The 261,706-nt window shown below is 34.4% G+C and overlaps 19 protein-coding genes and 5 pseudogenes across 30 annotated transcripts; 12 read left to right on the top strand and 12 right to left on the bottom strand.

Annotated features, from left to right (window-relative positions):
• The first annotated feature begins 20,919 nt into the window (after positions 1-20,919).
• LOC145578773 (large ribosomal subunit protein eL32y-like) lies at positions 20,920-23,586 on the top strand (annotated as a pseudogene). The gene is made up of 3 exons (XR_014098916.1): positions 20,920-21,141; positions 23,050-23,227; positions 23,325-23,586. The product of XR_014098916.1 is annotated as a large ribosomal subunit protein eL32y-like (transcript).
• Positions 23,587-50,420: 26,834 nt separating this feature from the next.
• LOC145579977 (uncharacterized) lies at positions 50,421-62,004 on the bottom strand. Of its 2 annotated transcripts, none has more exons than XM_081637289.1 (13): positions 61,574-62,004; positions 61,195-61,257; positions 59,362-59,772; positions 57,063-57,134; positions 55,330-55,455; positions 54,976-55,188; positions 53,685-53,732; positions 52,641-52,796; positions 52,012-52,173; positions 51,361-51,454; positions 51,158-51,276; positions 51,021-51,065; positions 50,421-50,872 (listed from the first exon to the last, which is right to left on the bottom strand). In XM_081637289.1, the coding sequence occupies exons 1-13, from the start codon at positions 61,919-61,921 to the stop codon at positions 50,639-50,641; spliced, it is 2,091 nt and encodes a 696-aa protein (XP_081493415.1). In that variant the 5' UTR covers positions 61,922-62,004; the 3' UTR covers positions 50,421-50,638. The 2 variants fall into 2 exon arrangements, with proteins under 2 accessions (XP_081493415.1, XP_081493417.1); XM_081637291.1 differs by having other exon boundaries at positions 50,696-50,867; positions 61,574-62,003.
• Positions 62,005-64,790: 2,786 nt separating this feature from the next.
• Positions 64,791-67,758, top strand: LOC145579976 (large ribosomal subunit protein eL32z-like). The gene is made up of 4 exons (XM_081637288.1): positions 64,791-64,897; positions 65,764-65,862; positions 67,191-67,372; positions 67,467-67,758. Exons 2-4 carry the CDS (start codon positions 65,773-65,775, stop codon positions 67,594-67,596), a joined length of 402 nt encoding a protein of 133 aa, XP_081493414.1. The 5' UTR covers positions 64,791-64,897; positions 65,764-65,772; the 3' UTR covers positions 67,597-67,758.
• A 3,313-nt stretch (positions 67,759-71,071) lies between these two features.
• On the top strand, positions 71,072-75,296 carry LOC145578772 (uncharacterized). 2 transcript variants are annotated; one of them, XR_014098915.1, is made up of 4 exons: positions 71,072-71,551; positions 72,661-74,099; positions 74,228-74,321; positions 74,873-75,296. XR_014098915.1 is itself a non-coding variant. In XM_081636077.1 (3 exons), exons 2-3 carry the CDS (start codon positions 72,705-72,707, stop codon positions 74,894-74,896), a joined length of 1,419 nt encoding a protein of 472 aa, XP_081492203.1. In that variant the 5' UTR covers positions 71,072-71,551; positions 72,661-72,704; the 3' UTR covers positions 74,897-75,296. The 2 variants fall into 2 exon arrangements, 1 of the variants encoding a protein (XP_081492203.1); XM_081636077.1 differs by lacking the exon at positions 74,228-74,321.
• A 4,659-nt stretch (positions 75,297-79,955) lies between these two features.
• On the bottom strand, positions 79,956-85,296 carry LOC145577685 (putative leucine-rich repeat receptor-like serine/threonine-protein kinase At2g24130). The gene is made up of 3 exons (XM_081635160.1): positions 85,269-85,296; positions 80,822-83,374; positions 79,956-80,531 (listed from the first exon to the last, which is right to left on the bottom strand). Exons 1-3 carry the CDS (start codon positions 85,294-85,296, stop codon positions 80,134-80,136), a joined length of 2,979 nt encoding a protein of 992 aa, XP_081491286.1. The 3' UTR covers positions 79,956-80,133.
• A 23-nt stretch (positions 85,297-85,319) lies between these two features.
• On the top strand, positions 85,320-97,201 carry LOC145579975 (DNA-directed RNA polymerase 3B, chloroplastic-like). 2 transcript variants are annotated; one of them, XM_081637287.1, is made up of 19 exons: positions 85,320-86,242; positions 87,175-87,372; positions 87,471-87,604; positions 87,948-88,017; positions 88,223-88,281; positions 88,781-88,898; positions 89,925-90,038; positions 90,154-90,285; positions 91,790-92,206; positions 92,756-92,806; positions 93,331-93,401; positions 93,729-93,813; positions 93,980-94,132; positions 94,223-94,297; positions 94,376-94,465; positions 95,697-95,744; positions 95,838-95,952; positions 96,199-96,302; positions 96,496-97,201. In XM_081637287.1, exons 1-19 carry the CDS (start codon positions 85,424-85,426, stop codon positions 96,604-96,606), a joined length of 2,964 nt encoding a protein of 987 aa, XP_081493413.1. In that variant the 5' UTR covers positions 85,320-85,423; the 3' UTR covers positions 96,607-97,201. The 2 variants fall into 2 exon arrangements, with proteins under 2 accessions (XP_081493413.1, XP_081493412.1); XM_081637286.1 differs by having other exon boundaries at positions 88,220-88,281.
• A 6,709-nt stretch (positions 97,202-103,910) lies between these two features.
• LOC145578771 (mediator of RNA polymerase II transcription subunit 4 pseudogene) lies at positions 103,911-106,810 on the top strand (annotated as a pseudogene). 2 transcript variants are annotated; one of them, XR_014098913.1, is made up of 2 exons: positions 103,911-104,134; positions 105,098-106,810. The product of XR_014098913.1 is annotated as a mediator of RNA polymerase II transcription subunit 4 pseudogene, transcript variant X1 (transcript). The 2 variants fall into 2 exon arrangements; XR_014098914.1 differs by having other exon boundaries at positions 105,095-106,810.
• Positions 106,811-107,751: 941 nt separating this feature from the next.
• Positions 107,752-115,839, bottom strand: LOC145579974 (glycosyltransferase BC10-like). Its single transcript, XM_081637285.1, has 11 exons — positions 115,296-115,839; positions 114,046-114,561; positions 112,236-112,334; positions 111,871-111,971; positions 111,707-111,778; positions 111,441-111,531; positions 109,703-109,783; positions 109,526-109,585; positions 109,314-109,436; positions 108,340-108,378; positions 107,752-108,236 (listed from the first exon to the last, which is right to left on the bottom strand). The coding sequence occupies exons 2-11, from the start codon at positions 114,418-114,420 to the stop codon at positions 108,105-108,107; spliced, it is 1,173 nt and encodes a 390-aa protein (XP_081493411.1). The 5' UTR covers positions 114,421-114,561; positions 115,296-115,839; the 3' UTR covers positions 107,752-108,104.
• A 3,869-nt stretch (positions 115,840-119,708) lies between these two features.
• On the bottom strand, positions 119,709-127,029 carry LOC145579973 (pentatricopeptide repeat-containing protein At5g57250, mitochondrial pseudogene; annotated as a pseudogene). Its single transcript, XR_014099250.1, has 4 exons — positions 126,899-127,029; positions 122,398-122,449; positions 120,673-122,093; positions 119,709-120,243 (listed from the first exon to the last, which is right to left on the bottom strand). The product of XR_014099250.1 is annotated as a pentatricopeptide repeat-containing protein At5g57250, mitochondrial pseudogene (transcript).
• On the bottom strand, positions 123,848-126,888 carry LOC145579972 (pentatricopeptide repeat-containing protein At4g30825, chloroplastic pseudogene; annotated as a pseudogene).
• Positions 127,030-129,985: 2,956 nt separating the features above from the next.
• Positions 129,986-139,862, bottom strand: LOC145578770 (protein PLASTID TRANSCRIPTIONALLY ACTIVE 12, chloroplastic-like). 2 transcript variants are annotated; one of them, XM_081636075.1, is made up of 11 exons: positions 139,729-139,862; positions 139,574-139,620; positions 138,248-138,901; positions 137,669-137,781; positions 136,750-137,009; positions 134,967-135,088; positions 133,592-133,660; positions 131,664-131,717; positions 131,329-131,433; positions 130,460-130,599; positions 129,986-130,332 (listed from the first exon to the last, which is right to left on the bottom strand). In XM_081636075.1, exons 1-10 carry the CDS (start codon positions 139,760-139,762, stop codon positions 130,501-130,503), a joined length of 1,557 nt encoding a protein of 518 aa, XP_081492201.1. In that variant the 5' UTR covers positions 139,763-139,862; the 3' UTR covers positions 129,986-130,332; positions 130,460-130,500. The 2 variants fall into 2 exon arrangements, with proteins under 2 accessions (XP_081492201.1, XP_081492202.1); XM_081636076.1 differs by having other exon boundaries at positions 129,986-130,303.
• Positions 139,863-141,134: 1,272 nt separating this feature from the next.
• On the top strand, positions 141,135-146,817 carry LOC145577684 (uncharacterized). Its single transcript, XM_081635159.1, has 5 exons — positions 141,135-141,420; positions 142,530-142,603; positions 142,694-142,797; positions 142,992-143,054; positions 146,351-146,817. The coding sequence occupies exons 1-5, from the start codon at positions 141,353-141,355 to the stop codon at positions 146,603-146,605; spliced, it is 564 nt and encodes a 187-aa protein (XP_081491285.1). The 5' UTR covers positions 141,135-141,352; the 3' UTR covers positions 146,606-146,817.
• A 1,717-nt stretch (positions 146,818-148,534) lies between these two features.
• LOC145578769 (uncharacterized) lies at positions 148,535-151,102 on the top strand. 3 transcript variants are annotated; one of them, XM_081636071.1, is made up of 8 exons: positions 148,536-148,691; positions 148,864-148,939; positions 149,085-149,141; positions 149,237-149,314; positions 149,535-150,224; positions 150,317-150,454; positions 150,570-150,650; positions 150,741-151,101. In XM_081636071.1, exons 2-8 carry the CDS (start codon positions 148,895-148,897, stop codon positions 150,843-150,845), a joined length of 1,194 nt encoding a protein of 397 aa, XP_081492197.1. In that variant the 5' UTR covers positions 148,536-148,691; positions 148,864-148,894; the 3' UTR covers positions 150,846-151,101. The 3 variants fall into 3 exon arrangements, with proteins under 3 accessions (XP_081492198.1, XP_081492200.1, XP_081492197.1); XM_081636072.1 differs by lacking the exon at positions 149,237-149,314 and having other exon boundaries at positions 148,535-148,691; positions 150,741-151,102; XM_081636074.1 differs by lacking the exons at positions 149,085-149,141; positions 149,237-149,314 and having other exon boundaries at positions 148,535-148,691; positions 150,741-151,102.
• An 11,392-nt stretch (positions 151,103-162,494) lies between these two features.
• On the bottom strand, positions 162,495-164,436 carry LOC145577683 (protein FAR-RED ELONGATED HYPOCOTYL 3-like). The gene is made up of 2 exons (XM_081635158.1): positions 163,082-164,436; positions 162,495-162,987 (listed from the first exon to the last, which is right to left on the bottom strand). The coding sequence occupies exons 1-2, from the start codon at positions 164,434-164,436 to the stop codon at positions 162,495-162,497; spliced, it is 1,848 nt and encodes a 615-aa protein (XP_081491284.1).
• A 1,361-nt stretch (positions 164,437-165,797) lies between these two features.
• Positions 165,798-166,917, top strand: LOC145578768 (protein DMP2-like). The gene has a single exon (XM_081636070.1). The coding sequence runs from the start codon at positions 165,824-165,826 to the stop codon at positions 166,358-166,360; it is 537 nt and encodes a 178-aa protein (XP_081492196.1). The 5' UTR covers positions 165,798-165,823; the 3' UTR covers positions 166,361-166,917.
• A 7,392-nt stretch (positions 166,918-174,309) lies between these two features.
• Positions 174,310-176,875, top strand: LOC145578766 (subtilisin-like protease SBT3 pseudogene; annotated as a pseudogene).
• A 413-nt stretch (positions 176,876-177,288) lies between these two features.
• LOC145578765 (serine carboxypeptidase II-2-like) lies at positions 177,289-184,289 on the bottom strand. The gene is made up of 10 exons (XM_081636069.1): positions 183,878-184,289; positions 183,154-183,261; positions 182,894-182,989; positions 182,708-182,800; positions 182,130-182,215; positions 181,782-182,042; positions 180,651-180,781; positions 179,718-179,813; positions 178,444-178,549; positions 177,289-177,879 (listed from the first exon to the last, which is right to left on the bottom strand). Exons 1-10 carry the CDS (start codon positions 184,155-184,157, stop codon positions 177,718-177,720), a joined length of 1,419 nt encoding a protein of 472 aa, XP_081492195.1. The 5' UTR covers positions 184,158-184,289; the 3' UTR covers positions 177,289-177,717.
• An 11,024-nt stretch (positions 184,290-195,313) lies between these two features.
• On the top strand, positions 195,314-204,866 carry LOC145579971 (autophagy-related protein 11-like). Its single transcript, XM_081637283.1, has 5 exons — positions 195,314-197,223; positions 200,813-202,406; positions 202,691-202,911; positions 203,043-203,256; positions 204,217-204,866. Exons 1-5 carry the CDS (start codon positions 196,280-196,282, stop codon positions 204,604-204,606), a joined length of 3,363 nt encoding a protein of 1,120 aa, XP_081493409.1. The 5' UTR covers positions 195,314-196,279; the 3' UTR covers positions 204,607-204,866.
• A 6,667-nt stretch (positions 204,867-211,533) lies between these two features.
• Positions 211,534-214,146, top strand: LOC145578764 (uncharacterized). 2 transcript variants are annotated; one of them, XM_081636068.1, is made up of 4 exons: positions 211,534-211,609; positions 212,252-212,675; positions 212,960-213,385; positions 213,724-214,146. In XM_081636068.1, exons 2-4 carry the CDS (start codon positions 212,360-212,362, stop codon positions 213,957-213,959), a joined length of 978 nt encoding a protein of 325 aa, XP_081492194.1. In that variant the 5' UTR covers positions 211,534-211,609; positions 212,252-212,359; the 3' UTR covers positions 213,960-214,146. The 2 variants fall into 2 exon arrangements, with proteins under 2 accessions (XP_081492194.1, XP_081492193.1); XM_081636067.1 differs by having other exon boundaries at positions 211,542-211,609; positions 212,236-212,675.
• Positions 214,147-214,438: 292 nt separating this feature from the next.
• On the bottom strand, positions 214,439-221,599 carry LOC145578763 (uncharacterized). Its single transcript, XM_081636066.1, has 6 exons — positions 221,237-221,599; positions 218,357-218,632; positions 218,093-218,266; positions 217,859-217,965; positions 216,079-216,410; positions 214,439-215,321 (listed from the first exon to the last, which is right to left on the bottom strand). The coding sequence occupies exons 1-6, from the start codon at positions 221,408-221,410 to the stop codon at positions 214,753-214,755; spliced, it is 1,632 nt and encodes a 543-aa protein (XP_081492192.1). The 5' UTR covers positions 221,411-221,599; the 3' UTR covers positions 214,439-214,752.
• Positions 221,600-225,028: 3,429 nt separating this feature from the next.
• On the bottom strand, positions 225,029-227,487 carry LOC145579970 (large ribosomal subunit protein bL35c-like). Its single transcript, XM_081637282.1, has 3 exons — positions 227,116-227,487; positions 226,783-226,899; positions 225,029-225,337 (listed from the first exon to the last, which is right to left on the bottom strand). Exons 1-3 carry the CDS (start codon positions 227,392-227,394, stop codon positions 225,263-225,265), a joined length of 471 nt encoding a protein of 156 aa, XP_081493408.1. The 5' UTR covers positions 227,395-227,487; the 3' UTR covers positions 225,029-225,262.
• A 2,537-nt stretch (positions 227,488-230,024) lies between these two features.
• Positions 230,025-234,422, bottom strand: LOC145579969 (nuclear pore complex protein NUP43-like). Its single transcript, XM_081637281.1, has 5 exons — positions 233,665-234,422; positions 232,114-232,183; positions 230,980-231,214; positions 230,426-230,499; positions 230,025-230,323 (listed from the first exon to the last, which is right to left on the bottom strand). Exons 1-5 carry the CDS (start codon positions 234,315-234,317, stop codon positions 230,270-230,272), a joined length of 1,086 nt encoding a protein of 361 aa, XP_081493407.1. The 5' UTR covers positions 234,318-234,422; the 3' UTR covers positions 230,025-230,269.
• A 4,932-nt stretch (positions 234,423-239,354) lies between these two features.
• Positions 239,355-256,636, top strand: LOC145579967 (protein REDUCED CHLOROPLAST COVERAGE 2-like). Its single transcript, XM_081637279.1, has 23 exons — positions 239,355-239,760; positions 240,232-240,293; positions 240,450-240,542; positions 243,550-243,622; positions 243,730-243,969; positions 246,094-246,158; positions 246,280-246,411; positions 246,497-246,538; positions 246,614-247,123; positions 247,230-247,387; positions 247,492-248,011; positions 248,170-248,232; positions 248,322-248,423; positions 249,267-249,587; positions 249,881-249,973; positions 250,053-250,154; positions 250,241-250,345; positions 250,901-251,034; positions 252,646-252,829; positions 252,943-253,074; positions 253,151-253,263; positions 253,807-253,888; positions 253,971-256,636. Exons 1-23 carry the CDS (start codon positions 239,691-239,693, stop codon positions 256,107-256,109), a joined length of 5,535 nt encoding a protein of 1,844 aa, XP_081493405.1. The 5' UTR covers positions 239,355-239,690; the 3' UTR covers positions 256,110-256,636.
• A 12-nt stretch (positions 256,637-256,648) lies between these two features.
• On the bottom strand, positions 256,649-261,135 carry LOC145579968 (heptahelical transmembrane protein 2-like). The gene is made up of 4 exons (XM_081637280.1): positions 260,704-261,135; positions 260,515-260,607; positions 258,610-258,685; positions 256,649-257,711 (listed from the first exon to the last, which is right to left on the bottom strand). The coding sequence occupies exons 1-4, from the start codon at positions 260,940-260,942 to the stop codon at positions 257,040-257,042; spliced, it is 1,080 nt and encodes a 359-aa protein (XP_081493406.1). The 5' UTR covers positions 260,943-261,135; the 3' UTR covers positions 256,649-257,039.
• Between the last annotated feature and the right edge of the window lie 571 nt (positions 261,136-261,706).

The following is a 261,706-nucleotide window of genomic DNA, read 5'->3' as shown; positions in this document are numbered from 1 at the left end:
AACTTAACATGAAAATCGCAAGGTAATAATCATTTCTAGATGGGTAAATAATGTTTCACTATATCTAATAATCTGTCACAATCAACTATATTTAGGGATAAAGCTAATTCCTTTATTGTTGTGGGAAGTAACAATTATGGTAGAGAAAATGATCATTTCTTGGAAACTCCTAACATATTAAGGTAAAAAAATGTCACTATTAAAAAGAGTAGTTTGTTCCTTTCAAGTAATCTGATGAAGACAACTAATCCCCCTTGTTTAAAAGGTTAAAATAATAGGAAAACTCCCAATTTACAAGACTTTATAGGGATTAGCAGTGAATTTCTTGAGATTAATCACAAGCATTAACTGTTTCTGCTTGTCATTAACTCTACAAAGTTGGGGCAAAAAAAATTCAACTCCTATTTTACTGGCCCAATTTATATGGGAACATGGGTTCACTGTTTAGGGATATGGAAGACGGAGACATAGATGGAGCTCCATGTGCCTTCGAGATCATTGTTCATCCCCATAAAATTCACCGTAATAGCCTACTTTTATCGCGGGAAAAACTTGTACACAACAGGTGTATTAGATACCACTCTAACACAAGTTCTAATCATCTTAAAACACATAAAAGTCTATTTCTCAAAGAACAATCGCCAAAATTTATACACCTCGGTTTAGGTGTAAGGTGTAACCTAAAGCTAAACTCACCCGGGGTAAGTCATTGTACACTAGAAGTTGCAAATGAAAAACTTGTACACAATAGGCGTGCATTAGACATCATAAAAGTTGGTTTAGGTTTAACCGCGTAGGGAGTACCTAGAGATAAATTTACCCGGGTGGATATTAAATACACGTAAGACAACACATATAAGTGTTGCACCCGATTGTACAATAGAAATTGCTAACGGACTAAAGTAAGGCGAGTAGTACTAATTACTCCTATATACTAAATTATGTTCCCCAAACTTTATGATTCTGACAAAAATTTTTCAGGCGAAAAAAATAGAAATAAATGAATAAAATAAGTTTTGACCTTGCTGAGACTTGTGATTTCCAGAATTTGGAGCGAAATTCAATGCACTCTACACGGAAGATTTTGCGCCAAATTAAAAAACAAAATTTCAATTATTATTAAACTTTTCAATTTTTCTGGCTTTTTCTCGTGAAATAATTCAATAATATTCATATAAATCATGGAGTTTCTGATTTTTGCAGGTTCATGTCCCTCGTTTACAGGACACCGAAATTTGCATACATTTGATCAAAAAGAAACACGCCAAAACTCCCCTTACTAAATTACTCTCGCGAGCAGGGTATCCTAATTTCGTCGTAACTTAAATTAACTATAAAAATAAATCGATCAAATGAATATCAGAAACCCTAATTAACAAAATTAAATGTATCTTACCTCAAAAAATCAATCAAATCGGAGATTCGGCTCGAAAAACTTTGAATTGAAGCAGGAATTTCCTGGATTGGCGAAAAATTGGGGGAATTTTGGATGAAAATTAGTGAATTGAAAGTGTTTGAGAATTGTATGAAGTGATTAATTAGTGAAATGATCGATGTAAATCAATGGAGAATTAGAGAGAGAAAGCAGTTGAGAAGAGGAAGAAGGAAAAGAGGAAAAACGGAATTTTTAAGTTTTTTATAGAGAGAAAGTGAAAAGGAGAGAGAGAGGGGCCGTTGAAATAGGAGTTGGTCGTTAATTTCGCGCCACCTTGATGATGTTTAATATAAGTGTTTATTTTCATCTTGTAAATTTGGAAACTTCCTATAACAAAATGTTTATTTTGGGTTTGGTAACTATTTAGCATACATTCGGGGGTACCATCATGTATTCAAGTATATATCCTTAATAGTATACCAATATCAATGAGAGTGCAAAAATAGTTTTATGCGTGGCGTTTTTTATTTTTTTTATTTTTAATTCAAAATAAATTATTTACACTCATTTCATTAAGTACATTTCGTGAATAATTTTAAATTCAAAATAGCGAATGAGTGAATAAAATGCACTCCTAGTGCAATTATGATTTGAATGTATATTAGATTTTTTTCTTTTTTCTTTTTCTTTTTTTTTTTTAAGTGTGTTGATTTATAGGTTTTGCATACTACTCATACACTAACTCCTTTACTTCGTAAATTAAAAAAGAAATTCTGGCATTAGTCAAAATGATAAAATAATTAATCAATAAAATTCATCAATTTGATTAGTAAAAATTATTTCAATTCAACTTAAATCAGGTGAAAAAACCATGGCCTAACTGACTTTCTAAAAATTAAAAAATTTTAGGTATATTTTTAGGAAAATTTTGAAAATAACACCACAATTTTTCAAACTTTTATTATAACACCACAAAAAAATCAAAAAAATTTGATTTCACCCATCTAACGAATTCTTGGATGGAATTCGTTAGTGGGGCTCACTGTGGACACGTGTCACTCAGCGATTTGTTTAAAATAAATAAATAAATAATAATAAAAACAAAAATAAAAAAAACAAATCCTAAATCCTAACCCAACCCAACCCCATCACTGGAACCACCAGCCAAAGCCGTCGACAACCCCTGACCTCCCGCCAGAACTCGTCAGAACCCCTTGACCTCCCGCCGGAACCCCCTGACCCCGCCAAAACCGCCGACACCTAATCCATCCTTCCTCCTCCCCAAAAACCACCCTAGCTTCACATTGTACCGACTCCAGCACCTAGACGGGGACCCACTGTACTCCACTTGCTCGACGACCCACAAAACTCCACCTGCGCGACGACCCCCGCCCTAATCCCCACCCTAGTCTACGACCCCAATCCTTGCTAGCGGCGACTAAGGTGTTTTTCGGTGGTTGGGGTGTTTCAAGGATGGGTTAAGTGGGTTTTTCGGTGGCTGGGGGTGTCGACGGTGGGGCTGGGTTAGGGTTTCGGGGCTGTCGGCGGAAATTCATGGTTGCTGGTGGGTTAGGTTAGGGTTTAGGTTTTTTAATTTTTGTTTTTTTAAATCAATTAATGAATGACACATGTGCTTAGTGGGTCCCACTGACGGATTTCATCCAAAAATTCCGTTAGATGGTGGTGAAATCGAATTTTTGGGTTTTTTTTTTTGTGGTGTTATAATAAATGTTTGAAATTTTGTGGTGTTATAATTCATTTTTTGTAAAATTTGTAGCATTGTTTTCAAAATTTGCCTATATTTTTATCATAAATGTGTGGGTACACCAATTTTATAAATTATAATAGTTATATATGGTAGCTTTCTTGGTTTCTAATTTAATTTTATGCATTTATGTAAAAAGAAAGGTAAGTTTTGTCTCATTTAACAAACATACTCCGTATTGTTTTACTATAATAGGAAGATACTTGTCATTTAAGTATATGTATACATATAAAAAAAAATTGAGTAAGGAGCTAGCTAGTTTGATGGAGATGGATTATCTAATACATTTAGATTATGCCTTTGAGGTGAGAGATTGTTATATATACCTGGGTGTATCGTACACCCAACTAATTCAAAGTTAAGTTTTTTCTCTTCATTTGATGATTAAATGAAAAACAATCATCAAAATGAGAACAAATACTCATGGGTGTACGGTACACCCGGGTGTATATAACAATTTCTAGAGGTGAGAGATTAAGATGATTAATTAGGTTATATCCTATCATCTTCTCTTGCACAATATACTTTGGAAAAACAAAATTACTTATGAAATTTATTATTCAATTGAAAAAAAGAAGAAGAAGAAGAAGAAGAAGAAGAAGAAGAAGAAGAGTAGAATATTAGGAAAATGAATAGAAATAGAAATATAAATGCAAAATCTACCAACTACCTTGGTGTTTGGTTAGTTGCTAATTTAAGTGTATTGCTCAAGTACTTGGTATGCTACGTATGTCTAAAATTTGAACACGAGTAGGGGTGGCAATATCATCCAAACCCGATGAATAACCATCCACCCGATCCAAATATATGGATGAAAACCCGAACTTAAGCGGATGACGGATGGATGATGGATGGGTTGGGTGACGGATCGGGTCGGATACGGATGATGATACATCCAATCCATCATCCGATCCATCACCCGACCCATCCATCCACCCATTAAATTTATATATAAAAAAACAAAAATAAATATTTTTTTTAATAAATTAATGTCTATTGTAGTGTTAGGAATTGACATTTGTTTTTAATTTAGTAAAAAGGAACGAGTATTAGAAGGATGTATAAAAGTTTTAATTAATTGATCATATTTTTTTTCAAATCTCAATTTTAATTATTAAAGTGCAAAGTTGTATTTATATATATATTTCACCCGAATTATCACCCGATTCATCCATGGATGACGGATGGATCGGATGTGGATGAAGGAAAATTAGGTGATGGATGGGTCGGGTGATGGATGGATTTTTGGCGGATGGAGGCGGATGAAGCATCACCCGACCCACATCCGATCCATTGCCATCCCTAAACACGAGACATTAGCTAGAATTCTATATGTTTTAAATATTTCTAATAATGCTCAAACTCCCATCCCTTTTTCTTTTATCTATATTGATGATATGAACTTAAATTTTATCAATTCGATTTCCAAAATCAAGACAAAGAAATGCAACATCGTTATGGTCCTCGTCTCTTCTCTAGTACTCCCTCTGTCTCTAAAACTTTGACCCTTTTGGTCTAATTTTAGTCCCAAAATGATCGACCTATTTGCATTAAATATCCACCAATTTACAATAATATTTGTGCAAAATTAGGTTTCCCATATAAAATTTTGTTTTTTCATGTATTTTTAATACCTTATCTCTCTACTTTTTTACAAACCTCAGGTAAATTTATCTTTCCAATATGTTTTTTTTTTATTTTATTTAGGTTTCTTAATAACCGTAAAATCAACCCAAAAGGGTTGAAGTTTTGGGGATGGAGGGAGTAAGATTTCAAATAAATATGTTTTTCTTGATCACATAATAAATGAGGTTGATCAAGACTCTAAATACAACCTCTCACTTAAAAAACAAATGAATTACCAATTTGTGCAAACTTATTGTTTATTTTATCACACCAGCCTATTATATGATATATCCGAAAGATAGTGCAATTTTAATACTTTGATAGGCAATGTATACACATTATAAATTATTTTTCATTACCTTTTATAACCGATCATCAAAAATACCTAATAAATTTGTGTCGAAAAAAATACCTAATAAATTTTAGAATAATGCTATATGTAGCGCTAAGGGCTATATAAAAGCATTAAATACACTTTTGGAAATAGTACACAATTAGGAATTCATGACAAAAACACACGTAAATCAGAGTAATTAGTGTTTATATTTTTATGATTTTTTAACTTTTTACGATTTTAAGTGTAAATTTAATGCTTATATATAGCCCTAAGGGCTACGTATAACATTTTACTAGCTAAATGTTATTAACATTAAATATATAATTCAAATGGTATATATTTGAAAATTTATGACAAAGTAGTTCATATTTGGACATTTGCTTATAGCTTATAATTATTCAAACTATTAACTAATGGTATATGGAGTATTTCATAACTTTTTGAAGTTGGTTGATTATACTTCTTTCGTTCCTTATTATTTGTCCTATCTGAATTTTTAAGTACAACATATAATTTTTGGTGCATTTTTTGAAAAACAACATCAAGTATCTAAACTCGGACAATGCTGCCTCGAGTCATTACTGGAATCATAAATTGTACATTTGATTCATCATGGCTCAATGATCTTTTCTTAACTAATTTTTTATTTTATTTTTTCCTTTTCAAAAGTTAACATAAAATATGACATAATTAGTGGTAAGGCATATAGTGTGAGAACTTAGAGTTACATGTTTGAATTTTGTATAGTTAAAATCTGCACTTTTTGATGTAAATTATTAATGATATGAATTGAGGAACAATGAATGAGGAAAATTATATAAAAACTTAATATTTTTAGGACCTGTTATGTTAACCTTATTTTCACTTATTTCTCCGATAAGATAAGTATAGGAAAAATAAGCTATAGTAAGGATTGATACAGATAGTCAAGTTCAAATCAGAATAAAAATAAGTTATGATGAGGCCACGGTCTGTTATGTTCACCTTATTTTCACTTATTTCAGGTGTAATAAGTTCAGATAAGTTCAATTCTTATAAGTTCAGTTAAGTTCAAATAAATTCAGTTTAGCTTTTATAAGTTCTGATAAGGGTTACCCAAATACAAATTACAACTAAAATAAGTTTAATTTTAATAAGATTTAATAAGTTTAGTTTAGTGAAGATTAATGAAGATCAGGTGAATAAAACACACCCTAATAGGCCTAATTAAGTTTAGATAAGTTCATATAAGATACAATAAGTTTAAATAAATACATATTAATTGAAAATGAATGAATAGAACACACCATCACAATTGGGACAAATCTAACATAAATTTCCAACGGTATGCTTTTTCTTATATACAGGTCAAATGAGACCAAAAAAAAAAAAAAAAAAAAAAAAAAAAAAAAAAAAAAAAAGAAAAAAACAGAGAGAGTGTATGTACAGTTTTGATTTTTCTATGGTCATTGTTGTAAATACTTCAACTATATAGAGTACCCTACATGACACTTGTTGGTGCTTATATCTCGTCATAATTGTGTATCAAGGAATGAAATGAATGAGTCTTTTGGGGGGCCTTAAAATTGTTGCGGTAGTTGAACATACTTGTTGCTTTGGTAGACCTAAGAATTAAGATCATAACTAACTTAATCAAGAGCTCTTAAAGAAACTTTTAGGCGCTAACTTAGTTTGCAAATATTAGGAGCAATTTTGTAATGATCACAAAACACAATCCTTTATCACACATTATTAATATATTATTTGTGTTTATCTCGTTCTTTTTCATCTTACTATTTTTTTTTTTATATGGTAAATGGATTTTATATTTTTATTGTTTTTACCCTGCTTACATACGCCACCTTATCATTCAATTATTATACTAGCCCTAAAATGATATAAAGATAGCATTAAAAAATTTATTATACTAGCCCTATATATATGCATGATTGCGTGCATTAATTTTTTTTTAATATAATCATGTCGATTAATCATTTTACCATAGAAGATACCCCCTACACCTCTAAAGTATCTCAAAAGGACAAAAACGAAAAAAGAAAAAGGAAACAATTGAAAAATGTTTTTTTTTTCCTTCTTCCTACCAATTAAAAATGAACTCTCTTTCTATTGATTAACTCTTGATCATTTTCATGATTTAAGTAATTATGTTGCTATTAAGAAAAAATATTGTTAAAAAAGAGCTATTAAGAAGCACAATTATTCTGCGTTTCTTCAAAAGAAAAATACATTTATTTTGGTCTGTAAGACTTAATTTTTAACTCATTAGTATGATTCAATTAGAATTATTGGCACGATGAACATGAAAATAAAGTATGGAAAATTTAGTTTAATGCCCACAAGTCGGTCCAAAATTATCATCATTATTCTATTCTTGTTTTTAAGGCGTGGACAATAGTATAACGTTAATTACATGGAGAAGTCTAGAAAAGTCAAACTAACCCAATATTTTAATTAAAAAGCTTGTCACTAGGCACGATCTCATGATTTGCAGTACAATTTTAGCAAATCTTATTGTCACAATATAATTAAAATTGAAATTTCAATTTTTTGGTTTATCTTCCCCCCACAAAACCTATATTACTCTAGGATTATGAGAGGTATTTTGAGACCATTAGTAAGAGCTCTAACAAGCGCATGTGGTGCGCGCATAAACTATATATGTAAGTGTAATTTTAAATGATTCGTGTATTAAAAGTTAATTATTATAATCCTGCATAAGTAAGGATTTACCATGATTTTGCTTTAATGTTTTTTTGGTTTTTTTTTTAAAATTTTCTTTTCATGAAAAACAACTTGAAATTTTGTAAGGAATGTGGATTGGAGGTAGCTAGTTGGTATAATGCTTGTTTGGTTAAATGTTGAAATAATTATTGCTTCTCAAAAAGTTGCAACTCCTATGAAGTTTTACTCATGAATTATAAAAAATTGTTTGGTTGAACATATCAACTTCTTCTTTTAATGGGAAAAGTGATTTGTAATAAGTGACTTTTTTTTATTTATTTATTTTTTTTTTTATTTTTCACATATATTATCTATATGAAGAGTGGCTATTTTCACTATAAAATGTCATAAAACGGTAGTAATGATGAAAAGAATAGTAATATGAAAGAGCTAGCTAGTAATCATTAGTACGATGATGAGAAGATTGGTGAGTAAATAATGAGTGTCTATCCACATCAATTTAAGGTTTCTTCAAGCTAAGGCAAATTAAATGAATGGTGAAACTTTAGGTTTCCTTATTATTGTTATATTAATGCTTAATTTAAGATTATTAGGCTTGAAATGTTAAGTGATTAGTTGATAGGGGTGATTATTGACGAGAAAGAAAGTGTAGACATCCATGTCAAGTGTCTTCCATCAAGGAATTGGTTGAACTCTTTTTTTTTTTTTTTTATTTTTTTTTTTTTTTTATTTTTTTTTATCCTCATTTAGTCCTATAATTTATTTTTTTTACCACAACTATCAAATTCTCAATACTTGCTCCGTATAACTTTGAAGTCTTAGTTTTGGTGTTTCGCTAACAAAATATTTATCTTTACCAATTGGATATATCCCATGTTAAGAATCTTGCGCATTTAAAGTATTATCTAGCTAGCTAACATTATAAAATAGTAAAGAGTTCAATTGTTACATATTTTATCTCTCATGAATTAGGTAATTGTTCATAAAATTCTCCACATGCAACCTACTTGGCTACTATTTCGTGAGACACAAACATAGCTCATTTAAAAATGCATACACAAATTCAAATATCAATTCAATTTTCTAAGATATCATTTACATTGGATAGAATATTTCAAACTAATTAAAAGAAACACATAAGAGAAAAGGCTAATATATAAAAGAAACACATAAGTATATAGTATTAAAATTTTGACTTGGTATTTTTTAAATGTGTTATACATTGTTGCACCTCTCATCAAAAATCACTAATAAAATAAATTAATCGTAAGTACGTAATAGTAAGAGAATATTTAGAGCCAACAATATTTGTTTAAGATGTCATTGTCATCTTGGTTTTGACCTTCAGAAATTTTCTCTCCAAATTTGTAAGCAAAGATGGATTTATCTTATTAGTTGACTGACCCACACCTAGAATTCTATGAAAGCTAACCGATAACATATCCAACTCCATTTGAAAATATCATATTTCAATATAAAATTGTGACTTTGACTCCAGATTCTATTGGAATGTTTATTAGTAGTTGTTTTTTGAGAGGAATGAAATTTGGTGCATTGTGATTCTATTTGTATGGGTCCTCGCTTATAAAATACGAAGTACATATGAAATATATATGACTGTTTAGAATGAGAGATGAGAAAACTAAGTTTTAACGTCTGCTTTAAAGATGGACTTTTTATTTAAAGGTATGTGAATAATGTAATGAAAATGATCGATCTGCATGTTAAAAGATAATTGTTCATTCTAATAACTAACATTCAAACTAGGAGGGTTATGGGATGCACATAAATCATAATAAGTTCGAATAACAACAAGTTTAGATTCGACAAATTCAAGTGAAAAGATTAAACCATCAATTATTTTTTAAAAGCAATAACAAAAAGTATATTAAGTAGAGTTTAGTTGATTCTTCTCCCTTTTCTTCAATTGGAGGGAAGTTTGATTGATTCATGAATCTCCTTAATGGACCTACTAGCTTGTTTATGGGCATTACATATGAGAGCATGGCCTAGCAAAGTCTCAAAAAAGTCATTTGAATTTTAAAACATAATGTATAACTAAATCAAGTGGGGCATATTAGGATAAAAATTAACTATATAAAAAAACATAATTTCTGAAATGGCTAAAAATGGTCTCTACATATAATTAATAATCATTAGAAGAACAATACTTATAGGCCCGGGCCCGGGCCCATGGCACTATGCTTATGTTGGTAATTATAATGTTCTAAGCAATCTGCTTCATGCTACAAAAGAAATAAATAAAGCATTTGTTTTATAGCCTATAAAGTCATTGCTTTAGTTCACTTGCTTCCACTTTATAAAATTTCAAGCAATTCAAGTTGATTAGTTTCACCAACTAATAAGATTGTTCCTTCGCCTAATAGCTTCAAATATTACTAAGCTAATGAGTGTACATGGAATAGCTTTCATCATGTACGTAATGTATGGGGGTAAATGGGGTATTAATAGTTAATAGTAACATCGTGAAAAGTATGCCTTCCTTCCTTTTATTTTATTTTATTACGGTAAGAAGAAGCATACTACTGAGCCGGCACCTCTCACAAGTTTAACCAGCCCAACTCCGCAGGTCATCACTTGAGAGGAGAGCGGGGAGGTAAGGGAGGGAATCCCCTACTCTAAAGCATTTTGTTGTTGGTGGGGCTCGAACTCGTGACCTCAAAGTCACAAGGTGAGTTCCCCATGAACTCTTAGGGTGATAATTAAATCACATCATTTTCAAATATGTAGTTTTTTTTTTTTTTTTTTTTTTTTTTTTTTCATAAACGGAGTTGTGCAATTAAAATTTATATCAAGACTTTTTCATCGTTTTAAAAAATATTGTAGAAGAACATTTCGTGGCAAATATTATTGTTGGTGTTAAAATACCTTTCAATAAAGTCAATTAGTTAATCAATAATTACAAAAAAGGCAAACTGAAATAATGAGAATATGAGAAGTCATGCATTAATTATGTTATTAAAAATTTCTGAAGGATTTTGTCTACAAATCAAATTATTGTAAACGATGAGAAAAGAACTTGTATAATTGTTTGTCATACCAATGCACTACAATATAAAAATATGGCAATGACAACAATTTGGAGTATGAAGTTATATTTCTGTATTGTTTAATAGTGTCCATATAATATTTACCAATCGTATGAATTTCACACTAAATTATATAAATTTTGTAATATTATATCGAGCAATATTATATTAGATCCGTTTAAAAAAATATTATATTAGAAAATTTGTGAGAAAGGTCCTTTTATGTATACCTTTTTGTGAGGAAGATTCTTTTGTAAAAAAGATGGCACAAAAGGTCCTTATATCGTGTTTGGGTTGTGAGGAGGGTCCTTCGACCATTTTCCAACATTGACTTTTTTCCGGCCAAAAAAGTTCAATTTTGCCCCCCTTTTTTCCCCTTTTACATGGATTTCCCCTTTTTCCCCTATTAAACCCTAAATTCATAATACAATTAACCCCAAATCTTCAATTGTAATCCCTGAAATTAAAATTGAAGTATTCAAGCCCAGCCGAAGAAGGTATGGTGAAAACCCTTTGTCAATTTGAAGTTTAATTTTGTAACTTGAAATTCTCTTAGATTTTGTAGATTGTAGCAGTGCAATTAGGGTTGAATAGGGGGGAAAGAGAAATCAAGGGAAAAGAGGGACAAAAAAAAGGGAAAAAAAAAAGTCAACGTCAGAAAATGGTCAAAGGACCCTCCCACAACTCAAACATGATAACCTTTTGTGCCACCTTTTTTTTTTTTTTTTTATAAAAGGACCTTCTTCACAAAAAGATCTACATAAAAGAACCTTGCTCATAAATTTTTCATTATATTATTTGTATGCTAAATTAGTATAAACAATGGAGTTTATTATTTTGGAAAAAAAGGGTACCTCAAAACTTAAACAAATTGTCATATAAATACATAATCCAACATGTCTAATGGCTTTGTCCCACAAAACCAAATTGTTTACAAAGAAACTAAATTGTCTATGTCCTACATGTCATAGTATTACGTGGCATTATTTGACAAGGGGATTAAATATTTTTGGAATTAATTGAATAAATTATTCTTAAACTACTCGTATATGCTTAAAAAATACAGTCTTAATAATAAACATACTTAAAATATAAATGAGGGATTCCCGCCGTCTGAAGTTTTGTTCCCTAGCAACAAAATTTTCATAAGTACATTAATAATAGTGATGATTGAATAAGTTTTTGTATGTAGCTCATTAAAGGTTCGTTTGGCATCGTTGTGATTTTCTATTTTTTGGTTTTTTGTTTTTCTAACTCATGTGATATATGTCATATAATGAAAAAAAATTAGACAAATTTATTAAAATCATGATAATTTTAAAAACTGACAACAGAAAAGTAAAAATACCTTTTTTCTTGTTTCCTGTGTTTTGGTTTTTTGTTTTCAAAAAAATAGAAATTGAAACAAAAAATAATGTCAAACAAACCCTAAACTAGGTGGTGTTTGTTTTTCCAAAAAAAAAAAAAAAAAAAAAACTAGGTGATGTTTGTCTTGTGGAGTACTCGTATTATTTTTTAAATGACTTCAGATCATGTTGAGGTGGAGTTTATTGTTTATGAGTAAATTATGTTGGTAAGCTTCTAGAACTCAACGAGAGAGCCCCATTTTATAAAATTTGTTTATTAAATGACAAAATCGTAAGTAAATCAACAAATATTTCTAGTCAACATAACATATTCGTTATTATATCAAACACATGTATGCCCATTTTTAATAAAATGTTGATCTATTTACAGTTTTACTATTTGTATTTTGTTTATCAAGGTGATAAACTTGTATCTCATTTGAACTCAAATCAGTGTAGTCCATAGCTAATTACCTCGCGGTTAGAGCAAGACAAATGGTCTAATTGCTTGTCTATTGTTTACCTATTTTCAAAAGTATACATACCGAGTATATAATAACTTGTTTTGGTCGTCAATTTACCTCTTAGTTCGATCAATTTGGCTACTCATCTCATCTAAAAAAGTTTTTCAGTTTCTTATCACTTAAGACAAGCCAATTAATTAATTAATTAATTAAATCGGATTAATTATCATAATTCATAACAAAAAGAGCCAAGAGTTTCTTATAACATTGTTAAGAATCTTTGATATGATTAAGCACCTTAGGTTCTTCTAGCCTAAGTGTATAGACAGATTACCACTTTAAATTGTGAAAAAGTTTTACATATATATCCCTTTGCTAGTTGCTACATGCATGTGCTTAAAGGTTAATAAACACAATGGATAATAATATAAAGTGATAAATTAAAGATTCAAAGGTTAGAGGAATTGAAGTGGCTCACATGTACTTCTTCAATTGATCAGCTGTATAGATATAAAGTAGGGATATTAGGGGATACGATAAAGCAAATTTCAGTATATTGCTTGATTTTTAGTTTTAAGCTTATTACACAACTTATTTTAAACATTTAATTTCTTTCATGTGTTTATTGTTTGTAGTGTTCATCAATTAGACCAAAATAAATCCATCTTATTAATAAATGGTCAAATTAAATAAACGAACCATGCAAATGTTATAATGTTCCTCACTCCATACAAATAATTAAAAAACAGAGGCCGGAAGTATCATTCAGTTAATAATAAACCATGATACAAGTATTATGATAAATTTTATTTCCATCGCATAATTATGATCGATGTTGATAATTATGATTCATGAACTTTAATTTTCTTTTTATTGTGTGGACATAATACAATACCCAAAAAAGACGACTCTACAATGTATTCGTCTGCCAATCTTTTCTATAGAAAGCTTAGCTTGCATGATGATACAACAATGAGGAGAAAAGAAAAGAGTATAATTAAAAGCACACATCCTATGCATTTTACAGGCAAAAGAGCTACTTTGAATGGAGACTCAAACTAACAACTAGCTAGACACTTAGGGCCTGTTCACATTTACTGAACTGATTGGAGCTGAACTGAACTGAACTGAACTGAAATTAAGTAAATGTGAACAGACCCTTATACGAGGAGTTATATATTGGATGCATGTATAAGGAGTTCATACCCTAAGGAAATATTTCTATGATTACGCAATAATAAAAGAAACATCCATATTGTACGTTTATATAGACTTATACGAGATGTTATTAGATGAGGAACTCATTGTCTAAGTAAATATATATGACAATGATATACAAGGAGATCAGGAAAAAAAAAAAAAAAAAAGGAACATTCATCTTATACGTTTTTAGACACTTATACAAGATCAATGTTATTGGATGTATCATGTATAAGGAGCTCATACTCTTTAAGGAAATATGACATAAATTAATTTACGAGAAAATAAAAGAAATTAAACATCCATTATCTTGTACATTTATATGGTTCTCACGTTATTATGGAGTTCAAATAAACACTGTTAACCCCACGTAGTCAAATGAGAATGATACATGAGCTCCATGTCATATAATGTGACAAATTTAAGTTTTATATTGTAAATTTACATAGAATTAAAGCTAGCATTATTATTGGCCTAGCTTAGTCGCTTACTTTCCCCACTAGAATGGGTATGTTGTATTCAAAAGCTATGGAATGAGGACCAAATAAAGATGAAAGAACAGCAAAAAAGAGATGGGGTTATTCGATCATTTCATATCTAGGAAAAGTGGACGTACATTTATTTCATGGTGGTCCTTAAACCAAATTATGAGCCTAAGCCCTAAAACAAGGATGTATCATGGGGTTTGTATATATTTAACCATGCATCCCTTTTAAACCAATAGGGGTATATGTTATTGCTTTGTTTTGAAGCAAAAGGTATGTGACTACTCCCCTAAACTTTGGGATCAATATTGATATTCAGGATTATAATAAGAATTTATACATTGAATTGGCTATTGTGGACAAAGTTAACCGAACTTACTTGGCTGCCTAAACAAGCTTAAAAATGAGTCGCCTCAACTTAGGATCAAGTTATAGACTAAAATTTAAAATTTTTGGTTTCACATCAGCCTTACACGAATTTTCAAGTATATAAATTAAAAATTTAACGAAACAATATATATAATCCTCGATACCATTCCTAATTTCCCTCAATTATACTCACCGATCTTGAAATAACCTTAGTATTTTCTAAAGATTCAAACAAACCACCCAACCAAAGGTATGTGGTACTTGTTCCATATTCCTGCTTATTTGGATTGGAGCTTCTAGATGAGCAAAAAGAAAGAGAGAAAAGAGGGGTGGACTTTGCTTTGTACTCCGTATTATGCTAAAGTGGCATGTGGATATGCATGGTACAACCGATTGTACATTAAAAAACCAATGATTTAAAAGTTGTTGAAAATGTAGATGTATTAGATTACTATTTTAACTAATGAAACGGTTCTTCATTCCATATGTCAATGTATTAGATTACTATTTTAACTAATGAAACGGTTCTTCAGCTGCCAATGCAGCATACTGAACATCCACACAAAAAAAAATCATCAACGTGGCTCAAACATTACCATTTTGGCTTGAATGCAAGTGTCCCTTCTTTGTTCAATATTTACGAACGGATTGAAGATTACCAAAGGTTGATAAACACAATTGATAATAATATAAAGTGATAAATTAAAGATTCAAAGGTTAGAGGAATTGAAGTGGCTCACATGTACTTCTTCAATTGATCAGCTGTATAGATATAAAGTAGGGTTATTAGAGGATATGATAAGAGCTACTTTGAATGGAGACTCAAACTAACAACTAGCTAGACACTTATAGAAGAAGTTATATTGGATGCATGTATAAGGAGTTCATACCCTAAGGAAATATGTCTACGAATACGCAATAATAAAAGAAACATCCATATTGTACGTTTATATAGAATTATACGAGATGTTATTGAATGAGGAGCTCATTGTCTAAATAAATATATATGACTATGATATACACAGGAGATCAGAATAAAAAGGAACATTCATCTTATACGTTTTTAGACACTTATACAACATCGATGTTATTCGATCATTTCATATCTAGAAAAATTGGACGTACATTTATTTCATGATGGTCCTTACTCCTTAGACCAAATTATGAGCCTAAACCCTAAAACAAGGATATATCATGGGGTTTGTATATATTTAACAATCCCTTATTAACCAATAGGGGTATATGTTATTGCTTTGTTTTGAAGAAAAAGGTATGTGACTACTGATCCCCTAAACTTTGGGATCAATATTGGTATTGAGGATTATAATAAGAATTTATTATATATTGGCTATTGTGGGCAAGGTTAATAATCGAACTTACTTGGCCGCCTAAACAGCTTGAACATGACTCGCCTCAACTTAGGATCAAGTAGTTATTGTCTAAAATTTAATTTTTTTTAGTTTCGTATCAGCCTTACACGAATTTTCAAGTATATACCTTAAAAATTTGAAGAAACAATATATAAAATCCTCGATACCATTCCTAATTTCCCTCCATTAAAATACTCACGGATCTCGAAATAACCTTAGTATTTTCTAATTCAAACAAACCACCCAACCAAAGGTATGTGGATTGGAGCTTCTAGATGAGCCAAAAGAATGAGAAAAAAGAGGGGTGGACTTTGCTTTGAACTCCATATTATGATCAAGTGGCTGTGGATATGCATGGTACAACCGATTGTACATTAAAAAACCAATGATTTAATAGTTGTTGAAAATGTAGATGTATTAGATTACTATTTTAACTAATGAAATGGTTCTTCATTCCATATATCAGTGTAAAGTTTTGTTCAATAATTATAAATTACGGAGTAATTACTACTCCATATAATAGTAATAGAGGCCTTAATCTCCAAGCATTGAAGTAATAATGTAAAAACCATTCAAAGTCTATCCGAACTTTTAGAAACTCCACTTCACTTTAAATGTATAGTATTTAATTTGCACTTTGCAGGCATATAACTTTCATTCTTGTGACATCTTCTATTTCTAGTCTAGTTGTAAAAGCTGAAAAGCAAGCACATAAAATATCTGGATAGTCTTTTCTATTAAAAGATTATACTCTCTGTCAAGCAATTCTAAACAAGTATCTCATGTATTTCAATAGTTAGTTACAAAAAAGGGAGATAAAATAAGTTTATGAACTATGAAGTGAACTACATACTACATGAAGGTAAATTTCCATATAGCTAGAGCTTGAGCTTCATAAATTAATAAAGTATTCAATAAATTTATCAAAGGGGATCATTTTTTTTACTTGGCTAGGGCAAGAAATTGGAAGGGCAAGAATGTGAATTAGAGTAACTTTTAGGATAAAATTATCTTTTGACCTTCATTACTCAATAAGCTAATCTAAAAAGCTCTATTTGGTAGCTTTTTACAAATTAGCTTATTTGCCTCAATAAGCTCATTTAAAAAGCTCTTTTAATGAACAACCAAATTAGATGATTTATGTAGTCAAACCTCTAACTTGGTCAAATAAGCTCATTTTGGTCAAAACTCTAATTACCAAACATGGCCTAACCCGATTAGACTTTATTCACCCAACTCAAATTGTGTGAATGATTTATGTAGTTTCATTTAGAAACTCAAATCACTAGTGTAATACCTTGCATTTTTATATGTATTTTAATTAAAATAAGTATTTTGAGAAGTATTTAATTAAATTGAAATATTTTATTTGAAGTATTTTAATTATTCATTTTATAAATTTAGAAATATTTTATAAAAGGAAAGTTTATTTAATTAACTATTTTATTTAAATTGGGAATTAATTTAGGAAAGTTTTATTTTAGTAAAGTTTTATTAGAGAAGGGATTAGGAAAGATTAAAAAAAGGAAAGTTTAGGGAGAAGGGTTTCTAGAGAAGGGATATAAATATTCAACACTTGAGGCAAATCAAACTTTGCCCAGAGTGGAGAAAACCCAAGGTAACTTCTCTCCCTTTCTCTTTATTTTTCTTCTTCTTTTTCTTTCTTTTTATCCCTTTCCCCTTTTCGGCTTCCCCCTCACCGCCGGCCACCACCACCACCGGTGGGCCGCCGGCCGCCACAGCGCCAGTCGCCGGCAGCAAGCAGCCACCGGCGCTGGCAGCAGCCGTGGTGGCTGTCGGCTGCCCTTCTTCTTCGAACAAAAAAAAAAAAAAATCTTTGTTTTAAAAACTAGTTTAATCCTAGATCTAATTATTAATTATGAGTTTTGTGATTTGATTTTTGATGTTTGATTATGAGTATTATGTAAATTAATTTTCAGATTTTATTTTTAATTGAAAAGCCCCAATTTTTGAAACCCTAGGTTCTTGAATTATGAATTATTGAAGGATTATGATATATAATGGTTTAAACCTTTGATTAAAGTGTTTTAAGGCTAAATTACAGCAAGTTTTCATTAAAATATAATGCTGGAATTTTTGGTAGTGCATTAAAAATCAAGTTTCTTTAAGGAATTTCAATTACCCATTAATTAGGATTAAAGTATGATGTTTTAAATATAATTTCAGCTTATTAATTAAATTATGAGGGGTTTTATAATAGTATATATTGCTGGAAATTTGTGTAGAGAGGATTTTAATACTCTTCTATGATTTTAAATTGTAGGAGACTTCGAAGTGAGTGATTTATATTAGTTGTGGCGATATTAAGATCGTATTCAAGGTACGTTCGCGTACTTAGCATAATTTTATTGGTGTAGTAGCATGCTAAATGTGTTTAATTGATTACAAGTAGTATCATGTTAGATTTGGAGTGGAATAATTGGATTTGGTTGTTATTGGTGATTGAATATTGAAGCATGAATTATTTGTGATGGATTAATGGTTGAAAAATTATAGTTTGGAATATTGTTTATGAACCACACTTTTATTTATGGTATGATAGAGAGCATGTTTAATTAAACTAAATGTTTAATTTGGTTTGGAATATCAAAAGAGAATTTTATTATGGTTCATATAAATTTTATTGATGCTTTAAGCATGGGAAATGAGCTATATAAGTGTCTATGTACACGAGGAATAAATTATATGTTGGTGCCTTAGTGCACTTAAGGTGTTTTTAACACCGAGGGATAGGATTTGTGGCGCTTTATTCGTTTAAGGTGTCTTTGACACCGAGATAGATTTAAAAAGGGTTCAACATTAAATATTATGTGGTCACTAATTATTCAAGAATTAAATTGGTATGTTTAATTTGATTGTTTGAATAATTATTGTTGATTGAATGATTATGGTTTGAGAGTCATCACCAAGTTTAATAATCTGTAAATAACGTAAAGTGAAAGAGATTACGCACCAAAACTCTTGGAATGTATATACCTTGAGTATGAACATATGGGGGGAGTTATGTGACTTTATATTTGATCATAACTTCTACTGGAATACAGGACGCTGTACCTTCCTTTTTATTATTATTATTATTATTATTATTATTATTATTATTATTATTATTATTATTATTATTATTATTATTATTATTATTATTATTATTATTATTATTATTATTATTATTATTATTATTATTATTATTATTATTATTATTATTATTATTATTATTATTATTATTATTATTATTATTATTATTATTATTATTATTATTATTATTATTATTATTATTATTATTATTATTATTATTATTATTATTATATGCAGGAATTCCGCCACTTACGAGTGGTTATTGATGCTGGCACGGTTAGCTCCCGTGTCAGTAACCTCAATTTATTTGGGGGAGGTTAGTGGGAAACCCGTTCGATGCGTAATCAACGCTAAATAAATTATGTAGTTGTCTAGTGAGAAGGTTTGTTGAATGTTGTATGCTTGAAAAACAGGTGTAACAAGGTAAGTTGTGTGTTGATAGGTAATTGCATGTTAGTGTGTTAATTACGCTTATGTACTCAGCTTTGTGTGTTTTGTGTGTTTGTTGGCCTTGTCTTTATTTTGGCCCTATGATGACCCATTTTTGATGGAGAGTAGTGGAAACAAGTAGAGAGAAGCTTTTTAGGTGATGAAGCATATTCATGAATGGGCATGAGTGAAGAGCGAATCATGCTAGTTTCTATAAGTATATGATGTGTTTAATGCTTTAATTATTTATGATATTATTATTATGCATGACTAACACAAAAGTTTTAAAGTTGGTTTGGTTTTAATAAGGGCCTATAATGGTTCCAAGTTGTAGGTTGATTTTATTTTACTTCGTTTGACTTTGGTTTGACTTTACTTTCGTTGGTTGACTTTTCAAGTTGACTTGTTTTTAATGGTTTTGAAATTAGTCTTCCGCTGTGTGTCTTTGATAGTTGCCTTAGCCGTTTTCACGGTGGCGGTAATGTCTTAGATATTCCTATTTAAAGTTTTAAACGGGGTAAAACATGTATTTTAAAAGAAAGGAATTTCTAGGGTGTTACAACTAGCGTCATATATCACATTTTCCTTAAATCTTGATATAGAAATCCTAGCCTAATCCCTAATTCAGTTATTGTAAGTGATGTACTCTCTTTGTTTCTAAATATTTGTCACATTTGTTTTTTTTACGACATGGGTCTACTTTTGTCAAATGATGCAAACAATAAGAGACGGAGGGAATACACTTGACACAAACACCCCACATGAGTATGTATTGAATTTTGAAGTACGATAAATTGTCAAATTAGAATCTCTTAATATTCCAAATTAGAACCACCTTGACCAGTTTCAACCCTCATGGTTTTTTTGGTCCAATATTTAAAAGACACGAGAAAGGGTAAGAGATCTCTACCTTAGTATCCCTAATAAGGATTTAATCGTTTAATATTTCCCAATAGACTAAACCATCATAATGGCATGCCAAGGTCAACTACATTAATAACTTTTGTTAAACATGTCGTAAGCTTTAATTTCCACCCGTGTTCGATCCCCCACAACGACAATTGGGAGGGTACTGAAACCTAACCACCCAAAACTAATCCCCGAACCTGGATTTGCCCAAAGGGTGAATCGGGTGGAGCACAAAAAAAAAAAAAAAAAAAAAAAAAACACTTTAATTTCCTTATTTGGGCCTTTACCAAAAAGCTTTCGAAGCTTCAATCCTAAAAAAATGGGCCTAAGTTAGCCCTCTTCGAAAAGCCCACTTAACTATGAAATATATATAAACCCTATCTAATTTCTAAATTTTTTCTTCATTGTAAGTCTCTCTCTTCATCATTTTCATCAATATTTTCATCAATTCACTTCATTTCCTAAGAATTTTGCAGTTAACTTTGTAAAAATTTCTTCTGAATTTTGAAAATTATTCGAATTTGTTTCGTATATTTTTGTAGAAATCATCAATGGCTCTTCCTAAACTCGAGAAGAAGATAGTGAAGAAGCGGGTGAAGCAGTTTAAGAGGCCGCAAAGTGATCGTAAGATTTGCGTCAAGGTATAATTTCAGTGTGAATTTTGCAAAATATTATGCGAATCTATTTCTCAGATTTCTCCTTTTTTTTTTTGCTTGATGCTTGATTAGGTAGAAATTGGAAGTAAACGAAGATTTTGTTTGAATTTGATTTTGTTTGTTGTCAATTTTTATATGAATAGTGTGTGTAATTTTTTGGATGAATTTCATATGAACTGGAAGCTTAATTAGTTGGAATTCCAATATAAATGTTTTGAGTATTCGACAAATGAGCTGGTTGTTTAATTTGGAATTTGGAATTTGGAATTTGGAAATAGCTGGTTATTTATTAATTGATTAGCTTATGAGTTGTGATATGATGAGTGGCGCGTTGTCGGGATTGATTAGAGGCATGCTCTTGACAAGTAGATATTCTATAATACAAAGACTGGTAAATTGGTATCTGAAGTTTGAACCTCTGTATATTATTCAAGTGTGATTCGGCCTTACGTTTATGATAATTAGGGTTTTGATATGATGAGTGGTGTGGTGTCGGGATTGAATTGGAGACATGTTGATAATCTAAACACAATGCATATGGTATCCTTGTTTTGGCATACATATCATTATGTTCTTATACGTAAACTTTGGGCAATAACTTTGGGCGTAAATTGCATTTTTAGTTCATGGTATTAGAACTTGTAACCAATTGTTGTTGTGGATTTGATAGAGCCTTCTTTGGTTTAATTGTTTTGCAGCTTGTGATCTAATTGCATTCTCTTTAATTATAGCCACTTGGAAGTGTAATTCAACTATTTTTGTAAAGGTTTAGCCCTTTATGTACGCAAGACAGGTTTTAGTGTACACTAGTTTGATTTTTTCCATCCAAGTGTTATGAAAAAGTACTCTACAGTTCAGTCTATTTGTAAGCAGTAAGCAGTGATTCACATCATAGCATCTCCTGAGTTGCGAGATTTAATCTCTAAATATTGGGTGCAATAACCAAACTGTCTGTCTAAATATTCAAGCCTAGTTCAATCACGTCTAAATGTTTATGCCTTCTTTTGAGTGCATGTACATTGATATGCATAATACCAGGATTAATTTTGTTGTTTTGTGCAAATGCTGGCCTTGTGCTTGTTGAAGGTAGTAGGTTTTATTCCTTATGTGTTATATACTTATATGCCCATCTACCTGTATTCATGTATGGGTAATTCCTTGTAGGGCTGTGTTTCCAAGACTTTAAATTTTGCAAATATACAAAAAAAACCTTTGCCATTTTACTCTGAAGTGGTTTCTTTAAATTTGTCTCATTAATCTAAATGGTTGTAACTTGCTGCCTAACTGGCGTAGGCCAAAGGTATATGGTATATTTGTTCTGGCATTCATATCTGAAGTTTGTACCTCAGTATTTTATTCAAGTATGATTCGGGCTTACGTGTATGGTAAATTATTTTGATATGATGAGTGGTGCGGTGTCAGGATTGAATTACAGACATGTTGATAAGATGATAATCTTAACTCAAGGCATTTGTTATCTTTGTTCTGGCATTTCATATCTGAAGTTTCAACCTCAGTATTTTTTTTTATGTGATTCATCCTTAGTTTACGACTAAATTTGATTACTTTTCCCTTAAGTGGGCTCATTTTGGAACATTCTTATGTCTACCTGACTTTGTTATGTTCTTATATGAAAGATGTAGGCGTAGATTGCAATTTTTAGCTCGTCGTATTAGAACTTGTAACAAACTGTAGTGTGGATTTGATTGAGGCATGTTTGGTCGATTAGTTTTATAGTTTGTGATCTAATATGTATTGTATGTCATTACAGCAACATGGAAGTGTAAATCAAGATATTATTTTAGCTTTAGCCCTTTACGTGCACAAGGCAGGATTTAGTGAACTGCAGTTTGATTTCACTTTTGTATTAATCTAAATTGTTGTATCTTGCAGACTAACTGGCGTAGACCAAAGGGTATTGATTCACGAATGAGAAGATTAAGGGAGTCACTCTTATGCCAAACATAGGTTACGGTTCAGACAAGAAGACTCGTCACTTTCTTCCCAATGGCTTCAAGAAGTTTGTTGTCCACAACGTTAGTGACTTGGAGCTTCTTATGATGCACAACAGGTAACTGAGGCCCTTTAAATTCTTGCTACCTTACACTGTTTTTTAACTTGTTCTTGTGTGTTTGCTGACTGATCATTGTTTTTCATTGCTTGTTCAGGACATACTGTGCTGAGGTTGCGCACAACATTTCAACCAAGAAGCGAAAAACTATTGTGGAGCGTGCTGCTGAACTGGATATCGTAGTTATTAACAAACTTTCGAGGTTGAGAAGCCAGGAGGATGAGTAAATCTGTTGGTGGCTTAGTTCTTGTATTAGTGTATGTTTAATTTCTAGATCTGTAACTGTGATTTGAAGCTTTGTTTTCTACCAGATGATGTAATCAATCTCTTTATTTGATTAGGTTATAATTTTCTTTCAATGAGTTGCATTGTGTTTTGAACTTGACCAGCATATGATTAAGATTCCCCTGAACTGTGATTCTTTGCGCTATCATTATATTCAGTTTTCACAATGACTTTTGAAAGAAGTGCAGCACTGCTGTGTGCCTGTATATTACACTTTGAGAGTAGATCAAGTACTAGAAGATTACTGCATTAGTCAATACTAGTTAGAACTGGCTGTGATAGGTAAAACTAGAGTTGGCACACGTGAATACGTGATCAATCAATCAATCAATCAATCAAAGCCTTAATCCCAAAAGTGGGGTCGGCTAACATGAACCAAATTTGATTATTCCGTGTAGTCATCAACATAAATCTTTCTCCTCCATCCCTTACGATCCAAAACTTCATCCTCACGTAAATCCATGCACTTCATATCCTTCCTCACTCCTTCCAACCAAGTCATCTTTGGTCTCCCTCTTCCTCGTTTAATCCCTCCATGGTCCCACTCTTCCACTCTTCGCACCGGTGCACCCTCGGGTCTCCGTCTTACATGTCCAAACCAACGCAGACGATTTTCCCTTAATTTATCTACAATGCCCGCCACACCTACTTTCTTGCGAATAACCTCATTTCTGATTCTATCTCTTAAAGTGTTTCCACACATCCACCTTAACATGCGCATTTCCGTAACCTCCATCTTTTTAATATGCTCTTTCTTAGAAGCCCAACATTCTGTACCATAGAGCAACACTGGTCTTATGGCAGTCCTGTAGAATTTTCCCTTCAACTTTAAGGGAATGCTGCGGTCGCATAACACTCCCGTGGCCGCTCTCCATTTAAGCCACCCTGACTTAATCCTGTGGGTCACGTCTTGATCAATGTCACCATTCTTCTGGATGATCGACCCTAGGTACTTAAAACATTCACTCATGGTCAAATCCTTTCCATCCAAACTCACCACTTCATTGCTTGTCCCCCTCTGAGTGCCAAAACGACATACCAAATATTCAGTCTTACTCCGACTTAGCTTAAACCCTCTAGATTCCAACCTTTGCCTCCATTGCTCCAACTTGACATTAGCCCCATCCTTAGTCTCATCCACCAAAACGATATCATCTGCGAACAGCATACACCATGGAACCTCATCTTGAATTGGTCTAGTTAATTCATCTAGAACCGTTGCAAAAAGAAAAGGGCTTAATGCAGACCCTTGATGCAATCCGATTGTAATAGGGAAATCTTTTGTCAACCCTCCGCATGTCCTCACATTTGTTGACACATCCCGATACATATCCTTAACTAGGTCTACATACCTTCGTGGGATACCTTTCTTCAACATTGCCCACCAAAGTATCTCTCTTGGCACCTTGTCATATGCCTTCTCTAAATCAATAAAGACCATATGAAGATCTTTCTTCTTTACCCTATAAAACTCCATCATTTGTCTTATCAAATGGATTGCCTCCATAGTAGATCTCCCAGGCATAAAACCAAATTGGTTATCTGAAATGCTTGTGCATGCCCTCAACCTTTGTTCAATCACCCTTTCCCACAACTTCATAGTATGGCTCATAAGCTTAATTCCTCGATAGTTAGAACAATCTTGAGCGTCTCCTTTGTTTTTATATACCGGGACCAAGGTGCTCTTCCTCCAATCTTGTGGGATCCTTGTAGCCGTCCATATCTTGTTGAAAAGGTTTGTTAACCAATCAATACCAATCTTACCCAAACACCTCCACACCTCTATCGGTACCCCATCAGGGCCAACCGCCTTCTTAGGTTTCATCTTCCTCAGTGCAATCTCCACCTCTACTCTCCTAATCCTTCGCACATACTCCATGTTGATTTCTTCATCACTCATAGAGGTATCTCCTATCACAACTCCATTACTTCCATTAAATAATTCATCGAAGTACCCCTTCCACCTGTCCTTGATGCCCTCCTCTTGCACTAGGACCATTTGGTTCTTATCTTTGACACACTTCACCATGCCAATATCCTTCCTTGCCTCTTGTCTTCTCTTTGCCATCTTATAAATGATCCTTTCTCCCTCCTTGGAATCAAGCTTTTCATAAACCTCCTGATATGCCTTTTCTTTTGCTTGGCGAACAGCTGCCTTTGCCTTACTCTTAGCCTCCTTATACGCTGCAAAGGTTTCATCACTCCTACATTTTCCTAAGGCTTGATAGCATTCCCTTTTTTGCTTAATTACTGCTTTCACCTCTTCATTCCACCACGAAGTATCTCTCTGTACCGAAGTTCTTCCCCTTACTTCCCCTAAGACCTCTTTGGCCACTCTTAGGAAACAGTTCTTCATTCGTAACCAAGTCATGTCCGGATCCACCTCTCCATCCCAATCCGCTTCTTCAATTACCTTTTCTGTAAAAACCTTAGCTTTTGCATCCCTTAGGGTCCACCATCTTATCCTTGGTTCTTCTTGTCTAACTTTTTTCTTCGCCTTCTCTTTCAGACGAATAGTCATTACCAATAGCCGGTGTTGGGTGACCACACTCTCCCCTGGGATAACCTTACAGTTTATGCAACTTTGTCTATCTATGCTCCTTGTGAGCAGGAAGTCTATTTGAGTTGCATTTGCTCCATTCCGAAAAGTTATCAAGTGTGAATCCCTCTTCTTAAACCAAGTATTAGCCAAAATTAAATCATATGATTGGGCAAAATCCATAATAGCTTCACCACCGGCGTCCCTCTGCCCATACCCAAAGCCTCCATGGACACTCTCATAGCCATCTCGGCTCGCCCCAACGTGCCCATTTAGATCCCCTCCAATATATAACTTCTCTGAGTGGTGGACACCCTGCACCACCTCGTCTAGGTCCTCCCAAAATTGTCGTTTCTCTTCTGCATCTAAACCCACTTGGGGAGCATAAGCACTGATAACATTCACAATCTCCTTGCCACATAGCAACTTCAGCCTTATCAACCTATCGTTCTTCCGATAGATCTCGATCACCTCTTTTGCCAACCTCTCATCGAGAACCACACCAACTCCGTTCCTAGCTCCACCATTCCTTGTTCTGTGGCTCGTTTCTTGCCCAACATACCATACCTTATACCCCAAAACCAAGCCTCGAGCTCCTTCTCCTGTCCATCTTGTCTCTTGGAGGCACATGATGTTCACGCGTCGTCTTTTCATTACTTCTACCAATTCTGCTGATTTTCCCGTAAGAGACCCCACATTCCAAGAACCAATCCGCAAACTAAATTCTTTTCTCCCACGCTCCCTCCTGATCCCAACTCCAAGCCCTTGATTATTTGACACCACAATTGGGCAATATGGCGCGTCTGTTTATGTTCAAAGATAACCCGGCTTTTTCAATGTTTGTGTTGTGTTATATGATCTAATTAAACGAGCTTATTTTCTAATTAAGTGCAACGACATAACAATTTCGAGGTAATTAAAACATGATATAATTTAAAAATATTTAAAAAGGAGTGATGAGAATCAAAGATATTCTTACATTTAACAATTAGTGGAGAATTAAACATGAGTTAGTTTCTTAATCTCTTTAGTGTTGTAATCTCTTCCAAACACCCAAATTCAAGATTCTTCCAACACCAAACTGTTATACTTGGTAATAAATTACACCTAAGACCAATACCATCTAAACTCTTGCTCTTTCAACCTTGAGCTCCCTATTTCTTACAACGGCGAAGAGACCTAATGAAACACATTAGAAGGGCAACAAATCTTTCTCAACTCCTCAAATCATTTTGCATATGCTATGATACTAGTTGGTTCATCATCATAAACAGGTACGACAGTATGATCAACACCCACAGGAAGCAGCAGTCTGATACCACCTAGGTGTTTCAACTCGCGAAATGAGGAACAATAGCTGGATTATAATCCCCTAATGCATCAAGCTTTTGAGCATTCCATGCAGTATATTTATGATGTTCACAAAGGGTATCTTTAACCAATCAGTGGAGCTGTCCAAAATGTCAGAACTTGGGTGGCTAAGCAATGCTATCAGCATGATGAATCTCCGTCTCATCTCGGGCATCATTGTGCTTCTCTGAACTTGGACTAGCTGCAACTGATCTGACTAAGCTCAATGTATCTATTGTCGGGAAAGATACACACACAATCACAATTACAAGCGAGAGCACAACAATCTCATTTTCCCGAGTGTGTTGTAGAATGGGAAAGTACTACCAATCTCGAGCAAACACAATATGGAGAAGTGGAGAACAACAAGCAAATCTAAATAGTCCAAATGCAATAAAAATAAAGCACGCCAAGATATACGTGGAAACCCAAACCGGGAAAAAACCACGGTACCGTAAGCTGGCATCAAGCCCTTCCACTAATCAATGATAGTTAATGGGTACACGAAATTAACCTTCTCTAGACAATGCTAGAGGCTCTACAACATCAAACACAAGTTTGGAACAAACCATTCTCCATATACATCACTAATAAGTGGATAAACTCAATTGTGGAGAGATGAGGGCTAAATAGAGATTACCAACATCCGAAGCACAAAACGATATCCAACTGTTGAATATGTAGAGTGGGATGGCAAGAACGTTGTGTCAAAATTTGGCGTCAATCGGCCTCCGTTTGGGTCTCGATTGGATGGAAAACTTGACAGCTTCTATGGAGAACTCTATTTCTCCTTCTCTGCTTTCCCTCTTGTTTTGTGCGTGAATTCGCTTGTGGCTTGCTGTCCCAGCTGATTTCCAGCACATTCAACCCCCTCTTTAAACCACAAATGCATGCCCACTTCTATAGCTACGTCACCACCAGCATTTGTATTAGTCGTTTCAACATAATTGTTTCAGCACAGGACTATCAGATCCATACTGAGTTATCTTTGCATCTAATCTCAAGGTTTCAATAAAGCGCTGGTCCCAGACATAAGATTGGATTGATAAATGCAGCCTCGATCTGTTGATTCCTACAATGTCAATTCATCAGATTGTTATAATAAAACAATATTATCATCAAGCAAATCTGGAACAAAACTAGAAACTATACACTGGGATAACTGTGACTTTAAAATGACACTATCAAAGACAGGTACGGAAAATGATGTCTAATTTCAAAATCACAATTTCCACGCACAAAATACATCAGGCTTTGAGCAATGATAGGAAAACTAAGAGCAGTACAGGTCCGTGGTGTTTATCCCAACAAGGATGAAAAATCTTTTACAATGTTAATATCCATTTACGATTACAAATAAGCCCAAAATCTACTGGTCAGAGCAGATAAACAATATTCAGCTTTTCACAAACTAAAGATCGGGTCAGAAGTCTCATTAATACAGTCATTCAGTTTCTATGATCCCTGACCAGCAATGATCAATGGATTTTACAGTATCTTCCTGGTGTAATACAGCATAATGTCCATACCTCTTAGGAATTTATTCTAGTAATTAATGTTTTTGTTAGAATTGACAAACAAGTAAGCACAACAGAATATTTTATTAACAGTGCAAAGTAAGGTTTTTTTTTTGTTTATCTTCAATTACAATAGGTATATCCCCATCTAATCTAAATTTTTATTTTCAAAATATCAATCGCGAAGCCCAAAACTGACAAGTTAACGGAGCAGCACATCATGAATATTTATGCAGCAAGGAAAGATCAGAGACACACACATTACTCTGAAGCAAGAAATTCTGTTGGAAGTAATGCACTAATGGATCAGCAAACCATTCAAGGCTTTCAAGCAATTCCAGTTCTAGATAACTTTTACTTCCTATGTTTCTTTTTACTTATAACACTTGTCATTTCCTGCTTGTCAATGCATTACTTCAATCACTAATGTCTTTAATTATCAATAAGTAAAAACAAAAATGATTTTATTTAAGTATAAATTGAGGTGAATCTAACGAGATCAGGCAATCACATTACTATACTATTATTAAATAGAAACAGAAGAAATACATACTTGTGATTAAACTCATGAAACGAAATTCAATCACTCAAAAACCGCTTTATCAAAGAAGAAGATCTAATGACTAAAAATGCTTCGATTAAAGAAACACAATGACTAACCTATGCAAGATAGCCTGCTCATCAGTAAAATCTGCAGTAGCCTGACAGAGCTTATATTTTCTTGGCTGAGGATTTGTCTCTCTAAAGAAAAGAGGTTGACGTGCCAGCTGAATAAAAATAACAGAAGCCTTCTTCAGAAACTAGAGGCTAAATTATGTAATCTCGGATAGATAGATTACATAATAAACATAGAGATAATTTTTTGATAATATTACATTAACCAAAATAGCATACCACAACAATCAAGGTAGCAGGTGCTTCATCCAGTAAGTCTGCTTTCAAACCCATTATATCTGACCACTGGACTTCAATTTTGCTCTCAAGGCCTCCCTCAAGAATTTCCTAGACAAGCTTATGCTTAGCAAAATAACATTTGGCAACAAGATCTCCATTCATATCGACAAGTACACTGCCATAAAATATTTTTTAGCTAATATCATGTATTACCTTTCAAAAAACAAATACTGTATAGTTGTTATTCAAAAAGAAAAAGAAAATTCATATACCTCTCAGCTGCCTATCTTCAGAAAGGAAGCTGGAAAATTAGAAGCCTTAAGCTTGTCCGTAGCAAGGGTACTGCCTTTGGTGTTATTGTTCTCTCGAAATTAGGAATGATCACAAGGTGCAGATCCCAAAGTAGAAGGCCTACCTTGAGAGAGCCTCATCTGGATCAACTCAAGAAGTGACAGGCTTTTTCTCAGCCGCAAACCCAATGGACTAGGTGCCTCTACTGGATTGTATTGTGAAGATGGAAGGAAATGTATCATTTCCAGAACAGAACTGCATACAATGATGAACAGAAATATTAAACAGACCACTTAGCAAGAATTAATAAACAATCCTTGGAAGCACTCAATTATACAATTATTTACGTACATGGTACACCCACCTCTGTTGGGCCCGTATTACCAAGCAACCCAATATGTCTAGGGCATTGCTCAATAATCAAAAGATACATTAAATCAAGCAAGACGGCCTGATTGGAACAAGTATGGCAAGCAAGATCAGAATATCAATCATGAAAATACTTGCCAAGAATATACTTGCTGAACAGGGAAATAGAATAAATCAAGAAAATCTCCCACGCTTTGAATATATTCGATATCTTTGTAACCCTAATGGGTCCTAAGTATAAATAGCATAGTGAGACATCATAATACTCATGTACGTTCACATATACATTAATATAAACTGATTATTTCACTCATGCTCTCGGAATCGTGTCTTTGTTGAACAAGGAGCTCTGTCCTTACTCAGTATTGTATCTCTAAACTCGTTCTCTTTTAAGTTTAATTGCTTATTTACTGTCTTATTATTGCTCTTGGTTATTATATTTCATATTTATGGTTTGATTGTTATTACCCCTAAATCCCTAAGCAAATTCCTAGAGCCTTACTAAGATTTGCCTGAACAACCTCCTGCTCAATGGTAAAGAGTTTAAATGAATATGTTCTCACCAAGACCAATGTACATCCCAAAATATGTATACTCTAGGACATCTTTAAACATCTTTTGTATTATAACTTATAGATTGTTTAAATGAATATTATAACTTATGGAATAGGTGCCACTTATAGATTGTTTCCCGTGGCCCATGGTTCTTTCGATAGCAGCCTCTCCGCAAGCATAGTCTAGAGAGGGCCATGCATACATGTTGACAGAGCAAGAGTCCATAAATGATACCACATTAAGTTTGAGGGCTTTTGTATACCACATTATAGTGCTCTCATCAATTTAACTGACTGCCCAAACAAAATCTAGACCAATTGTTTGGGTCCAATTTATGTCCATTGAGCCGGTCCATAAATGATTCAATTATAAGCCCAAGGTTAAAAGTCCAATCCTCCAAGTCATGCCAGGTCAAAGTCATCAGCCCACTCAACGTGGCAAGCCCACTTGACTTATGACCCATTTCTTCAATTGTGCTAAGGTATAAAAGCCTTCACTTCTCCTACTTTGCATTCATTCACAAATAGCCTCAAGCAATTAATTCTCTTGCATAGCACTTTCTCTCTCTACACTGTACTAACTTCGGCATCGGAGGGGCCTTCCTCAGCACAACCCCCGAGGCCAGTTTACGTGTACTTGCTGTGCAAGAAACCCTCGGCCCAGCATTACTTGGACCGAGTTCAGTCTTCAGCCCATCAGAAAGGACCTTGTCGAAGGTCCCATTGTTTTACCCGAAACAATTTGGCGCCGTCTGTGGGGAAGACTTTCAAAAACAATCCAATCTCAATCGTTCTACTCAATTTTCATTAGCAATGGCTAAGAAAAACAAGAACGGGAAAAATGGCAAAAAGTCTGGTTTTTCCCCTTCGAGGAGGAACCCGATCAATGCGGCGGCTGGGAAAGGTCCATTTTCCACGCCGTCCCGCTCGCCCCCTCCGGATAGATCGTCCCCAAAGAGGGTCAGCATGGAAAGGGAGGCTTCGGGGAAATCAACATCTCCGTCTCCTTCTCCATCTCCGTCCCGTCATTCTCGACAGCGGACAAGCTCGCATCACCCGAGCAGGTCGGATGCTAAGAGTCACCCTCATAGTATCCACTCTCACTCTCAGCCGAGAACCCCTATCACGGGGCCCTCAACGGAAGAGGTGGCTTGGGTTGTGGCGACCCTCATGGCAATCATGAAGGTCCAAGCCAATCCCATGCCACCGCCCCGCGATCGCTCACCTCAGCAGCCAAGGCAGCTGTGGAGGAAAGTCGATCAAGGGGAGAGGGGAAAGCCTCCTTCCTTTAAAGAGCTGGGAGACAAATGGGAAGAGGACACTTGGAGAACTGAGCGAGAAAGAAAAAGGAACTCGCACTTCTTCAGGGAATCCAACACCCAAAATTACCACAGCAACAAAAGCAGTAGCTCTGCCTCTCGGCCAGAGTCTGCTCGCCGAAGCGTCCTTGAACGCCTCGGCTCCAAGGAGCTGAGTGTGCACAGCCGCCTCTCCTATCCTGGCCATACTGAGCTTCATCCCGAACCTTCCCAGCCTGGGACAAAAACACCTTCTACCTCTCTAAAAGGGCGAAGCGTGGTCCCATCGGCTAGGAACAAGGGAAAAGCCATAATGGTCCCTACCAGCTCACCCTTCCAGAAATGGATTTTGGAGGAGCATGTGCCGACGATGAAAATCCCGACACACATTATTTACGACGGTACTTCGGATCCGAAGGACCACATTGCCTCTTACGAAGGGCACATGTATCTGAACCCCGGGTCTGAAGCTACCCGGTGTAAGTATTTCCCAACAACCCTCAAAGGTGTCGCGCAAGCGTGGATCACCAAGGAGGTCAAGGAAGGCTCGATAACCGGTTGGAACGACCTCTCCAGTAAGTTTAAGAGCAAGTTTTCTACGGCAAATCGTCGAGAGAAAACAACTACAGAGCTCATGGGCTTGCAGCAAGGGGAGACCGAGAGTCTCCGAGAGTACCTCTCTCGCTTCAACAACGAGTAGTCCGGCATCACAAGCCTGGACCAAGGGTTGGCCGTCTTTGCTTTATAGAACGGCCTACAGACTGACAAGTTCCTTGATTTCATGGTCATGCATCCCCCGCGGACCTTGGAGGAAGCTCTGAGCGCTTCGCATAAGTGCATCCGAGCCGAAGAGTGGAACAAGACAAAGACCCACCCCCAAACTGGGGCTGGGAAGCAAAAAAAACAATCGTCCGAAAGCCAAGGCCAGAAGAAAGGAAAGGGGAAAGCCCCCGAATCATCTTCAGCCGCCGAGCCGAAAAAGGACAAATCTGCCCCGCACGCGGCACTACTAGAAAATAGTTCATCTACAACGAGTTTTCCAGTTGCAAATGAGCTTAATCTGGTCTTAAAAGGGCTTTTACGACGAGAAACGCGTATGGTCGTCAGTCGTCGCTATAGGCTTGGTCGCGGAAAGTTGACGACTGGTTTTGAAGACTCGTCGTAATTAAGTTTTTTGCGACGAGGTACAAAACTTGTCGTTATTGTACACATTCACGACCAGATTACTTGTCGTAATTATTGTTTCCGATAATGTTATGTTAATTACTTACAACAACTAAATTTTATAATTATGAGCAGATTTCTTGTCGTTATTGTACATATTCACGACCAAATTACTTGTCGTAATTAATGTTTATGATAATGTAATGTTAATTACTTACGACAAATAAATATTATAATTACGACCAAATTTCTTGTCGTCATTTTCCTCATAGACAACAATTGTACACATTCACGACCAGATTACTTGTCGCGATTATTTTTTCTTAAAATTTAATGTTAATTACTTACGACAAATAATTTTATAATTACGACCAGATTTCTTATCATCATTTTTTTATATATAAATTTTAAATATAATTTTTGCACAAATAATATACTCATCAAAATAGTTATAAAGTTGCAATTTAGCACACCCTTATAATAACTCCAAACTTGCTCATTGATATCATATATAGTTTAACATAATGTCAATTACAAATATTCAAAAGTAAGGATACACATTCTTTAATCATCCAAAATAGCAAAAATCATCATATATATGATGTGCTTAGAATATTTCCAATAAACTAAAGTTAGAATATATCAAAAGTATTGATTAACTAAAATTAGTGGATTCGATCAATCACCAAAATAGAAGCTTCCATGAGCATGTTGAGCTTTTTCGAGTCTTCAAAAGTTGTTCCAATAATATCTACTATATATCCCTGCAATCCATTGAAACACAGGTAATATTTAAGATAGACAATCAAACATATTAGAACCACCTCCAAGCAACCAACATAAAATAACAACCAACATAAAATAGCAGCAGCTAAAAGAAAACTACAAAGATCACCCAATGACAGCAAAATTAGGAAGCAAGCAATACAGACCGTACTACATAAAAGTAATGAACCACCTCATGCTAGAACAAGAGTATCATAGACAAACAACAAATGAGCTATCCTAAAAAGCCCCTGACTTAATCTGCATATTATATATTAGCATATCATATATTAAACTTTATACTCAAAGTGCGCACAACATAAACAAAGCTGATGCAATTTTTTATATTAGTACTATTTATCACTTGAGGTTTCAAGTTCAAAATCATCAATAGATAAGTATAGACAAAAAGGATAAAAAAAGGCAGATAAAAAGGCAGAAAATCATCAGTAGAGTCAACCGCCGCTTCTCCTGCAATTAATATCTTGTTTGTATCCTTTGTCAAAAAAAAAAAAAGATTTTTTTTACCATGATTTGTTGAAGACAACATATAAGCATATAGTACAATAAAGTATAGTTAATCCTAGGTACCAATAACTATTTAACTTAGCAATTTAATTATAATTTTAATATGTAACAATCAAAGGAATGAACTTAAAAGGAAAATGGACAAACAAGAAAGATCCAATATCATCCATAGCTATACTATGTGCACCTTATAAACAATATAGTTAAATAAACCAACAAATTGAGAATTACTATAAATTTTTCACCAATTAGTTAGCATATAAGACAAAAATACCAATCACAAGAACCAAGAGCAAAATGTTTAGTGTTATACGAATAATGTGGGGCAAACATATGAAACATTAACAACATATATTCAATAATAAACAATAAGAATTACTATAAGTTAATCACTTTATTTTCAATCTATTCTTTATGATTAAATCGTAAGACCCACTATATGGGATCACTCATACTTCGTATAAAAGTATATGGCCTACATATAAATTACATAAAAATAAAGAAGCAGAACAACTATCTTACTTTACTACATAATCATTTACAAAGAAGACAAGAAAAAGTTAAGCTCTAAAGACATTCATCCAATTTTGCCTATTCTGAAGGTATGTAGATGCATATTTTTGTTAAAAAAACTCAATTTTTCTTAAAGACGTCATATCACATATACTCTGCTCCTACTAATATTTTACTCTTTGTTCTTCCCACTACAAAACATAATTGGTTAAATCAAGGACAAACTATTTAACAAATGAAGGACATAATTGGTTAAATCAAGGACAAACTATTCCTCAAACTATTATTTAATTAACTTTCACTTTCTTTTCTAAAATTCCCACTATAAAAACCCCATTCTTCCATCTCTACTGATAATTTCTAGAACAAAACCCAAAACAACGACAAATTTTCTAACCCTATACCACCCAAAAAAAGCAGTTAAACCCATAGAAAAAATTATACCTTAGAAATGATAACTGAAAAATGAATAGAAAATTAAACCCATATAAAGATGATTAAACGAAAATAAAATTGAAAAGATTAGGCTTACCTCAACAGGTTTTTCCCCCACAATCACAGTTCAACACTTAGCAACTTGGAACCAATCGAAAAATTGAGCGAATTATATCCAAATTTTGGGCCTTTGGAGTATGAATCTACTAAAATACTAACCAAATTTAAGAATAGTGAGGAAAATCCAAGCTCAAAAAGTAGAATCACTTTTGACAATTATCAAACTTGGAAGAGAGAGAATGAAAAAGTGACGGTGAATCGGTGATGAAATGACAAAGGAAACAAAGGGTTTATTTCCTGACTTTTCTTTTTCATTTTCAACTTTTATTTTTATTTTTAATTGAAGATGTATTGTCATTTCAAGCATTTTTTAAAAAATAAAGTTTATTTGACAAACACAACCACTAACTAGTCATAAATAAATTTCATATGGTCGTAATTGTTATTGCAAACCCGGGAAGAATCCCGCCTTACTTTTGGCGAAATTTTGGTATTTTTGACGACGAGAATATTGACAAAGTACAACGAGATTCGTAACTGGTTGTAAATAACTATATTATTCGCGACCACTTAATAAACTCGACTTTGATACTGATTTATTACGACAAAACATGCGTATGGTCGTGAATTTTGGTCGTAAATAGACCTTTTTCTAGTAGTGCGGGTAGATTCGAAACGTTCACTCCTCTCGCCCTTCCCTGCACGAAATTTACACTGTGACTAAGGACGAGTATAAGTACAAAAAGCCGAGACCACTTCCCCGTTGTATCAGTAGAAAAATAAGAACCAATGGCGTGAGTTTCATGAGTCTCCAAGACATAACATCGAGGAATGTATCCTGCTGAAGGACAAGATTGAGGATATGGTCCGAAAAGGCTACTTGAAAAAATACCTCGTGGATCACCGCGAGGAAAAGAAAGCTGAGAAAGACTCTCGGTAAGAAATTGACTTCCCCTGGAAGAACAAGGCCCTGGAAAAGGAGATGTACCCTCCGATTCTAGCCAATTCTGGGGGGACGTGTTCTCGGAGGGAGCGAAAACGTCACCTTAGGACACTGACCCATCAGGTGAATAATGCTGATATCCAGCCTCCTCAGTCGCCGGTGTCGAACATGACGTTCACAGTCGCCGACTGCCGGGGGTGATGTACCCTCATGAGAATCCCCTGGTGATCATCACCACAATGGCCAACCACAACGTTTGGCGAACCCTCGTCGACGGTGGTAGCGGAGCAAATATTTTGTTCCGAAAGGCCTACAACTAGATTAAGCTGAAGTCCAAGCACCTCACGCTGGTACCCTACCCGGTATCCGGATTCAACAGTTCTTCAACTTATCCCGACGGGAAAATCACTCTTCCTGTCACCATCGGCCGCGACGAAGCAGCCAGGAACGTCATGGCCGAATTCTTGGTCATTGACGCTCCATCTGTATACAACGTGATCATGGGGAGACCTGTTATTCATGAAATTCAAGGGGTAGTCTCCACGTACCATCAAATTATGATCTATGTTTCAAATGCCGGCTACCCCGAAAGAATCGAGGGCAGCCAAAAGGAAGCCCGAAGATGCAACTACCTCAAGTCATCCACAAGTCGCTCCGATTACGACGACGATGAGGATGAGGAGGAGAAAGAAAAATCTCCAGGGAAAGAAAAAACTGGTTCCTCTTCCGAGCCGAAAGACTCGGATGGCCAACTGAAGAAAAAGTCTGGGAAACCTGCTGATATCGACAGCAGGCCCGATCGTGAAGAATCCGGCCCCAAAGCAATGGAGCTGGATCAGCAGACTGAAACTATAGATTTGACCGAAGGAAACCCTGAAAAATTCGTCACAATCAGACAGGATCTTGATCCGAACGTCCGCGTTGAGCTCATCCAACTCCTTCGGGACAACAAAGATATTTTTGCTTTCTCGGCAGCTGACATGCCCGAGATTGATCCGAGCCTCATCTCCCATAAGCTTAACGCCGACCCTACGTGTCGGCCCGTTAAGCAAAAGAAGCGGAATTATTCCGCCAGTAAGAACCGAGACATCGCAGCCGAGGTCAAAAAATTGTTGGATACAGGCTTCATCGAACCCTGCTAATATCCAGAATGGCCGGGCAATGTGGTGATGGTTCAGAAGGCAAATGGCACCCGGAGAATGTGTGTTGACTCCACGGACCTAAATAGGGCTTGTCCGAAAGACTTCTACCACTTGCCAAGGATCGATCAGCTGGTTGACTCAACAAGTGGCCATGCCCTGGTTAGTTTCATGGACGCATTCTCGGGGTACCATCAGATCTTCATGCACCCCGACGACCGAGCAAAAACGGCCTTCGTTACGAACGGCGGGGTGTACAACTGTAAAATGATGCCCTTCGGATTGAAAAATGCGGGGGCAACATATCAAAGGCTGGTAGATCTGGTTTTCACAGATCAAAAAGGCCGAAACATGGAAGTCTACGTTGACGATTCTATCTTCAAAAGCAAGGAAGATAAAGACCATGTTACGGACCTGGCCGAGACCTTCGCCACCTTAAGAAAGCACCAAATGAAGCTAGATCCGAAAAAATGTGTATTCGGCGTGAAGTCTGGGAAATTCCTTAGCTTCATGGTCAGCAAAAGAGGGATTGATGCCAATCCCACGAAGGTGCAAGCGGCGCCCGATCTTCCTGAGCCGAAAACAAAGAGGGATGTTCAGCGGCTCACTAGAAGAATGGCCGCCCTGTCAAGGTTCATTTCTAGAGCCTCGGACAAAGGGTTACCCTTCTTCAAAGCCCTTAAACTCCCAAAAACAAAAGATCTCATCTGGTAAGACGATAAAAAAGAAGCCTTCAAGCAGCTCCGAGAGCACCTGGCTCAACTCCCGATGTTGGCTCGTCCAACCGAAGGAGAAACCTTGTACTTGTATGTGGCAGTCAGTCCAGCCACTATAAGTGCGGTGCTGCTGAGGGAAGAAGTAAAAGTCTAGCAGCCGATCTACTTCGCCAGTCACACTTTGACGGATGCCGAGACCTGCTACCCCCTACTCGAAAAAGTTGCCTATGCAGTAGTGGTAGCCGCTCTGAAGCTAAGCCCCTACTTTGATTGTCATCAGATAATGGTCTTAACTGATCAGTCGCTGGAAAAGTTCTTGGCAAAGTGGAAAAATCTGGTAGGCTAGTCAAGTGGGCTTTCGAGCTCACTGAGTTCAGCATCAGCTACCAGCCGAGAGCAGCCATCAAGGCTCAAGCTCTAGCAGACTTCCTGGCCGAATGCTCATACCAGGAGATGCTAGACGAAGAAATGAAAATCTGGACCGTTTTTACGGATGGATCTTCCACCGTAAATGGTTCGGGGGCAGGGGTAGTGATAACCTCTCCCGAACGCAAATCCTTTGAGTATGCGCTTAAATTTTCATTCAAGGCTTCAAACAACAAAGCTGAATATGAGGCAACAATCGCTGGCGTAGAACTGTGCATCTCACTGGAAGCCGAACATGTCTGTCTTAAGACAGACTCTCAACTCGTCGCAAATCAGATCCGAGGAAAGTATGAGGCAAAAGAGCCCTCAATGATATCTTACCTTGAAAAGATCAAAACCATTATTGCGAACCTGAGATCTTTTGAAGTCGAGCTGATCCCAAGGGGTCAGAACGCACAAGCCGACGCACTCTCCAAACTTGCAAGTTCAACTCTAACTGAGCACCCGAGGTGTGTTGCGTCGATCTATAACCGAGCTGGATGGACCCCATCCTAGCTTACAAGCTTCGGGGAGAAATTCCCGAAGACGGAAATCTTGCCTCCAAGCTGAAGCGAACCTGCTCAAGGTTCATTGTCTTCAGAGGGGAACTTTTGAAGAAATCCTTCTCAGCCCCATTGCTGAAATGCATGGGACCAACAAATGCTAATTACATCCTTTGAGAAATCCATCTCGGCATCTGTAGGAACCACATTGGGGGAAGGAGTTTAGCCCATAAAGCATTAAGGGCATGGTATTATTGGCCCACCATGATCTCAGACACTAAAGAGATGGTCAGAAAATGCGATAAATGCCAAAAATTCGCACCAGTCATCCATCAGTCGGCCCGAGATCTTCAGCCAATCTTGAATCCACTTCCGTTTGCTCAATGGGGGCTGGATATCTTGGGTCCCTTCCCGGATGCTCCATATCAGAAAAAATGGCTGATAGTTAGCATCGATTATTTCAGAAAATGGATCGAGGCTGAGGCAGCCTCGAACATTACATAGCAGATTGTCAAAAAATTCATCTGGCAGAACATTATCACTCGCTTCGGGATTTCGAAGATTTTTGTCTTTGATCATGGAAGTCAATTTGATAATTTGCCGCTGAGGCGGTATACTGATTAGTTCGGCATCAAGTTGGCATACTCAGCAGTGTGCCACCCACAAAGTAACGGTCAAGCCGAAGCTGCTAATAAACAGATCCTTAACGCTCTCAAGAAGAGGGTTGAAGATCAAAAGTCCAAATGGCTAGAGGAACTTCCTGGAACTCTCTGGTCACTTCGGACAACCGAAAAAGAGGCTACGGGCCATTCACCTTTTGAATTGGTGTATGGAGTCGAAGCCGTCCTTTCAGTAGAAATCGGTGTTAAAAGTCTTCGAGTGCACCACTTCTCGGCTGATAACGAACAATTCATGAAGGAATCCCTCGATTTCTTAGACGAGGTCAGAGACTCGGCCCGAGATAGAATGGCTACATACAAGCAAAGGATCAGCAAATTCTACAACCGAAGAGTTCATGCGAGGCCTCTCAAAATTAGAGACCTCGTCCTTTGGAATGCTGCAGCTGTGCAGAAGAGTCGGATTCATGGGAAACTCTCAGCCACTTGGGAGGACCTTATGAAATTTATGATGAGCTCCAGCCTGGGACGTACCGACTTCGACAGTTGGATGGTACCGAGCTGAAAAATCATTGGAATGCTGATGTACTTAAGAAATATCATGTGTAAACCCTTCGGGACAGAACAATCTATGTAAGTACATTTCCGGTTATTAATGAAAAGGCCTCTGAGCCACCATTTCTACAAATACTTGCAAAATTTTTATTCTTAAAATTTTCTATCATTTATTTTCTCTTTTAAGGGTTTTCCTTCAGCACTGTCCGAAACTTCTCCCTAGAGGCACCATGTTTCGGACTGCCGCCAAACCCGCCTAAAACGGAACCTCAGTCTTTTCGCCGAAGCAAATGCTTCGGGTAGACTTGTTCTTGAGGGCAATGAGTCTATGGGCGAGTCTGGGGTATTGCCTTAACTGAGCCTTGTACCCCAGATGCTTATTATCTGAGACATTGCCTTAAGTTGGCCTGGTGTCTCGGATATCCATTCTTTCGGATAGACAGAAATCAAAGGAAAGTAACGTTAGAAATGTTAACATTAAACTCCCGTATGAATCATAAAAGATGAGCAGCAACCTCAGAAATCCGAAGACAATGACTTCAGATTTGTGGGGGACAAGAAGTGCTATAGTTCCTTCAGCAAAGATTTCACGCCAAAGTTTCATACTTAGAAAAATTTTGCGAAATTTTCAAAAATCAGAAAAGAGCAATGAGCAAACAGATCAACAATTGAAACAAGGCAATGAAATAGAACAGTGCATTTCATGAGAAAAATGCTCGAAAACCGAGCTACAGCGAACAAGTGTTTCAGAACAAATACTAAAATCGGCAGCCGCCCACAAGCGGAAAATTACAGTTGCCGAGCTAAGTACAACTACTTAATCAAAAACCAAAATAAAGCGTTTGTACATCAAGGCAAGCTGAAGCAAAAAACATACAAGGCAAAAAATTCAGAAGCGACAAGTCATAAGTTAAGCACATGTTGATCCGCAAGATTCTGAAGACGACTGCTCGAGTTCCTAGGTTTCAGCTGAAGGGTCTTGCTGAGCAGGGGCGGTGGGATCCTTCTCAGTTTCAACTTCGGCTGCGGAAGAGGCAGGCTGAGCCCTCGACTTGGCTTCCTTTTCTCTGTCTTCAGCCTCCTTCCTCGCCTGAGCTTCCTTCTTCTCAACAGCGTCCAGCCTGATCATAAGCTCTATTTCAGCTTGATGAGGATTAACCATGTAAGGGTCCTTAGCATCCAAGGCCCAAATCTCACATTGATCCCAGCTGATGGAAGGATCGGCATGATGGGCCAGTCTCCTGGCCACGTTGAAGCCATAATCATGCCCTTGATCGTACTTTTCTCGAGTATAGATTTTAACCTTCAACTCTTCCCGAGCATCAGCCAGCTGTTTTCTCACTTCATCGAGCTGAAGGTGAACCCTCCCAGCTTCTTCCCCTTGATTTTTCAGCTGAGGAGCTGATTATCTCTGTTCTCAATAGCCTAGTTGAGACGCTTCACATCTTCTTCTAGGCTCTTAACCCTCTTCTGGATTCTTTCCTCTCTGCCAGCCATCCGAGTGTTGACTTCATCCTCGATTTTTTGCTCAATTCGAGCTCTGAAAGTAGGGATGTCAACAGCCCCGTACTTATTGATCAAAGCTTCACCTTGATCTACTGCAGGGAGGATGTGCTTCTCCATCTCGTCGCAAAAGGTGCTGAAGGCTTCATCGACCTTTTTGGCTCGCTCTTCAGCGACCTCTTGCTTCATTTCGGCTAACTTGGCCCTGGCCTCAGCCTCTTCAACCTTCAGCTGAAGAGTTTCAATCATCTCAACAATAAGAGTATGATTGTGCACCATCTGAGAATCTAAGGAAAACTTAAGTCAGCTGAGATAAAAAAAAAAAAAAAAAAAAAAAAAAAAAAGGAAGAAGTGAAAGAACTAAACAAAAATTAAATAAAAGAAGTTACCTGCATCAGCAGTCTCTGATTCTCTACTGCTGGATCTGGAACCCTTCGGCTGGGCTCCCCAGTTCCTACTGTTTCTCGGAAGGACTACTCCCTGGCCCTTTCTACCTCTGACAGAATCGAGAGGTCTCCGAAGTATGCAGCAACCTCGTCCCTATGCCGCCCCCATATCATGTTTCGAACTGCTGAGGGGATGGGGACGAGGGGGGCAGAAAAACCCATTTCACCGGACTGAAAGGTCCAGAAGGAGGGGAAAGAAGAAGAAGGAACCTCATCAGGCTTTGAGGTTTCGTTCGGCTTAGTTTCATCCTCCCCCATCTGACCCCCGAGGTCAGCAACATCAACATTTTCGGACTGATGCCCCAGCAAGGTATCAGCCTCTCGCTCAATGGCATCAGCGAAAATTCCTCCTCTAGCTGCGCCAGTGGCAGCATTGTCCTTGGCTGGACTCTTGGGGGCGTTGTCCTTCTGCTCTCCCTCCTGACCCCCCTCCATCTAGTCAGGAGTCTTTTGGTTCACCTCCACGTCCTGAGTGACTGGAGGCGGGGGGGAGTCTTCGGCGGGCTCCCAGCTGGAACTTTCGTATGGGCCCTGTCTTCGGGCTCCCGAATTAGGATTCCCCCGTTTGGTCTAGCTGGGTTAAACCCCCCGGGGAAGACCACCGCCCTTTTCTTTCTCGGCGGCCCCATTAAGCTTGGATCCATATTTTCGTCCGAATCTGAGGAGCTTTCGGACAGGTCTTCGGGCCTAGCAAGACCCTTTCCCTTGCGTCTTTTTCTGCCGCCCTCCTCTTCGTTAGACTGCAGAAAATGGGGGTCAAAAGGTAGGATGAGCAAAGGAAATCCTTTCAGAAAAAAAAATGTTAAGTCAAAGTCTGGAGGACTCACCGAAGTCTTCAATAGATGTTCGTCTTCAGCAACCCCTTCCTCCTGCACTTCTGCAGCGGCAGAGGTCCCTTCTCCGCTTTCAAAAACTTCGACTACCCTAGCTACCTCAGTAGCGGTGAGAGCAGCCTCTTCCTCTTCGGGAGATAAGCGGAAAAGGGGATCCCTCTTCTCCCACCAGTGCTTCTATTTCAGATACTCCGAAGCAGGAGCGATCAGGAATTTCTTGGAGTGAAGGGACATAGGGCGATCCTTTGATTCAGTGATAGCCGGCTTGTTGTTCGTCACAACCCTATCAGCGTTAATTCCGAGTCGCTGATAGTTAATGCCAACGTTGCCCTCGTGCAGCACTGAGGAAAGAAAGAAAGATACATCAGTACAGCAAAACACACGCTAAAGTATTGAAATCTAAAATAAAAGCAAAAGAAATGAAGTCCCCGGCCCCAGCCGAAGGTACTTACTGTCTCGGTATTTTCGGCTAAGGCCGAAGACAGCGAGCATGCGCTCCTGAAAAGCATAATGGGAGCACGATAGCCAAGTCTCATGCACATATCTCCATCGGCCTGTTCCCCCGGGATTCTCCTTCTTCCCGAAATAGTTCAGCTGAGCATAATTGGGATGATTGGCTGCCCCAGGCTCTTCAGGACCAAGGTCCTGCATCCTCGGATCGGGCTCTGATAGGTATCGCGAGACACCAAAGAAGTTCGGATGTTCGGGATCCGAGGGGGCCCTAACCCAGATCCACTGGCCTCGCCAGTCCTTATCCGAAGTATCGTTTGGCCACATAGTCAGATACTTCGGCAAGCTTTCAATATGCCACCAGCCAGGACCGTGGTTGCCGTAACCACACTAACTGTTCTGCACGAGCCGATGCAGCTTCTTGAAGCAATGAACGCTTGGCTGAAGGGCGTAAAACAAGCACACCCACAAATAAGTCATTATCATTCGGATACTGACAAGTGTCAACTGACACAAGGAGATGTGGTATTTGTTCAGCACCTCTATTACAAAAGGATGCAGGGGGAACCGAATCCCTTACACCCCCACGTAGCCAGGGGGTGGATGATGAATCCTATCAGATGCAGTGGGCATTCGGCACCAATACCCATCTTCCTCCAAAATGCCGTAGAATAACTCAAGTTGTTCGGCAAAGCGGTAGGTGTCCCCATTATTCACCCACCAGGAGTAGGGCATACAAGTCATCAGCCCAAAGTTCTCTTCGACGTTTACCCATTCAACAGCCCCAAGAGGCAACTCCCAGGGCGCAGCGGCCGGAACCTCCTCTTGACCGAAGGTACTCGTCTCCTCCGTCCCTCGGGGAGGCGCTGTAGATATCGGCACAGCAAGGATTCCTGCTTCCTGAGCAGGACGAGGATTTTCCTCACCCTCTCTCCTAATCCTATCTCTGGGATGTCGAGCTTGACCTCGAGCCATAGTTCAATTGCTCGGAAGTTTGAGAGAAAAATCGAAAAAAGAGGGGGTACTTCGAAACTCAAAGAAAACCGAAGAAAATTCGAACAAAATTACCTTTATCTGGAGCGGAATTTGCCGATCTATCAGTTCGGAGCAACAAATTTTGGTTTCGGAGCCTCAATCTCGGGGTATAAGCGAAGTTTGAAGACGGAATCAAGGGTATTTGCGCAAGTTTGAGTGTGAATTAGTAAAGAAATGAGGAGAGATAGTGGAATCGTGGTTTAAGTATTTTTAGAATTGGAATTTTGGAAGCCGCGCCACTAATCTCCCATTAACTCCCCATTAAGTAGTCGTTAAACACATTTTCTCCTAATTAACTACCCACTAATCCGTCCAACTTCCCCAATTATTATCCAAACAGCAGTTATTTCATTAATGACTATTCAAATTTAAATCTTTTTTATTAAATTAAATCATTTACTTCCCTCCATTTTCTGTTAATCAAAACCCGACCCGTCACACTTCCAAATCGGGTCTGGGGGGCAAGTTGTTTGGGTCCAATTTATGTCAATTGGGCCGGTCCATAAATGATTCAATTATAAGCTCAAGGTCAAAGGTTCAATCCTCCAAGTCATGCTAGGTCAAAGTCAGCAGCCCAGTCAACGTGGCAAGCCCACTTGACTTATGGCCCATTTCACTAATTGTGCTAAGTTATAAAAGCCTTCACTTCTCCTACTTTGCATTCTTTCACAAATAGCCTCAAGCAATTAATTCTCTTGCATAGCACTTTCTTTCTCTACACTGTATTGACTTCGGCATCGGAGGGGCCTTCCTCGGCACAACCCCCGAGGCCAGTTTACGTGTACTTGCTGTGCAAGAAACCCTCGGCCCAGCATTACTTGGACCAAGTTCAGTCTTCAGCCCATCAGAAAGGACCTTGCCGAAGGTCCCATTGTTTTACCTGAAACACCAATTAAGCACTTTAAATTGAAATACCAAGACTAATTAAGCACATTAAATTGAAATCTCAATAGAAAAGTGCTTAAAAAAAAAAAAAAAAAAAAAAAAAAACTATTTTTTTAGTACTCCAACTATCCCGCTTACCTCTTATTATATTTAAATCAATTAAATTCCCTAAATTAAAACTATGTGTCGGTCAAATTGTAACATATCAATCAATGAATTTATCAATCAAAGTCTTAATCCCATATTAAAGTATTACATTTTGTCGATTAAATTGTAACACTTTAAAAAAAAAAAAATAGAGAGACTAAATTATGAAGTACTTTTAGTTTGATAAATGTATACCAAGTATTATATTCCATATTTAATACTTCATAGCATAAATGTTAAATTCATACGAAGAATTAGATTTAATAAACATTAACAAGTTAAGATAAAATAAGAGAAATTAATTAGTATAAGCTATTAAGGTACAACAAGATTTATTTAAGATTTAATAAGATAAGATAATAATGATATAAAGATTCATGAGTGATGACTGAGTGAGTTCATAAAAAATAAAATAAAGGATAATAAGTTCAATTAAGGCAATTAAGTTCATAACTAATAGGATAACATTTAACAAGTAATATGACTGAATTGAAATTCACCTGTTTAAGCACACACAATCTAACTAACCATTTTAATTGATTTATAGCTGGTATGAGAGGAGAGAGTTTGGTGTTAAAATGGATGTGTGGAATTTAGGGTCTATTCTTTTCAGCTTAATTTTAGTTCGGTTTTTAATTTCCTTCTCTTATAAACAATTCATTTCAGCTCAGCTCAGCTCCAGCTCAATTCAGTAAATCAGAACATGTCCTTAGGGTGTGAGGAGACGGGTATTTATACATGTAATAGGTACAAAAATATGATAAGCTCGTGCAAGAGAGTGTATATGGAAATTATGAGTTTAAGTTGACAATAAAGTTCATATTGATTTGTAAGATTGATGGAAGATTTATCTACAAGATTGATGTAAGGTAATGAATTGAATTTTAAAAAATAACAATTTGTAAAATCAATCAAAAATTAAGCAACCAAAGATAATTAAGAGATGAAGTCAATGTAGAAGTAATTTGGAGAAGATTACAGTAGAAATTTGGAGAAGGGGAGGAGTGAAGAATCAATTAGTGAAATTGATTGATGTAAAAAAAATAAATAAATTAGGCATGGATTAAGAAGAGTCCAGGAATTTGTTTTTTTTTTTTTTTTTTATCCTTCTTATTTTCATATCAATACTCCGTAATATTTTCCGACAATAGGTCATTTTGTACTGTATTTATAACTCAAAAATTCTTGGGTGGACCTGGTCCACAATAAATTTATTGTGGACCTTATGGTCTCACGTGTTGCTGTCTGAAGAAAATAGCCCACGCGTACTTGCCCTGCCCAATTCAACAAAATCCCTTCTATAACCCATTAACCCAGCATTCCTTTATTGATTAAAAAAAAAAGCCCCAACTAGTTTCTCTTCCCTCTGCGAACAACATCATCGACGGAATCACGATGCAAATTCATCGATTGTAGTACAAAATTCTACTGCAATTGATCTCAACAAATCAGTTTTTGAATCAGAATCAAACACAAATACGTAGGTATCAATTTTTTTTTTTTTTTTTTAATTTTCCGTCAAATATTCGATTAACTATCATGAATAACAATTGATTATGTTTGTAATTTGATTTAGTTCTTCCAAATCATTATGTTTTCTCTACTTAGGGCTTTTAATTATTCTAAAATGTTAATCAATTGGAAGTTTCTTCATCAATTTTTGTTTCGTTTATGTATGATTTGAGGTTTAAAGTTTTTGTTTTGTTTTTTTTTTTTTTTTTTTTTGTTGATAAATGAGGTTTAAAGTATTAAAACTATGATCATGGTGAGAGATATGGTAATTTAAGGCTTGAAAATTACATAAATTACATTGTGAGTAGTATTCGATTTGTGTTGTTTTTCTAATTCATTAATTGTGGTTGTTGTTTTAATTTAAGTGAAATTAAAAAGATATATATTTTAGTCTTGATTTTTTTTTCTTCCAGATTGAATTGATTCCTAACTTAGGGGAATAAATATGAAGCATGATGCAAAAGAAACTTCAAATTAGGGGAAAACAACTTGAAATCGCAGAGTAATCGAGTTCTAATATATGTGCAGGTAAGCATTTCAAATCAATTAAATTATTGAATGTGACAGCTTTAGAACCATGTCAAGAGTCAAGACAAATGAGGAGTCTGTGAAATGGAGGTTTGGGACTTTGGGAGGAGGCTAGCTAACAACAATGTACTATGTACTTAGTAAAGGTGACTCTAAGCTAATAAAGGTCACTATGTCTATTGTGACATTAGTTTATGAGAAAGGTTGCTATATTATTTTAAGGGTCACTATATATAGCTAGTTAATTGAGTTCCGCTATTAGCTATGTTTTATAACAATTGATATTGTGAAAGTTAATCAATAATGTTATAAATGCGAGTAATGAGCTTCAAGCTGATAAATTCTTGTCATTATTTTCAGTTGTGAGGAGTGTGGTACTGTGGTATTATTTGTCTTGCAACTTGAAAGAAAGATGAAACCCTTGATTGATTAACGAATTGGAGAATAACCCTAACAATAAAAATCTAATCTTGATAGAATTTTATACCTGGAAATCTCCCAATCAATTTGGGTTTTACGAGGAGCAGTGCTTCTACGGCTTCTGTTTCCCTTTGTCGTTATAATCTTTCTTTCTCTGCTCTCTCTCTCTCTCCAGAACGCCGATGGAATTTGATATATATATATATATATATATATATATATATATATATATATATATATATCCTACCAGATATATCAAAAGACAAAAATACCCCTAACAATAATATGCTTATGGGGGTGTTTGTGGGTTGTTTATGAAGATGGTTAGGGGTTTTTTTTTTTGGTGGTTTTCGTGGTGGATGTGGTGATTTTTTAGGGTGATGGGGTTATTTTTAAGGGGGGTTGAGTGGTTTGGGGCCTTGCGGGGTAAGGAATCAAAATAGAAGAAATTAGGGTGATGACGGGGTAAAGGAAATGATTAAATTTTTCAATAAGCATTATCAAAGGGATTTAGCGCTTGTTCTAATTGACTGAACTAAGCTGAATTGAACTGAATATTTTATGAGAGAAGGAAATTAAAAACTTAACTTAACTTAACTTATTGGAATTGAACTAACCTAAACTGAACTGAACTGAAAATAAGCCGAAAAGAACAGGCCCTTAAGGTAGTTGATTGTCTTTCCCAAACGGCCCCGGATTATTATACAACGATTTTTAAAAAAAAAAAAAAATTACAGTACAAGGTTTTAATCTTAATTGTCTATTGCTTCAAAAAAAAAAAAAAAAAAAAAAATTCTTAATCTTCTTTTTTCAATATTGAATCTTAATTTTGCATAACTTTTTTTTACAAAAATAATTTATAAAAGAATATAGAAAATCAATTTTTTGTTATAAAAAATTGTTTTTATGCATAACTATTTTTTTGTTATCAATTTTTCACCAAAGACTTCTAATGCATACATCTTATCTTACATATCAATATTTAATTTTGCTAAACACCTTATTAGATACAAGTATATGAGTATTAGTTTTGTGCCCAGGCGATGCTCGAATTGTCCTAAATTTTTTAGCTTGAACGTTAAATACGATTTTATAATCCCTTTTGATAATGTAAAGTATTTAGACATACCATATCATATCGCTTATTTATATAATAGTGTGCTTTTTGTAGTTTTATTTGTGAAGTTATTATTAGTAACTTGATATTTCTTTTATTGCACTTTAATTATTTCTTATGAACTGAAAATGTTTTTACCAAACTAAAATTATTTTTACTGGTTTTCTATTTTTTATTAATTTTTTTTTAAAAATGGATCTCTTTTTTAAGAACTTTTTAAAACGAATTTTATGATGGAAATAGTATTGAGTTATAAAATAATCATTGAAAGTTATAATTAATTTTGTATATATGAAATATTAGAAGTATATCAATAATAAAACACTATACAACATTTTTATTTTAAAAAAATCTATTCAAAATTCGCTTACTTAACATCCTATGTGTCACAATAACACCTATTTGTCGCCTACGTGGCACGACACTTACATTTGGCGAAAAGTTGGAATGTCAAGTGTTGCTATCTCGTAGCCTGACTGTAACACCAACTTTATATATTAGTGAAGTGATATGTACATATCTTTTAGTCAATAGTAATAGGGCCTAAAATAAAAGGCTATACTTCAGTTATAATGCAATATGCTTACATTGAAACCCCATAGTAGGAGGTCCCTAAAATGATCATATTTTTCAAATGGACTTTAAGATGGTCATCTATCAATCGTAAACTAAAATTGGCCATTTCATTATATTAGCAATATCGTAATATTTGTGCTTTGAAAAAATGAGTACAAAAACTTGTTCATTGCAACATGAAATTTAGCTCTAGAATATCTAAACATCAAAGAAAAAGAATATCTAAACATATATAAGAAATAACACAACACATTACAATTTCGTTTACAAAAATTGTTTCTTTTCAATTGAACAAATTCCCTATACAGTGAAAACAAGTATATTGACAGTACATTTAACTCTTCTCGACTAATTATCTTCGCCTGCGACATGAGATAGAAACTCTCTGATGGTAAAACTTAATTAGACCAAAATTTTCACATGATTATTCACTCATGTTATTGTTGTAATTCCTAATCTTACAATAATGTGATTCAATCTTTCAACGTACTTTCATTTACATATGTAAGTAGATGGCTGTCAATATTTGGCAATCCCGGAATTCTGTGCCTTGCCTAAAAGAGATTCAACATCAGCAGTTATCAACCCCAAATTTTTGGCCGCGGCAAAGCCAGCATACAAGCCATCAACAGCTGCACTAACTATTCCTCCAGCAAATCCTGCTCCTTCTCCCACTGGATATAGTCCCTTTAAATCTGTGCTCTCAAATGTTGTGCTATTTCGTGGAATTTGAACAGGAGAGCTCGTTCTAGTCTTAAAAAAATCAATAGATAAGCGCAAATCAGAAACAATTAGGGTCATTTCTAATTTTTTATTTTTTTTTTTTTAAATGTTGCAAATTGAGTAATATATTAATTTGAACAAAATACAGATACTTGGGCAAATTGATCAGTGAGAATACCTCTACTCCATGTAAAAGAGCCTCTTTTGAAATAAATCCTGGGAGCTGAAATATAGAATTTAGTGAGACTCAGAACAAAATCTGCATTTAACTGAAAAACAAAACATCATCATAATTGTAAGTCTGAAAATGCAAACCTCTTTTTCAAACATCAAGATAGAATCCTGCAGAGCCTTAGTTATGTGAGCAGGAAATAACTCGTGGAGATTTGAAGCCTTGACTCCTAAGCGATAGCTTGATTGCGGCAAACACATAACTGAGGATAAATGGAAAATTATGATACTGGGCAGAAAAGGTAACACGTGAACGACAGTTGCAATAGGTTCACTGAATTTTCTACCTGATGTTCGCTCTTCAAGAAAATCAGTGACTGTCTGCACAGGAACCACAAAATTACCACCTCCCATTACAGCCGCTCTTTGTTCAAGTTCCCTCTATATTACGAAAAACTCGGCATTAGAAGTATGGAGAAGAGGTCAAATACTCACCATCTGGCATGACTTCAATTAAATGTAGTACTCGACACACTATATCAATAGAAGCATAGTCCTCAATTCTCATACGAGGTAATACTAATAATGTTATCACTGTATCCAACTTAGTTGAAGTTGCCAAATCCAAAAGTGAGAAAATGTCATGGCAGTTCTTCACTTGAATTTCCCTTAATTGAGGTTATTTTTAGGTGTGAATAAACTCGAGAAGTCCTTATCTGAACTTCTAGACCCTAATTAGTAAATATTATTAATTGTCGATGGAGCTTGAATAGCTACTAAGCCTTCTATCAAGCCTAATTTTTGTAACATTATCCAAAGGTGAAAAGAATCGAGCCTAAATCTAAATATTTAGACCATCCAGCTTCAACAAGGGTCATTTATTCTCAAAGTATGTGTGAAAAGGGCATCACCGAAAAGAAAAGAGATTAAGGCATAACTTAAAAAATTGATAGATGTGCATTGGTCTGAACTAACTCATAGGATTAACAGTAGCTTACCTGGAAGTCAACACCTGCAAGAGCCCCATGAAAATTTAAGCTCTCAAAATCTTTTGATGAGACTGTAACAACAAGTGCTGAGTTAGCCCATTTTGATGAACGTCGAGAAAATGACATTCCATTAATACAGAGCTCTGATGGATTTGTACTGGTGAGAACAACCTGAATGTCATGCTAGAAAATGTTAACAATGGGAACTCATAACTAAGAAAATTTCAGGAATCTAATCGCCAAGATAATATCATATATAAAAAAGAAACGGAAAATCTTTTACCCCTTCATTCTTAAGAAAAGAAATGCCTTCTACCCTTTTTTTTTATTATTTTTTATCAAAGATAGCCAAAACCCTTTATACAATTAAGATAGATAAGGTTCTACAATTCTAATCTATGGCTAATACTTAGTTCCCAATTGCATTGAAAATTTCACAACCATCTTAGAAAATTTCAAACATTTATCCCCATCTGTTTACCATCAAAAGGTTCAAGTAATCCATATTCTTCTTCCCCACCCCACCTTGAAAGAACATCGGTAAGTTAAGTGGAGTCATTGTAAACATATAAATATATAATAAGCTACAAAGACATATCCTACTAATATCATAGAAATAACTAGCTCATACAAAGTACCTGTCCTCCTGGACACATGCAAAAAGAGTAACAACCACGGCTTGTAGATGAATAGGAAGACTCTGCACCCTCTCCACTGAGATAGTTTGCAATCTTATAATCTGCAACTGGTACTTTTCCACGTCCACCTTGAACTTCAGCTGCCAATGCAGCATACTGAACATCCACACAAAAAAATCATCAACGTGGCTCAAACATTACCATTTTGGCTTGAATGCAAGTGTCCCTTCTTTGTTCAATATTTACGAACGGAACCAACTAGTTATTTGAAATTAGATAATTATGCACAAAACACAACTATGTAATGCAGTAATACGGTGTCTTGTACATCAAAACACTAATCATGCTAATAAGCCACAGAGCCCACAATACACAAGAATTGTAGAATGAACAGTTTTTTAGTCATATCTAATAAAGACAAATAAACAATGACAATATGCTCTTTTTACAATGAAAAAAAAAAAAATCAAACAGCAGCAGCGACACAAGAAATAAGGCACTCAAAGATGAAATTTTAACCAAAATATGTGAATTATCAAAGGATTTAATATAAATAGCAATGTAGGAATAGAGAAGCAAGTACTAACTGTCTACTTTGATAACTGAATGATATCTTATTATTTTCTAATGATTGCTGATACAAGGGCCTAAAAACTACAGCTTTTTTACCTGTACCTAAAATCACACTAAGATCTTACATAGAGAGAATGCAGTTTACAGTTCAAAAGAGGAAATATTTGAAAAGTGAATTTCATTAAATTTAACAAATCCCGAGAAAAACAAAATGCACATGTAAATAACTAAATACCTTAGCCACTGTCAAGAAATTTTGATATTTGAGCAAGTTATTGTTAAACTTAAGATGAAATATAACTAAAGTTACTTTCTCATAAGTTAAAAGTCATTAAAATTGCAGCTGAAAATCAATCATCATAAATTCGTAACTAAACAAAAGATCATTAATGTATTAGATAGTTCTTTGAATTTGACAAAGAAATCAATGACAAATGAATTTACAGCCAACAAAGGACACAAAGGAACTACCTGTATGCTGTTTATCAGTTGCTGGGGATGCTCTACTCGCAGGCCAATCTAGAAGAGTACACCAATAAATTAGTTCAAGGCAATAACTACTCTCAGAATTTGACAAACTGAATACCAACAGCATGAGGATGTCTTCAAATGAACAATCTAGCAAAACATGAACAAAACTTATGAAAGATCAAAAAGCCTCATTAACAGCACTTTCAGCTGGCATACCAACAGGTCCAACTTCTCCCATCCCATGGAAAAGAGGGTCCAAAGGGCTCAACAAGAAAAAATGATAGAATATGAAGGCATGGCTTTCCCCATGGGCCAAAAATGGTGGAGTTGAGTATTCTATCATGTAACTCTCAATCAGATTTTTTTTTACCATGGAATCATAGATTCTTTTGGTATAAAGAATATCGCTTTATTAAAATGCAACATGGCATCTCACATAACTCAGGATGTCCATGGTACAAACCCATTCATTTTCTTGCTTAATTGCTAATTTGTAGCTTCCCCAAATACCATATGCCAAAAACAAAAAAGAAGCAAAAAAAAAAAAGCCTAGATTGTATAGTAGAAGTTTCCCACCACTGCGGCAAGTGAACAGGTAGTCAGGCATACACAGTAATCAGATCTTGAAGAAGGTCTAAGCCTAATTATTAATTACAACAATGAATGGAATTTGAGGTTCTCTAGGTAGAAATTCAGGGGTTGAGGATCTGAAAACAATGGTGATCAGTACGCCTACGTTATAGACATAACTTCACTCGTCCATTAATCGTATTTTACATTAAAGTAGTACACTATTCCTAAGAGATGTTTTCTACTTTTTATAAGGTAGGGGAAAAAAAAAAAAAAAAAAAAAAAAAAAAAAAAAAAAAAAAAAGATTTTTTGCATGTATAAATAATGCATGTGCACCATTACATAGCTCTAGTTGACCCAGGACCATAGCAGTTCCACATTGTAAGGACTCAGGATTGCACATGAGCATGTCTGTTCAAATCACTTTTCACTAGTATGTATGGCAAGACCCCCCCCCCCCCCCCCAAAGAAATATAAAAAATTCTCCTTTATCCACTCCTCTCCCCCCAAACCAAAATCCAATAACTACCATACTTCCTTGCAAAGGCACAACTCCACTACAGAATTGTTAAGTCATCCCCCCTCCCCAAACTCTAAATAATACTCCCCTCAAGGATCCTAATCAAGTCCGAAGATAGCAATTCATATCAACTTGATAACGCGATAAAAGAAAGAGAGGTTAGAGGCTGTATTGGCAAACTGACAATGGCAAATTCTTACAGCAAAGTCCTTTGGGACCAAGCCCACATTGTGTGATAAGAGCATCTGGTATACATCTCTCGCAGAGTGCCCAACGGCCAGAACAACTGCATCATAACTCAACTCCTGACTATGGATCGGTGGGTTTTTTGTTACATCTGAAACTTTGACTCCTTTAATAGTAGCACCCTCCACAAGCAGATCATCAACCCTAGTTCCAAATTTGATTGCGACCTAACGATATCAAAGAATAAAAAAATTAAACGAAATGAGAGAAAGAGATTGGAAGCACTAAAGGGAGGGAGAGGGGAACAAAATTGACTGAGAAACATATTTAATTGATTAAAAAATATCATGATTAGTTATGTGACTTACACCCAGGGCCTGCAAATGTTGCCTGAAACTACGAAGCAGTGGAACCAGCCTATCTGTCCCTAAGTGAGGCTTCCCGTCAACCAAAATACTTCTTGGAGCACCAAAGTGAACTAGTGTCCTCAAGACCTGAGATAGAAACAAGACAGCTTACTCAGCTACTCTTAAGTCTTAAGTAAATAGTTCAATCCAGCCCACCTATAGCATGCAAAAGACAACAAAATCCTTTATTCCCCATGTTTCAAATCAGTCAGAGTGTTTTTTTCAAAACAATATGCTATAGGGACTTTGACCGTGGAAATGTTAAACAGTAACAGTTGTAAGTGAATTGTACATTAAGCACACAAAGTTATAATGAATAAATTAGGGCATGAAAGGGAATACATTGAAAGTATGCTTACATCCTTACAGGATATTCTAGGGGAAACAAAAGGAGCAACGAGAATAAGATATACTTGGGGGGTTGGGAGGGGTTAGTAAGAACAAGGAAATTAATCAAGCATATCTCCCTCTTTCCTTTCATCCACTCAATAGATGATCACCTTCTAAATTATGATTGCTGATGGAAGTGTTGTTACTTGATCATAGGTTTCTGTAATAAACCAACCCTGGGGGAGAATATAGGCAGTGCATAGTATATCTGTTAGGATTTGCTCGGAAGGGAAGGAAGGGGATAGTTTGTTCTATAATACAGAATTAGGGAGAAGGAGATCATGACAAAAAAAAGTCGTGTGAAGTTTTAAGTCATCTCTTGGGAGTGATCAAGCCACTGGAATGCTTGAAATCTATTGTTTATTCTCTGTAGTAGTATCAATATCAATCAAATCTCTTTCTTATTTCTTTGTTTTCTGCCATAGTTATGTTAATTCATAACAGTTTCTTCATTAATCACAATGCTTAATACTAATATGACACCATTAGAAAGTTAATGTGTTCTGTATTAATAGATACAATAAAAGCTCAAATTCCGAAAATTGAAACGACCACACAACAAAGGAAACTATTGAAATTTCTAATCCATCGTCAAGACCGTCTAAAATGAAATTTCCAATGTTTTATTAAATCTCAATGATATGGAGATTTTGTGCATTCACTATTGGTTTCATTAATCATCAGCTTTGCAGAGGATGCTGATGGTAATATGAGGTAGTACCATATACTCTACAAGGCAAAGGAGAAGACTGGTCTATATGATAACAATTTCAATTATAAGCTGCTCAAAAGAACCCATGAATTGTATATTCATGGAACATAATAATGAGTGAAATTCCTAGGGGAAAAAAAATTGTAAGAAAGAAAGAAATGCTAGAGTTATCTTCCACCCCACATCATTATCTGCAATTGACCAAACCCGTTACATATCTATTAGGCCCGCATTTTGCAGCCTTGCATTTCCTAACCAGCATTCTTTTCCATCAATACACTTGATTGGAGGGGCAAAGGATGTTCATGCATAGATTTCTCACAATGAAAAGAATCCTCATCCAGAAAGGGCATTTACTCACTAAGTACTAGATAATTTGACATTAAAAACAATGAGAAAAGATGGAAGAATTCAACTTTTCAATTTTAATATATGCCAATTGAGACGGTTACTGTCATTATATGCCAAAGCCACGCTTCGGCTAAGAATGCCAGGCTGCAATAGGTCAATGCTTGTTATACAATAAGTTAGCTGTCACAACTCTAAAAGGTGGGATAGCATACGTATGCTTCAACAGGATAGATTTTCTCACCGCTTGAACACTGTCACTGTTCTTCCCAATTCTTGTTACAAGCTTCCCGTCACTCCATGTACCTGCACCACCCTGCCACACTTAAGTACTTAAAATGGCTCAAATTCAAACAATGCAGAATCACAAGCTCATTTAGTGAAACGAAATAAGATCACAAGAACTAAAAATTTGTACCACTAAGTTAATGGTCCAGGATTCTTCTTATGCGTAGACAATGAACTAAGCAAGAATTGGATCTAGTAAATTCATGTACCCATTAAAAATTTAACTAAAATAGAAATAAAATCTAAAAATGCTCCTCATAACATCTCTACTAAGTTACAAACATAATTTACAACTTGCAGATATACATAGATATATGTGTGCATCAAGTGATTTTATTCTTAGTTTTACCCTCCACATGACTGTAATCATAGCCTGTCTATTTGTCTTTCATGTTAATTTGCTCCTTGGACTTGATATCACCTTTTTCTCCCATTTGTGTTTTATTCAATGGTAGGTGCTTTGAGAGGTTCAAATTTTGCTCACAAAAAAGCTCATGTGGACTGTAGATGAGATGAGAGACAAGGCCTGCTAACATGAAGCATTGAGTTTTGGATGTGTAATTGTGTGTTTCACAGCCTTCATTTTTGGTCCTTGGAAAGTTGGAAACTGCAAGTGGGAATATGATGAATTGTATGGAAAGCCTCATGAACTAAGATTCAAGAGGCTGTACAGCCCCACCCCCTCCCCCCCCCCCCCCCCCCCCCCCCAACACACACACACACACACAACAAGTGCAGCAAGCATAGGTTCTGCCTTCCCAGGTTAAGCTAAATCTTAAACAATGTGTTCTCAAATGTTTAATGAGCCCCCATATACGTCATCAGAGCCTGTCCACCACCACAATTTCAGTCACTTCCACACAGAAGAAGTCCAGGGTCACACTGACACACACACATGCAATTCCAGAGATGAAAAGTTGTTAGCAACTTCCCGTCCATTAGCTATCAGATATCAGTTTTGGAAGAAAGGGGATAAATCCCATAACTTGTGGAGAAGGATAACAAACTAAGTCTTAGTTTCCTTAGACTGCTTTAATTTATGCAGCAAAAAAAAACTAAGATGTAACATTATAGGATTAAATTTTAAAGTCCTTCAATCAAGTCAGATTGCGTTCAGCTTCTGTGGTAACATTTCATAATAACTATTTCCCTCAATCTAGAAATTTTCTTCCTCCATGCTCCATGGCTTTGGCAATTTTGGTTTGAAATTCTCAAATGAAAATATGTTCTTAGTATATTCTTTTTGGGTATAGGGTCTATATGTTTATGAGTTTATTCTCTCTAATTGGCACTAATACTCTAGTTGCTTGTTGTGAAGCAATAAATCGAACAAGAATCATATAAATAGTATTTAGAGCAATTGCCGTCTGTATACTTAGACTATCAAAGGAATTATCCTTCTCAAATTAACAATCCAGATTCCAGCCTTTGTTAAAAAAGCACCCTAAGACCTAAAATCAAAGGTACAACCCCTCTCTAATGTGCAAACAAACAATCTTAGTCTCCCACCGTAGTCACTTATGCTAGAAGAAAGGGAGACAGCAGAGGAAATATCCTCCAGAGTTAGTTACGAGAAGGATAATCTAATAATTTTATGAAAGTGTTTTACAGTAAAGAGCAAGTCAGGCAATTGTCATTTGTCAGGCAATGAAAAGGGGTAGGCAGCATATTGAGGAGTTTTGAATATAAAAATGAGAGAAATTGTGACTTCGGACAGCACTGACTTCTCAAAAGGGGCTGTATTTGGTGATTCTCATCTTGATTATTATTAATACAATCATATCTTACTGTTTTCCCTAATTCAATTTGTATTTTCCTTTTTAATCCTTCTAGATTTTATTAATAAACTACTATCTTCAGTTGCAGTAAGAGGCTAAGGATCATCTTGATTCTTAACATAATATCCTTTAATAGAAGTTATATTAGCTTGTTAGATTGATATTCTTCTTCTAAGTTCTAAGCAATTGGCTCAATGGAAACATTCTTTGATAGTAGTGCAGGCAAAGAGCCTTCCACCTTGGAAACCAAGATCATCAGCCTTCTAGCAAACTATCTAATTTTCAGCTAGCACAATCGAGCTCTTGAAATGCCTTTGCGATCTAATTATTGGATACTATCTACATTCAATCGTTAACAGGTCAAATGCCTAATAAATATTCCAACAGATTACTATAAGCTTGCTGAAAATTGTAACAGCAGGGTTTATAGGAGACAACAAATGCCACAAAAGACAAAATTTTGGTTGAGAAAGTTACCTCCCCATAGCAAAAGTTGCTTTCTGATTGTATTATCCGGCGAACTACCAATGCACCTATGTCACGTCCCCTTTGTTCTACTGGTTGACCTCGTTCAATTAAGGTAACATCAGCACCAAGCTCTCCAAGCACAAGAGTAGCAAACAAACCTGCAGGACCACTTCCAACAACAGCAACTTTTGGTTTGTAAGATGGAATATTGCAGTGACTATCAGCATCCCCTTCCAGATCCTTCTTGCAGTCATTTAATAAACTGAACAAATCACCAACAGCTTTTTCTTGGGGAATATGCTCAACAAGTCCAACCTTAGGCTCCATTTCAGAGATGAAGTCCCATAACCGAGGTTCAGAATTTAAGAGCTTCTCGACATTCATGTCAACTGTGTAAACAAACTTAGGTGTCTTCAATAGCTGAAAGAAACATGACGGTAACACATGTATAAGTCCAACGACAATCTAGATCAACCAGGGAAACTCACATGATCTTCATTTTCAAGTAATTTTTAACTAAAACCACACTCACAATTTAAACATGCACTAATATAGAGCCCCAGAAGTGCACAGAATATCGAGATACCATAGCATCATACTGAGAAGAACACATAATTAAGAACACAAAACCAGTAGGTAAGAGAGCTCTAGGAACCTTTATGTGTTATAAATCACCATTCATCATCAAGAGATGCCTAAAGTTTTCACCAAAGGAGAAAACAAAAATTAATAATGCCTAACATGCACCATCTTTGGAAGTATGACAGCATAAAGAAAATAATAGCTTCAAAGGAGAAATTGTCCACCAACAGGATAAACGCTTCTGCTAACAGCATGACTTCTAAACATCGGGTTTAAATGTTGTAACACCATCTATGCAATCAGAGGCAAGATCTTGTTTTACCTTATGGTCCTTATCTAGAACTTTTTTTCTTGCAAAATTTTAGGGTACTACTCCCCCTATCCCTTGATGTTTGGCCCATTTTCCTTTATAGGTCATCCCTTTAACTTTGCCCCCTACTAATTTTGGTTGAAGAGGACACAACTTTACTCCCACAACCACTACATTTAACCCCACTTCTCTCTCGCATCAACTCCTTTTAACCAAAAATTTAAAACAAAATTAACTCTACCCCTTTGGACTTTTGAAGCAAATTAAAAGAGATAAGAGGGAGTAATAAATAAACTACCCTAATCTATAGACTGGAATGCTCAAGTACAACAAAAACAAATCATGCGTAATGCCCTTAGGCCCGGCTAGGGGGGACAACATCAACACATAGTTACAACTTACAAGACCACCAATTTGATTAGAAAAAATAACTCTAAGGGGCTAAGGAAGTAAAAAGCTAACACTAATGGCACTTATTTATCTGTGCAGGGGTGGGTATGATTCGCGTGAGGACAAGAATGTGCAACTTACAGAATTAAAAGTAACCGGGTGGGTATGATTCGCGTGAGGACAAGAATGTGCAACTTACAGAATTAAAAGTAACCTATCATTTTAGAATTATCACTTTCAGCCGTTTCAGGCTTATCTGCAAATTAGATCATTCTTGAGCAATCAGTCACTTTATTGAGGAGCTTAATGTTCGGATTCGTGCATCACGAGTTCACTCAATCATAAAACAAAGCAATCTAGATCACAAAAAACTTTGTACTTTATGACCAGGAAAATCATTGAAAAACTCTCTTAACCAAAAGATCACAAAAACTCCATGCTCTTTGCCCCTTAAAACTCTCTAACCTTAAGGAATAAACTGAATGACACACCTCTAATACATAATCTTCTCCTCTATAAACATTGAATGCAAGATAAATATACATTTAGGAAAAGAATACCTTTCGCGCATCAAATGATTTTCTAACCACTGTAAATGCTTCTGCTGGAAGCAATGAGGCAACCTGCAAACAAAAATAGTAGCAGCTAAACTTCAAGATACTCAAACACTGATATTCACATGAAACTGAGTAACTTTTTGCACCAATTTAGCGTAATTAACACACAAATTTCAACACATAATCATAATAAATAATTCTTCAAATCTCAAATCCCACAATTAAGCACCTAATATAAAAACTAAAAAGTAAAAATCATAAACCCAATATAGCATTTTTCTCAATTGCATAAAATAAACAAGGATTTAGCAAAACATAGCTAAAAAAATTTACGACAAAATCACGCGTTGCACGGTGTAATTAAATATTCAATTCTCCTTACCGGGAATTCAAGAACTTTGGCAATTTGTTCAAGGAGAGCATGAGAAACACCAAGAAAATCTTTCCCAGGGTCTTTATCAACTTCAACACCAAGCTTAGATAATCTCCAAAACCCTTCAAATTTATCCTTAACATCCATTTTCTGTTTATGTATTTGTTTGAGCTTCTTCTTCTCAGATGGGTAACGGAACTTCCCTGTTCTTTGTGACCTTTTTGCGCATCGAATTTCGAGGCGTTTGGGTGAGTATGAGGTGGGAAAGGAAGATGGGTTTGAGAGGAGAGAGAAAAGATTGGATTTTGGGTTTGGAGTGAGGGAATGTAGGGAGAGAGAGCTCGAGGAAATGGACATGGTTGTGCTTGGGGAAGCTGGGAGTTTGGTATTCAAACTTCAAATGTAGCAAATTTGCAAATGTAAAGAGGGTTTTACTTGATAAGGTTTAAGATTTGCACTCCCTCCATATATAAGTTACCTAACTCGAGTACCTATATTCGATTGAAAATAGGATAGTACATCAGAGTGCACCAAGAAGACAGAAAAAACATAAGATTATTTGATAAATAACATATCGTATTTGACAAATAACATACTTATATTTGACAAAGATCATACTCATATATGTTTGATAATATATTTTTTTATACTTATGTTGATTAAACATGTTTTTTGGGTTTCAATAATATAAAATACGTTCTTTGAATTTGGCTCGTATGTTTTTTGAGGTAATGAGTGACGCACAATTTTATTTTTTTTATTATCATATATCTTTGTTTTTTTTTTTTTATTATCGTATGTTCTTTGAGTTTGATCAGTGTGTTCTTTGGGTATGAATTATATGCTCTTTACATTATAACTTATGTTCTTTTAACCTATGTTATTTTGAATTATGAAATTTGAAATTTAATTCGAAAATGAAATCTTGAATTTTTTTAGTTGAAAATATTTTAGATTTAGAACTAAAATTATTATGGAAAGTTGAATTTTTGGAGAGAGAGAACTATTTTTGGGAAAATGATATCTTTGCTAAAGATTTTTTCCGTTAATGTGTAATTTTTCATAAAATTTTAATAAAGTTTTTATTACGTTCTTTTTGTAATGTCTTTATGTTCTTTAATAATGCATGTTCATTGTAAACACACAAATATGTTCTTTTTAAAAAACCTGCATGTTTTTTTTCGACATCTAAACGTTCTTTCCGCCTTTTTTTTTATTTAACCGGGTGCACCACGCTCATGGTGCACCCAGGTGCACAGATCATGCATTAATATTCGACATCAGTACAATGTCTAAATGTCCGAATGTCAATTTTGTAAACAATTTCATGATTTTGAATAAAAAGTGGGATGTTCAAGTGTCAAATGACTCAAACCCATATTCGAGTGTCGAAAGTAGACACGGGTATTTATAAAATAAAGAGTCCAGATACCATAGTTTCCTCTTTTTTTTGTCCAATGAAAATTGCTCTAAATAATCGTTTGAGGGATAGCCTCTTTTCTTGCCGTTGTAAAAAAAAAAAAAATACTACCTTTGTTTCGTATATTTTGCAACTTTTGGCAAAAATGAATGCTACACATTATTTGCAATTAATGTTTTCTTTCCTTTTTAGGTTGTCATTTCTTTCTATCTCTCTCCTCATCACATGCATTCCTATCTTTCTCTCTCTATCTTACACTCACAAACAAATTTTGCCAAGGAGACCGTGCACCCTTCAAAGTTGCAAAAAATGTATAATAGAGGTAGTAAAAAAATGATTGTGTGCGTAAATAATACTTGTACAACTAAAGGTACTCCTTATTCAAGTGTTTATGCAAAAAAAAAAACTATGCCAGTATCCAGATGAGTATCTCAGGGATTATTTCGTTTGAAACTATATTATTAACATTGTAATATTAAAAATTATCTTGTTTGCATGTAAGAACATTTTTCAATCTGTGTGCTTCATTTCTAATCCATGAACATTGCTTGATTAGGGTTTTGAGTTATTTTGGACCTTAAAAATTAAATTTGAGGTCGAAATTGGCAAAAAATTAATATAAGCATTTCGATTTGCGTGCAAGGAGATGCATTAGTTTGCTTGTTTGCAAACCTCCTATATAGCTCCCCTTAAAACCTCAACAATAATACCAAAATTACCCCAAAACCTTTTATCTTGAAAATAAATCATGTAATCCGAGGCGTTTTCTTACACCCAAACCTAAGGGGTTTTTTTTTTATAGAGATGCTCATCAATGGCCTAGCCCCTAGCCCTCTAGCCCAATCTGGCCCGACACACAAAACAAAATGCGAGCTTGGGAGCATAAAAACGTATTTTTAGTTCAAAATTAAAACATGACCCAAAAAACTGCTTTGGCCTGATATAAGGATTTTGCTAATTAAGGCACAAAAATTTATTTAAAAGCTCGACCCAACCCGAATTTTCACCTCTAGATTCTTGGTCATTTTTTCCAAGTTTGACCCAATACGCTAGCCTAGTCCGACCCTACTAGAAAAATTTTGGGTTTGGACAAACATAAAAATGTACTTTTAGTTCAAAATCTGAACTCGACAAAAAAAAAAAAAAACCGCTTTGTTTGATAAAATGACAATATTTTGCGGGTAAAGACATAATATTTTATTAAAAAAGACTTAGACTGACCTGATTTTTTATTGCCTCTACCAAATTTATACACACGACCCACTAACCCACCTGAACCCTGAACTACCATTGCCAAGCCCAATGGTCCACAAACCCAACTTGACCTACTCACAACTTGCCTAACCCACAAAGCCAATTCCGCCCCACCCACGCTCAAGAACTAAACCTTGACATGTCTATTTTTTCTACCCCCCACCTTAGGCCAACCCAAGCTAGTCCCATGTCAACCTATCCCAACCCATGATCCACCTAACCCCGGTACAACCTAGCCCACACAGTGGCCACCTTTGGTTACCAACCATTTTAGGACAATTGACCCAGGGCCTGTTCTCTTTAGCTAAATTTCACTTCAATTCAGTTCAGCTCCAATCAGTTCAGTTTCTAATTTTCTATTCTCATAAAATATTCAATTTTAATCGATTCAATTCACTTCAGTAAACCAGAACAGACCATCAAATTTAAGTTTCACCCTTAACCATTGTAAAAATTTTAAAATTTAGCCCAATAAATTAGGATGGACCAAAAATGAAATTAGGAATAAGGATAGACCAAAAATGAAAAAACCACCCAATACGAAAATGGGCCTGTGAAAGGGTTAGGGTTTTAGGTGCTTTAAAATATCACAAAAATTTATCACTCCATTCTACTCTTTTGCGCCTCCGTCTAACCTATCTTCTCTCTGCAACTTTCAGGTTTTTCTCTCTCCTCTCTTCATCAAATTTCTTCCTCTTTTTCATGATTTTAATGCGTTTATTATTCTAATTTATATAATTTGCGTGATTATACATGTTTATTAGTTGTCTGTTTTGTATGAATTTCATGATTTTTCTAGATTGTTATTATTGTATTAATCTACCTATGTTTAAATGGCCAATTTCAATTTTTTTTTTCCTACATTCGAAACAATTTTCAGACGATTTGAAATGTTGAATAATCAGTGAATCAGTACTAGGGTTTCCCCTCGTTGTTAAATTAGTTTGTACGGTTTCATTTATAGATTTTTTATGTTTTGAAATGTTAAATTAGCTGTTTTGTTTGATTTATTGTGTATTTTTCGTGATAATTAGATAATTAATTATATGTTTGCTATGATAAATCTCACAAAATTTAATGGTAGATTGATACTAATGGCTTAGGTTAGAGATTAATATAATGTTTGCTGGATTTAAAGCTGCTAGAACAATTGATTTTCATTAGATTGCAAATTATTGATTATATATAACAAGGTTGTATTTTTCTTTCATGTTTTCGACCTTCAATGTTGTTTAATGCTATATTCATGAATTGTATGGCATAGATTTAGGTTAATTATTTTTTTGTATGCTTCTACTGATAAATCGTCAGAATAACCTTATACTCTGTTGAATGCGTAGTGTAATTTTTGTAATCCATTTTCGTTTGCTGCTACTAATAAGTTGTCAGAATAACCTTATACTCTGTTAAATGCATAGTATAATTTTTATATACGTGTATGAAATAATACATGGATTAAAATTGTGAAAAGTTGATATATGTATAAATATTTTATTTGTTCATATATTTTTTGTTAATTTTGTAGAAATAAGCAATGGCGGTTCCCAAACTTGATAAGAAGATAGTGAAGAAGAGGGTCAAGCAGTTCAAGAGACCCCAATCTGACCGAAAAATCTGTGTGAAGGTATAACATTTGCAACAAAGTTTTTTCTTTTTTTGGATGTGAATGTTTTTTTTTAGTGAATTTCTATGTGAAAATGGTAGTTTTTATGCTGAGTGGTATAATTGTTGAGGTGAAGTTCATATGAGTTGGTTGATTAATTAATAGGAGAGGAAGATTACAAAATGCAATTTGTTCGGCTGGTTGCTGAATTATTCATAGGCTAGGATTATTACAGAATACAATTTGTTTAGTGTAGATTAGTGTATTGGTGATCTATTTTGTGATGTGTTAGTTGGGTATTGTGGCGTACGATTTATCAATGATGAATTATAATAATTGGCATGGTATATCATGGATTAATTATGACCTATGAGTGGTATATAATGATGGTTGCAAGATTTTGGGATTGAATTAGAGGCATCCTGTTTATCAATTTCTTTTTTGTGTTATAGTCTTGTAGCTATCTCTTGTATCCTAATACAGTACAAGTTATATATACTCTGTAATATTTGTAGTTAAATCTGTATCACGGGCTAGTAAATAAGTAGATGGGCCTAAACACAAAAGTATGGCATCCTTGTTCTGATATTAATGTATGAAGCTTGCACCTTGGTGTTCAACTATGACCTGGCCTAATGTTGAATTCCCCAAATTTTGTAGTTTTTCCTGTTATCCTGTTAGTGGGTTGGTGCTTGATTATCCATGTCTACCAGTCTATCCTATCTGAAACATTTAGTAGGCTGTCCATGTTTTGACTTGTGATATTTTTATCCAAAATTATGGGTTTGTAATGCATTTTTTGACTATGGTTGGTTAGAACTTGATATTAAAACTTGAATATAGAGCCTTGTTAGGTCTTTTTTTATCTTTTGTGATTGTATTTGTATCATCTGTAATTTAGTAACTCAGTCCTGTATTTTAACATGTCATGTTTTGATGTTCAAGTAAGACTTGTGTACATTAATTTCCACCCCAATTGTTTTGCAAAAGTAATCTATAGCACTATCATATTATATTTTGTTTACCAACTTGTTTGGGTTGAGAGATTTAATCATATACTGGATGCCCTCTCACTAAATGCTTAATAATCATGATTAGTTTCTATCACGTGTTTTACTTTGATATGCATGCAGCATGCTGCTAGGATTGAGAATGTTTTGTGAAAATGCTAGCCACATGGGTTATATACTTTGTTTATATGCCCTGTTACTGGTCTAGGGTAGGGTATTTCCTTGTATGGCGCTGTTTCTTCAGAGGCCAAACAAATGTATATACACCTTGTGCCATTTTACTCTTTAAGTTGTTTCGTCGAATTTGTCTCATTAATTTGAATGGTTGTACATTTGCAGACTAATTGGCGTAGGCCAAAGGGTATTGATTCGCGAGTGAGAAGAAAGTTCAAGGGAGTGACTCTTATGCCAAATATTGGATATGGATCTGACAAGAAGACACGTCACTTCCTCCCCAATGGCTTTAAGAAATTTGTTGTGCATAACGTAGGTGACCTTGAACTTCTGATGATGCACAACAGGTAACAGATTGCCCTTTATATTCTCTGGTCCTTTTTTCTTTCACCTCTGTTCTCTCTTTCATGTATTCTGACCGGTATACATTACCTATTGTAGGACTTACTGCGCTGAGATCGCTCACAATATCTCAACCAAAAAGAGAAAAGATATTGTTGAGCGTGCTGCACAGCTTGATGTTGTTGTCACCAACAAGCTTGCAAGGTTGAGAAGCCAGGAAGATGAGTGATCATGGAACCCAAAAGTTTTGTTTACAATAGATTTAAGAGGTCTGAGCTTTCAATATTAGGCAAGAATATTACAAATCGTTTTATGGTCTTTTCTTGTTTTACTTTCGCTGTAGTTCCATGTTTCTGACTTGTTTTTTGGAAACTGGAGATTTATTTTGTTATTTTGGGAGCCCAACCTGTTTATCAGGGATGAGATTTGGGAAAGTTTTAACAATTGGACTAAATCTAGTTTAGTCTAGGTGATTTTAAGTCAAGTACTCTTTTACAGAAAAAAAAATGGTAAATATAAAATGAATATAAGAGGATCAAACTGTTTTAATGAATGGAAAGATATAAATGATCTACATGATATCAACTTCCGGGGGGATGATGTGCACTTGGACTAATGGTAAAGAAGGGGATGACTGAGTGTGACTCGACAAAAGATATGCATACACAAGCTTGGTAAAGGTTCACTGGGACTAATGGTAGGGGAGGGGATGAGCGAGTGTTAGACAGACCTGACGAAGGATATGCAAAAACAAGCTTGGTAAAGAGACTTGACGAAGGATATGTCTTGCTAACATGGATCACTATCCTAATCAAATTTCTGATCAAGCTCCATTTATGTTTAACCCAGGAAAGACAAAAGTAAAGTGGAATTACAAAATTGAGAGTTGGTTGGCAACGTGGGATGGTGTAAAAAAAATGGAGTTTAAACAAAAGAAAGGAATGGAATGAATGGGATACTTTTGAGAAAGACTTGGTTGAAGCCTCTCTTGCAAATTTGCAATGGAAGAGGAAGGATATGACGAGGAGTCGAGGACTTTACCAAAATCAAAGGATATGCAAACACAATTTAAAAATTGATTTATGTACAATGTGCCACAAATTCACCCCCCTAATTTTAATTGTAATTAGTATTGCTGTTGTAGCTCAATTGCACAAAAGTACTACGGAGTATTCTTCTGTTTAGCTATATCATAATTTATATGCAATGAAATATAATTGTAATATGATCTTTTTGCATTCGTCTTGATATATACTTTCACAATATCAACATAATATAATCAAAACATTCTTTAATCAAAACTATTTAGGCCTTGTTTGGTTGGATGTAGGAAGTAGAAATTCTCGTAAAATCTCAATTCCTATAAAAATATAATTTCTTGGAATTTTGAAAAGTTATTTGGTTGAATGTAGGAATTTCTACTTCCCATAGGAAGTTCCACTTACCTAGGGAGGACTAGATAAGTGAATTCCTCAATTTAGTGGGAAGTAGAACTTCCTAGAAAGTTTCAATTTCTATATTATTGGCAACCAAACAAGTATGCATATATTTATATCCTAGAAAATTAAAAATCTCGTTAATTTGTTTGTCAACCAAACAAGTCCTTATGATTTAAATATGTTTTGGAATGCAAAATCCTCTCCTACATTGTTATTTTATATTTTATTCATCATTAATTAACTAAACTTGACTATCTTATTCTAAGTACTCTACTATTTACATTTGTAGATTCTAAATAAATAGAGTCCACAACATCAATTAACCAATCAAACATGTTAACATCCCATCACACTGCCGACCTCGCATGGGCCAACACTTAGCTTAGAAGGAGTGGTCGGTAGATTTCGATAAGTGGGCTCCACAACATCCGACTTAGCCGTTGTACTTGAATACGACTATATTATTCCATAACGATTTTTTAAAATTTCACCAATATTTTAATTAAATTAATACTCCGTAATTAGTTGGGGGTGGCTTACCGCTAATGGGGTCTTCTCTTAGCCGTTCCTAGATACAAACTTTATTATCAATCGTAATTATTTTATTATATTTTTGGGGTAAACCATGTGTAATGATTCTTATTTCATTATCATTATGAGTATTATTAATTTTATTTAGTGATTATCACTTCTTCAAAACATGCAGTTTTAAGGGAGTTCTCTAATTGTGGGAAAGAATTAAAAATTGTTTAGATAGTTATTCAATGATTTTATGAAGTTCTATTTACTCGGAAGAAGACGGGATATATAATTTATTATGTTTTAATTGTCAACTAAACATGTGTAATAGGTTCTATTTTTGTTGAATTTTGTACAAGTTTGACTATATGAACTGTGAAGTACATCAATCTGTAATTTAGTATAAGTGAGAGTTTAATCCATGCATAGATTATAAGTATGATATACAATTATCAAGTAGTATTGGTGTAGTGGTTAGATATGGTGTCTTTGAATTCGACTTCTTGAAATTAAACCCCATTAGAGATATAGGTGGTGAAGATTCTCTATATTTTATAGCCTAAATCAATTCCAAAGGTTTTGTCTCACTAATGGTGGATTAGAGGACTTATGATTCATGAAGGGTCGAGTTTAATTGAGTCATTCTCATTAGTCATTACGTATCAGAAAATAGTAGGATCTCATTAACCAGTTAACTTTATATTAATAAAAAGGGAAAAAAAAAAATCACATATAGGCATCAAACAACTATGTCATATGGAGTAGTATTGTAGGTTTGTAGTATAAGTTTGTAAAAAAGGCTATGTCAATAATTTAAATATTTATGTTTAGCCTGATTTCTTTCCTAATAATATTTATGTTTAGCCTAATTTCTTTCCTAATAATAATTATTTTTTTAGCCTGATTTTTTTCCTAATAATATTTATATTTAGCTTGATTTCTTTCCTAATACATAAGATTACAATAAATTTACTTAGAGACTATACAAAGTACATCTCTACCTCTCATTTACTATTGCAACCAAAGAAAGATCATGTAAGGTGATACGGTAATACCACAACCCAAGACAATGTATAATTTATAGATAAAAATCTTAAAAACTAGATTTAGGGCCTGTTCACATTTACTTAATTTTAGTTCAGTTCAGTAAATGTGAACATACCCTTACTTTTTACTCTAAAAATAGAATTTGACACTTCTCATATGTACATAATAAAAATAACATTTATACTATAAAACATTATCATACAAGTTAATTTGGCATTTGACAACTTTTTTCTTCTTTTGCAAATCTCATCTCTGGATGACTCAACATCTACTTGTCATTCAATAGTTGTTACAAGTCTGGCTTGACAAGTAGAAACTTATCCAATATTCCAATACAATCTCATATACCTTTATGCTTATATGAATCGAAATTTTCTTAAATTAAATTCTTTTAAAATTCAACGCTCACCCAACTTTATAATAACGACACCTTATAATTTCTCTTACCGTGATTACTTATAGCTACTTAACTTTGTGATTTTTCTTTTCATCTCTCAACATATAAGAACATATACCCTTAATCATCATAAATTTCTTTTTTTTTTTTCAAACCAAACTAATCGGTCAGATTACTCACTAGTTTTGAACTCGAACGTGTGGTAATCATTCTAGACCCTCCTAATGATCAAAGATAAGAAAAACAAGGGGAAGGAAAAGAAAAGCCACCACAAAGAAAAACCGTTGGAAAAGCCAAAAGATAAAAAAGGTTACAGTATCATTAGGAAGATGGGAAATTTGACCCCATCGTTTCATCTAAAAGCATCTGTTAATAATTTAATAAGTCAAAATTTTGGTAATTTGTCGGTTTATTGTATCTGGTTTCCACATTTGTTTTTTCTAATAATAACAATAATATCTGGAGTAGAAGTACTATTTACTCATTCATCCTGCATTAAATTTTTCTCCATTTTTCAGGGTTTTTTTTTTCCTCGAAATTTGTTGCAGAATTTTCTGTCATTTTTGTAAAAAAGAGGGAAAATTGAAACTGGGTTTTCTTACTCTTGAGTAATATTCAAATGGGTGTCATCTAAATTGTTGTTTTGAGATTTTATTGATGTGGTTTGATCTACTGTAAATGTCGCGATGACGTGAAAGAAAGCGGGGTTTTTTTTTTTTTTGTTCAGGTGTTCTGGGTATTTGTCAAAGGTTACAATTTGGTCGTTTTGCTGAACTTTTCAGGTATATTTTCTTCATCTTACTTTTCTTTTACTTTTGATTTTTGCAGTCGATGATTTGCCTTTTGAGATTCTAGAATTTGAGAATTATGGGTGTTATATGTGAAATATGCCTGTTTTTTAGACAGTTTTTTTTGTAGCATGAACGTCCTGTTTGGTAGGCGGTAATAAATTAACAACTTTAAACGACAGCATTGGGTGGAAAATGTGTAATTGAGGAGGGATGATGAATGTATCTCTGGTATTGCTGTTTTTATTTTTTTTTAATTTTTGCTTTACAGTTTCTTGAAATTAAGTTTGAGTATTTATTGTCAGATAGAGTATTTTAACATAATTTAGGGCCAATTTGCAAAGTTATCACAGTATGCAAATTTGCATATGGATGGCTTGGTTGATACAGTATATCAATATATGGAGACATGGAGTATGGAATAGTAGGATAGGAATCATTTGCCGAGTTGCAACCTTTTTAATGAGAAATAAGTTTGGAAATCAATTGGATAGCAAAGACTGATTGGAGTTTCTATCATGTTTCTTGATGGTTTGGCTGTAGGTCTTTTAGAAACAGTCACTACTAATAGTCTACTTCTTGTTGTTCTTGGAGTCAGTAGTGTGGTAGGGTGATCCCACTTATAACTTGAATTTCCGAGATACATATTGGGTTGGACCGGATGATGTTGTTGTAACGAATTCCCAGACTTCCAGATACATTTTGGATGCTGTTGCAAGCCCCTCATATGTCTGATGATGCTTTATTGTTTAGCTGATTGGTTAATGGCTTGTCATAATTAGTGTTTCTAGTAAAATCTTAGCAGGCTCAACATGTTGTCTGAGAGTTGGTTCAATTTACTGGTTAATGCCTGTTACTGGGCATTATTTTGTTATCTTAAAGATGTTCATAATGCATGGATTTGGTTATTATCTAGCAAATTGACTATTAGGGGCTCTTGAGCAGAACATTGATAGCACCTACCTTTGCAAAGCGGCAAATTTTTTTAACCAGTTTACTTATTTTAGTGATACATCATTTTGCCAGGAATGCTTTTCCAGGGAAGACCAATATTTTTTATAATTAATCTGTTATGCTCAGTGAATACTTGTGCATCTTTGCAGTTGTACAAATAACTCTCCTGATCCAAAATTGAAGTAGACTACTGATGGGCCCGATGGCTGGACGTACTCTATCTCTAGCCACACCCGGGACTAATTACCTGAAGGAGACACTCCATGCTCAGCAAGAACTTCTGCAGAAACTATACAGTGAATTGGATATGGAGAGAGAATCCTCTGCTACTGCTGCTGATGAAGCTTTATCCATGATATTACGCTTGCAGGGTGAAAAGGCAGCAGTGGGAATGGAGGCTAGTCAATATAAGAGAATTGCCGAAGAAAAGATTTGTCATGCTCAAGAAACACTCGAGACTTTTCAGGAAGTAATATATCAGAAAGAAATGCAGATTGCTTCCCTTGAGTTCCAAGTTCAGGCATACAGGTTCAAACTTTTAAGCATGGGGTGTGATGATTTAGGTACCTGTGAGATACAATATCCTGATAACATGTTGTCAAGAAAAAATGCAGAAGAATCAAGCTCGCGAAGCTCTCTCAGACGGAATAGTTCACTACCACCTCCTCCAAATAATGATGCGTTGAGTAGGCGAGCTTCTACTGAGGGAACAAAATCCTCAACACCCTCTCCACACCCATGGCAGGAAAGTAAAGGTGAAGACCCCTATATTCGAAGGGAGCAAGATTCATATTGGGAAGAGATTAAGAAGTTAGATGAACGGTTGAAGGAGTTGGATGATCTTAAGGGCTCTAGTACTTTCCCTTCAACCGAGGATACAAATGATGTTTCTCTAACAAGTGCATCCCCAATGCTGCATCCCTCCCCTGAGAATACTCCTGTGAAATCAGATTGTCTTGAATCTCCTGAAATTGCAGTCAGTGTTCAAGCATGTGAAGATTCTGCTTGCTCGACAAGTGTTCAGGATATCTTTGAAGTCCCAATTTGTCCGTTCATTGACCAAGATGGTAATTCTAACAAAGAAAGCCACAATCTAACTTTTGAAAGTGAAAATAGGAATGGAAAGCTAGATTCGGTCTGGAGTAAGATTTGTAAGTCTATTGTCGAAGAGAAAAATGATTGGGAGAAGAAACCATTGCTATCTCCAGATTGTGACCAAAGTTTAACTAAGACAAATGATGCTAAAGAGAAAATTGATTGGGAAAAGAAACCATTTTTTTCCCCAGGTAGCAGTAATGAATCAATTAAACCAAAAGAATGCAAGACCGATAAGCCATTGCTTTTTAAACAGCCAACATTTGGCGTTGCTGACTGGGAATTTCAGCAGTTCAACAGAAGACTTAAACAACTTGAGGATCAGAGGTTTGTAACAAGAGGCCAAGAAATAAACGCTGATAAAGCAGAAGAAGAATTGAGAGTTTTGTGGGAGATTAGGGATAAAATTGACTCAATGCAGGCTGAGATAGCACACTGGAGGACTAAGAAGCCTTTGCCACCAGATAGTCGTTCCCCTGGATGCCTTAAAGAGGTATGCTTTCTAACTTTTCTTATGTTTATCTTAGAAGTGTAAATGTCATATATGATATGCATTTCTTCTCCATGTCTGCCTTTGCTAGTATCTAATTGATCATTTTTCATTTTGCATAAACTCTGAAGAACTGGCCGCTGGTCGCTAGTATTCCTCTTTGAAACTTGAGTGACTATGCGACATTGAAGTATTCTACGGTGCCTATGAACCATCATCATCCTTGTAAACTTATTCATCTACTAGTAAATTTGAATTTAATTCCATTAATGACCGTGTTTTGAGAATAAGGCCTCTTTTGGTGTAAATAGTCACATATACTATATTGGAATACTTAAAAGTAAAACATTTCACATTCCCTATAATAGCTGTAGATTATGATTGAGTAGTTCCAAATTGCACTTAGAATGAATGATGGAGAGATAATGGAAGGTCAAACAACCATAGTTTTGCTGAATGTAATAACAAGACAAACTGACGAACTGCTTTGGTGCTGTAATGTACTAATGTGATTTTTGATATGTGTTTGATAAAGCTTTGCTTTACAGTTATTAACCTTCTGTTCTAATATCAAGCATATTTCTATTTATCCAAAAAAATTTCCCCTCTGATCACTGAAAATTTTTAATCACAAATTTATTAATTGTATGAAGATGGTGAAAATGAATAATTTGCTGATAAGTTTATTTCTGAAAGTTTTCCTCCCTTTTTTTTTTTTACTATCTTACTATCACAAATTTAAAGCTTTTTATGACTTTGCTTTTTTCTTCTGACAGGTGATCCTTTGCTTTTGGCCTTAATCAAATCCCTAGACAATCACGGTGTGGTTATTTTAGCTCCTTATTTTTTCTAGAATTGGTATCTGGAAAAGAATGCCAACTATCTTGGAGGATTTTTGTGTTGTCTGTTTCTTTCCTAAGATGAAGTAGTTGAATTTTGAGTTCCCATGTATATCATGTATAGATAAAACAACCTATGTCGTATAGAAACATCTCTTCGAGGTGAGTTCCATACCTTAGAGCACATATATGGCTCCTTGTTTTCTTTGGTTTTTCTAGCTGTGTAAATTTCCTTCTCATACAGAATTGGATATACATGCAAGTTTGTAAATGATTGAAACAACACTAAGTCTTTGGCGCCTTGGTGGAGATTTAGATTTTTGATTGTCATATCACCCTATCTTTCGATTTTCGATAGTAAGATGTAGTTCTTTTCACCTGAGAACAACTTATCTGAACTTCTGTTTCCTTAACGCTTATTGGAATCTGAAATGTACTCTTTGAACGTGGAAAGAACAGAGCCTAAGTGTCAATGGTGTACAGTGTAAAAAGTTTTTGAAGCCTTTTGAGTTGGTGCTTGTTGCATTTTACTTAAATATGATGTTATAGTGCTCTAAAGTTAATATGTTATTCATCTTTACTGTATCAGTTTTAAGTAACAGGAGTTTTTTTTGGTCATTAGATGTGCCTTATCATGCATCTAGCCAAGACAATGTTAAATGGTGCACCCTGACTCTTGATTTGTGGTTAGTTACCCCAATGAATATTATAGCCCCATAGATCTACACATTCTTATGCTTAGCTTCACACTTGAGAAACTTGTAGTGAGAGTGTTCTATCGAAGAATTTTAATTGCACTTTCTTTGTTATAGGTCTTATCAAGTCTTCATACCTCTCTAACCACAAAATAAGCTGTGTAGCGAATTATGTTCTCATACCCGTTACACATAGTGGATTGTAACTCCTTATTTCCTCCTTGGTATATGTGGACGTGATACTATCAAATCTATAAATCAATTCGATATCTAAACAATAATTGGGTGGTTATTGAGGCATTTTCAAAGCATGACTATAGTTTTATTGATGACATGTTATAATTCTTTTGAACAATTAGCTGATAGCTGGAAGTATCTAAGAATTTATACCGTGTCATCTGACCTTTATAATGACTGCTTTGAATTCTTCCAGTTTGGTTGGTGGTTTCAATGATCAAAGTTATATTTTCTCTAGATAATGACGGTAGCTATTTGCTGACAAAATAGATGAGATTAATTGGAATATTCTTGTACCAGCTTATGCTGAAGAAGTCAAAACTATTGCCAAATAGCTGAGTTAGTTGACAATTGCAGCCTCATTAGGTTGTTGGTAAACCAGAACTGTTGTTAAACTTTAAAGCTTATTCCAATAAAAAACACTTAGCCTAAGGTCAAGACTCCCTTATCCACTTATCATAATCAGAAAACTCTCCAATGTATGTAGACAGAAAATTAGAGGCAAGAGAGGAGTGCCAACCCTTCGGAATGATTACAACAGGTTGATTGTATTCCCAATTTCCCACTATTTCTGGTCAGGAGAAACAGAGTTTTTCAGTGTCACCAGTTGGTTTTGGGGCAACTTGTATACTGTCGTCTGTTGGTGGTGACTTTTTATGTATGCTAGGGTGCCTTTTGTTTATTGAGGGGTTACTTGTTATAATGTTGAGGGGTGATTTGCTGCATGTCTCACCTTTAAGTTGAGAGAGACTAACCGCACAACAGACCAACAATTTCTTTAAGGGACTTAAGACTTGGGTAATAGTCAAATGTAAACCCCTTATACATGTAAACACCTCTATGTGTAGATTGCTTGTGAAACATTCCTTCCTTACTAGCGTGTACAATTTTCTAATTTTCTTTTTACTAAATGTGGACTAAAGATTAAGAAATACCTAACTATTTTCCTGTTGAGCTCTAACACTATTCCTTGGCTCTACACAACTTGTGAGGCTTAGCTGTGCCCTTACCATTTTGAAGGAGAAGTGAACACAGAAAAGTCTACAAAACTTAATCATGTCCTCGTTCATATTTGATTAGGCTTGACTAAGTAGAATGTACTTTTTTTATTACTAAGTTCAGAACATCTTGAATTTGCATGGCAATTGAAGGGTAATGTAAAGATGACAGTTTGTCACAAACCTTTGGAAAATTTGAAGTTCTATATAAATCAGTTTATAGTAAAATCAGCAACTTCAGATAATGGGGATACGAAAACATAAGAATACATACCCCCCTTCAGTATGTATTCTGTCTTGCGATGTTTGAAAAAAGTTGAGAAAGTCCTTAACATTTTCTTCTAAATTGTTTTTCAGATGTTCGTTCATTCTCTAAGGACTGTATCATTGATTCTGGCTCTGGCAGTAATTTGGCTAAGGTGTTTTTATACCATTTTAGCTTGTTTTAAAATTAGTGCATCTTGTGCTGTCTGGCCTTTCTGCTTTCCTAGATTTCAGATTGATGAACTAATCCGAAATCATCAATCTGAATACTGATATGATCTCCCTGACCTGATTTCTTACTGTATTAGCAATGAGAAAAGAAGTTAGTTCAGACTCTGATAATAAAGATTGAGATAGAGATTTGTGTCCGACTTTCTAATGAATTAGAATCATTATTGCTTCAGCATGACTGATATCAAAATACAAAGCCGTACTCTTGTGATTAATATAACAAGATAATGTAAAGCTTTTGTGATTAGAAGTACAATGTTGTGCTGCCTAACTGCAATTAGGATTATAAAATTTAAGAATATCGGCAGTGAAGATTTAGTAAAAGCTCATCTAATAGTATGTAATATATGATATCATGCATGTCTTCAGTGCAATATCTGATTGTATATTTCTGTTCAATGAATACAACAGAGCTAATATTATCTTTGTTATGCTTGTCGCTATCAGAAGCACCTTGTTCTTCCTGCAGTCTGGCGTCTGCTTTTGGTAAAGCATCGCGTGTTTCTTTAAGAAACTAGTGGAGCTAGCAATTCATTTCCTACTGATCTTAACAGGTAAAAGTCAGGAGCCTGGCTGTTATTCAACTGTAATGACCATTTGGCTACGACGTGACATTGATCGGACTAAGACATGTGGTTGAACTGAGACAAGGAAACATAATACGGATCACTCACTGAATGGTGTCTATAATGCTAGATGAATTTTATCAGGTGAATGTTTTGGTTTCAAATAGTCGGCCAAAAAATTTGCAATTTGAACTGTATTGTGAGTGTTTTGTTAGAGGTCAATATAAGAGATACATATTTCATGAAAGTATGCTGCTGTTCTCTTCGCCTGATATATACTTAACTGAATTGATCAAAACTGACTTTTCTGTTTGTTGATTATTTCTGGATATACGAAGTTTAATATAATAAACTGAATTAGTTTTACCAAGTTCATAGATCTTCCTAAATTTAGTTGTTACAGGTCATCATAGGTGGCAGATTTAGTGAAATTACGTACTAGTATAAACTTTTCTAGTGTGGATGGATCAGTGCCAAAAATCTGCTTTACAAATTCTTTGAAATTCCACAAATTTATTATTTTTCAAGGTGCTGCCTTTTTCTAAACTGTGTGCCAGTTTACAGGCCTTACAGAAAACAGAGAGAAAGAAGAGGGAGAAGACTGGTATTGGCACCTATTGTACGTTGTTTTAAACATTTTAGGGGTCCTGTGCTTTTTATTCGAAAAAAACATCAAGAATACTTTGCAATTTCTAGTAGCCGGCCCTGTGGAGCGTGGTCGTCAGGCAGGAACTAGGAGGCATTTGGGGGGGGGGGGGGGGGTTGGGAAGGCAGGATTAGCCTATAAGTCATAAGATGAAATTGACAGTTGCTAGCCTTTAACATCTATTGATTTCAACACTTCTAGTGAATTATGATTGTTTTTTGTATAAAATGGGTTGACATAGATTACATAATATTATAATTTTCCTGCAATATGTCATATTATTAAAGCAGTTAGGCAAAAAAATATGATCTGGTAGACTTTGAGAAGATTGGAAGAGAAAATGATAGAACTGATGTAATCATACTTGATGCTGCTATAAGACAAACAAATCAAAAACTTTCTTCAATCACTTTTTCTAGTGTTTTGGATTTCATTCTTCCTGTATGCTGCTGATGGACAGTACTGAAAATGACAGGATCGCCTCGCCTGATCAAGCTAGTGAGTTGGGTAGCTTGGTTCCTCCACTGGTTTCTGAGCTTTGTTGAAACACATATAAGGGTAGGCAAAAAGAGAGAGATAATGTAGTGCATTTCTATTTGGGAAAGCATTAGCAAATAAGTAATTCATGAATTAGTAGGATTGTGATGAGTAGGTAATAAGCTTGCATAAAACAAGAAATAAGCCAAAAGAAATACTACTGATTGGATTCATCAGTTATGTTGGTCTTTTTGCACAATTATAGGGCAACTTTGTAGACTTCAGTTGGGTGCATTTGGTTGCAAGTCTTAAATGAAATCGTCTCAAAAGGAACTCCTAGTTTATCTCAAGGTTATTATAGATATATAGTGCTCATAAGATGTGTGTTGTAGTAAACTTCGAGACTAATGGAGTACATAATGTTCGTATTACTTTGGTTGGTAGCGGTGTTACTTTTGAGATTTGTGGTGATTTGGGCTGCCATCCTTTGTCCGTAATTCTGAGCACTATATATCTCAAAAGTAACACCGCTACCAAATCCTTTGTCCGTAACTTTGAGCCTAACTTTGAGACTAATGTAGTACATAATATTATTTTTTAAGTTCCCAATCCTTTGTCCGTAATTATGAGAAACTCCTAGTTGATCCTGACAGTACTTTAGAATTTAGTGGTGATTTTATTGATCCCTGGGATTGACCTATCATTCCTCCTGAGACTTTTACATATGGTTGGCTGTGATAGCCTAGCCTATCAACCAATTAGGAAATAATGACAGCATTTCTAGGCTTCTAGCAATGGAATGGACCACAAATCCATTAGCTTCTTCTGATTATAGAAAGAATGAGTTTCCATTAAACCAATAAAAGAAGAAAAAAAGGCTATTAACTTTCTACTTCATACATCATGATGCTAGAACCTACAAAAGATTGAAAGAACACACCCAAAAAAAAGAATGGGTGATATAATCATCAACCAATAAAAAAAATCGTTTTCACGAGTAACCTTCTTTTTTTGTACAACTTCAAATACAATCAATCCAAGTTGAGAAAAAGGCAAAATTTCCCAAAATGAGGACTGTACTGTATTAAAAATTGGAATGAACTTCATCATTGAGTATCGAGGAAGGATTCAAGATATACTGCTTGAGCCTTCCCATCTCTTGGGCTATGTCTAGCATAGTTGGCCGTGTTGAAGCAGAGTGTTGTGTGCATATCAGCCCGAGCTCTATCAGCTCCAAGATAATTTCGCGCAACACAAACTTCTTGTTTTGTGAACCTATGCCATAAGGAGCAAATCTTGTTAGGGACAGCTCGATTATAGGCTCTAGATTGTGTGGATAATGACTCCTAACCCATTCTTGTAAACTTGAACCTTCATCAAAGAGAACATCTGTAGGGCGCTTTCCTGTAACAATCTCTAGCAGAAGTACCCCGAAACTGTATACATCTCCTTGTGTTGAAGCCCTCCTTCCTAGGCCATATTCTGCATGATCAATATCAGATCATTAATTAGAGAGAACATTACATGTTTACATTAAATAACAGCAATCATATTATAAATGAGCGCGAATTCTTTTATGCAACATTGCAACTGTTAGTTGTTGTATTATTTTCAGCACTACTGATCCTGAGGTCAATTTTTTTTTTTTTTTTTTTTTTATTCCCTATTGTTTAAGGGTTATATACTAAGTATGAAATAAGTTTGAGTAATCAGTATTTTGGAATCATAATATACAAGAATTGAATTTAGGTAGAGGTTAATGAGTTACTAACCTGGAGCAATGTAGCCAACAGAGCCACACAGCAATTCATCAGTAGAGTTAAAAGAAGCAGAATCATGAGCAGAGAGACTCTCATCATCTTCTTTTACAAGCTTCGCAATGCCAAAATCAGTCACCAGAGCATTCATGTCATCATCCAGAAGAATATTGCTAGGCTTGAGATCACAATGAACAACTTTAACCGGTGAATGGTGATGGAGATAAGCCATTCCTTCCGCGACATTGGTGCAGATATTGACAAGCTGTCCCAGGTCCAACCCCCGGCTTAATCCATGACATGGGTACAGATGATTTTCAAGGCTCCCATTTGACATTAAAGGGAAAACAATTGCCTTGAAATCTGGCTTACTACAGATTGTTATGATCCTGACCAGATTTCTATGCCGAATATTCTTCAGAACCTGACATTCCCTCTTGAAACTTCCTGAAACTTTTGTATCAGCTCTGCAGTCCAAAACTTTCACGGCTACTTTGGTGTTGTCTTGAAGAGTCCCTTCATATACACGACCAAATCGACCTGAACCAACCAAGCTTGATGAGTTAAAACCATTGGTTGCCTCAAAAAGCTGTTGGTGGGAGATTCTTGGATACTTAGGCTCTTCATACATCTGTTTCAAAGATTCTGTATCTTTCCCGTTGTAAGCTCCTTTTATTCTCCTTTCAAGTACCATAGACCGACCAAAAATGCACAAACCTACAACACCAAATGCTGATACTATGATTGGCAAAAACATGTAATGGTGCCGAAAATTTTTATTCTGACAACTTGGCATGCCTTTGATTGAACCACAAAGGCCATTGTTACCCAGGAAAGAATTTACATCCAGCAAGGAAAACACACCCTTGTTCGACACATAACCAGAAAAGTTGTTGAAGGAGAAGTTAAGCTTGTTTAAGGTCAAAGATGCCTGAAATGAGTCAGGAATGTCACCAACCAACCCATTTCCTGATACATCAAATGACTGCAGATAAGGCAATAGGCCTACAGTGGTCGGAAGACGCCCTTGAAAGTGATTATTCGATAAATTGAGACTCTCCAAAGCGATGCAGCTCTCAAGCTGTGAAGGTATAGTGTCAGAGAGATTGTTCATGGATAAATCAATTGCCAAAACCATATCCATTTTACTAAGCTCTAGTGGTACCGGACCGGTTAAGAGGTTACTCGACAAGTTTAAGTACAACTTCAAGCTTCTCAATCCTGCAACCTCACCAGGAATTTCCCCTGAAATTCTGTTGTGTGACAGGTCTAGAATCTCCAAGTTGATGCATTCGCCTAGACTTGGAGGTATCGGTCCAGAGAGTTGATTTTCATAAAGCTGTAGCGATCTTAGCTGAAGTAAATTGGCAAAACTGTCAGGTATTGAGCCTGATAGCTTGTTTTCAGACAGGTCTAAGAGTCCTAGATGAGGTATGTCACCAAAAGCCGATGGGATTTCACCCGAGAGAGAATTGTTGCTTAAATATAATCTTTCTAGCTTCTTCATCTTACACAACTCTTGTGGGATTGAACCATTTAAGAGGTTACTAGACAAGTTAAGGAGGGTAAGATTAACAAGGTTCGATATTTGAGGAGGAATTGACCCATATATAAGGTTATCATCTAGGTGAAGTTGTACAAGATTTGTAAGATTACCAATATTGGGAGGTAGATTTCCACCAACATTATTCCCTGCAAGCTCAAGTTCTTGCAAGTTAGTCGTGTTAGCCAAAGAAGCAAAGAAAGGTTCGAGGTTGGTGTTGCCATCATGGCCTACAAAATCATTGTAAGACAGATAAACAAACTGCAACATAGGCATCTTCCTCAACACTTTTGAGGGCACTTCCCCTGTTAGATTATTAGATTCTAGATCAACCCACTTGAGTTTCGTGGACTCGGAAAGAGCTAGAGGGACATGACCTGAGAGATAGTTAGACCAAAGCAAGAGATAAGCCAACTCCCTAAGCTCACACCCTTCTTTCATGGGTATTTCCCCACTAAGAGAGTTATTAGAAAGGTCTAAATACTCCAAAGATGATGAACCATTACATAATAATGGCTCGGGGATTCGACCCACCAAGTTGTTGCTCCCTAAATTGAGGTAATTCAGCTGTTTAAGGCTACCTAATTCAGGAGGAATCTCCCCTTGAAGAAGATTTAATGCTAGGCTAATCTGTGAAAGCCCTGAAATCGAGCCTAGTTGAGGCGGAATTTGTCCTTGAAAAAAATTCTCAGACAAATCTAGGATACTTAAAGACTTAAGATTTCCTAGAGAAGCAGAAATAGTCCCTCTTAACAACCTACCTCTAAGATCAAGCTTAGTGACACGAGTTTCGTTGATGCTGCAGGTTACTCCAGTCCAATTACAGACATGAATATGTGAAGAATTCCATGTACTAAGAGCTCCTTGAGGGTCTAAATCGATACACGACATGAACGAAAGAAGTGCTGCTCGATCACTCGATAATGCAGCATTGGACTTAAGAGGGAAACAGAACAACAGAACTGATAATAAGCAAAGCATGAAAATGTACTTGGCAAATTTGAAGAATCTCATTTTGAACAAAACTATTGGTTTATTTTATTTATTTATTTTCAAAACATTAGAATTTTGCACAAGAAAAGGTTATAGTGTTACAAAATGAACAAGATCAAAAGGGTGAGAATTATTTTTGTGAAAGAAGTTAATTTGATGATAATACTGTTTATAGTAAGGAAGTAATATATATATAGGAAGTAGAAATAAACAATTATCATCTTTTATTTTGCTTAGTTATATTTTATTTATGTAAGTGAATTGAAATTTGTACCTAACTACCGTTGAAGTTTGGAGGGAATGGAGCATGAGATATTTGATTGTGGTGATAGGTCTTATAAGAAAAGTAATTACTAATTAGTGGTGTACATGTCACCTGAGGCCTAACTGCAAATATTTTGTTTATCTTGTGGGATTGCCTAATCGAGTTACCAATGCAGTGATACTCCCTCCGTTCCTTAAAATTGTTTTTAGTTTTGTAGTTATGCTTAAGATATATATAAGTTTCTTGAAAATGGAAACTAATGCCGGAGTATTAGTGCATATAGGTTAATCATTGCTTTGTTGTTTGTATAATTATTGAAATTAAGTTTCTTATCACCTTGTTTTTGCTGAGTTGAAATTATTTCAGTGAATTGAATTATTTTTGCTGAAATTAATTTTTTTATAAACTGAAATTATTTTTACTGATTTTCTATTATATCTCCTTTTTATGTTCACAGTTTTTACTGAATTGAAATTATTTTTACTAAACTGAAATTATTTTCGCTGAACTGAAATTATCTTTACTGAATTGAAATTAATTTTACTGAACTGAAACTATTTTTACTGATTAATTTTTTTTTTAAGGTGAAGTGAACAGAGCCTTAATAAGATACATGATAATAATGATGAGGATGATTGAATGAACACAAGTTTTCAAATCTTAATGTAGACTTTGTCTCATCCCTATTTTCACCAAAATGTGAAAACAAAATACTAGTCATGCTCATTTTACATGATATATATTAAACTTAAATTATTTTTGAAATTAAGTAGACTTTTAGATTTTATTAAACTTAAATGATTGTTTATAAGCTCAAATTATTTTAAAATCAAAACTTATTTTTACCAAATTTAACTTATGCTGAAATTATCTTTATTAAACTTCAGTTATTCTATAAATCAGCTTTGGGGGAGTTTAGATGTCCACAAATATTATTCAAATTGCCTATATTCATTTGACTCTCAAAGTCTTAACAAAAAAATATCAAAATATCGTGTGGCCATCTATTATAGGGGTTACTTTGTTAGTGTAATAGGAGTTACTTGGCAATGTTAAAGGAGTTACTTCATCAATGATATAGGGTTACCATATAGGCTATAACTATGTATAAAAATTCCATGTTATATGTCATGTAAGTAATATCAGATAGATTTATTAAAAATTAAATATCAATTCATTTGCACAGTTGTATATTGGTGTGTGTCAAATAAACAGTTGGACTCAATTATGATAAGAAGAATTAATCTCTATTAAATCACCTTACCTAAAAAAAATATATCAAACAAATCCAAATTAAACAAGACCCCGAGACAACCAATTTGACTAACATATATACTTTTATTTGAAGTAATCCAAAATTTTGAATGTTAAAACCCAATCTCAATTGTCTCAATTTGAGTTAAGACAACCCAATTTCAATCCAACTCAAATACTTAGCCAAGTCATCTAAACCATACTCAATTACTACTATTCAGTATTAACTAAACCCGAATATGATCCGACCCGAACGATCCGTTTGCAGCATGGACATTAGACTCCCAAAAAAAAAAAAAAAAAAGAAATATCCAAATTAAAAAAAAAAAAAAAAGAAAAAGAAATATCAAGAGATATGGTCCCGCTATTGGCAAAGCCTGGATTATCCTCAACTTGTCGCGGCAAACAAACACCATTATCTCCATTTTCCACCATTCTTCTCTTTGCTCTGGGTTTATCTCTGGTTTTTCTACTTCCTATTGCTCTTTCTTCTCTTCAATCTTCCTTCTAATCCCACTTTTCCTGTGTAATTCTTCAAGAAAACTTCGAATTTTCACCATCAATGTCTTCCACTGCTTCCTTCTCTCCAATCCCACAAATTCAAATTCAAAAACAATGGAGAAAACCATTGAAATCCCACAAGAAAGCTCAAAAATCTACCCATTTCTCTCTATTCATCCCACTTTCCAACAAACAATTGAGGGTTGAACCCCCATTTCCTTCTTCTTCTTCAACCTCTTTTCCTGCTACCCTTTTGCTGCCTTGCTTAAACCCAAAATTGGATAGGAACAGCTTTTTCCAGCCTTCTATACAATCCCAGATAATTCTAGACTCTCCTGAGGAAGAATTAGCTGAAAAAATTGATGGGTATTTTCAAAATTCAGAGAAAATTAAGGGTTCTAGTCATAGGATTTTTATGCATGACCCACCATGGGTGAATACCCTTTTTATGAAAGGATTAGTTGATAGGAATACTGGGTTGAGGTTAGAATTCAAGGAGATTGAGAGAGAGAAGTATAATTTGTTGAGGAGGAGACAGATTAAGGCCGAGACCGAGGCGTGGGAGAGTATGGTGGAGGAGTATAGGGAGTTTGTGAGGGAAATGAGGGATAAGAAATTGGCACCTAATTTGCCACAAGTTAAGGCATTGTTTTTAGGTTGGTTTGAGCCTTTGAAGAAGGCAATTGAAAAAGAACAAAAGTTGCAAAGGTCTAGGAAACAAAAGGCTATCTATGGCTATCATATTGATATGTTGCCAGCTGATAAGATGGCTGTTATTGTTATGCATAAGATGATGGCATTGCTTATGGTTGGTAATGAAGCCGGCTGTGTTCGGCTTGTTCAGGCTGCTCTTCAAATTGGGCTTGCTATTGAGCAGGAGGTGTTTGCTTAATCACCCTCCACTAGTTATTTACTTATGTTTAGTTGATGCTTGTGCTTTGGATTTGAGTCTGCTTAGTTAATTGATTTGAATTTTGAATGATTGATAAACGATTGCGTTTGATGTGTCTGCATTTCAGTATAGGCTTAAGTTTTTTTGGTAGATGGATTGAAAGTTCTTTGAGTGATTTGTTTTGCTTTTGGTACCATTGACATCACATGGTAGTTGCTCTCTATTTGCCATTACAATTTAGTTATCTTGCACGCTTATGTTAGTTTCAGGCTATCACGTATGGTTTGATTGTATCATCATTACTCTTTACAAGAATTGTGTTAGTAGAATATTCTAAACTGCCTGTACTTTCCTTAGATTATTGATGTCCTTTGTTTAGAGAAGTATCATATTGCTAGAGGAGTACTTGAGTGGTTAGGCATCTAGCGTATTGATTATGTTGTCCTAGTAAATTATATAATCTTCGAAAGTACATTACATTAGGGGAAAGATCTTGAAGTTTTGTAGCTTAGAATTTGTGGCAAGGAGCTTCTGCTGATTCTGTGAAAACCATTTACTTCTAGTCTAGAGTTATCGGCAAAACTGAAGTAGGATGCAGTAGCAAGATTACTGTTTCGTATGCAAGTGTGTGGAACTTATCTAGTCTGATGATGTGGGGGGAAACTTAGGTCCTTAAGGGTATACCCTCTTATGGAGTATCATTTCCTCTTTAAACTAGCTTTTACTCTTTTAGGTCTCTTTTTAAGGGAGCTCCCCACTAAGGAGGTATCTGCTAAGTGGTCATATTTGTTTCCTGCTTTAATTTTATTGATATAGAATTGTTTGTATAATATATTTGGTCTTGGGTTGAAGCTGTGTTTCAGTCTTGCATGTTTTCTTCCTTATCATTCTGTAATTTTTTCCCCCGTCATTGGAATCAGATAAAAATTCACAGCTTCTTGGAGAAAACCAAGAATATACGTAAAAATGCAAGTGAAATGCCAGAGGATTTATTAAAGGAAAAGGAACTGCAGCGGAATCGCGTGAAGAGCTTAGTTAAGAAGAAACGACTATTTGAGGCAGCAAAGCTGGTGACCTCTGAAGATAACAAGTCATGGAGTCAAGACACTCAAGCTAAGGTGATAACTTTTCTTCTTGTAATAGTTATACTTGTAAGGCACATTCTTTTATGCCATTTTCTGATTCTGATGGACATTTGCTTTCCATGATGGTGCAGCTGGGTAGTCGTCTGATTGAGTTGCTGATAGACACAGCTTATGTTCAGCATCCAAGTAAGCAATCAGCTGACAATCCACCTGATGTACGACCTGCGTTCAGGCACAAATTCAAAATTTTGAACAATGACATGGGGTGAGTTGCATTTAATTTTATACTTTTCATCTTCTGAAAGCTGCTTCACCCCATACATGTAATTTGTGTACCGCACTGTTGATATGCTACATTATTATTTGGCCTTTCTGGCTAAAATTTTGAAGGTTAGTGTATTAGCTCTGTTTCTCAGTCTACGGTGGATGCCACCTCAATGGACAATGAATAACTTTGTGATTTGGAGGAAAAATGTACATTAGATATCATAAATGATAATATGACATTGTGTCATTGTGGTGAAGCTTTCTTGAAGATAGATAGTGGTTTGGTTATAATAATCTCAGTAACTTCTCACTCTTTGACTTTTTATTTTTACTTTGTGAAGACAGCAAGTGGTGAAAAGATATGGAGTTATAGAATGTGACCCGCTTGTTCTGAAAGGGATTGATAGGAGTGTAAGTTCTTGTTCATTGTTATCTGACATATACAAAACATATGCATTTTTTAACTGCATGTGAACAGTTCCCCAACTAATATTGCACTAAGTTATTAAAGCCAAATGCACTTGCATAACTTTTTACATTCTGCTGTACAAAATAATTAATTGATTCTAGAGTTGGTTACATAACCTAACAAACTTTTACTGCTTTTTTTTAGCAGGCTCGATACATGATTATTCCCTATGTTCCAATGTTGATACCTCCAAAGAATTGGAAAGGGTATACACATCTTCTTTCTTATTGTTTTTTGAATAATTTATTTTACAGTAATGTTCTTAGTAATCCTTCATTAGTTATCTTTCACAGAGAAGTATGGAAACTATGCCCCTTTTCTACCCTTCTCTAGCGTTTTTTAAACTTATATTGTCATCCTACTCTAAATTCCTCACCTCTGAAAGGGGTAATCTTTAAGAAACAATCTCAAAGAATAGTTTAGTAAGCTGTGAAAAATGATATTTTTGTGAAAAAAATGGCAAATTTGGAAGTTGGATGGACTATAGAGTGTAAAAAAAAAACCTCTTGAGACTTAGAATATGATCATAAGGAGAGAAGGTATTTTCGTATTGTATATTTCATATATTCTGACATGATCTGTTGTCAATCAATCCTGAACAAGCTAAAATGTATGAAACTTAGAATATGCTGTACTATTTCCCATATATACCATTAATTTTATTTGCTTACTAGAATTGGCATCTTCTGTATTATTTTTGTCCAGGTATGACAAGGGTGGCTACTTGTTCCTACCATCTTATGTTATGCGAACGCATGGTTCAAGAAAGCAGCAAGAGGCGATGAGGAAAACTCCACCGCAGCAGATGCAGAAAGTGTTTGAGGTACTGCAGAATAGAGCCCCTTAGTCTTTATTTAAATGGCGTTTTTTTTTCCGTTTATTATTTGCTCAAAATTTTAACTAGCCTGAGTTCATTATGGTGCAAGTTTGCAGGTTTTTGGCTTTCTGTTTTTTTGTTTGTGTGATTATACACTTAAACCTCGTGCATCTGAATTGTGTACCAATGTCTTTTTTTTATTTTTTTATTTTTTTTATTTTTTTGACAGTTTGACTGGTTTCACTATTTTAGTATTGTGTCTTGTCAAACAAATGCTCAAATCCTCTACAATTACTGAGTTTGGCTGTTCTAATTGAATGGATTTGTTTTATATTTTTATGAAAATAGAATTTGTAAGATAAATTGAATAGTCTATCTAAGCTCAAATTGGAGATTCTCTTATCTATCTTGATGGCTGAAAGAGGGGATGGATGCTGTTACACGTTGAAGTTAATGAACACTTCAGTTGGCGAAATTATCCATAGTGGAGATTCCATTCGTACTTGATATGATTTTGAATTTTCTCTTGAATAGTATACAAACTGTGCCTGTGTTATGGTTTAAGTTTAGTATTTTGGTGTTTCCTATCATCTAAGTAAAACTTAAGGAGAATTTTCCACTAAAGGTAAATCTCCTAGGCAATAAACTGAACTCTTGTCATTTGTATTATTGTATATTCTTTAATTCTTTTGCAAATCCTTCAACATGAGATTGTACTGTGTGAATACATCCAGCTTTTCATTTACACATGTATTCTGAACTTCTCAGCTTTGAGCATTTTGTATGTTTTATTGAACCTGTCAAAGTGTTTTTGAAAAAGGAAAAAAGCATTTGAGTCTTGATAACTAGTTTCAATTTCTCTTGTAAATGTAACTTAGGGATTCACTATGGATTAAAAAATTAATTGCTAGATCCTTGAGTACATTGCATCTGTCAAGACTTTTTGCTGGTCACACTGATATCATTGCTGTTGAGCCACAGACTTCTTACTCTGTAAACTTGTAATCCCATACCTACTCTACATTTGTGCAGGCCTTAAATACTCTTGGACACACAAAATGGAGAATCAACAGAAAAGTTCTTAGTGTGGTGGAAAGTCTATGGGCTAGTGGTGGCAACATTGGTGGTCTTGTTAACTGTGAGGATGTCAGTATTCCCATGTTCTGTTTTCTGTTGGATGAGGCCTTTCCTTTATATCTTTATTATTCACTCTCCCTTTTTCTCTAGTGTGCTCATCCTGCTTAAATTTTCACATTTGCAGGTTCCTTTGCCCGAAAAGCCACTGACAGAAGATCCAGCAGAAATTGATACATGGAAGTGGAGTGTGAGGAAAGCAAAGAAAATCAATAGAGAGAGACATGCTTTAAGATGTGACGTTGAACTTAAACTTTCTGTATGTTTTTATTCTCTTTTAATTTTAAGCTAATTATCTCGAGCATTAGATAATTTTGTTGATGGGAAGTTAGTGTGAAAGGTGTCAAAGCTAGCTTTATTTGATCATCTATATCTGGCCTTGTTTCCTTGGGAACCAAAAATTAATAGGTGAAAGTTGTTTACTCCATTTTGTAGTTGCATGTCTTGATAAAATTAAAAAAAAAAAAAAAAAAAAAAAAAAAAGAAAAAAAAAAAAAAAAAGAAACAAACAAATAAACAAACAATCCTTGAGATTTAATAATCAAATTCTTGGAAATTGAAATTAACCAAAAAAAAAAAATAAGCTTTCAATTTCCAACCTATTTACTTTATAATGGCTTAGAAAATAAAAACAATGATCTTTCTTCAAAAGTTCTTCAACCAGGCTTTGTTGGGTGAACACTAATATTGCTTGAGAGCTGAGGTGTAAATGTTGAGAGCACAATTGATTGCTGCCAACTACAACTTTTCTATATGAGGATAGTGGGGATGTGTCATTTGAGGGGAGCTGGGAGAATCTTTCAAGTGCATGCAGAGATTTATGGAAAAGGTGTTGCTATGTTTCATCTTCAGTATGGATTTATGATCTCTATTTTCATAGCTATCTTCATTTGGGAGTGCCCTTCTCTTTGAAGAAAGTAGCATATAGGGAGAGATTTAGCCTTCAGAAGATTTCGTTCTGTTGGAGTCTCAGAGATGGGAGGGTGAGAAGAGATCACTTACTGAATTAGGAATGTGGTTATACACTCAAAGAAAGGGAGTTTTGATTTTTTGGTTACTTGGTGTCTAATAATATCACTTTGGTGTAAATATGGCTATAGTGATTTCTGCAAGAATCTAGCTATTTTTTCTCACAGAGCAACTATCTTTAAATTACCTATGGTCGTCATAGAACTGGGTAAAATACGTCAAGAGGGAAACATGCTTGCTACATATGTCCATGGAATTTTAACTCTCAGGTGTCAACACTTTCTTACTGTTAATGATAGGTAAGGAAGAAAAGGGGGTTTTGTTGCTTTTTGGGCTGGACATTGTGAGTACATGGTTGGATTCACTTAGGAAATTATGGAGATGGATTTCTAGTTAAGTTTCATTAATGAGAAAGGGTAGTGTTTTAGGGGTTCACGCTCATGTTTATTGGATGTAAAGTGTGATTGGACCTTTCTTTTTCCTTCTCCTTGATTTCGCTAGACAAATCCTCCTCTGTAACTTGTTTAATATTAGGAAAATTTCTCCTAATATGAATGATAATTGTACTGGGCATCTGATTTTTATTGTGTGGCCCTGAGATTTTTTTTGTACATGTGGCTTTAGCCTTTATAGGATTGAAATTGGATTTTTTTTTAAATGATGTAAAATGTGTCAGTTATGGATTTTAAGCATCTTTCTATAAAACAGGTGAAAGATACAAGTAAACCTTCGGTAAACAATGTTCTATCTTTTTTCAGCCTACCTGATTCTTTTGGCTGGCTTTGGTGTTCCAGGTTGCTCAAAAGATGAGAGATGAGGAAGGCTTTTATTATCCTCATAATCTTGACTTCCGTGGTCGGGCTTATCCCATGCATCCACATCTAAATCATCTAAGTTCTGATCTCTGCCGAGGTGTGCTTGAGTTTGCGGAAGGACGGCCTTTGGGGAAGTCTGGATTACAATGGCTGAAAATTCACTTAGCAAATGTGTATGCTGGTGGTGTCGACAAGCTTTCGTACGAGGCACGTGTAGCTTTTGTAGAAAATCATCTGGCTCAAATATTTGACTCAGCACGCGACCCTATCAATGGAAATCGATGGTGGTTAAGTGCAGAAGACCCTTTTCAATGCTTAGCTGCTTGCATTGATCTTACAGGAGCCCTGAACAGCTCATCACCATATACTTTCATCTCCCATCTTCCTATACATCAGGTAAGCCGTGTATAGAAGGCCCCAGTCATCATCATAAATGTTCCCGTTGCTGTTTTATAAGTTCTCTCTCTCTCTCTCTCTCCTTTTTTTTTTTTTTTTTTTTTTTTTTTTTTTGACAAAGAAGTTCAATAAGCAGTATGGGAATTCTTTGGCAATTTGTTTTCTGGGAGCTTTTTTTACCCAGTGAAGTGGATTTTCTTTTCCCATAATATATTATGTTATCACTTCTAACTTGCTTGTTAAAGGAATGGTAACTCTGTATTTATCATTTTTCATATGCCCTTTAAGATAGTGGGCAAGGAAGCTATATTCTCTACTTGCCCACGCTTCTATACACTAAGAATTTTAGGAACTCAGAGCTCTTATTCTACTAGTGATAATAATCTCTGAAATGTGTTTATCCTATTTCCTATTTTCTGAGAATATTGTCCAGTGATAAAGAGGAATACTCCAAGGACATCATGATATCATTTTCCCAAATCCTTTCTTGTCTGGATGTCACATACTATTGCATATTTACCTAAATTGTTTTCATAACCTTTATTTCAGGATGGTTCATGCAATGGCTTGCAGCATTATGCTGCTTTGGGAAGAGATAGTGTATGTCCTCTATGGCTCCTGTGCCCCTGCTATACTTGTTTGCTTCTCTTTCCTGAAATGACTTACCTTTTGTTTTCCAAGGATCATAAAAATTTAATTATGATAAAAAGAAAAAGTGTTTTTTTTTTTTTTTTTTTTTTTTTTTTTTTTTTTTTTTTTTTTGCAATATGCTTAATCCTTATATAATAATTCATACCATCTGGGTGTTGTATAGCTGATATGAGAGGAGCATGACTACAAAAAATTAATCTATGTTATTCTCTCTCTCTTCTTTTTTTTGGTTTCTTCAAGGTGCAGATAGAGAAAGACTCACTAACATTTATAACAAAATGAATCAAGCTTTTTTATATCTGTCATAGTATACATCAACTCAATATGTTACTGTTATATGTTATGTAAAAGTTTTGTAGTACACTGTTGGCCTTTCTTATTTTTTGAATTTTTAGGAGTGAATGTTATACTATTAGTTTCTGTTGGCTGATCAAATGCCTACATGTCTCAAGTATTTTTGTTACTTTTTACAGAAGGAAGCAGCAGCTGTAAATTTGGTGGCTGGAGAGGAACCTGCTGATGTGTACTCGGAAATTGCTGCAAGGTAAATATGTTGCACCCTGGATTGTAGCCTTGTCATAAGAACTTAGGAATTATGTTGTGTTTCAGACATTTGAAAGGATATTGTTCAATGCATGAAAATATACTTTTTAATTACATAAAGGTTGTTAAACTTATAAAGTGAAGAATAAAAAGAGAATAGAAAAGAATGGTTGGAGTAATAATCTTTTGGAAACATATTTTATGTTGATTGGCTTAGTAATATTCTCTCTCAGTAAAAATTTACTTACTGAAACAAGAATAACCAACTGAAAGAAAGCTGACTATAGAAAATTTGGTAAATCTTTTATCTTCTATATTTTTTTTTCAGGGTTCGTGAAATTATGGAAAAGGATAGCAGGCAAGATCCTGAAACATACCCAAGTGCTTTGTTAGCCAAAGTCCTAGTCGATCAGGTTCTTCATTTGTACATCCTTTAAATGATCATATCCCATTGTGCATATGTTTGTCTTGGAGTTTATGTAATTTCCTGTATAAACTATGTGTTTGATAGTATTGGCTGTTCTGTGCTCTTAGCCTCTTATTAATATCTTCTGATAAAGAAAACTGCACGCATCTCAGGTGGACCGCAAACTCGTGAAGCAGACAGTTATGACATCTGTTTATGGTGTTACATTTGTTGGGGCAAGGGAGCAAATTAAGAGGAGATTAGAGGAGAAGGGTCTTATCACTGATGACAGGCTGCTTTTTTCTGCAGCCTGCTATTCAGCTAAGGTAAGAAGTTATACATACTGTCTGTGATATTTTCTTTTGACAATAATGCTTGTTTAATAATTCTTACATTACGATACTATCCTTCCCTAGGTTACAATGTCTGCACTCGGTCAATTATTTCAAGCTGCACGTAGCATAATGGATTGGCTTGGTGATTGTGCAAAGGTAGGGGGTTCTTCTATTGTAATGAATTTAGCAGAATGAAATTTTAGTAGCTTTACCGTGACTTGTCCGCCTTTACAGGTTATTGCTTCTGAAAATCAACCTGTTCGCTGGACTACTCCTCTTGGTTTGCCAGTTGTACAACCATACTGTAAAAGTAAACGGCATCTTGTGAGTGTCCTATCTCATAATTTGACTCTGGCTGGCTACTCTTTTCACTTGCAAAAATATCTATATGATCAATTAAGGGTCCTAGTTTTCAAGATGGGTCAATAATTGTCGAACTTTTAGTAAAATGCTTTATTTTAAAATGAACTAAAACTTCATAGCTATATAAGTGAGCCTTTGGTAGAAATATATGTTGAATATATTCTAATAAGAAAGCTCAACTATATATGTTATCTGTGAGAGATAGGGATGCTTAATGGGTATGTGTAATGATAAGGTGTTGCCTATGCTGAAGATAAGGTTTGAGAGGGTAAAGCATATGGCCATGGCTTAGATTGTTCCCACTTGTTATAGGTGGCATTCAGATGCTTTAATGAGGAGACAGGAGTAGACCATATTGAGGGATTGAAAGAGACTAGGTAGAATCAATGTACTTCTTTTTTTTCTTTTTTTTTTTTTTTTGGGGGGGGGGGGGGGGGGTGGGAGGGGGGAAGGGATGTAATATGCTAAGATTTGGAAAGATACTTCTGCTCATGCTAGGAATTGTGGTGCTCTAAGATTAATGTAACAAACGTCTAGCCTCAGGGTCTCTTTTATTACATTTATGTTGAATTGGACTCGAGATCGACTTACACTCTTACAGTGCTCAAGTCCATGGAATAAGAAGTATTCAAAATGGAATTATTCAAAAAAAAAAAAAAAAAAAAAGGATTATAGGGAAAAGACATTGAATAAGCATGTGCTTATCATCTGTTTTTTCCACTTTAATTTTGGTATTAGTGCATTTGCTGAAGGTAGGTCACCGAAATAATGATTAGATGTAAAGCAATAATGTTTTGCCTGAGGTTCAACTTGTTTTATTTTTCTTTTTTAAGGGGTGGGTTGGTTTTTTTTTTTTTTTTTTTTTTTTTGAAAGGGGGTGAGGGTTTACCACACCATTTTAGGTGCGAAGGAGAATTCTTCTTGTTTGATCAACCAAAAATTGATGCCCGCAATATAATGATGCTAGGTTCTAGAGTTGCTGTAAGTGTTCCGTACATTGTCTAATCTTATATCCTCATATGTAACAAGTTATTTCTCAAACTTGAACACAATTTATAAAGGAACTATTTGTCAATTTCTGACATTCAAAGGTTTCATTTAGTTCAATTGAGCTTCTCTAACTATTTTATTCAGATCAACCCAAGCTCCAGCTTCCACTATCTTACTGACCACATTCTTTGTTTGTATACAGATTAAAACATCGCTTCAGGTTTTGGCCTTGCAAAAAGAAGGTGAAGGGGTAAGTTCTTGTTTTGCTTATGTCCACTCCCACCCTCTTCTCTTCCCTGAGGCTTTCTGCATATGACTGACAATGATTTAAATTGACAAGCAGATTGAAGTCAAAAAACAAAGGACTGCATTTCCTCCAAACTATGTTCACTCACTTGATGGAACTCACATGATGATGACTGCTGTGGCATGCAGGGATGCTGGTTTACAGTTTGCAGGTTTCTTATTTTATTATAATGTTGCCTAATTAGGTTCTTAATATTATTCCTGGATTTGGTAAATGAACAAATGAACAGCTAGTGCTTAGAAGTTGGATCAGTGTATAAATATCCATTCTAACTTAGATGAATTTCCAAATCTCTTGTATAGCTGTAGGCCTGTGGTCCTCTGGTCTTTGAGTTTGAAATGGAAAACATATTTTTTTGTTGTAGATGACCTGACATATGAAATATATGTATCTGCAGGAGTGCATGATTCGTTTTGGACTCATGCATGTGATGTGAAAAAGATGAATCAAATTCTTCGAGAAAAGTTTGTGGAGCTGTATAGCATGCCCATTCTTGAAAATGTAAGGGTTTATGGCTTAATTTGAATCCTTGAAAAGTTATGTACCTGGCAGTGTTTTTATTTTCTTCAGTCTCCGTGATAATAGTTAGATGCATACTTTCTTATGGGGTCAGAGCCTCAGAGGTATGCATTTAACTCTGGTTTGTTTGCAGTTGCTTGTTTAATTTCCCTCAAACTCTCTGGTTTGTTTGCAGTTGCTTCAAAGCTTCCAGGAATCTTATCCAGAATCTACCTTCCCACCTCTACCAGAAAGAGGGAACTTCGAATTGGAAAAAGTCCTTGAATCACCATACTTCTTCAACTGAGCACCAATCTTTCTGCAAAAGCAAAATCTGTTTGACTTCCAGAAGATTGTTCTGCAACAGATGTTGGCCTCAATGTTCAGGTTCATTCCTGATCAAGCCAAGGACATGCTAACCCAGGAGTTTTTATTCATGGAAATGCTTTTGGCCTCTGAAGGGCATATGAGCAAATAGAAACTGGGTGGAATACTGAGAAACGGACATTTTACTTGATTGGACAATGCACACATACCATTCCCCTTATAGAGACCTAATATAGAGATATCGGAAAAAATGACCTGGCTGTCATGACTCATGAGTGCACATAGAGTTGTTCCTGCCTTCCTGGGAATGTTACTGCTTATATTCATCTCTCGTTTTTTGTGATGTAGAAGCAACTTGAACATGTGCAGCCAGTCGACCTTACACTTAAATGTGAATTTTGTTAAGAGCCTGTAAATAGTAGACAGTAACCTCGTATTCTATCCCAGTGTTGTACGAATCAGAAAGGTAGAAAAGATTTTGTACCAGGCAACTAGACACAAAAGTATCCCAAAGTTTGTTTGTATATTGTAATAATAATTCAGTCCGTATATAGTAAAGAAAATTTCTTCTTTTCCCTGATTTTGTTAGTAGGAAATTTGGTCTAGTAGTGCTAAAAGTTGTATCATTATTACCAGGAAGCATACTCTAAGCATCTGCACGGTGCACCGTAGCAAAGGCTTCCCTACTAACTCTGCTATATTATCTTTTGAGACGGCTCTCATATCCTTGAGTGGCTCGTTATTTTATCATTTTATGCACTTGTTTTATGCTTTTGGTATGGTCGTATGGATATGAAATATGTCATTTTTTACCTATCCCAATAGGTTCAAACACATAATTTTTGAATTGAAAATTGGGAACAAAACAACAATTAAAACATATGACGCATGTTATTTTTTTGGTTAAAAATAAATTTTATCAATAAAACAAATAATTTTTATTTATTCAGGGATAACTTTTCCAAATCTAGGTTAGGTCTAATTTTTAACAATTATTTTTTAAATTAACATTATATTATTGTAATTTTTGACTTTCTTATGTTTTATTCATATCAATTGAATGGAACAATAAAAATGACAAGAAATAATCACACTAAGATTAATTCAACATGTTTATGTGTCATTCTTGGCAAGTATTATTGAAGTATCCATATTTTAATTGTAGAGTATTAATTGGTTAATATTCTAATCATAAATTAATTGGTTAATATTCTAATCATAAATTAATTGGTTAATATTCTTTTACAGTATTATATTTTGTAATCAATTATTACTTTATATATGTAAAAGATTTGTTTCTTAGATAGAATTTTTTATGATCTCTTATGTAAGTGCCGTATGGCTTTTTATTAATGAATATAATCTCCCCCCCTTCAAAAAAAAAAAAAAAAAAAAAAAAAAAAGATAGAATTTTCACAAAAAAAAAAAAAAAAAAAAAAAAAAAAAAAAAACCCAAGGATACACGAGATGACACGTCATTGCTTGTGTCTTTCAGTATATAGTTATTGACTAGATGAAGCCCGTGCGATGCACGATTTGTTTGAATTTTTTAAAATTTTTTTTTTATATATATATTTATGTGCTAAAATTTGTTATATATTTAGATAAAATTCCTAATATCAAAAGATAATATTTTATATTTAATTAATTTAAACTGGGAAATCTCATTCGCCAATTTTGCTTATGTGTCATTTAAAATTATTTAATTCTAAAAAAAATTAATAATCTTGTATTTAATTGGCTACCACTAAAATTTATTATCGTACATGGCGCGCTAAAAAAATTAAATCGCTTAAAAAATTAAATCCTAGGTGGCTCTCTAAAAACTCGGGAAAAAACTCCCCTTTATATATAGATACTAGATGAAAGCTCGTGCGATGCACGATTCTTTAATATTTTGTTTTGAATATTTCTTGTGATTTCTTTCGAGGAAACCCCAGTTAATCTCTGGGATAATCTCTAACAATTTTGTTTTTTTATTTAAATTTGTTGACATAAATTTCACATAAATGTTTAAATAGGGTAAAATTTTTCTTGCATTATAAGTTTTAATTATTTTTTTTATGAAAATATCTTGTCATTCATTGGATATATTTAGATAAAACCATAAATATCAAAAGATATTTTTTTAAAAAAAATAATAATAATATGCTAATATCTAAAAATAATTTTCAGTTTTTTTTGTAAAGAAAAAAAAAGATAATTTTTTTTAATAATTTAAATCCTAGTATTAAAATGTTAAATCTCACAAAAAGATACAATTATTAATTAAAGCATATAATATTTTGATTAATTTGCTTTCTAGAAAAGGATAAGTTTTATTATTCATTAGTTTAAGTTATGTGAAAATTTTATTTATCATTAATAAATAAATCATAAATATGGTATGATTGGTATCTCATCGTCAAAAAATTGTTCCAATCTGAAGGGATTATGTTTCTTCTAATAAAAATTTGGATAAGAACATATTCAAAAATGTACACAAACACATGTAACAAAAATTATTAGATACACATAAATATATATAAGAAGTATTATAATTTAAAAATAATAAAAAAAAATAACATATATACCTTTTATCTTTTATTTCATTAGAATCACCAACTTCATCCTAATTGCTAGAACAACAGTATTTTAGAAAAACTGAATAATTATTTTGTTGTCATTAAAAACGTGGTATTGTTTCTTATTTGGAACGATTGAAAAGTAACTAACGGAGTAAACTTTTCCTTCAATCAATTTTGCACAAAAGTGTTGAACAAAGTTGGCTTTAATTGAGGCATTAACGTAATCACCCGGTATTTTTAAAAATTAGAAATTAAGTTAATTTAATAACTTGATTAAGCCATCTAAATCACAAATTTTGTTTTTGTTCATAAAAAATTTAATAAAAAAACCAAACATGTTTATGAAAAAATTGATTTATGTATACCATTTATAAAAAATACCTCCTCGTTCAATAAGACCATATTTGAACTTATTAAGTTATCTTATTTGCGGAAGTTTAGTACGTCAAACAGGCTAAAAATTCGTACATTGATTTTCAAATCATTTTTGGTCGAATTTAATTCTTGAATTGAATTAGATATCTAGAATCCGCATGTATGTGAAAACAAAATCAGTAAACAAAATATTAGCATACAATCATTACGTCGTGCATTCCAAATAACACAATGTAAGTAATAATTACAAATAAATTTAAACATGAATTTTAAAACTTAAGCTAAAAATTATGATCTAAAACTGACACAAAATGACTAACACAAATTTCACTTGATGTGGATTTGTATTGATTCGAAATTTTACTGGTGTCGTATGATGCGTCTATTTATAATAATAGGTATCATAATTTTTAATTTATTATTTTTTAATTTAATCAAATTTTAATAATTTTGATTCTAATTTAATCATAGCATAAAAGCTATTATCAAATTTTATCTTATAATTTTGTGCACTTATCTTTAATTTTTTTTTTATATAAATTTATTTGTGGTTTTTGTGATAATTTTTTTTATCAATCTTCACTTTTTCTTAGGTGTCGAGTGAATTTTTTAATTCATTCAAAAATAAAATACAAATCTAATTTTTAATTGGTCAAAATAATACCTTTTATTATGTGGTGCGCCGAATGCTATCCAAAAATGCCTACTTTATTTATATATATTAGATTAGCTTAGATTGATTGGTTATTGGATAACTTTCCCTTATTTAGGGTTTGTTTTTTTTGATTTTTTATTTTAATTTTATTCTAGAACGAATTTACAATATTTATTTTATACTACTCGATTTTTTAAAAAGATTGTGTTAATTTGGACTGACTCAAGAAGCTCAAATGTTCCAATTGTTAAAAAATAATAGTAGTAGACTAATAGTAAATAAAGTTTCTCAACACGAAAAACAAATCAATATTATTATTAAACTCAAAGGTAAGAAGTGTCATATTGCCACGTGTCACTTTCTTTTTCTTATTTAGACACGTCATCGATTAAACTACCACATAATATAATCGATTACATGTACATGTTAAATATGTGTCAATAAATTGTATAATAAATTAATTAATTGTATTTAGAATAAATTGTAAAATAATTTAATTAATTTTCATCACTCAAAATAAGTTTTGTAACCGATTGTATTTATTTTGAGCTCAATAGAACGATGAATAATTACAATGTATTTAAATTGCTTTGATCCACTTAATTTGTAACTGGTATGTACTTAATGTGATTTATTTATTGAAAGTTTTCCTATCAAAGTTTAAATATACCAATGTAAAAAAAAAAATTAAGTAATATCCACAATCTTCCATAACAAAAAAAAAAATAAAAAAATAAAAAAAAGAGAAGAAAGAAACCCGGGGCATCGCCCGGGTCATTAACTAGTTATGTTTCTCAAATGGCAAAGCCATGTATAGGTCCTGTTTGACAAAACTAGCGGTAGGGAGTAGCTTTTGGTGGTCGTGTAGTGGGTAGCTGTTAGAGTAGCGATTAACGGTCAATTAGTAGTGAATAGAGGTTACCTGTCAATGTAGCGGTTAATAGTATTAGTGTTTGGTAAAACTAGCGGTTGAAATGTTAAAATACAGCAAAAATTCATGCATAATATTTATTCCATAAGAAAACAAAATTTGTCAAAAGGTACCTGTTAGCTTTCAAATGCTAATATTATTAACGTTTGACAAAAGCTACCTAAACGATACCTCTAACGTTTCATGAATTGCTACCTACCAAACAGACTTATTTTTTTCTTACTTGTGTTTTGATTTGGTCTAAACGCTAATCATTACCTAAAACGCTACCGGCAAACACGGTAGTCATGAATCCTCTTGTTGAGTTTTCCTTGCATTGCTTCGTTTCTGCATGGAGCTGTTCACTCTTACGCTGCGTCTCTCTCAACTCCATTGAAGCGCGCTCTCTGAATTCTCTCCATTAAACCGCTTTCTTAGCCTTTTTCTCCTACATTGAAGCAGCTTCAGAGGTAACAATAATTTTTTTTAATTTCGCAATCTAGGGTTTATCGTTAATTTAGGGTTCTGGTTGCCATGGATTTCAATCTAATTAAGATTAACTACAGTGCCGTTGAATATATATATATATATTGATTTTTTTATTTTGAGATTTGAATTCATAGCTATTAATTTCGAGATTAGAACTTGTTTTTCTTGGATGGAATCGATTAGGATCCTTGAATTTTCTAATTTTGGATGCTTCTATCAAAGCATTTTCATAAAGAAAATAAAATAAATCAATCGAAGGAAATTACAGACTCGTCAACTTAATTGTCAGTGTAATCAATTTAGGGTTCTTCTAAGGTGGATTATTGAACGTTTGGTAATATTTACTGAAGTTTTAAAAGTTGTAACTATCAATTTTGTAGCTAGAACTTTGCTATGTGCAATTTACGATGATTTCGTAAGCTGAGAAGAACTTAAATGTGATTAGTGGAGCCTAATATGGTAATTGATTCAAATTTGGTTGCTAATTTGTTGCAGAATGTTGTTTGTAACTCTTTATTATAGTATGGAACTGTAAAATGGACCTTTTTTTTTACTAGGGTGGCCAACGCGCGCGATGCGCGCGACATGGTTAGTGCGAAGAAGTTATCAAGGCTTGTACATAGTTATGATTAGTAAGCATTTTGCACATAAAAATGACTTATGCAATCTTTAAATACCTTGAAACTAGTAAGATTCAATACAATGAACCTTTAGAAAGAATAACAATTGACTATTAAGTTCAAAATCATATATCCTTAACCTTTTCTTATTTATTTTAAAGAGTAAAAAAATAGCATTTACGCTTTTCTTGTAGAGTCTAGATGATTCTCTAGAATAAAATTTTGATAATATTACAAGCTGAAAAACAAAAAGAATCAAACAGAGGAATAATAAAATTTTGCATCAATTTATTCTTGGGTACCCTATGAGTACTTAGGACTCTTAGGTGTTAAATTTTAGTTTTGAGTTTGGATTTTGCTCAAGTCCAATGCAACATACATTTATACTTAGTAATGCTGTTAATTCTAATATGAATATATGATCATTGAGTATAAAGTTTGGTATCTTGAACCCAATGTAAAAATCCAAAATAATAAAATACAGAATAGTGTTTTTTTTTTAAAAAAAAAAATTTTAAAATTTTTTATATTTGTATATTGGTCCAAGGGCTTTATTTTTTTATTTTTTAATACTCTGTAATTAAACCCAATGTAAGAAGAGCTGAGTTATTCAATGCAGCCAAGCTTGAGCTCAGCTTAATTCAACTCAATAATACAAAGAAATACAGTAAATCATTAAGTTGATACTAATTAGATGCAGAGCATATACGCATTATTAGGATGCATCATATCAGAATCTCACTAGAAAAGTGGTATCTTCTTTTCTAACAAGCTAGTAACAATAAATCTTTAAGGTAGGTTAGGATTGATAAGAGAACTACTCACACCTCCTTTCCTTCAAATTAAATATAGAATATACATCCAAAGCCTAAGCACAAAGGCATTCTACTCCCTTCAAAAAACATGTACCTTGAAAAATTGCATCTTTTAAAGTTGTGGACTCTCATTTTACGCTCTTAATCCCAAAATATAATCGAAATTCAGATGTCCTTTGCATCTCATAACAACGAATCTAATAGCAATATTTAAAGCCACCTTTGTACAATTCTACAATCCCCAAAATTGCATCAAATTGAAAGAATAGAAAGAGACATGAGGGGCTTCCATGGGGTAGTGCTCGGAAGTTGGTATATTTACCTTGCTTATAGTGTTTCTGGTTCTCCATTCACTTCAATTATCTATCTACTATTTTTTTCTTCCAAGATCCAATCAAATTCAGGGAAATTAGATGAATACCCAGACCCTAAAATTAAAAAAAGAATAATACCTGAAAATTTAAAATCAATCAAAACCTTATAAAACAATTGAAATTAAAATTGAAAATACCTTGAAGATTGTCAGTGACTTTGTGGTTGAAACTTGAAACCAATAATTCAACCGATTGAATGGGAAGATGAAGAAGTACGTAATAATAGAGAGAAGGTATACAATATTTTTAAAAATCTTGTAATATTAAATGGGGGCAAATTCATAAATACACATTTTTGGGGTTATAATTGTCACAACACTATTCATAAGAGCAAGATTCTACTTTTTATAAAGTAGGGAATCTTGGCCTGGGCGGACCCACAAGGACAAGGGGCAACCCACTTTCAAAAAAAAAATCAGAGAAATTATATATATATATAAAAAAAAAAAAAAAAAAAAAAAATTAGCACTGAAGAGTGAAGACAGCACGTGGGTTAAGAAAAGAAGGAAAGAGAAAAATTTTCAGAAAAAAAGGGAGGAAAGAGAAAAGTTTTAAAATTGAAAAACCTAAGTGAGAGAAAGTAGATCGCGCACCTCCGACCACCGCACCACCGAGGCACCGACCGCCGGACTTCTCACCGCCATAGCGCCACTACAGCCCAGCCCAGACCCGGCCCCGGCAGCCCACACAGCCACGTACACAGGTCAGTTTTTTTTCTGATTATTTCCTAATTTTTATCTTAGATTATAAAAAAATTAAAGAATTAGTATATGAGTAAATGTGTTTATGTAATCATGTTTTTGAATTAATTTTTGATTTAGTTTATTTGTTATTAGTTTGTGAATTGAATTGTGAATTTGTGATTTTGTGAATTATTTGGTGAATAGGGTGAATGGAAGATTGAAACTTTGAAAGTAGACAAGTAGTTTGTGAATTTAATTAATATGTAAATTAGTTTGTAACTTTGTGTATTGAATTAGTTTGTGATTTGGTTTTTTAGATTTTGGATGCTTATTGTTAAAAAGATGATTATTGAATATTAAAGCTTGTCAAAACCAAGTTGCATGAGACTTATCCTCTTATTCATTTGCTTATCAAGTTAATGCTCATTCTTCCCGTTGCTACGGCAAGTGTTGAAAGAGTCTTTTTGGCAATGACATATATCAAAAATAAATTGAGAAATAGTATGGGTGATCAACTTATGAATGATTGTTTGGTTACTTTCATTGAGAAAGAAGTGTTTTTACAAGTCCCCAATGAAGATATCATTGATCGATTTCAAAGAATATAATGAAGACTCGGAGGATATTTTAGTAGTATGTAACCAAATTGTATTATTTAATGGATTTTGGGATTGTAACTTTTTAGTATTAAACAAGTAGTCAAGTATGTACCCGAATTATTTGTATTGTGTACCCGTTTTTTTAAAAAAACATGTTGTTGTTAGTTGAATTATCGAAATTGTCCCCCCATTGTCAAATTTTTAGGTCCGCCACTGGGCGGTTGCCCCTCCTGCCATGGCTCGGGGATGGCCATCGGAATGTTTGGGTTTCGGAAACAATTGGGAATTTTCGTGCTTCCTAGCTTTTGATATATTGGTTACTACTCGTAGTAGTTTTAGCAGAGTTGGATATTTTTATGTGAATTTTTATGTTCTGTTCAGCAGGGAGCATAACGTATTCAAAATGTTACAAAGTCTTCCACAGCAGGTTGTACCATCGCCGGCTAGGCTTGGCCTGTCGAATCCGAATTCACCGGCTCTTCAAAGTCCCAGTGCAACCAAGTCCTCTTCGCAACCCACCCAGTCTAACCAATCCCATCAGCAGGTTGTATTACCAACTCCAAAAACTACCTCATCCACTCTTCTATCTCTTCTTCCTCCTCTTCAAAGGGCCCAAGCACTTCTGGTGCAAATGGCAGCCTTAGCTGCCAAGCTCTTTGAGGTATCACCTAATCGTTCTGTTTGGGTTAACTCCTTTCGTAGCTCTCTTCCAACTTTTCTTCCTTCTCAAACCCATTCTACAAGCACTCCCCCAATCGACGCTTCTACATCTACTACTAAAGAAATTATTGCCCTTTTCACATCACTTCAAACTCAGTTATTTGAAGCTGTTGCAGAGCTACAAGAAATCCTTGATCTTCAAGATGCTAAACAAAAGTTAAACCAGGAAATCGAGGCCAAAGATTCTGCAATTCTTTCATTTGCTAAGAAGCTTAAAGAAGCAGAGCGGGTTCTTGACATTCTGGTTGATGATTATGCTGATTATCGCCGTCCAAAAAGATTAAAATCAGAAGATTCAGATAGTTCTTCCAGCAATACTACTGTTGCTTCTCAGTTAAAGTTGTCAGATGTCATATCATATGCTCACAAAATCAGCTATACAACCTTTGCACCACCTGAGTTTGGTGCAGGGGGGCCACTTCGTGGGGCTCTCCCACCTGCCCCGCAGGAGGACCAAATGCGAGCCTCCCAACTCTATGCCTTTGTTGATCTCGATGTAGGGCTACCTAAAACAGTGGAGGACGAGAAAAAGATTGAACCACTCATCGAGACCACTGCTTTACCACCTGCCGACCCCATGGCTGCAATTAAGGGCCTCATGCCTCCGAATATTACAGTTCCGGCTGGCTGGAAACCTGGTATGCCTGTGGAACTTCCTATGGATATACCACTACCTCCCGCTGGATGGAAGCCTGGAGATCCGATCAATTTGCCCCCATTGGAATCTCTTCCTATGGCTGCTAGAGCTGGTCAACAACCACCACTGCCTGCTGCTCCACCTGTGTTTCCGAGGGCACCTGAACCTATACAAGTGCCACATATTCGGATTGATATTTTGGATCAAGATGATGATAGTGATGAGTATACCAGTGATGAGGGAAGCTCAGATGATGAAGATTAAGAAAGTAGTGGGAATATATATTGCTGTGTTTGGCACTTTAAAGGCTTGGGAATAGATGGGAAGATTGATATATGGTAGTGGGATTGAGGAGGCACGTATTCCTATCATTTCAGGAACTGTAGAGTACAGGCCCAGTATGGTAAGTGAGGCTGAGGTGGTTTCCGGATTTTTTAGGTTTTGAAGGAACTTCAAAGCCAACTGAGGAGAGGTTCACTAAGACTGAGGCAGCCCAGTCCACTTCCTGCTTGTGTCAAATTAGTCCGTGCTGCTGCCTACCAGATCCCAGTGTCCAAGTGGTTGGAGTGACATGGATTCTTGCGATGCTTGCTCATTTTTATGTACACTAGGTAATTCATTAGGAGATAAATTTGCATCAGTTTCCTACATTTATTAGATTGTATTTAGATAATAGTGTTTTGTTATAAATGGGAAACATCATTTGTTTTTTAATTATGTTAGTTTCCTATTTCATGTAATTCGATCTAGGATAGTGTTTAGAGCTTTATTGTTTACTTGGAGTAGTAAAATTCTAGCCCCCATATGAAGAGTGCTTAGTGTCATTAATTATAACACAACATTAGGGAGAGTTTACAAACACTCTTAGGATACAACTTTTTTTTTTTAAGGGATTTATCTCTTTGGGTACTTCTTTGGTGCTGAATTTATCTCTTTGAAATTGTTTCAAAAAAAAAAATCTCTTTGAAATTCTTTCAAAATTCTAAAGAAATGATGAACACCTTTTGACAATATTATGATATGCTCTTACTGCCTTAGAACAGTAGGAAATCAATGGGAATTGGACAAATTTATAAAAGACGAGGTTTATTTCTCACTATCTTTGAGTGCAGCATTTTACACTAGTAGCCGAGAGTACAGTTATACTATCATCAAGAGTATTAACAGCAGCGAGTTAAGATCTAAATTCTGAAGTTAGCCCTCAAATGTTCGAAAAAGTACAGCCATTCTTTGAGTGCAGCATTTTACATTAGTAGCCGAGAGTACAGTTATACTATCATCAAGAGTATTAACAGCAGCAAGTTAGGATCTAAATTCTGAAGTTAGCCCTCAAATGTTCGAAAAAGTACAGCCATACTGGGCAATGTGCCAATGGCTAAAGCTTAAGAGATGTCAAGAGATTGGCTAAGGCTGAAGAATTATTTAGTTATTTTGTTTCGTCCCAGCCTAAGATGCAAATGCTGCATGTTCGTTCCTTTCATAGCTCTTGTTCTCTGTTGCATTGTGGCAACGACAAATCAGCCATGTGTTGAAATATTGGCGAAAGAAGTACCCGATTGAATATACATTATTCAAATGTTTGGCTTACTATATAGTGGTTTATACCCAATTGAATTCACTGTGTCTGTGTTACTGATTGCTGAAAGAAGATAAAAACCAATAGAGGGAAAATTGCGGAGTATTAGATTAGAAACTTAGCATTGCTATCATTAGCTGAAGCAAAATACAGTAAAAATCTGCAAGCTAGTTCTACTATATCTATCTAAGAATTGATCCCCTCAACTGTGTCAATATCTGAGAAAATGTTTGTTACATCGGCAAAATTACAGAAGAATACTTGGGGGAAAAGAATAGACATTGAATCTTCCGAGTAGCAACCTTTGAAGAATAATACTCTTGTTCCAGGCAGCTAACATATCAGCTAGAATCAGGTCTTTGTATGGCATGGACATTTACAACGGGAAAAGCTATGTATGGAGACAAAAAGGTGGTCGAAAGGCATCGATCAAAGCAAAACTCTGGTTTTTGTATTGCTTATACAGAAGCAGTGTAGTTGGAGAAGATTTGTATCAAAATGTCCAGAGTTTCCGGGTAAAATTTCCTAGCAAACAAATAACAAGGGCGTTTCACTCCATTCCATACACAAGGCTTCACAATCACTTGCTTCTGCAAATATTGAATGACAGAAATCAGAAATAACTTTATAAAAAAACTAAGTCATCTTAAAAACTTTTATGAAATATATTAAAAAAAAAAAAAAAAAATTTACCTTTGCTTCACTAGTTTCATGCACAGTTTCATCAATAGACTGCAATATCAATAACACAGAGTTCAGAATTATAACTAGTTTTAGCAAAAGCATGAGAAATTAGATTAACTGATATAAGTCATACAACTCCAATAAAGAACAGTTAACACACTGAGAGTACTAATCATGCTTAGACGCCTAGTAGATCTGAAACACACACAAAAATCAGCGAGACTGTTTCCCTTGTTATTGTTTCTATTCACAAGAATCACTCTAGGCATCTTGGAATATAAGAAAATGTTAAGGTGTATTTTAATCAAGGTATACTAAGATATGGGATGCTGTCATTCAATTGTCGTTATGTACTTAAAAATCATTGAAAAACTGCCTTATTTTTGTTGACCTAAATATGACTTCCGAATACACACAAATTCTTTCAACACCTAACGAGGACATTCACATGTACTTCGGTATTTTCAATTTATCATAGGAAAGCTAGTTACCAATGACGTTCTAATACAGGGCATCTTGTTCTTGAACTATAAAATGAGATCTCAAGGTTTTAACAAAAAATACCCAAATCCTACCGTTGCTCTAAAGTATATATTCCAAAAGCACATATATATTTCCAAGAACTATCCTTATGGAGCAGCATATTAAATAATTGATTGATTAAGTTTTAAAAATAGAAATAATCTTGCAATTAATAAAAAAAATAAAATACAAACATTTCGTTTTAGGAGAATTGACCAAACAAAAACTACGTCGTATTTCTTTTGGCTGGTTATAGTGGTTAATGGGGCATACAAATTAAGTCGAGTGGGAATCATCAACATGAAAATACTTCCATATATGCCCATGTTCGGTTGCAATGTAAAAATTATATATTCTTCAAACTAATTTTTTCTTTCTAAGATAATTCCTATTTGTTAAGGGGATTAACGGATTATAAGTGAGAAGATGAACCTAATTGCATAAACAAGATAGAATCATACCGTAATTTTCTGCAAAAGTTCATAGCTGACATCCTGTGCTCTATAGGATTTTGGATGCCACTTATGTTCAGACCAATCAACATGAGTTACTGACCAATTTGCCATCCCCCCTGGATCAACAATCTATGCATTGCCAAAAAACAAACTTAGTTGGACTGAAACGGATAATATATAGTGGTTTTGACAGAGAGAGCATTCTTAGTGACACTCACATTGAAGAAAGTTGGCAAGTAATGTTCGTCACAATAGCAATTGCGTCCCTCAAAGCCAGGCTGTAAAGAGAAAAGATCGATCAACATTTTGCTTTGACCTAAATAAAAGCCTCCGTATAAATTTATCTAAATGTTATGCACTTATGCCATGTTCTATAGCAAAAGAAAGGAGCTCACCCTGCAGTAATTTCTAAACTTCGAATAGTAAAGGGTATCAGAAATTACAATCATTGCATGCTGCCGCTTCAAGTGAAACCACTGCATAAACGTAACATTAATAATTAGTACATAATAGATACCATGATATGAAACTTGGCATACATAAAATTGCATAATGGGATAAACCAGTGTTACGGTGTAGACAGAAACACCAAACAGCTACTAAATTCCAAACCAATTGTCATAAGTTAACGTAAATCTCAGAACAAAAGGCTAATTATAATTCCCAACAAGCCTGTATAATTATTAAGTAGAATCTATAATAGAGTTATGGAGCTATACAAGTAGGCTGTCTAATGCCAACTGTCATAAGTTTACATGAGATTCAGAACACAAGGCTGCCTATGTTTCCCAACAAGCCTATATGCGCTGTTTAGCACAGATTTAATATTACTTTTTTCGTTCTTCAATAGGCACTTCAACCACAAGTCAAATGTTCACTGAACAGATGGCATAAATTGGATTAGAAAGAGACTGTTGGTAAGGTGCATACTTATAAGTCAAGGATAAAAAGCAACGAGCTTATACCTATTTTTGCTACAATTATTACAAGAAAAGAAATTTTCAGACAGAAATTATCTATGTAGACATTGTTTGAAGAAGTTTAAAGTAAAATACTCCCCCGGATTTTTTTTAAGCCCCAGTTTGACTTTTTGCACTGTGTATGTAATCCACTTCGACCAATGTTAGTGATTTATACACAAGTGGTCATGTGGGTACTTTGTACTTGTTGGGATCGTTTCAATGTATAGTTTCTGAATATCAATTTTTTTATAATTAAAGATATAATTTGTCAAAGCTCTTCATTGGAAAACTGGGCACTTGAAAAAAAACAGCGAGGGATAGTAAAACACAACCATAAGTCTGTTATGTGCTTATCAAAATGATGACTTGATGAGATAGAAGAGATTTAGGCACCTTTGTCTAATGGGAACGGTCAATGTTAGTGTTTTATACACTTTGACCAATGTTAGTGATTTATACACAAGTGATCATGTGGGTACTTTGTACTTGTTGAGATTGTTTCAATGTATAGTTTCTGAATATCAATTTTTTATAATTAAAGATATAATTTGTCAAAGTTCTTCATTGGAAAACTGGGCACTTGAAAAAAAAAAAAAAAAACAGAGAGGGGTAGTAAAACACAACCATAAGTCTGTTATGTGCTTATCAAAATGATGACTTGATGAGATAGAAGAGATTTAGGCACCTTTGTCTAACGGGAACGGTCAAGAAAGACATGATATTTAATTTAATTTGGTGAAAGTGCATGAATATTTTACCATATCAGACAGAATCTAAAAGTGGAATGGCTTCTAAAATGGCCAAAACTACAGAAAAATAGACAACTAAAGCATGCAGTATTTGACACAAAAAATATAGCATCAAAATAAGATTCAACCAGTCTGCAACTTTCAGAAGATCTGATGTTAAACATGCCAATTTCTGTGCGTGCCAGACTTCTAGGAGGCAGTGTCATAAGACCAAGAAAGTTTGACCTTTTCAACATTGTTAAGCAGATTTTGTAATAATATAACCCTATGATGGAACTCATTATCCCCCCCCCCCCCCCCCTCCTCTCTCTCTCTCTCTCTTACCATAATAATCAATTGAATTTAAAGCCAAATTTCAGAAGCAGCAGTTGTTTCATGACATTATTATAAGCACTTTTCAGGAATGATATGTGATTTCTCACCTGTGCACCCTTACGGAAGTCCTCTTTTTCTATTTCGGGTAACATATGTGGTGAGTACCTGTCATTTCCATGAGGACCTGGATCCAAGAAACTGGCAGATAAAGGCAAAAGAACAGGATTAATGTACAATTCAAAACTGACTCAAATCTATTTGACTTTAAGAAGCTATGCAAATAGTACAAGCAATAACCTTTCTGTATAGAGGACCGCATAACACAGTAACTAATGAAACATAAAAGCTCAAATGTTTAACTCACTGAACTCACCTGTCAATGTAACTAACATTTGTGTACATCAGATAGTTGTACACATACTCAAATCTGTGCAACGGAATACAACTGCAAGAAAAGAAAAGTATTTGATCAGAAGCCAAGGGTACTGTGCTACATAATGGAACAATAACAAATACTTGGAGGCAATCTATACACACCTATCAGAAAGCAATACAAAGTGCTGGTTATCAGGATCTCGCAGTGCATTGCCCAAAAGGCGTCGTTCTGCATCTATCATTGAAACTTGACCCCAACCAACCTGTGACAAAAGGCAACAATGTATTCACATAATTGTCAGATCTTTATAATTTTCATAGATTAGGGCTGCAAAAAATGTCTCATCAGATTTATTTGTGCCATTAAAAGAAATCAGTTCAACTTGTACAAGCAAAAAATGATTGATCAATTTATCTCAAAGTGACACCACTATAATGGGTTCCTTTAACTAATATAAAGATTAATTAATAACCAGCACAATATTCAGTACAAATAAGAAATTAAGTGAAATCTAGAAAGTACAAACCTTGTCACTATGGATGTCTCTATCAATGAAATATTTGCTCTGATGTACAGGTTTTCGTTGAGATGCATGCACATAAACACTGAACTTTCCCTCGTGACCCTGCCATATTAGATGAGTACTCTCAGAGCATAATAAACAGATAGATAAATTAAAAGAGAATGCATGCACATAAAAACTAAACTTGCCATCATGAGTCATGACTCTCGTGAGACTGCCAAATAAAAAGAATAACTAAGGGAGTAAGGGTACACATATAAGAAATAGAAAAGATACATATTGCAGTTAATAAAGTTTTCAGAAGACAGCAGAATCAATCTTATCACTGTGATAGCTATCCTCTGGCAGCATTGACTAAACAAGATTTGTTAAGGTAAGATCATAACAAGCAGTCAGCTAATGCCATTCATGGGATAATTTACATGCAAAATATGCATTGCTAATTTATTCTAGTCAGAAATTAGCTAATTATTTTTAAAAAAAATATTGGTAAGTGTTGAAGAAAATTATTAAATTCATCTCTGTTCCCATGTCATTGCAGGGAGAAAATTATTAAATTTGTATACTTGGGAGCTCAATACCAATATTAATGCACTTATTAGTTAATACAATGGTCTTGTAGAATTTCATTTTCTTTTCTTTTAATTCAACCCGAGGGTGCACCGGTGCGAAGAGTGGAAGAGTGGGACCATGGAGGGATTAAACGAGGAAGAGGGAGACCAAAGATGACTTGGTTGGAAGGAGTGAGGAAGGATATGAAGTGCATGGATTTACGTGAGGATGAAGTTTTGGATCGTAAGGGATGGAGGAGAAAGATTTATGTTGATGACTACACGGAATAATCAAATTTGGTTCATGTTAGCCGACCCCACTTTTGGGATTAAGGCTTTGATTGATTGATTGATTGATTGATTTTAGGTAAAGAAAACAAGAGATTTGGTGATTGTTTCAGAACTAATTCCGTGATCCAGGAATCATTTTGTAGAATAAACCATGTAAACTGTAAACTTCTTTTCAGGAGGGTCATGGGATTTGGTTGTAAAAAAAAATTAAAAAAAAAAAAAAAGTGGGGTTTGATTGTTCAGAGGCAGGAAAAAAAAACATAACACAGTGAGGAGATGGGATTTTATATAGGAGTAAGAATTTGTAATGAATGGGACTAAAGGGCGAAGGGAACAAGAGAACTACTAGATGCATAATTTTTCAGTACTTAAATGGTACTAAGAAATGCAAAGACGCATAGCTTAGCTTATAGCATAGAAAAGGAAGTACATGGATCATGACAAACTAATCTTAGATAACCCACAATAACCACCAACTGCATGACTTCCAAACAGTCTTCATTAAAAAAACGCAGAGACAACACAAGTTATTATTAACTGCATAGCCTCTAAGGCTCTAAAAGAAACATGAAAGAAGTGTGAAGTGTATTTTAAAAACTAATATTTATCAGCTACCCTACATTAGCTACTGGCTGTTTTAACACTTCAAAATTCAAGTAGTATTATTAAGTCCTAGCAATAAACTTAGTATTATAAAACTAGAAACACAATTAGTCAGAGCTTAAATACTTGTACATTGTAAATTGACGTTTCAATCTTATAACGATAAAAGTACTATTTCTTGGTTCCCAAGTTAATAAGTACAGAATAGACGATTGACCTACATAGTCACTAGCTAAACTCAGAGGCTATATAGTATAGCATAGGAATTATTAGACAGGCCCATCTCTTAAGCTTGTCAGTGCCAAATTGACAGCATTGCATAAATAAAGTTTACAATGAAATGTAGGAAGGATAAAGAATATACTTACAGTAAAGAATACATCCCAGAGATTCTCAAAAGGCAATGATCCAGGAGTTAAGAACAAGAAAGCAATTTTAGGATTTTCAGTCTGTTGAGGAGGAGTTCTCAAAAATTCTTGAACTAAAACTTGTGATGCCAACTCTTCATCAGTCAATTCTCTTCTAGTATAAGATGGAAGCCATTCTTGAAAAGCTTTGCAGCCTCTTGGTGAAAAAACATAGCAGGCTGAGGAGTTTTCGGGAGGATATACATAACCACAAATCACAAAAAAGCTGACCAAGCAAACCAACACAATAATCCAAACTGGTCTCCTAGAAACATGTCGATGGCGATGCATTGGCAAAATTTGCATGCTTAAGCCCCAGGCTTCTGTTGCCTTCATCTTTTAGCCAATATATCACAGAAGAATCAAAACATGACCTATTTTGGCCTCAATATCACTATTTGCTTCACTCTTAAGCAAGATGGAAATAAAACACCACCTCAACAAAATTGAGATATTCAAATGCTCAAGGAACCCAGTCTGTAAAAGTGGAGTTAATTCCATTAGAAGAACTATTGCATTGTTTTTTCAGAACTACCAAACATGAAAGCAGCAAGAGTTCAATTTCAACAAACAAAGCAATGCAAAGTATTTCACCCACAACATAGTTACATAGGAACAAACAAACAATCAGATGATTTCGGTTATACAACGGATTGCTCCGAGTTTTAATTATTTAATCACGTATATGCACTTGTGAGGAATATGGGGATCCAGAATATAGATAATGAAGCACATAGAAACACAACATAAAGAAATTACTGATTTCAAAACTTCGATTTTGCAATTGTTAACCTTATATTAATCACGCAAACCACATGAAAACTACAAAACTTAATTGTAAATATAAACACACATATTTCCTTCAAAATGGTCAAACCACCTTTCAACGAAAAAGCCTCTTTTTACAAAAACTCATTTCCCTCCAAAGGAGTCAAACCAACCTAACACACGAAAACCCCAGAAACACCCACAATTACTTTAAAAAAAATATCAACAATTTCACCAAAAATCCATTCAAAAACAACCAATTAACTTCAATTATAATTTCATACGATGATAAATTGAAAAAACAAATAATACCCAGATTCCAGAATCAATCCTAAAGCCATCATATATAAAAAAAAAAGCAATTCAAAAGTTACACAAAAGTAATTCAAAAGTAATGAGTTATTAATATTAGAAAAAAATTAATAATGACATGTAATTAATACCTGAAAAAGGCGAGAAATTCAAAGTACCCAGTTCAAATCTAGATTAAAGAAGCTATAAAATGTTCAAGATCTAATACCCAGAAACCAAAAATCAACGAAAAGAGATTTAAAGAGCTTGAAGAAGAAGATAGTATATATACTATTTAAAATAGTGTAAATTGGGGAAGATTGAAGGAAAGACTTGGTCTTTTTATGCTCTTTTCTTCTCTAACTTTTTGTATATAGAATTAATTATTGGGAAATTTCCTAGCTAAATCAATCATTATTCAACTTGCAAAAAAAACCCAAAATTGAATTTTTTTTTTTAAAAAAATCCAAAAATTGATGGGTTTTTTTGTTGGGTATTGAAATTGATTAAATTGATTGAAAAAGAAGAAAATAAAATTCCCAGGAATTTTCAAGGGCTGAATTTGAATTTGGTGAGAGATTTGGGAGCTGTTTTTGGAATTGTTTAAGAAAAAAAAATGAAAATGAAAAATAATGTGGGTTGGTCTTCTTGGTGGTGACCATTGACGAAGGAATGAGTCGTTGATTGTTAATTGGCTGTTTATGTTTGGAAAAACAAATAAAAATAAAAAGAAATTAAATTAAACAAAAAAAAGACTGCAAAAACCAACACAATTTTGATTTGTTTGTCTTCTTTTTATTCTTGTGGTTGAGTTTGACTATAACCCAAACCCGTATTAGCCACGTTAATATGGGGTTACACGGTTATTAATTTGGTTTGTTTGTTGGGTTCAAATGTTTGAATTGTGGTTAGGGTATAGTGGTATACTCTATCTGTTTTTAATTAATTAGACCCAATTTATTTCACCTTAAAAAAAAAAAAAAACAATATATATATATATATATATATATATATATATATATATATATATATATATATATATATATATTACTTCCTCCGTTTTTTAAAAGTTGCAACACGCACTTTTTCACGGTATTTAAGAAATGTAAGATTCACATGATATAATATACTACCTCCGTTTTATAAAATCTGCAACAATTTCACAAAAAGGAAACTACACATTATGTGCAACAAACCAAAAGTTTCCCATTTTAGTAAATTTTTTTGTGTAAAATTACCAGCATACCCTTACTAAATTTTACTTAACTTCAATAAATAACATATTAACTCTTTAACCCAAATTAATTTATCCATAATTAAAACCCTAACCCACATTCTCTCTCCTCCCTCACAACCACATCCACCACCAACATCACCATTTTTTTTCTCTCTTCCCTCTCAACCACCACCAACATCACCATTTTTTTTCTCTCTTCCCTCTCAACCACCACCAACAACACTATTCTCTCTTCTCTCACAACCACGAAACCACCACCACCACTCAGATCAAGTCTTCGCTTTTCGTTATCCTCAACAGAAAACTCGAGCCGCTGCCGCCTCTGTTTCCCTTTTCAAAGTCGTCGCCGTTCACCCCTTTCACGTTACCCTGCTAGTTCGCCGCCTCTTTTACCCTTTTCAAAGTTGTCGTCGTGCGATTTGGTCGCGATTTGGTGGTTGTGCGATTTGGTTGGTGGGTTCGTTGGTGGTGGTAAGTGGGGGTTTTGGTTCTTTGGTAGTGAGTTCGGGTTTTGGTTCGTTGATGGTTGGGTGAGTTTTTGGTGGTGGTGCGAGTTGATTGGTGGTGGTGAGGTGGGGCTTCGTTCGTTGGTGGTCTGGTGGTGGTGTTGGTGGTTAGCTTGTGGTGTTGGTGGTGTGGTGGTGTTGGTGGTGGTACGAGTTGGCTGGGGTTTTGGGTGGTTGTGGTAGGGTTACTTTCTTTCTCATCCAATAATCACATGACCCTTTGTTTACTAATTTTTGCTTAAGAAATTTTGCGCTGGTAATTGTGCAAGCCACTTTGTTGCAGATTTTATGAAAAGGAGGTAGTACTTTAAAATGGGATGAGTGGTTGTTAGGAATGTAATTTTGTGGGCCATGTGCTTTAAATAAAAGAAATAGTATAGTTTTAAGTTTTTCCCTAAAATAGCTTTCCATTTATAGTGTATTGCAAGTATTATGACATTTCCATTATAGGGAAGTGTTGCAAGTATAAAAAAACGGAGGAAGTATTTAATAAAATTAATTTCAGTTTAATAAAATTAATTTCAATTTAGTAAAAATAATTTATGTTTCGTAAAAATCAATAATTTCAATAGGGAATTAGTAAACATAATTTTCAGTTCAACAAAATTAATTTCAGTTCAATAAATATAACTAAGTTTAGCCAAAATAATTTCAGTTCAACAAATATAGGGTGAAGTGAATAGAGTCTTATAACTCTATTTGTTTTTTTAAAGTTGTAGGTCATATTCTCTTTACTTTATTTTTGTTGAATTAAATTTATTTTTACTAAATTAAATTAACTTTGCTGAATTGAAATTACTTTTACTTTTACTGAATTAATTGTTATATTTTTTTTTTCTTTGAAGTTAGCTTAGGGATTAAAATAAATTTTTACTGAATTGGACTTATGTTTTATTGAAATGAAATTATTTTTACTGAATATTATATTTTTAAGGTAAAAAGGACATGACTTCACTCAATTCTCTTATGTTCTATAATAATTAATTGATATACTTGATTTTTTAAATAACTTTGGCCATATATTCTTTGGTATGTCTACAAATAAGTCCATAATACACTATTATAAGCTTAAAAATGAGATAATAGTTCTAACTAGAGCCTGTTCTCTTCAGCTTAATTTCAGTTCAGTTTAATTCAGCTCCAATTAGTTCAGTTTAGGTCTTAATTTTCTTCTCTCATAAACAATTCAATTTAGTTAAGTTCAATTCAGCTCCAATCTGTTCAGCTCAATAAATCAAAACAAGTCTTACTTGTAGAGTTCAACATGGGAGGTTGTATTTGGTATTAAACTTTTTATTCTTTACATTATTAATTTATTATGCACATTATTGTGCACATACATAATTTACCAATGCCTTATGATTATGAACAGTTGCACATGCAAGACACCCAATGACCTATGATGAGGCTAATCAAGACAGAAATATACCCTTTTAAGGGGTCATCCATTCAATGTAGAAGCTGTCAATTTACATTTTAAATAATGTCAATTAGTACAATTATTTTTCTAATATGATCAAGACATTCTCTTCTTGACTGTCAATTTGGGGAAAGCCTTTATATTTGAATAATTCTATATACAATTCCCAATTTAGTTGGAGTCTTCCTTGGATTTTTTCTACATTTTCTTTATGTTATTTAATTATTTAAAATTCAACATTATAATGTTTAGAATCTTAAAAAAATTGAGATGTCTCTTTCTTAGACTTGAATAGAGCCTACATCATCTCATGCATCCAATGAGAAGGATCATTGGGGAAGAGATAAGAAAAAGCAATATGTTTTCTTAAGGTAGTTGTGTTTAGGAGCTCTTTAAATAATAGGTGTACCACACTTTTTCCATTATGTTATTGATAATCGTGTATAGATCTTTAATATAGATTTGAATGTTAAGATGTTTAATACTTTTTCAATAAATGATTTAGAAAAATAAACATATTCATGTGAGATTTTACTACTCGTAGTTGATCTCGATGGGCAATTTTACAATTAAAATTGTATTTGATGATAGTTATGTTTAATTGATGTGGCTATTTAAGATCATTGTAATTGTAAACTTGTAATAATACATATAAAATTTGTCAAAATTTCAACAAAAATTTGCATGTGTAGGTTATCATGGGAAAATACAAGTTTATCATCATTAAAAAAAAAAAAATCGTGGTATTTTTATAAATAAATCAATAATTTTTTGTTAAATGTAGATCCTGATTTTTTTTGTCAATTTATTTATAGAAATACCACTTTTCATTTATTACTCCCTCTGTCCTTTATTGATAGTCTCTTATGGGCAATTTTCACAAAAATCAATAAATAAATAAATAAGTAATAGTAAAGTACATTAAAAAGTTAAATTTACATTAGTTATGCAACAAAGTCGAGAGAGGAAGTAATAAAATTACATGAAAAAACAATATTTACCTAGGAAAGTTAAATTTGTATAAATATTGTTGTAAATTGGAGAAAAATTAGTAAAAAAATTAATATTAATGATATTTGAAAAAAAACAAATGAGATTATCATTTTAAAACTTAAAATTAGATATAAGAAACTATTAATAATGACGGAGGGATTATGATAATTGGCTTGGCTTCTTCAATTACCAAAGCAATTTGTAAACATCCTGAAAATTCGGGGTTAAAAAGTGCTTTTAGATCTCTAACATTTGACGGAACACATTGAAAAAGAGTTAACATACTTTTTTTTTCTCCTTTTTTTGGCCAAATAAAAAGTGGACAAATTAGCTTATCTTAAAGCCATACTCTTTCTTTCCAAAAAAAAAAAAAAAAAAAAAAAAAAAAAAAAAAAAAAAAAGCCTCTCTCTTTAGTACTTTAACACAAGATAACACAATAAATGAATACATTGGTACGGACTACGAAGTACTTTTAAGTTTTAATGTAAGCTAAAGTCATGCCTTTTTCAATCACTAGAAGTATTAAAAATATGAAGACTAATTACAAAAATTAATGAATAATGATGATTTTCATACAAGATTATCTGGATAACACCTTCTTTAATCACAATTCACAAATCATGCATTCCTATATAAATATTTTTTTCAGGAGTAATTTTCTCAAACACCCTCAAACACGTATCTTCAACAAAGATTTTTGCCTGAATTGGTCACTTCACGCAGCATGTTCACGAGCCTTGGTGTAAACTATAATCAGCAAGATGCCACTCCCGTGATGTTATATGTAATTTGCGCAAGAGCATTACCAGTTAGGCAATCACGACAATTCTGCTAATCCAAAGGTCTGAGTCGTATGCTTCAAACTTATACTCCGAAAACACATCAAAATAGACCTGCAAAATTTGATGCATACCAGCTCCAACATGATAGAAGAGTCATCAGCCTAGCATGTGTACAGCAAAAAGGATGTTACTTCTTTTTGGCAACACATATATAGTGTTTAATTTCAGCAAGTACTCTCATAAACAAGTAAGAGATAATATCACAAGAAGTTGACTTGTAACTTTGTAAGTTCCTAATTACGATTTAAGTTACTATGTATATAAATTTCTTTAAAAAAAAAAACAAAACTACTCAATTGATAACCACGTGAAAATGACCATTCGATGTCAAAAATAAAAGTACTATAGAACGAAGAAAAGAAGTAACGAATTTTTTTTAAAAAAATCCTGTAGGGTTTGTAGTCGAAAAAGATTAATTGAATTGCTGAGAAAGACAGTAAGCTATTAGCCTATTAGCTTTGAAAATTGTATATCTGTGTGCAAAAAAAAGACAGAAAAGGAAAATTAACAATGGTTGAAAAGGCAGATACCTGTAGGGTGTAGCTGATGTACTGCATTACTTCTCATCCACGTACAATCCCAGAGGTCCTGCATTAGTTTAGCCCAGAACAGGTGTCATTCTGATGCCATCATTTTTTCGGAAAACCAAACATCATAGCTTTTGCCAAAGCAGTAGCGCCTTGGAAATCGCCTAGAGAGCAAAGAGATGTTATTTTCGAGTACAAAGCATCAAAGTCCATTTGATGGACAGAGGGATGAGGATTAGGAGAGATGGTCTGTATATCTTCCTCACAAGACGCAATAGGTTTAAGTGCACTAGAAGCAGAAGCTCTCTTGTAAGGAAAAAACATTGATCCAATTTCATTGAGAATGATAAGAGCATTCTGAATGCTACCCTGTTCACACAGGTCAAATAGAAAGGTCTCTACAGATTCTGTTTCAATCTCGCCATTTACTCTAGCTAACAACTCAAGAACAGATTCATCTTGAAGCATTTCTCTTATAACACTCCGTGCCTCTTCCATTCTACCCTTCGCACATAGGCCCCTTACTAAATATAAGAAGCCTAAGAAGTCAGGGGAAATGCCATTTCCCTTCATATCGATAAAAAATTGAAGTGCACCCTCCATGTTTCCCTCCAAGGAAAAGCCATAAATCACAGCACTTATGGTGAATTTTTCAGGCTTAAGAGAGTGGTTCTCCAAATCATATAGAAGCCTCAATGCTTCTTCCACATTCCCAAATTTACAGTATCCATCAATTAGAGTATTGTAAATATGGGTATTTGGTTTTATATCTTTGATGATCATTCTCTCAAACAATTGCCGAGCATCCAATAAATAGCCTTCTCTAACCAAAGCATCGATTAATGTACCATAAGTAACAGCAGAAGGAAATATTTTATTCATATCCAATGAATCAAACAACCGAAAAGCCTCGATGAGACAACTTTGACGACATAGCCCATTGAAAAGTGAGTTATAAGTGACTACATTAAGTGCAACTCCCATCTTCCTGGCAAAATTACATAGTTCTAAGGCCTTATCAATGTACCCTTCTTTGCAGAGTCCATCAACAAGGACTGAGTATTCAACCACATTCATACTTGAAAGATCATTTTGGGCACCCATAACAAGTCTGTATGCATCCAAAGGTCTTCCTTGTGCTGTAAGCATCCCAATAACATCAACAGGAAAATTTACCTTCAAATTATTTTTGTTCAACTCATTAATGAGAATAAGGGCACCATCTACATTGTTCTCCATACACAAGTAATGCACCAACATCTTGCCCAGTGTAGGTTTAATTAAACCATATCTCTTTATAAATGACGCGAAGACAGGCTGGATATTCCCAAAATTATAGTCCTGTATAAAACCCCGCAAAATTTTGTAGTAGCACTTGGATGCCCTTTTTGCCATTCAATTATACAGCATCACAGTGAAGAAGCCTGAAATCAACCACGGGATATCAAAACATGTTTTCAGGTGTATGTCAATATTAACCTGAGGTGATACTTTACCTTTGAGATGAATTAGAACCATAATTAAGTTATTTCTTACTAATATTTCTCCTAGGTTTGGCTATGATTCTGGAAAGAAGGCAATAATAACTGTATTCAAAGATCAATGGATTCATCGGAGACTTAGATATAATAATAATATAGCAGATACTATACCCAGATGTCAGAAAAATGGATAATATCTTGCTAAAAGTGAAAATATGTGAGGAACAAACAAAATAAATGGACTTACTAGCAGGAGCTGTAATTGGGAATAAACAGAAACATTGTCATGTCTGCTTCACCTGCAAAGACAAATATGATTAAACTATAAGTACACATTGTGTGGTCAGTTGTCACGGCAAAAAATTTAATACAAGGCTCTCATCCAATTCAGACAGCAGGAACATGTGGATTTGACTCATCAACAGACTATCTAGGTTCATAGACATGGCACAAGGATAGCAAGATATTAAACATGTTCTTAATGAGGATTAAAACATTGCAAATTCAGAAACTTTCAATTTTTTGGCATTTGAGTAAATACCAGATAAATTCTAATATCTGTTTTCCAAACCCAAGGGCTAATGCATCCTGAGTTTTGATAGGGCCATGTACGAGCATTAGATTAGTCAGAAAAGCTTTTATGAAGATAGCAAGGGTCAGTCAGGAAAGGGATTCCAAGGCCACAAAAAGTAAAGGAGCTAATTGATCAAGAATATGAATATTGTAAATATAATGTTAAATAGCATTGTCCTAAATGGACATAACTTCAGCATCCTTGGCTATTTATCCCAAAAGGACATAACTTCAGCACCCTTGGCTATTTATCCCAAAAGAACATAACTTCAGCATCCTTGGCTATTTATATTCCTAAAGATATTGAAAAATATGGGTTGGTATACAAATCAGACTGCATTTTATTGGATTTTCTTTGATTATGAACTCTTGGAACTCTGTATTCTGTTGGACTCTGTTACTCTTGCAGAAATTAACCTAAGCCCTCTTGTAGTGATGAACTAGAAATGTGAAAATCCCTTGGGAAATACAAGTCTCAAGGGGAGGGGGTGGTATGGAAAATGATGTTACATTAAAGTGAGGGAACTCCAAAAGGAAAAATAGAGAAAAGCAATAAATGCTAACCAAACACTCACTGAGGGAATCTGGGATTTGTTCCTGACATATATCCCGATGCCCTCCTTAGTGTCTTGTATGCTAAAACATATTACTAGGGATACAGTCACTCCAGAACTCCAGCCCATGAACTGGCTGATATAGCTAAGAGTGTGAAGCTAGGTAGATGGCTGTTCAAGCCTTTCCAACATTGTATCTCCGAAAAAAGGAAGGGTGTCAGAAAATAGAAAAGTTTCTCACAGTTTCTTTCTCCTTCAGTTCCCCTTTATGCTAAAAATTAACTTAGCTTACACAACACTAATGGCAGAAATTAAGGAAAAGGAAGATGATTTTGACTAATAAGCTGGAAATTACATAAAATAAAAATACATTCAAGCATTCAAGAGGCTTGATTCTCTCCCAACTTATTTAAATCAGTGAACAGATTTATTTCAAACAAAGCCAGAAAATCTTCTGCTGAATCAAGTACCAAGAGTATCTTTATGCAGAGCAATTATTCCATGGTATATTGGTAAATAGTATGAATTCTAAGTAACTATGGGTCTATAGTTAACAAATTAAGAGTCACAGAAACAATCAATCACGGCTAGTGATTAGAAGCAAAACTGAACATTTATTCGTTTGATACAAAGAACCGAAGAAAAAGAATATACAAGTACTTCAGCTCATTCCCATTTGCTTCATCCACAATGACCATCTAACAGCCTCTAGAAACTTATCATTCCTGCGCATTGCGGTTATCAAGTTGAGATAAGTGATCCTATCAGGATCTACCCCATTGTCTCTCATTTCTTTAACCACAGAAACAGCATCTTCAATCATTCCTGCAATGCCATATGCCTTTATCAATGTATTATAGCTGCATAAATCTGGTCCCGGTCCATATTCTTTTAGCTCTTCCAACACTGCAGCAACTTCTTCAATCCATCGTTGTTCCCCATATATATTCATCAGTATATTGTACGTGTACTGGTCAGAAGTGTGACTCGATTCCCTAATGCTTTGCAAGACATCTCTAAGTTTATCCATTTGACGCTTTTTTCCATAAGCAGCCAACATACAATTGTAAGCTTCAAGGGATACAGAAAACCCATTAAACTGCATCAGTTGCACAGTTTTTGTCATTTTCTCCAAGTTTGTGCTTTGACCATATGCTGCTATAAGAGTATTGTAAGTTATCACATCTGCCGATTGCTGTTTCTTAGCCATCAAAAAGACTTTCGTAGCCTTTGTGAAAAGTTTGGACTTCCCATAAACATCAAGCATAACATTATAAGTGATAGTGTTGGGGGTAAATCCTTTTTTAATCATCTCATCAAAGACCTTGGAAAGCTCATCAACAGGCAAAGCATGAGCACAGCAATTTATGACACAATTGTACATTTCCTGGTCCCAGCTAACCCCACTCTTTAAGATCTTGTAGTACAAGTCTGCCAGCTTATCTTGTTTATTGCATCTTTGGTACACTCTGAGCATATCGCGGAACAAATAAATATCAGGAACGATGTTTGTTTGCTTGTCCATATCTTCCAAAACATAGCAAGCATCTTCCAAAAGTCCGAATTTCACATACATCCTGACAACAATACTATAGGCAACCATGTCCAGAGCAAGTCCTGAAGACCTTAACAGCTGGTAAGTGTTGTCTGCATCAGCAAATTGATTCATAAGACTGTAGATGTCAATCATAGTCGAGTAAATATGCAAGTTTGGCCTTCCATCAGACTTCAGCATATGGGTAAATATTTTGACAGCATCTTCCAGATGGCCCAGTTCCTTGCAAGAACAAATAAGCAAATGGATCAAGTTGTCCTCGAAAGCTGGGTCCTTCCAGTGCTTATAATTTAGAAGTTTAATAGCATCATCCACCAAGGAGTGTTTTACATAAGCCATAGCCAAAATTGAGCAAGCTGTCTGATTATGTAGCACATGATCATAGAGAGAACCCCTCAAAATTTGTGGCAATCTATCAAACCTTTCACTCTTTTCATAAGCTTGTATGAGAGAGCCGAGAATGGAGGAGGGTTGGCAGCCCAACTTCACCATGTCATCAAGAATGATAAAAGCCCCATCGTCATCCTTGTGTTTAGCTTGCAAGTTTATAAAAGAGTAAAGATTAGAGGAAGTTGGCGTGAATCCCAAATCTTTCAGCCTATTATAATACCATTTTGTTTTCTCATTATTCCCGGATCTAGCCCAGCCTTCAATCATGGACCTGTAAGTTGTTTCATCAGGTTCCAGGCCTATATTTTGTAGGTTCTGGAACATCTGTTCGGCAGCATCCATATTGGTTATCTTCCCATACCCAGTTATCAGTGAATTGTATGCAATGATACTTGGGGCACAACCTACCTCACCCATTGAAACCAATACACCTTCAGCTTCTTTTAGCTTCCCTTGTTGGCTATAAGCATTCAGCATAACCAACCAGTTCTCAAGATTCATTACAACTTCATCCTTAAACAGAAGATCAATCACCTCTTCCGCTTTGGTATGCAAACCAGACCGGGTGTAAATTGTGATCATTGCTGAGTATGCAGATTGACATCTGATATTTAATCTCCGCATTTGGGAAAATGCAAACTCTGCCTCCTCAACATTCCAACCTTTCTGGTATAAACTCATAAGCATACCAAAAGTTGCAATATTAGGCTCAACATCATACTCTAACATCATACGGAACCATTTAGCACCAATATCCACAAGCCCCTTCTTAGAACAAGCATAAATGATTGTATTAAAGACCTGAAATTGCAGCTCACACCCTGATTCCAGTCTCATCTCCTCAACCAATTTCTTTGCCGCATCCCAATCACCTCTCCTTCCCAATACCCGCAGAGCCAAATTGTAAGCAATCACATTCCCTTTTAACTTCCCGTTACTCCTCATCCAATCGAAAAATATCACCGCTTTTCTATCCTCACCCCTTTCAAGGCTTTTTAATATTTTATTGAAAGAGGCTATGCTCGACTCAGGCCTAATACCATATTTGCCAACATCTAGTTCACCACAAACATCTTTCCCATTACATTTTCCTACATTATCAAGCTTCTTCAAGCTTTGCTTCTCTTTTCGCACTTCTCTCACACCTCCACCACCACGAAATCTCTTCCCTATATCTCTAGCACCCGCCTTACGATGACAATGCGACAAATTCGAATTCTGGGAAATCAAATTCTCACTCCCTAAATCATCCTCATACGTTCCACCATTACCATCACTCTCACCAACATTTACTAAACCATCCACTAATTCCGAATCGAAACGAGAAGCTTTAACATGATTCAACTTAGAAACAGCAAAAATTACACCAAACCCACTTCCATATGAAGAATTTAGGAAGTGGGTAACAGGTAAACGATCAAATAACTGAGCAGAAGTTGGACAAAATTTAATCTTTTTGGGTTCATGAAACTCAAGAGAAAAAGACAAATGCAATGAAGCCATGAAAATTGCACAAACCCCAGAAAACAAAACTTATATTACAACAATTAATTATCAATTATAGCTTCTCAAATCAGCAAACAATACACATACTAAATGGGTAAAAAAGTGCACAGAGAAAATGAACCCTAATTATATATTACAAGAAGAGAGAGAAAGAAGTAAAGGGAACATACCTTTGAAATAGGATAACAGGAGGTTGAAGATGAGGAGGAAATTAGCCGGATTATCAGATTCCAAGTCTGAAGTCAGCAATTGGAGTTGTATTGCAAATTTGGTCAGTCCCACACTCAGTGAGTGACTCCCACTACTGGTTCGGGTCATTTGATGGAGTCTGGTTCAAAGGTTCAATAGTTTTGACTTGACAGAACAGATCCATGAGTATGGATTACCCGATTCGAAACTCGATATTACCTAAAATTACTTGACCCGATTTAACATTAAATTATCTGGCCCGTGATTAGCAATACAATCAAAATCCAATCCAACTCGATTCAAGCCTGAAATAAACCCAAACAAATCCTACGTGATAATAATTTAATCCAAAATCAATCTAAACGATTTGATTACCTTCTTGTTAATGAAGTTGGGTAATTTAGACGTCTTTTTGACATCTGGGTGATCACATGTTCACAAATCAATATTGTCACATGTCACACTCAGTCACTCACCATTTAACTCTTTTTTTTTTTTTTTGCTATCTTTTATAAAACATTTATATTAAAATCATTATTCTTAAAGTTAATTCATTACATGTAATATATCAACATTATTACTTTCACATTCCCACTACGGTGTTCATTTTCCTCATTTGAAGAAAATTGAGTTAATTATTAGTGCACATTATATAAACGTATTACATTCATCATTGAATAAATTTTTCTTATTATACAAATTGTGTTTTTTTATTAATTATTATTATCTTCTATTGTGACATTTTATCATTGATTTAACTTCTTTTTATTATACAAAAGTAATATGTAGGTAATAGTCCGTGCATATCGAACATGCCAAAAGGTGAGTTAATATAATAAAATATCATCCCAATTAATTAAACTTCATATTATAGTAAATGGTCAAATCGTTAGGTAAATAATCATCCATAAACTAAATTGAGTATACGATCAATTCATTATTGGTAAAATTATCATTGCAATTTGAGTATATTGTCTTCTTTAGAATACTCTTTGAAAGAAACCAAAGCTAACATTAATTACGGGATAAATTATCCATGAGTACATAGGGAGAAAGGGGACAATGATTTTTCTAGACTTGCTCAACTCCAAAAGGAACTAGCTTGGCAAGATGGTGAGCTACATAATTACCATCTCTCAACATGGGACCAAATAACAAAATTAAACGAGCACACAAAGCAAAAATATCTCCTAAAATTGTATCGAGATCACTGAAGTAAATTGAGCCTTTTGAAAGACGGTTGATCAACAGTTGACAATCTGATTCCAGCACCACGTTCTCCAACCCGAATCTGTTACCCAAACGCAAGGCCATGGATATCGCCTTAGCTTCAGCCACTTCAAGAGGCCAATACGCCTTTATCCTCTTTGTTGCCGCAAATAGTACAACATCATTATGATCATGCCTTTAGAATACTCTAGATAATTGGATTCATTGCTACAAGAAATCCCATGAGCATTCTAGAATAGAATGTTTCTAAGCCTTAGGGACTTGGATGCTTATAAATAGGTCATCCCTCTATTTTTGAAAGCATTTACTTGAAAACCTAAGGCTGTATTCAATTCACCTAAAAATAAAGTTGAACATAACATGTCCTTATTTGCAAAATTATTCTCGCAAGTTTTGTCATGGCACGCTTAGCTTAACAAGGGATAACTTTGACTTGCATTTTGACAGTAAACAATGTGATACATGAGCGTAGCTCAACTGCATGCAGCTTAATCTTTATTGAAGTTTAGAAAATTGAATTAAGAAAGAAGTAAAGTATAGGAATAATAGAGAGAAGTAGAAGCTTGTTTTTGGAATGAATAATGAATAAATACAATAATTGTACTCTAACAATTACAAACACAAAAAATTATTACGCTACATAGGAGAATAGAAGAATAAAAAATAAAGAGAAAAGATAGAGTGAAAGGCGATTGTTATTATTTTCAGTGATTTACAAATAACCTTTCTAATACTATTTATAAAGAATTTTGTTGTTTAATTACGATTAATTAATTAGGCAAAAGTTAAACAATGAAATGGCTGTAATTTAGTGGTAAGAATTCCACGTTGTAGCCGTAGAGAAATTAATAACTAAGTTTGAGCATGTAACCAAAATTGAATTTTGTTTTACTTATATAAATTATTTGTAAACTAAAAAAATAAAATTAAAATTAAAAATAGAGATAAAGTTAAACTTAGAAACATAAAGCATTATTTGCTTTACATTTTCATAATGCAAAAATAATTTTGCGATGAATATTCCATTGCGTATAAATTTTGCACTAATCATGAATGTAATGAATTATTTTCAAATCAAATGTATTATATAAATATCTAGTATTTTAAATCCTATTAACAGTAACAAAAATAGATTAATTTATTAACCTATACAAAAAAACAAATCCTTGCATGACACTTGACATTACCTTGTAAAAAAATTTTCCTTTTTTTTCCAAAATCTTTAAGTAATTATTTATACCTTATGATATTTTCTTTTCAGTTTAACAATCATATTCCATATATACCCAAATGAAATATTTCTAAATATCTTTTACTTGTATATACTTTCTTTCAAAAAAAAAAAAAAAAAAAAAAAAAAAAAAAAAAACACTTTTATATACTTTATATTTTGTTATATTATTGTCAAAAATATTTAACAAGGAATTTTAACCTATTGAACTTAATAAACTGATACAAGTTAGGTGTATAGCCAATAGATTCATACTGGTCAAATTATGGGACAATTTGTTTTGATTAAACAGATTCAAAGACAATAAGTTCATATAAATTAAATTCTGAACATTTTTTTTTTTTGGACAGCCAACAAAGGAAACTAATTCCCAGAATTGTTCCAAACGAAAACAACACCATGGTACATCAGTAGCAAATCTTTTATATTATGAACTAGCATCCTACCAATTCTGAACATTAAGTCTTGTTCAAATTGTCATTTAATTTTTTACGAGTATTACTTTTCTTCTTTTTTTTAATTAGAGGTTAAAGTAGCAGTATATTACTTACAAAGTTACAATAATACCATCCAAATAAAAGGAAATCAACGTTGTGTGTAACCAATGTCAACTATAAACATTAGAATCATTCATTTTATACACTAACATGGTTACATGACTTACAAGAGTTACAAGTCTTACAAAACGTACAACAGATGTAACATGAACATCTGCGATTTCCACATATCTAAATTATTGATACTTCCACAGTAATGAAGTATTTTACAGCAAAGGGGTTCTCCGTGTCTCCATATGATAAATCACCACCACACACACCTGCTGCCTATTGTTGCATTTGTTCATTGGGTGCTAAAGTGATCCTCACTTCTGATCGCAAAGTACCAACTCACCCAGGTAATACGCCAAAATGTCACAGAATCTGATCTGTAAACAGCAGTACCATGGATCCACGACTATGACAGATAAATAATACATACAATTAAAGCAACTCCACTGAAGTAATTGGAAATAATTTGAATCTTGTATCTTATACACGAAATACATGTTAAAAAATGCACTTGCCTCATTAATCATTCATACCTTAATGCTGAAGCCATTCAGTATTTCAGTTATTGCAGGTGTTACTCTTCTTCATCGAAGTCCAAAAGAAAATCAGTTAAGTTCTCTGAATCATCTACAGCCTCATCCAAAGACAAGGAATTTTTCTTCTTAGGTTTGTCCTGAAAGAATCACAAAAGATAAAGAAATAAATGTGAATATATAACTCAAGTTACTCAACCAAAGCTTTTGTCATACCAAATTGCCAACATTTACACATCATTTTTAATGAACAGGATATTCCGAAGCTGTCAGGCAATAGAGAGGTTCAAAATATAGGTTAAACAAACTAAACTTGCATCATGATGTATTGTGCATCAGTGTGTGTACTTTCCTCCATTACTAACAAGAAAGGAATTTAAAGATCAGGAGAGTTGTACGGCTCTTAAAGTGCATTGCAAGAATAGTGACAATTGCATTCCTAGAGAAAAATTCAATCCCCAAATTCAGAGGAGCTTTTTTCTGAAAGATCTGCTACTTCTAGTGTTTTCTCACGCCAAGCTATTTCTTCTTCTTCTTCCTTGACCGGAGGGAGGGGGGGGGGGGGGGGAGTGTAAGTGGCACTGGGACCGGCCTTCCTACACCAGGTTGAGGCCCCTTGCATGCGAGGAGGGGTAAAGGGTGATATGTACCCCATACTGGGTATACAAACTTGAGACCTCAAAGTCACCACGTGTCCTCATTCATTCATTCCCCACCACTATACCAAGCATACTTGGAATTTCTCACACTAAGTCTATACATGGTCGGACATTGTGCTGCTGATAATTTCCACTCAATAACTAATTAATTAGTCTAGATAAAATTAGATAAGCATTGAATGAAAGGAATCAATCATGAAGGAGAATAACCTTTGACTTGCGAAGTTGAGAATTGCTTTTTTGGACACTCCAGTTTCTATCAATCTTCTCTTCTTTCTCATCATTGCCCTCCAAGTCACTATCCTCGTCCTCATCCTACACAAAAACATAGAAGAGAAAAGCATATATTGTATAATTGCAAGTCAAAATTCTGTGCTATAAGGGGCAGTATTAGACAAAGGCAACTTGAAATGGGTTACACCTTTTGTTCCATACTAGGGATTTTTCTCCATTCGTAAATAGCGCAAAGGTTTTTGAATTATTGACCTTGAAAATCAAGCGAGGCTTGAGTTTGAGGCAGAGATATTATGAAAGATGTTACTTACCTCATTCTCACCAATATCCACAGCACGTGCCATAGCGTCATCCATATCTGCCATCTACTCATTGTAGAGCAAAATCAGGAACCACAGGTATAGAATATGAAGGATTGTAATGTTAATGACACATCACCAATTATTATAATAATTAATAACCACCTTGGATTGAATTCATCCTTCCATTCTTGGGATGCAATAAGGTCAAGATTTATAATCCATCTTTACCCAATCACTTGGGAACAATAGACTCTATAGTCTATCTTCAAGAAAAAACTTTTCATAATATTGGTTTGGAATTCCGGATATTTACAAAGCCACACATGAATACTTTTTTAAAATAATAAAGAACGTAATTGCTAACAGTATATAGCTATAAGCCAACATTTCAGATGTTACACTCCTCAAAATAGCAAGAAAAATTACTTGTGAGTATACGTAAAAAAATTATCAACTACCATTCTCATTATTATTTTTTCTTGTAATTAAATTTGTTATACATATTAATATTTTATATCAAAAGGTAACATAAAACATCACATACCTTGGTGGTAAGACACTGAGCTCAGAGGTTGCGTGTTCAAATCTTGTGTGTGGAGTATTTTTTTTTTTTTTTTTTTTTTAATATAAGTGCATGACATGCAATGAGAAACATATGGAAGGGAGAGCCAAGTGGCGTTGAGTGGGTGACGTGGTTTAATAAGAAGTTAAGTGAATGATGTGGTGCAATGCAGAGGTTTACGTGACACATAAACTTTCTTAGGAAAGTCTTTTAACATATTAGTAAAGATTCCTCCATCCCAAATTAACTGCACAGATTTGGAAATCATCAAGATAAAGCAAATGCCTAGATATATGTAATACTCTTAAATTATTTCAATTATCAGTATATTTGTATTAATGGATCAAGTTCACCCTAATTTTCTATAGTAACTCGTGAAGCAATCATTAGATGTCCAAATAAAAACCATAATACTAATCCCATTAGTATCATAGCAAATATTACGGGACAAAATTTTAAATGAATAACAAAGCTAATACTATGAAGTATGAAGTCACTTCATAATATGCTTTTTATTACAGTACGGAGTATTATACTCCTCCAACCTTAAATTATTGCTCTTTTAGGCTTGGGCACGCATACTAAGAGTAAATAGTAGGATAGTGTAGGTTTTTTGGTAGATAGTGGAAAAATAAGAACAAAAAAATTTGATTGAGTTAGAAAGAGTTAGCGGAGGGTCACACATCACATGAAATATGATGAAAGAGTGAGAGTGAGAGTGAGAGTGAGATTGAGATAGTTAGTGGCAAGGCCCACATTACATGGGCTGAATGAGTTAGGTGGTGAAAATTTCCAATTCAGGTAACATGACAATTATTTGAGGACTAACCAAAATAATATACAAGACAATTATTTGAGGACAGAGGAGGGAGTACTATTTTCCCACTTGGTGTTTCTAAATTCTATGAGCCAAACTATAACATGATTTTTAATAGGTTATATCACTAGCAAAATTATATTTCGTACTAATTTTAGAGATAATTATTACCAGGACACCATGTTAAATGTGGCATATTGAAAGAAAAAAATTTCTGGCAAAGGACAACAATAAATACCAATGAGGTGAAGTCCTTTGTACTTTTGTAGTAATTTAGAGAATACATATCACATTATAATATAATTAAGTACGTAGTACAGAATAAATCAATAAATGAGCCTAAACAATGGATTTATTACAAGCTTCATCCCATTTTACTTACCCCGGTTGATAAAAAAATGGGAGAGCTTTATGGTCAAATACTGCAAGAAAATTGGGTTGGATGGAGTATCAAACATATTGATGATGAAATTGACCAGCATGCAAAATGACAAGCGATCTTGAATGGAGGAGAATAGAACTAGGAAGAAATTGATAGATAAGGTAAAAAATAACTACCTCATGCTCTTCAGTCTTCTCTTTGGCCAAAAGCTTTTCTAGGTCCTCCCTTGAAATGATTTTTCCATGCTGATCAAACAAGTTTACAATGAAGAAAATTATATAAATGCTTTATTTAAGTACAAACCACAGAATATGTAGGGTGTTATGATAAAAGTGAGAAACAAACATGCCACAAAAATCAATTTCCTACATAACTTCAACTTCCTATACATCTCTCTAACCTAGTTAACATTAAAGTACAGCGTCATAGGTATTCCACTCAAACAACAGACAATTAAAGAAACAAGGACATTAGCTGACAAATTAAAAAGCCCTCTTATCATCTAACAGTTTTCGTATGAAAAGGAGACAACATGTGATGACACAAAATCAAATAAAGGTTGCCCTATCAAGAATCTACTTTCACACAGAAGCAAACAACCTAAGTAAATTATCAGGAACTCAACTTTCGCTATACGGAGATTGAAGGGCTAATTTCGGGCATTTAGCCCAAATTAGGTGGTTGATCTTCATTCAATTTTCTCACATTAAAATGGACGACCACAAAATGACAACATTGCACTAATGCGTTTAGAGGGGCTTCTGTTCTGAACGGGTAAGGGATCAGATCAATCAGTTGTACACAACCTTCCTTTTGGCCCTTGAAATAACAAAGAAGCCAATATTCCAAGTTACCCTTAGATTCAAATTCCAAAATGCAACAAAAATCCATACTTCACAAGCATTAAAAAGTTATAGAAAAAATAGGAGGTCACACACTCATACATAGAGCTTTTTTTTATTATTTATATATTCATTCATTTATTTATTTTTACTTAGTCCATTATAAGCCAAAGTCAAAAAATTGTGAATCAACTGGCTTCATTGGAAATGAATAAACCAGTCATTACGACACAAAAGAGGGAAGGGAAAAATTCCACAAATTGATGAATATCAACAATCTAATTGCAACTTATAACATACCAAGCTAAGCTTGGTCTAGTGGTAAGGATTGTCACCTTCCAACCTTGAGGTTGGGGGTTCAATCCCCACTAGAGACACTTCGAGGGTGGGGATCCCTTACCCTTCCCCCTCACTCTCAAAGTGTGTGACACCTGCAGATACCGGACCAAAAAAATTGTGAGAGTTGAGGTACGGTTAGAGTCTTTCTCCTTACCTTTAAAAAAAATAAAAAATTGCAACTTATAACATTTACAACATACAAGAGCACAATAAAGATCCACAACACATATCATGTTCCTCTTAAAAAATCTCGTCAGGTAGCAATATACAAATTATAATGAAGGCTTCTATTGTGTTCCATTTTCAAGTCATGTTTCATAGATGAAAGCATATATACCACTACAAGAAGCAGTAACATGACACAACTGACCTCCTTTAGAAGAGCTAGCATGTCAGGTGTAGGTTCATGAAAATCTGGACCTCTATAATCAATCACAACATCTGGATCTTGAATGTAGTTGATAGTTGGATAAACAGGATCCCCACCCCATACTGCAAAGGAGAGTGATTTCAGAAATGTGACAGCATAAGCAAGGAAGAAAGTTGAGCTAAACATCTATAACAAACAACAAATTTCTTCAGTGCATTGATAAGAATGAAGTAAAACATGCAAGGAGAAGAAGATACAAATAAATTTTAAACAGAACTTCTAAGACTTTCGGGTATACATTAAATATTGTACATTCATTGTAAAGTTGCCCTAACATGTTCAAAATTTATCCCGAAATAAATAAAAATTACCTAAATATAAATAAAAATTACCTCAATATAAATAAATGTTACCCTAGTATAGATAAAAGTTAAGTTGCTCTTTTTAAATGAATACAAATCAATCTCAGTGAGGGAAAGTAACAATATTACCCTTAAAAAACTTATTTCATTGCCTATTTACATCCAAATTATAACAGGATTAAAGTTACCCCAAAGAAGGTTAAAAGTTACCCTAAAACTATTCAATGTACACTAATATTTATTGTACCGGCTGAGCATAAAAGCTTTTGGATTATAAAAGCCTTCCAACAGCATAATATTTCTAATAACATCAAAGAAAGAATGGGAAGGAACAGAATATAACAGCTGGATGTATAAATCAATCTCGGTTAGGCTGTCTCCAGAATTATAGAAGATCAGGTATATAAGCTGCCATTCAGGGGAGCTAGGGGCCAAAAAAAAAAAAAAAAAAAAAAGACCCAAGACCACGCATTGAGAGCACCTACTAGAATTCCTTGGATTAGCATCAAAGCTTTCTACTTACAATATGAAGCTAGTACATTGTTGAAAGCTTGCTATTTCTGCATTATTGCTAAGAGGAACCACCAAAGATGGAAAAACGACAAAAAATTGAACTATGTGGCATCATACCAGCAAGATTGAATACATGATTCATACTTTTCATAGTTCTCACTTGTTCTACAAATACTTCCTCGATTTCTTTTTAGTTGACACATTTCTTCAGTCACGTTTGCCAATATACAAATTCAACTATTAATATCTTTAATTATTGATCAGCAAAAATTATAAAAAGTTGATATTTTGAACATATATATTGTGAAGAATCTAACAAGATCCCACATGACTATATTTTCAATACATATAAATCACAAAATATGGTCAAAAGGAAGTGTGTGAAATTGTGAATAGTGCTAACTAAAGTCAAAACGTGTCACCAAAAAGAAACGGAGGTAGTATCTCATACTTCTTTCTACGAAAAAATTTGCCTTCCAAAAGGCTCTTTAGCCATTCCAAGAAAACATAAATTCAAATTGAATAACACTTTCCTGAAAGGGAAATGATGAAAACCCATACAGTAACAGTTTGTCCTTTTACACTATGTCTTATATTAAGAAATATCCATAGTTGGAAACCATATCATTTAATATCCAATGAATGACACACTATCTTACGACTACAGTCATATTTTATTAAAAGTAGAGTGATTGACATCCAAGTAATGACGATAAGAAAAACACAAAGCCTCTAGTTCGTAACATTACAGACTACAAGACAACTTTGCATCAGCTCTATGCATCACCAGGCTAGCAAAATATCAAACTATATAAAGCAACTCTAAAAAACCCTCAAATTGAAACAACAAGCAATCATGAAGAGATTGAATTTCTTCAGAACTAGAAGATTAGTCTTTGAAGACATACTTTGCTTTATTTGATCCTCGCGCATGCGCATAGCCAAAGGATCCCTGCGTATTCGGACATCAGTCCCCATCATTATGCGATATTCTCTATCTGTCTGATGAGAGAACATTTCAATAAGTTGTGTATTCTCATCTTCACCGGTCTCTTCATAATGTTTCTGAATAGCTTCACGTGATGTATCTCTTTTCCACGCTTTAACCCATTCAGAGTAATATGCCATGGGGCCTATCCTCTGCAATCTCTCTTGTTCAGCATTTAGCCTATCCCGAACAACAATTAAAACCGTTTGAAATAAAATAAAAAATAAAATAAAAATCATCTCAAAGCATGTCAGATTACAAATACAAAATACTAATTTGTGTCAAATTTCTTGCTTCAAGTAAGCGAAGAGACTCAGAGAGCAGCGAAAACCAAAAAAAGGCATGCAACTTCTCATATAAAAACATTGACAGACAAAAACAAATATACTGATTCTAGCTAGACCCATGCAGCAAAGCAAAACAAGATTTTGGCACAATACTCTTCTTAGCCTTCAAAAATGCATTAATGCCCGCCCTTATAAGGAAACTCAATGTCTTAAATGTTATAAGATCACAAAAGGCATTAATGACACATTGCATGTCTGTAGAAGCTTAAGCAGCAAAATAAGAATGACCTAATACAAGTTGAAAATGGGGTTCAATTAATGCACATACAGAATTATATGTATCACATCTTCCATGAAGCTGTAAAATATATTTAGGATGATTTAATAAATATAAAAGTATCCCATGCCCCTCCACCATTGTGATCTACACACAAAGATACAACACTATAATGCATGAAGCATTAAATGAATGGAACTATTATCATTATATACCCCCGTCATTGGAAAAAAATATCAAGGAATCAAGAATCTATATATATGCTACCATGGTACCTTTCCTCTTTAAAAAGATGGCGTCTTGCTCTGTAGAGTGATGTCTCTGTTAGTGTTGGTTCTTCACCATAAAGCTTCACCTGTCCAGTCTCAGCCATAGCTTTGAGGAAAACCTAACAAGCACCAAGAGCACATTAGGTATACTAGGGCACTAACAAGTGTAAATTCAGCTGTTCATCAATTGGAATTAAAACCTCTGATGTTACACTCTTGGGGACCAAGCACAGATCAAACATAGGAGTGATAGACTGATAGGACTTGTCACCAAAAGAAGAAAGGCAACCAACTTAAAATCTACTTCCTCCTCCAAAGTAAGGGTCTTAGTAAAAAAGACAAAGTCAAAGGGAAATTTGACCATAATTTATCAACTAAGTTCGATAGTACAAGCATTGTAACCATGGTTTGGAAATATTCATCCTGAAGGTACTAAATATTCTATTTATAATTCAAAAATCATAATTTTTTAGTCAGAAAAAGAAGTCAAATCTAAGGCTGTTTAACAAAATAAATCAAGAACTTGATCTCCAATTTTGGAAGGGAGAGTAATATATACAAGCTAGCCTATTATTTTCCACTAACCGTTTCAACATCTGGTTTCCTCCTTTGCCATCTAGACCATTGCTCCTTGTCAGGCTTTCTCCAATTCCACCAAAGTTCATCACTTGTAAGTGGCTTTTCTATTGGCTTTTTCACTTTTGGATCAACAAAGGGATGAGGTCGTCCAAATTTTTTGTCCAGCTCATATTCACTTAGCTCCTCACTTTCAAGATCTGATTGGTAGATAACATATTCTGAAGAATCGTCTTTAGAATCATCATCTGAAACCTCTGTTATGGCAGGGTCAGAAGTGACTGGACTTGTTTCCTGAGAGCCAGCAAAAGAAACAGATCCTTTGTAGTTTTTACGTCTGCTTCCAGGCCTCTTCCCAAAGGATGAAGCACTTGTTGATTCTCCTTTTGGTTCTGGAGCTCTGGCAGCCCTGACTCGATCAACAGTGCCTTCAGGCCAGTAATCCTGTCCTGGAATACTTGCACGTGCACCAGAGGCAGGTTCAATCCTCCCCGACGTTGAGTCCAAATAACTGTGATATGGTGCACGTTCAACAGATACTTCCTCAAAGGATTCGTCCTCCTTTTTACTTTTTATAATGTGTGACCGAGACCTAACTGATGGAAGACGCAGCCTCCCTCTATTAGGTAACATTGTATTGGAAGATGAAGCAACAAATGAGGCCTACATGCATAAGAAATTTGGTACATATCAACAATCCAAGATAAGGGAACTAATTGATGTACACTTTACTTTCTATTGCTAAATGATACGATCAGATGGCAAAGAAAGTCCTATCATCTTGCAAGATGGATACCAAAGTCAACCACACAATATGCGATTTCAAGAACACTTCAATGACAAAATCAAACAAGAGCCTAAACAAGTGTTATTTTATTTTTTATTTTTTAGGGTTAAAATAAAGCAATGATTATAACAGATCTCCTCCCATGACCAGTCCCACACCTTCCTTAATAATTACTTACACAACACCTCCGGCCTGCCAGGTTACCAGATGTGTTTCAAAGACACAAAGCCGAAATTCACTAGATTTATCAGTACACTAAATTAATCAGTATACTTTCCTCAAAAAAATTAATCAGTATGCTTCTTGGTATATGATAAATTTTCCAACATTAGCATTCATGTCTTTGGATCATTTATGACAGACTAAATACAAAATAGCATTAAAATGTTCCACTTCACAATAGTATCGAAGAATTTCCCTATAATTTATACTCGTACAATACATAAAAAGAAAAACCCATAGAATTGTTAAAAATTCATAGATAACTCATTGGAATGAAAATTGAGGATAATTTACAAACCCAACAATCAAGTAAATTGAGACATTACCTTGAGAAATGATCCATCACATGCAATCAAACACCTCAATCCTCTATCTGCCACCAAAAAAAAAAAAAAAAAAACCCAAATCCAGAAATTACAAAAAATAATGTATGAGACAGAATATAGATAAATTTATAAATTCAAAGATTGATGGAACTAACCTTGAAAAACCCAGTTAGTTGATAAATTAGCCATTTTTATGGCATTAAGGTGGAGCAAGAGCAGTTATGGAGAGAGAATAAGGATGTTGGAAACAAAGCAAAAAAAAAAGTGATAAGAAAGGCAAGATTTTACTGGCAATTTTATGATTGATGGTAATTTAATTTGTAAGGTTTATGTCAGGGTTTTAGCTTTACGCGATGAGCAGTTGGTTTATTTTTTTTTATTAATAATCTTCTTAGGGCAATTGTCTCATTGTTTAAAAAATATTATGGTTGGAGTGGTTGAGGTTGAGGAAATACAAGTTAACCATCGAGATAAGGGGTGATAATAAGTCTCGCCTGTTTGCGAATAATTTGAGTTCGACTCGGTCAAAGCTTGATTCATGGTGGCTCAACTCGGGTTTAAGTTTAGCTTACGACCTCTTAACAAATCGAGCTGACTTATGCCAAGCTCGGCTCGAAAAAGTTTGTGAATAAGCTCGATTAGTCTCTTCCATATAAAAAGTAAATTATGTATATAACATAAATATATTTATCCTAAATAACAAATATGAGTTGCAGCTTACAAGTACAAATACCCTTTACCTTATGCCACTACACATGGCGAATATGTATCCAACATCCACACTTGTCTAAGTGTGTATAAATCTAAATTCACGTCTGATCTACCACCTAAGTGAATATCCACTATCCATCTATTCATAGGCGGATCCAAGGGGCCTAGATTTTTGATATTATATAAATAAGAAATCTTGTACAGATATTCAAGTTTTATATATATATATATATATATATATATATATATATATATATATATATATATATATATATATATATATATATATATATATATATATATATATATATATATATATATATATATATATATATATATATATATATATATGTTTTTTAAAGGTAAGAAAAAAAGGAAAACATTAAGAAACCCTCCTCACGAGGGGAATTCTTAATGCATTAGTTGGTTAGTTACTTGTTGCATAGATTTGGAAGGTCAAGGCCCAAGGGATCAATTTCCCCTTTTTTTATTTTCATGTGGGCTTCTTATACTCATATCCCCCTTTATAACTTCAACCCGGTCCATAAAAAATTTCTAGATCCGCCATTGCATCTATTTTAACACAACTATTTACTTATACAGAATTTAAACCATTTATTTTAATATTTCAAATCCACTATTCATGACGAATATAATTTTGATATCCATATCCGCCGTCTATCAACCAAAGTCATACTCATACTTGCTCCAATCAAAGCAGGTGTGAATGTATGACGTAAAATCTTGAAAATTATACCCACTTGTCATCCCGACTTAGGATCGTGAAAGCCTTTAATGAGTATAGAGCCTTTCCCATGTATCCCATATTCCCATTCCCCTCTTCCTACCCTTGGTGAACTGAAAATAGGTTCATCAATACAAAATTACCAACCTCCATCTTCTCCCTCTAACTCTTCTGGCAAAACTCTACCTTTATCTCTCCCTTCTACCATTCATCAAATTAACTCCCTTTATTAATTCCTAATCATCTTAGATTAACTAAAATTCAGCGTTGTTTAAAAACAAAGAGGTTTTAGGGGAAGCAAAAGGGGGAAAGAGGCAATAACAATGGTGGTTGCCTCAAGTGGAAACGCTTTCGCTAAAGAGGTTTCTATTCGCAGGAGAATCATCAGCATGTATTTTTTCTCTCTTTCATTCTCTTCTATCTTACTCTTTTTTCTTTAATTTCATTCGTTAATTTGTTATCTGCAATTTTGATTTTTCTGGGTTACCATTGTTCTATAGTTTCTTTAATGATGATTTGATATTCTGGGGTTCTTTAATTTTGAATTTTTTCATTACCCATTATTTAATTTTACTGTATCTGATTGTCAATTATAATGGGGTTCATGGGATTTTTCATATGATGCGTAGATATGCTCATTTGTTTCACAAGTTGAAATTCTTTTCTAATTGCAATTTATTGTGCAATTCAATCTGGAATTGGATGATATTAACAACTAGTTATTATGATAAAGTTGCAAAAATGGTCGTGAAAAAGGTATCAATGTCAGCAAAATCTATTTGATTTGGGCTCAAATTGGCGCACTTTATCACTAGTTATAAGAGAAGCACTATTTGATCTTGGAATGATGAGCTGAATGGATTTTTTCAGAACTGTTAAATGCTTGGGATGAGCATGAGTTCCGTTCCAAATCATTTGGATTTTTGAGTATTGACTTTAGTTTATGGGACCTGACATAGGAATTATGCACCTTTGGTATATAAGCATGCCTAGATTACATCGGGTTCTCTTGTTCTTGTGAGTGGCAAAACATTTTAGCTATTCGACCCTAAAACACTAGCCAGTGGCCAAATTTAATCCGGGCTCATTATTGTTCTTCACTTTAAGAAATGTTGACATCTTTGCAATCCCACAAAGTATAGGGTATCAAGGATATTTTTAAAAAGTTGAAAGTTAATTTATTGAATCTAGAAAGTGCATGAATGTTCCAATATTGAAAAGTGGCCAATATATAGGGATGAAAGGAACAATTTTCTTCTTGAGAATTGGGAAATCAATGTAGCAGTCTTGGGGCATGATAGTTTGTAAAACATATAGATGATGAGAAAGAGTAGCTATCAGCAGTAATGTATCAAACTTATACAATTTTGATTTTTGTAACTTGATTTTGTAGTTTAATTATCCTTTTTTATAGCTATTGTTGTTTTCTACACAAGGTGTTGCTGACTTGTCAGACCATACTTTGGTTTAATGTTTTTTTGAATGTCTTGTGAAATGTAGATTTAATAAGAGAGAAGAAGATTTTCCATCCTTGAAGGAGTACAATGATTACCTAGAGGAAGTGGAGGATATGAGTAAGTTCATTGCCTCAGTTAGGATTTGGTTTTTCTATCTAGACTTTTCGTCTACAAGGTTCAAATAGTTAAAGAATGTCTTTGCTACAGCATGCAACTTAATTGAAGGAATAGATGTTCCTGCCATTGAAGCTAAAATAGCCCAGTATGAGCGAGAGAATTCTGAGCAGATAATGAATGCTCGAGCTCGTAAGGCATGTAAGAGATTGTGTATTACAGCTTTCACTTGTCCTAAACTTGAAGATATTCTCATCACCAATCAGTTACATTTTGCAAAAAATTTCTACTCTATATATAGGATAAAACTTTTTAGTGTTTTTTTTGTTTAAAAAATTATTTTTTATTTTTTTAGGAGGATTACCGTTTTTGAACATTTGTGTTTGCACAGGCAGAGGAGCTAGCGGCAGCTCTGGCAGCCAGCAAGGGACCTGCGCAAGTTGATGCTGATGTGGTATGTTTTAACCATTTATTTTCTCTTCTTGGACTAAATTGTGTCATAATGCTCTTCCATGACCGAAACTCCCAAGGATTATTAGATTATCTATTGTTGTACAAATCTAATTGGAACTGCCCCGTGCCTGATTTATATAGGAAGTACTGCACTGTCATATGTCATACAAGATGTGAGTATGAATCTATAAGAATATGTAGGTATGTATCTATCAAATTGAAAAGAGGCAACCCTTAGCACAGTGCAGGGGTGGTAAACAAATTATACATATTAGGTCTATTTTGGTTTTTGTCAGATCTCATACGACTTTCTAAGATGCTCTCAAGTGTATTGAACTTTTCTAGATGGTAGATTACTTATTTTCCTCTTCAATTGGATATTGTTGATTAATTTTGCAGGTCTAACATTGGTTGATCTTTCTTGGTTTCAAACTATCCAAGTTTTGTGGGACCATAATAAAGCAAAACAGTTGCACTTTAGTTACAAGTGCTATCATGAACAATATTTTTGGTTTTACTTTATTAGATTTTGAAATTAATCGTTAAAGTTGGCGGTGGCTAATGATGCACAAAATTAGAAAGAAATTGTGGGGCTTGTTTGTTATCATTTTTTTTCTTCTTTGAAAACTAAAATTAAGAATATGAAAACTAGAGAAAGTGACTGTCATTCATTAAAACAAAATTGATTAGTTTAAGTGTGAGCTGTGTGACTAATTATAATTTACCTCCGTTTATGAAAGATTTTAAAATTTACTGTTTGAATGCAATTGGAGAGAGATTGTTGACAGAGTTCCCTCTGTTAAGTCTTTGGAGAGTGCCTACACTTTAAGATGTTCCCATTTCCTTGCAGCCCAGTGCCATCATCCAGAAAGGTACTCTGTTGGCTTTAGTCTGCAGCTGAACCAGAGTGGATACAGCATAGCCTTTTGTTTACTTAGTCTGCTATAAAAGAAAGCATCCTCATTGTGTCATATTAGAGAAAACCTATATTCTCAGTAGCAAGCATTAAGCTTAAACCTACTTCTTTTATTGGCTGGAATAAAATTCAAAGGTGGTTATCATTTCAATTTTGGTACAATCAAAGCTGGATACATAAGTTGAACCCGTACTCCCTTAGTTGGTGTGGTCTAATCATATTTAAGAACCTTTAGTTTTATGAGGGAGCCAAAAATGATGCTAGTGTGAAAAAAGTGAACCCAGAGATAGCAAAGCACTGTTGATCTTGGATTTTAGTATCATTGTGCAAAGAACAAGCTAGAAGAGTTAGAAATGTCTTTAAGCATATAGGTATTTGAATTTCCTAAATGGTTGGCTTGGTTACATTAACAAAGAGATGCCATGTTAAGTGGACTTGGCAGCTTTAACATGTTATCATCAATATGGAGTTTTAAAAAAAAAAAAATTAAAAGCACTCCCTTTTTATTCTTTTTGGGGAAGTAAGAATACCACGTGCTGTTTACTGTTAATACGAAAGTGCTATTTATCTCCAATCTAATATAGTAATTCTTATTTTACTTGAAAGCTGTTTGCTTGAATGCTTCTTTAACACAATCACAATATATTGAGGGGCCTTTTATATGTTTGGTCCATCTATATTGCATATAGAAAACATCAAAGTAGGTTACTTTGATTGCCAGTATAGCTTTGGCCATCGATCCAGTATCTTAGTGATCATCAGCAAGCCATGCTCAAAACATAGCTGTTCTTGATAGTTGATGTATTTGATTCTCCAATTGGCTTTTTTAATATTTCAGAAAGAGCAATCATAGGTTGGGTTGTATAATTAGGAAAAGTGGAACAGTCCACTTGCCTTTTCCTAGATCCACCGATTGCCATTCTGGACAGTAATGTTTTCTCAAGTCCTTTTCATTTTTGCAACCCACAGACTATGGGCTAGACTCTTGGATGGTGTACTTTCTCTATTCCATTTCCTTTGCTAGTCCTGTATGGGTAAGTCAAGAAGATGTAGATTTGCTTGCAGTTTGTTAGTGCACAACCAGGCTGCAACTTTAAAAATAACCACCACCTATTGAAGATCCTGTTGAGGGCAGGGTGTGGGGGCGTGGCTATATGTTTGCTGTCTTACCTTTAGCAATTTAGATGGATTGCTTTAATGGGTCCCTACACATTCATTGGTAGTAGATATAATCATATACCTGACAAGACTTATTGCTAATGAATTGGAGAATTGAACTATTGAAGGCCTCTATCATTCAGGGAATTTGGGAACCCACTTTTTATCAGGTTGCCATAGAAAGTCTGTTATGCATAGTTGCGAGTGACAGGTCTTCAATAGCACCTAAGCTTATCATAGCAAAGGAACGCAAGTCCCAACTCTCCATTCTCAAGAACCATCTTCTGAGGACAATTCATACTGCTCCTAGGAGCTTCAACAATATTCATGTGAATTATGTCTGTCCTGCTTTCAAATTACTACATGTTTTTACTCTGAGCGCGTCGTTTTTACTCTGAGTGCATGCCAATCTGACAAGCTCAAATATAGGAAGAACTAGCCATATCTTTATGTGTTTCCCGTTTTCCTTGGTTCTGCAATGGTAGGTAATTGCTACTGATATGATGAAGCCAATGCTTGATTAGCAATTCCTTTGTTCTCAAATATATATTTCATTCCTTGTCCTGAACATATTACCTTTGTGTTTGCTCACTTCAAGAGATGGTAGAATGGTTATATTGAGAGGGTTGATTCATTTGGGTGTTAAATTTTTTCTCTTCAAAAAAAAAAAAAAAAAAAAAAAAAAAAAAAAAAATTCCTTGGCTTTATACTTGTTTTCATTGGCTATCTGCAATTGGATACATTTTAAATTTGTTTTTATTTTTTCCTTTCATGGATGAGATCTTTTTCTTACTTTTCTCCTTTTCCTGTATTGGATTGGAGCGACTTCACTGCTTGGTTTGGCAGGCTGCACCTCTGCAGGTTAATATTAATATTAACACACTCAAAATTTAGTCAGATTATCTTTTAGTACTGAAATTAGCTTAGGCAATAGGAGATCTAATCTCGTCTGTTTGTAAGGTTGGACTGTGCACAATAGACTGGACTGGACTGTGGTCTCTTCAAGTCATCATTACTCTAAACTATAGGGAATTTTTTTAGAACATCCCATATTGCTTTGAGGGCCTTGTGCTATTGAAGTTTTTTTGAACAGTGCATATTGCATTTTTACACTGTCATCTTTGTCACAAAGCAAAGTTCTACTTCCCTTTTAGCATGGGTATTAAGAGGCGTCCATTTGACTAGAATCTTTCCAAAGCTGAATCTCTTGTTTGTGCAAGCAGGGCACAGAACAGATCCCACAAGCAGGGATATCTACCACAGCGCAAGGGTATGCACCTGCAGTTGCAGGAGGGGCATTTATGCAACCAAGACCGATGGGAATGGCCCCACAACCGATACCCCTTGGGGGGCCCGATCTTGATGATGAAGAGATGATGAAGCTGCGACCTGAAAAGGGTGGACGTGCAGGAGGTTGGACTCCAGAACTTGGCCGGAAAAGGGCACTTGAAGAAGCTTTTGGGAGCCTTTGGATCTGAGGTCTTCAAATTAACATATGCCTCATGTTTGCCATCATTTAAGTGTGGATTTTGAAGCTCTATATGTAAGCTTACAGCTTGAATGTCGGCTCTCGTGCCAAAAAAAAACAAAAAAAGATAGATTAGAAAGATGAATGTGTATGTAATTTATCTTTGATGAAGATTTTTACATACCATGAGAATATGTATGACAAGTCTATCATCCCTTTTTTCACCCTTACACTGTTTTATTGCCAGTCTATTGCGATGATTTAGAATGTGAAATTTCAGACATGTAGGTACACTTTGAGTTATGATAGGGCTAAGATGCAAAGCCAGCCATCCCCGAAACCTCCACGGCTCCCCCACCCCCAACCCTCAGGTCGACAACAACAATCTGTAAACTCAAGACAAAGAAAATGCTTTAGGAAGCACGCCGGTCATGATCAACATGCTAGTCTATTCATCGCCAACTCGCCATCACAAATTTTACAACCCATACCAAGATGTTGCATACTAATATGGCAAACTCCTATTTTATATGGAGTACAACAATTGAATAATTTTACTCTATAACCATAAATCCATAGTAGAGTACAAAGTTTTTGTTATTGTTGATAAATGACCACAAATTCATCATAAACAACACACAAATACATAAAGTAAACAACACACAAATCTAACAGTTTGCTGTTGCCTTTTGATTTTTGAGACATCTTCGCTGACAATCTCAATTTTGTTTATGTCATTTTATCATTTCGTGCAACTTACTTCCAACTTTAAAGAACCTTTTTCTATGTTATACAACTAGACGTAACGATTAACTGTCTTTATACACTCTTACAACTAGACATAATATCATCATAAAGCCTGCCCAACAACTAATTCATATCCTTTCGAATTTAATTTGGTCGTATCTGACTCTCCGTGTCTAAACAAATTTAAGTTATCACGTTTAATTATTTTTTTTTTTAACGGGAAGTAATAATATCATTAAATAATAGGCATACGGCATCTACAATAATAAAGATCTGTAAACACAGATTCAGAGAAAATATCATAACTTTTACAATCAAAATCATAACTAATTTGCATATTTGGCATAGCTCATACTCCACCGCTTCAAGCTTGACGCGAGCAATGATTTTCGATGTCTTTGCATCTTTCCAAGTTGAGACCTCCGCAATCTGCGCTGATATTTTGATCGACCGGTTGATGACAAATCCTAGACCCATAGGAATCCAAATCACCTTCCCAATTATTATAAGAACCCTAAAAATAAAATTCTCATCCATGGATGAGAATCAAAATCCCAGAAAATTGGGACAGACTCTCACAGATGGAAAGAACAAAACAAAACAAACAACCAAAACCAAAAAACTAAATTGAATTAAAGAAAAATGGTCGGAAATAATCTAATTTTCGAAGAAATTAGACTATTTCGGGCCTAAACGGCCAAGAAAACTAAAACCCTAGAAGAGAGAGAAGAAAGGAGGGAGGAGGGAGGAGAGAGAAGAGAGAAAAAAGAATTATACTTACTGATAATTAAAGATATAATTACGTTTAATTATAAGCTATTTTTAAGGAATTGAGTTACTTATAACATTATAAAACCATATTTATGATAAGAGTTACTTAACTTTAATTTTACAAATAAAGTATAGATCTAATAAATTCAAATAAGATCGAATGATTAAATTTTGACAAGTTCAATATAAGAACAGGTAAATAGAACGCACCTTTAACGCTAAATTCCCGTTCATCCTCGAGATAAACGCAGGTCGTTCATCACGAGGACTTTTTTGTAAATATCACCCTAAACATTTGAGGATGTGGAATGCAGCGTGTATATTACGTGGAAACGGATGCTTATCTGGATGGTTCCACCCTCCAGCTCACCCTAACGGCGCATAAACGGTGATAGAGTGACGGAAGTTTGCTAGATTTTTAAATTAATTTCTAGATCAATTATTTTTTTGTCCTTGGCTGGGTTTTATTTGCCTTTATTTTATTTTCCGCCGTTCACAGAGCTTGCTCAGGAAGGAAATTCTCGGAGGCCGAGTCGGTGGCGAATCGGAGGGGACAACATATCAACCATTCGGTAAAGGTAACACTTGCTATTCTCATTTCTGTGCATAATCGGCGAATTCTTAAATCTGTATTTTGTATTTGAAATTTTGTTAGGGTTGGTTGATTTTTAAATTGGGTGTAACAGTCTAAATCCAATGGTAATGTAATTGTAACTTATGGATCGATTCAAATTTTTGTATTCGATGTAGTGGGTGTGGTTGATCTGTTGGACCAGAGTGAATGGGGAAGAGAGTGCGAGAAGTTATCGACGAGAACTCAGATGAGGTAACTGCTTCCGTTAATGGGTTTAGAGACATGTTACGTAGCTCTGTCCTTTTATGTTCTTGTAATAAATATCCAGTATGTAATTAGTTTAACGATGCCGTTGTGTTTTGAGTGTATTAGTCAACTGTTCTTGCTATGGTTGCAGGGGGCGGGTGAAGGAATCTCCAAAAATATAATACAATTATACCCTGCCTTATTCAAGGTAAAATGGAATACCTGATTGGTTAAGTTTGATACCAGCATTTGTATTAAGTTATTGAATGGGCGTTAATTAGTATGTTTCCTGTCGTGGGGTAGGATGATACCTTGAGCAAGGGAGGTGTCGTGAAGGCCAGGGGAGTAGTATTGAAAGAGCATTCTAGAGCAATTAGCAGAGTAAGCATTTTTAGATTGTATACTATACGTATTGATTTAGTAAAGTGAGTAATGCGGTTAATGGTTGTTTATAGTTAAAAGTGATTTCAGTTTGAGTAAATTGGTATACCTGTATGAGTCAATTGGTATAGTAGTCAGTTAAATACGTTTACACAGATGTTATGCACTTCATTTCACGACTACACTCACTGTATTTGACATTCTTATCATATTCATTCAGCCACCAAATATGAGCTGCCGCATTCAGGCTTTTGGGCGTATATGTAAGACATTTGATGAGAGAAGGATAAGGTGGGTCACCGAAATGGGTTTTGGGGGTCTTCTTCACTTCATATCAGACATGCATTTACCGAGGCAACTAGCGTACTGGTTGATGACTAGAATAGACCCCTTGAATAAACTCTTGATTGCCCCCGACGGGCGAGTGTTTCCCTTGTCAAAGAATCAAGTAAGATGGATACTTGGGATCCCTTGTGGCAGTAAGGTTGTTCCAAGTAATAAAACAATGACAGAGGAAGTACGGGGGAAGGTTCAGCAGGTTTTGCTCAAGTATGGTTGTTCTTGGAAAACAAAATCTAGTAGGGGGTGTGGAAGTGTGTACACATCTGTGGGTATCCCCGTTACTTGTGAATTGATGGAGAGGCTTGAGTCCAGTTTTTGTGATGATGAAGAAGAAGAATTCAAGACAATATTTCTAATAGTGGTGTTGTATATGGTGTTGTGCCCTACTCAATCACCCCGACTTGCTTCTGACTTATTACCGGCCATAAGCTGTGTTTCTGACTGTGTGGAGTATGATTGGTGTGAAGTGGTTTTGAGAAAATTGATGGATAGTGTTGCTAGTTTTTCCAGGCGCTTTTATGCAAATGGTTATGCTGGCGAATGTGGTGGTTGTGCAATATTCGTCGTAGTAAGTTACATGGATTCGATATAGTTAACGACTGTTATGTGTTTGGAAAACCTCCTGCAGTTGGCTAATTCATTTCTATTTGCGTATTTCAGATTTTTTACTTGGATCGTCTCGATCGTCAACTAGTGCTTTGGGATTCGTTCCCAAGGCTAAAGGTATGGACGAAGCTGCAAATAGCTACTGCAGCCAAGGAGGATCGGACGGGGTCTGGGGACTTTGGGAAATTAGGGGTTAGTGAGCATCTATCTCTTCCATTGACACACATACCTCTATTTACGGTCCCCTGTAAATAGAGTGCTTAGGTGCTATGTGAAATGTTGTGGTTGTAATGAAAATTATTTGCAGTTACTTGATGTCGCATACGGAGAGAACCATTGCATGGTGGCTCGGGACAACGAACCGCCCATTGGGGTTGTTGTGCATAATGTACGTATTGTGGTTGATAATTCTTCGATTAGGTTGAGTTGAAGGTCTGATTCTATTTTAGCTTTTAACAAACATTTTACTGTCGTGCAGGATGTATTGCTGAAGAGTGTATGTAACAATAATCGTAATAGCCACCTCACAGGACCACCTACCCATAGCAGTTGCAGTTGCGGAAAGTTGGAACGAAGGGAGTAGACATAGTAGCTATGTTGTTGCTCCAGCAGTCTATGTTGTATTTTACTGAAGACGTTTCTGTTGTCAATACTATCTTGAAGTTGTTACAATTGTAAAACGATGTTCATAACTTAATGAACTACAGATGATAATTTATTTTTTTAGTTTTGTATTTGGATCCAAATTCATTGGGCCTGTGGATATTTACTTAGAAACAATTGGGCCGAAATAAGGTAGGTAAAATGGGTCAAGGCTTATAATTCTTATATTTTGATGGATTTGGAGTGCATACCCATTTTGCGATGGGGAGAGTAGTGATGGGACCAGGTATTGGGTCGTTGGGCCCATACCAAGGGCAACAATGTAATCTCACGTATTACTTGCTCATGCTGTAAAATGCAGTATCTTGCCTCTCTCAATAACAGTATATTAATTACCAATACAAGTATTAAAACCAAGAATAACTGTACACGAACCAATAATAATAGTATAGAAATTATTAATAACCGAGCACCGAGGGACAAATAATTACTGGCGTCAATTTCAAATTTAATGGCTATTAAAAGGTGAAAATAATTAACAATCCCAACGACGGTAGATGGTTTAATTTATATGGTGAAACACAAATTATTGTTCCTAATAGCACTCAACACAATAATGGTTTACTTTGTACGGTAAAACGACTTACCGACGATTTAGGGTTTCAATCATATGGTGAAACAACTTATTATTCCTAATAGCAATGTAAACAATAATGGTCTAATTTGTATGGTTAAATGACATTTTAATCCCTATTGCTACAGATACGATACCGACGCCTTAAGGTTTCTATCATATTGTTTACACTCCGAGTGTAGTTGTGACTGAACTTTGACGGAGTTGAGCTTTGACTAAGGTTCACATAGTTGTGTCGAGAGTAGGTTGAACTTTGAGGAGTCTTTAGTACAACTCCGTAAATACTATACAAATCATCTCTTTAATCTCTATACTCTTGTCATTTGAGCAGTATATATATACTTCCTCCGTTCTTCTTTACTCGTTCGTTTTGACTTCACTCTCTTTCACTTTTATACTATTGACTAACCCTCCTGTGAACGTCTTTTGTGGAAAAAATGTAAGGAAAAACCATATTTATGAGATATCCTCCTATCTTATTGAATTCGTCTCAACTAATACCATCATAATTAGTGTATAAGTTTTATCATATTTACTGGACTGAGCTGAATTGAACTGAACTAAACTGAAGTGAACTGGACTGTAGTGAACTGAACTGAACTGAACTGAAATGAATATTTTATGTTTGAGGGAAGAGCTGAGCTGAACTGAACTGAACTGAAATGAACTGAACTGAATTGATTGTAACTGAATTGAACTGAAATGAACTGAACTGAACTGATTGGAACTGAATTGAAGTGAACTGATTGGAACTGTACTTAACTGAACTAAACTGATTGGAGCTGAATTGAACTGAACAGAACTGCAATTAAGTGAATGTGAACAAGCTTTAGAGCTTCTTATGAGATTTCGAGTCGAACAATAAGCCATTACACTCGACTCGATACGCATTACGAATCCGCCAACATGAGTTAAAAGGTTACTCGAGTCGAGTTGAGTTTTGACCTAAATGTGTCGTCTCATACCCTATTTGTCGCAAACGTGGTCCAATAATGTCATTAACACATAGATTATTCTTTGACATAATCCTAACATTGTCCGGTGTGTGGGTTGTTGTTCATATTGACTCAAAGCCATGTTCATATTTACCACACTAATGGTAGCGACGTTGGTGTAATCGATTTGATATGGTGTTTAGTGGGCCTCTGAAGCCCATGTTTTTGTATTTACAGATCCCAGCACGGTGGGCCTGAATATTGACCCAACAACAATTTTTTTGTGTTTCGATTTCTATAAAAAGGCTATTGCTCTCTTACAACTTCCTTCCCATTATCACAAACTCGCAATCATTTCCATACACTCTTCCTTCCAAAAACAATGCCTCGACGAGCCCGAACCCTGTGTCACACACCTGCACTGCTGTGCTTTGATCCTCCAACCGGTGTTGAGCCGGAGTTGGATTTCACTGCGTATGAGTACCTATTTGTGGCGGATGATGGTGACATTTTGGCAACATTGTCTGATGAGACAATTGCTGCACTCATTCTTCATCCCAATAACCCAAATCATGGTTGGTATACCAGCCTTTACATGAGACCTGCTGGGTCAGATGATCCTCCTCGTCCAGCCCATATCCCAAATCTGTATGACTCTCACCAATTCGGTGATGAGTTCCGTGTTTACCTCACTTGGTGCTTAGGAAGCTTACCACCAGCCTCTTTTAACCCTCAAAATTTCAAACCAGCTATGCATCTCCTCGACCCTAAGCCTGTTTTGAACTTTGAACCCCATATATGGGAACTTGAAGATGTTTCCATCCGTGTTTGCGTTGGAGCATATACTGATACCTTACAAATTTGTAAGGTGCCTCCCTTCCCTCACATCCTACATATGAGGGTTATATGTTCCAAGCTCCCTGAAAAAGTTCCTGGCTATCACACGGTTGATTTCACCCCATACAAGGCTAAGGTTGCTGAAGGATCGACAAAAGGCCATTTCGGACCTATCCCTTCCGACGCCATTGTATGCATCTGGAATGTGAGAGGCATTGGAAGACCCTCTCTTCTAGGTAATTTCGAAACTCTTTACAATATTCACAAGCCACTAATTGTTGTTATGCTTGAGACTAGGCATGGTTATCAGACTATTAGCAACCTTGTCAACGAGTTCCCAGGAAACTACTCGTTTGGATATACACCACCCGATGTTGGCATGTGTGGTGGTGTGGTGTATCTTTGGAGGGAGGATCTAATCGTTGCTGATAAGAAGCGTGTTTACATCACTTCTTTCAAGGCGGATATTTACTTTAAGGTAAAATTGGTTTTTAATTATTATGTTCTCCTTGGTGGCTAAGTAACCCTACCCTTTCGACATTTACCAACGATTTACGTGTTTGAGTTCAATGCAGGGCCATCCTAAGGCACGAAGGAGTTTATTTTGATGGTGTGTGGTGGGTGAACGCAGAAATCAAATGTCCGAGTATTGGCCCATAGATCCTCCAAAAATTTTAGTACTTAATGTCTTTAATTTAAAAACTTAGCGGACGGTTGTAATAATTGCATTTTAATCTTTGCTTATTTGTGTTATATTATCCAGTAATTTATGTTTTGCATCTAATTTTCTAATTTGCGTGGACTATGGTCAGATTAATGGCAACATATATTAATGTCATTTGTTTTGCCTTGGCTATGTACTATAACAGTACTCATCATCACCATTAAGGTGCAACTTTAAAATTAATTACAAAGTTGTTTATTACGCATACTTTTGACTGTCACAAAATTATTTTATTTTAGGACAAACCCTCATATTATTAAGCACACCATACACACAAACTGAAATAACAAGTTCCATGAATTACCCTTACATTGATTTGTGAATAAATAACATGGCAATGAACCACGATACGACCAGCATGGTTGTCAAAATATTATTTCTCTTAGTTAATTCCAAATTTTGAGTACACAAATCACCATTAATCCCAGAGTTACGTAGGAGTTCTTCCTTCAACCTACGGTTCTCTTCGGCCAATTCCTCATTCTTACCTATATAGGTGCTTAAGGTGCTCCTTAAATCTTCATGATCGTCCTGCAACTCAGCAACGTCTGTAGAATCCCATTTAAAAAATCCACAATCTTTACCCGCGTCTTGTAACAATGAAGCGAAAATTGATTATTAAAACAACTAATTATTAAGCATAATACTTGTGTTTATCTATTTTGCACTCACCTGCCAATACGGGCAACCCAAAAATTTCCGCCCGATGTTGCTTCCCTTTCTAACCACGGAAATCTTAGCCGGAATGCCATGTCTACACTCCACTTGTTTATTGCTACTTCCCGCTGACCACGAATGACTAGCCATTTTACAATCCCACGACACTCACATACGCAAATATTGTAGCATGCAATCCACTTATATAACAAGGTCTCCCAAAGGTTATATCGTGGTTGAGCTATAACCCAATAACAATTCATTTGTGGTTAAATGTAACTATGGTTAATTTTCACCTGGGTTATTTTTAACTATGATTATTTTGCACTTACCCCTTGGTAAACTGGAACCATGGTTAGATTGCTAAAGATATTTGTTAGTGAGAAATACTTTTAGGTTAAATGTAACATAGGTATTACTTTCAACCAGGTAATAAGTACGACTTTAGTAAGAATATACATCCAAATTACCTACTAATTTAATTGTACTATTTTGTTACTTGGCTACGAAAGTGCTATGTTACTAAAAATATATACGAGAACATTAATCAAACCGATGGTAAGTAGTTGATTACTAACAACTAAAATGTGGATGAGTTGTTCCCTTAAAATTGAATTTTCCTTACTAAAAATGAGATATACGAGAACGTTAATCAAACCGATTGTAAGTAGTTGATTACTAACAACTAAAATGTGGATGAGTTGTTCCCTTAAAATTGAATTTTCCTAATTGCATACAACTAAGTATAGGTTCGTATCTAAAGGGTAGGCAAATATTAGTACATTTATAGTGTAGGTTGATTAAAGTAATGTTACTTAGTTTAGTATTGGTTTTGAAAATTATTTCTTAAGATGCGGTTGACGATAGGAACCCTAATGTGTATTTATAATAAGCCTATTATTATATTGTTTTGTACGGTAAGCATAATAGAAATTAAAATAAGGCTAAATGCATGTGTGAATGAATTTGGGTGTCGATTTATTCGAGTTTTACAAGCTTCTCCAACACGATTCTTCAACAAGTACATGTTTAAGTAGACTTGCCCAGTAAGGCTACCATAGTAAAGATTTAGAGCCGAACACGTGTACGACCCTTTCTCATACTATGGTATCTTGATAAGTCAAAGAGTAAACGGTGGTTAGAATACCGTCAAGGTAAACAAAAAAAAAATTTATTAAAACTCGGAAAAGCTGAGAGGGAGTCCGGAAATTTCGGTACAGTCCATGGTAAAGGTGTTTTAACGGCGTCAGTTAGCAAGTAGTTGGCAATGTGCTCAAAGCAATTAATGTAGCCAAAATTTGCTCCTTTTACTGTTTACTGTTAAATACAAATAACAACTGTAAAGTCTACAAATTTCATATTTTGGAGGTAAATAAATGAGTTGGATTTACATCACATCAATATAGTATACCAAGTGTCCAAATACATTAATTATCTATTTTATTTGTGTGTGCTGCCATGAATTTTCTTACCTCAGATTAACCAAGATACTCGCGATTGCGAGTCTTCGAATTGGTTGGAACCGGGTCTAAAATTTAGGAAACTGAATTGAAATTGGTTTAACTGGGTCCTACTTGTTAGGAATTGTAATTTGAACCACCGGGTACCGGTTCCCCTGCAGAGTTCTCACTAATGTATCAATATTACTCCATAGTGTTTATTAATCATTTTTAAAAAATTTAACATATTTAGACACATTTAACATCGTTTTAATTTTTAAAAAGTACTTAGTTTAGGATATATTGGTTAACCGGTTCCGGGTCCAATAAGTTGCGAATTGTAATTGCAATTGCTTACAACAGTTTTTCCCGGACTTGGAAACACTTTTTCCAATCTCGGTTCGACATGCCGGTTCCTAACCAGTTCCGGTTCCAATTCCGGGTATTTTTGCTACACCCCCCAAAAATTACGCACGCTTACATTTGGAAACCAAATCAAATATTATGAAAATTGAAAACAAAAATAAAGAATGTAACATAGAAGTGAATGTAAAAATAAATAAATAATGTAAAAATAAATAAAGTAAACATACTAGTGGTTGTGAAATTTATTTCATTATGTACTTGCTACACCATACACTGAATTGGGGGAAAAAAAACGACTCAAATGAAGAGCAGGAAGGTAGATATGCTTCATTAAATAATGTACTTCAGTTTGAAGTGTGACCCAACCAATCACAACTTACTAGAGAAGGGGCCTACAAGTTCCCTATTATTCGAACAGGCAGTTGGTTTGTAATTTTGGTAATATTAGATTTTTTGGCAGGTGCAGCAATGCTTAAAATAGTGCAGCAGCAGGATGTTATTCCAATATTCTCTACTTAATCAAATTTGTTACAGAAACCTCGTCACACACCATTTGGATAGAGCGTACATAAACAATACGAATGGATAAACACATGATCATATGGGACCCGTATAATCACCAAAAGAGTGTATCGTATTTTTTTATTTGTACACACAAATAAATATACCAATTGGAATACAAATAATTAAGGACGGTTTCTAATTTATTATACCATTAGGGTTAATTTGTATGGTGTGAACTAAATTTTTTTTATAAGCTTATTTTTTAAAAAGCTTACACAAAAAATAGATTTGTATGTGTTAATACGAAATTAACTAGGACTGGATATAGTTTACTTTATACGGCCAGTATCCTAACCCGTTTTCTTTGACATTGTTCCTAGCATTTTTTTTACACAAAGTTGTTGTATTTCAAAATTACATGAAAACCCTTACACAAGAAAACCATTTCCGCCGAAAATCGTACAGTGCGTACGTTTGGTTAATTTGATACTTACCTTTTAATTTTATTAGTATAATAACATTTTTCATTTATTGTATTACATTAAGAGTAATACTTGGACGTCCACTTAACTTAGTGACCATACACAGTAGAAGGATTTACATCCAAAATATGTAAGTCCTTTTTTGTGTGTTTTTTTTCTTAGTTTTAACATTTTTTTTTAAAATAACCATTTAGTAATGCACACTCACACTACCTAATGTCAACTGCCATACTTGTGTTCAAGGCTATAAATAGCATACCCTCCCACCAACAACCCACCACCAAATCTTGTCCTCTTAACCCACTACCACCCAATTCCAAAAATGCCACCAAGGAAAACAACCGCACGGCCTCCTATGTCTGATTTGCCGGCTCCCGTTAGGAGAAGGCGTCGCAATACTAGGAGGCCTGAAGGGCCTAACCCCAGGCGGAGCATCCGTGCGTTAGCGATGCTAGCGCACGCTGCTGCCTCCATTCATGACAACCCGATCCCCGGAGCAAACACTAACCACGTCCCAGCCCTGGACAGTTTTGATCCTGTCCCAAACCATGGTGGTGCGAGCCACGAAGAGGGCACACGTGTGGTTTCTGGCGTTACCCCAAACCCTGACCTTAACAAGCCTCCAGAGGAGGTGGTTGAGATACCTCCGCCAGAGCCATTTCAGGATGATGTTGTTGGTCAGTTGGTGCAACCAACTCCCCTAAGGCCTCCTGCCACATTGCCATCCTCCGCATTGCCTTTTGTGATGGCCCTCCGCCAAGCATATGGTTATGCGATGCCCTACAACTACAACGGAGGGATTCCCATGGTGACTATTAAGGTCAAGAGCACGAACCCCACCGACCTTGGTATAGCGTACACCTTGCCCGCCTCGGACGCTTTCTACCGCATTTACCAAGACTATGCGGCGAGGGTTGACCTCGGCGTTGAGGATATCATAATTAAATACCAAGAACGCTTTGTCACCACCCTCCAAACTCTCTTTGCCACGGGGGTGAGCCATGGAGATGTCCTAACTGTCGAAGCTAAGGTAAATAACAATCACTTTTACAGGTATACTATAATTATAATATTTGGCATGTATATAATCTGATCTAGAAGTTGTGTTACACATACTTGTAAAGTCAGTAAGCGAAAGGATATGTTCTGGGACCAATAAACTGGGATCTATGTTGCTATTTTTGCTTAATTTTGACAACCAACACATATCACTATTTTGGAGTTATGCGTTGTGGGGGCAGGGCTTTTGTCTAACCATATTAGTCCATATTCCATGGTTGTTTTTAAAAATCCTTCATTATTGTTATATTAATCACTAATAGATGGGTTTTCCTTAAAAAAAAAACAACACTAAGATGAGTTGCACTAAATTTGTTGAACTCTTGTAGGATCCGGAGAAAAATGTGGACACACGTTTCAAGGTGTTTAAGATACAGGATTGCACTTCTTTTCCGCGTGAGGTCCGAGTAACTCTTTGCCATGACGAGACTTTGTACGCTGCGTACGCTGACTGGGCTTCGAGGAACAACCTGATTCCTGACCACATGATTGGGATCTACGAGAACTCTGTGATATCTCGGCTAAGTACGGTGCTTGAAGCGGGGGTGAAGAACCAATTCCGCATCTACTTTGTTCCTAATCACTGGACAAACCCATGAGTCTGTGGTTAACAAACACTGGAGAGTTGTGACAGTAGGAATGTGCTCAAGTACCGTTGGTTAATGCCTTTCGAGTAGTGTCTTATTATAAAATAAATGTGAGTGTAGGAATGTTGGGAGTTAATGTGTTAATGTGTAATGTATTAGTGTGTTAACGTAGTTAGTAACGTCTATGTATGTGAATCTGTTAGCTGTTGTTGCTTAAGGTTTCTACTTTGATGTTTAAGTCGTAGCAGTTGTGTTAATTTAAATAGATCTATGGTGTGGAATGTTAAACTTGGGAATGTGTTGAAGCGTGGTCAAGCAAAACCTGTCCTTAATCAAATTGCGTAATTAAAAAAATACGTGTAATAGAGATGTTCCACTATAAAATCTTAAAAGGAATGGGGTGTCGTAGGTTGGCTAATGTGGCACTTGTCTTGTATAATCACGTAGATTTAACCATATGAAATTTTAAAAAAAAAATTTTAAAAAATTGCAACTTGCGAATTTTTCCAACTTTAATTTACATTTTTTTAAAAAAAACGTATTCTAATACACAAAAGGTGGGTTTTAAAAGAAAGGAGGGAGAGAAAACACGCAAAATTAAATACACCATTAGTACACCATGTATCTTTTGAAAATGATAACACCTACTATATTTTTATTGGATATGAAGTACTGTTTGCCAATGAACTTCAATGAACATAGAGTTTTCAGCATACTCTACCACTTAAGTTAACAATGTATGACCAATAGGATTTAAAAGATTAAATTTAACTTTTATTGCGACTACTGTGCACATGTACGGATAACATACTACTTCAATTTTACCCCAACTACTTCACTTGCTTACATGAGTTTGTATAAATAGAACACCACCTCACTCTGTCATGCAATGCAATTCACAACTTCAAAAATTTTGCTTTAAAAACAGAAAAAATGGAGGGAGTGATAGTGAGGCACTTACCTCGCCCAACCATCATCAATTCCAGTATTTTTAATGGTCCTAGTGACCGAATGACAACGGCCTACTTACAAGATCTAGATGGTCTCGTACCAAATTGTAGATTTGGTCCAGCCTGGGGATCTAGGCCAACATCGATTGATTTCGATGCTATGCTGCTGGCAGAGGTTGGTGAGAATGGATTGCCATCTCACCAAATGTTAGCATCACCACCACACGAAATGCCATCCCCGGATGACATCTCGGTGACAAACTTGTTGCTACTTTTGGCTATTAGATCTCCTACGTCTAGGTTGTTTTTTGATGAAGACGAGCATGCATTGTCATCACAGACAACCCCAACGCAAGCCGGACATTGTGATTCAGCAGAGGCAGAAGAGGTTTCAGAATCTGCCTTGGACCGTATGAAAAAGCAATGTGTTTTTGGAGTGTATAAGAGGATTGTAAAAGGGGTTGTGTCCAAGATTAAGGAAGCATGGTGTTTCCCGGCAACAGCAGCGAAGGTGACGGTGGTGGAACGCGGTGTAGAGGGTTCAACGTTGGGGCCTATGTAGTCAGTTCTCAAGGGTCAATTGCATCAAATGGTATGGGGTTAAGATTGTGTGTTACGAAGTACTGAACCAAGTCAAACTATTAGGTGTCTTAGATTATTTCAGGCTGCATGTTGGACTTTTGTATGGTATGTTTTGTTATTGGGTTTATTTGTAGACAATGTAAATGGGCCGGCCCATATAGTTGTATCCAATTTAGATTTAAGTTATGATATTTTGTTATTGGGCTTATTTGAAAAAATGGAAAATAGGCCGGCCCATGCATTTGTATTGCAAATATTTTGCTTGTTATCAATGTATCTTATTGGGCTGGCCGAAAACAGCAACTAGATCCCAGGCTTTTTAACCAAGTAAATTACTAACCCACAATAATTTTCGACCCTTTTAACAGACCTTGTGGTCGTACTCCATTATTGGGCTGGACTGACTAATATGAACTCCTAATCTAACCCAAACCACATACAACGCTGTACTTCGTAATCTTGGGCCATTTATATTATACAGTGCCATGGTGTGATATAACCCAACTCCCGTCCCAGTATGAACAAACAGAAACCACAACAGTGAGTAATACAGCATCAGAGCACAAGGTGGTTGTGCGTGCGTTTAATAGGAGTAGCAGGTCACTTACAACACACTAAAAAACAGATGCAACAAACACAGAGACAATACATCACATTTGAAAGTTCTTTGAAAAGGTTAAACGCAGTAGCACTAACCCATAACCGTGAGTTTTTGGGAGTCGATATGTTAACAATGCAAGGTGATATCAACAAGTTTGCATGTCATACCAGCCAATCGGGCATCAACAAGATTGCTACACAGACACGCAGTTTGCTGAGCCACTAACAAGGATGTCATCATCAGGCACCACCGCTGCTTCGCCCTGACCTGCAAATGGAGCTGGTGTACCAGAACTTTTCCTCCTTACCTGTATGTAACATAACCAATTATTCCTGCAGTTAGCAACAACGCAAAACAATAATCCAACATATTTATGGAACACAACATCCAGTTACGTACTCTCATTTTCTTTGACGCAGGACCGCTTTGTTGTAAACCATCAACTGAGTCCGTACACAAATCCACAGCTTTCTTGACCTACAATTCAACAATGTTAATACATGTCACCAAACCATACATGGTTGAGCACCTGCTGTTTAATGTTGAAAAGGTGAGTAGTACCTGGGCTTTCTTCTTTGTCTGTTTTTTATACCCAATTTCAGCATATGACTTGTTCCTAGAGCCCTTAGGCCGACCTCTCCCTCTCTTCTTTGGCAATGGATCCTTGACAACAACACTTTCATCAGCCGGTACCTCCACATACGCATCACCACCACCTCTATTGCCTGCAGTGTAGGGCTGTTGGACCGTTGATTGTGTCATGTTGTTGTCTATTGAGGGGTCCTCAAGGCTGTCTGGGCCTTCGTCTGCGTAACTAATGGGAACTGTCTCCTCAAACTTCCGCTTACTTCGCTGCGTCACATCAGCCTTCAGTTTTTCCAAGCAATCAAGCACCATCGTCACAGTGTCATCATTCACCAATGCAGCCTCCTCACAGATTTGCTCAAACACAGAAAGCATGGTGTTATATCTTTTCCCCTCAACCGTTTTAGCCGGATCATGGTAAGAGACCTTCACCCGTGTGTGTCTCCTTGGTATGTCCTTTCGCCATCGATTCACAACGTACTTTTCCGGGATCTCAGATACGAGGTTTAAATCAAGTATACGCATAATATGCTTGCACATAATTCCGCTAGTCTCAAATTTCCGACATTCACAACAAACCAGTTTCGACTCCGTGTCATAGGATGCCGAATAAAACCTCCTCTTATCAGTTATTATTTCCTCACTCATTCCTTCCGGCACTACCCAAACCCTGTCTTCAATAAGATACTACAACAGAGTTTCACTTATTCTGATCTCCTCTCGAGGGTAGCAATACAACATGCGCATGCACTCAGTCTGGACTTCTTGGAACTTCGTGTCTGTGTAAATTTTCTGAAAAAAACTTTCCACCTTAAACCTTGTAGCAAGTCTCCTGATGTATTTCGAGCATTTTGCATCCGCATCTACCTCCGCCTCAACTCGCTTCTCCATTGATTTTACATATTTTTCTGGGAATTCAAGCAACTTTGTTTTCCTATTCACATAGCCATCGAAGAAACTGTTAATGCTTTCCACCCTTTGTGTAGTCTTCATACCGGCCCAGAAGTACTCTCTCATGAACGCGGGAACCCACATATGCCTTTCCGCATACAAACTGTCTAGCCAATCATTGCTATCCAATTTATATTTGATAACCATTTCCTTCCACCCATTCTCAAATTCCATAATGGAAAAGCTGTTGTACACAACATCCTTCATCTCCACCTTAATGTGTTGATACCTGCGACATAAACAAACATTAGATCCCTTAATATTCATATGTATAAACACCCGCATACAGTAATTCATGGAAAAAACATGTGATCTGTACAAACCTTTCCAATTTGCCCAATTTCTCGGGAATCTTTCGCATTATGTGCCAAATGCACCACCGGTGTCTAGTTGTTGGCAGCACCTCCTCTATCGGTTTTCTCATGCAGGCCACTTGGTCAGTGAGTATTGTCGCTGGTGCTATGTCATTCATGCACTCCAACCATTGCATGAAAACCCACCGATAGGTATCACAATCTTCATGTGATACAAGTGCGCAACCGAGCAGAATAGACTGCTCATGGTGATTAACTCCAACAAAATTGACAAAGGGAAGATCATACTCATTTGTCAAGTATGTTGCATCGCAGCATACAACGTCACCAAACTCCTCGTACGCAGCACGACTACGTGCATCCACCCACAGTACATCCTTCAACCTTCCTTCGTCATCCAGCCTTTGTGAATGAAAGAAGTTTTGATTTCCAACCTGCATTTTCTTGAAAAAGTTCATCATAGCTGTTGAATCACCCCCCAGCATTTTCAACCTCCTGCATTTGTAAATTTCATGCTGCAAGTCTTTAATAGTGAATGTTAAAGGATCCAATCCATCAAAGTCTGAACTCAAACATCCGTGAATCTGAGATACAGGAACCCCTGCATCAAAGTATTTCAGTAACTTCTTCCTCACTCTTGAAGTAAATTGCTTCATTCTATACTCTTTCACAAGCTTCGAATTGCTTGGAATTGGTGTGTGGTTAGTGTGTTCCAACTCAACCCCTTTTATTACCCATTGTCCTGCACCATTTACACGTGCGTACAGCTTCGCTTTGCAGTCACATTTCTTAGAACGACGCTTACTATTATTAAATTCTACTTCCCCCACCATCCCACCAACAACTCCACCGGATCCACACACACCCATCACCTTAGCCCTTTTTCTTGCTTCTCTTTGTGCCCTCATATCGGGCCGACCATAACACTCACATCTCCATGTAGTGGATATTCGTTTTCGATCGGTGGCCCCCTGTGTATAAGCCCCCTGTACCCTGCTAACACCAAATCCCATTGCCTCAACATATTCCTTGTAATAGGATTCAACTTCTTCCCAGCTCTTAAACACCATCCCAACTCGAGGGCCATCCACGTAGCTACCTACAACCTCATGATTACTTCCAACTACTGTTTGGACAGTCTCACACGTGTTAACTGGTGACTCATACTCAATCCCTTCTGCATTGCCACGGTTTGTCTCACACTCATTATAAGGTGCTATACCACCAACAGGACTTTCTAGAGATACATCCAACCCCTCTTCTACATTACCCTCTTTATCACGCGTCCTTACTGCACTCCCCTTATCCACGACACCAACTACATTACCACCACCAGATCCGGGAGAAAGTACACAATCATCCATTACCCCACCTACAGGTTTAAAATTCTGATCCGACGGCCCAAACAAGGTGATACCATTAACAATAATTACAAACAAGAGACTCAATACACCAGAAACACATATATTTCAAATACACAATAACAAACAGCACTTTGTCTATTAACTATCCAAAATCGAATGCCATTATACCAATTTCAACTGCCAAGTAACATCAGGAACGTAATAACAATCTTGCATATATTCAAACATAGATACATATTTTTGATATAACAACAAGAACAAGAACTTTCTCTATTACCAGCCCAGATTCGATTTCTAATAACAACAAGAACTTTCTCTATTACCAGCCCAGATTCGATTTCTCCTAATCAGTATAAATTCTATGATTATTGCAACTACTTCGTATCTCATCCTGTTGTATTCAATCTAATTAATATAATTTAAAATCAAATTCAAAGTAAGTAAAGGTTTATCGGTTGCTCTATTTATGTGAACTGATCCAAATTTTGCAATTTGATCAATCAATGAAATTACCAATTAACTACATTGTAATGAATCAATTACGCAGAGAATGTAGAGATTCTTACCAGATCTATATCGTGACGATATACATCGACTCCTTCCCCTGATTGCTGATTGCTGGACTACACCTCCGAATTCTTCATACCCCTCTTTCACTCCTGCTCGATCTTTCGTTGATTTCGCTCTCAAGTCTTTTTTTTTTTTTGAAAGGGATTTCGCTCTCAAGCCTCTACTCAAATTACATAAACATTTCTATTTCTCAAGTCAACGTTAAAACTAACGGTAACGGTAAACGAATATTCCGAATAATACCATCCAACCCGTAACTCTTGCGTGACACGTAGTTACCGTCTCAGCACAACGCTACACATCAGAATCCGTTTTTAATCCTATGTGTCTCGTTTACTGTTTCAGTTATTTACAAAACTGCCATAGGATAAACGACTGTCGTTCATCACAAAGATGAATGGGGGTCCCCTCCACCTTTAATTCAAAAGGTATCGTTTTATTGTGATGACTTAAAAACCATATGTATGGCCTAGTATGACATGACCGAAAGAGTACAAGCAAATTAAAACTAACTCTATCCACAATTATAAAACAATTATGTACGTATTGTATGTCACAAACTATAAATGAAATTTTAATTACATACTTTGCTGGAATTTATGAAATTATGCTAAAACTGTCAGCTTACTTTATTTTCAAGTTAATTACACGCAAAACTATACTTTTAAACTTAAAGTTTTAACTGAACTAAATATATTTCTTGGAAGCAACTCTTTCTCACCAAAACAAAAACCTTAATCTATATAAACCATTTTTTCCCATAGAATAAAATCATCAAAAATAACATCAAATTTAGAATAATAATTCATAAATTAAAATGGCAAAAAAATCATTAAAAGATCAAGCTTTTAATGGGTTAGGAAGCCTACTAAAATTACTACCAACAGGAACAGTTTTCATGTTCCAATTTTTAAGTCCAATTTTAAGCAACAATGGTCAATGTCACACCATAAACAAGTACATAATGGGTGTTTTTCTAGTAATTTGTGGGTTTAATTGTGCATTTTCAACGTTCACCGATAGCTATGTTGACGACGAGGGGAACGTACACTATGGGATAGCCACACCCACGGGGTTTTGGCCTACTAGTCGTACTAGTAACGTGGATATGTCTAAGTATAAGCTAAGGGCAGGGGATTTTGTACATGCTGTCACGTCGGTTTTCGTGTTTGTTGTCGTGGCGGGTTTGGACAAGAACACGGTGGATTGTTACGTGCCGGCGTTGGAGACTACTCGGAAGACTATGCTTATGGTGTTGCCTCCGGTTGTTGGTGGTCTTTGTAGTAGTATTTTTGCTATGTTTCCTAGCAAAAGGCATGGTATTGGGTACCCTTCAAATGGTGTTAATTCCTAATTAAAAACTTTATTTTATGGTTTGTTTTTTTTGTTTTTTTTTTTTTTTTTAATTGAATTGAATTTTTCTAATGTTGTGATGTGTGGGGTCAATTTCAATTTTTTAAGTTTTAAGAAATTGAATGTTTAATTTTTATAACTGATTGAGGGTTTATTGTGCAATTACTATTGAGTGTTTTCTTTGTATCAAATCTATCAATGTATATAAGAAAGATTGTATACGTTCAGATTGGGAAAATTAAAATTAATAATGTTGTACAGTGAATAAATCTATTGTTTATTTGACTGAAGGAAAGAAAAATTTTTGAAGTAATTGTTTGCATAAGTTTAGACTGAGAAAAATATTGTTGTGTAGTGAATAAACATGAGAAGTAGGAGAAAAACTCAACCTACCACTATGATGCAGTATTGATGAAGAACAAATCAATGCTTACAAGTATTATTTGTGTGAAATTCGTGTGGAAATTCTTCTCCAGATTTTACTTATAATAGCTCGTGCATCACACATGTCAAAAGAAGTTAGTTGAAGTTTTAAAATGAAGGGTTTGTACTTAGTTGTTTACCAGAGTATTCTTAAAATTGTAACAATCGGTTTACTATATATCACTGCTAGAAAATGAGTTCTTAAGGTGCTAAGATAGAAACGTCTTTAATAAGATGTGTTGGGTCATATATAATGCCGTACACACTACACACATAAAAGTAATTGAGGTGCTTATGTGAAGTGTTGTTTAAAAGCACTGTGCAACATCACAAATTACTTTTAAACCTCCCCAAGTCACTATTAGGTTTTTCATCACTAAAGCCACTATTCTAGAATCACATTAACATTCTCGCTGCCTAACTTTCTCTAGGGTCACTATAGTAATTCTGAAAAAACCATCGTCTTAGCCCATCGCATGTGCCTAAAAACTAGTCGAAACTTTAAAAAGGAGGGTCTCTAGTCAGGCAACAAAAATCATGGGTGTGCAGTGTGCACAAGTTTGATCTTAGCTATTCCCAAAGTGACCATTAGGCTAACCATATATCAAAAAAAAAAATATAATAGTAGGACCAATAACAATGAATACCAATATATATATATATATCATGCTTTTACTCCACGAGTGTAGGACTCTGATCTATTGGCTCTGTTGAAACAATTTGATTTATAGTTTTATAATTCTATGCAAAAATAAGTCAACTACAAGTAGGTACACTATACTAATTACATGATTATTAACTTTGCTAATTATGATTTTATAGGCCATGATCCTTGTGATTTGAAACCACTAATCTCTATGTTAAATTTTTACTATTATTTTGTCAATATATGTGTTAATTTATATAATTATAAAAGTATTATATTCTTTCTTGCACCCAAAAATAAAACAATACATTCAAACTGAATTTACAATTGAAAAACAATCTATCTACATACTTCGTATTAATTAATGATCATTTAAAACATCTATTGAGGGTATAATAGAGGAGTAAGGTTGATATTGTAAATTTTTATGTACACCAGCTCCCATATAAGTTAAACCAATTTACCCTAGAATTTTTGAAAAGGTAGTTTTGACTTTATTAGTCTCAAAGTCACAAATGTTTGGTACGAAATATGTAGCTAGGTACAATGCTATATAATAGCCGTGTCAACTTTATCATCTTCCCATCAATTTTTCAAGGGTAATTTTTCAAGAGTAAACAAGTCATTATATATAAACCGTAATTACTATATAGAAAAGATAACAACTTTATTTATTTGGACATTCTAATATACAAGTAGTTTATTTAATTGATACTTTAGATAGATGAGGCATATGAGTCTAAATATAACATTTATGATCGAAAAAATTACTTAGGGTATGTAATACTTGTTAACAATTACAACGTCGAGATAGTATTAGACGTGGCGAACATGTTGTTCAAATCGAACATAGATAATTCATGATGTTAATTCGGTTTGGATCATTTTATTTTATTTTTTTTTATTTTTTTTTTTTTTTTGAACTGGGAAGGTTAGTTTATAGTCTTTTACTAATTTTGATTTGTCAACCTAATTACTTGTACTTATGAAAATATGATGATTTGCATAAATTGGGATATTTGGATTAATTTACTCCACTAAAGGTCGCTGACTTTTTATTCAAAAAAATGGAGCATTAGATAAATTAAACTTAAAAAAAAGAAGAAAAAAAAAAGAGAGAGAGATATTAGGTGATGAAAGAACCAACTAATGAAGTGGAAACTAATACTGAAAAGTAAATGGCTTTAAATTAGAGTGGTGCACCCCTATTCTACTATTGTTTCCCACGATGGTTGCACTCAAATCTTTACATCATGTTAATGAAAAAGAGGATGTTCATGCATTGCTTTTTTGTTTTGTCTTTTTCTTTTCTTTTTTTTTTTTTTTATTGCTTTCACAAATGGCCTCTAGTTTGCTTCTTTCCACTTTCCACTTACTTGTCTAAACCCCTTCCTCTTCCTCTATGTCTAATTCTCTACCTCATAGGTGGATTTCTAAGAGTGGAGTTGACATTTTTATTAGTACTTTGTGGTACATGGACAACATGATGAGGTAGCAATTGAGTTGTTCAGATCAGATCACATTTGATTTAGCTATTGGGTTAAGTCCTGTATCATAGAGATAAAAAAAAATTATTTAGTATGTTTGCAATGAGCTCAAGCCTTATGTGATTAGAGTCTATTATTAATAAATATATCATGATGGATCAATATTCAATACGGAGTAATAAGTCAAGCCATGTGGATGTACAGTTGTACACTATTTAAATTAGTTAGTTAAAGTTTTAAAGGTTGTTTCTAGACCTTACATATGTTAAAGGACCAATTTAATCAAAAGTTTAAGCCGATGGTCGAAACCCAGTTATATGTTGTACTCTATCACACCCCCCGTACATGAGAACTTGTTGGACTTGAAATATCGTGGATGCAGCATAGGCCCTTCTCATACTCGACGTTTAATATTACTACACTTGAAAGTGAGGGGTGAGTAAGATTTGAAACCATGATCTTTATGTCACGCTGACTCTAATTCCATGTCAGTGGACCAACTCAACAAAAGCTTAAGATGATGCTTGAAGCCCAGGAATATATTTTATACTCTATCATGATCTAGTCTCCTATACATCATTTTCTCTTGGCGACTTTTCCTACATTGTAATAGTCCATGCTGGGGTGATTGTGGTTTCTTTTGTTGTAATTGTTTCTATGGTCTACCCTTATGGCATGAATATTGCTTGTTAAGCCCAGCCTTTTCAGCTTTACTAGTAGTGTAAAGTACAATGTTTTACCCCTTTGTCTTAGCTCCTAAAATCCTAAATGCCAGTGCAGCGCACTACTATAGAGTTATAGACAACTGTAGTTTGAACTCATGGGTCATGCTCCTTTTATAACGTCTGATATCAAGTGAATTGTAGGCTAAAAGCCTAAAAGTTGAAACTCATTTGATAGAGGGTAATAAATACGTATCAGTATGAATTATGAAGTATTGTTACTCCGTCAGTATTATGCTAATGATCATAATCTAGAAAATTCTTCGATACAATTATTCAAATATATAATTTTTTTTCATTTGTTAACATAGTGGATCCCTTTCAAAATGTGGATTTTTGGGAAGAAAAATTCAATCCACGGATTTGGCATTATGAACATAGATACTTATAAATTTATTATCATTATCATCATTTATTAGTATGTAGTAGACGACGATAAATTAGGTAATTAGTGTGAGACAAATCGAAAAAAATTTGTGGACACCGGCTAGTGAGTGTTAAGATAGTCCTGCAACTGATTGATGTTGATGAGATATGTCTTAAGTAGTTTTTTGTCTCAAACACATCAAATCACCTTCCAAATCATAATAAGTTCAATTGATGACAATTCCTTCAACCCAAGCTAAGAGTGAGCTTGATTAATTATTTAAGATGAAGAGATTATTTAGATTCAAATTACTCCTTTATCTTTGTTCAAATTTAGTTGTTACAAAGACGTTTTAATTAATTTACAATTGGTATATTTTTAAAGTGACTTTATATAAATCCCATAACAAGTACTTCATATAATGTAATAAGATAATTGGAAAACTTATTATTGAGTCATTCAGCAAATTCAACTGTTAGAAAAATTTGTTGCTCACCCATTGTGCATATTAAAAAGCGGAAATAATATTTATAAGTAATATAACAAACATCAAAGAACACGAGAATTCTATGTGAAAACCCTTTTTTTTTTTTTTTAATCAAAGATGAATAAAAACTGTAAATATTCACTAGTACTTTATTTAATTTGTGGCTCTCAAAATTTCTCAATCTAAGCCTAAACACGAATACTCTCTCTTAGGGTTCTTTAGCCTCTAATTAATACGAGAATTACACATAAAAGTATATCTTCGGCTCAATAGATCATATTTATATGGTTCTAAACCTAAATGATCGTGCATTCGTGCTATCAAATCCATGGCCGTTCTCTTCTCTAAACACTCCTCCAATTCGAACTACCATGTCCACAAACTCAACATAAACAATAAACTCGATGTGAAATAAAGTACATTATTAATATTAACATTGCTTGTACGTACCTCCTCATGAACTCCAAAGAATATTTGACTCCTAGTAATAATGACAATAAATAAATTATACTATAATTTTAGTATTCATGTTTAGCCAGAATCAATGTAGGTAATAATCATGATTTGGACTTCTCAAAGGGTGTCAATTTTATTTAGTGATAAAAACCTTTTTATTGTGTGTTAATAGTTATTGGCTTTATTGCTTATATTAGATTTATTTTATTGGTTAATTTAAAATGACATTTGCTAATATTTTCAAATTGAAAACAACCTCCATTATATTTAGATCAGCAAGCATTTAAAACCGTGATAATACTGATCAATATTGGAGTATTAACTTTGGAGCACTCAAAACTTGACATATTAAGCCTTCTCTCAAATCTTCTTCATGGGCCACTACACTAGTGCGATCAAATTAAAAGAGTAAAACCCTACATATAAGTAATGCAAATTAAAAGGTTAGACTTGTAATAATTATTTCAACGTAAGTGTGCTAAAATAGACTGTATTCGATATCCTATGTCTAGAGACGACGGAGTTACAAATGCTAATATTAACTATGCTTCGGTGCAATTCCGTAAAAGTGAGCCCTTAGTTCAATTCATACAGATATTTATGTACAAAAAATTTACTAGAGTATAATTATATGATGAAGTTTAAAGATTAAATCATTATCGACAATAAGACTTTGTTAGGTTTAATTTCCCTCTTGGGAGGGTTTTTTCTAGCCCCCTTGCTAGATTTATTCTTTTTTTGAAGTTTTCCTTCTCTTTTCTCCCTTTTCTCTTTCATCTCTTTTATTTTTAAATCTTTATAGGGGCTTCCACTGGTGTTCTTACCAATAATAAACCCCTAAAATAATTTATTTTTTTTTATTGCTTTCAATATATATATCCCATCCTTGAGATGGTGGTTCTTTTAATGTGTTTAATCTTTGTGTTTGTTCGTCTGGTGTGGATTGAAAATCTAGGGTTTATAATCTCCACAAGTATCTAGAGGACAGTATGAGTATTTTGATCCAAACGGTTATGCACTTATGGATTTCAAGCCGAGTTAGTGCTAATTTACAAATTGCAATGTTTTAGATGATTTTTTATTTTATTTTTTTAAGGTGCTCGTTAATCAAATCAGCGATATAATTAGTTATAAGGTGTTATCTACTTATATTGGAATTTTATATTTTTGTAAGTGTCGCTTGACTATCTTTTATTAATAAAATCCTTTTTTCCTTGTAATCTTGTAAAAAAAAAAAATGAAATACACGTATCAATTGCACACCTTACACATGCTCATAACCACCCCTATTGTCTCATCTATAATATGCAAAGTATCAAATTATCAGTTGTTATTATTGTGAGTATTTGGAAGCAGAAAAAGTATTGTACTACTTAAACAATGGGCACAACCGATATAGTCTCCAAAAGAAATTTTACTACCGCTCGGTCTGCTTGCTTCATTTTATTTTAATTTCTGTAAGAAAATAAATTTTTATTTAATTTAAAATAGTTTCATATAAGTTAAACCGAACATGACCTTAGTTATAAGTTTTGTAAGAAAAATTCAAACAAAGTTATGCACAAAAAAGTTTTCATACAAATATGTAACACAAGAATTTAAAGGTAGATATTAGGTTACATAAGTCATTTAATTTCAATTAACTCCATTTTAAAATACTATATCATTATTAATAAATCTTATTATTATAATTCCGTAGTTATATATATACACACACCCTATGCAGACTAGTAAACACATTTGATCAAGATTTTCAAACTTGGACCAGTATAAGTCTAATTTTTTTTTTTTTTTTTATAGAATTACAATGTGAAAGTAACACTCTTTTAATTAAGCCATTGTTAGGTTTTTGGTGAAAATGTGAACTTCCAGAAACAGCTGATAAGTTGTTTAGTGGTCCTCTATTACTATTATCATACCATAACTAAGTGGGTTGGTAATACAAAGTTAAATTCATGGTATGCTACCATAATTAGCACAATTTCATTTATTTTATTTATCATAAGGCACGATTCTTGCATTTGCTATAATCATCTTTAAATTAAATAAAGGTTTATTCACTAAAGATATTTACTATCTTAATATAAAAAATTTATCATGAAGATGATAATTATCATAAATCTTAATATATGTTACCATAATCATATCTTTTACGGAGTACATAAATAATATACGTGAGATATATTTTTGATATTATTAAGAGAATAATATGATTAGTATTACTATTTATAATAAGATATTATTTAATCTTTAGGATTTATGATGGTAGTATATCTTTAAGATTTATGAACATTTCTATCCTCATAAATTTTAAAACATATACTACCATAATCATAAGTACGTCCTAAAACGTATTCATTGAATAACCTATAATTTTTTTTTTTTATATTGATTTTATCTCATATCTCTAACAGATTATAATATGATTATCATTTATCTTCATCTTCATTTTTCATATTATAAATTACAATGTGTAGTCATAAAAAGATATATCAGGTATGATGTAGATCGATGGGCCGGGATTCGATAATATATCATGAATAACACCCCTGAATATTCTAACCAAGTAATTAAGATAATTGATTGGCATTCACACATTATAAATTTTTATATATACACCATGAGGATCCTATCCTTATGTTTCGAAATTACAATGGAAAAAAATTGTCTCAAATGGATCTTATATTAATTAATGTGACTATTATTGTCAAATTTACCAAAAATTAGAATGCTTAGCTCAAAAAATAAGATAAATTTAAAAGTAATAAGTAAACTTGGAATTTTCTGATAGTATCTGTAATACTTCATTTGTATTTAAAAAAATTATAACAATATAATTATCATCACGTTTGATAATGGTCAATTATGACCATAAATGTGATAAAGTGAATATATAAATCGTATAAAAGTCAAACTGTTGCAACTTTATAATAACAAATCAAAGTGAGTATGACATCTCAAAGGTCGAGTCCTATTCAAAACATTAACTCTACCACCCAAAAAAAATGATTAAAAAAATTCACTTTCCTCAATGATCTCATTGAAATCACCTGAAAAATCAATATCATTAAGAATTTTAATTTCTATAAAGTAGTGCTATAATTTACTCCCAGAAAGTGTCCACCTTGCTGGCTTGATGTATCATTTATGTGGAAAACTTACAAGTCCATATATGACCTTTATTTCGTCTTACATCATATATCCAAAAATATGTCCCATTTATGTCATTAATAATATGATTAATTACTTTATAATTAAAAAGTATTGACCCCATTTGACTATAAACTCTTTACCTCCCAACAATCTATATAAACCAACCAAAAATTTAATATTTGCATTATATCCTTTCCATATCATATAGTATAGCATAAAAATTCATGTATATTTTCAATAGACAAATGTCTTCTCTAAACATTATTATTTTCTTACTAATAAGTCAACTTATCCACTCTTCTAATGGAGAAACTCACCAAAGATCAACTTACATCATCCACATGAATAAGTCCCTCATGCCTGATGTTTTCACTAGCCACCATCATTGGTACACCTCCACCGTCGAGTCCCTCGCCTCGGCCGTGACACCCGATGGCTATGAATCACCCACTTCTTATAGTTCACCTAGTGTCCTTTATAGTTATGATAATGCCTTACATGGGTTTAGTGCATTATTGTCTCAAAATGAGCTTCAAAAGCTTGAAAAACACCCGGCTTTTGTAATAGCTTATGAAGAGGCTAAAGCTACACTTGACACCACTAGGACTATTGACTTTCTTTCACTCAACTCACGTACCGGTCTTTGGCCGGCCTCAAACTATGGCCACGACGTTATTGTTGGGGTCATAGACACCGGGGTTTGGCCTGAGAGCCGGAGCTTTAATGATGCCGGGATGACCCCAGTGTCATCCAGGTGGAAGGGTGCGTGTGAGGGAGGACAAAATTTCAACGCGTCCATGTGTAACAACAAGTTGATAGGGGCTAGATACTTTAACAAGGGTGTTATAGCCTCGAAGCCTAAGCTTAAGCCCAAGGTGAACTCGGCTAGGGACAACGACGGTCATGGCACCCATACGTCGTCAACAGCCGTAGGAAACTACGTTGATGATGTGTCCTTCTTCGGCTATGCAAGAGGTACAGCTAGAGGGGTGGCTCCTCGCGCTAGAGTTGCTATCTATAAGGTGGTATGGGACGACGGCCTATGCCTCACCTCGGACGTGCTTGCTGCCATGGACCAAGCCATTGCAGACGGTGTTGATGTCATCTCCATATCACTAGGATTCCATGAGCTCCCCTTGTACAAAAATCCTGTGGCAATAGGCTCGTTTGCTGCGATGGAGCGAGGCGTGTTAGTGTCCTCTTCAGCAGGAAATAAAGGCCCCGCGTATGGTTCTGTCCACAACGACATTCCCTGGTCCATGACAGTTGCTGCAAGCAACGTTGACAGACAATTTTCCGGGACTTTGTTGCTCGGAAATGGCCGGGAAATCGTAGGCTGGACCTTATTCCCGGCTAGTGCTGTCATTCAAAAGGTCTTGTTGCGATACGAGCAAAAACTAGCAATGTGCAACTCTTCTGATTACTTGACAAAAGTAGCTACTAATGAAATAGTCATTTGTGAAGATACTGGTAAATCTGGTATGGTATTTAATCAAATATACCAAGTTTCTAACTCTAAAGTAGCTGGTGCTATATTCATCTCTAAAGACCCTCTGGTTTATGAGGCAGGGGAAGTCTCATGGCCTGGGATTGTCGTCGGTCCCAAGGAGGGCCGAACCATTGTAACATACGCGAAATCACACAAGAATAGTTCTTGGGTGAGCATGCAATTCCAACAAACATTTGTTGGGTTGAAGCCTGCACCAGTTGCCGCGTCTTACACCTCTAGGGGACCGTCTAGGAATTGTCAGAGTGTACTGAAGCCGGATGTCATGGCCCCCGGAACACAGATACTGGCAGCTTATGTTCCGAACATGGAGGTTGCTAGGATTGGTGATAACATAGTACTGTCAAATGATTATGCTCTGATCTCAGGAACATCAATGGCGTGTCCACACGCTTCAGGAGTGGCCGCCCTTCTGAAGGCAGCACACCCAGATTGGACCCCTGCTGCTATCAGATCTGCAATTATGACAACAGCAGACCCGCTTGATAACACTCGCAGTGCTATCAAGGACAACGGTTTTGACCTTGCACCTGCTTCCCCATTAGCCATGGGTTCAGGTCAGATTGATCCTAACCGTGCACTTGACCCAGGGCTTGTCTACGACTTGGCACCACAAGACTACATAAACCTCCTTTGTTCAATGAATTTTACAAGAAACCAAATGATGAGCATAGTAAGATCAAACAAACACCACTGCTCAACCCCATCAAACGACCTCAATTACCCATCCTTCATTGCTTACTATGAAAACAACACAAAAACTGCTACTACAACTTTTCATAGGACTGTAACGAATGTAGGAAGATATGGTATGACAACATACAAGGCACTGGTAACCGCACCTAAGGGAGCTCAAGTGAGGGTGTACCCGAGAACATTGGTGTTTAAGAGACGGTATGAGAAGCAGAGCTATACTATGACGATCAAGTACAAGAGTGTTGATAAGTTAGAAAATACATACGGTTCGCTGGTTTGGATGGAAAATCATGGACAGCATAGAGTAAGGAGTCCCATTGTCATATCCCCGACAGTGTACTTTAAGCCCCCTGTCTGATCAATATGTCCATAATAAAACTAGTAGTTTAGCCAAATATTGAGAGGCATATTACACCCATAAAATTGTAATTTATGAGACATGCACACTTGGCTTTGCTCAATCCTCCTTCTCCCAAAGATTTTAATCCTATTTCATATGATCAAAGCTAAATTACTTAGATTACTGAAACAGGTTTTTCGAGTCATTTAAGCAGTCAGCAAGCACGTAAGCAATACCAACAACAATGTTTTGAAGCTAATAAGATTTTATTTCCTTGCTTGAGATGATACTGTAAGAATAATGTCCCCTTAAAGTACTTGGCAGTTCTTCCCAGTCAAGGATCTTCATTGGGAGATATCGGAAGCTAACCAAAAGTACTCATATCAGTAGATTTGTCCGTAGCAGTACTAATTAATCAAGATAATGTACACATAACATTTGCATCATTTCAAGGCTAAGCGTTATCAAGCAATTGCACAGAACCTTAATCGAGCATTACATCTCTAGGTGTATTGTATCAACTTCTCATTATACATATCGAAATAAACTCGAGTTTAATATGAAACAAACAATCTAAGCATACAAGAACATTAAGGATATGTATGCATCAATGCATGTGTGAGTGTGTGACATTCCAGATCCAAATGCCCAAAAGAAATGTATCTTTCTTAGCTTAGTTCGGTTTTGAATTTCAGGTGAAATAAAAAAAATTTACGGCTCGCAAGAGAAATCAAGTCCAGCAATTTGCCCATGTTCTCACTGCAATGAGAATCACGGTTCAAACAAAACAAGGTAAAACAGAGATTAACCCAAATAAAGCTCGAACATCTACACAAGGGGTTTGTACTCCAAACAGCACTTTAAAACACACATATTCAGTTTCACTGTCGTAAGCGGGTGAAGTATTATTCCGTATGAATATTGGAATTTTCTTGACCCGGTTGAGGTTATATATTAAATCTAGAGTGCATATAGATAGGGGTTTCGAGAATGGGAAAGACAATCAAGAGTTAAGATCCTTTCAATTCTCTGATCATAACAACCCCTAATAGTTACTCCTACAGAATGCTGTGTTTAAGAATCACTGACTTGATGCAGTGCTGGCATCGATTCACCAGCCAAGAAGGACTTGGCCAGTATAAGGGAAAGCTTAGATTGATGTAGAGGGACTTCATGGCCAGCTCCCCTCACCGCCACAAATGTAAGGCCTTTGTATTCTTGTGTCCATCCCCCAACCTGTTCAAGTACAGAAAAACCAAATAAGAAAATCTGAAAGGGGTATAAGTTGGAGGACATAAATTCCATGTAAACAATCAGTCAAAAACTCAAACTAGGATGATGAATTTAAAGCAAAAAATCTGAAAGGTAATTTAAACACTAAGAAACTGAGCTAAGTAAAAGGCAGTATTTCCTTCCCAAAAGCCTATATTAGTGAGGTTCAAACAACTATTCCATTAATTATGTATCAGAACAGCATATGATTAAAATTTTAAACTTATAAGACTGCAAGTTGTAAAAAGTAAAATATGAGTTTGATAAACAAGTTCCATCTAACCATCTTAGTAGCGATTTAAGTTTTGCAATGGAAAGAATAGAAAATAAATGAGAATTATATAAGTACTTGAATAAGTATATGCACAAAACATAAACACAAACTCTAGCATAGCTTATGCATCATAGCATAAATTAGACTTGAGGAATCCATAACCAGTTTTGGTTAGAGTAATAAGACAAAGCTGACAGTAAAAACGAGGATAAAGGAAACTAGTCTTAGTTTCTACAGTGAGCGTAGTAATTTACCTGTCCATCATCATACCAGGCACGCCAAGGCTTAACAGTTGGAAGTTTGAGAGCATCTATACTATATCTTGTTGATGTGACGGGAATTACAGCATCAGTGTCACCACTGCATTGAGTAAAAAATTAAAAGCTATATTATTTGCTTTTCATTGGAGATCATTTCATGTTTACAAAAATACAATTACAATCAACATGCTTATAATACAGATAGAGCTATACAGAAAAAATAATTGCAAACCACAATATCGACTAAGAAAAAATAATTGCAAACCACAACCAACCCAATGATAGTAACATATGCTTTAACAAAAAGAATAATTGGGGTGTTATCCTAATTTGACCATTGCCACAAAAACCCTTGTACTAGATTTAGTGTAGACGGTCACTGGTCAATTACACCAAACAAGCTCATGCACCGAGCCTGCCAGTCAATTGGCTGTCATTATGAAGGAACTCATGTGCACATATCACCAATATATATATGCATCCAAATCCTAACTATAACATCAACTTAATATACTCCAGACTTAAGTCCAATCACAAGTGTTATGTGCAACGAAGTATGTGTAAGTTTCTGAACTTTTACAAACAAAATATCAATAATTTTCTAATATAATGGGAAATCAATTATAATGAAAAAAAAACATGGAAATGATGCTCAACAATAGACCGAAAGGTCATATATACAAATTACATATATTAATATACTCCCTCTTTGCATAAAAAATCTTCCTGTTAGGCTTTGGCACCCTTATTAAGGAATTTAGTAGGGTGGGCCGTGGGGACAGAGAGTGTGTACTTCACATGGGTTAAATATGAAAAAAAATTATTTTAAAGTTTAAACCAAGAAGATTTTTTGTAGACATCCTAAAAGGAAATACAGGAAGATTATTTGTGGACATCCTAAAAGGAAATACAAGAAGATTATTTGTGGACAAAGGGAGTATATTCTAACCATTTTGACACTTGAACAAACCCATCAAAAAATGGTTTCATGATCTTCTGACCCCCACCCACCCAAAAAAAAAAACACAAAATTACAGGATTAAATAAGGAATAAGATAGTGTGTGCTGATTAAAACCTGAAAATCCAAATTCAAATTCCCGCATCCATAATATATGTCAAGGACTGAACTCAGTGATCCCCCACAAAAAAAAAAAAAAAAAAAAAAAAAAAAAAAAAAAAAAAAAAAAAACACACACACACACACACATGCACAAAGAAAAAAATACAGAGCCAAATACAGGATAAGATAGAGTCTGCTGATTAAAACCTGAAAATCCAAATTCGAAGTCCTGCATTTATAAGCTCGTGATATATGTCAAGGACTGAGCTCGATGAATCTTTCCAGTTGGTATTTATCATTTCACTGCAAGACATAAAGAAGGAAAAAAGTATATTGAGTGGCATTAAATTGCAATTGGTAACTTCAACTCCATTTGGTGCAGTGTATAGATGTAAAGGAAATGCAGGGTACAAACACAGCAATAAAACAGCAGTCAGCAGATATCTACTCCCTCCACCCCACAATAAAGTACCTTGTTACTGTTCTGGGACGTCACATGCTTAAATCATGTCAAAGTCAACTAGAAACTCTATTATGGGATGGAGAATACGAACGAAGATAATCAAGAGAAAATCAATGGAAAATATAATTATTGTTCTGGATATCAGTGTTACAGCTTCAAGGCAGAATTATTAGCTAAAAAACTTCAAAGTTCAAAGTGTGAGGATACTATCTAAAGATTGCCACGTTATCATATAAACGAATATTGGAAATGAGATAAAACCTGAAGGATGCATAAAGCATACATATGATATAGTTTCCAGAACAAACTGATATAGCACAAAAATTATCACACTAAATTAATGCATAAAAATATACATGAGCTTTATATTTGAGGTAAACAAATGCACAAGAGCTAGAAGCAATGTAAGATTATTTTTTATCTCCAATCAAACCCATTTTAGTACTCAAACAGCCCCTGTTTCCAAAAAATTGTGATCAAGTCATGTCACAAATATCTTTTCATGAGCAACAGTTTAAGCAATGAAAATCATCTGCTCAGAATACCCAGTATTGAAGCGGAAAGCCAGGTTAGCCAGATTATCATGCACATAGGTGGCCACTAAAAAATTCCTGCTAAACCATGCTTATATTATTTGATCTGACAAAATGGTCAACTAACTATTTCTGGAGAACTACCTGCATGTTTCCCATTTCTTAGGAGCAAACTTGGGATTAACATGTAGTGCTTGCTGAACTTCAGGATTGTTGAAGTATACAACTGAATGCTTCTCACTACATGGATCATATGCTTCATTGATGTGACCGATCTAGCAAATAACATTCCCAATCATGAATAATCAACAAAGATATTAAACAGGGATGAACTTTTAGATTTATAAAACTTGAAATTATTCCCTCCATATTAGAGTATTTACCTTAGTTCACATTTCATATAAAGCAAGAAAAGTGGAAAAAGAATAAGTAGGCATATTTTATAATAAGGTAGTCCATTAGTTGCACAGTCAAAGAGTGGATATATAAGACAGTCAATTTGAACTCCCCAAATCAGAAAGTAGGATAACCAGTGTGATATGATTGAATATAATATTGGAACAATTTTGTTAATCAATAAGGCATGCACAACTAGCTCAAAAGATCAGATCTCCAAGCAGCAAGATGATAATTAATAAGCACAGTCAGTATAGTAAGAGAGAGCAAGTTTCACGGAATTAAAAAGCCAATACAGAAAGCAAGGTCTTAGCTGACATTATGTCAGCTCAAGTCCAAGGACACAAAAAACTCTAATCTTAGAAGGTCAATGCTTAAATAGTTCAGGGAGGATACAAGGTGGATGCACAATGTTAAGTTATTATCCCCATGTAATCCAAGTACTGAAGGCCAACCTCCCCATCAATAATACTCGCCCATCCCTAAATAAAATCCCCATTTCTCATAGGCACACAATTTTAGGAGACGAGTGTTAGTGAGGTGTTGTTGATTAAAATTGGATACAAAAGGAAGGTAGTGGGAATAGTTTATTGTTTCCAGAGGAAGTAAGCAAAAAATAATGGGGTTAGAGGGGTTTGTTCGTTAGAAGTGAGTAAAAAAAATTAGTGGATTCTGGAGCCCACCCGAATTAGGAATGGCAGAACGGGACTTTTGAATAGGAGCAAGAATTTTGAGATAAATTGGGCTTTTATTCAAGGACGGAGGAAGTATGTAGCTTTGCATTAGTTAGATAAATAATTAACATTCTTATATGCTAATGTTACAAACAAAAAATGTTGCAAGATTAAAATAAATGCCAAAATACCACTTAGTGCTTACCAGTCTTTTCAGTAGTTTGTTAGGTAACGAAGAGTTTGCAGTACAAGAGGGGGTATAGATGCTATATGGGTCAATGTTTCCAAGTTCATTGTTAGCAACATCTAGTATTTTATTGCACTTGTCTGATGAGTGTACAAATGATTCAAAGTCACAGAATACGTTAAGCAGCTTGTATGTTTCATCAGAGATTAATCCGGATGACCACATAAATTGGAAAACCCCAAGGTGGTCATAGAAATCATCAGTCAGGGCATTTCCAACCTGAAACACGTATAAATAAAAAGATAGTTAAGTATTCTGCAGATGGCCATAACAAGCTTGTGTTTCTCGCAGGAGAGGAAAACATACCATATAACCCTTCAGATTAATCGTTTTCTTGTTATTTGCCAAGTTGTGCCTTACAATTGCTTGGCTGAGCTGGGGCACATAATGTCCTGCAAAACATACAACATCATTCTCTGCAATAAAAGGTGAAGGGAAACCTACAAGCACCAATTTTCTAAATTTGTCTGATAGACGATCTAAACTGTACCTAAACGACCATTTCAACCTCTGTCTTTCTTACCAATATGAAAGTATACTGTTAACAACCACCACTACGCACAAAGTCGCTTTTGACATTGGTCTGACCACAAATGTAACCCTAAGCTTGTAAGATACTTCATAATACATAATTGATATAAGCCATTTAGTTTTACTTATTTTGAGCCACTGCAAATTACCTAGCTACACATCAAAAAAAAATCGTAGCACAAAATACAACATCCAGATTCTAGATACCCTTAAGAAGAGTCTCTTCTCTGTGTGAGTATGGGGGCTTCTAAAGCATCACAGGTACTTGTCAAGCATATTATACAAATTTGGAGTGAAAAGGAAACACAAGATAAATAACTAATCCTATGCAAGACAAATATTTTAAGGAATACCTCCATAGCTCTCTCCTGAAATGTAAAATTCTCTCCCCTTATAGTGTGGGAACCGTTCGAACCACTCCAGCAGAAACTTCAAGGAGTCCTGAGCTGAAATCCAAAGAAAGAACAGTCTACAGGCATAAATGATTCTATTTTTTAAAATATATAACCACACCGTAAATCTTAAATGCAGAGTAATACCTGTCCTTTTGTCTCCATGAGATAGCAAATCAGACGTAGTGTTGGAATATGAAAAGCCAACTCCAGCAGGAAAATCCAGAAACAAAATATTGGCAACTGCATGAAAAGCAAATGATTTTAAAGAGAGCCCCCTTCAAGATCAAAAATGAAGAAACTTGAGCATTCGAGTCAATAGTAGAAATAGAGTCCAACCATACAATTACACAGCGGTCTAAGAGTAGTATCAAATTCATTGGCAAATCCATAGAAGTATAGTATACCTTTGTTCCAGGAGTGAGGATTCATATAAAGAGTTTTCCCATCTTTCTCAATATGAAATGGACCCAGCTCTTCTGCCTCCCCGTAGGCAATGGATGAACATCCGGGCCCTACACGAAACAACCATTAACTCAAATCCCCCAGTCTGTAAAGCATCAAGAACTTGCTAAATAAACATCATTTCAAAGTAAAATGCAATCCAAAACACAACTAGTATAGTAAATGCTACTCATTTCAATCAAAAACAAAAAAGTATATGAACATATCTAAATTCCAAGTATATTTACAACAAACAAACAAACAAACAAAAACCAAAAGAAAAATCCACCAATTTCAATCTATATCAGCAAGAGCAAACAACCATCAACTCAAGTCCTTGTATAATCACATTTCAGGAGTAAAATGCAATCCAAAAGACAGCCACTCGTACTAAATTAAATGACAATTTATTTCAATCAAAACATAAATATATACTTGGTATTAATCAATCAGTCTAAATTCTAAAGAACAAAAGAAAAATCAGCCCAAGATTCGGCATCATAACCAGTCTACCTCAGCAAGAACTAATGAATTAAAGACAATATATTAGTCAACTAAAAGTCTATGATACTCAAGACATATGATCGAATCCCATCTACATTATTACCCTTTCTCGCTCACAATACACCAAAGTCAAAATTAAATCAAATGGTAATGAACAAAATAAGGGTAAAATCAAGATTGAACCTCCATTAAGCCACAAAAGAAGAGGTTTTGAAGAAGGATCTTCAACAGCTTCAATGAACCAATAAAATAGTGCTCTTCCATATTCTTCATTAACAGTAACATACCCAGAAAACTGTGAAAACCCCACATCAAAATTCTGGCCAGGAAGATAATGAATTCTGTCTAAATTTTGTTGGGTACGTGGGTCCGAACTTGGAAAACTGCTAATACCCAGTTGAGGATTTAGAGTGAAAATGAGTAAGTGAAGAAAAAGAGAGAAAATTTGACTGAAATCTCTCATTTTTACTTTGATTTTTAGTGCTTAGTTTTAATTTCATCCGAGATTTTTGGGCTAAATATTAGGCATAGACGGCATGGGCAAATTGTTTAGTGATTTTGTGGTTGGTGGGAGTGTGGTACTATTAAGATAATGGAGTCTTTTTCAATCTTTACAATAATGTATGAGTTCATGCAATGATGTAAATTAGGATATCATATTGTTTAAAGGAGTCCTCGGTTTGAAACTATTTACTTCATTCGTGTTTTAATAAGTGTTACAATTTAATTCTCTCAAGGAAAAAAAAAAAAGTGTTACAATTTAATCAAACACGTATGCCAAGACACAACTTTGAATATTAATTTAACTGATTATATGTTAGTAAAATTATAGGAAAATTGATATTATGAAAGTATACATTATGACGAATCCAACAATGTATTATAAAATAACATTTGTTTCTTATATATTAGGAAATTAATCAAGTCAAAACCATTATGTGAATAGTGAAAAAAGTCAAACTGTAACACTTATTAAAACACGAAAGAGTAAAAAATAAATAATTTAAACTCTTCAAGTAGGATCGGTTCTAACTCTTCTAAGGGTAGGGTTTAAACTTCAAGTATATATGTTGAAGGGTTTATACTTCATTTATTGATTTTGTCCTCTTTTATTTAGATTATCAAATGCTTGAGGGTTTAATAGGAGTCATTATTAAATGAAAATTGTTAGCAGTGTTAGTTAGAGATTTTAATTAAAAAAGAAAAAGAAAAAAAAAGGGGAGGATTAAGCTAATCTTACGGGCAGTACTTAATGAAATACTTTATAAATCGACGTAAGGGACAAATTTTTTATAACGAATACAACTATGTTCTCCTCAAAAAAATCATTGTCACCTAAACGGTAGTTAAAACTTATAAGCAAATTGAAAATTACAAGTTTACAACCTTACAAAATTGTACAATAAAATTATAAAATGAGTTCTCTTTCCCCTTAATTACTTCATAATATAAAGGGTAATATCCAAATTCCAAATAAATAAGCAACATTAATTAGACGCCATAGTAGTGTACTCAACCTTAAACAATTAATTAATTAAGGTTGTAAATTTGACAGTATTATTTTGTATTGCACTTCATACTTAGATACGTTGGTTTGAGTTGAAGCATTAATTGAAGCATATGATGACAAATACTTGGTAACTAATATTCCAATTGTTTTGGGCGGCAGCGTGGGAAGGCAGGCAGTGAAGCCCATATGAGCTATCACAATTGCTCTCATCTTCGTCTCATTGCTCAAACTTCACTTGTGTCGGAAGTCTCCAGAATTCAAATGAGGTAACCTCGGATGGGTTACAAATTATACATAAATGGAGACAGTGGCGAATTTAAAAAATTAATATAATGAGTTTAAAATAAGGTTGATGAATTTTATTCAAGTTAGAAGGATCAATTTATAAGAAAATTTCAAATAATATCAAATTTGCATATAAGGAATTCAAATTTGTTCAATTTTCAACATGATCAATTGGTTCTAGAATTATCGATGAGGCTCTACCAGTGATTATAGATTGATAGATGAACTAGTTCACATGAGATTATTGGCAATGAATATATGGAGCAACTAAGGGCATGTTCTGATTTACTGAATTAAACTCAACTGAACTGAACTGAATAGAGCTGAAATTAATTGTTTATGAGAAAAGGAATTATAAACTAAACTGAACTTTAGTTAATTGATTGGAACTGAACTGAATTGAAATTAAGCTGAAGAGAAGAGACCCTAATAAAATTACAACTATACATAAAATGATGGTTTTATATCATTGGCTTTACTAGTGGGCTAGTTCCTTAATTATCAGACTAAAACCTCTCACATGTCAATTTGGCTCAAATTATCAGACAAGACCTCTTGAGAATGGGGAAAAGATAAGAGAATCCTCATATTCAGGTTGCCGAATAATCGATGCTTACCACTAAACCAAGTACTGCTTAGTACTTATTAGTGGGTATCCTAATTTACTTGCTACTTATTTCTCTATACTTTTTCACCATATTTTTTAACTTGAGTTAGGTCTCACATTTTCTTTCTATTTTTTTACTTGACTTAGGTCTCACTTACCTATATAGTAAATTAAATTGTAGGGAAAACCATGTTTTATTACTTGAGTTTCAAATTATAAACTATGTGATGGAAATTAGCAAACAACAGATGGACTAATGAATTATAAATAAAATTAATATCCCACATTCCAAGTTAGATATATTTAAGTTGAGTATGAAAGCATAATTGAAAGATAGCTAAGATAGTAACATTGTTAACTCATTTGATGGCCCTGAATGATCAAATCATGTCACTATACTTATTTATTATAATCACTTTTTATTAGTTGATCGACATTTATATTTTTCCTTTTCAAAAGGAAAGAGGTAAACAAGAAATTAGGATAATTTTCTTTCGAGATTATATTGATTGACGAGTACGTTTCATACAAAGTATAAAATTAACAAGTTACTTCACTATTTGAGGGTAATGTTTGCAAAAAGTTTCACTCAAGGTACTCAAGTTTCAAAAGTTTCAAATAGAGTACTCAACCTACTACAGCAAATAAACTTATGATTAAAAAAAAAAAAAAAGGAAAATAAAAATTCTGACAAGGGTACTAATGTTTGGTGGATTTCAATGAATTTGGCTATCTTCGTAAAAAAAGATGTTTGGTATTTGATATTGAAGTATTAATGCCAAAGTTCCCGTAACATAGCAATAACCATTATTTGATATTGAAGGCGTTTAAATGCAGCTATCTTTGTAAAAAAAATGATTGGTATTTATGCTAGCTTTGCTGTTTTATCTACTAATTCTTCAATATGCTTTTAGCCTTACATTTTGCATGCAATGCAGTAAGAGGAAGAGCTAAACACACAATTAAGAAATACAAGAAGAAATAGATAATTATTTTAAACCATAATAATATAAATAACAGAAAAACACAATATGTGCTAATAAATGTACGCACAAGCGCATCAAACTGTGAACAAAATCAAAAATCCTAAGAACACACTCAAAAGTTAATCAAATACCAAAATTAGAACACCAAACCCTAAGATAACAACAATTCCTCAAATCTAGAAAAAATAACCGAAGAATACGGCGGAGATTGCGACGGCGAGACCACCAGCGAGCGACAGAGAGACAATTCCGACGGCGGATCGGAGGTAGGGCTTGGAGCTGGATCATCAATTGCCATGGCGATCGACGTTGATGATAGTGAAGATGACCGCCATGAAAGAAGCTTGAACTGATTTCACCACTGTTGGAGAAATTGAAGGTTTTCTAAGGAGAGAGAAAATGGAGGAAATGAAGGGTTTTTGTTGAAGCAATGGAGGAGAGAGAAAGTTGAGAGTTCGTGATGAAGGAAATATAGTTTTTTTTTTTTTTTAAGAATCTAATATATATAAATAAAGTAGGCATTTTTGGAGAGCATTCGGCGCGCCACATAAGAAAAGGTATATTTTCGACCAATTAAAAATTAGATTTCTATTTTATTTTAGAATTAAAAAAATCACTCGCCACCTAAACAAAAGTGACGAATGAAATTTTAAATTTTTGCCACGTAGGTAAAAACGACAAATAGTAATTTATTAGTTTAAGAACACTAAATTTTATCATTTATATTTGTTACAAAACTAAAAATTATCTCTAGATATTAGGATTTATATTATTTTAAAAACTAAAAATTATATTTTGATATTTAATAAATATAAATTATCATTTGATGTTAATGGTTTTATGTAAATATCTGATGATATGATATTTTCATACAAAATTTTTAAAACTTATAATGCAAGAAAACAATTAAGATATCACCAAAAAAATATTTATATACAAAATGTATATAAAAATTCGTGCATCGCACGCCACATAAGCAAAAGTAATATTTCGACCAATGAAAAATTAGATTTACGTATTAATTTAGAATTTATATTTTCAGTCGCCATTTAAGAAAAAAGTTAACAAATGAAATTTGAGAATTGAAAACAAAAAATAGTAATTTAAGATTTAAATAATGAAAAAAAACAAAAATTATCTATTATATTATCTTTTACATTAGGATTTATATTATTTTAACAAAAAATTAGAAATTAAAAAATATATTTTGATTTAATGATTTTATCTAACTATCCGATAAATGAGATAATATTTATTTCAATTTATAAATTCAAGTTCTATATACGTGAAATTTGAATAAGAATAATTTAAAAATTAACAAAATATTTTATCTTAAATTAATGTTAAAATAATAGAATAGAAAATAAAAACAAAAAATATTAAGAAATTACAAAAAAAAAAATATACAAAAATGAAATACTTAAAAACCGTGCATCGCACGGGCTTACATCTAGTTATTATAAAAGGGGGAAACCGGTTGGAGCAAGTTACCATTTGGAGTTTTACCTAGAGTGAAGGTTTGAGTATCTTTATTGAAACTTTTGAAACTTTAATACCTTAAGTGAAACTTTTGGCAAACTTTAGTACCTTCAAGTATTATTTACTCTAAAATTAACACTTTGTTTTCCTGCATGTAGTAAACTTATTTTTTTTTTATCTTCCACGTCATAAAGATATGTTTATGACCATTATATCTCTAATTAAGCATTCTTCTTTTATACTAATAATTATGCACTTTTAAAAATTTTATAAGGTTTAGGAAAATTTTTAAATTACCACCCCAAAAATGTATCCATTTTCAAAATAACTACCCTTTTAATTATTTTTAAAAAATTACCACCCCTTAAATTAAATACTCAGATTACCACCTATTTCAAAATTCCGGTGGGTTTTCCGTTTGTGGGCCCCACCTACCTTATTTCCCTCCTTCTTTTTGTTCATTTATCTCGACTTCACTCTCTTTCTCTCTCTATGCTATTGAACTCAACCAAACCCCTTCCTCATTCAATTTCTTCATTAATTTTCTAAACAATCCACTTTCTTCTCCCTCTTTCTTCATAAATTCTCAACAACTCTTTAAATTAGTAAACTAAAACCCTAATTTTTTGTTTGATCTGCAAAGGAGTAACTGTTGGGTAATTGATTGCAAAGGAGTCACTTTCTCTATCCTCCTTCTTACCTGAAAGCAGAGGAAGGAAGGAGCCGCACTCAACGGAAACACTTCAAGAAAAGGGGAAAGAGGAAGGAACCCTAATTTCATAACAACCCAAATTTAATTGAAGTAGGAACCCTAATTTCATAAAACCCCCAATTCAATTAAAATAAGAACCCTAATTTAAGAAAACCCCCAATTCAATTGAAGCATGAACCTTAATTTCATAAAAACCCCAATTCTACCTATCTACCCCAATTATAGTGGAATTTGGTGAAGGAAATGCGAATTGAAGTCGGAAGAGCTATTTTTAAAGAGAAAAATCGAGGGGAAAATCAGTTAAAAGGGTCAAAATAGCGGCTAGTAGCCGTTAGGTGGGGCTCACAAACGGAAAACCCACCAGAATTTTGAAAAAGGTGGTAATCTGAGTAATTATTTAATTTAAGGGGTAGTAATTTTTTTTAAAAAAAAAAAAGTTATTTTGAAAAATGGATATATTTTTGGGTGGTAATTTAAAAAATTTCCTGAGGTTTATAGTATGATTTTATGTATTGGTACGAATTTAATAAAACCCTTTTGATATACTAGGGCAGCCAAAGCGCGCGTTGCGCGCGAGGTGGCCAACCCTTGTAGTTTAATTTTTCTTGGCTTGTATTTGCACTTGACATGGAGTTGATGGATTGATAAAGGAATATCTCTCTATTGCTTAGTCTTAATTTTTATTGGCTTGTGTTTGCACTTCACATGGAGTTACATCATCCGCTGCCGAGGGCTCTCGTCTTTGATGTTGTAGGGTATTCTGGGAAATATGATACAAGCATACAACAAGCTACACCTTTATTTAATTAGTAGTGAAAAAAGGTACATAACGTGGTGAACGTGCTAACACTTTATATAGGAATTTATGATACTAATATATCTTTTGCGCTCATTAACCTAATTGGAAACGACAAGGTACATCATATAGCAGTACAGGATACATCACAATACATAGTAGTTGCATTAATATATTATAGTATACAGATACACATGATTTCATAGTGCTCAAAAGTTAACTGATAATCAGAAAATGAACTCGGACAAAATGCTTCTGATAATTTGGTTTTGCAGAAAAATAAGCTCTATGCAGCCCTATAATTCCCTTGATAATTCCCTTGAATCCTTTTTTATTTTGCTTTCTTCCCCTTTTTACCGTAGTCAGTTTGGTTTTCTTTCTTCCTAGTACATCTACTTCGGCACAATCATAGACTAATTTCATTAGTTTCAATGTCATTTAAACACAATTATGTGTAAATCGTTAATTTTGACCTTCACAAAATATAGAGGGAAAAAAAAAAAATCTCCTACATAAAGCAACAACCTTTCATTGTCCAATGACTAATGTTGTCATGTAATTAAATCATAATCCCCCATTAAATTAAATATAGAAAATTTTAAACTTTATTATTTCGTTTTCCATTTAATTTCTAATCAATTGATGGGTCTTAAGAAAAATTACAAAATTACACATGGGAGTAAGAAGGTAAAAAAAAAAACCTTTTTAAGGGGTATAATCATCCGTGCACTATTCATAAGAATAATCTCCTACTTTTTATAAGGTAGGGATAAACAGTGATGAGTAGCTCGAGCGTTGTCTTAGGTTGCTAATCCCTCCATTCCTAAATAATTGACACGTTTGACGACTTTTTTCTACTATTTAAATACTAACTTTGATCCACGGTTTTAGTAACATATAAAACCAACTTTTATCATGAAATATATTGTTATATAGGTATTCATTTGAAGTTTTAGAATATCAACTTTTAATAGACTTTTTACTACTAATATTTAATCTTATGTATAAAGTAAAACTAGTGTATTGTATGTGTGTCAAATTAGATTGTGTCCGCTATTTAGAAACAAAGGGAGTATTTATACACTCAGCATGATATATATATATATATATATATATATATATATATATATATATATATATATATATATATATATATATATAAGTCAAGCACGAACACAATAACCTATACAATGATCGAGTTGAGCCTAAACAATTTTTTTAGCACAATATGTTATATAACTAGCTTAAGGCTCGTGTCATGCACGGTAAGTCTAATTTTTGTAAGAATATCCAACAAATAAAATTTGATAAAACACACACATCAAATATAGAAATTATAATGTCATAATCTATATTAATAGGCAAGCAAAAAAAAATTTTTAAAAAAAAAGGATTTTTTGGGCTACCTAAATCCGAGAATTTTTTCAGGCAGGGCTTGGTTTGATCTAATCTAGCTAGTGGCCATATTAGTATATACTCATTTATAAATAAACTTTTAATAAACATAAAAAATTAATCAAACAACATATGATCTTTACCTTTTCCTAATATTAGACTAAAATTAATTGATATTTTACTTTTTCTTAGAATTAGACATATGATATAACTGTCAAACACAACATTTATTTTATAATTATACTATACTCTATAAGTCCTTAATTTGTAATATTATATACGTAGTAGTAAAATCTCATAAACAAAATCATAATTAATTTGAATTTATAGTCATATTGAAATTGAAATAAAATATTAGCTAGAGGAATTGGGAAAAAAAAAATTAAGTATTTTTTTAAAGTAATTTCTTTAACATCTTATATGAATCAATTTATCATTACTTTTTTGCAAAATTTAATAATACTCCATTTGAAAGACAATTAAAAAGGATTGTGTGTAGAAAAATTATGAACACCAAGTAAAATCAAGGAATATATTTGTCATAAAGACAATATAAAAGATTTGGAATGGTATTATTATATAATCAAAATCAAATATTAACAAAAAAAATGTCATTAAAAATATAAAATATTTGGAATGATATTATTATAGAATCAAATGTTAACAAAAAAAAAAAGGTAAAAAGGGAAGGGGACTTTTAGAGGAAAAAACAGAACCAGGATATGACACGTGTCACTCTCGGTGTCTGTTTTAGTATTAAGTTATTGATGATTAATTGGATGGTGTGTTTTGGATGGAAAGGGAAAGGAAGAGAAAGTGATGAATTTGTTTTTCCTCATAATTTGTATATGAATATGGCTTGGGCCTTGGGAGAGAGGAAATGGGAGGAGATAGAAAGAACATATTTCTCTTCCCTTTTTTTATCAATCAAATTCTTTACAGGCGCGTTTGGTTCACAGAATAATGGTATGAGTTTGGAATTAAAAATGAACTCAGAGTATGAGGTTAGAACTTAATTCTTAAAATCTTAAGTTTGATTGTTGTTTGTAAGACACATTTAGGTTTATATCATATCTTATGAGTTGAGATATGGGTTACTTTGAATTTTGTAAAATAAAAATAGCATGCGTTTTAACTTTTAATCATTCTAAACCTATACTTTATACCAAAATTTATGAATAAACACCCCAATAAACATTGGAAATAAAAGGATCATGCAAGCATATTTCCTCTTATCCCCTTTATACTTGTTTGTTTATTTTATAATTTACATAATGTGAATACTTAAAACTTTATTAACCCTTAATCCAATTGGATTAATTAATTAAGGGTAACTTGAGTCTCAAACTAACTAAGGTGCTTTCATCAAAATAGAATTTCGAAGATGGTTAATTACTTTCCTAATATTAAAATAAAAAATACAATCACGATGATATATATTTTGATCATCACACCATGTATTTAGCATGATATGTAACAAATCTTAAAGTAGAAGAACATGCATGAAACATTGAAACGTAAGACTATCTAGGAATCTACATTATTATGAGATTCCTAAATTGCTATCAATTGAGATTCAAGTGGGGTATAAAATCAAACAAACATTTGCGGAAAGTTATAAAAAGACAATGACAATTTTTGCACTAAAACACAAATTAATATCTGTAATCACATGTTCTTGTATGTGTATAATTGTCATGCTACTCTACGTGGTCCTCTTCAATAATTGGACTTTTCGTGCATGTGGATTTCTTCATAAATCATACGTTTGATTTCCTTATTTACTTGCACTTAAATTATTTACATTTGCATTATTTTTAGTTTTATTTTTGTTCTCCTTTTGGTTTGCATAAAAATTCCTTTCCCTATTAGTAGTATTAGCCATCTTTCCTACAATGATAAGCAAAAAACTAAAAAAAGGTTATGGTGTAAACGACAAAACTCTTGAAAAGTTATAATTAATATTAAAAGGTAAATAAGAAGTAGTCTTTCGACCTATGGGATGCATACACTATTACTAAAGTAAAATAAGAAGTATAAAAAAAAGTTTTCTTGTGAGATTTTTAAGAGTGGGTGAGAAAAGGATTAAAAAATAAAATAAAATATATACTCGTACAAAACATGTAGTATTGTAGTAATTTAGGACAACTTGAAAAATTCATCATTAAGTATGTATGCAATATATTGATTTACATGGATATGCAAATCAACCTACAAAATTAGCAAGGCTTAGTTGTGATTGCAATTTGTAAATTAAACCATTGTGAAGAATCATTGTATCAACTAATACGACATTTAAGGAGTTTTTAATTGAAAAAAAAAACCATCATGTTGTTGAATCTTTATTTCAACAAGAACCATCATAATTTAATTCATACAATAACTACTAGCCATAGATAGCTTCATTCTACGAGACATGCTTCGTTTTAGAGTTCAGTGGTTGTCATTCCAATAAAATCATAATTCTTTTGTTCTAGATATAATATACTCGGTAAAGAGACATAAACATCAATATCAATCAATCAATCAATACTATATACTAAAGTAATCACCAGAATTTTCCCTTAAGTACACGTGTCACATTCACAACAAAAATTTTCCGCCTAAATATTTTTTTTTCTTTTTTTTTTAATTTCTCTCTTTTTTTTCCCTTAAAAAATTACATGATAAAAAATTTAATAATAAAAAACTTACAATAATTTATAAAATATTTTAAACAATGTACTTCCTCCGTCCCTAAATTAAAAACCTCTTTCTCTTTATTATGTGAGTAATAAATGCTTGAAAAAGGTTTTGTATTAAAGGACAAAGAGAGTATTTAACGGGAGAATTTTAAGGGTAACCATTAAATGAATTCAAATTTCAAAATAATAATAATAATAATAATAATAATAATAATAATAATAATAATAATAATATATAACTCAATTCATTTAAACTAACTCTATTTTAATTGACTTTTATTATATGAATCCTTGCATTTGCACGGGATAAAACTAGTTAAAAAACTATATTAAAAGGCCACAATAGCATGTAAAATCACACACGAAACCCACGTGAATAAGTGTATATTGATATATGCAATGTATAAAAAGAGACACCGTATTAACTTAAGATACAAAGTTTGTAAAACTGCCTCATACTTCGGGCCTGTTTTCATTGCTAAAATGAGCTGAACTGAACTGAACTTATTGGAGCTGAATTGAACTGAATATTTTATGAGAAAAGGAAATTAAAAGCTGAACTGAACTGAATCTGATGAAAACAGGGCCTTCGTAGATAATTATTGCTGCATCAAAAAAACGTCACAAAAAAATCTTTTAGCACATGATAATTTGTCCTTTTAAGATGGCTAATTGATCAATCATACTAACAAGTAACAACTCATCCTCTTAAATCCAAAACATTATTCGTAAATAACTTTCACAAGATGTGCACTTACAATTTATTCGAAAATCAAAATTTATTAATTAATTATACATCGATCAGTGCTATTAACATTTCTAATTCTACCACCCTAATAACCATTTTCGGAAAAATATTGCTACCTCCATTTTTTTTAGTGGATACGTTTTGAGTTTAGCACTATTCACACACCTTCCTTTGACCGTGTTTTGTGCTTTATATATTGTTAGCCTTATCATGTTATATACTTTCAAAATATCAATGTTTCATAATTTTTGTTTATCAATAATTAAAAATATTAATGATTAAATAAGTGCATTGACAAACGTGACTAAAGACACATGTCAAATACGGAGTAAAAAGAAATAGAAGAAGTATTAAATAAAAAAAAAATGATTGAAATGGATAAAGCTGATACTTTTTTTTGTATTCTCTCGTCAATTTTGAGAGAGAAAGAGAAGTGAGAAGTTCTTCTCCTACACACCCAAATACCCAATTGTTGTTGTTTGTTTCTTGTTTCTTACTTATGGCCGAAGCTTCGGTATTTCCAGAAAGATTGGATTTTTTATAATTTTAAACTCTTTTTTTTTAATCAAATTATTATCACCCCTCCTATTCCTATCACACGTAGAATTACTCAAGACCTAATCAAATTACCCTTCAAAATCTTTATGATTTCGTCAATTATTTAACCCTAATTCCCAGGTTACGTGAAACCCTTGTTGTCAATCTCTTTCTCTCTCCTCCATAACTTTTATCTTTTGGGGCAAGTTCCTTTTTCTTGTTTGTTCATTTTCTTCTTTTAATTCCCAGAATTCTGTTTCTAGATATTTTCTCTGCTTAATTTGGTAGGGAATTGACGATCTGAGTTCATTAATTGTTAGTTTGACTGTGAAATTGACATTTAATTGTTGAATTTGTTCATGGGTGTTTAAGATTTTGGGCTTTTCTGACAAATTCGTTGGTGGGTGTTTGATGATTTAGGTTTTATTTATGAAATTGTTGATGGGTGTGTTTGTTTTCTTGATTTTATCTGGTGGGTATTGAGAATTCAGAACTAAATTGGTGAAAATCTTCTCTGTTGCGCTGAAACTCTGCTGATTTTTGTTTGCTGATTGTTGCTTTGCTTGAGATACGGAGTTTGAATTGCTTGTAGTTGTAGCAAGGTTTCTGCTCATAGATTTGTGTTTTGTCTACCCAATTTTAGGGTTAGGTAGGTTTTAGTACAAGAACTTTAGTGATTTTGGAGTTGCGCTTAGTTGTTTGATTGGTCTGCGCTTCGCTCCATCGGGTTATCTGATAAGTTATTGTGAACATTTGGGAGGTTTCTATATAGAGGTTGGTGCAAATTAGCTTGGTAATTAGGGGCTGAATAGTCTTATAGAGGGTTTCCGTCGTTGTGAGGGTAAGATGAGCTCGAATGTCACCGGTGGATATGTAGCTAAGGGGAAGCTATTGATCCACATTGCTGAAAATGGCCATTCGTATGAGCTCGATTGTGATGATTCCACTGTTGTTGAGGCAGTTCAAAGGTTTATTGAATCAGTGACCGGGATTCAATTTGGCGATCAGCTTCTTCTGTGTGGGGATATGAAGTTGGAGTCTAATGAGGTGCTTGGGGCATATAAACTTCCATCTGATGAGCAGGAGGTGTTCTGTTTCAACAAAGCGAGATTGCAAGCCAATGCAGCTCGCCCTCCGCCAGAACAAATTGAAATCCATGTCATTCGTGAGCCAACTCCACCATCTTCAAACCATGATGCTCACCCTTTGGATAATGCTGTCGATCCTGCACTCAAAGCGTTGCCTTCCTATGAGCGGCAGTTTCGATACCATTACCATTGTGGGCATGCCATATACTCTAGGACGATTGAGAAATTTGAAATCTGTGAGAGGCTTCTGAGAGAGCAGAAGGTGCAAGAAAGGGCAATAGAGATTGCAAGGCGTAACTTGGATTACTTTTTTAGGATTCTTAATCAAAACTACATGGATTTTCTGAAGTGTTACTCACAGCAGCATCGTACACATTCTGATCTGTTATCGAATTTTACTAGGGAAATCGAAAAGTTAAGATCTTGCAAACTTATCCCTGCTCTACAAACTTCCTCTCGCAAGTGTCTCTTGGACCTTGTAAAAGAAGAAAACTTGAGGAAATGGGTGGACAACTGTAACAGTTCTCACAAGCAGTTTGAGAACAAGGTTTCACAATTCAAGCACGTGTTTGGAAAATTGAAACATGATGTTGAAGAACTATTTTCAAGCAAAGCTTCGTTGCCAATCAGGGATCTAGAGTTGATGATCAAGGAACAATGTTGCCACATCAATGAACAGCGGAGTATTATGCAATCTTTGAGGTTAGTTCTTGGTCGAGTGGTTTTCATTGGATGATGATATCATTTATATCTTTATACCCTATGATTTATATATTTGCCATGCTACATTACTACATTTCTGGTTACTCTTTTCTCTGCTAATCTATTGGTTTTTGTTGTTAATTTTGTTGATTAATTGTTGATTTTTTATTATAAATGATTGACTATGAGACTGAAGATTGTTTGTACAAGTATGCAGTTTGAATTCATAGTTGCAGTGTGAATAGAAAGGCTGCAGCATTGTAATTTAATCTCTAAGAAGAGTAGTTTTCAACAAACTCATTTTACTTAACTTCCTACAAGCTCATTGATTTCTCTGCTTGAGACGGGCAGATCTAACTTAGTTGCAGATTTTTATTTTTTAAAATCATGGTTTTGTTATGTCCGTTTCTTTATATTGTACAATACCTTATGACGATTCATGTTAGCTGACCTCAAATCATTTTGGGACTAAGGCCTTGTTGTTGTAATCATGGATAGAATTTTAGTCTTAACCCTTTTCTAGTTATGGGAACTTATTTTATCTAACGCCTTCATTCTAACCGAAAGGGCATGCAAGTGTGCTCTATTTTTTCTATGATATACAAGAGGTAGTAGAGTTTGAGAGAGCTTTGCGAAATTCGCTATGCTCATTATTCATGGGTATTTTTTTGGGAAACTAAGATGAGCATGGAACAAGATGGAATTAGACTCCTCATTGGCATTATAAATTCTTGTGAGGTGAGGTTAGTTAGAGGAATGGTGAATATAGGAGGCAAATCATTTTCTTATTAGGAGTCATTTTAGTTCTTGCCATTGGTTGGAAGTTCTTGATTCAGACTCTTTTCCATGGTCTCAGATATTACCAAGCTGTGGGTCCTTCTGACTTTGTGTTTTTTGGCATAGTGGGGGTGGTATGCCCAGTAACTTCTCTTTTGGCTGCTGAACCATGTGGATAATAATATATATATTTTTTTTATGTATTTATTGTTAATCTTTTTTTTTTCCTTTGAAATGCTTAGGCATTGTGAAGTGTTGTTTCTTGATACTTATTTGTGGACCTAGTTTAGGGTGGAATCCTTAATGCTAAACTTTGCTTCTATCCAGCTCTAATTAGAGGAATTTTATTCTTCTCTATATGGGATGTATATATATGTTACAAAGTATTTTCTTAGTACCTCTAGCTAAGAAGGATAATACCAAATTAGGATTATCATTCTTTAATATCTGCGTCCATTTAAAGTCATTAGGTCCTCCTTTTTGAGTTGAATCTATGAGTTCAGTCTGTAACATTTATAATGATTGCATTTTGGAGTTGTGGGATGGTGTAAGGTGAAGGTGCTAATAATTTTTTTACACAAGCCCCCCAAAAAGTTTGTCACCAAATTGCAAGTGGAATCAATCCAACCATGTTTGGCTACCATAGTGCATCTATATGTAACTGCTTACTGTGAGGTGAATAGGTTGTTCCCGGTTAGGTGAAGTTATATTAACTTGGGGATAAATGAGGGATTTCTTTTTTAATACAAGGGAACTGATATCAAATATAATGGCACTTTAGGATGAAAAATATAAAGGTGTTGTTTCAAAGGGGCACAATAAACAAATCAGTATTTACTTTGGGACTATGTCTCCATGTGTATGTGATGGAGCAGAAGTGCAGTCCTTTGCTAGGAGGAGGAATTTTCCTGACTCTCTTTGCTAGAGGATCCTCTAGATTGTTTCTAAATAAGTAGGATGCACTTTTTGAGGAGAGAGAGTGCTAAGAGGAGGATAATACCCCTTGATGTTCATACTCTTAAGTGTGTTATACTGTTGTCATCCTTGTAGCAAGAAAGGAGGATTTTGTTGGAGTTTGGAATCTTGTGTAATTTGTTCACCTACTTTATGAGACAGCTTTGACTTTTCCCTTGAAAAATAGTAAGTGCAGGATATCCAGAAACATCAAGAGATGTGTTCATTTGTTATTTTAAAATCTAGTTCTTGAGATAACTTGATAAGGTTTGTGAGTGGTTTCTTAATGAAGTGTCTAACTAAAGATTATCTAGTCTTATGTGATGCTGATCATTTCATGTTTTGGGTAAGCAAAGTCATTTGGTTTTGGTGTTATTGTGATAAGGTTTATTGGCGGTTCTTGGATGAAAGTTAAAAATAAGGGTTTAGTCATGTGTGGTGCGAATGATTACGTGTTTTGCAATCTGCGGGTATGCCACTACTGTGAGTGCTAGGCATCGAGTTTTTATTATATCTTTTCTTTCTCCTTGTAGATCCCCTTATGATTGTCATAAGGTGAATTCACTATTTTTATTGCATGTAAATAACTACAACGATATTAGAGCCTTCTTAGTCAATGGATGGGGTTGGCTATAAGTACTAAGATGGGTTTACCCCCTATGAAATAGAGTATTATTCTGAAGACCTATTTGTTTCATGTCCTTTTTTACTACTCTTGTTATGGTCTTCTTTTGCCACCTACTACTTTTTAAAATTTTTTATATTGCAATTTTCAAATCTATGAACTGGTGCTATGTGAAGCCAGTGTCGGACACATGGCCAAACCGTTGCAATCTGCTCTCCTTCTTATCTTAAATTGGAAATTGTCATTCCATCCTTGTTGGGGACCTCTTTGCGCCACATGCATCTTCTGAAATCCTGACAACAACAATCTGTTAATCTTTTTTTTTTTGTTTTTTTTTGCAGCTTCTGAATTTAGTATTCCACACCTTTTCCATCTCCAATACTTTTGTAAAATTTTGCTTATGATGCTTGATATGTCGGCTTAAAGTTGCTGAGGATTAAGAGCTTTTTTTTCCTTTTCTTCTTTTGTGTAAGGGCTAAGCTAGGAAGGTTCTAGAAAATCTCGGTGCATTGGAACTTGGGAGGAGGTTTGTGGGATAAAGGAATAACAATTGTTGGGTGTTACCGTGTTGGTGATGCAGTGTTCAGAATATTGCCTAAAGGGATTTGTTTATTCATTCAAAACCAGCTGTAAAACTCACGTTCTTTTTTACTTGGGTGTTGCTGCTTTCATTAATCTTAGAATACTACTTTGGTAGACCCTAGAATTCATTTTTCACGATAACAGGCAGTCACTAGTGCACTTTTTTTCTTTTTTTTTTTGTTACCCCCGTCCATAGATGAGCTAAGTCACATCAAAATGTTTTATACTTTTTATTTCACAAAAGGGCAGCCCAATTGCTTTTAGTTCATTCCAGGGTCTTACAGAAAGTCCCTCTCTATTATTGCCGTGTCAAGATTGTTTGCATGTGACCCTTTTTAGAATGGGCTGCTGTTAGAACTTTAGGAGTTTCTTGTGGTAGGCTGATGATTAGGCTTGGTGTTTTGTTTAGATTTGCCATGTTGCCTATTGTTACATGAGATTATTGTTTGTATGCTTCTTGGCTTTCGAATCGTTTTATTTATTTATTTATTGTGTGCATTGATTGTGAATAGGCTGAATACAATCTTTCTTGAATTTGACTGATGTACGTTTTGTTAGTCTCTTGCATGTCTTAAGCCTTATATGTTTTTTGTAGCCCTTTGCTATGCTATAGGATTTCTGAGTCCAAATGATTTTTTTTCCCCTTTGCAGCAAGGATGTTAGCACAGTCAAGAAATTGGTGGATGATTGTCTATCAAGCCAGATGTCCTCTTCTCTCCGGCCTCATGATGCAGTTTCTGCCTTGGGTCCTATGTATGATGTCCATGATAAAAATCATCTTCCAAAGATGACGGCTTGTGACAGTTCAATATCGGATCTACTTGATTACTGCACAACTAAAAAGAATGAAATGAACAGTTTTGTTCACAGTTACATGCAAAAGATTGCGTATATTCAACATACCATAAAAGATGTTCGTTTGCAATTTAATGCTTTCTCAGAGGCAATAAAACGCCAGGATGCTGTTTTTGAGGGCTTAAAGATAGTTCGTGGTATTGGCCCTGCTTATAGATCATGTCTAGCGGAAGTAGTGAGAAGAAAGGCTTCAATGAAGCTTTACATGGGCATGGCAGGACAATTGGCTGAAAAACTTGCTACAAAGAGGGAGGATGAGGTGAGGAGACGAGAGGAATTTTTGAAGGCACAAAGCTCATTTATACCAAGGGATGTATTAGCTGCCATGGGATTGTTTGATACTCCTAGCCAGTGTGATGTGAATATTGTTCCCTTTGACACTAGCTTGCTTGATATTGACATCAGGGATATTGACTGTTATGCACCCGAGTCTTTGGTTGGACTACCATTCAAGAGTGAAAAATCAGGATCTTCTAGGACCTCGCTTTCTATGTCCAACAGCAGTTCTTATTCAGGAGATGTTGAAAGACATGCTATAGTTTCTCATGAAAATTATGAAGACATTGATGTGTGTGACTTGGTAGATGTTACTGGAACCAGTAAAATGGAAGTTGAAAATGCTAAACTGAGAGCTGACCTTGCTTCAGCAATTGCACAAATTTGTTCTTTCAGCTCTGAAGTGGAATATGACTCACTAGATGATAGTAAAATAGATAATTTGCTGAAAAATGCTGCTGAGAAAACAGCTGAAGCATTGCAGCAGAAAGACGAATACATAAAACATCTTGAATCAATTTTGAAGGCCAAACACCAGCAGTGTCAATCATATGAAAAAAGGATTGAAGAGTTGGCTCAGCAATTGTCCGACCAGTATATGCAGGCTCGGAAATGTTTGGGCAATAATGATGCGACTTACTCATCAAAATCAGATGATTGCAGGTCAGGAATTTCGGATCATGGGGAGAGACAACTTGCTAATAGATCTGGTGATCTCATGGATGAGATATCTTGTACATCTAACCCAGCTGATGCAAAAGATGGACTTTTCCCTAGGATGACTAGCAAAGCCCAGGAATTAGACGAGAATATGACTGACTCTTCTGGAATCCAGAATCCTCATTTAGATTCGTCTATGATGGATCCACAGCGAGATGAGCAGCTGCTTGCCACTAGTAGTTCCTTAGGTGTTTTACCTTCTGAGGCTCCTGCTGACCTTAGTCTGAGTGCTGCTAAGGTCAATACTGATCTTGTGCTGGAACTGCAAAGTGCACTTGAGGACAAGGCAAATCAACTGACAGAAACTGAAAGCAGGCTTAAATCTGCTTTGGAGGATGTATCCAAGCTTGGTGTAGAGTTGGAGAATAGCAGGAAGCTTCTAGATGAATCACAGGTATAGCTATTACAATATTTACAATTGCCTGATCTTTTCGAATATGCATGTATATTTACTTTTGTTAACTCAATTACAAACAAAACATTATTTCTTGTTCACTAAGATTTTTCTTTAAGATCGTTTGTGGCTTAGTCCAGATTACTATTTTTTTTTTTTGGGTGAAAATCCAGGTTACGTTTACTACAAATAACATGAGACATACCTTTCCAACATGTATCTAAGGCCCTATTCTTAATCTTATTGTTTAAACTTTTTCCTCTTTAACTTGGATATGTCCACAGATGAATTGTGCTCACCTAGAGAACTGCCTGCATGAAGCTAGGCAAGAAGCTCAAACTCATCTTTGCGCTGCTGACCGGAGAGCTTCAGAATACAACACCCTGCGTGCATCTGCTGTGAAAATGCGTGGCCTTTTTGAAAGACTCAAGTCTTGTGTCAATGCTTCTGGAGGAGTTGCTGGCTTTGCCGATTCACTGCGTTCTTTAGCTCAATCTCTTGCCAGGTGAGAACCAATTGAGAGAGTGTCTTTCTGTTTATATATGATTATTTGCATTATAATTTTTTTTTATACATGTTCTGCTAAGTTCTTATTTCCTAACTTCCTACTGAATTTATAATTGTAATATCACACAGTTCTGCAAGTGATGGTGAAGATGATGGTAATGTTGAGTTCCGTGCATGTATAAGGGTCCTTGCTGATAAAGTTGGTATTTTATCGAGGCAGCGTGCTGAGCTGCTCGATAGGTATTCGAAAGCTGAAGCTGCAAACAAACAGCTCTCAAAAGATTTGGAAGAGAGGAAAGAATTGGTCAAGACATTATACACAAAGCATCAACATGAGAAACAGGTACATATTTTCCTGATCATGACTATCATACCACCATATACCATTTATCCATTGCCTCTTTCTAGACTCCATACAGCCATACTATATACCATTTACCCATTGCCTCTCTCTAGACTCCTTACATCAAGTTAGATTTGGTTGGATTATGGATGCACAAAATTGAAGACCTATGTAGTTGTAGAGAGGTTGTTTCTTTATCCCCTTGACCGAGTTGGCATGGGCTCAACCTAATGTTCCACAATTAGAACTTAGAAGTGGGATTACGAAAATGAGAGAATGATCCGTTGCATTGCAATCAAATGTTCTAAACTAAACATTGCTGACTTTCAAGTCCTATTTAAAAGAGATCGATGATCATTCCTAAAGAAAAAAAAATGTTGATTTCCCATTTTTCCCTTTCCTTGCAATGCATGTGAGATTTAAACAACAAAGCAGTTACTGGGTATAAGTTTTTTCTCCATACTTTATAAAGTGAACTGTGATGCTTGTCAAATTGAGTCTCCCCAACCATTTTACTATTACCAAATTTTGACCTGCCTATTGCTAATTGTGTCTTTTTGGTGTTTGTGACAAGTTAGCAATTTTGAATGTTGCACCATCAAGTGCTTTCCTTCATCTACTCTGAAAAGTTGACTGCTGACAGGTTATATAATTCTGAAACATAGAGGAATCAGACATACCTTCTGATTACTTTCATAGTTTCATTGTGTACACTATCCTTTTTGCTTCATTAGTTAACCAGGTTGAGCGTCTGGCACTCTGCCTTCTCCTTGTTACATGCCTAGCTTATTCTAAGGTTATTATTTATTTATTTATTTTTTTTGTAAGATTTAAGATAGGCAAAATTATCATGGTTATCTGGAGTTCCCTTAAAAATCAATCATGGTTTGTGGCAGTGAGGTTTATTTGTTGAATTTTCCATTTACAGTATGATTTAACTTTTTTTTTTTTTTTCAACAGGCAAATAAGGAAAAAATCTCTTTTTGCCGTTTTGAGGTTCATGAGATTGCTGCCTTCATTCTCAATTCATCAGGGCATTACGAGGCAATAAGCCGTAACTGCCCCAATTATTTTCTATCTCCAGAATCTGTTGCCTTGTTCACTGATCATCTTCCTAATCGACCTGCCTATATTATCGGACAGATTGTCCATATAGAGCGACGTGTTGTGAAGCCACATTCAGGTGTGCCAAGGCACGAACAAAACAGCGGAGGAGATCAAGCTGACTGCTTGAAATCATCATCATCATCTGATACCTTAGCTACTCATCTCCCTGTGGGATGTGAATACTTCATCGTAACAGTTGCTATGCTACCGGATACAACCATTCATTCGCCAGTGCCTTCCTGATCTCTGGCAATAATCCTAACAGACATGATGGAAGTAGGGATAATAAAAAAAAAAAAAGAAAAAAAAAATAGAAACTGTAAATTATGTATCATATTATGAAACTTAAAACATTTAGATCCCTCGTCTTTATTAGAGGTTTCCTGTACAGTTGAATGGTAACCTGACTTTGGTCTAGACTTTTACCTTTGTAAATAATGTTACTCAGCATATAACTGTGCACTGAATCAACCAACGTACGAAGTACAAAGTATTAGTTTTTTCGTCGGTCTATATTTCTATCAGGCTCAAGATTCTACTCTTTTCTTGGAAAAAAAAATTATTTGTTCCATCCAAAAAATAAATAAATAAAGAAGTTTAGATGAGTTTCATATAAGTGTTTTTTTGTTGATATGCCACAGAATTACTATAACTATCATCGTCTGTGTAACTTCATATTTCAGATCATAAACTAAAGACTGCGGGTTTTGGGTGTTATTTGCATAAAACTAGGATGAACTTGCATAATACTATGATGATAGCCAAGCTTTCCTACATTTTTTTTTTTTTTGAAACAATTATGCTCAAATTGATTTATTATTGGTCTCACCTTTTTGTTGCAAAAGTAAGTTTAGCTACAGATTTTGCTACTTATTTTTTTTTTCTTTATCATTAGTTGAACACGTTTGTACTAGCCATAATAATAATAATTAATTCTTCCAAATGTTTGCAAGTGTCAAGGTAGCGATGAAAATTCTCATACACTAACTACTTTGACAATTAACAATTAGTTTTTCCAAAGATGCCAAAAACTTCCAAATTGATTACTGTAATGAAATTTTAGTGAAAAGATGAGCTATTTCCTTCCAAATACCATATCTACTTTGAAAGTTTCATCTTCTAACTTTTCTAAAACTCTTGTATTCCTAGAAAAAACCTATCTTAAAAACGCTATCAACCCAAACATTGTCTTAAACAAACCAAAGAATAGTGATTTTTCCATAAGCATTGAAGCAAAACGTTATCCCCTTTCTTTCAAGAGTGGAAAGCGTGTTCGTGCATAGATTTAGATCAAGTTTTTCCCTTCTCAAATTCATATAAAAATGCATTATATATGTTAGTGTACTTAAAAATTGACATACTTCCCGTTAAAAAAAAAAAGAAGGGAAAATTAGCCGCAACAACACCAACTATGACAAAGGTGCGTGTAGCAGCACAACTTTTTAAGGGTGCACTCAACATCACAAACTATGCACACATAACAACATGACATTGGCAAAATTTAGATTTGTTGTGAAAGTGAAATCTTAAATATTATTAATGCTTTTTGTTTAAATATATTTTTGATTTATTCCATTCTACTTTATTTTCCATCTCATGTAATTAAGTAACCATTAAATTGAATTATTTCAAAAAGTTTTCCCAATTATTTTCTATCGTTTGTTTCTTCAATGACTTAGTTTTCTCTTCCATAATAATTAATTTTTTCCCTTTAAATTATTCTCTCACAACCTCAACAATTTAAGTGTTGTACATCAAAACAAGAAAATCAATTTGGCATATCCTAATTAAAATCCAATTCTAAAATTATTTTTGGTTTATTTATATTTAAAATCATTTTGTGGGCCGGGGTTGGGTATTAGAAAGTTACCTATGTATCCTGAAATCTTGTAGAATAAAGGTATTCAAATGATTTTTTTTTTATTTATCAATTTAGTATTTAACTTAGTGGAAAGGGAAAGGAAACTAAGCCAATCTGTGAGATCGATATTAGAAAAAGTAATTGGAGAAGCGAACAAAGGAAAATAATAGCACAATTTTTTTTGAAGAACTCTGCTTAATAAAATGGTGGAGGTTAAGAAATGCTTAAATGAAAAAAAAATAAATAGAAAGTAAGGCTAATTTAGTCAAGCGTGATGGAAAATCATATAAGTTTAAGTAATGTTTAAACAATTATATAAAATAATAAAGATTCCATCTTTTTTCTATGGACTTTTAGTGCATTATTGTCATTTATGCTAATATGTGCACCCAATTACATAGTTTGTGATGTAGGCCGCACCCTTAAAAGATTGTGTTGCTACACGCACCTTTATCATAGTTGGTGTTGTTGCTGCTAATTTTTCCAAAAAAAAAAATGATTTACTTCTATTTCGGGTTTGAAACAATTTCCTTAACATGCTTGATATTATTTGGATTGTAATAAGTCCAATATGGCACTATAGATTATTGGACTAAAACGATTTCATGTTGATTTTGGGTCGATTCCATGTTAGGTTTGGATATTAGATTTCTCAGGTCAAATCAAATTAGGCCTTATTTAATTTTGACTAAATCTTTCGAATCATGTCGGTTTTTGACACATTTAAATACAACTTTACTTACAAGCGCTCGACAACCAGGATGTATTTTACACTTATGTACCAGCCCCACATGATTCTATAACTATATAAAAAGAGAATGTATGGTTTGGGTGAAAAGGGTATATCTACAATATCATCTTTTGAGTTAATTCCTTTTGTGTCCTTTTATTTTTAATTTTTTTAATTTTTTTGTGCGTGTTTTTTTTGGTAGTATACGTTGAAGTAATTTCTTCTGATTTGTAGATAAGTATTACTTTCTCTAAACTATTTCATTTAACATGTTTCATTGATTACGTTTGTCAATACATAAATTGTTCCGTTTCATTTATTTCATTTAACATGTTTCATTTATTATGTTTGCCACCTACTTCCTCCGTTTTTTTTAGTTGCAAAAGTTTGACTTTTACACTATTTATATTTTTCACTTTGATAGCTTTGATGATTTATAGCTATGCAAAAATATAGTCATGTGAAATCTTGTTAGATTCATCTCGATTTATACTTTTTTAATATCAAATGTTTATAATTTTACATATTGGTAATTAAAGATATTAACGATTGAAATCATGCATCGACAAGCGTGAAAAGAGAAGTGTTACAACTATAAAGAAACAGGGGAAGTATATTTTAAATTCATACTCTATCCGTCCCCAAATGATAGTCCCTTATGGGCAAATTTTAGTCCCAAAATATTTACCCCATTTGTTTTTTCCAACAACCATTAATATTAATTTTTTACCAAAATTCCCTCCAATTTACAATAATATTTGTGCAAATTTAAATTTCCCATGTAAATTTTGTTTTCCCGTATACTTTTATTACTTTCTTTACTTTTTTGCATACCCAATGTCAATTTACTTTTTCAATGTACTTTTACTATTCTTATTTATGTTTATTAATTCCCGTGAAAAATGCCCATAAGGGACGATCAATAGGGGACGGAGGGAGTAATAAGTAAAAATCATAAATTAATTAATATAATGGTAGAAATTATTGAGACGATTCAAACATATCTCATATTTTTCATTAAGTATGAATTACAGAAGATTATCAAATGTAAGTGTGTGAATAGTGCAAAAGTCAAACTAGGTCACGTATATGAAGATAACAAAGAAAGTGTAATTTTATAGATAGTTATAGGTATAAGCATACACTGAAAACTCAATGTGTTGGTTTTTAATTAACATACTACATCCTTCGGCTCTTTTTAAATTACAACGTTTGAGAATATTTTTTAAAACAAACTTTTGTGATTTTATATTCCGTGTACTATTTACACACATTCCTTAGCTTTGACTGCAATTTGTGTTTTATACATACGTTATGAAAATTATACTCATGTGAGGTTCGTCTAGAATTCTACATTAGAGTACAAAAAGAAAATCAACGATTTGGAATTATGTTATAATTAGGCCCTGTTCTTTTGAGCTTCTGGGTCAGCAGAGCAGATTTCAGGATAGCAGAGCAGAGCCGAGCCGAGTAGAGCAGATTTCAACATTATTATTAATACTATTATTAATGGTGTTATTATTATTATTATTATTATTATTAATACTATTATTAATGTTATTATTATTAATGTTGTTATTATTATTATTACTATTATTATTAATACTATTATTATTATTATTATCTCAAAAACAAAAGTCATACAATCTACAATAAATTAGTGGGAAGCCGAGATACAATCTGGGCCCCCACTCCTCTATCTACAATAAAGTCATACTATTATTAATGTTATTATTATTAATGTTGTTGTTATTACTATTACTATTACTATTACTAAGTGCATATACCATTGATTTAGGTGAGTGAAAACATAAATATATGTACACCATATTTAACATATGTTAATAGTAGAAAGATAAAAGACAACGGTTTACTTATATTTATTTCACAAAAATTTTAAAATAAAATGATTTAATGAGTAATAATGATTTTACTAATAAATTTGTCTTAATCATATATTTTATACCCTAAATATAATAATGATATACAAAGTACTACTTGAAAACAACCTCTTTTTTTTTAATTCTTAAATTGTATGGAAAGATTTGAAAAGTAATTCAACTCAATGAACTAACAATCAATACCCACATACATATAATGTTTCTACACATTGTGATTCTAATATCAAATGTTTATAAAAGAAATTGTTATTAATTGTTATTATTATTATTTATTTTTTTGAAAGAATTGTTATAATTATTAGAAATTATTAATTAAAAATATTATTAAATATTAATTCTTAATAGTTTGAATTATTAAATATTAATAATGATAACTATTATTATTAATAATTATTATGATTAATAAATATTAATTATCATTAATATTAATAATTATTAAAATTATTTTATTAATAATTATTATAATTATTCAAAATAATAAATTATTATCATCAATACAATATAAATTATTATTATTATTATTGAATATTAATTATCATTATTGTTATTATTAATTATTATTTGAAAATAGAGTAGAGCAGAGTAGAGCAGTGCAGAGCAGAGCAGGGCAGATTTTGTTTGAGCAGAGTAGAGCAGATTTGATTTAAGCAGAGTAGAGCAAAGCAGAGCAGAGCAGCTCAGCTCTAAAGAACGGGGCCTTACTTCCTCATCCGATCCTTTCCTTTTGTTTTTAATCTCTTTGATTTGTGTTACATAAATTAAGTTGATTTTCATCATGCATATTCCTATCACTATAAAATAATAATAATAATAATTAGATTAAAAAAACATTAAAAAAAAAACCATTTTGTACGTAATAGTGTTGCACAAATTTTAGGAAATTTATAAGGTGGGAACCTAAGGGAGAATGTTATGTACTACAAAGTAATATAAAGTATAGTGTTGTAGCTATATTTTTTTGTTAGGAGGAGAAAAGAAATAACGAAAAAAGTAGTGTAAGTAGGGTTGGTTGGAGAGAGAATTAATAAAATAGAATTGAGTTTTTACCAAAAAAAAAAAAAAGAATTATTGCAATTATTATAAAACGAACGTAAAAAGAAAGATTTGCGATTATTATAAAACGGAGGGAGTACAAATTTAGACGACTCTAACAAAGCCTACATATATAACTATTTTTTCTTTCTGTATAAAGCACAATATAACGTCATAAGAGAGAGTATGTATAATGTCAAAACCTTAATATTGTAAGTAAAATAGAGTTGAGGAATAGGTTGGTATTACATAGTAACTAAATTTCTTTGCATTATGATATAAATTAGGTAGTAAAATAAATTAGAATTTAGTCTTATACATGTTTTGTTAATTTTTTTAATTACTCTCTCTGTTTGTGTTTTTTAAGTGTCAGAATCTAATCGACACATAGTTTTAGGCAATTTAATTGACTTAAATAAAATAAAAGGTAAGTGGGGTAGTTGAAGTATTAAAAAATTGAAAAAAAAAATAGTGGACTTAATAGTTTAGTGGAAAATAATATAATGAATGTGAATGGAAAGAAATGATAATAAAAAAAAATTAGTAGTGTGTATGGGTGGAGACTATGAGTGGAGAGAGATATAATATAAAAATGTAGTTTTTTGTCAAAAAGGAAAATGTAACACTTACAACAAACACGGCCGCATTAGGTAAGTGTAAGTTGTGTAACCACTTACAAAAACACAAGGAGAGTAGACAATCTAAAAACTTTATACTCCTACCGTCATCTTTTAATTGTGATGTTTGACACTCACTTGTCACTATAACTTTATTTACAGCTATCAAAATCAAATTTAAAAAATAAAATTATTTACATATCATAAAACGCTAATATTTTGAAGCTAAGCATTGAGATGATGTTCACAAAATTAACATGACTATGATTTTCTTAACATCACAAACGAATAAAGTTAATGTGTATGAATAGTGGAAATGTCTAACATGACAAAAACAATTTTTTTTTTATTACAAAAATTCAAACAATAACTTTAATGAATATACTTCTTCTATTTCACTCACATGTTCTAATTAATATATATTTTTCTTTCGAAGGAGAAAATTCCTCTTAAAGAAAAAGAAAATCCCTTTCTTTCGAGGGAGAAACGTTCTTCCTAAAAGAGGGAGAGTTATTATAAATCTAGAACAAACTAAAACAAGAGGAAAGGTACACAAAAAAACAAAGTTTTGGGCTTTAACACTGGTAAAAACCAATGAAAGTCCCTCCAAATTCAACAGTAAAGGCTAGGGCTTTTAAAAACAGGAGAGGAGAAAGAAGAGATATGGAGTATAAGAACGGTATTGATTGTTTAAATGCAATATACCTTCTTTGCACATATTTTAAGGAATGAATTAAACAATGTAAACAGACAAATTATTCAAAATAATATATACACTTAACATATAAATAGATGAATTTACAAAAGTGATTTTTTACACCAAATTACGAGTACAAACACTTAATAATAGAATGAAAGAAGTAAGGTATTACTCCGTATTTGTTTTAAAAGTTGGTTGACATGTGCGTAGCACGCGGCGATCCAACTAGTGAAATAAAGAATTAAAAAAAAAAAAAAAGAACTAACCGACTTAACCGATACCTTTAAAAAGGTTCCCTCCATCCCCAATTTCGCCCTTTTCAATTTCAACGCCTCCGCTGACTCCCTTAACCAGCTTTTACTTTCTTTTTCTCTTCAATCAATCGCTTTCTTACTCCTTAATCAGGTATTAATCTTTAATTTAATTTTGGATTTCTTTGAATTTGATTTCTTGCTTACTGTTTTCTTGGTTTAAATCATCAATTTTGTAGCTTTTTGTTACGATTTAATTATCTGGGTATTAATAAATTCCTTCTGTTTTTATTGTTTTTGAATTGAATTTAGGCTATATGGATTATTATGTTATTTTCTTGGGTTTTTTTTTTTTTTTTTTTTTGTTTTTTTTGTTTTTTTTCCGTCTAAATTATTAGGTTAATTAAAGATTGGGTAATAATTATCGAGTGGAATTTAATAGTTTTATCATTATGTGTAATCATTAGATATAAGAGTTTCTTGCAATATTTTAATGGTCAGGGTGTAAAGTAATAAAGAAATTATCATTAATTTCACAAAATATACAATTTCTGACAGAATAATGTTCTGTAAATTACTTTGTGATTCATGGAAAGATGATTATAATCATCAATGAATGATTGATTGACAAGAACGTGTAAAGGGTAATTATTAAATGCATCTGAGAGCATCTAGCATAGTGTTACACGCCTGCGTGTGCACGCAGCACACGCTGGCATGGAGTAGCATTTTTGGTAATATTGGATTGGATGTATGGTACAAGTATTAATGTTATTGCAGATTCTTATTGTTGCAGTTTGTCACAATTTACAAATGAGTGAGCATTGAGGAAACTGCTGCTTTGGGTGATATTTTCGCCCCCTTCTGAGTTGAAGGCCCTGCATTTGTAGGAACTCAGGATAAAATGTCCAACAAGGGAGAGAAAGAAGCTGGAAAAGAAAGACAGTCTGCTGCTCGTGTTCTTGGTACTGCTAGACAAACACGCTCAGGACGATTATCTGAAAATTCAGCAGTAAAAAGTTGTCCCACTCCTGTGTCATGCAGTTCAAATAAAAAAAAGAAGTCCGAGGAGGCTTCAGGGGCTGCCAAAAAAGCTGCTATTGGTGGTCTAACTGAGAATGCACCCAGGAAATCTGGAACAAAAACAGTTTCCTCTACTGTCTGGAAAGCAAGAGACCTTAAACGCACTGCAGCTAGTTTAGCACCGAAGGAAGCAGGAGGTAGTAATCTAACATTTTGTGCTTTAAGATTTCCCTTTAATGTGGATATTTAGGTTGCCAAAGTCTACAATATAACTAGATATAATGTGTTGGAAAATCTGTAGTATAAGATGGCAATTTTGCTTCTTTAATCAATTGATTAATGTTTTACACTTGATTTCTCCAGTCTAATGCGATATTGTCAGTAATTTTAGCTCGCAGACCCTTTAACAATGGTATTGTTTGGTGATTTTTCTTTAAATATTTGTGATTCTTCACACTGATGCATTTAGATTGTGTATCAGCAAGTGGACAGGAAACAGCCCAGGTGACTCATACTCCTAGGATTGGAAAACAGCATAACACGCCTGCTAAGAAAACAGAAGATAAGATCATATCTTCTCAGCAGGTTTGGAGGGAAAAGGCTCAACCGGATTCCACTGATAAGAAGAAGCTTTCAGAAAAAAGAAAGCAATCGCAGCCTCCTGGTGTTACCACAAGACAGTCTTCGAAATTGACTGATTTGAGTCCTTCCACTAGCAAGTCGAAGAAGTCTGCAATTCAAAAACAGGTTGAAGGAAAGGAAACTTCACCTAAAGAAGGATCTTCTAAAGGGAAACAGGTTCAGAAAAAGAAGACTGAACATAAAGCTTCTACCAGCAAATTACATTTGGAACCAGAGAGTTACCGGTTGGAACCAGAGAGCTACCGGTATCATATACAATGGGATGGTATATCTACTCCCTTCTTGCATTGTCAGAATAAATATATAGGGATTGTGAAATATCCTAAGTTTTGTTGTTCTTACCCTTATGCTTCCGAGGAATAATGTGTCCCTTGTGTGGTATTGTAGTTGAACTAGGAGGTTTGAAAAAACCAAGTCTGGCTTTAAGTCAAACAAAAGCAATAAAACTTATACTCTGTATTAGCTACCTGAATTGTAGGCCTGGAAAAATTGGACCTAGATTAAACCTCAAATCTTACTCCTAACCTGAATCATATCCCCAAAGCTTCTTGGTTTTGGCATGTAATTGTATTTTGATGATAATTTTTTTTCCTGCATGTACAGGTTATAACGAACCTGATATCCAAATTGGAGTTTGTTGCTCTCTGTGTGAGGAGGACCTGGGGGTTGCACCAGACAGTGGGGGTGACTATGACGGCGAGGGTGAGTTCTCCACGATACCTGTTGTAGCAATCCTGTCTTGTGGGCATTCCTTCCATTATGTTTGCCTAAGTCTCGGTGAACTTGAAGGGCAGCAGGGAGATCCGCCTTGTGTTTTTTGCGAAAGTTTCATGTCTTAATATAGATCATTTGCACCATTTTTGTCAATCTTGGTAAAATTTGTTCAGTCTTTTTTAGAAGAGGCAGTGTAGGCCCAGGCTCATCAAAACTCAACCAGAAACAGCAATACTTTTCATATTGGGTATTGTTGACGACTTGATCTCACTTGAATGTTACAATAAATAAGATATATGAAATAATATGTGCTCTTCATTCAACCTTGTTCAGCATTATTCTATAGTCTATGTGTGTTGTAGTTATCAACTTTTAATTTGTAAGATTTAATACGTTAAAATTTTGGGAAGAAGACAAAATTCCCATTGGGTTTGCATAATGCTTGCTGCATTTGGCAGATGTTCGGTACGAACACAAATCATGTCTGTTTCCCCTGTGAAGAGGGCTTCCTAATGTTTCTTTCTCTTAACTTAAAAAAAAAAAAAAAAAAACTGTGTATTGACACACGAAATAAGGAACGAAAACTACACAATCGAGAGAAAGCTAGCATAATATTCCAGAACTTTTAATGCTCATTAAACCAAGAATCACAATTGAGATTCCAAGAAATAAAGTACTAAGATGAACTACATTAACACTTGCAGACAAGAAACTATAGCCTATCCCATCTGTGGTTCATTTTATACAGTTATATACTAGGATTCATCATCAACCCAAATCTCTGAATCCCAATAAAATCTGGGGTGCAATCTGGAATTCAGATTCCAAATAACAGGAAATCACTTCATTTGTCAAACCCCGTAAGAAATCTGCAATACCCATAAGCAATGATAGTATAAGATACACTTTCTCATTTGTCTATCTCCCTTGATTATCCCCATCTTCAGATATGTCAAACAAGAACTTTGGTAGTGAAGCAATCCGCGGAAGATGGTGGAGCAAATCCCCAAAAGAATCAATTCTTGGAATACTTATTGTCTGCTGGCTGCCATCTCTGACAGAGCCTTCAGTGGCAGTTGTATTCTGATCCAATAACTCAGGTTCATGGTCATTGGCTTTTCCATCCATTCCCTCTTCAGTAACAGAACTCTGAACAGGGGTGCCATCTTTCTGAATGAGAGAGTACCAAGAGTCAACCCTTGACATAAGAAATTTTTCATCGGAACATGGTGTATTTTGAATGTCACCGAGCAAGTGCTGGGCAATTTCCTCGATCATTTTATTATGGGATTTAGATCCTTCTTCTGTGAACTTAGGATCCTCAGAACTCCGCTGTTCCGTAATGCAATTTCCAATGTGATTCACAAGGTCAGTCATTGACATAGATGGGCGAATTCCTTGCATAATTAGCTGTTCAACACTTTTTGATCCCTCTGGTTTGCTTGATTGGCTACTTGAACTAACTTCCATTACGCACACATCCATCACTGAAATGGAACATGTGATCAGAATTAAAATTAATAACAATAGGGGGAAAAAATTTCCAAGACTAATGATGACAGTTAGAATTATAAAGCATAGAACACATAAACATAGACAATTGCAAATTTGCAATATCTAAAAATTTCCATGGATCAGCACAATGCCACAGGCAATCAGGAAGCCAGTAAGAGAATGCTGAGACTATGAGACACACAAATAGAGCTGCACTTCCACAGATTAAAACAGAGGATTTAAATCATACGGAGTATTTAAAAAAGGAATCATAACCACAAATTGGTTAATTTACACACCAAGAAGTGGCAAACAGGTTGTTCAGATCTGGTTCAATATGGATCATACCAAATCATGTTTGCATATGTTTCAAGTCAATTCGGGCCAAATCATATTTAATTCTATTGCCAATAGTCTTTATTACGTTAAATCAATCATATTAGACATATTAAATCATAGATCAGTTCATATCGGTATGGGTCAGTTTGCCAGGTCTATCTACGCCCCCCACCCCCCCAACCCTGGAAAAATAAATCCTCATCCGGTAAAATATAATGGCAGGTCCCACAATAATTCGACATAAAAATGTACAAAGAAAGGGGGGAAAAAAGAAATTCTAGCAGGAAAATTGTTGAGGAATCCATGTCAAATTTTCTGACACCATCTCCAAACTCAGACAAACACATCATCATCATCATCATCATCAAGGGTGTTCTAAATCTCAGCAGACATTGCGATAATAAAGGATACCTGAGCTTGGGGAAGTAGCCTCACGTGACAGAGTCTCAGATGCTCCATGAAGAGCATCATCTTGTTTGACTGAGAGAGATGATGACTGGGATAAAGGTGTTCCAACATCTTCGAAGATTGAGATGCTAGGTCCTCTGCTGGTTTCAATCTGATCCAAACTATGGCTTTTAGATTCGTTCGAGTCGTCAAAAACAGGAGGCTGAGAATCAAAGTACGGAGAATCTAGACTTAATTCTGGCTGCCGGCTCAGGAAATTAAGACGCACATCACACTGAATCAATTTCTCGAAATGCTTGTTTAATAGACCAAAGGGCACCTTAAGGAAATGCTTCCTGAAACATAACAGTTGCCAAAAAAAAAAAAAAAAAATTAATCTTCCCCAGCTGAAATACTTATGAAGTTAATAAATAAAATAAATAAACCTAAAAAGTTACACAATTTTAAGAAAATGCAGTGTTTGTCAAAACCTTATTCATTTTCAAAGTATATATAGAAAAATGGATATTATAATACTTCCTCCATTAAATATTAATTGCAACAAAGGGGTATTTTTTGTGAGATATAAAATATTCCTTTATTGCCATCAATATTTAAGGGAGGAAGTATAATAGATAGTCTATTTATCAGATTGTTATACTAAAAGCTAAAACAATATTATCATCAAGCAAATCAGGAACAAAACTGGAAACTATACACTAGGATAACTGTGACTTTTGACAGGTACAGAAGATAATGTCTAATTGCAGAAGCATCATTTCCTTGCACATAAATACATCAGGCTTTGAGAAATGAGTGGAAACTAAGAGCAGTACAGATCCGTAGTGTTTATTCCAACAAAGATGTAAAGATATCTTACAATGTTAATAGTCTTAATACCAATTTATGATTACAAAGAAACCCAAAATCTGCTTGTCAGAGCAAAGCTTGCAGATAATATTCAGCTTTTCCCAAACTAATAATCAGGTCAGAAGTCTCATCAATGTGGTCAATCAGTTTCTAAGATCCCTGACTAACAGTGATCAGTGGATTTTTCAGTATCTTTCTGCATAATGTCCAGACCTCTTAACACCTTCGGAAATTTATTCTATTGTTGTTTTTGTTAGTTTTAGCAAACACGGAACACGTGACTACGTGAGCACAACAGAACATTTTATCAACAGCGTGCAAACTATGGTTTTTTCTTTTACCTTCCAATCTAATTTCCTACTACAGTTTTATTTCTTCAATTACAACAGGTCTATCCCCATTTAATCTAAGTTTCATTTTAAAAATACCAACCACAAGGCCCAAAACTGACAAGTTAATGGAAGCAGCACATCATGAATATTTATACAGCGAGGAAAGATCAAAAAACAAACATTACTCTGAAGCAAGAGATTCTGTTGGAAGTAATGGATCAGCAAAACATTCAAGCAATTCTAGGTCTAGATAACTATTAGTTCCTTTGTTTCTTTTTACTTGCAACACTAATTATTTCAAGCTTGTCAATGCATTACTTCAATTACTTAAAATATTTTACTATATTAAAGTATAAATTGAGGCGAATGGTGTGAATCTAACAAAATCACACATGACTAATATTATTTTCTTCAGCATAAATCACCAAATCTAGTCAAATTAGAGTATGTGATTACTCTATGCCAGCAAATAAAAAGAAACAGACGAAGTATATACTTGTTAATTAACTCATGAAACAATTTCAATCACTCAAAAATCGCTTTATCAAAGAATAAGACCAAGTAACCAACAATGCTTCAATTAAAGTAACACAATGGCTAACCTATGCAAGCTAGCCTGTCCGTCAGTAAAATCTGAAGTAGCCTGCCATAGCGTATGTTTTCTTGGCTGAGGATTTGTCTCTCTAAAGAAAAGAGGTTGACGTGCCAGCTGAGTAAGAACAACAGAAGCCTTCGTCAGAAACTAGAGGCAAAACTATGAAATCGCAGATAGATAGATTTCATAATACACATGGAGATAAAAAGTTTTTGATATTGCACTAAACAAAATAGCATACCACAACAATCAAGGTAGCAGGTGCTTCGTCTGGAAAGTCTGCTTTCAAACCCATTATATCAGACCACTGAACTTCAATTTTGCTCTTAAGGCCTCCCTCAAGAATTTCCCAGACAAGCTTATGCTTAGCAAAATAACATTTTGCAACAAGATCTCCTTCATATCGAGAAATATACTGCCATAAAATAAAAATTTTAGCTACTATCACATGTAAAACAAAAATACATAGTTGCTGAGAAGTAAAAAAAAAAGGAAAATTCATTACCTCCCAATTGCCTATCTTCAGAAAGCAAGCTGGAAAATTTGAAGCCTTAAGCTTGTCCGAAGGAAGGGCACTGCCTTTGGTGTTATTCTTCTCTCGCGACTTGGAATCATCACTGGGTGCAGATCCCAAAGTAGAAGATTTACCTTGAGAGAGCCTCATCTGGATCAACTCAAGAAGTGAAGGGCTTTTTCTCAGCCGCAAACCCAATGGACTAGGTTCCTCTAGTGGATTGTATTGTGAAGATGGGGCAGGAAATGTATCATTTCCAGAAGAGAACTGCAAGAGATAACGAACAGGAATATTAAACAGACCACTTAGCAAGAATTAATAAGCAATCCTAGGAAGCACTCCATTACTCAATTATTACGTACGTGGTACACTCAACCTCCTGCTCAATGGTAAAGAGTTCAAATGAATTACGGAGTAAAACGTACTACAATGAGTAGTGATACAATGTTCTCACCAAGACCAAAGTACATCCCAAAGGCATATCTATATTGCAGTTTAAGGTGAAAGGTCATCTGGTAGATTGGTAGTATGAATCCAAATCCCCCCCCCCCTCTGTTACAGGCCTACATTTGATATATACAAGAATAAGAAGACATTCATATAAAATGTGTGACCACCTATCATTCTATTAATGTTTTCTCTAACCTATGCACGCTAAAAATAGGATGAGAATAGATTAGTTGTTTTAAAAGGAAAACAAATCGTTCAATTATAAATTAATAATGTAGCGAAAGTTCAGATTGTTAACTTATAAAGATCTTCCATATTTTATCCTTAAAGATTCTTATAAATAAATATAAAGAACTTTCATATCCTCTTTTTCTGTTCCATCTCATTTAAACTCCAAAAAAAAAAAAAAAAAAAAAAAATCCTTTTCTCTCATGAAGAGTCAACAACATACATTTTTATTTTCCTCTCCTCCTTACCTTACATTGTTCATGGCACAAGGCAATATCTTCTCTACATTGTTCATGGCTCAAGGCAATATCTTCTCTACATTGTTCATGGTCTGGGAATTAGCCCTATAAATATCTCCTACTTGTGGCATGATATTTTCATTAAATTTACTGGCAAAACCAGAGAGAGAGAGAGAGTGATTGCATGGGGATGTGATATTTTACACGTTAGATGATTGCATGGGGATGTGATATTTTACACGTTAGTGATTGCATGGGGATGTGATATTTTACACATTAGATGATTGCATGGGGATGTGATATTTGGATTTTTAACACTCTCTCTCTCTCTCTCTCTCTCTCTCTCTCTCTCTCTCTCTCTCTCTCTCATAATGATATAGAAAAAATTTCACATCTATCCTCCAAAGTAAATCCTAAAGCAATTCAAAATTTTGAAGGCCATATTCAATTGTTAAAAGCATCAAGCAAGAGACTATTCTTGGATTTATGATGAAATCCTTGGCGTTACAACTCACAAGCAACCTTATTCACCATTCAAACAGTAATTATATTGTACTTCCCTCCTCAAGTTTACAGCTTATTATAATTATCATTTATCTTAAGTTTTCATTCCGATACATGTTAGCTTGAACAACAAGAGGAAAAGAGTGAGCATGTTGACGTGCAACTCTTGTACTTTCCTAGCAATTCTTCAAATTAAATTATGTTTGATTCTCAATTATAAGCATGACAATGCAGCATATTACATTCCCACCTGATCTTCCATTTCACATTCCAATCAATTACAAAAATCAGAAGAAAAAAATGCCAACAATCACCACTTCCACTTAAATACCATCATTAGTCACTTAAAGATACTGACTTTGTTCAATTTCTAATGAGATATTCCCTACATCCCAGATAATTTTTGGAGAGAGAGAGAGAGAGACATCCTTTTCAGGTAAAGGTTCACTTGGAAAGTCTGGATTGGGGCATGCGAGCAAAGGAATTGTAAATGAACGAATTTGACCGGATCAGATCATCCAAGTCCAGAAAAAGCCAGCCAACATGTGTAATACACAGTACTAAACTAATAATGACTATAATCATCTTACACCAACAAAACGAACAGTCATGGTAAAACTGGGGACATCTGTGTCTGAGTAGAGAGTTTGTCAAAGCCAAATTAAGTTCATTAGCATGATGATAAAGGCATCCTTGTTCCATCCCAATTCAACTACTCAATAATCCCAAATTAGGTCTCCTCCTAACCATCCATAAATGGTAGCATTCAATGTCTTAATCAGTAGAAGGAAAAGGTCATCGTATCACTTGGCTAATCCAGTGGCTCATCAGAGTAAACCATTTCATAACAAGCTAACCATGATTTTCCACATAGACAATGTGGTTTTACCCCTGACTAATAATAAAAATATGACAATGTGGATTATCGTCTTTTCTAATCTTCACAACTCCTCCCTGTCACACTCGAAACACGAAAAATCAACTAATTCTACCGGATTTTTCAATCATTATATCACTTGGCTTATCAAGTGACTCATCATCAAAGCATACCATTTCATGATTAGCAAATCACAATCTTCCCCATAAACAATACTTGTATGATTTTATACCTGACTAATCATAACAAATATATGACAATGTGAAATACCCTCTTATCTAATCTTCCCGCCTCCTCCACTCAGACCGGAATCAAGAAAAATCAACAAATTCTATCGGATTAGCTCAATCATTTCGCCAAATCACCAATAACACATCATCAATCACAATAAAAACACCCAAATCTATGAATTAATTATTCGTACAAATCATACCCAATATAACAAAAAACACAAACATATACAAATCAACTACAACACTGACCAAATTCATTCAATTTAACCTTAATTAATACTTCCCAATTCAAGAAAATCTATCCTATCTCAAAATGAATTATAAAAACCAAAATTTCAACCTGATCAGAACACGAAGATTGAGGTTGCTTCTGCTTCTTATTAAAGGGTCCATTTTCTTCCTCCAAATAATCCTCGATCTCCACTTTCACCACCTGAGACTTTTCTCCGACACTCGCCGCCGTATGCGGCGGCGACAGCCGTTGACGATCCTCAGAACTCTCGAAATGCACCATTGAAATGAAAAAAAAAAATCTACAAAAAATTCGAAATCAAAATAAAATCAAATTCAAATTGAAGAAATCAAAATCCAAGAAATTCGAAATCTCCGCCGAGTTCCAAGAATCGAAAGGAATCTTAGAGAAAACAAAACAAAATCGTCGAAAATTTGGGGGAAAATTAAAATTAGGTGAGAGAATCTGTAAACCCTAGATTTTTTATTTTTTCATTTTTAATATTTTTTTTAGTTATATATATGGGGTGGCGTTATCCATCACGGAAAGTCAGGTGGCTAGTGGCAGGGGTATTTGGGGAATTTCAGTGGGTGTTTGAACGGTGATGTTAGGCACGTGTGAAGGTGGATATGGTGGTGAAATTACTGATATACCCTTTATTGGGATTAAAGATTTTAGGGTATGGTTTTGGGAATGGAAGGGTGTTTTGGGGATTTCGGGATAGTTGTAATTTGGATAATTGTGGGTCCCTAAATATTATTGGAATGTGAGAAGAAAAATGAGGTGACAGATCAGTTATTTTTGTTTTAGTTGTCAAATGGTTGGATAAATGGGAAACAATGGAAGTACAATTTACTTGGATTTATTGGTTTTGTAATGATTTATTTATGTTATTCTTTTCGCAACTTAAAGATTGTTTATGTTAGATCTATTTAATTTAGATTTTTAAAATTTATCTGTAATGATTAGACATTACTCGTAAATATATTACGTTGAAAGAATCTAATATCTCACGTGATTATTTTAACTCTTTTTATTATAGATAGATTATTAATGTACCATTAAAAAAAATTATTAATGGTTATTTATAATTAAAGATTATTAATGTTAGTTTATGATCAAAGTTTGTAGAATTTGATCTCAAAAAATGCAATGAGCCTGAAGGGAATAGACTAGCCTATCCCAAAGTACTTGGAAAGCATCACGGATTTGGGATGTTTCAATGGAATAGAAGGGTTGGACATGGATAGATGTCGTGGGTTGCCACGACAATACTAACAGCTTGTTCTGATACGATCATTTTCAGTTCAGCTCTTAATTTTCTTCTCTTATAAAATATTCATTTCATTTCAGTTCAGTTCAATTCGATTCGGTTCAGTTCAGCTCTAATAAGTTCAGTTCAGTTCAGTTCAGCTCTAATAAATTCAGTTCATTCAATTAGAACAGGCCCTAAGACTTCATTACGCTCTTTTATCGCTATATTTTTTGTAGCTTGTAATTCATCTTTTTGAATGATTTAGGTTAATGCTTCTCGTATAGATACTACTAAAGTTTCTTTCCATATGAAAAAGTGGAGTATAAGGAGTTAATGATTTGTGAGGTTGGAAAAGTAATTTAGTTAGTAGCTTTTTTGTTTCAGACGGGTTATGGAAGCTGGATATGGTAATCATGAGAAGTACCGAAAAATAGCTAAATAAAATCTCTATGTTTTACATGCTTTTATGAATATTTTTAGTGTTGATGAATATAAGCCAAAATACTCTAACTTTTGAGGTAAGAATTATGTCATTAAGTGATTTAAGTCATCGTGCATCAAATGTACTCTAAAAAAACACATAAATATTATAGAATTTCCATTATTTCTATGAATGGTATCATGGAAATCAATAATTCTTTCGCTATTATTACCTAAGCAAATAACTATATTATTATTTGTGTCTAATATTACAATCACTTAAAATGTTAATTTTTATTCTATCATCGTTTTGAACCATGCATTAAAAGTTGTAAGTTTTGAACGCAAATTTTTTTTTTTTTTTTTCATAAACTTGTACTACATCCGAATTCCCTAGGGTTAAAGTACTTTGCGAGCAAGAAGAAACAATATCTTGCTCATCCCCATTAATCGGAGAGAAATGATCATTAGAGTAAGTACTGTATTCCTGGCCCTTTTAACAAGGGAGATTGAAAAAGAGTTATAGTATTGGCTTAATATAAACCCATCAAAAAATGGCTAAAAGAATAAGCCTTTTTGTATTAGTTGGCATATTTGCCGGATTTGACTACATTTTAAGCATAGGACATTCAAATTAAGCATTGAAAAACATGATGAGTTATTGCAATAGATTGGAACAAGTAAACGAATGAGCTAAGGTGTGTTTCAATTAATTTGGAGTTGAGCTAAATTTGAACTTGGGTTGATCAAATGAAGTTATTGGAGGATCCTTGTTTTAATTATTTTTCTTATCTGTATATTGATGTAGAGGACACAAATTATATGTCATATAATGTCAAATATAAATATCATGTGACAAAATAGTACTACGTACTCCGTCTTATTTATGAGATGTTTTTTTAAAAAAAAGTTTAGCGTGTGAAATGTTAAGCCGCCTTTTTTCAAATACCTTAATGTTACTTATTTGCATGTTTGCTACCAGAGGCGGAGCCACAGGGGGGCTGGTGGAGGCCCGGCCCCCGTGGCCCAAACGCCAACTCTGTTATTTTTCACTGCTGGCCCCCTTTGAAATTAGGTTAAATAATAAAGGTATCCTACATTAATGCATAGAAAGATCTAGCTTAATGGTAATTATGAATGCCGCAATACTGGAAGACCCCAGACACAAGTTCGAATCTTGTTATGTTTTTTCTATTTCTAATCCTTTTTCTTTTTGTTAAATTTTGTACACCTTTTATACTATTTTAGTACTCCTTACTAATCTCTCTTTGCTTAATTCTCATATATTTTCTTTGGTCATGCCAATTTACTATTTTATTCAATCTTGTATTTATTTTCTTGACTTTACTTTTGAACTTATCATCATATTATACAAATTTAACCATTGATAACTTTAATATTACCTTTGTTTCTTATTATTTGCAACAAAAGAGATATTATTCCTTTTGATGTGAGATTTAAAAAATTTGTTTGGTGCAAGTAATATAGAAACGGAGGTAGTAATAATAATAATTAAAAGTTAAAAATGATTTTAAAAATATATAAGATCAATAAAAGTTATAAACACAAAAACAATAATTTAGCAATGAAAAAAGCGTACAAAATATTGTATGGAGTACTATTTTATTTGTATAAGTTTCGGCCCCCTCGAGTTTTAAATCCTGACTTCGCCCCTGTTTGCTACCCATCTAGATCATTGTCGGCATGTGTACAAGTCAAGCCAAAAAAGTTTATATGTTACATTCGATGATTTGAATGATTAATTACATCTAAAGATGGAACTCTAGTGGGCTAATTTTAACAATGACATGACTATAGTCTATACATGATTACATGCATGATATATGGATCATGGATTCCGGGACTGTTTTGGAAAGCATGGTATTAGTATGTGGTTGTAAATTTCACAACAAGATCAGTTGGTAAATTTTGAGGGCGGTAACAAAATCTTTAGATCGAATCTTAATTTAAATCATTTGTCAATTACGACTATTTGGTCTATCTCTACACCATAATAATACAGGGTAGTTATTTAGAGACAAAAGTAATAAATAGATCATCAATATTTGTTCTTATTACCTATTTAAATAGTTAATTTTAAAATAAACATGTTACTCAAAGAAGGATCATATAGGGAGGACCAAGGTTATTACTCATCATTAAGAATGGCTCAACGGCAATTTAGGTAGTTTAGGGGTGAGAAAACAAAGAGTGTATTCTCTAAAATCGGGGATCTATTGATGTTCTTTAGTTCATTTTGATATAAGCATGAACAATTTTTTTCTTGAACTAGCCACAAAAACTTGCTCCTGGAATAATAGCTTGAATGTAATTGACTAGCTAGAACAAAAGCTTGCTGCTAAACAGATTGGAATATTACAAAAGAAAAAAAAAAAAAAAAAAAAAAAAGGGAAAGAAAATTGCTGGTCTTTCATCAGGGGATGGAAATGTTGCTTCCACTATACTTTTCGGTTTACCTTCAGGTATGGCAAAGCGCCAATCACATTGTCATAATCACTCCGATCAACTTGAACCTGAGCATTAATTCAGCGAGAAGAGAGTCAGATTTAAGCACAAAGAGAAAGCAAAATCAACAAGTAACTGAAATTTTATACTATGGAGAATGAAGTATAAAACAATAAAAGGGTAAGTGTTGGGAAAAGTTACTAGTTTCAGCAACTCGGCAAGAGAAAACCAAAATCAACATTCCATGAAAGCATGAATATATGTTGAACATGACAGACTCACAATAATTAGCGTGAATTTTACTTTTTTTCTAGGGGTATATTATAACAACTCACAATGATTTTGCAAGAGACTGTATCATTTAATCTGAAAAATCCAGTTTATATAAATAAAGGTTGAATTTTTTTTTACTAGTTTCAACAACACAGCATAGAAATTGTAGATGGAAAGACATCCCAAGTTCACAACAGCTACAGTAAATTTTGTCAAGAGATACAACCTTGGAAACAGTGAATAACGATGATTAATGTAGAGTGCAAACATCTAAGTAAGACATTTTCAAAGAGCCAAAGTGACCATTTCTCAGGTATGGAAATCAGTTGACAATTTTTATCCCTAACCAAGTTGATATCATCTCATCCTTTCATTCAACCAATATGGTTCGAGGTACAAATAATTGTAATGGAAAATGAATAAAGTTTTGCGATCATACACCTTACATGAAGCATATAAATGTCCATTATAAGGCGTCACAAGAAAATAATACGTTATCTTTCTTCAGTCATTCTATACCCAGCTCCATGGTTATAAAGACATGATTTCCTTAGTAAGACTCCCTGGTGTTAGTGCAATGTATCATTACCATTTCCCTACCTCCTAGGAAGACCTTAACTCTTTATCAAGCTTTAACTTATGCACACAGTTAATTTTCAAGCTAAATTTTCCCTCCAAAGAAAATATATATATAAAAGAAAGGTATATCAACTTGAAAAGGCCACCAAGATAATTAGCTCTCTGTTATCCCACGTAAGACTCGAAAACTGAGCATCAATTATACACAGAATGTCATTATAAATTAGTACTCCTATCTCTCTTCACTCAGCTTCTAAGCAGTAAGCATACAAAACTACAAAAGGGTCACAAATAATGAAACACGGCCATCATTTCTTGCTCTTATGCTAAACTGACTGCTTTGACGCACCCTAGTTGCATAAAGCTTTAGCACAACAATGATGCAAAATTCACTACACATCCAACTTAGCATAATTTAATAAACTTGCGAGTACCTAGAGCACTAAGCACAAAATGGACACGCTCTCAGGAAGTCAGGATAGAGGCCATATTATGTTTATATAAGCCATAATTCAAGTTCCATAACATTGTAGAAACCACAATTTCAGACCATATGAGTACCAGAGAACCACTTTCATCTAAATTACTTAAATTTCAGATACCCATAATACAAAATTGCTAAAATATATCTTAACAAAAATAATAAGGGAGAGATGAATACCAATTTGGAGAGACGGTTCTTCCTCTTAGTGTTCTTCTTAGCAAGAAGATGCTGTTTCCCAGCTCTCCTCCTCACAATCTTCCCTTTTCCAGTCACCCTAAATCTCTTCGCTGAGGCCTACAATTATTCAAAATTCACCAAAAATAAACACAAATTTAATCAATTGAACAAGAAATCAACCACCCAAATCACCCAATTTCCCAAATTCCAGAAAAATAATTCAAAATTCACCAAATAAAACACAAAACTAGTGAATTAAAAAGAACCCCACCACCCCAAATCCCCCAATAAACCAAACCCAGAAAAAATAATCAAAAGAGAGAAAGAATTGACCTTGTGGGTCTTCATCTTGTACCCTTTAGCAGCGAAAACAGTGAAAGAAGTGGACACAGAAGAATCAACGGTGGAGGTTCTCTTATTCTGGAGGATAATGGGTTGAAGCTTAGAAGATGAAATGCTGTGGGAAGAAGAGAGATTGAGAGCGCTCTTCAAGTGTTTGTTGAAATGCGTAAGAGAAATGCCTTGAGCAGCAGAGCTTCGAGTTGGGGAAGAAGAAAAAGATGGGGTTTTGAGTGAGAGAATTGTTGTTGTTGTTGCGGAAGCCATTGCCATTATCGTTGTGCCAGTCGCAGTAGTTTGCAGAGGAGAGAGAAAGTGAGAGAGTTTGAGGTTGAAGAGAGTAATGGAGGTTGAGGTTGAGGTTACAGGATAGATTGATGATATGGGATGATATGATGATGCTTACGTGTTAATTGTGTGTCCACGTCATATGTCGAAAAATAACCCAAAGACAAAAATTCAAATGAGGTCTTATTAACTCTTAAGTTTTGTTTAGTTCACCTTATTTTTACTTATTTTAGAAAAAGTAAGTTCTAATCAGATTAAATCAAAAAAAATAAGTTTAGATTAGATCAGATCAGAAAAAATAAGTGCTGATCAGATCATCGTTTTATGTGCAGTTTTTTATCGCTAAATATTTTTAAATTCGTAATAAAAAATTATGAAAATAACATATTAATAAAATAAACATTGTTACGAATCTAACAAGACCCCACTTAATATATTTTTTCCATATAAATTATCGTATATTTAAGGTCAAAGTTTGGTTAAATCTGTTATTCAGATCAGATTAGACTAAATCAGATCAAACTAGATTAGATCAGACCAAACCAGACCAGATCAGATAAACAAAAATAAAGTGAACCAAACAAGCCCTTAAAGGTGATTATATACGGATTGATTGATTGATTGATTGAAAGGGAATCAAGTTACCGTTTTTGTTAGAATCTATTTAGGTAATGAGTAAAGTAACAAAAATTGTTTCTTGGTGGAAACCTATTCCACCACATTGTTTCAGGTGTAAAAATTGGGGAAACAAATCACGTTTATTTCCTTTAACCAAAAAAAAAATAACTATGCCCTTCTCTCTATCCTCTCATTTCATAATTCTCCAAAAAAAAAAAAATCCTAACTTTGATAGATCGAATCTCCAGATTTTGCTTGATTGATACCAAATGCCTCCTAAATTTGAACATGATTGATAGAGTCATGGAGGTGAGCATTGAGCATTGAGCAGTGAGATGAATTGAGTTGAAAATATATAAGCTGATTTATATTGAAGTAAACGAAACTTTAACTACATTAAATGCAGCTGAATTAATATGAACCGAATAAAAATGAATTGAACGAAGATAAAGTGAACTAAATTAACTTTTCAAATATAAAAATCCATAAGAGCATGACCTTACTCAAAAAATAAACATTATTGTTGTAGGGAAAAAAAATATCTTTACATAACTTAGCATCTAGCACACAATTTTTGACACATTTCATTGAAAATGAAAAAATAGAGCTTAAAGAGTTATTAGTATGCAAGACCCATGTTTTTTATTAGTGAATGCAAACTTACTACATGCTAATAAGGATGTCAATGGGGCGGGGTGGGGCGAATGTTGGTTTTCCCATCCCCATCCCCACCTAATATTTTCATTTCCATCCCCATCTCCGCGGCTGGTCCAAAATTCATCCCCACCCCCGCCCCGGCGGGTACAAGTCTAAAACCATCCTCGCTCCACCCCCCACTTGGATATCCACCCCCACTTAATCCCCACCAAAGACCCACCTAATCTCCGCCTATCAAATACACAATCCAACATAATTAATACGGATTACAATAATATAAAAAAAAAAAAAACATTCTTAATATTACACACGTTTTGTTTATAATATAAGTGTTGTACAAAATATTATAATTAATATTTTATTTCGCGTAATTATTTTATAAAATAGTATAAACGTATATAATTTTGTTTTTAAAGATATATAGATGTAGGAATGAGGTGGGGATGGGGCGGGTACGAAGTGGGGTGGGGCGGGGATGGGGCAGGTACAACTTAAAATCCACTCCCACCCCATCACCCATGGCGGGTATGATTTTTATCCCCATCTCCGCCCCACCACCCGCCAAACCAAGACCCATCCCTGCCCCACTGGGGCAGGGATGGGGCAGGTCTCCTACTTGACCCGCCCCACCGACATCCCTACATGCTGATACTCCGTAGTTGAGACTAAATTACATGTACTATAATGGCAAAAATAACTACTCCCTTTATCCCTCAAAGGTTGTCTCATACCTTCAATATTTATTTTATTCAGATTTGGACAAAGTTGTGCACATGATTTGGTAAAACTATTCACATGAGTAGAGATATAGACTAAACAAGTGGGAAAACATACTATAGAAATCAAGAGTCAAACGAAAGGGACACTTTAAAAGAATATGGGACAATCTTTAAGGGACGGAAGGAGTACTTACCAATTGTTTACCTAAATTTTCTTCTTGTTAAAGATGATCGTCTAATGCCATTGTATAAACTTTGATTTACACATTATGTTTACTTCAATTGGGTGCCTAAATTTCTTCTTGTTAGAGATGATTGTCTAGTGCCATTTTATAAACTTTGATTTACATATTAATGTTTACTTGGTTAGGTTAATTAGGTATACACTCTTTTGTTGGTTTTTTTTTTTTGGTTAGACTACCATATTTATGGTACATATAGCTTAAATTTTCTACATAGTATTATTAGATTATTTGAAAATGCATTGTTGGTTTTCATTGCCACTTCTTTAGGCTATTATGATATGAGACATAAGATTTATTTTAAGGTCAAGATCTTCTCAAACTACAATAACATAAAACTCTAAAGAGCTTGGGAAAGAGATCAGTCAAGTTACTTCATACATGCCTCCCGAATTTCACAATAGCTGAGTTATGCAGAAGAATCAAGATACAAGCACTGCAACAGTGTTGATTGAATAGAGCTTGTCAAGAACTATACAGATAAATTGAACAGATCAAACGAGGATCAATAGAATACAACCTCACATTAGTCACATATTAAGGAGCATGTTGTTACTTGAAGTTACAAAATAATTGTAGCAAAATTCAACCGTGATCAAGTGCTCTACAAAACCCTACAATACATTATGACCTTGAAAGTATAGCAACAGATTCCCATTCCAAACTGCATATGATATCCTGCAAGACAATAAAAATATGGTTACGGTGAGGTAAATTTGAGTTGTTCAATATATGTTCAATGGGTTACCAATTTCAACAGCATTTAATGCTCCCACTTACGGAATAATTTTGTTTGTCAATGTCAAAGCTGTTGATGGCACAGGGTTCTTCCAACAGTTCAATTGGTTCTGCACCTATTAAACATGTGGAGCAGAAAATCAGACCTTGGTTTAAGTTTCAAGAGAATTATCAACTTGAAATTAAGCTGAATTACATCCCTAAATAAAAGATCGCATTTAATTGGAAATTTCATATAGTGGTTTGAATTTATACCATAGTTATCCATTTAACCTTCACTATGACATTTTAACACCACCATACTAAAGTAATCCTTCTTTAGAATTCTTAATTGAAGAATTTATAAAGTGTTTTGTTTTATTGAACTATAAAAAAAAAATAAAAAAAAAATGGAAATTTGGCCTGTTATTTAGGGGCAAAAGCAGTTGTATTTATCATATATCCCTCAACACCTTAATTCTATTTACAAATTTTTTAGAAGAAAAACTTGCAAAAAGCTGATAAAAGATGAAATCTGGATTTTGAGACTGGAAGGAATGAAGTAATAGGCCAGAATACCACATCAATGACCACATCTCAGGAAATTAATTATATACCTGGCTCAAGGACAGCGAGTATTCCCTCTTCAGAGCACATCATTACAGGCAACATCGATGAGGACACACTGGCAGTATTCGATGACTGCAAGTGACAGTCAAACTGTACCTCCCACACTTCACTTTCTGAAATTGACTGGGACGGTCTCTCGCCAATCCCAACTCCAGAGAGAATAATTGGCTGTTGTGGCCACCTCAAATCCCAAGCAAAAACAGTACCAGAGGAGCCTCCTGCCTTCAAACATTACGTGAAAAGAAACCAATAAAGGCAGGACAATAAAGGCATGCTTGAATTAACTATATGCATATGAACAAATAAAAATCTCTAAGTGATTTTATTCAGATTATACGGTCAAGCAAAAGAAAGAGTAAGAACTTTTTTTTTCCATAACCTTAACAATTTGGCACATGTTTTTATACACCATGAATTCAGTGCATAGTGTCAATGGAGGTCTAATCTTAAAGCTCAGATATATAGCAGATTATGGCCTTCTGCTGTTTTCCTTGTTTATCTTATATTAACCCGACTTTTAATTTTTTTTATATTTTATTTTCTTACCAAAAAAAAAAAAAATAATTGAGATAAAATCCCTTCACTACTTACAGTTCCCATTTTCTCTCCTTCCCATCAATGCCTCCCTTAGACACCTAGTCACAATTCATCATAGCGAACCTTAGAAGCTGCCAACCAGAATATTCAACAATAGCCATCTCCAATTGAAGGACATGTACTACAACCAAATTAAAAAGTTCCATCATAACAAAAATCAAAATACTACAAGCATGCAATAACTTCCAGCATTTGTAATCAAAGCTTCAAAATTACTTTGTTACTAGATAATGAATGCCTTTTAGATCAAGGTCTAACAATGCCTTTCAGATCAAGGTCTAACAGAACCAGACTCAAAGAAAATCTAAGACAGTACAGAAGAGAGACAGAGTAGCATAATTTTGGCACACCTCTCCTCAGACCAGAAAAAGAAACCACACCAATCCAAGATTCCAAGTCATAAATAAAGGTGCCAGCTAAATAGTACATCATTGTATGACATGACATAGTAGGCTATTGTATCCACAGGTGAAGACAACAAGAAAACTTTGCTACACCAGCAACAGAAGAAAACTTCATCTTACCATACAGGTATGCTTCCTTGATGGATGAATATCGATGGAATGCACGACTCCAGAAGCAGTATTCTGAGACCTACAATATTATGCCTCAGAAAATCATTCAAACAATCACGAAAACTTAGCTCATAAGGATAATATATACTTCCTTTTTATTAATACTTTGTAACGCACCTTCTTGACATGAGAAAGCGATTTGAAAAGGTTAACAGACAGATTAAGCTATAAAATTTAAACAATAACAGCTAAAAACCTTCGTCTTATAAGCGGTGAAATTATTTCAATTAGCTTGTCCGTTTACTTAGTCTAATATCTTCCTAAAAGTGTGTGCCAGAGATGTATTGCAAGTAAATAAAAACGGGGAAGCATTTTTATTCTAAAAAAAAAAATTTGACATTTACAGTATTTCTACTAGCATGCCCACTTCAAGAGCCATGTGCATATACAATCCACACCATATGACCATAATCATCACATACATTCTGTGTCACTTCATAGTTCATACTCTATCAGAATATGAAAATTACCAGTCACAAAGTCCTTGAGAATAACAAGTTTCTTCGTTTTTTTTAAAAATAAAAAACTATCCCAAAGATAATGATATAACACACCCAACTAAACTTTGCTGCCAAACAACCATACAAATGAAGGCATTTCAACATCTACACTTCCTTAAAGATCACCTAACATAACCAAAAGTACAATCATGTATACATGAGGATCTCCAGGCTTACTCACTATATAATGATTCAATCACCTTCAGCTTGTAGTCTCAGAAATATGAAGTCAATAAAAAATTCTCTCCTGTTTCAGATAAGGAAAATTCTTTAAACTAGATAAGCCAGGAATCCTTCATGTTTTTCATAACACCGCCTTAAAAACTTTCCATAATTCAAGGACAAGTCCCATACATGAAATTGAGCACACCCCTTTTCCATCAAAAAGCTAATAACCAAACCTTATCCATCAATATTGAGTAACTAGCCATTCATTTGAACATTCTAATTCCACCTACATTGCAAATTCTCTTCCTATTTAGATCAGTGAAACTGTACAAGCCTCACAAGTGACAGCACAAAAGACAATTCAGTCCAAATTTATCATCAAAAATTCAAAATCCAATAAATACTTCGAGTCTTATTCTTGATCGTTGCTCCATTGCAAATACATAGTACAACCCTTTTACACTAAAATCTGATCACTAAACCACATCCAAGTTCCTAGCTAGATTATAAATTACGTTGTACATAAAAGGGATCCAAACTCCAAAGAAAACAATCCATAATACTTCCTACCGCATTTAAGCAATAGTAACATATACTATCATAAGATGTCCGAAAAAAGTATCACCATTCCAAACAATAGTCATAGGATTTCTGAAGACGACACAACTAATATTAATGATGTAACTACATGGACAGCGAAAGCACTTCAAACAACCAAAATACCAACTGCCAACAATGATCAACACTAAACTACAAATAACAATCAAGCAAAAAATTAAAACTTCAAAGTATAATCCAAAAATTAGAATAGAACAGCATTGAATTCTCTTACCATTTACCCTTAAACTGCAATGCAGGTTCACCAGGCTTCCTCCTCTGATCCCACCATTGAAGACTACACCCCAACCCACCAGTAGCAAACTCCATGGGAGACGCCCATTTCACCGCGGTATACGAAACCAGCCCATCGCTATCGAAAACCCGGCGATAACTCGCTTTCCCACCCCCGAAACTCACCAAATTCACCCTCCCATCTTCCCCAACACTCACACATTCTCTCTCCAAAACATCAATACACGAAATGGGTGCAACATGAAACCCATCATCCTGCAAAGAAAGCGACGAATCAAGGGTTACCTCCCCAGAAGAGGAGTAATTAGGAGAGAGAAAATCGAGGGAACCAGAGAATGTCGAAAATGCAATTAGGGATTGAGAGGTTTTGAGAGAGGAAGTTCTAGAGAGAGAAGGGGAAGAAGAAGAGAGAGGAGAGAGAATGGGTTTAGGGTTTTCGGAATTGGGGAAATCGAGAGAGTGAAGTTCAATGGTGGAAGATGAAGAATTGGGGTCGAACAAAGAGAGTACGACGAATTTGTCGAAGGCGGAAAATGGGGGTAACCATCGTACTGCGTCGATGAATTTGGATTGAGGAAGACGATGAATTTGAAGGTTTTGGTTTTGCTGGGTTTGAGATTGCAGAACCGCCATTGTTAGGGTTTTTGAGGTTTTAGCGAAGTGTTAGAAAATTTGGGAGTGATGGTTTTTACTCTTTTTTAGTGTTGTCTACATAGGTTTGTTCCTGACTATCTTGAGTTTGTTCACATTTTGCATCTGGAATCTTAAATTTGAATTGAATTACGAAGTAATAGGAATGAATTTTACAATTGGATGATACAATGACCTATTATTGCAATCTATCATATAACTAAAATATAAAGCTAAGCTTTTAGCTAAGTCACGAGACAGCGACACTTGGCATTCTAATTTTTCGTCAAGTGTCGCGTTAGGTTGGATAGATTTAAATAAAATTTATAATATAAAAATGTTAGTTTATAATTCTATTTGGAAGGATTTTAGGATAAAATTGTTAGTTTATAGTTTTTATTTTCGGTTAAATATCAATATTTCATATGCATAAATTAAATTATAATTTTATTTAAAAAAATTATTAGTTTATATAAATTTTTTTTTTTTTTTTTTTTTTTGGTAGTGTTAGAAACAATTTTTGTGTTTTTTTTGTGGTGTTAAAATCTAAAATTTCCTTTCCAAATTGTGAAGATTTAGGAATCCGATCCCTAAATTTCATTACAAAAGTTAATACTCATATTTTCAAAGTTATATGTAATATGTATACTTTATAAGTAACTAATATTTTTCCTTTATCCTACGGAGTAATAATTATCTTTTATTCATATAGACTCCATAGCATATAAATACCTATTTATCAGTGCATATATTTAACACAAAGTATTGGGTGAAGCCTCACCCATTGGTCAGTTGACTACCCTCATTAGATTCTACCGCCTCCCACTACCTACAACCTATGTCTTTCTCCTAGCTTCTATTATTGGCTCAATCATGGATTAACCTATGTCTTTCTCCTAGCTTCTATTATTGGCTCAATCATGGATTACTCGATGGGTTACTCAGTCAGGGGTAACTCAAGTAACCCTGACCGAGTAACTCGAGTAGCCCCAACAAGTTGAGTAACCCCTGATCGAGTAACCCCTGCCGCACGGTACAGCAAGCCGCATACCAAAAATTGTGAATGACATACATTACTATACTACTTAGATCATATTCCTTAATTTTTTTGTATTTGGCCATTATTATGAATACAATAATTTATAATTTATTTGTTAATATAAATGAGTTTATTTTTATTCATTAAACAAATTTATATTTTTTTATGGGATTAATATTATACTTTATAAATCGTGCATCGCACGGGCACTATGCTAGTTTTTATTGTAAATTTGAGTGTATTTAATTTTATATACACCTTAATGTATAATGGACATGCTCATCTAAGTGGATTTAAATTTGATTTTTGAAACAAATGTCTATCTTTAATGAGTAAGGCCCTATTCACTTCACCTTAAAAAAATAATATTCGGTAAAAATAATTTCAGTTCAGTAAAAATAAGTTCAGTTCAATAAAAATAATTTCAGTTCAAAAATCAGTAAACTTACAGAAGAAATATAATAGAAAATTAGTAAAAATAATTTCAGTTTAGCAAAAATAATTTAAGTTTGGTAAAATTAATTTCAGTTCAGTAAAAATAATTTCAATTCAGCACAAATAATTTTTGTTCAGTAAAAATGATTTCAATTCAGCAAAAATAAGGTGAAGTGAACGGGGCCTAAGATTGAATTAAGTTAGATGATTCTAGGTGGTTTTGATTGTCTATATATATAAGGCTCTAGATTAGTCATAAACTCAACTTTGATGGGGTAAAAATAAAACTATCTTTGTGTTTTAGCTTGGGAATTCTATCAATCTATCCTTATTGTTTGATCCTTCAACTCGCCTAAATTTAGAAGTGATAAAGCATAGTATCATTACAAAATATGATAAATGAGTCACATCAGGTCGAGTTCGGGACGGGTGAAGTTAGGGCAGGTGCTGGTTCTCTCAACACCTCAACTAAAACTCTTGGCCTTCTTGAAGGTATATCAAAGGAAGCTAAGTGTAAGTGAAAATTGAAAAGTAGATATGTTCATATCTATTCTTCATAAGTTCGTATTTTGTGAAGAAAATCTAAACTTGATTCAAACTATATATAAAGTATCTAGCAAATGAGGTGGCAATTTAAACATAAACATTTTTCTTCTTTATATAATATGTCATCGTCAACAAAAACTTTAGCATAATAATTAAGGCAAACGTTTTAGTTATGTGTAGTTGATTTGGTGTCATATGTATTATTGTCTAAATTCTTAGCTAAGGGATCGGAACTTTTCAAATAAGTTTTTGAGAATTTTCATTAAAGAGAAGTCAGGGTAGAATTTTCAAAATACGACATGCAATCCTGAATCAAATTTTTAGTGACTACAGCATATTAAATGTTGAGTAGTAGTTACATAGTTTGACGAACTATGGATTAATGCACCCATTGTGCACAAATATTAAATAAGCGCGAGTTAACGTTTTAAAATATAGAGAATGTATTGGGTGCGGCAGGCCGTACCAAACAATTCGTGTGTCAAGTATATATGATATGCAATATTTGATCAGGATATGTATTATTTGATAGTGGATATGTACAACTTGTTGGAGGATATGTGTTATTTAACAAAGGATACGTACAATTTTGTTGTAGCATATGTAGTATTTGATACATGATATGTACAATTTATCTTTGGTAGAGGATATTACAATTTGTTAGAGGATATTATAATTTGTTAGATGATATTATCATATACCCAATAGAGGATATCGTCCAGCCTATAGATGATATCATAGACACAATTATAAATAATGTCATATATAGCCAATAGAGGATTTCATCCCGCCTATAAATGATGTCATAGATACAATTTTAAATGATATCATATAACCAATAGGAAATACCATCCAGCCTATAAAAGATATCATATAGCCCATAGAGGATATCATCCAGTCAATAGAGGATATTATAGACACAATTATAAATGATATCATGTGGTCAATAGAGGACATCATCCAGTCTATAAATATTATCATATACACAATAGATGATATATCATCTAGTTTACATCATAGAACCAATAGATGATATCATCCAACTTATAGCAGATGTCATAAAAACAATAGAGGATATCATCCAACTCATAGAAGATACTTGTATCATAAAATCAATAGAGGATATAAAAAAAAAAAAAAAAACAATAGAGGAGACATCTTCCATTGTATAGATAATATTGTAGACACAATACATAATATCATTCAACCTTTAGATAATATCATCTAGAGAATGAATGAATAAAATTATACATATTTTATACTTAGTAATCTTTATTTTTAAAATAAACAAATACAATAATTGTCTTCCTACCATTGAAGGTCAACAATGGCAGAACCACCATTGAAGGTCCCGTACTAAGCTTATGGGTATAAGCTAACATGCTCATTTCTTAACCAAAATACATGTATTTGTTATCAAAACGCTCACACTTCAACATACAATCACATAGGACAATCAATTTTAACAATTATACATCACACAAGAAAGTCCCAAATCGAATTTTTTGGGCATTTTTCGAAATATCTGAGAATCTCAAACAATTATCAATCCAATTCAAGTATAAATCATGGACAAATATAATCAACAATCAACGAGTTTCTCGCCGTCGGCGATACCACCGCCAATAACAACGCCGTCGATGGGAGCGATCATTGGTATAAAGCAAAAACCTGTTGGACTGACACAATAATGGTCTTAGACCGGATTGATTTTTTTCTTTAAATTATGCATAAAATCTTTATAAATGATTAAGATTGTCCCTGATAAGTTAGAATTTTTTTTTATTTTTCGAATTTATCCTTTATATATTTTCCGAGTTTTTCATAATATTAATTAAATTTTAACTGGTTTGGATTTTGGTCTGATATCCGTTTCTTGAAATTTTAATTTCTTATTTTCGATCTGGCCCGGATCCGTCTGATCAGGTTTAGTCTTGGAGTGGTGAACAACACTTAAAACAATTAAGGGATAGTTGGAGGAAGTAAAAGTGGAGTAAATTAAACTTCGGTAAATGAGCAATCAAAGTCCTATCTTAGATGTAAAAGGTGAATGTTGTAGTGTTGTACTCCGTATCTGCTTTTTTCAAAAACCTTTGATGTATTATTGTGACATTTGCAACAAATATTAATGAAGAACAACAATAAAGAACATATACAAATTTATATGATACAATCACTAATAATGTGTTAATTACGTACACAAGCAGATAAAAGGGAGTTTATTGATCTTAAGGAATAATAGATTGCAAAATTAGATTTGAAAGTTTTAAACTTCAAAAGTAGAGTTGAAATAAACTTTAAAATATAGTCTAAAACAAATACTGCAGTAAGACTCGTGATTAAGGATTTTCCATTTTTTATACGGTAAGATACCAGGGCTAGGGAGGTCCACCCACCCTATCACTGGAATGTGGAGATGAGGATCAAACCCCCAACCATTTGGGGGGGGGGGGTGGTGGGGAGATGGAGGGACTCCTTCCTCCATTTTTTTATGTCATTGTAAGGATTTTCCTTATAGGTGTATGGAAATCACTCCAATATGAGGAGTTTCACAAAAATCTAACAATTATTTATAAGTAGAGTTTTTACAATTCAAGACATATTCTAACATATACGCAACATTATCTGTCATTAAAAACTAAAGAAGCGATATTACTTGGTAATTAATAATCCTCTCACAACCACTAATTAAAATTTCGTCGCCACATGGCATCCACACTTAAGAGGCCACAGGCTAGAAACTATCCAGATAATCCTTTTTGATAAGCCGCAGCTCCCAATGACCCAATCATCCCAAGACCAAAGTACCACCCCCAAAATTGGACAAAACTTTCTTCACACAAAAAACTGTGACCCATCCAACTACAACATACATGAAAATGATAGCCATCAAAAAGATAGAATGTGAATGTTGTCTCAACTTTGTGTCACCTATTTTTTTTTCTAAGTATATAAGTAACTAGAAAATATAAAATTAAATTGTATGGTCCTTAATAATTTGGCCTTCTCTACATCCTCCCACCATTTTATTTTAGTTTTGTTTGTTCTTTGTATTAAAACAACACCACCCTTAAACTTCAAAGTGCTAGCTCTCTCGTTACATACTCTTACCTTATCTTCCTATCTTTAGCCTTCTCTCTCCTTATATTGCTTCATGTCTTGCTTATTATATATGTTACTCTTTCTATGATATCTTGAAAAATCGCCTTGATGAATTGAGCTAGCTATATATGCTTCAATGCATGGTTTTTGTTGATAAGTTTCCAAATAAATAAGTATAGCTTGTGTTTTAGTTTTATGAACTTGAGTATTGGTTGAATTGAGAGAGTTTGGAGAGATAAGAGAGGTTGTAAGATATGGCTCCAAAGGCTAGTAAGGCTAAGCAAAATAAGGCGAAAGGTGAAAAGAAGAAGAAGGAAGAAAAAGGTATTGATGAATTCTTAATAACTTTATAAGTTTTAGTTAGCTTATTATTGAATTTTTTTTATTTCTTCTATATTCAAATGGAGTTTTCATAATTCAACAGTTTTATCACGTCAGCAATATTTTATAAACTCTCTCACAACCTTAGGAAAAGTCGAAGGTTGTAGAGAATCGGATTAAAATATTAATATATAAAAAGTCATGTTTGGTTGAACGGTAATTGGTTGCGTCACGTAAAAAATATTCTTTCGTATGCTGTTTGAACGCTGAAAATAAGTCTATTTTGTTATAATTGAAATACACTCTATATGTATATAATCAAGATTTTGTTCCATTTTCTAGTATTATATGAGTGACATTACACGTAGAATCATAGTAGCTAAAAATTATTCATTTTCATTTGTGTTATTACAACTGTTTGAGTTTGAACGTAACTAAATTAAATTTTTTTTGCTTGTAAAAAAAAATATACAGTTTTACCAACGGTGATTGAAGTAACAGTTGACACTCCAAATGATAGTCGAGTTACTCTCAAGGTACATATTCGCTCTATTTTATTGCAATACAATAAACTCGTTATATACACAACATATATATTGAAATTAGAAAGATTTGTTAAAAGAAATTTGAAAAATAAATAGTTTAGAGGATGAGATTTTCGCTAAGTTTTGTGTGGGCACTTTTGGATGTAGGGGATATCTACTGATAAGATTTTGGATGTGCGAAAGCTGTTAGCAGTGCATGTTGAGACATGTCATTTAACCAATTATTCTCTATCTCACGAGGTTCGTTTTTTTCTACTTACATTCTCCTTATTGGACCATGCTTCTTGTTTCTATTTTTTTTCCTTCTTCTTTTGTTCTTCGGTTGTCTGCCGTTATTGATTAATGGACGGTTTAGTCATCTCAAATTACATAGAAGTTACTTGCTCTATATGCAATTTGAGGCATGATTAAGCATGTTATACAATATACTCGTTTAATAAGGCTTTGTACACGACAAAATATACACTCTTTGTAAATTAAAGTTGGCTTTTGTGATTTTGAACATGACTAGCTTTATTATACACGATAGAGACGATACCTTAATTTTACACAATTTTTCGCAAAAATTAATTACTATTTTGTATGATTAATGTGTATGGTCTAATAGTTTATCACATAATAACTCGGCCATTAAATAAGGCCATTTAACCTCCTAGCTACTATAAAAGAAACATTACCTTCTAATGATATGTTTTTTTCTTAAAACACGTTACTATATCTTTTGGTATGACAAAATATTAATTGTTGAATGCATAAATATGATATATATACTCCATAGACCAAAGTAGGTCAAATGTGGGTTGGTTGTTAATATGTAGATCACTAAATGACTAATTAATAACTCCACCTTGAACAGTCATTTAAAAAAATTTGTCTATCATAAGGGCAATTAGAATAAAAATGGATGCAATTGTGTGGAAACGAAATGAGTGCAATTATGCTGTTAGATCACCAATAGCTAACTATTTAACTCCATTTATTTCAAAATAAAGACTACATTTAAAATATATGACTGAACTACTTTTATTTGTCACCTTTCCATTTAATTATTTTAACGAAACTTTCATCAGTGTATTGTGCATACTATATACTCTATTTTTGTGATTTTACATAGTTATTGGCTTGAGTGATGATGGGGTAATCGCCTGTAGTTTGAGATTATTATTTTCTTACAAAAAAAATAAAATATAAATTTTATTATATATTAAATTGTTAATTGAACTACAAAATTGATCATACTTGGATTGGAGAAAAAAAAACATAATACATTTCATTACCTAAAAAAGTCCAACATAATTAAATTAAATAATTAGCTAAATAATATGCAACATATTTTCATAACTTTTTTAATCACCTATTTTTTTTCTTCATAATTTATAATGTATGACTTGAGTACCTTTGCTATTAAATAAAATGTATAATCTCAAAAATAAAGAAAGTAATATAAGTACAGATAAAATAATACGAAGTATAAGTTTATCAAACAAAATTGGATTAACCGAGCCTATTTGAAAATCTCCTTTTCTATAAGATTGTACTCCATGTATTATAGTTGTTTGGTTGAATTATGAAGCCAATTTATCAAATATCATAATAGTAAATGTAGTTAGGTTGATAATAGAAAGTAAAAATCCTCATGTGGTTCTACGTACTTAAATAAGGTGTATTATGTTCATGGTAATAAATTAGTTTCAAAGCTAGTAAAGAATAACCAGGTCCAGTAAGGTGTACTGTGTACATCAGTACATATAACATGAAAATTAGGGATAATCATGTCGAATTAATTTGTATAAAGATAACACACCCTTACTTAGAGGAGTTTAAAGTAAAAATCTTTCTAAATTTATACATCCTATCATCTTATGTTTTTGTATCAAATGACTCCATAATATTCCACTTTTATAAAATTTCTACTTGACTATTACATGTATCATTATTTTGAAGTCAAGTAGAAATTGTAGTAAATTATTACCTCCGTTAATTGTTAATTGTTATGTGTAATTTTGGGGTATTATTTGTGAGATATAAAATATTCCAAAGTTGCACATAACATTTAACGGAGGTCGTATGTCACACACGCTTATAGAATTTGTCACTTAATTACTCACAAAGTCACAAGACCAAAGCCATTCGACCACTCGCCACCCACCTTACCCTATTGCGGTTGCTTGTGTCGACATATTGTGATTCAATGTGTGGAGGTTGGTATAACTTGTGCACGACATGCTTTAGCATCTTGATGCCCTTAGCATTAGCAATGTGGCACACTCGTTACTACTAGTATTAAACCATTAATTAGCTATGGAGTACTACATCATATTAAATTTGGTACTCACACTAATTTAATTTTTATTTAAATTAATTCTAGGGGTTAGTAAATTGGATATTCGGTCAAAATTTTAGAAACCAAACCCAAAATTAGTTGGAATCGAGTCCTAAAATTTGGAATTGGAACCACTTCAACCAGATCCTAAAATTTAGGAATTGACATTGGAATTACTGAGTACCCACTTATGTACTTAATTGATAAAATTTAATAAAAATTATAATACAGTACTTATCTGAATCCATTTTCATTTTTAGCGTTTAATACTTATATTTTTTTGAAAGAAATATTTATATATGCATGACACTATTTTATTTATGTTAAATATTAATAATATATATTTTTATTAAGCTACCATATTTAAAATGGCTTTGAAAATATATTTCATTTGAATTTTTAAATTTTTAATTTTGGTTTTTCTACACATATTATGCTATTTAGTTATTTACGAGTTGTTAACAATAGTTAATAATATAATATAATTGAAATTTCTTAATTAAATATGAAAATTATGCACTTTCGGGAATCGTATATTCTTATTTAATTAGAAATTAGTTAGGAAAAATGAGGAAGTTAATTATTTTCTTTAAGTACGTGTTAAAAGTCTACGAAATATAATTCAATTCTTATTTTAAAATATGCATCGCACGAGGTTAATCTAGTTGAGAATTGGAATTGAAACCGATTGCAATCGGTTCCTTTATTAATTACCCGGAGTTGGAACCACTTGGTCCAATTCCAGTTCCAAATCCGCGAATTCGTAACCGATTTCGATTCTAATTTTAAGTATCAGGATATTTTGCTCACCCTTATGTCTTTTAATCATGAGAGGTTGCAACAATGATGAACAATGCGACAATAATAATTACAAAGAAAATGCACAAAAATTTAAAACTCCAATTATACCCTTTATAAAAACAGGTGAGGGGACCCAAGCTGAAAGATACGGTGGAAATTGTTTCTCTGAAACCTTGTCATCTCACCATCACCGAAGGTGATCTCTAAGCTCTAATCTAATCATCTCTTAATAAAAAAACACCATTTCATTCCTTAATCTAACACCTAATATTCTTTTTCTTTTATTTTTTTATTTATTTACAGAGGATTATACGGAAAACGACGCCGTTCTACATGTCAGGCGGCTACTGGATATCGTGGCATGCACCACAGCATTTGGGCCGAAATTGGGCCGGAAAGAGAAGGAACCCGGCCCAAAAAGCGAGGATAATGAGAAGAAAGATGACGTGGCGGCGGCCGGAGAGGTGAACATGTGTCCGCCGCCGCGGTTGGGGCAGTTTTACGATTTCTTCTCTTTCTCTAATTTCACTCCTCCTATTCAATGTTAGTTCTCTTTACTCTGTTTTTGTTTAATTCTTAATTATTTCGTTACAACTTAGACCAATTCCAATGATAAGTTTATTAGCAATTTAGCTACTTTGTGCCCCAATGGTTAGTAATTACTAGCTTGTAATTTAATGTCGTAATTAGCTTTTTAAATTTACATTTATTAATGTATCAACCATTTATTTTGACAAGTTTTTTTCAAGCAAATTAGGGCATGTTCACTTCAGCTTAATTTCAGTTCAATTCAGTTCAGCTCAACTCCAATTAGTTCAGCTCCTAATTTCCTTCTCTCGTAAAATATTTATTTAAGCTCTATTCAGGTTCACCTCAGCTCCAATCAGTTCGGCTTAGTTCAGTAAATGTGAACAGACCCTTAGCTTAGTCAAGCCAAGCTAAATCTATTCTTTTATTTATTTATTATTTAAAACAAAATAAAATTCATTTTTTAGCTCTAATGATCAAGCTAGTAGGTAGGGGATTTTCGATAGTACAAGCATGTCTCTAGCTACAACTAAAGATGGCATTGGCTAGGCAGCACGACACATTACTATGCATGTCGGGCCAGGCAGCGCCACCTTTATTTGGGAGAAGCATGATAAGGCACGACACAAAAAAGTAAGCCGCAATAAATGAAATTTTGCATAGGCATGGCTCGGGCATGGGCCAATCTTTGGGAAATTTCGTCTCGACACGTAACTCGTGGGTCAGGCCAAGGGATGGGCCTAACCCACCCCAAAGCACGTGGGCCCGACACGAGGCACGACCGGCGTCATCTTTAGCTACAACAATTGGAGATGCTTTTATGTTTTTTGTTTTGAGAAAATTAATAAAAAATTGAAAATATTAAACACTTTCCTAAAAAAAATAATATTTGAATTTGAGTGAGTGAGGTTCTATGAATGAATTTAAAAGACAAAAAAAATACTAATCGAAAACGATTGTAGCTTGCTCTAAGTACAATGCTTATATAGAAATAACTATTCAATGCTCATGTATTATACGAAGTGCAAAAAAAAATGTAATAATCGAAAGTGATGAAAAAGAACACACTTGTTATGTGTCTCGGTAGTAGTAAGGGCTTGTTCTATTCAGATTATTTTCAATTCAGTTCATAATTTCCTTCTCTCATAAAATATTCAATTCAGTTTAGCTCAATTCAGTCAATCAGAACAGGCCCTAAGTTGGGAATATATGTACAACTAGTTGTACCTTGCTCTAAGTACAATCAAATCTTTTTTTTTTTTTTTTTTGCTCATTTGGAAGTTTGCAAATGAGCAAGACTATTTTTTATCTTTTTTTGAAAGAGTTGGGTCCCTAACTTTTAATTAGTGGAAGAGTAATTTGTTAAAGTAATAGTGGGGTCTTTTCCAAAATACAAGTGTCAAATTAATTTGGGGCAAATGGAAAAGTAAAGTCTAAAAACTAATTTGGAACAAATGGAGTATTTTTCTATATTAATAAGGGTTAATACGTTAATAAGATAAGATATGGGCTAATAAGTTCACATAAGATGATAAGGTCTAATAATACCTTATAATAAGGCCTAATAATCTCAATATGATATTGTAGGTTTTTATTTTCCCTTTACTTCAAATAGTTGGGATTATTCTGTATTTTGGGAGATGTGCTGCCAATTTACTTTTGGAGAAGTAGTATTTGAGATCAAATTAAAGGTTCATGTGTGGGATAGCTTAGGATGCTTCTCATTTAGTATATAATACTATATATAATTGCACTCTTTAAAGTCCTTGTTGAGGCTCCTGTAAGCTTTTGAAGAGAACCTCAAGGCACAAACATCATGATTGCCTCAAAATTGGCCATGGGAGTGCCTAGTGCCCATGAATGTACTCACAAACCAATCTTTTCGTCTTTTTCTATTGGGTGTTAAGGTGCATGTTTGATCATTGCTTTCCTAAGACGGAACTAATTTTGAAAGGAAAAAAAAATAGCAGGATGAACAAGCAATAACATTCTTAGGAATTTATCATTTGTGCACCTCCAAATTAATGTCAAACAACAATTTTTTCCATCAACATTGTTTGAATATGTTTTTGTTAGCTACATTTTCCACTCACATCTTGAAGACCTATATTAGGAGATCTAATGTTATATCTCATGTAGATATTAGGAGATCTAATCGCCCGTTCCTTGAGGACAAAACAGAAGACGATTTTTTTCAAATTGATGTAAGCATTTTCTAATTAGTCTTTACTATTTGGTTGAAACACCTGCAGGTTTCTTTTTTTTCCATTAAGAGTTTCTTTATAGCCTAATTTAGCTGAGTTTATATGTGATGTATATCTTAAGGTCCGCGTTTGTAGTGGAAAACCTATGACAATTGTGGCTTCTCGACAAGGATTCTATCCTTCAGGGCGACGACATCTTAGCTGTCACTCAATGGTTGGCCTATTGCAGCAAATAAGTCGTGTATTTGATGCGGTAATGTGATGTTACCACCTGCTGACAGGTTATTGTTTAGTTGCACTATCGACTTTCTTAACCTCAATTACTCCCTTTTATGCAGGCATACAAGGCTCTTATGAAAGCTTTTACGGAACATAACAAGGTAATTAGACTTCAATATCATGCCAAATTAGACTTTAAGAGGAGATAAATGTATAATTTGTATATTTCCTCTCAGTTTGGGAACCTACCTTATGGTTTTCGCGCAAATACATGGGTTGTCCCTCCAGTGGTTGCTGATAACCCTTCTCTTTTCCCACCTCTTCCTGTGGAAGATGAAAACTGGGGAGGGAATGGAGGTGGCCAAGGAAGAGACGGGAAGCATGACCACAGAAAATGGGCAAAAGAGTTTGCAATCTTGGCAGCAATGCCTTGCAAAACAGCAGAGGAAAGGCAAATACGAGACAGGAAAGCATTTCTCCTCCATAGTTTATTTGTCGACGTTTCAGTCTTTAAAGCTGTTGCTGCTATTAAGAATATCATCCAAAGCAATCCCACCATTCCTGTTGATGCACATGAGGAACAAATTGGAGATTTGCTAATTACGATTTCAAAAGATGTACCTGATGCTAGTACAAAGTTAGACTGCAAGAATGATGGTAGCCAAGTTCTTGGATTGCCCCAAGAAGAGCTCGCCCGTAGAAATTTAATCAAAGGAATTACTGCTGATGAGAGTGCTACTGTTCATGTAAGTATTTTCCAATCATCCGAAGCTATGATAATCCGATTTAAGAGTTCTATTATTTTCCTTGTAAAAATGCTTAAGTGATCAAAATATGTGTTTATTACGCCAGGACACTCCTACACTAGCTGTTGTGGTTGTTAGACATTGTGGCTACACAGCTGTTGTGAAAGTTTCTTCTGAGGTAAATTGGGAGGGAAAACCTATTCCCCAAGACATTGAGATTGAGGACCAACCTGAAGGTGGTGCCAATGCTTTGAATGTAAATAGGTTAGTGCATTTAAAATTTTGTGTAGTAGCTATGTTTCTTCAAGCATCTCAGCTGCTGTGGCATAATGATTAATAATTCATTCTCTGCTTGGCTGTTTTACCAGTTTGAGAATGCTGTTGCATAAGCCACTATCACCATCATCTACTTCTCCTCAGCGATCACAAAGTACCGACCAAGAAGAACTGCGTTCTGGCAGGTCTTTGGTCAGAAAAGTGATGGCTGATAGTATATCAAAGTTAGAGGCAGAAAGTACTAAAACTGTGAAGCCAATAAGGTGGGAGCTTGGTGCTTGTTGGGTGCAGCATTTGCAAAATCAGGCGTCTGGAAAAGCAGAGTCCAAGAAGACTGAGGAGGCTAAGGTTGAGCCAGCTGTAAAGGGTCTTGGAAAGCAAGGGGTACTACTGAAGGAAATTAAAAAGAGAATTGATGAAAAGCACAACAAAAATGAGCACAGTAAAGAAATTACTGCAGAAAATGTACTAGACATGAGCAAGAAATCAGATGGGTCTGATCAGAAGGAGCTGGAGAAACTTGCTGCAGAGAGAGAAAGCCTGTGGAAAAAATTAATTTCAGAGGCAGCATATTTACGTTTGAAAGAATCAGAGACTGGTCTTCATTTGAAGGTCATCTCCATATGAATCATTATAAAATTCAGTTTTGCTTCTTTCTTGTGTTGCTTTAAGTGCATGGGAGGTTCTCATGGTTCACTTGACTCAGTTGATAACCTAAAAGACTAGTGTGGTGATGATCCATACTGATGTTATACCATTTACACTGTCAGGCACCTGATGAACTTATTGAAATGGCACATAAATACTATGCTGATACAGCCCTTCCGAAACTGGTTGGTTTTTCTCTCTCTATTGTTTTTCTAATTTCACTTGATCTAAGTTCAACTGCTTAATATGTGTATTTTGACTTCCATTTGTTTAGGTGGCAGATTTTGCCTCTCTGGAATTATCTCCGGTTGATGGAAGGACGCTAACTGATTTTATGCATACAAGGGGCTTGAAGATGTGCTCTCTAGGACAAGTGGTAATTCCTCCATGTTTTTCTAGTTATTTCTAGTCCTTTCTGGTAGGAGCTCTATGTTTAGCATTGTTTCCATTTTCCGCATGGAGGACTAATCGTTGTCCTGGTCTCCTAGATGAGTTACTTGATCCAGGGCTGATCTGGTGTTTGACTGTTAGATACTTAGAATAATGCTACAATTTTAGAATTCTCGTGGGTGTTACCTTCACTTAAGCCTTCCCAAATATACAATTAAATGAATTAAACATGATTTTGTTACATTTTTGTGCCTATATCGGAGGTCAGAACATAATTTTCTTGGATGTTTGTTTTTATATCGTACAACCTATTGATAACTACTACTAGTTTACTTACAGTATGTTTAGATATGAGACTTTTAGAAAATTTGTCTGCTCACTGATCTGTAAGACGTTACCTGAAGTGTACAGAAGAACAGTCAGGGAGTGGTGAAGCTATTATTCTGCCTGTATAAATTAGAGCCTTGTGTATAATTTAATTCCTGGACGGAACTTCCACTGATGATAAATTAAGCAAGGGCAAAGATTATAAATGATTTTGTTCTATTTTGCATTTGCACATTTTTTTCACCTTATTTTGATCCTTTTCCAATCAATTCTAGTGACTGATTAAGCTTATTATAAATGAGATGCAAGATTAACTACTGTCAACGGTCCACAATTCAGTCCATGGTTCTCATTGTCTGCATATTGCATCCTCTTTAATTCTGGACAATTGAAAGAGTTTTCTTTTTTGGTTATCTTCATTATATTCACTCTGACGTTTTATGCTTAATTATTAGCATGATTTTCGAGGCCATATCTTTATTGTTTTTGCCTCCTTTTCCAGGTTGAACTTGCGGACAAACTCCCACATGTACAGTCTCTGTGTGTGCATGAAATGATTGTTCGAGCCTATAAACATGTATTGCAAGCTGTTGTTGCGGCAGTTAATGATGCTGCTGAATTGTCAAGTGCAGTAGCAGCATGCTTAAATGTATTGCTTGGATCACCATGTTCTGAGAGTGCTGATGAAGAAACTGTCAATGATGATAACCTGAAACAAAAATGGGTGGAAACATTTCTTTTGAAGAGGTTTGATTGGCAGTGGAAACAGGAAACCTGCCAAGATCTTAGAAAGTTTGCCATCCTCCGTGGGCTTAGCCACAAGGTTCACTTTGTTAACCATGTCATATACCCTCCGTCCTGAATTTGTTGTCACGTTGTCCCAAACTTCCAACGTCTTACTCTCTAAGACCGCTGTGATTTTGGACATGTTTTCCCGTCTCTAAATTTAATTAAGGCATATTCAGAATCCAATCACAAATCATTTTTGTGAAAGGTGATAATTTTTCAAAAGAGAGTAGTTAGAAGAATTTTACCACTAAACCATATCATATCATAAAACTTTCCCTGATGTTCTCGTGCTCTATTTCTCTGAACTTTTGGAGTCATTTTTGGCAGGTTGGACTTGAGCTTGTTCCAAGAGATTATGAAGTGGACACCAACTGCCCATTTAGGAAGTCGGACATCATAAGCATGATTCCTGTATATAAGGTACAATGAAGGTCACAGAAATTACTTAATTTTTTAAGATATCCTTTTGTTGTATTAACTTATAAGTTTGGTTCTGCAGCATGTCGCTTGTTCTTCTGCTGATGGGCGTACACTGCTAGAGTCATCAAAAACTTCCTTGGACAAAGGCAAATTGGAAGATGCTGTCAACTATGGGACTAAGGTTTCGATATTTTCTTTTTCATGCAAATTAAGTTAAGAAAAGCTTTTACTAAACCTAATAGTCCTAATTCCTGTTTTTACGTGAAGGCACTCTCCATGCTTGTTTCAGTTTGTGGTCCTTATCATCGCATGACTGCTGGAGCATATAGTCTTTTAGCGGTTGTGCTCTACCATACCGGAGATTTTAATCAGGTATGTGACTTGTTAACTTAAGTCTAGATTTAAAGAACTTTATATATATGTATATAAGTAATATAACAACTTGAGTCAGGCATTGAGTGTTGACCCTCATTGAACTTTTGGGGAAATTTGTACTAAATGTTACCAAGAAATTAGATTCTTCACGTATCGAAGTTTGTTGTTCCTGCTTAAATTAAGGTTGTAGCACTAGCATTAAACTATTCTGCACGTATCGAAGTTTGTTGTTCCTGCTTAAATTAGAGAATTTTAATGTATCAAAGAATACTTCAACATGAAACACCGAAGCATCTGCTAACTGCTATGAAAAGCTCCTGAACAATTCCTTTAAATATAAGCCATAAAAAGTAGAGAACTTGAATGTATCAGAGAATACTTCAGCTCGAAACACTGAAGCATCTGCTAAATGCTATGAATAGGGACTGGAACATTTCTTGTAAATAGTATCCTAGTAATAGCATCCTCATGAAAAACATGACTGAAAAAAGTACAAACATCTTCCATTTTCTCACTATTAATAATTGGCTTAATCTACATGATATTATGTAGGCTACAATTTACCAGCAAAAAGCATTGGACATCAATGAAAGAGAGCTTGGACTTGATCATCCTGACACAATGAAGAGTTATGGAGATTTAGCTGTGTTCTACTACCGTCTTCAGCATACAGAACTAGCCCTAAAGTGAGCATTCAATTTTTTCCTGTTATTATTGTTGTTGCTAGAGAACTTTTACATTGGCTGCAGTTTCTGCGATGTTCAAACTCTAGTTTAATTGCAATGCACGGGTTGCTTATAGGTATACAATATAAGTTTTTATTTTATAATATATTTTTATTGAAAAATGAATAGTTTATAAAGGAGAAGAAGGGGTGAAAATTGAAGGTTATTATAAAAGATAATAAGTTGAAGGAAAGTGAACCAAACAACATTCATACATGTATTGAATTAAGCTAGTGTTGTTTTTTTTTTTTTTTTTTTTTTTTTTTTTTTTTTTTTTTTTTTTTTTTTTTAAATATGATAAAGGGAATAAAAAAAAAAAAGGTTGCATGAGGTGACATGTGGCATTGATGAAAAATTAAAATAATATTTATATTTGGCATAATGGGGATGATGGTTTGTATTTTTAAATACTAAGTATAGATATAGATATAGATATAGATGAGAAAAGGAGATTAGTTGTTACTCTGAAATTTTTAGCAAATAGAATGCTGAACACAACTGTGATAATATTTTCCCCTCCTAATGGAAATATTGTTAAGCTCCACCAAATACGTCACTTTGGGGAGATTCACTTGTACCAAGTTAATACTAGCGTCCCATTTTTCCACTAGGTGGGCTACCGTATTCAGCATTCCACACCCTTTTCACATGAGAACTAACAAATCAAAGTGTAGCCTATCTTTACTAACATAATTTAAAAAAAGTCTAAAGGAATGACCCTTACAACCATTGTGAATTACTTGTACTACATTCACTGCATGGCTCTCTAAATAATTCTTGAACCCAATCCTTTTCACAATCCTTACACCAAAGCTGGCAGCAGTAGCTTCTACACACTCTGCACACCACCTCCGCTGACCTGATGCATACCTGCAGCACACAGTAGCCCTTGTTGGATGTAGTGCTTTAAATTATGGTGGTTAGTGGGAAGATAATACTTATTTTCAGTTACTACTAGTTTTGCATTTATTAAGTTGGATGTAGTATTAGTTGTTTGTTTGTATGATTATTAGCTTCATTAAGTTAATCTACTCTCTATTTAAGGCTAGTTGTAATCTTTTATGAATCGGATTGAATAAAGTTTATGTTATTCTTTCCCCTCTCTCATCTCTATTACAATTTCAACAGCCCCTGTCTCGTCTCTGATTGCAGCCTGGGTTCACTTCCTAGTCTTATTGAACCTGGGGCAATATCCCATCTTTCATGGGTGGTGTGTTATATGATTGGCTTGGCATATGCCTTGAAATATTTTGAGGATGTTCCTTGTAAAACAAAAGAAAAAGAAAATTCACTGGAGTAATTTACCAACTTTTGGAAAAAAATGACCTTCCAGAAATTCAGGAATAATCTCAAGTTTTGGGGGAACCTTCTTAAGATAGTCTGAAGTGGTGTCTTTTCTTGTTCCTGTTCAATCATTTTGAGTCTGTTGCATATAGTACCAAAACTATGATTAATCCTATATAGTCAAGGGATATCATCCATTGCCGTATTCTACTATTATGCATAATTCATATAGCTTTTTCCGAAAGTTGCTGAATACACCTAACTGTTCATCATATTTTGCTGATCCAGATATGTCAATCGTGCACTATATCTGTTGCATCTGACCTGTGGTCCTTCACATCCAAACACTGCTGCCACATATATTAATGTGGCAATGATGGAAGAAGGTTTGGGGAATGTTCATGTTGCATTGAGATATCTTCACGAGGCTCTAAAGTGTAACCAGAGACTGCTCGGAGCTGATCATATCCAGGTCTTCTTTCTCATCTCTCTCTCTTGTTTCAATTATTATTCTTTAGTCAACAGACTCAACTCATCTTGTACTGAAACATACTTTACACCATTGTTTCCATCTCTGTGATACAGACTGCAGCGAGTTATCATGCCATTGCTATTGCTCTTTCTTTGATGGAGGCTTACTCCTTAAGTGTTCAGCACGAGCAGACCACTCTACAAATTCTGCAGGCAAAACTTGGATCAGAAGACCTACGAACTCAGGTGAATATATTTGAAATCTATAAGATTTGTCATCACAGCCCTCAGAGCATAGACTCAATCCATAGATATTTTGTAGGATGCTGCTGCATGGCTTGAATATTTTGAATCCAAGGCGCTAGAGCAGCAGGAAGCTGCTCGTAATGGCACCCCAAAGCCTGATGCCTCCATTTCTAGCAAAGGCCATCTGAGGTATTCAAAATTTCAATGATTCCTAACTTTCCAATATCTTATCTCAAATCTAATAGCATAATAAGTGCAAGTCTTCATCGTTCGTCTCCTACCAAATTTAAATTGATGAAGAATGATTAGCAATTTGTTTTCAGTTTAATGCTATCGCCCTTTATTACTAAATCTAATACTCCCTCCATGGATATATCCCTTAATAATAGGCCAGGTTTATATTTTGGTACGTCCCAAATAGTAAGGCCCTTTCTAATTTTAGAAAGTTAAACTTTTAACCTGCGGTACCTGCCCATACTACTTGTGGCCTGGTGAATACATAAAAACTTTAATCGAGAAGAATATATATAGAATTTCAATTCAGTGTTTAAAAAATATCTTTGAATTAAATCTGGCCTATTAACATTGGAAGGGAGTATATGTACTGTATTCTCACGGGCCACAGCAAGTTTGAGTATGACTTCCAGAAGTGGACTATTTTTATTGACAGATTATTTTGAGGCTTATCTTTCATCTAAAGTATCATATTTGGGTTTATGAATTCCAAAACAGTGTATCAGATCTTCTGGACTATATAACCCCAGAAGCAGAATTAAGAGCGAGAGAAGTCCAAAGGAAACAAGCTCGTGCAAAGGTGATGATTGTACTGTTTGTTCCTACCAAAATTGATTAGGTATTAATGCTAGATGCTGATAGAGTGCACAATACACTTACAGGTAAAGAGCAAAACTGGGCAAACCTGGGAAACAATTGAAGATGAGTCACCCAAAGATGAAAACATATCACCCATGTATCAAGTTGAGAGCAGCAATGACAAGGAAAATAAATCCGAACCTAATCTTCCTGAGCCTGCACACGAAAAAGAAGACAATCTGAGTGTACAAACCGTCACCATCCTGAATGATGATCAGTCACAAGATGACACTTCAGATGAAGGATGGCAAGAAGCTGTTCCTAAAAGCCGGTCAACTACAAGCCGCAAGCCTTCTACTTCACGGAGGCCAAGCTTAGCAAAACTCAATACAAATTTTGTGAACCAACAAAACTCTCGATTTCGAGGGAAGGGTGCAAATTTTACATCCCCGAAAACTTCATCAAATGAGTCTTCTGTTATAAGTCCATCAGTCCCCAAAAAATTTACCAAGAGTACAAGCTTTAGTCCAAAGCAAAATAACACGGCCACCTCAGTTGCTGCAACTGAGAAAGTGGTAAATTCCAAGCCTGCACCAGCTAGTCCAGCTTTGGTTGAGCAAGTTCCCAAGTCACCTCCTCTTGCAAGTTCAATTAATATTCAGACTGGTGGAAAACTTTTCTCGTATAAAGAAGTTGCTCTTGCCCCACCTGGAACAATAGTTAAGGCAGTTGCAGAACAATCAACCAAGGAGGATATCACTGGTCCAGAATCAACTCAATCTGAAGAAAAAGCATCAGTTGAGGTTACAGACGAAGAGACAGCTCAGAGGCCTGAGGATGAGAAAGTGGAAGAAACTAGCAGTAATGAAGAAAGAATATCTGGAGATGGCCCAGAAAAGGTACTGCCAAGTGAAGTTAAGACCGGTACGATCAAGGATGCAGAGACTCAGGTCCAAACAAGTGCTGAAGCTGGAAATTTGAGTACTGTATTGACCTCAGATCTGAAAGATGATGAAATTTTGGAAAACAGAGACAGAGAAAAAACACAAGTCTCAGAAACAGAGGCAGCAGGTTCATCTGACCCTCAGCCTCTTTCAAGTGGAGTCAGCGCTGAATTAACAGTAGAAAGCGATGGAATACCTTCTCCAACAGAAGGGGAGAAGCAGGAAGGAGAAGAAAGTGGGAAGGAATCAACCAAGAAACTTTCTGCATCAGCCCCTCCTTATACTCCATCGACAGTACCAGTTTTTGGGTCTGTGCCAGTTCAAGGTTTCAAAGACCATGGTGGACTACTACCCCCACCAGTAAATATAGCACCTATGATGGCTGTTAATCCTGTCCGTAGATCACCTCATCAATCAGCTACTGCCAGAGTTCCTTATGGCCCACGGTTATCTGGGAATTATAACAGGTCTGGGAACAGGGGGAACCGCCTAAAACCTGGTATTCACAATGGAGAACATGTTGGGGATGTAAACCACTTCAATCCTCCTTTAATAATGAACCCACATGCGGCGGAGTTTGTTCCTGTTCCATCGTGGCTTCCAAATGGATACCCTGTAAGCCCAAATGGTTATATGGGTCCGTCAAATGGGATGCCAGTGTCTCCAAGTGGTTATGCTACTATGCCTCCAAATGGTGTTGCTGCATCGCCTAATACTTACCTTCCCTCCTTAAATGGCATTCCAGAGGCTCAAAATGGGTTCCCTGGATCTCCTAATGGTTCTTCAGAGTCCACTGATGCTGCACCTGTTGAAAACACTGATCAGGTTGTGACTGAAGGAAAATTGGAAAAATCTTCGTTAGAAACTGCTGCTGAAAACAACCAGATTGCAAGTCTTGCCACTAAAGAAAAGTTGGAGACCTCTTCGTCAGACACTGCTACTGAAATCAATGATCGGGTTGTGACTGAAGAAATATCAGAGAAAACTTCGTTTGAAACTGCTGCTGAAAACAATGATCAGGTTGTGACTGAAGAAAATTCTGGGAACCCTTTATTAGAAACAGCTGCCTCGAATAAGCTAGTAGGGGAAGAAAAACCTGAAGCTGTAAATGGTAAAACTGGGACTAAAGAGTTTCCTGTTGCAAAAGCAGCTGTATCTGATGATGTTGATGTGGCTGCTGAAGCAGGAAATGAGCATACCGTAGTAGAGAAAAAACCGAGTAAATGTTGGGGAGATTACAGTGACAATGACGTTGAAATTGTTGAGGTAACTAGTTAACAAGATAGTTTTGTTGATAGAGAGAATTCTGCAAACACATTTCGCCACCTCGTGATGTGCAGCAGCAGTCTAACAAGTGATCAATAGGAGCATATTTTGAAAAGCAGTATGCTTTTGGTTCAGATCTGACTTGGTTATGCAAAGCATACATTATACAGGTGCTTTTGGTTTATACTTGGAAGTAGTGATTACCAAGTGTTTCAAGTTCACGAGCATGCTTGCAATGGAGGTTCAACCATACCATGGCACAATGTACTGCTCCATTTTTATGCTAGACAATACAAATAATCCAATATAGTGCGTGTAATATTTTGTTGATAGAAATTGTTTAATGTACAAGTAGAGAATAAGATAGAGCTGGGAAAGAGTTCTATTTCATTTTTTTTTTCTTTTTTTTTTGGGGCAATTTTGTATTCATTTTTACCTCTTCAGCCTCAGGGTGTGGCTGAAGGTCCTTTTGTAAAAGACTTTTTAACAGTGTTAATATGCAATGCTGTGCTTTCAATTGAACAGAACGTTTTCTGCAATCATATACTTCGTATATATATCTATGATACTTGCATTGAGCTCAGAGTATTACATTATTCATACACTAAAAAATGAAGCACGAAATTTACCTATAGCTAATTGATGTTTCTTGAAACAAAAGTATTTATCATTATCCTCCTCTTCAAGAATCAAGACCCCATCAATTAAAGAATTACACAATATAATAAGGTTTCTGAGAAGCAATAAGCTTGTTTAGCTATATATACCAGTTAGTAATGGAGCTTCTTCCAACATTTCCTTCTCCGCCTTTACTTTACGAACTTGAGTGACAATTGATTTAGTACTTCTATCACCATCCTTTAAAGAATGTATATCTGCTACAAGTTCCTGATTACAATCCAAACAGCTGAATTTTTGCTGCTGTTATCTGTTGTTTGCAAACTAAAAACAAGTAGACATGCCCTGTCGCCAGTGCAGAAGTATCATAATGGCTGCACTATGAGTGAGAGCTGCTCCGACAACAAACACATGAAAGATCTGGTGACTGTGTCCTGCAAGATCAAAGAAACCTGGTTTCCATCGTTCAGGAACCCTACTGACATAAAACCAAGCTCCGGTGGCATATAAGATACCCATAAGAATCTCATACCCAAGGGCTACTAACAGCTGTGGATGATCCCAATGAAGTGCAGCTGCATGAACCGAAGGAATCACCCCAGAGAAGCCCATTCCGAGAAAGAGGCAGGCCCTAAAAGCACGGAAACGAGGTTGGGCGAGAGAGGGAGTGAAGAGAGTGATGATAGCAAGAATGCCAAGAATGGTGATGGAAGTGAGATATAAAAGGCTAAACAAAGGTTGGCAATAGAAGCAGTAGTAAACTGGGGCGTAGAAAGAGCAGACTATCATGACTGAGATGCCGGCATAGTCAAGACTCCAGAAAAAGCGGGTCAGGTGCTTTGAATGGCAGGCAAGGAGATGAGAGACAGAACTGAAAACCAAGCAACACATAGCCCCAGCTAGAAAGACAAACCAAGGCCACATTGGTACGAGTTCAGTGCCTTCTGCGCTGGTGTCGAACAGTGAGGAATCTGAGAAGTTCCTATGATGTCCACCCTGCAGCAGAAATAAGCATTACCATGAGTTCAGTTCAAGTCTTAACCAAATACGAATGCCATTATGAATTTTTAAACTTGTACTAGAACTAGTTTTCTTTTTGGCCTGTTTTCTTTGGCTGACATATTCTCTTGAAGAGTTTGAAAGATTGCTCTGTTCAAGTTTTACATTACAGTGGAGAAGGCAAAAAAGAATCAATATATTCACCCAGAGCCTCAGAGGTATATTGACTTAATGCTTAAGGCGTCCCTGCACCAAGGGGAATCAATAACTCTGTTTCAATCCAAAGTTACACTGTTTCTAGGCTCCATATTGTGTAAGTGGTAATGATGAAACCAAAACACAACACTCGGCCAATGTGCATAAGACATGACCATTGACCTTGAAATGACACTTGGTTCAGCCTTTTGTTGCATTACATAACATGGAGCTTCTTTTTTTATAAATGAAGACAATTTCTAGATAGACGTGTATCTATCAATTATAAGAATTATCAATAGCAATAGTGATCTTCATTGTTTCTTTGATGAGTCTTAAGGGAATTATCTAGTCTAGGAAAAAAAAGGGAAACTATTTGGGCACTCCCATTGTGACTCGTGAGAGCACAATTTTCAATGCTCTACTCAAAAGAAAAAATGTCATAATGAAACTAAAGAGTGTCAAAATCAGTTCCTCAGAAAAACTTTGAGTTGAAACGAACGTTAATCGTCTACTCAATGTCTCTTTTCTATATAAGCTTGAAAATATTGAGTTGAAACAAATTAACTTGACCTTAATGATTCAATTTAATTCATATTGTACAAGACCTTACTTTGAACCAAGTTGGCTCAAAAATGAAAATGACACATTGATATACATACAATATACAAAAATGGAAGCGGAAATAAGTGAAACTCACCTGAGTCATATTTCTCGAGCCATTGCTCCAATTCATTGTCAACATTGTCATCAATGGTGTTGCAATGATAGTAGTCCTGGGCCGACAAACAAAGATTTAGATTCTATTGTACATTTTGTAAAACTGGACATGCTGATTTTGTTCTCTTCATCTTATTTCAAAAACTTATTACATATTTTAGCTATAATCAGAATGGATCAAACTACACAAGAAAGAATTAGTCCAAATGCTTTTATTTTTATTTAATTAATACTAAGTATCTCAAATTGTATTGATAAAATAATATGAAAATGAGTTATCTGGATCATACACATTGTGACATATAATAGAATTTCACTTGATAATGTATTTTCTTGTACAAAAATGTAAATATATGGTCAACGTTTAATCATAATTTTTTAGACTAAACATTAATAAAAATAAGATAAGTATGTTAATTAAGCCAAAGGGAACAAATTTTTTTTATCCTACAGCAATAACATGATAGATAAATCATGATAATATTCTTCTCCAACAAATGGCAACTAAATCAGCAGTACGTATTTTCCATCCCATAGTTAGAGTTCTAAGAGTGTCTCTCTAAATGTATTGTGCAGATACATCTGTACGTACTGAAATTCCCTGATAGGTACATCATTCTTTCTCTTGTCCTCTATCTGATCAATTAATATGTATCATGATCTTGTTTCATAATTTGTTGTTTTAAGTTGTAAAAAGGCTTATAGTTTTTCCTTCAATTCCTAACTGTAGACTTACCAGTTACCACTCAAAAACTATCCTTGCACCATTTTTAATCTCCTTATAAACAACTTGGATTGAGATGAGGTGATGAGTTCTCATGGTAAAAAAATTGTTGATATATAGCTATTCAAGATTTCCACCAAATTACAATGAATGATGTCTGCTATAATTTTTTATTATAATTTTATCTTTAAGGGTTTGATTTTGGTTGATTTGTCAATAGATACAGCCTCTTGAAGATAGAATGTGTCTAGGAGTAGTACCATAAGTTGCTTGGTGGAATTTGGCATAGAGACTAGCTTTTTTGTCAGCATTTAAGAAAGAAGTAGAGGGTCAAAGAAGGGGAGAGGATGTGAAAGGAGGCAAAGTGAATATAGATTCACCACTGCTGAACGACAGAACCACACATAATCAACTCACCACCAGCTTAATAATGGAAACATGCAAGTAGCAAATATCCTAAATAGCGCAAAACTAGATTATTTGATCAAAAGAGAGTAAGGCCTAAGGAGTGAAGGAAGGAGAGGGCAGAAGAAAAATGTAGCAGTGAGTCGTGAGAGATTAGTTTCGTTTTGATATACATCTTATTGTTATTTTTGCATTAAGGAAGACAAGTCAGAGACTAAAAACCCTGTGTTTTTCTTTTGTAAATGAATATGAATACAATCTTATACACCTATCTCAAAATTATAATTTCCAAGTACATGAAGATTACATTATTAATGTTGGCCGGCATCAAATTAGACACCCCTAGGCAATAAAGATTTACAACAAACCTATTTCAAAGTTACCTCTAATCACTAGGTGTTAATTTGTGCTTTTTTCCCCCATATCCTTTGCTTCAAAATAGTAAGAAAACTTAGTGCAATCATAGGCCAATAAAACACTAGTTTTAGTTTTGGCAAAAACATATACTTCTATCTATCTAAAAGGCCCTATAAGTAAAGATATCATTAGTCAAAGTTCCGCATTAACATATGACATATGTGCCGATCAAACTAAGGCACTCAAAAAAGTAAAAATTTCAAGCAACTAACTGACCATTTATGCACTTATTATAAACTTCTCAAGCCTCTTTCACCTCAAAGAACATAGAACAACTTCAATTTTAAAAATGAAAACTTTATTCAACTTCCAATAAAGAAAATAAAATGTAAAAAATACCTAAAAAAATTGGAAAAAGCTCCATCACCCTTAGAACTCTCCATCAATGTTGCCACCGCCATCGCCGCGAATATCAAAAACCCTCCCAAATGCCTATTTCACATCATAATACACAAATCAAACAATCAAAAATTAACAATGAACAATTGAATTGAAAACAAAAATGACGAAATTAACAAAATTACTAACGTCCAAATGTTGAGCGTTTCATTATGCCAACAAAAAACGCTGAGAAATGTGTCTTTCAATGGCCATTCACAACGATAATAATCTAAGATGAAATCATTATCTTTCATATAATCCGGCAATTCATCGTACTTCAATAATCTCTTCTCCACCTTTTTCACTCTCATCATCGTCGTCGTTGTTGTCGTTGTCGTAATAACTCGATCGATTTTTTCTCGTTTGTTGACTGATTTACGGCTCATTTCTGTGAATCTGATCGGATTTTTAGGGTTTCCGGCGATGAATCATCGGGAAATTGAAATTTCCGGCGTAGTTTATGTTCTTAAATCTTAACTAACTTTGCTGTTTCTGTTTTTCGCGAGTTAGCTCAGCTGATATTTTGGGAGGGTGGGAAATTTGGGAGGAGATATTTTGGTATACTGTATTTTTAGACCACCGCGGTTTTTTTTTTTTTTTTTTTTTTTTTTTTTAGCGAAAGAAGCAACTTAAGCGTTAATTACAAAAAGAAGAGTATTGGCTGTGACATCACCAACAGAATCAGAGTTTAATTTTCCAAGTTATTCCCTCAATCCACAAACCATCATGGTTTCTGCAAGCAGCAACTACTGCAGCTTCCTTAGTAGAATTAATGAAAGAAGCGTCACAATTTATGTAATACCCCGAATTTTGATACTTATTTTTTCAATTAATTAATTAATTATTATTTTTTAAATAGGGTATTTTAATAATTTAAATTACTATTAAAATTTGGAGTCAAAATGATAATTGAATTTTGGCGCCAAAAGTATTTTGAAAACCTAATTACTATATTTAGATTTTGGATAAGATTTATTATCCATTTATTTTATTTTTAAAACCGGATTATTTATATAGTTTGGATATTTTAATTAAAATAAAAACTATATTGTATTATTTAATTAATAAGGTTCGAAAATTCCTAATTATTGACTAAGATTTTCATATTTTTCCTAGTGTGGAAAATCTAATTTTCTAGGTTAATTTATTT

The sequence above is a fragment of the Chenopodium album genome, chromosome 14, assembly GCF_948465745.1.
Source record: "Chenopodium album chromosome 14, dcCheAlbu1.1, whole genome shotgun sequence".
NCBI classification, from domain to species: Eukaryota; Viridiplantae; Streptophyta; class Magnoliopsida; order Caryophyllales; family Amaranthaceae; genus Chenopodium; species Chenopodium album.
The sequence above is the reverse complement of the archived record's forward strand: the minus strand, read 5'-3'. Positions and strand labels throughout refer to the sequence as shown.

Coding starts and splice junctions, on each gene's coding strand:
- LOC145579977 (XM_081637289.1), bottom strand. CDS start 61,921: ATGTCCATTTCCTCGAGCTCTCTCTCCCTACATTCCCTCACTCCAAAC. Junction 55,189..55,329: donor AACATTTGCAGGCCCTGGGT/GTAAGTCACATA, acceptor TGATATCGTTAG/GTCGCAATCAAATTTGGAAC. Junction 53,733..54,975: donor TGGTCCCAAAGGACTTTGCT/GTAAGAATTTGC, acceptor GTACTCTTCTAG/ATTGGCCTGCGAGTAGAGCA.
- LOC145579975 (XM_081637286.1), top strand. CDS start 85,424: ATGTCTTCCACTGCTTCCTTCTCTCCAATCCCACAAATTCAAATTCAA. Junction 88,282..88,780: donor CCTCCAAAGAATTGGAAAGG/GTATACACATCT, acceptor ATTTTTGTCCAG/GTATGACAAGGGTGGCTACT. Junction 92,207..92,755: donor CCCATCTTCCTATACATCAG/GTAAGCCGTGTA, acceptor CCTTTATTTCAG/GATGGTTCATGCAATGGCTT.
- LOC145578772 (XM_081636077.1), top strand. CDS start 72,705: ATGGGCCCGATGGCTGGACGTACTCTATCTCTAGCCACACCCGGGACT. Junction 74,100..74,872: donor CCCCTGGATGCCTTAAAGAG/GTATGCTTTCTA, acceptor TTCTTCTGACAG/GTGATCCTTTGCTTTTGGCC.
- LOC145578764 (XM_081636068.1), top strand. CDS start 212,360: ATGTCCAACAAGGGAGAGAAAGAAGCTGGAAAAGAAAGACAGTCTGCT. Junction 212,676..212,959: donor AGCACCGAAGGAAGCAGGAG/GTAGTAATCTAA, acceptor ATTGTGTATCAG/CAAGTGGACAGGAAACAGCC. Junction 213,386..213,723: donor GTATCATATACAATGGGATG/GTATATCTACTC, acceptor CTGCATGTACAG/GTTATAACGAACCTGATATC.
- LOC145579967 (XM_081637279.1), top strand. CDS start 239,691: ATGGCTCCAAAGGCTAGTAAGGCTAAGCAAAATAAGGCGAAAGGTGAA. Junction 248,233..248,321: donor ATACAGCCCTTCCGAAACTG/GTTGGTTTTTCT, acceptor CCATTTGTTTAG/GTGGCAGATTTTGCCTCTCT. Junction 250,155..250,240: donor CTGTCAACTATGGGACTAAG/GTTTCGATATTT, acceptor TTTTACGTGAAG/GCACTCTCCATGCTTGTTTC.
- LOC145578763 (XM_081636066.1), bottom strand. CDS start 221,410: ATGGTGCATTTCGAGAGTTCTGAGGATCGTCAACGGCTGTCGCCGCCG. Junction 218,267..218,356: donor TGAAGATAGGCAATTGGGAG/GTAATGAATTTT, acceptor ATTTTATGGCAG/TATATTTCTCGATATGAAGG. Junction 216,411..217,858: donor GGACAGGCTAGCTTGCATAG/GTTAGCCATTGT, acceptor GTTATGTTTCAG/GAAGCATTTCCTTAAGGTGC.
- LOC145578768 (XM_081636070.1), top strand. CDS start 165,824: ATGGCAAAAAAATCATTAAAAGATCAAGCTTTTAATGGGTTAGGAAGC.
- LOC145579976 (XM_081637288.1), top strand. CDS start 65,773: ATGGCGGTTCCCAAACTTGATAAGAAGATAGTGAAGAAGAGGGTCAAG. Junction 65,863..67,190: donor ACCGAAAAATCTGTGTGAAG/GTATAACATTTG, acceptor GTACATTTGCAG/ACTAATTGGCGTAGGCCAAA. Junction 67,373..67,466: donor CTTCTGATGATGCACAACAG/GTAACAGATTGC, acceptor TACCTATTGTAG/GACTTACTGCGCTGAGATCG.
- LOC145577684 (XM_081635159.1), top strand. CDS start 141,353: ATGGTGGTTGCCTCAAGTGGAAACGCTTTCGCTAAAGAGGTTTCTATT. Junction 141,421..142,529: donor CGCAGGAGAATCATCAGCAT/GTATTTTTTCTC, acceptor TGTGAAATGTAG/ATTTAATAAGAGAGAAGAAG. Junction 143,055..146,350: donor CGCAAGTTGATGCTGATGTG/GTATGTTTTAAC, acceptor TTGTGCAAGCAG/GGCACAGAACAGATCCCACA.
- LOC145578769 (XM_081636071.1), top strand. CDS start 148,895: ATGGGGAAGAGAGTGCGAGAAGTTATCGACGAGAACTCAGATGAG. Junction 149,315..149,534: donor ATTCTAGAGCAATTAGCAGA/GTAAGCATTTTT, acceptor ATATTCATTCAG/CCACCAAATATGAGCTGCCG. Junction 150,455..150,569: donor GGGACTTTGGGAAATTAGGG/GTTAGTGAGCAT, acceptor AATTATTTGCAG/TTACTTGATGTCGCATACGG.
- LOC145579968 (XM_081637280.1), bottom strand. CDS start 260,942: ATGAGCCGTAAATCAGTCAACAAACGAGAAAAAATCGATCGAGTTATT. Junction 258,686..260,514: donor GCTTTTTCCAATTTTTTTAG/GTATTTTTTACA, acceptor TTGTCGGCCCAG/GACTACTATCATTGCAACAC. Junction 257,712..258,609: donor GCTCGAGAAATATGACTCAG/GTGAGTTTCACT, acceptor TTTCTGCTGCAG/GGTGGACATCATAGGAACTT.
- LOC145579974 (XM_081637285.1), bottom strand. CDS start 114,420: ATGAAGGCAACAGAAGCCTGGGGCTTAAGCATGCAAATTTTGCCAATG. Junction 109,586..109,702: donor AGTTTAGAAATTACTGCAGG/GTGAGCTCCTTT, acceptor TTCTCTTTACAG/CCTGGCTTTGAGGGACGCAA. Junction 108,379..109,313: donor AACTTTTGCAGAAAATTACG/GTATGATTCTAT, acceptor TTGATATTGCAG/TCTATTGATGAAACTGTGCA.
- LOC145579969 (XM_081637281.1), bottom strand. CDS start 234,317: ATGGCGGTTCTGCAATCTCAAACCCAGCAAAACCAAAACCTTCAAATT. Junction 230,500..230,979: donor ACTCGCTGTCCTTGAGCCAG/GTATATAATTAA, acceptor CATGTTTAATAG/GTGCAGAACCAATTGAACTG. Junction 230,324..230,425: donor TTGACAAACAAAATTATTCC/GTAAGTGGGAGC, acceptor ATTGTCTTGCAG/GATATCATATGCAGTTTGGA.
- LOC145579971 (XM_081637283.1), top strand. CDS start 196,280: ATGAGCTCGAATGTCACCGGTGGATATGTAGCTAAGGGGAAGCTATTG. Junction 197,224..200,812: donor AGTATTATGCAATCTTTGAG/GTTAGTTCTTGG, acceptor TCCCCTTTGCAG/CAAGGATGTTAGCACAGTCA. Junction 202,912..203,042: donor TTAGCTCAATCTCTTGCCAG/GTGAGAACCAAT, acceptor AATATCACACAG/TTCTGCAAGTGATGGTGAAG.
- LOC145578770 (XM_081636075.1), bottom strand. CDS start 139,762: ATGGCTAATTTATCAACTAACTGGGTTTTTCAAG. Junction 137,782..138,247: donor GGAAACCAGATGTTGAAACG/GTTAGTGGAAAA, acceptor GGTGCTTGTTAG/GTTTTCCTCAAAGCTATGGC. Junction 137,010..137,668: donor CATCTTTTTAAAGAGGAAAG/GTACCATGGTAG, acceptor TGTTCGGGATAG/GCTAAATGCTGAACAAGAGA.
- LOC145579970 (XM_081637282.1), bottom strand. CDS start 227,394: ATGGCAATGGCTTCCGCAACAACAACAACAATTCTCTCACTCAAAACC. Junction 226,900..227,115: donor ACAAGATGAAGACCCACAAG/GTCAATTCTTTC, acceptor GAATAATTGTAG/GCCTCAGCGAAGAGATTTAG. Junction 225,338..226,782: donor AGAACCGTCTCTCCAAATTG/GTATTCATCTCT, acceptor ATTAATGCTCAG/GTTCAAGTTGATCGGAGTGA.
- LOC145577685 (XM_081635160.1), bottom strand. CDS start 85,296: ATGGTGGAAAATGGAGATAATGGTGTTT. Junction 83,375..85,268: donor AAATGGAGATAATGGTGTTT/GTTTGCCGCGAC, acceptor ATAAACCAATAG/TTTTGTTCAAAATGAGATTC. Junction 80,532..80,821: donor TGTTGGCTACATTGCTCCAG/GTTAGTAACTCA, acceptor TTGATCATGCAG/AATATGGCCTAGGAAGGAGG.
- LOC145577683 (XM_081635158.1), bottom strand. CDS start 164,436: ATGGATGATTGTGTACTTTCTCCCGGATCTGGTGGTGGTAATGTAGTT. Junction 162,988..163,081: donor AAATTGGGCAAATTGGAAAG/GTTTGTACAGAT, acceptor TTTATGTCGCAG/GTATCAACACATTAAGGTGG.
- LOC145578765 (XM_081636069.1), bottom strand. CDS start 184,157: ATGAGAGATTTCAGTCAAATTTTCTCTCTTTTTCTTCACTTACTCATT. Junction 183,262..183,877: donor TCTTTTGTGGCTTAATGGAG/GTTCAATCTTGA, acceptor TGTTTCGTGTAG/GGCCCGGATGTTCATCCATT. Junction 180,782..181,781: donor ACAAACTACTGAAAAGACTG/GTAAGCACTAAG, acceptor GTTATTTGCTAG/ATCGGTCACATCAATGAAGC.